At 38.2% G+C, this 288358-nt stretch overlaps 8 protein-coding genes across 14 annotated transcripts; 3 read left to right on the top strand and 5 right to left on the bottom strand.

Moving 5' to 3' along the window:
• Positions 1 to 66336: 66336 nt before the first annotated feature.
• RPS6KC1 (ribosomal protein S6 kinase C1) lies at positions 66337 to 163328 on the bottom strand. 5 transcript variants are annotated; one of them, XM_070932390.1, is made up of 16 exons: positions 163190 to 163328; positions 155305 to 155340; positions 149956 to 150076; positions 144258 to 144373; positions 142074 to 142167; positions 140967 to 141017; positions 138436 to 138798; positions 120729 to 120850; positions 117106 to 117198; positions 105966 to 106013; positions 104247 to 104379; positions 94808 to 96349; positions 94447 to 94536; positions 77265 to 77347; positions 74059 to 74154; positions 66337 to 68016 (listed from the first exon to the last, which is right to left on the bottom strand). In XM_070932390.1, the coding sequence occupies exons 1-16, from the start codon at positions 163292 to 163294 to the stop codon at positions 67906 to 67908; spliced, it is 3204 nt and encodes a 1067-aa protein (XP_070788491.1). In that variant the 5' UTR covers positions 163295 to 163328; the 3' UTR covers positions 66337 to 67905. The 5 variants fall into 5 exon arrangements, 4 of the variants coding, with proteins under 4 accessions (XP_070788491.1, XP_070788492.1, XP_070788495.1 ...); XM_070932391.1 differs by lacking the exons at positions 155305 to 155340; positions 163190 to 163328 and adding an exon at positions 151187 to 151208; XR_011599736.1 differs by lacking the exons at positions 66337 to 68016; positions 74059 to 74154 and adding an exon at positions 92850 to 92966 and having other exon boundaries at positions 77319 to 77347.
• A 5079-nt stretch (positions 163329 to 168407) lies between these two features.
• On the bottom strand, positions 168408 to 169763 carry KTI12 (KTI12 chromatin associated homolog). The gene has a single exon (XM_070948926.1). The coding sequence runs from the start codon at positions 169676 to 169678 to the stop codon at positions 168911 to 168913; it is 768 nt and encodes a 255-aa protein (XP_070805027.1). The 5' UTR covers positions 169679 to 169763; the 3' UTR covers positions 168408 to 168910.
• Positions 169764 to 170071: 308 nt separating this feature from the next.
• On the top strand, positions 170072 to 185072 carry ANGEL2 (angel homolog 2). The gene is made up of 9 exons (XM_070948917.1): positions 170072 to 170392; positions 175925 to 176331; positions 177415 to 177668; positions 178567 to 178636; positions 180188 to 180609; positions 181348 to 181474; positions 182907 to 182970; positions 183565 to 183728; positions 184746 to 185072. Exons 2-9 carry the CDS (start codon positions 175932 to 175934, stop codon positions 184895 to 184897), a joined length of 1653 nt encoding a protein of 550 aa, XP_070805018.1. The 5' UTR covers positions 170072 to 170392; positions 175925 to 175931; the 3' UTR covers positions 184898 to 185072.
• A 7550-nt stretch (positions 185073 to 192622) lies between these two features.
• VASH2 (vasohibin 2) lies at positions 192623 to 223507 on the bottom strand. Of its 2 annotated transcripts, XM_070948900.1 has the most exons (7): positions 223412 to 223507; positions 218528 to 218616; positions 216065 to 216121; positions 208996 to 209070; positions 203414 to 203795; positions 200537 to 200652; positions 192623 to 192695 (listed from the first exon to the last, which is right to left on the bottom strand). In XM_070948900.1, the coding sequence occupies exons 1-7, from the start codon at positions 223490 to 223492 to the stop codon at positions 192623 to 192625; spliced, it is 873 nt and encodes a 290-aa protein (XP_070805001.1). In that variant the 5' UTR covers positions 223493 to 223507. The 2 variants fall into 2 exon arrangements, with proteins under 2 accessions (XP_070805001.1, XP_070805012.1); XM_070948911.1 differs by lacking the exons at positions 208996 to 209070; positions 216065 to 216121.
• An 8189-nt stretch (positions 223508 to 231696) lies between these two features.
• FLVCR1 (FLVCR choline and heme transporter 1) lies at positions 231697 to 245872 on the bottom strand. The gene is made up of 10 exons (XM_070948887.1): positions 244891 to 245872; positions 243242 to 243386; positions 241211 to 241351; positions 239910 to 239977; positions 239143 to 239246; positions 237351 to 237461; positions 236984 to 237089; positions 236249 to 236360; positions 233317 to 233384; positions 231697 to 232103 (listed from the first exon to the last, which is right to left on the bottom strand). Exons 1-10 carry the CDS (start codon positions 245590 to 245592, stop codon positions 231975 to 231977), a joined length of 1686 nt encoding a protein of 561 aa, XP_070804988.1. The 5' UTR covers positions 245593 to 245872; the 3' UTR covers positions 231697 to 231974.
• A 5813-nt stretch (positions 245873 to 251685) lies between these two features.
• SPATA45 (spermatogenesis associated 45) lies at positions 251686 to 255903 on the top strand. The gene is made up of 2 exons (XM_070948875.1): positions 251686 to 251923; positions 255884 to 255903. The coding sequence occupies exons 1-2, from the start codon at positions 251686 to 251688 to the stop codon at positions 255901 to 255903; spliced, it is 258 nt and encodes an 85-aa protein (XP_070804976.1).
• Positions 255904 to 262406: 6503 nt separating this feature from the next.
• Positions 262407 to 274324, bottom strand: TATDN3 (TatD DNase domain containing 3). Of its 2 annotated transcripts, none has more exons than XM_070948853.1 (10): positions 274256 to 274324; positions 272486 to 272518; positions 271355 to 271428; positions 270103 to 270187; positions 268985 to 269047; positions 267755 to 267864; positions 266936 to 266991; positions 265603 to 265715; positions 264793 to 264873; positions 262407 to 262630 (listed from the first exon to the last, which is right to left on the bottom strand). In XM_070948853.1, exons 1-10 carry the CDS (start codon positions 274304 to 274306, stop codon positions 262487 to 262489), a joined length of 810 nt encoding a protein of 269 aa, XP_070804954.1. In that variant the 5' UTR covers positions 274307 to 274324; the 3' UTR covers positions 262407 to 262486. The 2 variants fall into 2 exon arrangements, with proteins under 2 accessions (XP_070804954.1, XP_070804963.1); XM_070948862.1 differs by having other exon boundaries at positions 264793 to 264870.
• Positions 274325 to 274397: 73 nt separating this feature from the next.
• On the top strand, positions 274398 to 287681 carry NSL1 (NSL1 component of MIS12 kinetochore complex). The gene is made up of 6 exons (XM_070948841.1): positions 274398 to 274688; positions 277016 to 277091; positions 279608 to 279738; positions 282370 to 282421; positions 286511 to 286578; positions 287332 to 287681. Exons 1-6 carry the CDS (start codon positions 274398 to 274400, stop codon positions 287605 to 287607), a joined length of 894 nt encoding a protein of 297 aa, XP_070804942.1. The 3' UTR covers positions 287608 to 287681.
• Positions 287682 to 288358: the final 677 nt, after the last annotated feature.

Raw genomic sequence — 288358 nt, 5'->3', positions numbered from 1 at the left:
AAAACAAGTTTTGGAATTGACCAAGTATAGTTTTGATCATAATGGAATCAACTCCCCAATAAAGTGCTTGGAGTAATCAACTCTATTATCAACCCTGTTATTCAGGGGGAAATCTGTATGGTATAATCAATCAAATCCTAGAAACAATTTGGTTGGACAGAAACTACACTGCTACAGTGCAAGGCAGCCCTAACAAAATTGTCCCCACCCCATATACCCTCTCTCGTTGTATATGTTGTGAGTGTGTGTATGGTATTTATATATAAAATGTGGCACCATAAAATAATATATTGTGGTGCGAGTGTGTGTTTTTCTGATTCTGTGTCAGATGTGGGTGTGATGGATGTAATAATAATGTGGAACACATGAACTTAAATCGGTATGTGTTGGGAGGGGATCTCTGGATGTAATAATTCAATATTAATTGCAGTTCAAACAAGGTGGTCTTATCCCACTTGGTTAGAGCACATATCCACACAGGTTGAATTAGACAAGGAAACAAAAGAATAGAAAATGTCTCCTAAAACACAACATTCATGAGATAAATGAATTATTTAACAGACAGCTGAATAAGAAAAAACTCCACGGCAACTAAAATCCACAGCCAACCATCAAACCCAGGGTGGACTCTTTCCCCAAAGCTGCAGACAATGAAATAAATTTTGTATCTCTGATTCACTTGCCAGCAGACAAAGCAAGCTTATTGTTGCCCCCATCCCGAAACACAGCCCTCCCCCTTAAATAAAAAGAAAAAGCAAGCGCCTGATGGGTATCGTTGCCCATTATCTCCCAAACCTTTGCCACCAGCATGCAGAGAGAAGCAGGGGGAGAAAAAAAAAAGCAAGAAGTAAAGTGTGTATATTGTAAGCGTTGGTTAAACAATCCCACAGTAATTCTTATTTGCTGGAGGTTTTCGAGAGCAGATGTAGGATTGGCAGGGGCTAGGAGCTGGCTATATTGCACTTGTTCATTTGGAGCCAACATGGAAATAGCACAGAAAAGCCACTGTTTTTTTGTTGATGTTATTGTGCGCGTGTGTATATTTGCCATTTTGTCATCCGCTAGTCTAAGGTTTCTTGGATTCATGTTGACCCATCTGAGGGAGGGAGGGAGGGGGAGGAAACATATTGGGACACAATCCAAAAGAAATATGACTTATATCAGCTGCTGCCTGAGACTGACTTTGCAAAGCTGAAGCTGCTCTCGCAAATGGCCGCATGATGCATTGCTTTGGGTGGCTTCAGTTTCTCAAACAAGAACAGGCAAATAGAGAGCGATCTCTGCCAGCCACAGCATCAAAGAAGTATTTCCAGCTGCCAAGCAATAACTTAGATAGTCATAGCTGCCGTCACCTAGTTCACACATGCTTTTTAAATATGTTTTGGCAGCACGCGTTGTGGCTGCACAAAAGGAGAGTTGGCACATCGGAGCGCACTTTGTTTGATACGACAATACCAGAGGTATTACCCAGCTGATATCTTCATCAGGGTGTCTGTCTTGGTTTTAAGGAGCAATTCGAAACACCGGAACAATAAAGTGACCCACACGCATCCCCCACAAGCATGAGATACAAGCACATATAAACACTAATTTCACCTACATATGCAATTGTTCAATTGGAATCAAAGAGATGAATAGGGGATGATATGTGTGAACTGTTATGTTTCTCAAAGTGGGGTGCATCACCCAGGAGTTGGTCCCTGATAATAGACAAAACCAAACGGTCCTTAGATAATGTACCAAACATATCTCTGGCCAAAATGCTGCATTTCAGCCACATTCTCTCCAGTGCTCTAGTCAAAGGAGGAAAACGAAAGCTTTCAGGCAAAGGGCCGGCAATCAGGCAGCCTCCAAATCTTACTCTCTGCCTCTGCAAAAGCCCATTTTCTGTATGTGTAAAAGAGCACAAAATAGACCAAAATCATGGATACACAAAATGCAAGAATAGTGCAGGTCACCCTGTTTCAGCAGACAGCTTGCTGTTTGTTTAATCACATAACCATTCATTTTCATCTTGAATATGGGTAAACGGTTGAAAAATGTTACTAGAAACATAATTAATAAAGCTTCAAATAGTGTCCATCTTAATACAAGAGAGACTAAGCAGATAAAGACTTTGTAGGCTTGCAAATATTTTGAAGAGTTTGTGAAGTGTGGCATCATAAATGCAGGTAAAGATTGTAATGTATCCAGTTTTGGAGGGAATTTTAGGAAGGAAAATACATGATGTTGATTGGCTGGCACCCTGGCCAGAAAACTATATAAAGGCAGCTGTCTTATTGCATCTTTTTTTTTTTTTTTTTGCTTTAATTTATATGCTGCCCTTCTCCGGAGACTCAGGGTGGCTTACAATGCGTTAATCAATAGCCTTCATACTTTTGTATATTTAACAAAGTCAGCTTATTGCCCCCACAATCTGGGTCCTCATTTTACCTACCTTTGAAAGGATGGAAGGCTGAGTCAACCTTGAGCCTGGTGAGATTTGAAGTAATTGCAAGCAGCAGATGTTAATAACAGTGCTTTAGTCCACTGTACTATCAGGCTCTTGCCAGTCCACTGTACTATCAGGCTCTTGCTGGATTCACACTGTAAAATAAAGAGCTGTTGTTGTTCATGACCTGGCTTCTGTCTCCTCAATCGCCCAACTTAACACTGGCGATGAAGGTGGGATTGAGGTAGACAGGTAGCAAACAGAAAGAGCTGACAGCAACAAATCCAGCCAGGCGGACGAGCCTAAACTACCAAGCGCGACAACCACGATGTCTGCTTTTGCACCGCCAATGCCTTTTGACCCATCAAAGGAGAAATGGGGATCATACATGATAAGATTTGAGTGCTTCCTCGAAGCCAACGACCTGCAAGGGCTCTCCGATAATTGGAAGCAGGCCCTCTTCCTGAGCCACTGCGGCCCCGAGGTCTTTGACATGGCTGAGTCACTATCTGAGCCAACCCCAGTTCAGTCAGTACCATGGCAGGTCTTACAGACCACACTGAGGGCACACTATGCCCCGGTACCATCTACGTTTGTGCAGAGATATGAATTCCGCCAGCGACTGCAGAGAGAGGGAGAACTGATCAGTGCTTACATGGCTGCCCTGCACAAGGCCACTACGCACTGCAAATACCAAGACCTCGATGATGTGCTCTTAGAGCAACTAATCTGCAGCATTAGAGATATTCGCCTACAGAGACGACTTCTAGCCAAGTCAAATCTAACCCTACACATCGCACTTGACAAAGCCAGGGTGCACGAGTCCTCCAATAAGGCTGCGTAGACTTTGCAATGGCTGACGCCATCCCAGACAACCCAAAACTCAGCTCCGGTGCACAGCGAAGTGCCCCAGACTGACAGCGATAAAGAGTCTGACGAAGATGTCTTCAAGACCAAAAAGCACAAGCATGATGTTAGGGACCGACGAGAGGTCTGCATGAGCTGTGGACAGTCCCACCAACGTCAAACCTGCAGATTCAGAGACGCAGTCTGCAGGCGCTGCGACAAAAAAGGACACTTGCCAAGGGTGTGCCGGACAAGTCAGCCAACCAGCCATAAGCAAAGAGCTGTCACTAATCAGACCGAGCCACCGCAGTACAAGAAATCTGACAGATACAGCTACCCAAAAAAAGGCGCGACTTTCAAAAGTCCAGAGACCTGCAACACCAGGGTCAGCCAAGCGAGTACATCTCCCGAAAAGAAGCTGCACATTATGGTCAAGATCAAGGGGTCTCCATGCAAAATGGAAATCACCAGCTCATCTCTATCCATAATGTCCTGGGCCAATCTAAAAACAGCAATGCCCAGCCTGAAAAGGCGACAACTAAAGCCTCAACGACTGCGGCTACAAGACTACCAGGGAAACCGCATTCCTGTAGAAGGCTATGGCACGTTCCAGGTCAAGTTCAGCCAGCACAAAAAGACCCCTCACTGTGGTCAGCGGACACCTCCCAAGCCTCCTGGGCCTGGACTGGTTTAAGGCTCTGGGAATGGGGGTCACCGGAATCAACAATACAAGGAGCAGCCTGAAAGACATCTGATGAAAGAGTTCCAGGATGTGTTCGATGACCATCTGGCAAGTATGTGGGGACCCCTATTTCCTTTAACCTGGACCCAAATGTAGCCCCAATCAGGCTTAAGGCTAGGAGAGTACCTTTCGCGCTAAAACCAAAGATTGATCTCCAGCTAGACAAGCTCATCAAACAGGGGGTTTTAGTCCCAGTAGACCAAGCAAAGTGGGAAACCCCAATAGTAACCCCAGTCAAGCCAGATGGGTCAGTGCGCATCTGCGCGGACTATAAGTGTACAATCAATAAGGTCCTCCAACAAAGCACCTATCCAGTCCCCGTTGTACACCATTTGCTCCATTCCCTGGGCCCTGGCAAGATTTTTGCAAAACTTGATCTTGCGCAGGCATACCAGCAACTGCCGGTAGATGGCACTACCACTGAGGCACAGACTATCGTAACTCACAGAGGTGCCTTCAAGTGCACTAGATTGCAATTCAGAGTCAGCATAGCACCCAGCCTGTTCCAGAGCACAATGGAACGTCTGCTGCAGGGACTCCCAGGGGTAGTCCCCTATTTTGATGATGTTCTTGTTACTGCAGCAGACGAACAGCAACTAGGGGACCGATTACTAGAGTACTAGAGAAATTCAGGACCGTGGGTCTCAGAGTAAAAAGAAACAAGTGCAGGATAGCAGTACCCTCTTTAGAATTCCTGGGGTACAAGGTGGACAGAACTGGCATTCACCCCACTGAAAGCAAGATAAGGGCCATTAGAAATGCTCCAACCCCCAAAAGTAAGGCGGAGCTGCAAGCCTTCCTAGGTCTCTTAAACTTCTATTCAATGTTTCTGAGAGACAAGGCAACAGTTGCTGAGCCCCTCCACCGATTACTTGCCAATAAATCTCTGTGGGTCTGGGGGAAGCGGAGGCTAACGCATTTGCCGCTGTGAAAAAACTTTTATCTGCAGACAGCCTTCTCATCAATACAACACTTCCCCTTGTGTTAGTCTGTGACACGTCCCCTTTTGGCGTAGGGGCTGTCTTGAGCCACAGACTACCAAATGGGCTAGAGGCGCCCATTGCTTACTATTCCCGCACCCTGTCCAGCACTGAGCGGAACTACAGCCAGCTGGACAGGGAGGCTCTGGCAGCCGTCTCGGGAGTAAAAAAAGTTTCACGAATACTTGTTTGGGCGAACATTTGAACTGGTAATGGACCATCGGCCTCTCCTTCAAATAGTGTCCATCTTAATACAAGAGAGACTAAGCAGATAAAGACTTTGTAGGCTTGCAAATATTTTGAAGAGTTTGTGAAGTTTGGCATCATAAATGCAGGTAAAGATTGTAATGTATCCAGTTTTGGAAGGAATTTTAGGAGGGAAAATACACGATGTTGATTGGCTGGCACCCTGGACAAAAAATTATATAAAGGGAGCTGTCTTGTTGCATCTTTTGCTGGATTCACACTGTAAAATAAAGAGCTGTTGTTGTTCATGACTTGGCTTCTGTCTCCTCAATCATCCAATTTAACAAAGATCATCACTTCCGATGATGTGTAATCTTTCACACAGAATGACCCGGTGAGTACAGAAAGCCATCAAAACCAAAATGCTATTTGGAATGCAAATGTCCTGAATGTGCTAACAAGTCTGTCGATTTGTTTTCACAAATAAGGAAAAAGAACTGTTTTCTTAAAAAAGAAAGAAAAGTGAAACTTTCCTATGTGATTCCAGTGAAAGTGATTGGCTTCATATGGACTTTTCCAAACTGGCTGAGTCAGCTGATCTGCATGCCCTTGGCAAAAAATTAATATTTCCTGCAGTATTAATTCAATTATACTTCTTTCATAAACCTTCCTCCCAGGAAATATATTGCCAAGGAAACATTTTGAATTCACCGTCTTTATCAAAAATCCAATAAAACACAGAATGAAGACATGGGGGGGGTATTTATTTATTTTATTTATTTATTTATTAAATTTTTATACCGCCCCCTCTCCCGAAGGACTCGGGGCGGTGAACAGCCAGAATTAAAAACACACAATACGAATATTAAAATACATTAAAACAAAATTAAATTATCTTAGGCTTCTCCAATTTAAAACCCCATTACCCATAAAATTCACCCAATTAAAAAATTTTAACCCAGCCCGGCTTGCTGAAATAAAAAAGTTTTCAGGGCCTGGCGGAAGGTCCGGAGGTCCGGGATTAGTCGTATCCCTGGGGGTAGCTCATTCCAGAGGGCGGGTGCCCCCACAGAGAAGGCTCTTCCCCTGACAGACGGCACCCTGAGGAGACCCTCTCTGTTGGAGCGTGTTGGCCGGTGGGAGGTTATCGGAGGCAGAAGGTGGTCTCGTAAATAGCTGGGTCCTAAGCCATGGAGCGCTTTGAAGATGAGAACCAACACCTTGAAGCGCACTCAGAAGACCACCGGAAGCCAATGCAGCTCGCGCAGGAGAGGTGTCACGTGGGAGCACCATGTCGCCCCCATAAGTACCCGCGCGGCCGCATTCTGCACCAGTTGGAGCCTCCGAGTGCTCCTCAAGGGGAGCCCCATGTAGAGAGCGTTGCAGTAGTCGAGGCGGGAAGTAACGAGGGCATGAGTGACCGTGCATAGGGAGTCCCGATCCAGAAAGGGGCGCAACTGGCATATCAGGCGAACCTGATAGAAAGCCCCCCTGGCCACGGCCGTCAAATGATCTTCTAAAGACAGCCGTGCGTCCAGGAGGACACCCAAGTTACACGCCCTCTCCGTGGGGGCCAATGTCTCGCCCCCAATAGTCAGCGATGGCACCAGTTGACTATATCGGGACGCCGGCAGCCACAGCCACTCAGTCTTGGAGGGATTGAGTCGGAGCCTGTTCCTCCCCATCCAGGCCCGCACCGCCTCCAGGCACCGGGACATCACTTCAAGGGCATCGTTGGGGTGGTCTGGGGTGGAGATGTACAGCTGGGTGTCATCAGCGTACAGATGGCACTGCACCCCAAAACCACGGATGATCTCGCCCAGTTGAAAACCTCTCATGAGTAGGTGGAAATATTGAAATAGAAGATGTTGCTAATTCATGTAGTTAGTTAAGATGAAAAAGAGTCCATTCAAGACAAGGATGTCCACTAGTTAATTAAGTCAAGAAGGTGGCCATGACCAGAGGTGGGTTTCAGCAGGTTCTGACCAGTTCTGGAGAACCGGTAGTGGAAATTTTGAGTAGTTCGGAGAATCGGTAGTAAAAATTCTGACTGGCCCCACCCTCATCTATTCTCTGCCTCCCAAGTCCCAGCTGATTGGGAGGGAATGGAGATTTTACTGTATCCTTCCCCTGCCACACCCACCAAGCCACGCCCACCAAGCCATGCCATGCTCAAGCCATGACACGCCCACCAAGCCATACCCACAGAATTGGTAGTAAAAAATTTTGAAACCCACCACTGGCCATCACCCTAAGTTTGAAGCCCTGCCCTCTTTACATTGGCCATGCAATGCATGTAAAAAAGGCTTTGATTGCATGGTGCTGCCCACCATCTTCACTTATCTTAACACACACACCCCTTGTGGAGTCCCCTGAATCAAGAAGAGTTTTTGTTTAATAAACCGCTTCCAGGGACAGTCACACAAATAAACAAATGAGTTCTTTCCTTCAACTGATGCCAATGCATTTGGACTAAGAATCCATTCACTGTTAACACTAAAAGTGAAGAAATATTAGTTTAAAGTGCATCCAAAGTGTGTTCATTAATTGCATTTGCTTGTGATTCTGCTTTTAAAGAATTTTAAGATTTTGATAAATTCTCCTTGATTGATTTTTCATTTAATTGTAGAAATGAATACTGACATTGATCTTGAAAAGCAGTGAAATTCTTAATCCCTTTTTTCTTAACATATAAATGTGAAACTTTTCTTTCAGTATTAATTTTGCATAATGAACATTTGGCTACCACAGAAATAGGAAGCAAGCCTATGTATATATGTCTGCCTTGGGATTTAATGCCAAATACTTTTCTTTCCTCCCTTTTGGCCATTCTCTTCCTAGTCTTGAAGATTCAAGGCATCGATTTCATGCTTACAAAATACTTCTGTCTGGAGTGATCTCTAAAACACCCATCTCTCCAGTTACAGCCATTACATCAGCTGTCCATCATTCAACTCTGACCCTATATAGGACTTCGTTGAGGAAACAAAGATATCTACAGCTGAAGTTTTCTAGGATAAATACTCTTCATGACACCCTGCTTGTAGCCTTTCTGAGAAGACATCCAAACAATTGAACTCTCCCAATGCCTTTTGCCAGAGAAAGAACTTTATGCTTGCCAACCACTTTGTACATTTTGTTTTTTGTTTCAATAACCAAGCTAAAAAAGAGCAGACCATGGCAAATAATAGGTTCTAATAGATTCTCAGAGCAAGGCATTGAGAATAAGCTGCAATGGTGGCCACCTGAGGATCCTGGGGACTGCCCCAATGCAAGGAACATGTTAGAGAAGTGGTGCTAATAAGCAGCTAGACTGGCAGGGTTAGGAAAAGCCAAGAAGGCAGGACAAAGAGAATAGTCCATGAAAAGATGCGACATAGCAAGAATAGGCCTCTTCTCACAATCAATGTAACTTTTCAAATTCCTCCTTAAAAAATCTAATTTTCTCTGTAAAAAATTGCTTTCTTAGCATGCTCGATAGGAAGCAGCTCATTGAAAAGTGTTTCCACCTTGCTATAGGGTCTCCATGACTATGCTACTCCTCTGGAAAGTAATAAATTAACAGAGTAAGGGGATAATGGAACAATCTAAGAGAGTTCTCCCTACAAAATTCCTTTTCCTGATATTTATCCCCAAAACTTTTTTTAAAGAATGAAAGAATTGAACTGAGCTATGGACAACCCTACGTGGCCTTTTTAGAAGGACATGAAGACTTGGCTTAGGGGCCAGTCTGTTTGACTTCCAGTGAGAATGTACAGTATAGGTACTTTGTATTTTTAAAGAGACGGTCTCAACTTGTTTGTGTTTGTGTGTTTAATATGGACTGTTGGCTACCCAGAATTTTGTCAGATAAACAGACATCTTTACAAATTTGATTTTTTTTAAAAAAAAAAAACTATTACTATCTAAGAATCAGCATCTAGGGAAAGGGATTAATATAAAATTACCTTTTGTAGCTACTTAGGTTTAACATTTGTTTTACTCCTTGCTCCTCTAGTCAAGTACAGGAAGTTATTTAAGTGTGAGCCAAACAATACGTCTATGACTGCCCTTTGCACTCATTGTTAAAATTAAGTTCATTTTCAATTACTTTTTAAAAATCTATATAGTCATCCTATCTTCATCCAGCTGAAACTTCTAATATAACTTCCCCTTGTCTTACATGACAAATGGTCATCCTTCCAAAGTGGAAGTATGTTAGCCTCTTCTAATTCTAACTTCCTGCATGAGAAGCCTCCAGTTTCCCATAAACAAGAATTAGTCATTGCTCATACACAGAATAAAGCTGTTTCCTTCTTTCCAATAAAAGCCTACAGTTTTAACAAGTTCTTGTCTTAGAAAAGCATAAGAGGGTAGCAGGAAATTATATATATATATAAAATTTGTTGAATGGACCAGTTCTTCAGCTTTCTTCTATCACCAGCTCTTTCACCGCAGCTTCGTGTGCAGATATTTCTTATTAATGATTTTTGCCTAGTTCTTTCTGAACATTTGTGAAACGTTGAAGTCATGAAACGGTTGGCATAGGTCAGGGGTGTCAAACTCAAGTCCTGGGGGACAGATCTGGTCTGGGGGATGCTTAGCTCTGGCCTGCAGGGCCACCCTGGAAACAACAAAGGTCCACCCCGTGGTGCCTCTGCCAGCAAAAATGGAGCTCCGTTTTCGCTGGCTGAGGGTTGCAGGAAGCCACCGCTGCCGAAAATGGAGCTAGGGTGCCCGTTTTCTCTGGCAGAGTGCTCAGGCCGTCACAGGCACCCCCAACACAAGTAACATAGAGCTAGCCATGCCCACCCTGGCCATGCCTACCCTGGCTTCCTGAGGTCAAACACAACCCTGATGCAGCCCTCAATGAAATTGAGTTTGACACCCCTGGCGTAGCATTAAAAACCATTATGATTTGCTTAACAACCAAAGTAAAAGTAGTTGTAAAATCAAGTCATGTGATAACTTGCTTAACAACTGCATAGCTTAACAATCAAAATTCCAGTCTCAATTGTGGTTCTAAGTTGAGGACTAGCTACATGCATGAGGAGTGTTTGCACACGCATTACAGAAGTGGGGCTTATATTGCAATGCTATGTCCATCATCTTGTCTGCAGATACCACTGTCTACTTTCTTCTTTATATGAAACTTATGTGATGAATAGGAGAGATTGCTTTCCACTATGGAACAACAAAAGATTAAATTAAGTTCCTTCTCCTGTGCTCTGTCACTTCCTTTCTTATAAGTAAAACCAGCAAAACATAACCAAAAAATTCCCTAAAATGTGTTTAGATTTCCTCCAAAAAACCACTAAAGAGTGAGAAGCATTCTGCTGAGGTACAATCTCGTCACTTTGCAAAATTTATCTAATGTAAGTTGATCAAGAGATACCAATTTCCCTTTGAAAAGAAAAGGCAGTTTTGCAAAAGACTTCTTAGATAGAAGGTGTCAAAACAAAATTGAAAGTCATCCAAACGAACAGAATAAACACATTTTTTGCTTGAACTGGACCTGAACCAAAACCATTAGTTGTTAACCTGAACTGGAATACCTGTTCAGGATAAGTGCTCAACTAAACCGCAAAACGTGATTGATTAATCAGGAATAGAATTAAAGCAAACACATATACTATAATCAATAACTGGAAAGATTCATACATTTTGTTTCTGTGCAGGCTTCTATATTTTGTCCATTGATAATGTTGGTCCAGTTAGCACCAGTGCTGGAGTAGAAGTAAGATTCTCTTGTAAAACAATGCTTAGTTGGTTAATAAACATACAACAGGTCTGTATAAAGTTCTTTTCTTTCTTTCCATGCTTCTCCACCAATTGCATCTGTCTCTTTTTTTACAATTAAATTAAACCTGACAAATAAAACCAGCATTTATTTATTAAGTATGTAGAAATTATATTTTCCTTTCAATTATTTGTAATAATAATTACTGTCAATTGCAAGTTGTAGACGTGTTAGTTCACTCCCCTCCTTTCTTTGTTGAAATGATCATTAAAAATAGCAGTTTAACCACAATCACCCCTTACAAATATACAAGAAATGCAGTACATTTAATGAACAGTGAATCAGCCTCATATAAAGTATTCAAGGTACAATCATGAAGACATGCCGTGCAGCAACCAAATAAAATTATGAAATATAGATAATCCCAGAAAAATGATCTTTCCTTCCGGATAGGGAAAATTAAGAAAATTAATTAAGAAAAGTTGGATCATTACAATATAAAAAGAAATGGTAGCAATCATCCTATTCTCCACTGGAAAAAGCAGCAGCCTGAATTTGGAACTGCCAAAAGCTTTATTGTGTGCATTTCTTTTAAAACTGTCAGAATATGCATAATTCTTGGTTGAGTTCTACCTGGCAAAGCACCCGGGCCATTCCATACAATCACTGTCCAAGAAATCTGTCTGTAGACCTTTGAATGCATCACCAGCCAAAAAACGACCACAAAAACAGTATTAGAGATAATTCCTTTTCACTCGGCATCTTTTTCCTTGGCAGGTAATTTAGGACAAGCCATTCTTTTTCATACTTTCTTGGCATTCATCTTTGATATGAAGACATACTGTACTGTACAGTTAACATTTTAGAGAGATACAATCAACTAGAATTTGTTCAGGTACCAGGAAGTGAGAAAATCTACCTGCTTCATAGAAATTAAGGAAAGCTATAGATTACATTTTTTTTTCTCAGTGTTTGTAATACATTGCTACCTACAAAATAACTGGATCTGAAAAATATATTGTGGAACTGTCACAAACTGTGTTGGATTTTCAAATGTATCAAAGCTTAGAATTTACATCATTAAAGATTTCACAGTTCTGAAGGAAAAATTCAGTACATCTATTCATACTAATGAAAACCAGGACACAGTTTCTGTAAAACATAGAATGCTTATTTTCATCTGAATGTTGTTTACAAGTTTTATTTATTTATTACATTTAGCCTCTCAACAGCGCTGGCCTTGAAGCTGATGCAGAACCCATAAACTGGCTGGACTGATTTCTGAGAGGGCAATGTTGCTGTCCTTGCCCAGCTAGATCTCAGTAATACTTGCCAGATCCTCCTGCTCGTCCATCATTAGGTTATGAATAGATGCAATCTTGTTACAGAGAATTAGTTGGTTAAGGCATCAGGGTAAAAAAATGAGGAGACTGTAAGTTCTTGTTCTACCTTATGCATGGAAACAGCTTGGGCCAGGAAGGAACCCTTCTTCAGAGTTGTCTCCTCATTCTTCTATATAAACAAAGCTGGTGTTTAACATTAGCCCCTTAAGGCCAGGTGAATCAACATCCAATCACCAGGTCCCCACAATAGAGCTGCTAAATCAGAAGAGGAGATTACCACTAGGTTGGAGACCCCCTTCTTAAAACAGCCTAACACACACACAGTCTCCATCTGCTCATTGATATGCCACAATAAGCTGCACTCCCCATCTTCCAAGCTCTATGCTACTCCAATATGGATGTTAGTCCAATCATCAACCTACTTATTCACTACAAGCACCCTATGGTCACAAGGTCAATAATCTAAGGCAGTGGTTCTCAACCTGTGGGTCGGGACCCCTTTGGGGGGTCGAATGACCCTTTCACAGGGGTCGCCTAAGACCATCGGAAAACATATATTTTCAATGGTTTCAGGAATAATTTTATGGTTGGGGGTCACCACAACATGAGGAACTGTATTAAAGGGTTGCAGCATTAGGAAGGTTGAGAACCACTGATCTAAGGCACTCACACCAGCCTCACATATATATTCAAATAAAATATTGGTATAATTGATCTAAAATTATAGCGGGTCTGCTGAGAGGAGGAATAGATTTATAAACTGCCTTTCAAATTAGGAATGGCTCATTCATAACACTTCACATTTACTCCATCAGTTACACAAATATTCATTCTGAGCTTTTTGTTTAATATCCACACTTTAATTTTTTTGTATGTTATTAATTTATTCAATTGATGTATAGCCCATCTTTACTTTGTACAATAAGGGCAGTGTTTATGATACTCTCTCCTCAAACAACAGTCCACCCTCAAACAACAATCCTGGGTGCTGAGAAAGGGCCACTGGCCCAATGTCAACCAGCCAGCTTCCATTCCTACAAGAGGAGTACAATTCAGGGTCTCCCAGTATCTAGTCTGGCTCCTAAAATTTTGGAGGCACCAAGGGAAGTGAACACTCCAAAAAATAAGTATCCTTTTCATTTCAATTCATAATTCACTCTGTGAATTAAGCCACTATAATGAAAATGAGAAAAAAGTGAAATTCTCTTCCAATTCTGCTCAAAATCAGTATTTTTAAAGTTATATACAAAATATATTTTCCAATATAAAAATCATAAAGTGAAAGATCAACAACAAAATAAATCAATTCATCTGTTTCAGTCAGCTACTTTATTAGAGTGGTCAGTGGAAAAACAACAAACACCTATCTTACTTCAATTAAAAGCCAACTGTTAACAAAGATATGTTAAGAGTCTGCCTAAAAGACACCAGAAGGGTGCAAATTATATCTTCCGAAGGGGATTTCCAAGGGTTCCATTTTGCCACCAAGAAGTTCCTGTCTTGCATCTCTGCCAGCTACCAGTGGGCACATCAGCAGGCCTCCACTCTTTATCTCTCACAAATTCATATGCGCAAAGACTATATTTCAGCAGCTTGGTCCCATACCATATTGCACTTGAAGGATCATGATGTGTAATAAATGTTAAATGGCTCAAACATTTAATTATTTCTAAGCAATTAACATTGCTTTCAAAGGCAACTCCTAATCTGGTTGAAAATAAGGGTAAACTATGTGTTATATTAATTCAGACTCATGTCTAAATGAATAAAGATACCTGAGGATCCATGTCTTCACTTACGCTGGCAGAATCTTCCAAATTATAAGTTCAGTTTGAAGCTAGAGTACAAACCAAGGTATTCAGGGTTTGTGTGTCAAAAATCAGGCACCTTAAATTGTTCACCACAGATGCACAGACAGACTATGAAAATGCTAGAGCATTCCTGAAATCAGCCACTAATCCATACCATCTGTTTTATCTGAGACAAGATACAAAATTTGAAGAAACAAACCAGCATCAGAGCTTTAGGTAAATATTTTCTAATATACTATATGCTTAGGATTTAAGAATATGTTCATTTCAGACAAGCAATTGGTAAAGTCATGAACTGAATCCAAAAAATGCTCTTCCATTTCCAGAATGGCCCTTGTCTGAGTTCCAAGAAAAATTGTACAAAATCCCCTCAACTTCTTGGATAGTCTAGAACATATTGGACACCCCTTAAAAACTGCAATAAAAACAATACTAACAAGAATGATTTGCTTTAGAAACCTAAATTCACAATTTGTTCTACAATCTAAATAACAAATAATCAAGATACCTCTATGTGCAGAGTTCAAGGATGTTAATATTTCAGGTGGCAACTCAATCCCCCATCTCCTTCCTACATAGCTTTATGGCAATTGCTCCATCAAATCATAAAAGGCCCAAGTTAGTCTTCTTTCAACTTGCTGACTAAACCTGATTTACTGTATTGTAAAAGCTACCGCAGAACATACAAGCACTACTGAATAATTTTATTGGCTGTCTATGTGCCTTTGCTCTTCTGCTTTCTTTATAACAACCCTGAACACTGTTAAGTATTGCCTATATATCACCATGAAGGGCACAACTATAATTTTTAAACATACCCAACCCTAGTTAAATCAAAAGCAACTTCCATTGAACTTAATGGAATTATATCAATGTAAAATAGACACAAGCACCTTGTGTCCTAGAAGCCCCAGCAATTTTTTTAAAAAAATTTGATTTATATGCCGCCCTTCTCCGGAGACTCAGGGCGGCTTACAATGCGTTAAGCAATAGCCTTCATACTTTTGCATATTTATACAAAGTCAGCTTATTGTCCCCACAAACTGGGTCCTCAATTTACCTACCTTAGAAAGGATGGAAGGCTGGGTCAACCTTGAGCCTGGTGAGATTCGAACTTACAGTAATTGCAGACAGCTGGTGTTAATCACAATGCTTTTAGTTTGCTGAGCCACCAGGCAATTTGGTGTACACTGGGTAAATAGGCTGATATGGTGGAGTCTTTCTAACTGAGGTTGTTGGGTTTTTTTTTTCTTTTTTTTATATATCAATTTGGATACAACTTCTCCCAACTTCATGTCTCCATTCTATCTGGTCTTCCATTCTCATACGTCCCAAATATACCTAACCGAGGAATATCCTCTAGAACCATTAGTGGTCCTATACCACTTTATTGCACTAAAAGGGAGGAAAAGGTAAGTATAATTGTTTTAGGACTAACAAGCAAAACTAAATGTGTTCATTTTGTTTTAAATTACTTAAAATATGAACATTTATTTATAGAGCTGGGGCTTCAGAAAATCAAAGTTCTGCAATATTGATCTGGTCTTCTTTGTTTTGAGATAGGTCACAGCGTATCTCAGTAGGTATTCATTATAATAATCTTATGCAATTTTCAAGATATGAGATATTGTGACTTGGAATGTCAACTGCTGGAGAAGAAAATAAGATGATGCTATTGTACTTGGAGGCTTTTTCTGTGCTTTCTAGAATTAGTTGACCACTAAGGAAAGCAAGAGGTTGGATCAGACCAGCTCTAAGCAAGATGAAAGCTTTTAGGATTAGTTATTATTGATTTTATTGCTTTTATTTTAACTTCTCTGTAAAGCCAGTCTACCCCTTCTTCAGATAAATATATTTATTCCAAGCAGTAAGGTGTTCGCACTACAGGTGTTTTGAGTATCTTAGGGAAAAAAGAAAATGAGAATAAAGCTCATTGTTTCCCTAACAATTTGCAAGAATATTTGAAGCAGAAATTGAAGTTTTTGTCATATGCATGGCAAGGGGGAGACAGGAAAAGAGGAAGTATTGTTAGGTTTTGTAATGTAAAAACATAAGTATGCTGTTATTTATGTAATTAGTTATTGCTTTCATTATGGGTGCAGTCTTAATGGTTATAGTATTTATGTATAATTACCTTAATATTCACTGAAATTTCCAAGTAGCTCCCTAATTAACTGTCTCAAATATATAATTACATTGCATCTTTACGCAAGACTTGCCTAATTAATGTCGTTACACCACTTCTTTTGTGAATGTGCATTATTAAATGCTCTTTGCATCATTCTTTTGACTTCTTGTAATTCATGCTTTATAAAAAATTAAGGCCCTGAATTAGAAACCTTCCTGAGTAACCATCTCCAACCACAAGCACTGGATGACATCTTGCTTTGAACAAAGCAGCAAACTTGGTGGGCCTCATTATCACTCTTGGACACAAAATGTTCTCTCAGGGAAATAACAGGCATCCCAGGTGGCATTATCTTTCAACAGGAGATGGAAAACACAGGTATGGAGCGGGAAAGAGCTAGCTGATAGCAGTGGCACTAAATTTCCTCAGACTAGAACTCTTGTACAAAAACAAACTCACTTGGGGAATAATAAGATGGCTCTACTCTAGTCACAAACCGAGTTGGCCAGTCAACTACCCAGAAAAAGAATACATAGATAAGAACATTTGAAAATTCTTCACATATGCCTCATTCAAGCATGTAGATGCTAAAGAGTTTCCTACCTAGTATGGCTTCTTCAGTTTACTACAATTAATTAACCTGTCTTAGCACAATGTACTTATTCAGCCACTCAAGCCCAACTAGCAACAGTTCTAGATTATACCTAATAGTAGCAATCAAAACTAGATCCTACGAGGCACAGCATCAGGGTGTATCTTCTTCTAATCTAATTGCCCCTTTCCTCTCCACTATTTATTGATTGGTTCGATTTATATGCCGCCCTTCTCCGGAGACTCAGGGTGGCTTACAATGCATTAAGCAATAGCCTTCATACTTTTGTATATACCTGCTTAGTAGGGCTTTCAACCCCTCCTAAGCGGTGTTCTTTTTTATACAAAGTCAGTTTATTGCCCCCACAATCCGGGTCCTCATTTTACCTACCTCGAAAGGATGGAAGGCTGAGTCAACCTTGAGCCTGGTGAGATTTGAACTTGCAGTAATTGCAGGCAGCTGGTGCTATTTAACAGCACTTTAGTCTGCTGCACCACCAAGGCTCACCAACTAGCAACAGTTCTAGATTATACTTAATAGTAGCAATCAAAACCAGATCCTACGAGGCACAGCATCAGGGTGTATTTCCTTCTAATCTAATTGCCCCTTTCCTCTCCACTATTATAAAATAGGGATAGGAAAACTACCATCCATTTATTTATTTACATACTTACTTGTTTATTAAATTTATAGGCCACCCATCTCACAGTTCAAGGCAACTCTGGGTGGTTATGCATATGTACCCTTTTAGATCCTTCTGAGTCCCTTGAAATCCCACTACTAACAGTCAGTAGGAAGCCATCAAAAGTGTTATTTCCCACTAATGTTCAGGTCTTGCCCTCCCCCCGCCCCCCAAAAATAGACGTGTAAGCGATTGGAAAGGGGATTCAAAACTCTTATAAAACCATAAAAGGGGGGGGGAGCCCAGACCTATCCACTTGCATGATGTCAGGTGTGACTGCCCTTTCAAAAGTATTTTGTGTGGTCTCCAACTGACAGTCAATTGTTTTGCAATAAAGAATAGGTTAGATTGAATGGATGTTGCTGGACTGAGAACTGAGAAAAAAGAGGCACTGGATGAGTGTAGAAGCAAATGATGTGCTTTCTGTTGTCTATGGATTTAAAAGACTTCTGCCATTGAACATGAGGAAGGCAAGATTTCCTTTTTTAAAATTTTGTTTAAGGTTTCTATTTTATATTCTAATTCTGGATGTAGCTCCTCTTTTTAATCTACCAGCTCCCCTAAACTCTTGCACAGATGCACAGAATATGGGACAACATATCCCACAAAATATTCTTTCTTCTCTAGTTGTTGTTGTTTTTGCATAATTCTAAGAAAAGATTGGGGAGCAAAACAAAAAAGTGAGAAGAGAAATATTTAAAAATAAGCTAAAACTACATCTTTTTGGAAACCATTTTTGCACCTATATTCTTTCTTAATCTGTGAAGTTGTCTTCCTATCACCTGTTTCTTCCTCTTTCCAGTCATTTTATTTGCCCTCAGGACTTCATAACATCATTAAATGTGAATAATTGTACATCACTACAACATTCTGGTGATGATATCATCTTTTATTGGATAGCAATAGCAACAGCAATTAGACTTATATACCGCTTCATAGTGCTTTTACAGCCCTCTCTAAGCAATTTACAGAGTCAGCCTATTGCCCCCAACAATCTAGGTCCTCATTTTACCAACCTCAGAAGGATGGAAGGCTGAGTCAACCTTGAGCTTGGTGAGATTTGAACTGCTGAACTGCAGCTAGCAGTCAGCTGAAGTAGCCTGCAGTACTGCACTGTAACCACTGCGCCACCTCGGATGTATCGTATTTTTCGGAGTATAGGACACACCGGAGTATAAGACGCACCTACCTTTTTTGGTGAAGAAAAAGAAATCTCCCTCTCCCTCTGCCTCTGAGCAATTTTGCCTCATTGCAGCAAACAGCAAACAGCCTGCTTTACTTTCATTTTCGTTTTCAGCATAGCTTGATTAGCACAAGGAAAAAAAAATCTGCTCCAGCAATTTACCTCTTTGCAGCAAGCAGCAGAGCCCTGCACAAAACAGCTGAAAGCAAATCACCTGAGAGTCGGGAGGCCGATCCAATCAACTTGTGCTAATTAGCCTGTGCTGAAGCTAAATGGAGCTGTTTTTTCTTGCTGTTTGCTTGCAAGGAGGTAACTGCTGCAAGACAGAGGCCAAAGAGTGGGGGCCAGTGAGTGGGTGGGGCTACATTCGATGTATAAGACGTACCTAAATTTTCATCCCCTTTTGGGGGGGGCAAGGTGCGTCTTATACTCCGAAAAATATGGTATATTTCAGGAGGAAATAGTAGCAGTAACTTGGGAGGAGGGCAAGAATAGAAAACCATTAACCCAAGAAAAACAAAACCATGAGACAGAGGATTTTTTTAGAAAGCATTCACACAGTATTATGACAAATGGCTACACCAGCACCATTTAGCATTGTTTCTAACTCTAAAATAAAAATGGACTATGCCACACAGTGTCAAAAATATTCTCAAGGATCCCACGCAATTCAATTCTCATATGCATGAGTTGGCAATCAGATAGGTCTCCTTCAAAAACTAAACTTGGGGGCATCTCTTCCCTAAGTACAAAATGTTATAGCACTTAAAACAAAACAAATCAACATAAACCAAATACGATTTGTTGAGTCAAGTGCCGTTTTCATAACTCTTTATAAAATTTCTAGCATGAATGCACCTGGGACTAACAGTAACAGCAACAACATTTTCAAGTGCCAGTTCATAATGCCTGGATAGTGGCTTCTGTTTGGCTGGTAGGTTGCAAGTGGTATAGATTTGGCCTAGAATAATAATGTCTATGATATCTTTAAGCACTTGTTTCATAAAATAACAACGTACTGCCACCACTTTGACTAGATTGTATTTACAATCAGAGAAGTGGTGGAAACATCCATTTTATCATGATAATACTATCAGCAGCACCAGCTATTAATAAAGGGAGGTTTCCTAGAATTTGATAGGTGTGTCATGGAATATGTTTCATCAGAGGTCTCCAAAACTATATTTTTATGATCGGATAAGCAATGCATCAAAATACAGCCTTTGGGCCTTCCCATGTTATTGCACTGGAAATCAATTGTTGATCAGTTCTGGTAGAGGGTTAGATAAATGATGGAGGGCAATGAAATTCAGTAAAAGGTAACATTGTTGAAATGTTATCAAAGATCAGTTGAAATGTAATTTCAAAGTTCTTTTCATACTGGGAACTCTAACATGATAGCCTGCCAAAAATAGCTGGAATGAAAACAGACAGGCCACCAAGGACACCCTAGAAACAAAATGATTAGTGGGGTGATTCTTCCTGCATAATTATTTTATATCAAGAGAATCCCTGCTCCTTATTTTAATGCTCTTGCTCCTTTATTTTAACAATCAAATATACATCATGTAAACTCTGTGGGTACTTAATACCTCACTCCAAGTGATGGCATAATAAAGATTAGCTCCCTCTTTCATTTTGTTGAGAAGGAAGAACCATTGAATTTAATGGAGCTCCTTCCTTAGTAAAAATTAATTTATTTATTTTTAGAAAAAAATCACAGTACTAATTCAAAACAAGATTCTATTCTTTTCAGGCATAGTGGGAAATCATATACTTGCCTTTAAACTCTTGGATTCACCTACAAGCTGTATTCAAAGATATGATATTATTAATCAACCTAGCTGATGCATCAGTTCATTCAATAAACAGCAATCTTTTTCATAATAATTGAGATAAAATGGATGAACTGTGGAACAAATATTCTTCGACTGCATGTACACTAAGAGTTACCAAAATAGTCAACCGCTAGACATCTGGAAGATAAAACTTCAGCAGGAAAATACAGCCGAAGAGAAGATTCATGATAACAGGAAGCATTAACTATGTGAAAACAAAAGAGGTAATAGAACCAGCCGCAGTGAATAAGTTCACCCATCAACATAAGTTCCTGAGGAATCTTCTGAGACTAGTGAGACAATGTCTACCATCCACAACTAGCAGTATCCATATATAGGTTTTAAAAAACCCTTTGTAACCCTTTTCTTGTTACCTCATCATCATAATGTTTCCCATAATATAACTCTTCACTTATTTAACAGTGCGAAGAGAATTTGGGAAGTCATTTTATGCCAGTAAGTTTGAAACTAGTTTGAAAATATGCAATCCAATTTTAAAGAACTACATAATTGAGCCATATTCTGTGACCCTGAAAAACATAAACCTTCAGTATAATATATTAAAATGGTTCAGATTTGCTTGGTTTCTGAATACTCAAGCATAAATTTTGACATTATTCATACGGCAACTTACAATATTATTTCTTATGTGAACTCATTTACTATGTATTGGAATATCTTATACTATGGCTTCTATTCCAGTTCTATGGTCTTCTTTGACTAGCAGTTGGCTTCCAGAGGTCTTTCTTATCACATATTTGACAATCCTTTAAGTGAAGATCTCAACAAGTACTGTATGGCCTTCAGCATGCAAAGTATTGTACCTCCTGTATGACTGAGCTAGCATCCTTCTACTTGCTTTCATTCATATCTGTCACACAGTAGTTAAGGACTTGGAATATTACCACTGATGTCATATCTGGTTATACCAACAACTTTCTTATTAAACGTGGGGACCCTCAATACTTAATGAACACTGGAGTCAGAGCCACATAACATTTTCAGCACAATGATAAAAGTAAAACTGCCTTGTGTTAAAGCCCACCTGCTATTCTTCAGCCTGGCAATCCCATCTGTGCCATTATACAAGTGTGAAAGGCGGGGAACATGGATATTCTCTTCTTGCAATGCAGTCACGCTCTTTGGTAGGAAAAACCCCAGGGACCAATCAACAGCCACTCAAACTTTGAAAGTGCGTTTTCCTGCCTGGATCCCTTGTAGATCATACAAAGAGACTCCTATATGACTCCAGGAAACACTGATAAAAACATTTAGCCAATTAATACATTTAGAGTCAGCTGCAAGGTTTATTGACTCAAATAGAAAACTTTTTATTAAAAATATATAAATATATTTGGGCCAATAGATCCATGGGGGATTGAATCTGTCCAGGATATTTTTCCTCAAAACTAAAGCATGTTCCTAAAAGGTAAAACAGAATACATACATATTCCAGCTTTGAAAAAACCTCTGAAAGAAGACACAGTAAGACTTTTTTGAAATGGGTGGGGGGAATGTATTATTAAATGGTTTGATCCTTCTAAGCAGCAAGATAAATTTCTGTGATATATATATATATAGCCTGAGAACCAGTAGTTATTTTTTAAAAAATCAAGCATTAATGTCCTGTGGAACTCTGGGATATGAAGTTTATACTTTCATAATAGAGAACATATTCCAGTACTGGATTAGAGCAGACTGTTTTTCTGATTGTAAGGAGAGAGCCAGAAGTTGGCATCACTGAGTACCAGCTGAGACCCATACTTCAGCAGGCTCCTCTGATGGCTACCAGAAGGACTTAGCCATGTGTCTGCTTCTCTTGCCATTTTGCCATTTTTACCTTCTCATCTCTTCTGTCCCTCTATCCCAGTTGGGAAAGGAGCAGGCAGGCATTTGTTTTCCTTTTATCTCTAGTCATCAATGGAGATCTGTCCTATATGAAGAACAGGAGGGAAATTGAGGGGATTAATGGACAGGCCTATGGAGGACACCTTGCTCTAGAGCTCCCCAAATATTCCTCAAAAGGAATGTTTATTTTTGTCACAGAAGCTTCTAATTATAGCTTCAAATAAGTATATATGTTTGCCAATTTCAGGGTTCTTCTTACTATTTTAAATTTAATTGCATCAGTAAAGAGGGGAGAAACTACAGTTTTTCCTGCCACCAAAGCCTAACCTCGATCACATTGCTACATTCTACAATAACAATCAAAAACAAATCCTAAATGGTTTTTTTTTCAAATTTGTAGTAAAAGGTCAATTTTCTGTCATTAAGAAATTAAAGTTTGTTGTTTTGTCTGTGATAATTGTCAAAGTGAAGATTTCTGCTATTACCTTTAATATTGGATATCTTTTTTTAATGAAGTCCTAGAAAATCTTTAAAAAAGTAAAGAGTGCTAAGAAATTGTATTTATAAATGAACTTTTAAACTTGATTATTTCTAGTGATAATTTCACAGAGCAATATGCATTTGTATACACATATGTGTTAAAAAGATCTTAAGACCACCCACAGGTATCACACATGGCCTAGAACCTGAAAAGAATATCGGAGAAAGATCTTGATAGAGGAAACCTGAGAGGGGAAAAAATTCTCAGAGGTGGATGCAATTATTAATTTTCAAAGGAGTCCTTGGAACATTTGTTGAATTTGTCTGGAGGAAGAAGAAAAGAAAGTGGAAGATGAAGAAGTGTACAAAAACATATGGGAAATTGTCTGCGTGCATGGGCTGTGATAGTTACATTTTCCATCATTTTCTTTCTACTGCCATTCAGGAAGAAGACAACAAGGGCTTTGTTCAACTTGATCATCTCATCAAAAAAACAAAAAGAGAGACAGATAAAGAATGAAAGTTGGGAGGCAGGAGTAAATGGGTATGATCTGAATGCATATTTGTGTTACATCTAATACAACCAGCTTCATAGACGAGCAAGATCAAATAAATGGTAAAACCTGACAAAGGGAAGAATAGATGGTATGTGGAGCCATCTGTTTTGGAGGACACCCAAGTCTGTCTGAATCTGCCGGGCCAAACTACCAGCTATTCTAAGATCCTCCATTCCAAGAGTAGTTTCATACACATCCACACAATCAGCTTCTCTCACCAACACTTTGGCTGCAACTTTTTTGTGCAATTAAGTAATTTATTCCTTTCTTCTTCCTCCTGATTCTAATGAATCCAAGCCACAAACAAGCCCCAGTTGCTCCTATTCAAGGAGTCTGATTGCATCTGGCAGTAATTGCTGAAAATCCTGAAGAGGAAACAGGGAAGGAAAGCATATTGTTTGTGGGGGTAATAGGTGAAGACCTGCCTCTCTTGACCTATAATACATTAGTGTCAGTGAACATTTGGCAGCCTTCAGATGATTAGCAATGAAGATGAATCAAGCAAAAAAAAAAAGGAGGTAGAAATCTGCCTCATCTGAATCACCAGAACTGCATACATTTGCATGTTGATGAGCTGTTCCTTTGTCTGTGTTTCTAATTATTATGACACGTTATGTCTTCATCACACAAGATTCTGATCTGTCTTGTTCAAAATGCATGTAAAAAAATCCTGTTTATTGATTCAACATGTAACTTTAATTTTTATGTTTGCTTTAATTAAATACATATTTGCTTGCCTTTGACTTATGTCTCCGAAGGGGTTTTTTTTCTTCTTGTACTATTCTTTATTTCATCCTGTTGACAAACAAACAGGTAACCTTTATTATGTTCCAATCGCTTACTTTCCAATCTGTTTCCTTTCCTGTAGTATTAGAATATAATTAGTCAAATATAGATAAAATACAGACGCTTCCTACAATAACTAAAATATGAACAGAACTCAAGCACTTCTCGTGACAAAAATTGATGTCTCTTTTAGGTTATATCAGGGACTCAAAATTCTCCTAATCACAACCGTCAGGGTTTTTAAAGCTAATTTCATGAATATCAGTAATCTAGATATCCTTCATTTTATAAATAAGGTATAGAGGCCAGCTGTGACACCCACAATATGGGGCTGCTTTTGAAGATGGCTCAGCAGCTTCAATTGGTCCAGATATACGAGCTGTGGTGGTGCAGTGGTTAGAATGCAGTACTGCAGGCTATAGTACTGCAGGCTACTTCTGCTGACTGCTGGCTGCCTGCAATTTGGCAGTTCAAAGCTCACCAGGCTCAAGGTTGACTCAGCCTTCCATTCTTCCAAGGTGGGTAAAATGAGGACCCCAAATTGTTGGGGGCAATATGCTGACTCTGTAAACCGCTTAGAGAGGGCTATAAAGCACTGTAAAGCGATATATAAGTAAGTGCTATTGCTATACAGCTAACTGGGAGTAGCATATTTAGTAGAGCCAAACCTCTGCTACAATACTGCATTACCAGTTTGTGTCCAATTCAAAGTGCTGTTTATTACTTTAAACTGTTTACCTTACCACCTAGATAGCTACAGGACACTTTTTTCTCACCCAGATCTCTGTGAGAAAGTTTGCTGAAATACCCACCTTTTGGAAATAAGCTGGCTGGGCAATCAACAACATGGCCTCTTGGTGGCTACTGTTGCTCTTGGAATACTTGCTTCCTAATTTAAGGAATAGTCCCATCTTTCCAATACACCTTAGTGTTCTATGAGACATATGATGGTACTAAGGACTGCCTTAGTTAAATTAGATTTTATGAAAATATTGCTCTTCTTGGCTTTGTTATTTTCTGTTTGAAAATCTCCTCAAGTCCTCCATGGAAATGGATAGTTTAAATTATTGCATGAATACGTAAAATTTCCTAGGGATTTGCCTTACAGTATTGGCTCAATCTATAGTTATTCTCTGCTTCTGTTAAATAGCTAATATTCAAGTACAATTTCTCCTTACCATATTTAAATATTTTAAACCTAAAATATTTAAGGTGCCTTTCCACTAAGAGGCTCAGTTTTGACCACAGCAAGCTTCACAGACATAGGTCATCCAGCACCGTGATTTGTGTCAGTGTTGTCTTTGAAACAGACTTCCATGCTGAATCCTAGCAACCCTGGTACAGATAGAACCAGGAGACCATTATATCCCTAAGTAAACACAGATACGGTCCTTCAATTTGCCCTGGCCTGAAACTGGATACTTACATTTTCTACTTTCCCTCTACTAAATCCTATGGCACCCATTAAGTCAGAGGTCACTGAGCCAACCTCCCATTTCATTCCACTACAGAAGGAACTCACATGTTGAGGAAGGAGTGGATCTACTGTAAAACAATATTCATGGTTTCCTATCACAAAATTGTTTCCTAGGTAAAGTTTATATTCTTTTATTTCATGTAAGCACTGACTCTTCAACCTTCCTTCTAGAAATATACTATAATCTTCTAATTTTATTTTTTCTCTCTTTGTTTTGCAATTAGGTAAAGCTACTTGCTAACATCACTAGCGGTAGCTTCTAAATTACCTTTAAAAACAGCTCTGTTGTAATCATCTATATAAAAAGCTTACCAACAATAACCAAACTACTATAGCTTGTTCAGAAACAAGTTGTTCAATCTGAGCAACTACGGTCACTTTAACTTCCAAGACTATTTCCAATAGACTACCTAAAGAGGGTACAATTTTCTTTAGGACAGGCTGTCTACCCAGTTCTCAGTTCTGTGAAAAACTAAGCCACAGAAATCTCCACATTCATTTTACTGACAATACCTAAATAGCAGTTCAGCAAATGAAGTATGACAAGAAAGTAATAGAGCTGAATATTATCAACTCCAAATTCCTTAATTATCTCATTCAGTGGCTTTGTAGAAATAAATAGGGACAGACTGAAACCCCATAGAAGTCCATAACTCAATAAATGTAGGGTAAAACAGAAAATTTTCAGTGGAGTCCTTGAATGACAATTCTGGAACTACTGTAACATCATTATTCCAACTTGAATTCAGCAAAGCTAGTCCAATAAGATACCATACAATAATGAATGGTATCAAAGCAATTGTCTGAATATTCTGATACAGGAATTCTGTCCAGGAAAAACTGCTTGGCTGCCTCTTTCCTGATATCAGTCACTGTTGCTTCACATAAAGAAGTATTTACCACTCTTATAATCTTACCAATTATGTCTATTACCCACTAAAAACACTTAGCATGTTTTTTCTGGGTTAATAATAATAAACACCTGTCTTCATGGGCACGCACATATATTATCACACACATATTATTAGTAATTGTTGTATTTTACATGTCAAGTTGCAGAAGAGCATATAACATCTGATACACGTGGGTTTTGATTCAAATTTATGTGATGGGTGCAGGAGATGAAGTTAGTACTGCAATGCGCCCTCCCCTACACAGTGTTCTGTTGTTGCCTATGTAGTCCATGCTTAAGTACCATGAAAAATATCACAAAAAACCCATATCACATAATAATATTAAAAGTATCAGGGTTCCAAGTAACACCCCCAATGAAAGAAGACTCCGAGGCTTGAAGTTCCTGAAAGTTTCATTTTATTAAAGATGTCATATTGGCACATCTGGGAAAACCCGAATCTGAACACTTCCAGGTTTTCCCCACCCAAAAGAAAGTTGAAGTCCCTGCCCAGCACCCACATGCCTATCACATGGTCCAATCAAAGCACCATGCCAACTGGAGATGCCTCTCAGTCACATCCCTCCAGATACAGGGCAAGATGTCCTTGACTCTCTGAGAAAGAAATGTTATCATGGCTACATATCACCCATGCGCCATACAATCCCCCCTCCCAGTTTCCCACAGCAGTAAATGTGGCAGGCCTGAAGGCCCAATGCAAAAGATGGCTTTCAGGCCTGAAAAAATGTTGCAGTCATGGGGCCGCATTACTAGCTGTCCAAGTCCATATTATTATTATTATTATTATTATTATTATTATTATTATTATTATTATTATTTAATCTTTAGTGAGATTCACAGGCTTTGAGGCTGGTTAATAGCTCAGCAGCTCAAGTCCTAACCAAGGACCTAGGAACTGTTAAGGTATCGTCGGAGGATGTTAGCTGTTCTGAGTAAGGTGGTTTTTTGTAGAGTCAAAATGTTCAAGTCCGGCAAATTTAGAATTTCTAAATAGCGGGGTAGCCCTTTGGGTATTGCTCCAAGGGCTCCAATTACAATTGGGACAACACACGATTTCTTTTTCCACAGTCGCTCAACTTCAATTTGCAAGTCCCGGTACTTTGTGATTTTTTTCTTGCTGCTTATCTTCAATCAGTGCATCACCAGGTATTGCAATGTCAATGAACCATATTTTTTTTCTTTTCTATTGTTATGTCAGGTGTGTTGTGGACCTAGTGCCTGTCAGTCTGAATCCTAAAGTCCTACAAGATCTTGAGTTTCTCATTCTCTAAAATTATTATTATTATTATTATTATTATTATTATTATTATTATTAATAATAATAATAATAATAATAATAATATTAATATTAATATTATTATTATTCCAATTTATATGCTGCCCTTCTCCGTAGACTCAGGGCGGCTTACAATGCATTATAGCAATAGCCTGCATACTTTTTTGTATATACCTGCTTATTAGGGCTTTCGGGCCCCCCTAAGCGGTGTTGTTCTATACAAAGTTGGCTTATTGCCCCCACAATCTGGGTCCTCAATTTACCTACCTCGAAAGGATGGAAGGCTGAGATTCTGGTGAGATTTGAACTTGCACTAATTGCAGGCAGTTGGCAGCTAAGTGCTAGCACTTAACAGCACTTTAGTCCGCTGCACCACTGAGGCTCTACAGGTTGGGTTGGACATGCCTGTTGTAGACTATGATACCAGAAGGTAGAAGGCCTGTATGCCTTTATAAGAGAAGTATTTAAGTGAGTGAAGGTAGGAATCATCCTAGCCAACATTGAAATTAGACCTGAAATTAATACTAGCGGAATCTCATGACACAAAAGCATTCTTTGTGCCTTATTCAACACTGCTTGTATAGAGATGTCATTTCTACCTTCTTTTATACACAGTCACTAATTAATGTTTTTTTCTTGTTATCCAAGTTATTTTAAGTGAAAATAATGGGCCCTGTAATGTCCAATAAAAGTACTGTGAGGAGAAATTAATTTGGTTCACATTTTATGTCATGTATCCTGTAATTTTCAGTTTCAAACCAAACCATGGTTGAATTTTGACACATCTACTTCTCCAATGCCATACACCATTATGAGAAATGCTATTAAAATGTATATACTAATTTATTTCATGTTATTAAACCTAATATATAAAAACATGTCATAATAGAGGAAATAGCCTGTTGAAAAAAATTATCCAATAATCTGAGTAGTGCTTCTGGAGAGCTCCAGATTGGGAGAAAACTGCAAATACGTTGCTATAGCACTTTCGAGATCAGTTTGCAAGATGAATATGAGATCGAATTCCTCAGCAGCCAGAGTTTGCCTGCCTTGCCCTCATTTTTGGACCTGGAACAAGGTTATTAGCAATGAATAAAATGCAGAACAATATTTTTCCATAAAGTCTAGTCCAGATTTTTCCAGGTGACGCTCTTGTCGACTGAGAATTCTGGAAATTCTGGCTAAGACGCTGAGCTTGTCAATTGAAAGGTCGGCAGTTCAAATCCATAGTGCCACGTAACAGGGTGAGCTCCCATTACTTGTCCCAGCTTCTGCCAACCTAGCAGTTCGAAAGCACGAAAAAAATGCAAATAGGAAAATAGGGACCACATTTGATGGGAAGGTAACAGAATTCCGTGCGCCTTTGGCATTTAGTCATGCCAGCCACATGACCACAGAGACATCTGGACAGCGCTGGCTCTTCAGCTTTGAAACAGAGATGAGCATTGCCCACTAGAGTTGGGAATGACTAGCATGTATGTGTGAGGGGAACCTTTACCTTTATGTCTAGAAACCCAAGAACCGTGTGACGGGGTGAGTTCCCGATCTTGTCTCAGACAGTGCTGGCTTTCTTGGTTAGAAAAAGGAGATGAGCACCAACCCCCAAAATCAGACATGACTGGACATGAGAAATCTTTATTTTTTATATATCTAGAGGACACCATATTGCAGACAGCTGGGGTAAATTAATTGCTGCCTATAAATTAAGCACCCTACTTCTATCTTCCCCAGACTAGGGACTCTCAAAATCGTTGGTTGTAAAAGTCTAGTCCTTACAATATGTTTACTTCTGCCCTGCAAGGAGAGCGTCAGTTATTTGCAGAATAGTTGCATCTGTTTCTTTTCCACTGGACCTGTTAAAGGTCTTAGAGAATGTTTTTCATGTCTGCAGAGAGCATAATAACTCTGGCCTTTAGTGACACTCTTATTTTCCCCCCTCCCTGAGATATATTCAAATGTTCTTTCAAAATCTTGTGATAATATGATAACAAGTTGCTGCCACCAGACATACCATACCACATGCAATTCCAGGATGATATACCAGCACATATTAGGGAGTAACAGAGGTCATACAAAAGAGGCTAGAAAATAATTACATTTTACCAGAACTATCCAACAGTCTTCTCTGCTACCCACATGATGCATTTATTTACACTGCAATTGACTGTCCTGCACTGACTTTTGAAGTAGCTAATCATAATAGCTGCCTTTAAAAAAACACTCAAGAATGCATAATGGGATGTTTAAACTTACAATAAATCTAATGCTGCTTAAGATAGAAGCAATAGATCTGTAATTCAAACACATCAAGCAATTTATTCCTTATTTCTCTCCAGCTTGCCACTATCTGGGTTTTTCCAGCATTCTTATGGGACTCTCAAAAAACCATAAGGTTCCTCTGGACAACAAAGATTTTGCTTCCTGAACACTTTTGTATCTTATCAATCTTTGGTTTTTGTATCTTATAGACTTTTGGCTATAAGTCACGAAAATAATCTATAGGTTTCCACATACTATTTTATAGAACTCTTCCATTTTTACACAATGGAGAAGTACATCTTTCAGTACCTGTTGGCTATGCTTCAGACATGAAAGAAACATATGAAAACATGGAATCATTGTTGAAGGACATCCAACATATCAAGTACCGAGATCTAAAAGTAATGGCTCTGCTGCTTGGAATGTAGCCTGGCTATACCAAGTACTGTTAATACATACGAAAATGGGACAGCCATGCAAGAGAGTCACATTAATTAAAAAGAGATGGTTACTCCAAAAGAATTTGGTTCCAGGATAGAAAAACATGGCACCTGAACCACTTGTTAACCTAACAAAAATATTTTTGGCTCCATGTCACATAAAACTCAGATTAAAAAATTGTGAAAGTTATGAACAAGGAAGGTGAAGGTTTTGTTATTTGAGACAGATGTTTCCAAGAATAACTGCTGCCAAGATTTAGGAATACGTTTTTGATGGTCCATAGATCAGATATTTCATCAATGACAAATGATTTGAAGATCTGTTAGTAAGGCCAGAGAAAATAGCCTGGAAAGCATTCAAGGATGTTGTTGAGAAACAGATCCTTCCAATCTCTTGATTCTATGATACCTTGAGGCATAGTGGTCCCACCTAATTTCATTCCCACAATGACAATCCTATGAGGTGTAGGTTAGGTTGAGAGAGAGCGATTGGCCCAAAGTCATCCACCCAACTTTCATGCCTAATGGAGGCCTTGAACTTACTGTCTCCTGATTTGGAAGTCAGCACCTTAACCACTATATCAAACCGACTCTCTTCAATACTTTGAATAGCTGCGTAGCATGGAGATATTCAACACACAACTATTCCTCTCCCATGGTACTTTTCTTCCACCAAAAAGTTTTTACCTGTTAGCATGCAACCAGAGGATCTCTGCCAGCAGAAAGAGGAAATTCCACATTTAACACCTAGTCCAATCCCTTTTGTTTTCAGCTGTAATCTCTGCAGTTATTTTGGCTGGTAAACAAACAGAGGGAAAGATGCGATGAAGTGTAAGGAGAGATTTGCACAGGGCAGACAAGTGAACATTTAATTTATTTACCGCTCCTAACAGATACCTGGGGTGACATTTATTAATAAACGACATTATCAGATGTCTGATATGTCGCTCACAGAAATTAATTACCCAGCTCGTGGTAAAACCATAACAAGCCTGCAGTGCTATAACATTTATGCTAATTGAAAATGAGATAAGTGCTGTGGGTGCAATTTGCATTCAATGCAGTGTATTAATTATCTTCCGTTCTCTTCATGATAAATACACCTGACTGAATCACTCTGCTAATTTGCCAGGTAATAGAGTTATAAGTGGATTCCCTCAGGTGAAAGCATCAGCCCTATTGGAACATCAAGGCATCGGTTTCAGCAAGGGATTCAGTGGGTTAGCAAAAACAAAAGAAAAAACACTCAACCTTTCTCGCTTTTCCATGTGTATTGAGTTCAAAAGCACAGCAGCAAAACCTTTTCATTGCCCCTTTTTGTAGAATTTTTGAAATACAGTTTAAGCACTTTTAAATAAGAGAGGGGGGAGTCATTTCATTTAATGGATTGGGCACTGGGTTCATACCTCAGAAATCTGAGTTTGATGTTCTTGAAATCAGCATGCCCTTTCTCTTAATTTACAATATTGCATTTGAATAAACCCCCTCCTGTGGTGAGATCTAGTATTTTGTGATGATGAACTTTTGATTTCAGTGAATTTCCCTTCTAAAAAAGATATCATAGGAAGATGCACATGGCAGAAAGTCATACCTAGCCGGTCTTTAGATTAGATTCTCAGTATCTGGGACCAAGGCACATATTCAGTCTTGTTTATGTTATTATTTATAACATTCAAGATGGTGTATATTATTTCTCCCATCCTCATTTCACCATACAAGTAATGTTCTAAGGCAAATAAGACTTCAGAGTGTTTTTTTCAAACTTGGCAACTTTAAGATATATGGACTTCAACTCCTAGAATTCCCCAGCCAGAATGAACTTCAACTCTCAGAATTCTGGAAATTGAAGTCCACCCATCTTAAAGTTGCCAAGTTTGAAAACTACTGCTTTAAAATAAATAAATAAAAAAACCTGTGAGTTTCCTGTCTTAATATTGCATATTAAGCTAAAAGTAAGAGATACGGTTTTAATACCACCTTTTACAACATTTTGACTGTGGTCTTTCATTCTTAAACATGAACCCTTTAAAGTTCGACCCAATGTAGTTCAGTTTTTAATTTATTTTTGTCTTTTATTTTTTGTCTTTGTCCTCATAATAATTCTGTGAGACAGGTTAGACCACAATGATTCCATACATCTCTACAATAACCACTTTATTCGCAACATAGCAAAAAAAAATGGCATGTAAGGATAAATGAATAATATAAAATATGAACCAGGAATAATAGATACTGTGAGTATCCAAGCCTTCAAGTATTTATTCTAATAAAAAATGGACAAAAGAATGCAAATTTCCCTTTTCATAATAAAATTGTAAAACATACATTCATGTATGATTGCCATTCTCATATCAGAAACATCTTCTGTTGTGATAAATGTGGATTTAATCTTATAAAGGTGATCAGTAAAATTCAGGAATACAGAAATATTGACTAAGCATAATTTTTGCCCTCCACAAAAACATTTGTTTAGAGAGCAAAATCGAAGAGATTTGAACTGCTGGCAGCCAGCAGTCTGCAGAAGTAGCCTGCAGTACTGCATTCTAACCACTGCACCACCACAGCTCATTACTATACTATGCTATGCTATGCTATGCTATGCTATGCTATGCTATGCTATGCTATGCTATGCTATGCTATGCTATGCTATACTATACTGTGTTATTTGTATTCACTGGAATATGGCTATATGAACAATTTAGAGTATGCTGGGATACCTGCATTGGCTCCCAGGCTGTTTCCATGGCCAATTCCATTACTCCAGAAGCTTGACCTTTTTTTGCATCCCATATTAACTTGCTCAGATTTTAAAATGGAATGGAATGGTTCCTCATCAAAGGCTTCTCATAAGTTTAACTATGGTATAAAAGAACAAGTTTTCTTGTGGGTAAGCAACTGATTAAATAATAGAAAACAAAGAGTGGGAATCGTAAATGGACATTTTCAGCAAGGGTAGAATGTAAGTAGTTGAGTCCCATAGGGTTCTTTCTGAGATCTGATGCTTTTTAACATATGTATAAATGATCTGGAATTGGATGTGACTAGTGGAAGAGCCAATTTTGCTGATGACACTAAATTGTTTGGAGCAGTAAAAATAATGATGGATTGAGAAGAGTTCAAATGGATCTCTGCATATTAGGGGAGTGGACATCAAAATTGTAGATGTCATTCAACATGAACAACTATAAAATGGTGCACATTAGTGCCAAACAAAATCCTAACTACCCATACAAAATAATGGGATCAGAATTTAGCAAAGTCTAATGAGAAAAGAGATCTTGGAATAACGATAAACAGTTCAGTGACAGTATTGACATAATGTATATCTGCTGTGAGAAAAAAAAAGCCAACAAAATATTTATTTATTTATATTATTTTACTTTAGTTATTTATATCCCACCTTTATTATTTTTATAAATAATTCAAGGAAGCAAAAGCATTTGTTAGGGATAATAAAGGTTTCCTCTGCTCAGTCATGTTCAACTCTCAGAGGCAGTACTCATCTCCGTTTCTTAGCCGAGGGAGCCAGCATTCTACAAAGATAGTTCCTTGGTCATGTAGCCAGCATGACTATACACCAAGGCATGGTACACTGTTACTTTCCCACCAAAGTGGTACTTATTTATCTACTTACATTTGCATGGTTTTGAACTGCTAAGTGGGCAGGAGCTGGGGCAAGTAACAGGAGCTCACCCCATTGCGCAGAACTCGGGTCTCAAACCTGGGCTATCAGCTTTCCAGCTGACAAGCTTAGCATCTTTAAGGGCTGAGCCGTCACACACCCCTATTAGGGATAATAAGAAATGATATTGAAAACAGAGGTGCCGATATCATAATGCCTGATGTGACCACATCTGACCTATTAATTATGTGTGATTCTGCTTAAAAAAAACCCTCAAAAAGGATATAGTGGTGCTAGAGAGGAAGCAACTAACAGTCCTGCGGTGGTTCTCCTCCTATCTCTCCGACCGGTTGCAGTTGGTGTTGGCAGGGGGGCAGAGGTCGACCCCGAGGCGCCTTGTTTGTGGGGTGCCTCAGGGGTCGGTCCTCTCGCCCCTTCTGTTCAACATTTATGGAAAGCCGCTGGGTGAGATCATCCGTGGCTTTGGGGTGGAGTTCCATCAGTACGCTGATGACACTCAGCTGTACATCTCCACCCCAGGCCATCCCAACAATGCCCTTGAAGTGTCCCGGTGCCTGGAGGCCGTGCGGATCTGGATGGGGAGTAACAGGCTTCGACTCAATCCTTCCAAGACCAAGTGGCTGTGGCTTCCGGCGTCCCGATATAGCCAGCTGGTCACTCAGGCACTCGTCACTTCCCGCCTGGACTACTGCAATGCTCTCTACATGGGGCTCCCCTTGAGGAGCACCCGGAGGCTCCAACTGGTGCAGAATGCGGCTGCACGGGGGATTATGGGAGCGAGGGGGCGCTCCCATGTGACACCTCTCCTGCGTGAGCTGCATTGGCTTCCAGTGGTCTTCCGGGTACACTTCAAGGTGTTGGTGACTCCTATGCTCCATGGCATAGGACCTGGGTATTTGCAGGACCGCCTTCTGCCGCCGATAGCCTCCCACCGACCCACAGAGAGGGACTCCTCAGGGTGCCTCCCACCACCCACAGAGAGGGACTCCTCAGGGTGCCATCAGCCAGGCAATGTCGGCTGGCGATCCCCAGGGGAAGGGCCTTCTCTGTGGCAGTTCCTGCCCTCTGGAACGATTTGCCCCCGGAGATATGAAGGATATCGGATCTCCGGGTCTTTCACCGTGCCCTGAAAACTTTTCTTTACTATCAAGCAGGGCTGGTGTGAACCCCCTCCCCTTTTTTTAGTCTTTTTTAATTTTTTAGTTTTTAAATTGTCATTGGGTTTTAATTGAATTGTTTTAAATTGGGCCAGTTATGTAATTCTTTTAATAATTTTAAATTTTGTATTGGCATGTGTTTTAGTTCTGGCTGTGCACCGCCCTGAGTCCACTAGGAGAAGGGCGGTATACAAATTGAATTAAATAAATAAATAAATAAATGATGAAGAGTCTGGAAAGCTGTGATATTTGGGGACATTTAATTTAGAAAAGAAGCAAATGAGAGGAGACAAGATTGAAATGGACAGAATTATACATGGTATGGATACAGTGAACAAGGAGAAGCTGTTTTCCTCTTCTCCAAAAACAAGAACCAGATGTGACTCCTGAAATTGAATCCTGGAAGAATTAGGAAAAACATTTTTTTGAACACAGTGCCTTTTTCTTGTTGCCTTTGCAACAAGAAGATGCAATGCTGGCTTCAAGAATGGGTTGGACCAATTCATGAAAATCATGGAAATCAATGGCTATCAGCTTTGATGGCCATGTGACTGCCTTTGAGTGCCATCTGCTAGGAAACTAGGTAGTGGATAATTGGAAGAGGATTTTTGTTGTTCTGAAGTTTCTTTTAGTAATTTTGGAATTTTAAGATGACTGTGATGTTTAAATCAACTTCTATTTTAGGGGTACCCCCAAATGGTTCCTACAAGTATTGATGTATCCATAGAAATCTTCTTTGGAATTCCTCAGGCTTTTTTTTTTTTTAGCTTTAAAAAACCTTTAGGTTTTTTTCTTTTTAATTTTTTTTTAAATGTAAAGCTGTTACTCTGCAAAACAGAGCCAGCCTCTAACATTTTATAACTGGTAAATACTACTGCCCTCAGTAAGCAGTTCTGTGAATGGATAAACCCTTCATGGCAAATATTTCCTGCTGATAAAATACTCTCTAAATTCTAATGTGCGTGTTAGTAAACTGTATACTATGCTCTCTGCTCTCTGGGCTTTCAATTACTTAACTACTGTTTTGTTGTTCCTTTATAGCTTATGCTGGTAAATCCAAATATGGGATATAAATTATTAGAATCAATCAATGTATCAGTTATTAATCATGTCAACCAAGGTGTGCATGATCACCAGTATTACACTACCAGATGTGATTATAATTAGCATGAATGATGTATAAAAAAGGATTAAATGTGTTGATAGAGGATAAGTTTAATAAAAGCTGCACATCCTACTAACTATAAGGAAACTCAGTTGTGGGATACACCTGCTAGAGACTGATTAAAAGATGACCACTTACAGCATTGCCAAAGAATATTAAATGCACTATCAAAAGAGAGGATAGAGAGGTACATGACAATTGCATATGAAGTAATGCAAATTTAAGAAAATAGTAATAGTTATTGTAACTTAAATTAAAAATATAATACTGCTCATATTAAAAAGTCTTTGATGAAGTAACCTCTGTGCCTGCTCATGCTGACGCTAAATGTAAGAAATGTCTCTTGGCTCTTTCTTCTTATAGTTTGCCATTGCTTAATCAGATGGAGTTGGATAGTTTTCAAATAGAAAACGCCTTCAAATGGACGATTTGCCCTTTGGTTGGACAACTGTAAATTAGAATTAATGGCCATTCTGTATTCTGCTTCTGTTGTAGATCTTCCAAGAAGCATCTGGGAAGGACAGCAAACTATATAGATTTGGGGACTAATCTAACGATAGTCATATTTTTATGGAATAAGTTGAATTCAGTATCTAGTAGGAGATGCCTCATTTCTTAGTGCAGTTTGTAGTCCCATGTAAAGTAAACCAGTTTTGCCATTTAGCATGAAACTCACATGAGCATCTGTCTAACATGTCAGTTCAGTTTCTTCCATTTTAAATAAAATATCTTTTCTCCTGCTTAACAGTGCAGTTTCAAATAAAAATCAAATGCCCTTTGGGTGGGCATGCAATTTTGTCCAAAAAGAAACAAATAGAAAAAAAATCCCACATATCTCAGTCTGTAAACTTTGCTTTTTGAAAGAAAAACCTAGACGTTGTAAAACAACATGGTGAGGTGATAGGGCAGGGGCAGAGAGTTGTTAACAAAATTCTTAACTTTGACTCTGAAACGCATTTGTTCAATAGGCATCCTAATGACATTATTGCAGCTAAAAACAGAGAGACTTGAAAATGCTGTATACATTATGACTCTCATTATCCACCAACTGCAAGAATGCCACACTAAAACTAACTCAAAACACCTCAGGGAAGGTAATTGCTACTAATGGATCTGAAGTGTGTAAAATTGGGCATTATTACCCAGTCATCATATCCTTGAATCGCCAGAGCTGTGGGATATTGTAGTTACTAGGCTTGTCATCTCTCAATCACAGGAGAAATTTGAGAAAAGTGGCCAACTCTCCTTCATTTTGCATTAGAAGGAAAATTCAACAACAGCTAAATATTACGACAGCCTGTTTGTGCCTAAGAGGGTGTCAAAGGGTCAGTGTTTTGCTTTTCTAAACCACTATTTCCCTGTTTTGAGAAACACCTGCAGATGCTGCCCCAGTCTAGAATAGTTCTCCAGTGGAATATCTTATTCTGAATGCCTACACATAATGTTTTGCACATTCACCTGCATCAGTTTTTTCAACCTCGGCTTTCCACCCCGGATATGTGGAACTGAAACTATCATAGCTTTTAGTTGGTGGAGTGTCTGAAAAAGAAATTCATTTATTTCCCACACTATTGGTTTTTGTTCTACAATTTTTTCAAGGTCTGGATATGGTTTGTCTGACTGCCATCATGATTGTACCGTACTTCACTGACAATAATGTGGTGAATACAGAGAAATCAGTCTTTTGTGCTTAATAAGTGTACTATTTTCTCCAAGTAAAGCAAGTGTTATAATTGCTTTGGGGGATGTACTGTAAGTATGGAAACATCCACTGGTTCTTCGTTGTGATATAATTACAGAGCAGCAGCATCGGTCTATTAAAAACCACACTGAGCCAATATAAAGCAAATTTAAGGAAGCTGAGAATACGGTTGCAAAGAGGCCTAGCTCAATAAAAAGAGAAGAATGATACAGACTCAAAAATAATAATTTCAAATTTAAGACGAGTAAAAAATACAAGTGGATGAGGGGCAGAATAAAAATGCCCAGTATTTTGTCAACGTGGCCATTTGGGGTATCAAGGAATGCTGCAATAGATCTGGCACTTCTTGATCTTCAGAACACAAATTTGAATACAAAATAAAAAATAAGGACAAGCTAGATCAATGACATCTCTATATTTCAGAAGTATTTTTAAAGAGTTCTTACAGAATTTCTAAAAACAAAAACTATACATGGAATCACACGCACTAATATGGGTGAATTCTCGCAAGAGATATACCAGCAGATCTCTGTATTGCATATATTGCAGTGGACTTTTCTTGGTGTGGTTTGTGAAATCAGGTGTTGATGGCATACATTCAAACATAATCTGTACAGAGAATAGAATAACGGGCTGAGCTCTAAGCAAATTCTGCATTCAGATTCTTGCTACTGTTTGCAGTATGCAATATGCTAGGCAAAGGGCTCTAATCCAAGGTTTTGGGTCAAAAGGGGTTCCTATGACATTAAAGTTACCTTGCTCAGAGAAAATTTTCATACACACCTTCAGTCCTTGTCCTGAATGGTGTCAGTCTGGGATAATGACAAGATGTAAACTGGGAGAAGACAAACAAGGTAGCCCCAGGCAGGCCAAGGTGACCGTTAACTTAACATATTCCATTATTAATGCAGACTTCAGTCGTATGTAATAGACATTGACATATTTTGGTGAACAAGAGCAGTTGTGAATCAAGGTATGGATATTGATTTATACATGGTTACTTCTCTTAGCCAAGCACTTTGCAGAATTGCACAATGAATGCACAGATTTATGTCCATCAGAATAGAAAAAGCAAATTCCTCCATATAGGCTGGCGGTGAGATATAGTGATGAGTCTAACATTGATGGAAACACAATCCAACCTTCTAGGAAGCAATTGTGATAGTCAATGAAAGAGAAATAAATAAATAAATAAAATACTGACTGTAGAGGTCATAGTGTAAACTGATAAACTAAAGACCACAGAAAGCTAAGGACCTGCACTTCCTGCATGAAAAATATTCCTACTCCCGGGATGCCTCTTATATGAAGGCATCCTTGAAAAGAAGATCAGAGAAGGATCCATATTAACATCAGACTTGATGGTAGAGAAAAATGAACCACCAAGTCACATGGGCAAAGTACTCAAGCAGCTGCATTCAGTCTTCAAAGAGACCTGTGGTGCAATAATCTATTCTGCATAGTAAGGCTAATACTGTTTTCTTTACATAGAATCAAGTTACCAACCCAAGATGTTTAAAAAGTCCAGGATGCAGATGATGGAGGTATTTATTCTTGTGTACCTTGATATTACCTGTTCTATATCTCTCAGACCAAGAGAGAGAGCGAAATATATCTAACCATTTCCAGAAGTTGTAATATACTTCCTGGCTTAAAAAAATAAATCAGATTGTATTTTAAACATTGTGTTTCAAAATGTGTCTTTTATATCTAAGAGATATAAAGACCTAAACTAAAATAGTACCATAGAGAAAGAAAAATAAAAGACAGCAAATGAGACCAGCGTGGTTGCACAAAGAGTAATCTGACAAACTAAGGAATGGTATAAAAAATGGAAACAGGCATATATAACTACCAGCAAATAGCCCAAATCTGCAGGGATGGAGTCAGGATGGCTAAACCTAAGAATGAACTAATACTTGCAACAAATACCAAAGATAATAATAAAAAATCTTTCAATATGTAAGGAACAAGAAAAAAGTCAAGGAAAAGAGCAAAGAACCTGAGCTTTAACAAAGTCTGACGTAGCTTTTTGCAAACTAGTTATGGTAGTTCTAGGTAGCAAGTTCTCATTCTGATCATCTTACCTAAATTCAATTTAAGGTAACCCAGTAGAAATCAGATATCCTGCTGAACGGATATAGAGTTACCTGGTCGCTCTCCCTTGCTGCAAAATACATACAAATAAAGTAGATGATGTGGTAAGATAAGATGTTAAACTAGAAGTGAGGAGAGTCAATTGAAGTCCTTCCTCAATCCTTCCTGGATGACAGTTGATCATTTTAGGTCAGCCGCTCTCTCTCTCAGCCAAGCTTTCCTGATAGGCTATTTTGCTCTTGGAAGAAAGGAAAGTTATAATGCTAAAGGTTTTATTAATATTATGCATATGCATCTGAAAAGAAACAATCCTGAATTTAAGACCCAATTCCTCAAAAGGACAATAGATCAAAAAAGATGACAGGGAGAGAAAACAAGAGAGAGACTCAATTTAAAAATTGTAAAAAATTTAAAATTCTTCAAAGGCATCCATAGAAATGTCTGTAGGCATTTGCACATCAACTGTGTCTTTTCTTGTCATCCAGCTGAGTAAATGCAGAAATGAACGAGCATCTGAACACATGACAATACAAACAAAATAACTAATTAGCTTAATGGAATCTCTGTCTAGCCCAATAGCACATGAGCCTAGGTTTTTGAATGTAAGTTTACTGAGCAGGTAACATAAATCATAATAATATTCCTAGTGAATACTTTTATGTCCAATTGATTGCATACCACTAAGTATTTTAATCTAAACGTAATGCTCATTTGTTTATTTAGTCAATTTAGATCTTATTTCTCTTGTCTTATGGAGCTAAAGACTATTTACAATAGGCTAGATCAGTGGTCGGCAAACTCATTAGTCAACAGAGCCAAATATCAACAGTACAACAATTGAAATTTCTTTTGAGAGCCAATTTTTTTAAATTTAAACTATATAGGTAGGTACATTGTTATTAACTTAATTAGTTCTTTTTAACTACAATTAAAAAGTAGGGGGAAGGGGATGCAACACGCGGAGGGCCAAGTCCACTCCCATTCACTTCCCCACACTTGTTTACCCATCCCAGAGAGCTCGGGCTACGCTCCCTCTGACCCAGCCGCCTTCCTTGCTGGCGTCACTCCTGAGCAAACTCTTTTGTCCTCGGCTGTTGCAAAGAAGCGGCAGCTCTGGGTGTGCCACGCCCGCTTCATTCTCTTTGAGAGCTGCTTTGCACCTTGTTTGCAAAGCAGCTCTCAAAGAGAAAGAAGGGGCATGGCTCACCCAGAGCTGCTGCTTCTTTGCAACAGCCGAGGATTTCTTCCGCTTGGAGCTCCAAGCTGCAGGGTGGGGGGGGATGCAACGCCAGCAGCTTCAGTGGGCTCCTTCCCTCAGTGGTTTGTTTTCTTTTACCTAATTAAAGGCTGCTCCACTCCTTTTGATCTTTCTACCCAGCCACTGGCGCACAGCACTGAAAAGACCTCCGGTCACTACTGCCATCTTCACGCATGCGCAGCTTTCTTCTCACCGGCTGAAGGACTTTTTGGCACTTTGTGGACTTTTCAGTATTTTGTGGAAGAGCCACACTCAAGGGGCCAAAGAGCCGCATGTGGCTCGCGAGCCGTGGTTTGCCGACCACTGGGCTAGACCTTTTTAATTTCAACAAATTTTATCACATCATGTGCCCTCAGTTCAGTGATGGGGAATTTGGGGTAGTGGGCACATATGCCCATGTCGTATCTGGATCCGTTCCAGTCGGGCTTCAGGCCCGGGTACAGCATGGAAACGGCATTGGTCGCGTTGGTAGATGATCTCTGGAGGGCTCGGGACAGGGGGTGCTCCTCTGTCCTGGTCCTGTTAGATCTCTCAGCGGCTGTTGATACCATCGACCATGGTATCATGCTGCACCGGTTGGAAGAGTTAGGGGTGGGAGGCACTGTGTTGCAGTGGTTCTCCTCCTTTCTCTCTGACCGGTCACAGTCTGTGTTGACAGGGGGGCAGAGGTTGACCCCGAGGCCCCTCATATGCGGGGTGCCGCAAGGGTCGGTCCTCTCGCCCCTCCTATTCAACATTTATGTGAAGCCGCTGGATGAGATCATCCGTGGTTTCGGGGTGAAGTACCACCAGTACGCTGACGACGCCCACCTGTACATCTCCACCCCAGACCACCCCAACGATGCCCTTGAAGTGATGTCCCGGTGCCTGGTGGCCGTGTGGATCTGGATGGGGAGGAATAGGCTCAGGCTCAACCCATCCAAGACCGAGTGGTTGTGGTTTCCGACGTCCCAATATAGTCAGTTGGTGCCATCACTGACTATTGGGGGTGAATCATTGGCCCCCACGGAGAGGGCGCGCAACTCGGGCGTCCTCCTGGATTCATGGCTGTCTTTAGAAGAGCACTTGACGGCCGTGACCGGGAAGATTTTTCATCAGGTTCGCCTGATCCGCCAGTTGCGTCCCTTTCTGGATTGGGACTCGTTACGCACAGTCACTCATGCCCTTGTCACCTCCCATCTGGACTATTGTAACGCTCTCTACATGAGGCTCCCCTTGAGGAGCACCCGGAGCTCCAACTGGTGCAGCCGTGCGGGTGGTAATGGGAGCAACATGGCGTTCCCATGTAACACCCCACCTGCGCGAGCTGCACTGGCTCCCGGTGGTCTTCTGGGTGCGCTTCAAGGTTTTGGTTACCACCTTTAAAGCGCTCCATGGCTCAGGACCTGGGTACTTGTGGGACCGCCTACTACCACCAATAGCCTCCCACCGGCCAGTACGCTCCCACAGAGAGGGGCTCCTCCCGGTGCCGTCAGCCAAACAATGCCAACTGGCGGCCCCCAGGGGGAGAGCCTTCTCTGTGGGGGCACCTACTATCTGGAACGAGCTCCCCCCGGAGATACGGAGGATCCCGGATCTGTGCACCTTCCGCCGTGCTTTAAAGACCTTTTTATTTCACCAGGCAGGCCTGGCCTAATTTTCTCCCTCTTTTATAAAAGATTTTTAATTTTTAACATTTTTTAGTATTTTATATATTCAAATTTTAAAATTGGTTTTAAATTGATTGGGGTTTTAATTTGCCTGGGCCAAAACTATTTAATTTGATTTTAATTCCACTTTTAAATTTTGTATGTATGTATTTTATTGTTTGGCTGTGCACCGCCCTGAGTCCTTCAGGAGTAGGGCGGTATAGAAATCAAATAAATAAATAAATAAATAAATAAATAAATAAATAAATAAATAAATAAATAAATAAATAAATATGGAACTATAAGTTCATTATTGGAGGACTCCAATTGGGACAACTTAAGGAAAGCAATTGATGAATTCCCCAATGAGATTTCCTGTCTCACCATATGTTACCAGTCGGAAAGGCACCCATCCTTTGGTCTTCTGGAGTCATCTGGAACTGGAGGTGCTGGCAGGTTTCAATAGATAGTTAGACTGGTGGATAGTCTTCTGTGAAACACAGTATCTAAATAGTTGATCTGTGGAATGAATTAGATTTGTTGGGAAAGCAGGAGACCTCCTGAACATCTTGGAGATTCTCCTGCCAACCCACCTAACAGAGTTCCCGGGGGGGGGCAGGAGAAGTGGCAACTTAACCACTGACAGGTGCTGTTGGAGTGGCAAAGTGAAGAACATGAAAGATCCTGCTTAACCACACAGCCCTCCCAGGACTGATCAGATATTTTCAAGTATTTTCTAAACATAGATTTACTGCTATTTCTGAAGAGCACTCAGTGGTGGGTCACTATCGGTTCTCCCCAGTTCGGGAGAGTCGGTAGCGAAAATCTTGATGTGAGAGTGAACCAGTTCGCTCTGACCATCAGCTGGGCCTTCCCGCCCACCCCCGCACTATAACTACCTTTATTCCTTTGTTTTTAGCCCAGCTGTAAGGTGCGGCAGAGCGGATTGCCATGCCTCAGCTGTATTGAAATTCAATGCTAGTGTGTGAAGCAAACCAGTGGTAACACCGGTTAGAACCCACCACTGAGAACACTAAACATGTATCTAAAATAATTTTTAAAATAAGAGAGAAAACATGGAAATGAGGTATAGTGGGAGAGCTCCTTCCTACTTCATCTCAGTACTGATGTCACCACTACACCTGTCAGCTCTTTTTAAAGGTTTTTTTTTTCCCCAGACATGAGTTTATCACACTTTAAGAAAAACAGTAAACTGTTTGAAAGTAAAGGTAAAGGTCTTGAAAGATATGGGTTGTGCTGGGTTGTGACGTACGGAAGGTCATTACCTCTCCCTACACACACACACTCCTACCCGTACACACACACTCCTACCCGTACACACAGACCACTCATCAGTTTTGCAGGATCTGTCTGACAGGTGAACAACCAATTCTTTACCCAAGACTCCAATTGCATGATTTGACCCATGGCATCAGACAGCTTACATGTAAACTATTGACTCCTCCTGCTCCCACATTTTCCTATTATGGCTCCTTACAGTTAGGTCTCCTATTCCATAGAATAGTTCTGTGTGATCAGAGTCCTTGGCCTGGAATCATTAGCTATGCCTGCCTCCACCACTCCAACATCTGTTGCCATGACTTCAAATCTTGATCTGCTGCCACATCTGGGAGAGATGGCAGGTGTCATAGAAAGAGCTGGCATTTTACTCTCCTTTTTCGAGCACCATGGCACTGCTCTGAGCAACTGGGGACCTATCAGAGAGGTCTGTGGGAGAGACTATGGATTGAAAGAACTCAACTCAACTTTCTTATTACTAAAAAGAAGAATGGGCATAGAAGACAATGCAGGAATTGTGGTGTGTCTGCAGTAGCCTATAATGGCCAGTGGGAGCTGGTCAGCTCCTAATTCATACCACCTAATTGACTATGTCAATGATGAATGGTCCTACAAACATCCATACAAATCTCCCAATTTGTATGGAGAGAACAGCAACAACATTACTTTTAAATTGGAAGATTAAAGACAAATATAAGTTGCTCCTCACTTGTCTATGGATAGAATGAATGGCATGACATGCTGAAAGCAATGAGCAGATCATCTTTATGCTGTGGTTAGGGGAGATGGAGATGAGCTCTTAAATCAAGACTTGTGCTGCCTCCTCAGTCACAATAGCAATAGCAATAGCACTTAGACTTGTATACCACTTCACAGTGCTTTACAGCCCTCTCTAAGCAGTTTACAGAGTCAGCATATTGCCTCCAACAATCTGGGTTCTCATTTTACCCACCTCGGAAGGATGGAAGGCTGAGTCAACCTTGAGCTGGTGAGAATCGAACTGCTGGCAGTCAGCAGAATTAGACTGCAATACTGCATTCTAACCACTATGCCACCATGGCTCTCAACAAGCATCAGTATCGGAAACTGAAAGGGGTTTAAGCCAATTAGATTCAATTTCAGGAATCAGATATTACTATACATCTGTTAAGGCTTGCATCCAAGTAAGGGATCACAAATTGCTTTGGATCGGGATATATCACTCTCTTGACAAAATCTCATACCAAAGCCCAACACTCAACCTATGCTAAACTAGTCTGCTACTCCTGTCCTTTTGGTAATGTTGAGCCAATATTGAACTACTGATCCAGTTTTGTTTAGATAAGAAATGGACAATTCAGAGCTCTAGGAAACCTTGCCCATTTTTCTCATGAGCCACTGGAATGCTGCAAAATAGGTTGCTATTTCCCACTGCCATTAGAAACCAGCTATTTGGTCCAGACAGACAATGATCAAGCTAATATTACTGTTTTATTGTCTTGCGAGTAATGTACCCTTGTACAAGAGTAGCCCTGATCTGCAGATTGGTAACTTCTCAGCCCAAAGGCTGCAAATGATCCATACTCAAAGGACGCATATGGAAAACCAAAGCAAAAAATCATTTAAATTAACATACATTTAATAGAAAGAGCATCAGAATCTCAAGACTTTTCCCAGCTTGTGCAAATGTAGCTAAATGACTTTGTTAACAATCCCAGGGCAGATCTGCTCCATGCTTAAGCAATCTGGAAAAGCCTACAAAGTAGCCATGGCAAGTTCATGCCCATATTCTTTGCAAAGTACAACCTAACACCCTTTGCATCTTATTGGATTCATTAAAGATAAATCACATGTTTATTCAGTGGCAGGGTTCAAATATTATGTTAAGCTGTGTCTTATTAGGTTTTGGGTTAGGCATTGTGTGAACCCAGCTATTGGACTAGTTGATCATGGTTTATTCTGGGGTTAATTCTGGGGTGTAGCTTACTCCACAAATGGTGGTTAAGGTAACTATGACTTACTGCCACAAATAAAGTCATGTCCTATGAGTGTAAAAGTTTCCCCATCTATCAAATTAAGCATTATCTTTTGTCAGCAATGTCTTGACAGAGGCTCATCAAAGCTCAGATTCACCTTCTGGGGAGCCATTTCCTCTTCACCTCCATTTCTGTTTCCCAGAGTTGTCTAGGAACTCTTTACATCAGTGGCTTAACGTTTTTAGATAGCTTCTGATTCCTGGTGCCGTAATTCAAACATGCAACCATTTTATGCTTTGAAATTTGGAGGTCTCCTTTCCAAAGCATGATGTGGCAGGTGTCACCTATACAGAGGCCGCGTGTGATCCAGTAATGTTTCGCATAGCATTGGCAAAATGCTCCATGCTAATCTCCCAAATGGCATTTGATCCTAACCAAGTTGGGATGCTTTTTCTGCTTCTGCAGTTTTTCTTGAAGTGGCCCAATCTGGGAGGGAGGGGAGGCAGTTTTCAATGTTTGTCATTATTATAGGTTATATATACAGAAAGAAAAGTTAATTAAGCTTTAAAAAAATCCATCACACATCAATGGCTGCATTTTAATGAGTACAAAAAGTTGAGGTGTTTACTGCCAATTAAAGTGGCTTTTTAAAATAAGCATTAATTAACACTGAAATTCAGAAGAAAGTTATGCCTTGTCAAAGAAAGGCCAGTGCTGGCAGTGCCCACTTCTGCACCCATTCATATTCAGATAGTAATTACTGCCAACCCTATATTTTCCATAATAATGAGGACAGGCTGTCATGTCTGTCAAACAAGGGGAAAAAAGTGGTGGGTTCAAAACACCTCAACCTGAAGCAAACTTGAAAAAAAGAAAGAAAGAAAGAAAGAAATCTCAGGGGAGGGAACCCCTCTCACCTAACTGGAACTTAGGAAGCAGATTACAAGGCACCGATGAATCAGCAATTGCTTCCCCTGCTTGATCTTGGCTACTCAAACTCGGGGTCAAGTGAGGGTTTCTTCCACAGGAGCCACTTCTATCAATGCTATTTCCAAACTTCTTATAGTGGAGTTTCCAGGGAATGAAACAATCATGCTTCACATCGCCAAGCCGCAGTTATATTCCCCAGACTAGCATGGAATAAAGATAAAATAAATAATGGCAGTCCATTAGACCAAGGGTCTCCAAACCTGGCAACTTTAAGACTTGTGGACTTCAACTCCCAGAATTCCTCAGCCAGCAAAGCTGGCTGAGAAATTCTGAAAATTGAAGTCCACAAGTCTTAAAGTTACCAAGTTTGGAGACCCCTGCATTAAACAGTCAATTACACCCTAATCTCCTTGCAGCTTGACTCCTGCAACACAATCTATATGGGATTGTCCTTGAAGATCCTCCAGAAACTTCAACTGATTAAGAATGCAGGAGAGTTTTGGAGTGCTCATGGGGCTCCTCAGCCTTGTGAACAGCCTTGTTGCCAGTTTGCTTCCAGGTCAAGAGTCAAGGTGCTCATTCTGACCTATAAAACTCTACCTGGTTTAGGGCCTGGTCACTTGAGGGACTGCCTGTCTCCTTCCCTCCTTGTAATAGCTGTCCAGCCAATCAGATCTGGCAGGATTGGCATGCTCCAGAATCCTTCAGTTAAATACTGCCATCTATTCAAAAGCAGAAAACTCTGCTTTTTCTTATCTCTTGCCCTCTGAAATGAGGTTGCCCTCATGATGTGGGTGATTCCCACCCTGCTGGTTTTTTGGAGGGTTTGCAGGCTTGGAGGGTTTTTTTCCCAATCAATCCAAGGTCAACTGAACCCCATCTCCTTTCTGGATAGTGTGGACCTGTTTCTCATTGTTGCCTGGTTTCTGGCATCTCTTTTTCCTTGTGTTTACTATTGCAATGTTTTACTCTCTTTTTTTTTTTTCCTGTGGGGCTTGTTTGCTTGTTTTGCTTATAAACTGCCCAGGGTCTCTGAGAATTAGGCAGTGCACTCATTTAATAAATAAATAAGTAAATGCTATTGCCCCACTATGATACAAAGTGTAAGAACTGGCCTCTGCAATGCAGTCAGTCCGAAGTCATAGAAAAGGCCACGATTATTTCTATGAGTGGTGATGGGGAAGATAGTCAAGTATTTTTCCCACCAGTCAGCTAATCAGCATGATCTGCTGGTCCTCTGGAAGTAGACTGTTGATCATTATCATTGCAACTGGGAGATAGTGAGCTCGTCATACTGGTCAGCTGATCAGGTTGAGCAAGTTGATAGGTGGGGAAAACACCCTGACATTTTTCTTGACTGGATCACTAATGTTCTGTTGCTAACAGCAATGAGAATTCAACTGTCTGTGATGGATTACTGGGAGAATGGTAGACACTTCATTATTTTGTTGTTGTTTTCTGCATTACTTAAGGTCATTGACTCCTTCATAACAGAAAGCCTGTAAACTTTAGAGACATCGGAAGGAAAGGGAAGCAAAAGTAGTTATCACCCAGCAGGAAGGGAAGGGGGAAGGGAAGGGAAGGGAAGGGAAGGGAAGGGAAGGGAAGGGAAGGGAAGGGAAGGGAAGGGAAGGGAAGGGAAGGGAAGGGAAGGGAAGGGTAAAGTAGTTATCACCCAGAGGGGAGGGGAGGGGAGGGGAAAGTAGTTATCACCCAGAGGGAAGGGAAGGGAAGGGATGGGAGGGGAGGGGAGGGGAGAGGAGGGGAGGGGAGGGGAGGGGAGAGGAGGGGAGGGGAGGGGAGGGGAAAGGAAGGGAAGGGAAGGGAAGGGAAGGGGAGGGAAGGGAAGGGAAGGGAAGGGAAGGGAAGGGAAGGGAAGGGGAGAGGGGTACCCAATTTAACATTCAGTCTGGGAACACACAAATGCCCAGAGAATTTGTGGTAACTGAGCCCTTTTAATTTTAGAAAATAAAGAAGATGGTGCCAGTAGTCCAGTCATGCCTGGGATTGAATCCACCTGCCTAGAAAAAGGGGCAAAGACAACCAGGGAAAAGATGGAACATCCTCCAGAAGGAGGAGAGGCTCATATTTAACTTTATAGGAGAGTTCAACTTTAAAGAGAGGCAACAAAACATTCTATTAGAACTCGTAAATGGATCTGAAATAATTATTTTATGTTAATTATTTTGTAATGATTATTTTAAGGATTTCTCTTGACAAAGCTGGCAATATCATTTGACTGGTCAATGTGGACCATGTGCTTTAACTGCCTCAGAAAAACCTGAGATGCTTTTTCTTCTGATGCTGCACATTTCTGAAGCTAAAACAATTTATATCAAAAATTAAACAACATTTTTAAAGTTACAATTACTTATTTTTATGATGCATGGCTTGAAGAACTGGAATGTCTAACAGTGAGATGACAACGATTGCAAGGCTTAAAAAATATTAAATTGATTTTATCAGATTTATGATTGAAACTGATTCATCAAAAGATTCTATTTCAAGTTTCTTAGATAATCCAAACAATGAAAATTGAAAGTTGGATATCAGATTTTCTCTGTTAGCAATGTAACAAAATGTGAGGGCTCGTTGACTGATTTGCTTTTGTGAGTGATTGGCATTCTTTTGGAATAATGTTTTAATGTATATAAATAGATTTAAGGGGTAAATTTATCGTTAAATATTATGCTGAATTACATTCTAAAAATGCAGAATTTGATTGTTCTGGAGGAACTCTAGATGTATTGGGTGTGGACAGTTTTTAAGAATTATTTTGGTAGTCCAATTTATGACCACAAGTGAGCCCAAAATTTCTCTTGCTAAGTGAGGCATTTGTTAATTTGCCCCATTTTACAACCTTTCTTGCTACAGTTGTTAAGCAAATCAATGTGGTTGCTAAGTTAGTAACACAGTTGTTAAGTGAATCTGGCTTCCTCATTAACTTTGCTTGTCTCAAGGTTACAAAATGTGACACTGCAACCATCATAAATATGAGTCAGTTGCCAAGCATCTAAATTTTGATGATGGGGATGATCGCAAGTAAGAAAAATGGTCATAAATCTCTTTTTTCAGCGCCGTTCTAAATTTCAATGGTCAGTAAATGAACTGTTGTAAATTGTAATTGGAAAAATATTATTCTGGCTTTTAAGGATTGAATTCAACTTACATGTTTATCCACTTATGAAAAGTTAATCTTTTTACTAATCTAATCTTAATCCTATTAAAATTAATCTAATTTACTAATCATAAAATGATGTCATAAATTTTTGCGCAGATTTCATGATATTTTATAATAGCTTTTCTAAAATCCTTTTGATCAGGGGCAATAACAGAACAAGCACAATGCTGCCTTTGAACTCTTACAGATATTGCCTGGGCCCAGATTGAAATCTGCCCTCTCTTAATATCACAGTTGCCCTCTTGAATTTGTTTCCTAACCCACCCCCTCCACCACCATTACTACTACTACCATCACCACCACCATAGATACACCTGCAAGATTTCTGAAATGGGCTGAGCTACAATTGGCAGGAAGTCATACATTGTTCTAAGGCACAAACAAGAAATACCATATTATGCTTTTAGTGGAAAGTGTGAACCAGGTCACAGTTTTTCTGTAGTATATGATTGAATATGACAAAACATGCTTCATGGAAGATCATGTCCTTTGTTTATATCTAGCACAGAATTGTCTACTTGGACTAGCAAAGTATTTCAGCACTATGACTATCCTTAACCAGGTTCATTGGCACCAAAATGACAACCATGATGTCGTTATGTAAAGGAGCCTAGCATCTGGTTTAACAGTGATTTGCTTCATTTCAATCACAGTCTCATGATGCATTTATCAGTAGTTCCATGCTTGCTCCCCCAATCTCTACCCCTCCTCCAAAGATACCCATGCTGTTCCCGAGTCTTGGGACAGAACTAAATACTTTCAGCATGCAACTTAAGCTTCTGGCTTCATGTGATGCATGACCCAGTTATTAACTTAAAAAGAGTCCCACAATGTTTCCGGCTTTGTGGACTGGTCGGGGGGGAGGGGGAGACGGATAGTTCCGTGCAAGTGGCCAGCAAGTACACAATCCGCTCCATTTGCATGAGCTGCATGCATGCACGCCTGCCGCTCACTTAGTGCATGTGCTCGCCCTCTGCTCACATACAGTAAGTGAGGATGTGCATCACCAGCCATTTCTGTGGCCCAGTTCCATGGCAAACCTTCAAGGCCCACAGATTGGGGACCCTGACATAAAAGTCATTGTGGGGTCCTTGTGTTTATTTGTAAATTTCAAATTCAGGTAAAATCTCAGTTTAACAAATCATTTGTTGGGAAGGGTGTCTGTTAATCCTGAAACTCCATTAAATCCTAAAATCCACCCACCACACAAATTTGCGCGCGCACACACACTTCTTTCTTTCCTTTCTGGGAGGTCAGCTACCGCAAAAATACTCCCCTTTTCTTTGAGGAAACCAGGCACTCACAAAGTCAGCTTCCTAAACCTTGAGGATTGCTCTTCTTTCTTTACCTGCTCTAGCTGTCAGTCAGGATGTGCTAGGTACCAGGATGGGAGAAAAGGATCACCATTGCTATCACTAACCCAGCCTATTTCCTGCAACCCACCTACCTACCTTGTTGGCTCAATCAACTTTCCTTCTCCCTTTCCCCAACCTTAAATTCAAATATGAAGTACGCATGCATCGCTTTTTGGGGGTGAATGGACAGGTCTATTATTTCAGGATGCCATCTAAATGTAAATGTTTTCATTATATCTGAAGGCCATTACTCTGAGATCCACTGAGGCAAGAATTTACCGTAACTTGATCTAGATCACCTACAGTAGCTGCCTTGAAGGCATCAGACAGATAGAAAGTTGCATTGTCCTTCCTTTTTTAAAAAAAAAAAAATCAAATTCTAACACAAAACATTACAGACTTTGTTTCCAATACAGATGCTGTGATACACATTGGCCTTATTTCAGAAATGTTGATGTGGCACTAGTAACTACAATATCCAAACACTCTCCACTGCTGCTGGGTTCCTGGAAAGTTACAGTATTCCTCAGTAACTGGAACCCAGCCAGCAGAAGTGAATGAGAGGCAGGAATTTCCTGTTTCATCTTGCCTGAGACCCACCCACAGCACCTTCATCTTACTGGAGCAAAGATAACAATAAATTCTAAATGAAATGCGTAGTAAATGGTTGTGCTGTGTATTTTATGACCATAAGCTTCCCTTTTGTGTCTGATCGACATAATTAAGTTTGTGCTTCTAAAACAGAAAAAAAAATCATGAGCAAACCAAAAAAGAGTGGATAAAGTATAATATAATTTTGGATTTGGGAGAATGAGACCCATGAAAAGTTTATTATTTATTATTTATTTATTTATTATTTATTAATCAAATTTCTATACCGCCCTACTCCCGAAGGACTCAGGGCGGTGAACAGCCAAGATAAAATACAGATAATACAAATATTAAAAAATCCCTTAAAATTATTAAATATTTCGGCCGAAACACAGATTAAAACACCCAATTTGTAAAATCACGAATTAAAAAATTTAAAAATTTAAAAGATGGGAGTTAGGCCAGGCCAGCTTGCTGAAATAGAAAAGTTTTGAGAGCACGGCGAAACGTGCGCAGGTCCGGGATCTTCCGTATCTCTGGGGGGAACTCGTTCCAGATGGTAGGTGCCCCCACAGAGAAGGCTCTCCCCCTGGGGGCCGCCAGTCGACACTGTTTGGCCGACGGCACCCTGAGGAGCCCCTCTCTATGGGAGCGTACTGGTCGGTGAGAGGCTATTGGTAGCAGAAGGCGGTAGATACCCCGGTCCGATGCCATGGAGCGCTCTAAAGGTGGTAACCAAAACCTTGAAGTTGGTGTCCACTTCAGCACTATGTCTTGTAGAATATTAGGGTCATCTTTCCATTATCTCTCTCATGACAATCAGATCGCTATAGACCAGGACTATCATATATGGTCAGCAAAAATACAAATGTCCACTAGATGGCAGCATATAGCACAGATGACTAACTTTTTACTGCTAGCATTTGGGATTGTTGCAACCTTCTCTGGTAACCTAGCCTTGACTTTTAACATTTTAAAATTGAATGTATAAGATTAATATCCTGCCTTTCCACTATTCCACAACTAGAACAGTAATCTGCCCTTCCACTAGCAATCAAGCCAATTTACATAATATTTTAAAAAAGAAACCGAGATGACATGGTAAACTGCTAGAATCATTGAAAGAACTATTCCAGCAAGGTAAGCAAGAAAGTTTCAATTTCCCAACACTGCTTCATATCTATTTTATTCTACCAAAGATGCTATCTTTCCATCAATCACACCTAAGTATAAATGCATACATTTGATTGCCACAATACTCAAAAACAGTATTTCAGAACTAAAAAGCTGCTAAAGGGACAGCTAAAATGATCAGGACATCGGGAGCAATTTCCATGCAAATACCCATTATAATAATAATTCATTTTTTTTAAAAAAAAAAAAAAGCAAGCAAAACCAGGAAGACAATGGAGGTTTATAATACTGGGCTTGATATGATTTAGACTTAGACTTAGAATAACTTTATTTTCACTTTAAATGTACAATAATCGGCATACATTAAAATGAAATTTTGTTGCATACAGCTCTCAAAGGGTCACCATCTCCAAAACATGGACAAAATGGGCAGGGTAAACATTTTTCTTTTCCTCACTTATAGAAGATCTCTACATTAACAATTTAAAACATCACCCAGACATCACTGAGTTGATCTATCACTGATGTAGACATATTTAGGCTGTCAATTTTTATGGCACTACTATATGAACTGATAGACTTTTGGCCTGTCCAGCAAGGCTTTCTTTCCTTTCCTTTCCTTTCCTTTTCTTTCCTTTTCTTTCATTTCTTCTCTCATTCTGAACTATCTCAGAAAACCGCAGTAAGGATAAAATGGGGTTCTTCTGTGTTGCCCTGGACTTGGAAGAAAATCAAGATCAGTAAGTACTTGATTGATAAATAGCTTGTTTCAAGATATTAGAACCTTAACTTGCATTCTGAAAAAGACTACCATGTAAGACTACCATGTACTGCCTGCTCCAAATTGTATTTTTCCTAATTGCTCTGGTCTGAGCCAAGTCTTTCCTCATCACCACCCTCTCTTCATTTAAGTGAGAAAGGTCAGTTTGATTTTTCCAAAACGGATACAAATCTTTAATTTTAGATACTACCTTTCCAAGGACTGTGCCAACAATGTGACAGAGGGAGAAAGAGGGTCTGCTTGCATTGCAACTGATGCTGCTCTGAAATGGTAGGGAAGGTCACCAAGCCAGTCCTGGAATTATGGCCACGAGACAGTCCAGAAATTCCATGCACTGTGCCAAAAAAACCCTAAACCAAAACAGACAAAAGGCTCACGTGGACCCCTGCACTGTAGTGGGTGGAGCTATTGAAAGGGTCATTTGCTACTCTGGCAAGCTTATCTCACATGGACAGCACAGAACCTGCCAAGTGTTAAAGTTGATTTGTGTTTTGAAAACTCCAAAGAAAGTTTGCTAATGTTCAATCTCTTTCTCTTTTACACAGATCCCCTACACACAGAGACACACACACAAGCATAAACAATTAAGTATAGAGATTAAATGCCATAAGAACTTTGCATAGTAGGAGCTAAATAATTAGGTGAATCCTTTCCCGTTATTTCCCAATGTCAATGAGCTAAATTATGTTCAGTAGAGGCATTGATTCATCTAGTCCAATGTCTCCTGCAGAATATTTTTTTGCCCTTTCTCCCACAAATCCTTGTAACATCAGTTGCATATTACTACCTCAGATAAATTAACACTTAATTCCCACAGCACTGTCTCATCTTCTCATCTATAGAGATTCTCAGGTCATGGTTGTCCCAAAGGTGTTTTTTCAAGTGGATCAACTAGACTTTCTGGTTTTTCTTTGAAAACATTTCGCTTCTCATGGATGAGAGCTTTTCATCCAAGAAGCTCTGAAGAAGCTTCTTGGATGAGAAGCGAAGCATCTTCAAAGAAAAACCAGAAAATCCAGTTGCCTCTTAGAAAAGTACCTTTGGAACATCTTTTCTCATCTTTCCTACTATCTTATTTTTAATCAGATATGGGCCAAACTATTTAATATTTTTAAATTGTTTTTAAATTTTATATTTGTGTGTTTTATGTTGGCTGTACACCGCCCTGAGTCCCTTTGGGAGAAGGGCGGTATATAAATTAAATACATAAATAAATAAATAAATAAATCTTCTCTTATTGATTTCTTATGATTTATCAATTGTTTTTTGTAACTTATGATTAATGATTGTCACTATAATTATGACCTATTACTTACTGTTTATATGCACACTGTGAGCTTATGCACCAGAGACAAATTCCTTGTGTGTATGATCACACTTGGCCAGTAAAGAAATACCTATTCTATTCTATTCTATTCTATTCTATTCTATTCTATTCTATTCTATTCTATTCATACCATGCATAAATAAATACATAAAACCATTGTCCAAGGATTTATTTGGAGATTAGTTTATGCCAACTAATCTCCATATGCTCTCTGAACAGTTAAGTTTCATGTATTTTGTATATCATAGACAGGAGATGCACCTCAAAAATTTGTGCTCGTTGCTTTTTTTCTTTTATAAAGTTTAAATCCAATTTTCTTACTTTCTCACTCCAAACTTTGAAAGCCATTAACCAGAGATCCTAATCCAACTTTCCTAACTTTATGCTCTGCAAAAATGTTGGCACTACTACAGCTCTTAGTGTGGTTGATTCAGTGGTGGGATTCAGCCAGTTCACACCACTTTGGGAGAACCGGTTGTTAATTTTCTGAGCAGTTTGGTGAACTGATTGTAGGAAGAAATCATTAGGGCAGAGAACTGGTTGTTAAATTATTTGAATCCCACCCCTGGGTTGATTGTGGATTCCGCACTATATTAAAATGGGAGGAACTGATTGATATGGCAGACAAGAATACTATTTTAACATAAAAGAACAGATTCAGAAAATCTTTAATATCATTCAACTAAAACTAAGCCAGGTGCCCTCTTGTGATTGCATTTATAATGACATTATCCACTCAGTAATCTGATGTTGTGGGGCAATTTAACAAGGCAGCCCCTGTTCTACTTCTGAATATATATTTTTTTTGGTGGGGATTAATGATGGTAGAATAAATATATGTCTGAAAAAAGTGCACTGATTTTTTAATCTACTGTATTTATTGATTCCGCACTACTGAATATAATCTGGAGTAGCAGTAATATAATCTTCAAGAATAAAGAGTAAAAATGTTTTTATTCTGTGAACTAATATCCAACACTTGGTAGTAATAGAGTAAGATCTCCCTCTCCGTCTCAAAAATCTGTTAAATAAATTCATTTTCTCTTTGCTAGCTTCCTGCAAATAACCTTAAAAGTGTCCCTCAGTAGTCCTTGCTATGTTATTGTTCAGAGCAGCTCTTTAAGCAGCCAAGACTTGAACAAAGCAAAGGAAAAGTACCCCCCCTCTTCCATCAGAAAGCCCCTAAAGCTATGGCATTTCTGATTTGTGCCATAAAACCCCGTCCCCAATTTTCATAAGTACCTTCTTTGGATCCAGCTGGGTCATAGAAATTTAAATGCCACTGTTTCAAGGGAAAAGTGTATGTCATCCAACAAAAGATTTATCTCTGTTACTACAGTCTCATCCCTCTCTGAATATATGAACAAGCTGCTTTTAAGTCTGTATCATCATCATCATTATTATCATCATCATCTTGTTGCTGCTGCTGCTACTACTGCTATTGTTCTTCAATGGATTTTTCTCGTTCCTAAAGCAAGTTGGTAGAAGCCACACACACACACACACACACATATATATATATATGCCCCCTAAGGAAAGAATTCTATTCCTGACTTTTAAAACATCTGTATTTTTCTTTCAAGGAGTTCCATCCCTTAAGGCGCCCGAAAACTGTAATTGCACAATAAGAGAAGGTTGCAAAAGAAACATCAGGATGAAACATCCAGAAGAGCAAATACAGGTAAAGCATTCGACAACAATCACCTGAGCTTGTAACTTGCATCTTTAATACATGTATTCCCTCCACCTCCTTCCTTTCTTTGTTCCCTCAGTCAGGGACCACAGTCTCAAAGAATCAGTGTGCCTAACAGCAAAATAAGCCACATGACAGGCTCAAAAGCAGCCAGCACAACTGTCTGTGATGCCTGCCAATGAACCAGATGCCGCCACATATTGGCATCTGGGATCTGGAATATCCAGCCTGTTCTCCCTGGTTTGGCTGGGTATTCTGATCCAGATTGCTGAAGGAGACAAAAGACAAAAGAAAGAAAACAGAAAGGGTGAGAAGGAGAAATCACCTAAAGATTTCTTGGGACTGACTTATATGTTTAGTTTAGTTTAGTTAAGTTTTATTAAATTTTTATACCGCCTTTCTTCCGGGGAACTCAGGGTGGTGTACAGCCAAGATAAAACTCCTGTTGTGCTCCTATTTCTTCTTTGCTCATCTATAACATCTAACAGTATTCATGAAAAACAAACAGAGGGCCAAATTGGCAACTCTTCAGAAATCAGAAGCATTCGTTTACCACAGTCGATCTTCATAAACTACTACATGTCTTCAAAGTTGAGGCCATGTTTATTCTCTTCTAGTACTGATCTGTCAAAAGGAGAGGACCAGGCATCAGGGTCTGTTATGTGAACTTCGGGATAAAATCCTAAACATACAGTGAAGGATGTAAACACTGTGGAGTTTGGTGAATATATAGCACATCTAAATAAATATAATTGCCTGTTTCAAGGAAAAAGTATTCCTTTCTAATGGCTATCACATTCGTACTTCCTGGCAATGGATAACAATTCTCTTAGCATTGGCTTCTAAAGTAAAATTGATTATGTGGCTTTTCTCTGATATTTTTAACAAGGCCAGATATGGTGACCTCAGCCCAGTGTTTGTTGAATGTCAACCATTTTGCATGATAGAGGAGTGAAATTAGCGCTCCTCCAGTCCCTAATATGTCTAAAATAGGAGAATATAAATGCTCCAGGCAGAGTCTTATATAACCATCAATGCAGCTTTTAAAAAAAAATAACACAAACCTTATTTATTTATCCAAGTTTTTTTTTTTTTTTAATGAACCCAGATGACCGTAGGCCAATTACCTTTTAGCCTCAATTCCCTCGCCAGGTCATTTTGAGGATAAAATAGAAAAGGGGATAATTATTGTCTTCACAAATTAAAATGGGCCTCTGCTGATTAAAAATCTGAAATGAATAACTCAGTTCTTCAGTTTAGCCCATGGAGGGCCACTTTTTTAAAGCATTCAGAAATCTCATTGGTCTCTTGTTTTACTATTTCAGAGATTGCATGGAATATAAAATGATTTCCTCTGAGCAGTCAGAAGTTCTAGGGGTGAAGTATTTCCCTGTATTTGGCCAATAATGGAAACATTTGCATTTATAGATAGGTTAAGCATAAGTCAATTGTCCCCCATCTGACTCTTAGAGAAGTGGCCAAACACTTATGGTCCTAGAGAACCAATTTCTGCATAGGTTCCTGCCCCAATACTTTAAACCTCAAGCGTTCTGATATTTCCATGTACAGAAGTAGGAAAATGAAAAATTCATCTATCTTAGCATCTTCCTTCTAAGTGATGTTTTAGTGGGGAGGAAGTGTTTGTGGCTTACATGAGCATCAACCCAATTATTGTGGCTTGTTCAACTATCATGGTTAAGCTAACCATGGTAATACAGTATAAAATCCAATCCGTTAGTATTATGGCTGCATTCTGGGCTGGAATAAAAGGAGAACTGATCCAGTGTCACATCTTATAAAGAGAACCCGTGGCAATCAAAACTCAGAATAATAGGCAAATAAATCTCAATCTTCTTTTCTTATCATTGACTGTAATTTGGGGGCTCTGCAGAAAGTTTCATGATGATGTCTTTTCCTCCCAAGAGAGACAGCAATATTTGTTGCAGATCATATTTGAAGACATAATATGATCAGGAATGTACTGGTAAGAAGTATAAAGTGATGGATAAAATAATTCGCAAGTGCAATATAAATGAGAAACAGAAATAGCTGATGTTCAGAAGGGCAGCCTTTTGCCCTTACTCTGTGAAACCTTGCTGGACAAAATGATGAGCTAAACAGTTTCCTGCATATTAGCGCCTATAATTCAATTAATTTGCCTTTCCATCATATTTGGGGAAGAAAATTGCTCAGAATTTTGCATAGTGCCAAGGCAAGACTATTCAGAAATACGCCGCTTATTAACCCCCAGTCAAATTAGAAAGAGGTTTTGCATTGCCGGTTTTTTGAAAGAGCCTCTGACCATCACGACATCTGTTGTTTTCTTGGCCGGCCCTCCCCTAATTCAGTTTTCAGCTTCCCTAGCCAGATCATTTGCCAGCTGGCCAATGTGGTTTATTTCCCCCAGAAGGGCTTTTCCCAGATCAGCCAAACCCAGGATCTAGGGTTTACAGCTGCAAAAGAATCAGGGTGATTGTCCCTCCTCTGCATCTTTCAATTGATGCCCAGTATAAGGCTATATCATCTCACAAGCAGAAACACTTTAATTCTCACTGGGCATTATGCTTGCCAAGAAGACAGAGGTACAGCTGTCATTGGAGAATTTTTGCCTGTGGTCCCCAACAGCTGGAGCATTGCCTTAAGTGTCACCCGGTAGCAGAACCTGGTCCTCTAAAACAAGTTTCTGTCTCCTCCGCTTTGCATCAGCACTTGCTTGTCCAGCAGCAAGGACACAGGGGCACAATTCGTCTTGCACTGCACAAAATAATGCAACGCTTCTCGACCTCACTTTAACCTCCTGCCTTTCAGAGAAGCGTCTCTGGTTATATTTGTCTTGTATCAAAACTTATTCCTGTTTTGTGAGTTCTCACCCACAGCTACCCTGATAGCTGTGGTTGCAGGTGCTTATCTTTTTACCAAAATGTTTGTCAGAGAGCTGGCTTTGGCCTCTTTCCCAATTCCAGCACTCCTGGGTATGTTGGGGTACAAAAGGAAAGGCTCCCTCAAAATGAGTTCAGCTACTAGTGGCCATATGGATGGTTTGTTCAGAACAATGGTGCAGAAATGGTTTGTCATTGCCTTTCTCTGAAATGTATTTTTGAATTCTCGGTCTAGCTTATATTTCTTACAGTCTTAGGAGTTCCTACTGGTCTCCCATTCAAATGCTAACCAGAAATTAGCTAAGGTTAACTAGGGACTGTCCATGCAGGGCTAACTGTAATTCCCAAGCAGTGTGGCCATTGCCTGGCATGGGCATTTAAAAGATGAACTATGGGGAAAGATACCATTCTGTTTTTCTCTGCAAATGTACACATACTCAGGACTGAGGCTTGGCTAAGCTTAGTTACATTTGCTTTAGTGCATCCAGTTGAGCCTATGTACCAAGTTGATATAAAGTGTCATCAAGAAAGATTTCACTCTTTTGAACTTCTCCTACGGTTTCCATCTGTTGCCAAGCAGGAGAGAAGGTGGTCATCTTGGGCATTTGTAGGAAGTGGAAGAAAAGCTGCTTTTCTGGGAAGCAGAGTTGTTTTTTTTTTTACAAATCCCCCTCCCCCCCCATCGTATGTGAAAGGATTTAGGGTGTTAAATATTAGTGTACTTCAGATTCTGAGACTGATAGGTTGTATTGGATTTTTGTTGCTTCCTTTCTCCTCTTGGAAATGTACATACTTCAGAATTGTGAGAAAATGAGCCTAAAATGTTTCTCACTTAGATTACAAGCATTTCCTGATTAAATATTCTCCACCACCTCCATCTAAACAGCAGGATTCAACTGATATTTGAACTTCTTCTCACAAGGCATTGAGGGCTTTGAAAGCAAATAAGTGCTCATTTTATTACTTAAATCACTATCATAAATCTTATCAAAGAGGAAGTTGCTGTTTCTTCAGCTTCCCCTTCAGTGTCCTTGAGAAAACAAATGACACGATAATTACAAGAAATTGCAATTGGTAATACTTCCCATGCCTTTGGCTCTTGTTTAGTCTACAACACTTTTTTGCACATGAATTTGATGGTCAGGTCCACTTTGTTACAGTAGTTGCCCTCCAGATTTTCTTTGCCAGGGACTCTTAAATGCTTTATCGTGTGTTTGGAGAGTTATTTGCAAATATGCCTTGCCTAGTTCTAATTCCATTGATTGCAGAGGATCCTGGAGCACACATGGCCCTTCTTGGGGAAATCACATAGTCAAATGAGGGCCTCTAGCAGAGTTTTCCAGCCTGATCCAAGGGTTGGGACTCCAGAGGCTCAGTTGTGAGCACAGACTCACAAGATTTTACCTTTCTATAATTGAAGATATTGTTTTCTTAGTATAAAATCAGCCACAGATTACATTTGATTTAGATTCAAAGTGGAGTCTTGGGAAGGAAGGAGCTGCCTCACTTTAGAATTGCCAGGTGAGAGATATCTGTAGATTATCTACAGATTGCTATTATGCTCTATTTGTATCATATGCTAGATCGAAATTCCCACTTTAATCGGGGTGTGAAGGGATTTTAATCCAGCATATGATACAAATAGATTAGAATCCCCTTCCAGCAAATAATTAACTATACCTACAATTATATGACTGGTTGGTGGGCTTCCTTCTTTCCTTCTTTCTTTCAACAGCGGGAGGGAATAAATATTATTTGCTGACATCAAAAACAACAGCCCTTAATCGATTAAGTTATTTTTCTACCTGATTGGAGTATTCACTAGGTTAAATCTTCACTTCTAGTAGGATTACTCTATAGAGCAGGGTCTCCAACCTTGGCCACTTTAAGCCTGGCGGACTTCAACTCCCAGAATTCCCCAGCCAGAGATTGCTGTTATAGAGATTGCAAAACGGTGCACACTGGATAGCAGTAACAACAGATAGAAAACATCTTTGCTGCCATGTACGGGTTGTCTGGATTTTTGTAGCCCAGATATTTTCTTCAGACTTCCCAACAAATCTTCCATTGCCACCAGCCCTTCTCCCTTTGCACCCTACCTTCTTGGGAGAGGAAATTATAAAGAAGATGTAAGTTGGGAGTGCATAACATTCAGTGCTAGCATTCAAGGATCCTATCCAGGCCCTTTTTTGTAATATACTGCACCCTTCTGTCTTCTTCACACCAGGCATTTTTCATTCCCTCCTTCCAAATGCAGATTCTTACTCAGTCTTGTCTTTTTCTTGATTGCGTCCTTAGGTTTTCCTTCCAAAAGATTTTGAGTAGTTATGCAAGAAAGCAAACCATCTAGAGGCATTGACTGAGCTGGATGGCTTTAGAAATTGAATGAATGTATGAATGAATGAATGAATGAATGAATGAATGAATGAATGAATGAATGAGATAGATGGATAGATGATAGATAGATAGATAGATAGATAGATAGATAGATAGATAGATAGATAGATAGATAGGTAAATAGGTAAACAGATAAATAACTTTAGGTTAGGGATAGGGGCATCTCTCAATTGAGTCCTGAAACTCAAACATATGCATTTTTTTAGATCATTGAAATTTCATTTTGACTAATATGAGTGATCTTACTCAGTTATTATTACTCAGTGGATTTTGCTTAGCTCTTACCCAAAAGCATTGGGAAAGATTCCTCTACTATAGGGGCAGTGGTGGGTTCCTCCCGGTTCGGCCCGGTTCCACCGAACCGGTAGTGGTGACAATATGACGTCACTGAACCAGTTCTGCCGCCCCCCGCCTCCCCCCACCCATCCCCCACATTATTACCTTTTATTTGGCCCCACCCCCAATCTATTGCTGCCTCCTGAGTCCCAGCTGATGGCTAGAGGGAAAAAACCTGTTTAAACTCTTGCTGAGGGGCTTCAAAGGGCCACCCTACAGCTGATCAGTGGTAAAAGAAAACAAATGAGTAGACTGGTGCCTGCAAAAATAAATGGGTAGACCAGTGTCTGCAAAAATACATGAGTAGATCAGTGCCTGCAAAAATAAATGGGTAGACCGGTACAGCTCTGCAAGCAGTTAAAAGCCTGGTAGACCAGTACCTCTGCTAAATCCTAAAGAATTGTCACATGACCATCAAGCCACGCCCATAAAATAAGCCACACCCACAGAACCGGTAGTAAAAAAATTTAGAACCCACCCCTGTATAGGGGGTTCTGTGAACCTATGGCTCTCTCCCTGTTGTGCATGATTTCTGCTTTATATTCACTTGTGAAAATAAATGCACTATTAACATTGTCCTTTTGATAAATATATGGGAGATAAATTGGATCATCACAACATTCATACTTCAGTAAAATACATATGAAAATTAGATTATTTTTTTTTCATAGTGAAAGAAAGGAATGATGCAGTGTCATTTTGAATGGAGGAGTACAATCTGTTTCTGTGCATTTCCAGTCCAGTTTTTCACACAGATAGAAGGCTTCAATATAGCCATTCTACAAAAGAATGAGACTACCCCTGTTCCACTGCCAACACCAAAGTGGAAAAGTCATGGAAGAATTCTTGCTTCCTTCTGAAGACAAGGAAAGCTGAGGAGACTAGGAGAGGGTGTTGATCTTCTAAAATGCCCTTCTTTGCTCTACACTCTATAGTTGATTGGCTTCATAAACTCCAAAGGCCTACATTTCCCCATCCTTGTAAGCCACTTTAGCAAATTGCTTCTGACAAAGATTTTTAAGATTCTATTCCAAACCAAATTGAAGCTACCAATTCCAGATGATTGTGGAATAAACTTTATGCGCGCATTTCACATTAACACTTCCTCAGATTATCCCACTAAAGTTATCACGCTACAAATATTTTACATTGTAATTAAAATTTATCAATAAATTATACTTGGTACCCTCTCCATCAACTTTTCCCAACAAATCATTCTTTTCATTTTTAGTTTCTAGAAATAACAGTAACAGAGTTGGAAGGGACCTTGGAGGTCATCTAGTCCAACCCCCTGACGCAGGAAACCTGTACTAGAAATTTTGTTGGCGGTCAGAGAGGCGTTTTTTAAAGTCCCACCAAAGGAGAGAAACCTTATTTTTCCTTGGAAGACATGTATATGTTTACAGACACTTTGTAAGATGCGGTAAGCTTTGACAATGTAGTTAGATCCAGGAGTGGGTTCTACTTACCTTTACTAGCAGTTTGTATCATGCCCGTGCGTGTGCTTGCTTTGCTCGCTCTTCTGCGCATGCGCAGAAGCTTCTGCACATGCATAGATTACCTATGACGACGTCTGGGTCAGTGGGCAGAGCCTCCCACTAGTTTTACTACCGGTTCTTATGAACCGGTCCGAACTGGGGGCAACCCACCACTGGTTAGATCTCTTGTAAATCCTACTGGTGAGTTACCAGCCGAGACAACTATGAAGACACACATTGGGTTATATCTGAGGCTAAGAAATGAGCCTCTGCCTATGCAATGAAGCTTCTGTCCCTTCCCACCCTGCTATATTCCTCTCCCTTTGTTCCAGGAGTATTCCATCTTCCACAGCAGGTTTCAAGAGTGAGCAAAGGGGCATCAATTTCCCCAGCACATAGCACATCTTTGGATATGGTGCTATTCTCCCCTCTGCTGTCTTAGTCATTTGTTTTCATTCATTTATTCCTTTTTTTTTACAGGGAAAGGAAAAAAATGGTTAATTATCTGCTTCAGAACTGACACGTAATCTTAAAAATCTCTGCTAGAAGGACATATATACCAATAGGCTACTCCTTCTACTTGCTTTGGGTCTGCAATTCCCAACATTCTGCTGGAGAGAAGACTGTCCTAGAAAGACTCAAAACTCCAACAATAAAGAATGGCTAAAGGTTTATGGTCACAACTGGAAGTTTTCTTCTCTTCCAAAACCATCACACGGCCACTGCTGGAAGGAAGCTCTGCATTTCTCTCAGCTACAGAAATTTCCTCACCTCTCAGCACAGGAAGTTGTTGTTGCAGCTCACCTGAGGGAGTTCCTGTTATGTAGCAGTGGAAGAGTTTTGTTCGAATGAAGTTTTGGAGAATGATGTAATATCAGATAGCCCTCCATAATAGTAATTCTTTTGGTGACCTGGTTACAGCCTACAGTGTTATTACAGTCCCGTGGTTTGTGTTTTTATCACAAGGGGTGGAGGGTGGGGGAAAACAGGAGCAGGATAATTTCAAAAGGAACAAAACAGAGCTTCCAGATTTCCTTTGGATCAATGAAGTCTTTTCCTTTTTCCACTTTATAGTAGCACCAGTTCTAGCTTCCAACAGATGTAGCCTGTCAGATGCACATTGGGAATGGCCTGTAAAAATCTTAGCTTCCAGCATGAACTAGGAAGAATAGCAGGAATTACTAAAAAACAAAAAACAAAAAAACAAAAAAAAAATATTTCTTTACCAAAGAAATTTACCCTTTGGTCTCCAGATAAAACTAAGAGAAACAAACAAGCCAGAGACTGTACTATACAATAGTGTATAGGCACCCTATAACTGACCAGATTGTGTACATTTACACAGATAAAAGAATACTGGTATTTATCACTTTCAGATCATCTGATTCTTTTTGTTATATGTCCCATTCGGGAATTGCCAACTTGATCAATATTCCTGGAAATGGTTTAACTCTTCTTAAACTTTGGGAACTTTGCCTTCATTTTAAGTAAAAAGTTCTTCATTTCTACAGTTGAAGATAAAAATTTTACTCCTTCTCCTGTAATCCCGAAACAGCAGTCTTCCTTAAATTTCTTGGGAGTTAACCTATGTTAAGCTCCCTGGGAAGTATTTCAGAGCCATGTAGACTGTTCACAAGCGATAACAAGTGGGAAAGGCATAGTGTCAGGTGCAAATAGAGGGAAGGGTTGCCAGTGTTAGGATGAATTTAAGGAAGTAACAAGGCACATGTTTGTATGGTATTTTAATATATGCGTTTAGAGCATAATATCTTAATGAGTCATCTTAAAGTAGTTATTACAGAAGATTTTTACATGTACTAACACAATGACCTTTTAAAAGAGCGAGCCTTTATTTTAAGTACATATTAACTTTAGGTTGTCTTATTCTCAATTTTTGGAGTTTATGTTTCCATTTGACAAAATTATCAACAGATTAGGGACCAACAGCCAAATCACCATTATTCCAATTGTATCAGAAGTCAGCAGTCTTCTGACACAGCTTCTTGGCAAATATATTAAGAAAACAATATTCAGTAAAAGCACAAGCAATGTAGACATCTCATCCATCCCTTTTCAGTTGGGCCTGTTCATGGCACATACAATGTAATTCCAATTGTGAAGCACCAGTGCTTGTGAAAGATTTCCAAATATTCTTTCTGATAGAGCACTTTAATATAAAACTCCCAAATTTTCTCAGAACAGTTGTTTGAAGACTCTCCTCCTTAGGAGGGATTCACAATGATAAAACACATAAAATAATGTTTCTAAACAAAGAAACAAAATTGTAACGAAATTGAGAAGCTAAAACATTTTCAGAATTCACATGGGCAAATAAAAACACATGCACATGTAAGTGGAATTCTGCAAACTTGAACATTTTCTATGTAAGCAAAAAAAAAAACCTGCCTATCATAAAAATATTAGAGTTATATGAAAGCATGATTTTCCATACAATAAATGGTAGTTTTCCATATATCCATATACCCATACATCCATACATTTTTCTGCATTCTATTTTCTTGATCCATTTCAATTACTAAAGTAATCATTATCTGGATGAGAGATTTTTGATCTTGTAGTGATTTAAAACTTGAGGTTAAAATTAGTGCTTTAAAACAAACATTGCATTGCAACCAACAAGCGCAAAATAGCAATAGCTAGATTACATTTTTCCATCCTTTAAGAGATGACACTTAACCATTTTGGAATTACATTGCATGATACTAGCTTTCATTCTCCTGCCATCCCCCCTCTCCAAATTAGACATATTCAATGTCAAGTTTTGCAGAAGCACCATAATATTTTATTTAGCATATGTTATTGATAAGTTATTTTTCTCCCTGTTCTCCAGTCTACTTAAATTCAACTGTGCCAAGGCTACCGAAGTATAAAAAAAGGAGCTCTATTCAACTGGCATAGACAATAGATACTGGAATGTACAACAGAAATTCCACAACTCATCATCATTTAAAATAAAACAAAATACAAGGAGTCCATTCTTATTTGCATAATTCCCCACCAACACCAGAGCTAGATGTAACTTCAGTCAAAGGGCTACTGCCAAAAATGTTGCCAAATCTTTTCCATCCAGATTCCCATGATTTAAAATATGGGGGGGGGGGAGGAAATACATGACATGCAATGGCAACCGTTTGTAATGCCCTGCAATTAGCGCTGCACATGATTCCAACACAAAAGAAGAACTGAAGTCAATCGCTAGCAGTATGAACCACATCTTTCTTTTGTCCAATCAAGCTTAAGCACTTCATGTGGTGTTTGGATTCCAATTTCCAATTTATTCATCCTGGTCTGGAAACATCTAAAATCTTCATAATGGCAGCAAGCCAAGAATATTGTCTGTTGGAAGTCTGCAGCCTAAGCATAGACAACTTGTACAGTTTTTCACTTAGCTAAGTCGGTCCAATCAATGGTGGCAAAAAAAGGGTGTGCTTTGATGTCGTCAACTCCAGCGATTCCAGCGCCAAGACGTTCTACAGAATTGAATTGCAAAAGCTGAAAAGAAAAGCACACACCAATCAACCCAAGCTTTTCCAGTTATAATTCATCAGCATAGAGGATTGCATCCTCTGGAGTTAATGCCTACATTTCAATAATATTTATAATAAACTTAACTTTTTTTCCATATGGCTATTAAAAAACACTAGCACATTAAAAAATGGGAAAAGATCAAGATAGTGGCCTCTCATAGTTACAGCCCTAGTTTTACCATATAGTTGGCCATCCTCTTTTCTCTATAAGAAATTTATCATTACTACATTATTATTGCAATATAACAGCCTGTTTGTTGGAACCTGTTTTTACACGTTACTTTGGAAATGTGGATTAGGAGGATGATTTTGGTATATTTTAGAACATGTTTTCTTCCATCTTCCACAGGAATTCTACAATTACTAATCTTGGAGCTAATTACATCACCTGGCATTATGTGGAGAGCATGCAGACTGAACACAGCAGCATGTGATCAACCATATTGAAATGGTTTCCATGCTACTGATCAACTTAAATATCTGGGTTAAATATCTGAGACTGAAAGACAAAAACAAAAACAAATGTTGTACTGTTAACTTCTATTTCTTCGAAACTCATTCTTTTTTAGAGCTTTTATAAATAAGTACCAAGTGTAGCCTGATATGATGGTTGATTTCCCTTGCTGACGTGAGGGTAAGCAATGCCAATGCTATAGAAGAGTGTAAATTATCGGAATTGTACAACAAACATGAATAACAGTCTTTGAAACATCTGGCAGAGGTCAAGCAGTAAACTGAAGCAACTGATTCTATTATTGAAATGTAATTGGATTTATTTATTTCACTCTCTGAGCAATCTTCTCCTAAAGAACTCAACAAAGCCTATGTATTGCTACAAATGCCCTCGCCTAGGAAACATAGTTTAAGGCAATTACCTCCCTGATAGTCACTATATATAGGAAGTAATGAGGATGTCTGCATAAATTTTATAGGAAGGTAAATGCTCTTTCCTGTAGAGAAATCCACACAAATTCTCTTCTCTTCTTCTATCACAGGTTATTATTCCTTTTATATTTAAAAAAAAAATCTGTAAAAATGCTTTAAAATATCAGCATCCAATCACAAATTTTCTTTTGTCCATATCATATTCATACAAAACACTATCAGTTATTCTATTTTGTCAGGGTTACCCTTTACTGAACCCTTTCCTAACCTGTCAAGATGGATATGTTGATGTAAGAAAGTTCCAGATTCATAAAGCATGTCTTCTGAAGAGTCACCTACCCTAAGTATAATCTGATCAGTCCGAATCTTCAGATTCATAAACTGAAGACTTTGCAGTCTGAACCTCAGCCTGCAACAAGAATTAGCTGATGAGAACACCCCTAAGTCAGCTGATTAACAATATAGTCAAAGTCCCAAGCCCAGCAACATGTTGCAAATTAAGAGACCGCAGAGGAAGTCAAGTGTTCTGCTTGAAAGAAAGAACCATTGACTATTAGTCAAACTGAAATATAGTTTCTAGAGATGGCTATTTGATGCAACCTTATCTCCTACCTGTGACTCTGACTATATGTTGTTGTTGGATTAATTGTTATTTTAGACCAGAAAAAGACTATATTTGAATCTTCCTGAACTTGAGATATCTCTCTGGACTCTTTTGTAAGCTCTTGTGAATATTTTCTACACAGAAACTTTTGAGTTTACAATATGCTTCATGTTATTTTGGTGAAAGATTTACAATTGCAACTTATCTTGAATTTGTTATCTGAAACTGTGTGTATGTTTAATTGGCAATAAAGAATATTCCATAGACTTCTCTAAATAGTATAACAAATCTGCAAGATGATTTAACAAGAAAGGACTGGCCATATCCTTGCTATTTCTCACGTGCCCTGAGCAACTGCCTAGGTTGCAAATTGTGATCATGTGACTGCAGGATGCTGCAACCAATCATAAATGTGAGCCAACTGCCAAGCACCCAAATTGTGATGACTATGGGGCTGGCGCAATCACCATAAGTAGAAGTACAGGTCAAAAGTCCTTTTCCACAAGGCCATCGTAATTTTGTCATTAAACCAATGGTTATAAATCAAGGACTACCTATACTGACTGACATTAATTTTACAATATCTGCATGTTATCCCAATCTCTAAACATAATTATACCTGGTCATCTATTATACAGTATATTTAAGTAGACCAGTAACTTTATTCTTGTAGCTTTCCTATCGTATTTAGATTTGTTTTTACTAAACCTGATTACATGTGAAACTTAAGCTGTACTGGATCTTTGCACTTTGTTTGTAAGGCCTAGACTACTGAAATATAATGTGTTTAAGTTAATGGAGAATACACAAGTTTTTAATTAGAACCCTAGAAATTTATCTGAGTAAATATGTAATAAAAATGAAATATGAAAACTTTACTTGTCACAGCTCATTAAAGCGGGCAGAATTAAAGTATTTTAGATAAAATATTGGCTGTTATGTAAATGTAGTGAGGAAGGTAGAGCATGGCTTCTGGAATTCTTTTCTTTACCAAAAATAGACATAGGGGGCATCTGTATTTAATTTTATAAGTAACATGTTGCATTTATTTACGTGTACGTTTATCCTCTTCTTCGTGTTGCATCTCTGTGTATGTGCACCAGGAAGCACAGAGTGAACTGCATAGGTTCTGCTCTGAATAAAATGATGAAGGAGGAGGAAGGTGGAGTGAGAAAAGCAGGATTTCAAGCTGTTGTCCATGACCTCTCCCATATGGATATATATATGAGAGTTTCTTCTGCTTTTTTTTTCCTCTACTGCTTCTAGCCTGTTTCAAACTTGGTCTTCTTTTGCCAGCTTCTCCCATAACACTAAATTTGATTCTATTCTGTTCTGTTTCCAGAAGACTATCTTGCTGCTGACAAAACCAGTGCTTGAGTATATATGTATTTTTATCTGAATGATTATCTGCAACAAGAACCTATTATATTATATGTGAGACTTATTAATGGCAGTTAACTATCAGTAATTTTGTTTCAAGCTATCAAATATCGCCTGCTTTAAGCCTTAGTTGTTTCTGAAATAATCCTGAACATTCCACTTATTGTTTCATAAATACAGATTAAGAGGAAGAAAAAGAGTATGTCAGCAAGTACCTGTGGTATTAAAAACCTTGTTGTCATTTTTAGAGTATTATCTTTTATACTGCCTCTTATATTTATCAACCTACAAGAAATACAAGGGAAAAAGATGGACTGTCTCCACTTCGTTTGGATGAAAACTAAATTTCCTTTTATCTGATTTTAATGAAGGTGTGTGAGACAGCCAGGCTTTAAGACATCAGGCTAGAAACCAGGTAGATTTTAAGCTCAAAGCCATCTAGGTGTCCTTGGGCCAGTCATTCTCTCTCAGCCCTAGGAAGGAGGCAATGGCAAAGCACTTCTGAAATCTTGCCAAGAAAATTGAGGGACTAAGTCCAGGCAGTTGCTAGGAGTCTCAAAGATACACAGATGCACAATGAAGGTATATCACAGAATGTATCCCTATTTGCACTACATGCAAAATGTATTTGTTTAAATCATATGGAAAAAGATAAAAATACTACTTGATGGGTAGCCCCAGCACGGGGTTTCAGTGGAAACCAATGTGATCAGATCAGACAGAGGAAACTAAGAGGAACTGATGCTTTTCAGACAATTAAAATATTTATCTAAAAAAGTCTTCAAAAAGGCCCAAGGAGCTTTGGCAGCTAAAGACTCACAAATGAAATGTAAAGAAATGGTACGATTGATTGCTAGTAGTAATAATACTAAGTAGGTTTTTTTAAAAAAAAAATCCACAATAGAGTCAAAAGGGAAGTGAATATATACATAGAAAGTGAAGTGAACTCTTCTTATCTGCAACTTCTGATGGAAAATGTTTGAAAGGAAGTAACCAGCAAAGCATAAAAATATTTACAAAGGATAAAGGAACTGAAGTTTACATTTCTTCCTTCTTATGAGTCTGTCACATTTTAAATAAGCAGTTCAAAAGAATAATTTCATTTCTAAGTTTCCTTTAAAGGGAACTATAGTATAATGCAGTTGTCTTTGGTATTATTTGGGGCGCATGCCTTCATATGCATACATCTAATAATCAAAGTGAGAAATTTACCCATAAAATGTATTCATTTGCACATCTTAAGTTGGCTCTGCCACTTAAAACTGCTCTACCTCACTTAGTAAAATAACTCAGATAACAAAACAAGCCTTCTTTGTGAATATACATGAGTTAGTAGATAAGCAGTCAGAAAACCGCCACTCGGCCGTCTTCTGGAAAATATAACAGCTGATACCAGGTGGAAAAGTTAAGTACAAAGACATTTATGTTCTGAAGGTTTTCCCTGTTACAAGAAAAAAAAAAAACTTTTAATATGAGAAAGGAAATGCAAAATAAACTGCATTAAAGCTGCATTGTTCAAAAAGAGACTGGTTATTATGCTAACTGGGACAGCTTTCGAGAAATTTGATGTCAATTAAGAGAGCCTTAAGAATTCCATCTATATCTTCAGGTAATCAAAATAAGGAATAATGCCTCTGAAGTACGTAGCTCCTAGCTGGCTAGATCGGGGTGGGGTGTTATTTTTTCAGTGAGGTCACGGATTTTGAAATCCATGTCATGGGACACATTTGGCATGTATCTGCACACTGTTCCTCTCCTAGACATTCTGTGATGGGCTGACCCAAGCAACCTGTGAGGGGGGTGGAAGAGGAAAATCATAATGACAAATGACTAGCTATGCCAAGAGTCCCTTTTTCCTTTTCCTGACAAAGCTTCCTCAAAAATGAATGGTAGTTTCCTTAGAAAGACACACAAAAGAAAGTTGATTTACTAGCCAATGGAGCAGACTCTTCAACTGTAAAGTCAGCCACATGCAGCCCAGAGATGAAACACTTCCTTTTGGACAAGGGTAACCTTGAACCTGGGGGAGGAGGGAAAATAACAAAGGGTCTGGCATAAAATGCTAGATGTTGCTATGTATTGCTTTAATAAACTCCGAAAGATGCCAGTGGTAAAATTCCATTCATTTTCAGTCTCCTTTCTGGGGTGGAATATAAAATATCCTCTATTCTACGAGTCTAAAAACTAGATGAAGTCATTGATCTTAATAGTACATGTATACTTTTATTCTTATTTACTTATTTTAGGAGACTTTTCTACTACTCCCACCGAATACTGACTATAAAGGTTTATAATCCTGTCTACATAAGTAGATTAAAACAATAAAAATAACCACAGTTTTAACAATGTTTAAAAACTAGATCTGATCAAAACATAAGAACCATAACATTCATACAACAGGACAGATCTAAATCAGCTTGGCTCCATCGTCAAAGTTTGTTAAAATAACCACGTTTTAGCATGTTTCTAAATCCTAAAAGATTATGCTCACTTTAATATTAAAAATGTACCTTTACTCCCAAATCGTCTATGTCAGGAGAAATAATTAAATCAATGGATTTCTGCAGCAATTTTGTGCCCTAGCTGTATTTGGTGACAATAGGTAAATAGGTCTTTTATACTTCTCTATCATTCCTTTCCTCCTTTCCAAAATTAAATAATTAATTTAGTGTTAATTCACGTTTTCCTGACAAAAATGGCTCCTATTTTCTATAATGGTATAACTGTAGGACTTTTCTACCCTACACATTAATAGTTTAGTTTCTTTATATTACACAGAATTTTACTGCTAAGAAGATGTAGCTATTGGGGACACTAAGATAAACCACAATCCTATTAGTACATTTTCAGACATTGAATTACTCCCAAATCTTTTATAAAAGCTTCTAAAGATAAATAGGAAAGATAGGAAACGCTTTACAACATCAAGTATGAAAAGAACAAAGCTAATTTTATTAACACTGTAAGGTGATAAGAGGCTGTCATTTTCATTGAATGAAAAAAAATCCATTTATTATATTTTTGTAATATAATAAACGGAACATTTTTTATATGTTCAGTAAAATATATAGCATACGTTAGTCTGACTTTAACCGTAGCAAGGAGTACAACATTTATACACATTTATCAAGAATTTACCTGTTGAAGGAGTGATCTGGCTTCTTCTGAAATGTGATCTGGCAAGTTTAAACAGGTATGAGTATTTATTCCTGCTGGGTGGCACTCCAAGAGAGTCTATGGCAAACCAACAAGAAATGCATCATATTAAAGTTCATGTTATGATAAAGAATGGCAATGCATGGTACTATATTCACAAACTTAAAGTAATCTTCCTCAATTTATGCCAATATGTCCATAACTCTTAATCAGAAAGTGATTGATATTCTGACTGGAAATGAAGGAGTTTGTAGTTCAACTAGTTGATCTAGTTAATCAGGTGTAATAGAATTGATTATCAGCAGAACAGAACAGTGCAGGCTTGCATTGTTTTGGGAGCTTCACCTTTTGAATATTCATTATGCATGCCTAAAATCTCATTCCTGTTGTGAGATGAAAAAAAAAATGGAGGTGCAAGCTAAGGTATATGGATTCAGACAGGTAATTGTGACCTCTGTGAAAATCCCTAACAATAATGGAACAAAAAATCTCATTAAAACACAAAGCAATTACAGTGGGTATCTCCTCACCAAAAATTGTAAGTGGAGTTATTTTGCATTGTGCATACACATACTATCCATTTCCACTGCAAAAAAAAATCTGGAAAACAAGCTGATAGGTTGTTCCTAAAGGTGTTCTGAAAATGTGAATGGGGGCACAAGGATCAAGGAGGTACAAACCTCCGCTCCATTTCTCAGGCAGGTTACCCAGCCTAATTATGTTCTTTTATATGGCATAACCCACCCTAATTCTCATCAACTTCAGGGATAGTGGAAATTGTATTTCAACATACACCAAGGCTACCAAGAGGAAATAATTCAGAAACATGTTAGGACAGGGGTATCCAATCTTGGCACCTTGAAGACTTGTGGACTTCAACTCCCATGGCTGGCTGGGGAATTCTGGGAGTTGAAGTCCACACATCTTAAAGTTGCCAAGGTTGGACACCCCTGCTTTAGGGCAGAGTTCCCCAACCTTTCTGGCTTTGCAACTGGCAGGGAGGAGGGGTTGGTTCTGCACAAGCAGCTGGCAAGCGCACACATGCATATGCACTGTTGTGCAGCTCCATTTGCATAAGCGGCATGCATGTGTGCCCGCCACTCATGCAAGTAGGGATGCACGTACGCTCACCCTCCATTTCCACAGTCAGGTTGCAAATAGTTCACAGCCCACTAATAGGCTATGTTCCAGAGGCTGGGGAAAGCTGCTTTACGAAACATCATTTTCTTTCAGAAGAAGCAAAGGGGAAGAAGCCAATGAGCCCCTCCTTCCAACAAAAAGACATGCCTTCTTCCTACATAATTTAACTCTTTCACCTGGCTGGAGGAAGGGAGGTGAAATTGGGGGGGGGGGGGGGGAATTGATTTGTTGAACAAAAAAATGTGATCCTACGTTGAACCAAACAAGTATTCCAAATAATTGTTGTTTAAAAAAATTCCCTTTGCATCTTAGTTTATCTTCCTGAAGATCTATAATGATGGGCCAAATACAAAAAGGTTAAATGTTTGTTCTATTCAAATGAGGAACAATGAAATAAGATACATCTTTTTCATGAATTCACTTCCGCAGTGTACCCCAGCAACTTGTATTCGTTGTTAATTACTTCTTGTTCCTCAGTGTTACATTTCAAAGGGAATACTTCTTTACCATCTATTGTTTTGTCCCCAGAAACACATTATGTACTCTAAATCGCAACAGCATGCCCTATTGACAGCACTAGTTTTTTTTTCCTTGTAAGAAAAATGCATATTCAGTGTCTGGGTTAATCACCATGCTAAGTCATAAGATGTTCAGTTTCAGTTTGAAACACTCTGTGAACTAGTAATGTGGTATAGGCTATTGTTTATGGCTTATCATATTGTAAGTACCTGACCATCTGTGGTTTATTCAACAAATGATGTATGCTGTTGGGTGCCAGTTTGGCCTAGTAGTTAAGGCACCAGAACGTGGGAGACCATGAATTCAAGCCGCGCCTTAGCCATGAAAGCTAGCTGGGTAACTTTGGGCCAATCACTCTCTCAGCCCAACCCATCTCATAGAATTGTTATTGTGAGCAAAATAGGAGAAGAAAGGTGTTTTACAAATAACTCATTGCATTTAGTTATTTGTAAAAATAATAAAGGCGGGCAATAAATACACAGATTCCGGCAGGCCTGGGACCGCTGATCTCGCTGTTGCAATCCTGCGAGATCCGGCCATGAATGGTATGCATGGGCTTTTAATGTTTTCAAAATGTTTTCATAATGTTTTTAATAATTTTCTATGTTCATTGTCGCATTACTTTTGTTGTAACCCAGAGTCCCTTGGGAGTTGGGCGGCATAGAAATGTGATAAATTAAATTAAATTAAATTAAATTAAATTAAATTAAAAGTAGTATCTTCAATTGTTCCGAAGTTTTTTTCTTTCAATATGAAAGTTTCTATCTTATATTTTTGTTACTCTATAGCAGTGTTGGAGAACCTTTTCGGCACTGAGTGCTGAAACGGGAGCGTGCATGTGTGCTGGAAACTAGAAGAGCAGCCGCCTGGTGCGCATGTGCACACCAGGAAAATGATCTTTTGGTCTCCAGTGTGCGCATGCGCACTGGCCACCTGGTCTTCTGGTTTCTGGCATGCATGCATGCATGAAGACCAGCTGGCTGGTGCACATGTGCGTGCCAGAAACCAGAAGATCATCTTCCCGGCACGCGCATGCACATTGGGCAGCTGTTCTTCCGGTTTCCAGCGCTCCCACATGTGTGAAGACCAGCTGGCTGGCATGCCGGAATCCGGAAGAACAACGGGCAATGGCTGGCATGCCCGGAGAGATGGTTCTGCGTGCCACTTCTAGCACGAGTGCCATAGGTTCACCATCACGGCTCTATAGTATGATAATACTAAGCTCTCTAGGCCGGTGTTTCCCAAACTTGGCTATTTTAAGATGCATGGACTTCAATTCCCAGAATTCCCCAACCAGTATGCCTGGTGGAGGAATTCTGGGAATTGAAGTCCATACATCTTCAAAAGGTCAAGTTTGGGAAACACTGCTCTAGGCGACAAAAATCCTGATGTCCACTAGATGGGAGCAAAACATTAGTTTTTCTGTATCTCTTAGCTGCCTTTGGATATTTACAATCTAGAACCAATTCCCTAATTTTCTGTAGGATTCAGGACATGGCATATTTTTTTTCTTTAAAGGTACATCCTACCGTTCCAGTAAGGAGTTCAAAGAGAAGGGCACCCAAACTCCACCAGTCGCAGGCCTCCGTTTCTTCAAAAACAACACCAACTTCTGAATGAAAGGTGAGCGCAGTTAAAATTCAAACATCAAATACCCTTTCGAACTTACATTTGTGAGAAGGCTCAGACCATAACAGAACAACTTTCCCCAAACATCACTAGGCATACCAGTTTGACACAGCAATCAGGATTGTCAAATGTTTATCCTCTATCTAAACACAATACAACTGCTGAGTTCACCCATCATGCTAAACTATAAATAGTTTGACCTTAACATGCTGCATGAACCAGCCATTGTGGTTTCTAAAACCCGTAGCCAGTGACTGTGGCTTTTTCAACAAATTGTTGTTACAACAAGCCATAGCTAACTATGATGCATGCTTTCAGTCACTATCACCACTCTCACTTGGCTGGAGGAGCAATCTAATTGGCTGAATTAAAACAATAATTCCAAAGAAAAATAAAACACACCAATAACAACATACGAAATGACAAAACTCAAAACAAGTTCACAATGGTGACAATGGAAACACCGCAACGGGCACAGCAATTTCAGTGAAACCCACACAGGTTGGTATTTCTCATTCACTTTGGTGTATTCAGGGAAGGAATTCCATAGTCAGGACCTGCCATTTTCATTCTGAAAGGAGATAGGTCTCCTCTTCATGTAGTAAACAGGAATCTGCTTCTAGAGCCAATTGTCCCCACCCTGGTGCCCTCCAGGGCAAGGAATTATGCAAGATGTTTTTCTGGGCATTTACATCTGGAGGTCTCGAGGTCAAAAAAGGCAGCCATTCCTCCTATTTTAGTGAAAGGACAGGATTATAGAATTCACTGAGTAGCCTTGAGAAAGTAATTATCTCTCAGCAATGTAGAATGCAGTGGATTTAGCACTATAATGAGAGCCTTTTATCTTTAAGTGCTGTTGTTTTTAGGGGGGGGGGTAAACTATAAATTAAAAAAAACCACGGCTATTGTAATGGATTTCTGGCATATTTTGCCTGAAGTGGAATCAGAAAGAGATGAGGAATGGAATTTCTTCACGCATTGAACCTTGGGTGCTGATACAGCACAGGGGCTGAACTGTAGGAGTTTCCATGATGAGATCGCGCTTTCTCTATAATGCACCTAAGATTGAAGGAAGCAGGACAGGCTTTGCAAGGAACTCTATATTCTTAAGTGTTTTTAGAGTTGCGAAGCTTTAAAGGGTTTGGCAGCTCATGGGCATGCCAAACAGAGGTGGGTTTCAGCAGGTTCTGACCAGTTCTGGAGAACTGGTAGCAGAAGTTTTGAGTAGCTTGGAGAACCGGTAGTAAAAATTCTGACTGGCCCCGCCCCCATCTATTCTCTGCCTCCCAGGTCCCAGCTGATCTGGAAGAAATGGAGATTTTACAGTAACCTTCCCCGGCCACGGCCACCAAGCCACGCCCACCAAACCATGCCATGCCCACCAAGCCATGCCCACAGAACCGGTAGTAAAAAAATTTGAAACCCACCACTGATGCCAAAGTATATAACAATGGTATATAAAGGTGTATAAAGATGATACAACTTCTACACTTCCAACACCCAATGGTAACAGAAATATACAATATTCCTTCTCTGATATTAGTTCTCAAATCAACAAAGGTAGCACTTGTTTTATCGCTAGAAGTTTTTACACATTTAGATCTTATTAATAAAGCCTGACCATAATCAAAGTAGGGGGGGTTGGACTAGAGCAGGGGGTTGGACTAGAAGACCTTCAAGGTCCCTTCCAACTCTGTTATTCTATTGTTCTGTTAAAGTAATGTATTAATTTAATAAAAAGCATTATGAAATGTTGAGGTTCGTATCAAACCCACTTTTTTGCTCAATACCTTGTTGCAGGCATATCTATCCATGGTAAGTATTTATAGTTTATTCCATGAGTTGGATAAGCCACTAGATTGTACCCACAGAATTAATTAAAATGCAAAGCAATTTAACATTTGTTAATTTTGTAAAATTTCAGCCGCTTGATTAAAATTTAAGTAAATTGTAAATAAAATTTAAAGAAGTGACTTTTATAAAATTGAATGAAATTAGTATAGGAAGCCGGTAATAAGAATACCTCTTGTCAACCATGCAGAACACCTTCAAGGACAAGGAACCTGCTAAAAATGTTTCCATCACCCCCACTAAGAAGAAAGGTGTAATATAATTTTGATTACAAGGCACAATTTGCAAATACATTTTAAGCCATGATTTTGCATCTCTTCACCATACTTCGTTATGATTGTTAATATTAGATGGGTCTAGGCAGCCTAAGATTTTACTGCATAGTTGTGAGGAACATCTCTGAGCTTGCAGTGATCATACATCCAGATACATTCCATTATTTAAAAAGCAATTTTAAAAATTAGGAAGTTCTTGTTTACCTAAGTTGCCCTGTGCATGTGTTTGTAACCCTAAAGGCTAATGTCTAGACACCTAATTAGATAACATTTTGCTTTTTTAAGAAGAAAGAAAGAAAGAAAGAAAGAAAGAAAGAAGGAAGGAAGGAAGGAAGGAAGGAAGGAAGGAAGGAAGGAAGGAAGGAAGGAAAGAAAGAAAGAAAGAAGAAGAAAGAAAGAAAGAAAGAAAGAAAGAAAGAAAGAAAGAAAGAAAGAAAGAAAGAAAGAAAGAAAGAAAGAAAGAAAGGAAGGAAGGAAGAAAGGAAGGAAGGAAGAAAGAAAGAAAGAAAGAAAGAAAGAAAGAAAGAAAGAAAGAAAGAAAGAAAGAAAAGAAAGAAAGAAAGAAAGAAAGAAAGAAAGAAAGAAAGAATAAGATCTTCTGAACAGCCACTTTGGTATAGTGGTTAAAGGTGCTGGGCTAGAAGCCAGGAGATCATGAATTCTAATATTGCCTTAGTGCTGAACTCAGCTGAATACTTTGTACCAGTTACTCTCTTTCAGTCCTAGGAAAGATGCAAGGCAAACCACTTTCAAAATCTTTTCAAGAAAACTGGAAGGACTTCTCCAGATATCTCCAGGGGTCAACATTGGCTTGAAGGCACTCTCCCGCCTAAGATATTCTAGAATTCTGTTTTATCAAAATTCCTGACTATATATTTCAAAAGCAGATGCATTCAATAAAATGAAGCATTTAAATCTGTGCTGCTTTGTGTTGTAATGTATGTGTCAACTCGCAAAGCATCCCTGGCCTGCTCTCGAGTTGCCGTAGGCAAAGGGAATGGGAAAACGAACTCTGCAGCTGTGGCGAGGCAGCACGTCAGTCAAAACAAAATCGTATTCCAGCCATATCTCTGTCAAGACTGTCTCCACGGTTACCCACAGTGGCCAGAGGGGAGTGATCTCTACAATCCGCAAAACTACTTCATTGGAGAATGTAACTGATGACACACCTTGGGGGGAGGGGGGAAACAGGGTCAGAGCTGGAACGTAAATTAGGTGGGGTCAGAGTTGGCTTCACTTGGAACGTGAGGACATGACGCTCCTAATAAATAACTGGATTTCTTTTGAAGCTTGGCTCTAGGCTCATGATTTAATTAGGGCATCGGTCAGAACCTGACAGCATGCAGGGAAAATACATTTAAATATAAGTGTCCTTATACTATTTACAATACTACTGTACATACTTTATTGGAATTTTTTTAAAGCCATATTCACAATAAATTATAAGCCATTCAAACTTATACCACTTATACCATAGCAGACTAATCCTTTAAGTTAAGAATAATGTTGAAGTTTAGTTGATTATTCCCTTAGACAATTGTTGTTTTGATGTTTTGTTTTGTTTTGTGTTTGCTTTTTAAAAAATGTGAAGCCATCCAATATCATTGTGAAGTTGGCTAGTCTAGAGAACTGATAAATTACACAACCACATTCTACCTATCTATCAAGAGTAAATAATGTGTAATGATTAAAGAATTAGTATAGGCTCTATATTTAACTACTTTTCAATCATGAACTGACTGAGGTGCAGTCTTTCTTTCACAGAGACAAACATGTAAAAAGTTAAGGATACCCTGGTAACTATATGAACATATCCATAAAATGTCTTGGCTATAACCTTTTTCCAAGATTTTTAATTGGAAAAAAGCTTCCCAGCTCTGGTGGTGTAGGCCCCATTCTAATTTCCAAACCCAGCAAGGTTGGGCAGATGCTGCCACTGGTTGAGGACTAAGAATGCCACCTTAAATTTATGGAAAAAAGAAAAGCCAGAACCGAACAAATAAGTTCAGTTAGAATAAAATACAGAAGCAATTTAGCCAAAGTACACGCAATGTCTTTATGCTACTTGAAAAGAACTTCAGAAATGTTTAGTTTCCTTTTAAATCTGATTGTTTTTACAATAAGGAAACATATTTTCTTTAATCAAGAATAGTTGCTGAATTTAGTATGAAGGTCCTTTTTCAAAACTGTTGTCAGTTTCTGTGAGAGATAATTGCCCCCTTGCCCAGCTTTGGAACGGCAAGTCGTAAAGCAAAATAGCATTTGATAAGGTAGGAATTCAGAAAGACACAATTAGTCCCCATAAATTGCAAATACTGATGCCATCCATCATTGCCTCCCATTTTTTTAACAGTGCTGGATGGATTATCTCCACTGTATAAAAAAGACCTTAATGAAATGTCCCGCACACCAATGTCCTATGGTAATAGAGCCAGGGCATTCTAAAATGGGATATACAAGAGCTGGCTATGGGGGTGGGAGTCTGTTGGAAGGTTAATTTTTACTATGAACTATTTCTACAGGCCACTTATGTGAACACTACCACCATCACCTCCAGTCAAAGGAGGCTTCACCTCAGGTAGAAGAGCTATATTGCCTTACAAAGTGTAGGATATAACTAGGGGGAGCCTGAAGGCTGGGTCAAATGCATCAGTAGTTTAGAATCTTTAAGCTCAGAGACTTAAATCCAGTGAACTTAAGTTCTTTTGTATCTTATCTAGCGCCAATTTGACTTGACGGTTGGTAGATCAGATTCTTGGATATAGGTAGCATATAATGTTTATATATTTCCTGAATAATTGTAGAAATTCTACTTTTTAAATGGTCTGGTGGATTTGAAGTTTGGATGCTGATCTTCTCCCTCACCCAGGAACAATTTTTCCTCTTCCCTTTGTGACTAGTCTGAGAAAAGGCATCTGAGTCCAATGTGCACAAAGTTAGCTTGCTGGCCATTGGTACTGCTGAGGTGAATGGCTGAGAAAAAACAAACAGCCATTGCAACCTTTTTAACTAGTGAGTGGGATGGAGATACCCACTTCAGAATACCATGGCACCACTTACTGGAAAAAGCTTCAGATAAATTTTTCCTCTGCACTCCCCTTCGCTTGCATTTTCTCTGCAACATATTGATATAATAACCTTTGTATATCACATCAATAAAGCAACCTTTACTCTCAGTAATACATCATAGAGAGAAAAATAAGAAAACGATAGATTGCAAAATACATTTAAAGCTCAACAAGCTAATGTAATTCTGCATAGCGAAAAAGCTCTCCCCGTTCCAACCATCAAAAAGTTTTAATATTGCAATAAATCTTACCCAAATGCCAGTTCTCAATAATGAAGCCATCTCACTCATATCAGCTAAGACATTTATATAATAAAAAGTGGTAGCCTATAAACCTAAGCAACCATTTGCTTTGCTATTAGAACTGTATTTCTTACAGTTCTCTGCCTTACTTATGTAAGGATCATTCAGAAGAGAATTTCAGGATATCTGCATTTGTACTAACTAGCACTATGTGAAGATTTTATACATATATACAGAGCCAGTTTTGTGTAGTAGTTAAAGCTCTGGCCCAGAACCCAAGAGACTGATAGTTCTAGTCCCACTTTAAGTATGAAAGCTTACTGGGTGACTTTGGGTCAGTCAGTTTTAGTCCAACCCACTTCACAGAGTCGTTATAAGGAAAATAGGAAGGAGTATTATCTATGCTCATCATCTTGAGTTACGTATAAAGTACTAAAGGTGGGATAAAAATCTAATAAATAAATAAAATATCAAGTCAGAAGAATAGACTGTCCTGCTCAATATTGTCTGCCAACTGACTGTGCATCTTAAGTATTTCAAGCAGATATTTTTCCCAGCCGTTCCAGAAATATCAGAAGCTCAACTCCCAGAATATGCATTTAGCCACTGAGTAATAATTCTTTCTTAACTAATTCTCAATCTTCTCCTTATGAAAGAATCCTATTTATATATCAGTTCATATACTCTGATGATAAATTTACGGCATAATCAATTCACCCTTTACAAAAGAATTTCACTGAGAAAAAGCTACATGCAAATGTGTAGCTGCAGAAATCTATACAAAATATGTACCAACTCAAACAAATTTTTCACCACATCTAGAACAATCTTCCTGTTAATTTAGTTTCAGGATTTACATCTTCCCTAACTTTTTTTTGTCAGAAAAGATGGAAACTTGTGCGTTAATATAAATGTTAAAACTAAGGAAAAGCATTCTTCTTCAGAATCCCTGCTAACAAAAAATGGTTTCTGCCTGTCAATCTAACCTCTTTATTAAAAAGATATTTCTATTCTAATATTTTTGTGGACAAGCATGTATATGCGCAAGAATCCTAATCCAAACAACATCTAAGTTCGTGCACTTCCAACTTTCTCCTCTTTTCTTCAAAACCAAAGTTATAATAACAGAGGCAACACTTTTCATGCTATTGTGAAATTGTCATTGTCACAAAACTATCTGCAGTTTGAGATATCAGAAAACTGTTCTGGCTCTTTAAAAAAAAAAGCCACTGGGTAATGTTTTTGTTTTGTTTTCCTCATAAGAATCAGACTGGATATTAAGATAAATTAGTACAAACTTTTACGGATCCCATTATTAGGATTTCCGCCTTTTCTCTGTCTACAATCCTAATACGTAAGCTTACTTTACTGTCCTATCATACTAAAATTGTCATAAGGCATTTATCACAACACTGTTTAAACTGTCTCAACAAACCATGTTTCTTAAAGCTTCTTTTTCTTTCTGAATTGGACAAAGATAGAAAGATCTGCACATGGATTAGAGAACAAACGAATATCATCAAGAGAATAAAAGAATTGAAATGGAAATGGGCTGGTCACATAGCAAGAACTCTTAAGACCCTCCTATTCCAGCAGGCCGGCCTGACCTAATTTTCTCCCCTTTCTTTTAAATTTTTTAAACTGAAATTTTAATTTGTTTTTTAATTATTGGGAATTTTAATTGTCTCGGGCGAAATTATTTAATTTGGTTTTAATTATGTTTTTTAATTTTTGTATTTATGTGTTTTATTCTGTGCCTGTTCACCGCCCTGAGTCCTTCAGGAGTAGGGCGGTATACAAATCTAATAAATGAATGAAATGAATGAATGAAGAACTGATGGCAGGTGGACCAAGGCAGTCATAGAATGGATCAACATCAGCAAGTATTGTGGGCCCAATTAGCAAAAGATGATGATAATGATTCTTTTTAACAGCTAGTTCTAACCATTAAAGGATTTATAGCAACCTCCATATTGGGTTTTCTTTAAGAATCAAGGCAATATTTACACATTTAATTTAAAATAATATAAGCTTTAAGAAAATGGAAAGGTGTTGTTTTTTTCTTGTTAGCTACCTTCAGGACAAAGTTTAATCTTAAACTTTCTCTAAGCCATCTACTAATAAAGAGTGAACAGGTTTTTTAATTCCATCAAGTATGGTAAACAATCACTCCTAGTCTCACTTCTTTTCCAATTATATGGACAAGGAACTAATTTTCTCCCATACACACCCAATATGTACACAGAATGATGTTTAGAGCTCCTGGTCTAATGGAAGAGATTCCTTTGAGAATTACGGGTGTCACTAACAAGTATAAGCTGAACTTTACTCTTATTAAACAAAATCATTTGCTTATTCATTAAGAACGTATGGTAGATTAGAACTCTGCATTCACAACTGATCTTTGGAGACTCCCAAGTATCACAGAAAGCTTCGGTGCTTCACCAAGCTTCCTTATTCCTTATGATTATTTTTTCTACAATGCCTTTTTCTCAGAAATTTTCAAATGCACAAGCTGAAATAATGTGTGATAATGAGACAGGCAAGGCTGTTGCTCAACAGCAACAAGTCCTTAATATTTTTATCAAAATGTTCTTCAAGAGCTTTCAGAAAGCCAGAGACTGATATTGGCAAGATGGATCAGTTTACAAACATAAGGGGTGAAAAAAAATCATCTGATCTGAAAAAACTATTCCACCATTCTGCATTTGTGGAAGCAAACTGCAGATAGTCAAATTTTCTTCAGTCAAATGGCAGGGGAGGGGGAAATCTGCTAGAACTGGAGATGTTTGATAATGACATAGGAAGACTCCCAGTTAATTCGTGCAATTGTTTTTGCAGGCAGATCTCAGGTATCATGCAATCTGAAATGATTACATTGGAGATCCTAATCTAAAAGGATTAGCTGGCAGATACAAAAGGCTTAAAACCCTGGACCATTCTGGCAGCAAAAATAAACCAGTTGCATAACTGGTATCTTCCAGATTTAGCTTCCATGATCAATAGCACAGTATGGTGGAAGTTGTATTTTAAAACATTTATAGAGCACCATATAGCCTAATCTTTGAACAGGCAACATGAAATTAAATGGGTCAGAATGTTGTACATTCATACATTACTGACAGTAACTCTACATTGAATGAAATTGTTCTATTAATCAATTCCTATATTCCTTATGTGATTCTTACCTTTTGCAGTTTAAAAAGACATTATGGCTAATTTTTACACATTCCCTTTAATATCTACTTTATACTTTTCAGATTGTTTGTGAACTACCACGTATTACTTACATTTTCCTCATTTCAGCGGCAGTTATTCTTTAAAATCTAAGATCATAAATTTGGAAAGGGGAAAAAAAATGTCCATAACAGAAGGTGATCATTTGAATTTCAAACTGAATCTTTCTTGCTTTCTCCTCAATTAGTCCAAAACATGTTGATTTAAAAGGTTTGTGTCTGTATGTTTCTTTTTTCAAACTTATTTTTAGACAGAATAATGGCCCCCCTGCTAGCTTGGCATTTGCTCAAAATTTTTGTCCCTGCAAATCAAATCTGTTGCTGGAATTTTTCCCTCTGCTTTCCCTGCTCCCCCTCCTCCCCCTTTCAAGATACCAAGGCACATTAACCAAAAGATAAAAAGGTTGGTTGCTGATATTACAAAGCGCAGGGCAGGTGGTTAATGTTTTTTTTAGCACAAATATCTGATAAGATTCCCAGGGGAAGCTAGAAGCAAAAGGATGTTTCAACAGAAGTGAAACATTTGCATCATGAGTTGGGGATAACCTTATTTTTAATCTTTACCCTAAGATTTGTCTAGTAATAAAAAGAAAAGAAAATGTTTTTAATGACATGAACAGACATTGAGAAATCTGGACATCTAATGGGCTATGAAATATTGTGAACTGGTAAGAAATTTGCTATTTAGGAAGTGCTTATAGCAAATTAGAGCATCTATCCATCTATAATACTGACTCTAACTTTCAGATAGCACTATCTTTCCTAGCTTTACTTGAAGTAGTTGGGAATTAAAATGTCCATGTGCAAAAGATGTACTTCCCAATTTTACATTTCTGATAGTGGTTATTCTTCTACAGCCTACAACCTCCAATGGCATCCATCTCTTTAATTATTTGGGCCTAACTAGAGGCTCTGACTCCTTTCTTTTTCCTCATCTCCTTTGTGCATTTGATTATTAATGGAAGAAAATGGCAGCCCCAATTGCACTTCATCCTTCCAGCTTTCTACTCCATATTTTGACCACTAGTGCAAAGAATAAGAAAACTCTCAGCACCAAGAAGTAAGAGCAGCATGAGACTCCACATTTTAACAATTGCCCTCTTAACAGATTCACCCAACTACTTAGACATTTCTCCTTAGATATTCTGCTTCATTGGAACAGATGTGTTTTATTTTTATTATATTGTACAGACTTTTTATATTTATTATTATTAGGGATTTTAATTATTATTATCATCATTCTCTGAATTCATGAATTCTGATCTTTGGGTGGGTAAGAGCATTATGTTTTGGAAATAGCATGACAGTCATTTATATTTTCAAACCATGTCCCACAGAACCTTTGGATTCTCCAAGAACTTGACTGGATTCTTTGACAGCTTAAGGACCTTTTTTCTGTACATTTCATTTAAAGATAGACAATTTTCTATCACAAGAACATTGTCTCTTCATCAGGAGTTCTGGGAACTTTTCTTGTAAACTAACAGTTTCTGAAGCCTGGAAAAACGCGATTTGTATCACCTTAAAGTTTATGAAGTCACCTTCATTAGGAATCAAGGGAATAGCCTGATAAATGGTAATACTAAAACACTCAGCAACTTGCACTACTGAAAAAGCAGTTGAGTACAATTATAATTAATTATAACACAGCTTCTTCTTTATCTAGGGTTCTCTCATAATATAAGTAACTGCTAGCTGAGTCTGATTGTAGACAACAGTCAATGGTAGGTTGCCACCTACTGGCCAACTTTGAGAAATCTCCCTTGGCAAAAAGTTCCTTCAAAAAGGAACAATTGGGCAAATGTATGGTGGTAGTTGTGATGGAGGTTTTCTAATCCAAGCACTAGCTTTCAACTTCAGGGGTTTAATTCTTCAAAACATCCTGCTCCATTTTTAATTGCTCCTACTATTATCACCAGGCAGAATTTCAGGAATACAGGTCTCAACATCCACTGGAGGTGGCAATATACAAGTGGAAAATAGCAGGGTCAAGAAAAGATTGCTCTTCAGATTCAAATCATCTTAAGAAGATTCTGAGCAGCACGTGGCTCTATTTTGACAAGGGGAGAATTTGTTCTTTTTGCCAGAAAGTGTGTTCCAAAGGTGTGTTTTTAGGATACAGATTTAAAATGAATTGGACTACAAGATTACGTTAGTTTCCCCCTGCAGTTAGAAAAACAACATACTTTCTTCAGAGTGTCCTATTAAAAAAAAATAGCATTAGGTACATGATAAGACAGAGCATCTAAGCATTGTACTCTAACACATAGATTTTAGGGGGGGGCGACCATTAGCCGCTAAGGAAAAAAACCGCTTTACTCAGGTATTTGCCTCTCTTTTAAGACTTTTGTTGTATTAAAGCAAGATTTCATTCCTTCTATTTTTTTTTCTGTCTCCAATAATCTTTGGCCAGGTGTTTTTTGAATGTGTCCTGCCCCAGCTATGGACCCCAAAGAACGCAGCACGCACAAAGTCTGTACAAACCTTAGTTTACTAAATTAAATCAGTTTTTTTTTCAAACAAAGGCTTTTAATTAAATTTCTTAACAGCCTACAAGAATCCAAAGAATAAATAATCGTAATCTTACTATGGTTGGCAGAAAGCCCAGAAGCAATTTGCAGAGAACTAAGATCAAGACGCGAAGGAGAGTGAACTAAGTTGTTCCCTGTAAATTGCCTCAGTCTTTGTCCTTCCTTAAATAGGCTAAGGGAGTGGCCAATTAGCCCCAAGCCTTACTCTAGAGGAGACCTCCTCCTGAGGAGCCACTCCTGCCTTTTGGCAGCTCTGCGCGCCCGTACATCGAGAAGAGGCTCCTCCTCTTCTTCCTCTTCACTTATGGGAGCTTCTGGAGGTTCTGAAGGCCCTGGCTGAATTCCCGCCTCTGGCACCACATCTTCTCCAGCCTCTCATTGTCCGACTCGAGTGTCAGCTGCACAGGCTGCTGATGCAGCACCACACCAGCCTCCTCGCTGTCAGAATCAGCTACTAGCTGCACAGGCTGCTGACGGGCCACAACAGAATGTTCTTAAGATGACCATTGAGGGAATGACCTTCCCAAATTTGTCCAGATCTAATATTGGAAGATATACCTTATCTTGACACAGTGTCAATTTTAACTACATTTTATTTACCATGTTTCCCGAAAATAAGACCCAGTCTTATATTTTTTTGAACCCTGAAATAAGTGCTTGGCCTTATTGCCATGCGCTCAAAACCCCGATTGGGCTTATTATCAGGGGATGTCTTATTTTGGGGAAACAGGGTATAATCATTCATTTATAATGACCGTTCAAAGTTACAACAGTACTGAAAAAAAGTGGCTTATGACCGTTTTCACACTTATGACCGTTGAAACATCCCCATGGTCACATGATCAAAATTTGGATCCTTGGCAACTGATTAATATTCATGACAGTGGCAGTGTCCCAGGGTCATGTGATTCCCCTTTTGCAACTCTCTGACAAGCAAAGTCAATGAGGAAGCCAGATTCACTTACCAACTGTGCAAGAAAAGTCAAAAGGTGGGGCAAAACCTACTTAACAACTGTCTCGCTTAGCAACATAAATTTGGGGCTCAATTGTGGTCATAAGTCGAGGACTGCCTATACTGTATCTAAAAGGAACAAAACAAGCTGTGCTTCGTCTAGTCTTTTTAAAAGATTCAAAAGATCTTTTCAATTAAAAGATTCATTTAAAATGCTGAAAAATTACTGGTATTTTTCTGTCTAATTGTTTATCAAAAACAAAAGCAGAAGCAGTTGTTGTGAAGAGGGTTATAACTGGGTTGGTATATTTTGTGTTAATGTAACTAGAGGCAAGGTCTTTCCTAACAACCTTTCCATTCTGTATAGTCTTGACAGCCATAAGCATATAGATCTGGCCTCGTTTTGTATATCCTAATCAATGTATCATGGAAAATTGTGTGTCTTTGCAAAACAATACTTGGTTCCAATAGAAAAGTTCCTTGCTTGTTACAAATGAAAAATAACAGAAGCATCATTCTTTTTTGGTGACCTTACTGGCTGCTTCATGCACTTCTTTTTTTTACTTGAAATTATCTGTCAGACCTGGATTCCCACAAACACCACAGGAAGATCCAGTACGATGGAGATCCTGATATAATCCAATCTTCTAACTGCTGACCTTCAGATATGCTGAGGAATACCAGATTGGGGAAAGCTGGAGCAGAATCACTCCCCAAATTTGATCATTGCATCCCAGCATGATCATCCCAGCACGATCATTCTTATTGGTTTGCTACTTACATGATATTTGGATGCATAACTGCAATTAACTTCAGAAACTCTAAAATATACTTATCTCTTCTTTAGTAAAACTTATGTTTTCCCATTCATATTTTGGACAATAGTTGCTTGGGAGGGGGAAAATATGCAGGGTGACAAATATCATGTCATACATTTTCCATTCCTATACATTTAACATAAGAAAATGAATATATGCTTTCTTATTCCTGTCACATATGGAGAGGGTGGTTGATCAGGTGACAGAACCAAGCCAACCTTGGCTGATAACACTTAAAAGGGTCTGGCTTGAGTAGTACCTGGAGACCACCAGGTAATTGCTGGGCTATAGAAAACTAGCCTGAAAATTCAGAAAGGAATAGCAAATCCCTGCATTGGTGTCAGGAAAATAACATTTTATTTGTTTGTTTTCTATAGCCGCCTATCTCAGCAAGTACTATTATACTACCTTCCTTGTCAGGAATTCAAATAGTGGTTCTCTAATCCAGCACGCAGTTCTATCTTTTAAAGTGGATCTGTAGAGACACATCACTATTAGATTACGCCAGGGCAGTAGAGACTAGCAATAGATACAGGACTGCATCTTGTACCTCAACTAGCAATAATCAGAGTAAACATTATTAGTCTTCTCCCTTATTATTTCAAAGTCCATCAAGTGAAATATACAGATTTACAAAACTTTGGCTTATAGAACAGAGAAGCACACCTTGCTTAATAGCTCTTGATCCTAGCTCTTGATCAGAGAGTGAGGAATTTGTGAGTCTCTAAATGTTTGTTGAGCTACTATACAACTCTCAGTATCCTCATCATAGATCTTGTTGGGGGGAGGGGGGAGGGCTGGAAGTTGTAGTTCAAGAAATTCTGAAAGTCACAGGCTTTCATCCCTTTCATTCATTTTCACTTTGTCCAATGTTGTAAGTAGGAGATTTATTATGTTTTCTATAGCAAGTGGTGAAATATTCCAAAATATCACATTAAAAAATAAGATTTGGTGTGAAATCTACTAAACCTAAATATGCAATAACGTATTCAGCTTTCTTGTGACATACTGTTTATCTAGAAAGTGAGAGAGAGTATTTTCTCACCATTAATTTAAGTTATATACTATCTATCTATCGATCGATCGATCGATCGATCGATCGATCTAGATATATATCTATGCACTGTAATATTTAAAATAATGAATATTACTTAAAATAATAAATATTTCCCCACCATTGCCCCCACCTCCATCTCTAAAATAGCATTCCCCTGGAGATTAACCTTGTAGCAACATTATTGGGATTTAGGAAAGCAGTCAAAACTTGCCTATTTCAACAGACCTCTAAGAGAGAAATGAATTTACATTCCTCCTCTGTCTGACGTCTTTAATTTATGGGATTTTAAGGTTCTCAGAATCTTAATTGCTGCAGTATTGATTCACTTCTATTGGATATTTTTCATCTTAAACAAATTACCTAAACTAAAAATTTAGTGGCCTCATTCACCCAGAAACATACACACTGTTTTGTCATGTGTTCAGGCATACTCTGAGTTATATGTAGTAACTTTTTTTAAAAAATGGCTAATGAGCTATAATTACATTTTATAGATTTTTAAATAAAGTACTGCATTGCAAATTTATAAAATTTAAAAATCGACTGAGTTTACAGAAGAATTCAAACAATTTGATAAAAAATAAAAGCAACTGAATTTTACTTATTCATTGAATTACATGATAAAATTTCACCAGAATTTTGTTAAGTCAATTAAGCTTCCCAGAGGAGCCAAGGCCAACATCCTGATCTAGATTACCCAAATAGTGATAAATTCTCAACAAGAAAAATAGTCCTTCAGTCTATATAGACTCAAGACACTTAAGATTTCAAAATTATTTTGTCTTGGTCTTGGAAGTGAACAAGAAGCCAATAGAGGATTTGGGGACAACAGTCTCAAGATAGCCTCTAAAAATGTTCCTGCTTGAAGTAATTATAAAAAATATAAAGAGTTCATAGATCTTACTCATAAATTTTCTCAGAAACCAGCATTTAAACATTATGATACAGGCAAATAAACACCCCACTTAACTCTTCAAAGACTTGTTACAGTATCAACCAAGAAGCTTCCGAGGGTAGGTTTGTCTTCAGACAGAATATAGACTGTTCCATAACTGGGCACTTGTACCCCTCTCAGGAAAAAGATCTATTCTCAGTAAAATTGGGGCTTTGAGGACACCTTATGAATAAAAATTTTCTCTGCACAAAAAAAAAAATAGCCTTTCAGGTAGTTTTTTATAAAAAGACAGCTTTTTGTAAAGGTAAAGGTTCCCTTCACACATATGTGCTAATCATTCCGGACTCTAGGGGGCGGTGCTCATCTCCGTTTCAAAGCCGAAGAGCCAGTGCTGTCTGAAGACATCTCCGTGGTCATGTGGCCAGCATGACTAAATGCCAAACACGCACGGAATGCTGTTACCTTCCCACCAAAAGTGGTCCCTATTTTTCTACTTGCATTTTTTACATGCTTTCGAACTGCTAAGTTGGCAGAAGCTGGGACAAGTAACGGGAGCTCACCCTGTTACGCGGCAGTAGGGATTCGAACCGCTGAACTGCCGACCTCTCGATTGACAAGCTCAGCGTCTTAGTCTCTGAGCCAATTAGCTGTGTGAGATTTTTCCAGCCTTCTACAATCTAAAACAATACAACGCAAGAGACAGATTAACAATCTTAATCAAAACTAGGACTTTGATACCACAGGGGCTCCTCCATAATATCTTCATAATTAAAAAATACTTTAAGAAACAGCACTAGTCCTTTGAAGCCTAAATGATTTATAGTTATATTCTCTTTATCTTGGGTTTGGTCCAGTCTAAACTGTTGCACCTCATTTCTTCTGAAATCTTTATAAGTGAAATCACTATATGTGACTTCATTCTTTTGAGTCAAAGGAAATGGTAGCATCTCAGTGGCCTTAATTAAACTCAAAAACAAGATAATTGGATCTAAATTGTATTTGGATTGGGTGACCATAAAGGAATCATAGGGCTGTAGATTAAACTAGAAAGCTTTTTTTTTAAATGATCAACCACTTTGTCCTTGTTACCAAGAAACATGAATATGTCCATATAGTCTCCACGTATCACATTCAATCTGAGGGATAAATTATCTACTTTTTCTTGTAATCAGTTTTGGTCAGATACTTTTACTTAATATAATCTTAATTCGTGTTACTAACATTAAAGCTAATCAAAATATGTTACTTATGCATCGCTTGCTGGAATGCCCATTTAATTTGTCCATATTCAGTATTTATATCCATAGTAGATTTATAGTCACAATTAGATTAAAATTTACTGAATTATTTTCCTGGGGAATATACCATAATATGTACATGCAAAGGAAAATCTTTTCAAAATGTGATACATTTAACTCCTCTTCATTTCAACAATAAAAAGTTTCAAGAACTCTCTATATTGAAGCAGATTTCATAAATCTTTAGGCATATCTATTACATCTAACTTTATTTATTTATTCATTCATTTCATTCAATCATTCATTTTTCAAATTTAAACTTTGATAGTGAATTCTTTTAAACCAGTGTTTCTCAACCTTAGCAACTTTAAGAAGTCAACATTGCAACTCTCAGAATTACCCCCTAGCATGGCTTGCTGGAGAATTCAGAATAACAGAGTTGGGAAGGGACCTTGGAGATCTTCTAGTCCAACCCCCTGCTCAAGCAGGAAATCCTATACCATTTCAGACAAATAGTTATCCAATGTTTTTTTTTAAATCATCAGTGTTGGAGCAGCCACAACTTCTGGAGGGAATTCGTTTCACTGATTAATTGCTCTGTCAGGAAATTTCTCCTTAGTTCTAGGTTGGTTCTCTCCTTATTAGTTTCCATCCACTGCTTCTTGCCCTGCCTTAGGTGCTTTGGAAAATAGACTGACCCCCTCTTCATGCCACTCCTAGTCCTTCTTTTCATTAAACTAGACATACCCAATTCCTGCAACCGTTTTTCATATGTTTAGAATATCATATTCCAAAATAGCATGTGTGTATATATATGCAGGTACTGAACAGTTTGTATTCCCAAGAACGAAAGTTCCGTGAGAAAATGAAAGCTGCTAATCTGTTTTCCAAGTGAAACATTTGAGGTGATTGCTCTAACCTGGGGCACAGTACATTCTCTCTATGGCATCGTTGTCACAGGAATCTTCAACCTCACTCCACCTGCTAAAATACGTTAGCTGAATGTGTCCTAAAAACAAAACGACAGGAGAAATCAAAACATTTTTCCCTTCCATTTTATGCAGAAGTGAACTGTAATTACTCCTTTTGTAGCTAAAAACAGTATCATTAAGAATAATGGCATCATTAAGTACTAGAAGCTATTACTGGGGGTGAATTTGCTGCACTGATAATGAAGCTCTAGACAGGAAATGAAGATACTAATTACAAGATAAAACGCCTTCTCAGTTAATTGGGAGCAACAGCGAATAAAAAGAAATGCATTTGCAAAAGTTCCTGACCTCGATCATTCAATAAGATGTTGTTTGGGTTCAAATCACGGCACACAATTCCTTCTCGATGCAAGGCATCAAGGGCTACCACCATTTCAGCTGCCCATCTTTGAACACAGCCTTCAGGGAGGTAAAATCTGGAGGTTAGTGCTAATCTCTCATCCAAGTCCTGAAAAAAATGATGTATTTCATTCTCTCCTCTGCTCCTCACATCCAACTCTTTGCTTTCTGCTTTGTGTGACAAAGAGGGGGCTGTTCCCTCTTTACAGTTTTCCTCAGTATGATCAGAAAACAGCAACACAGCTTCACTGTCCACATCTAAGCTGTCTTCTGTAACAACTACTTGTGCACTGGCAACCATGACATTATCCTTTATGCTGAAAATATCTAATGATGATGATGATGCTTCTCCGAGTCCTTGAAAGGCCATCCTGTCCCCAAAACCAATTGAGTCACTAGCAGGTGTATGGAATATCCTAGCTGTTTCCTGATTGTCTTTGCATAGTCCTTGTGATTTTTCTTCCTTCAGACGCTCTACCTTTTGTTCAAGCATTCTGCTTTGTTCTGCACTGTTATTCAACTGCAAGACATCGGGGGTTTCCAAAAGTTTGCTTTCCAAACTGTCTCCATTCTGTTCCATCAGTTTTGTTGGTCTATCCACCGGAGCTTCTTTCATTTGCTCCATAATGCCTGGCAAGTTGACCAAAAGGTCAGGTCTTCCTTCATCAATACTACCAACCTCATCAAAGGCTACATCCTTAAATGATATCACAGGCACAGAGTCATTAGAGCCCCTGCTGATAGTATCCTGAGATGCAAAGCCTAATTTGTTTTCAATGATTTCAAGGCTCTCATCTTGATCTAATGTAGGAAAAAATGGCTTGAAAGATTCTGATTTTAAGTTATGAAGTTTATCTCCAAAATCAAGACCCAGAAGTTCACTGGTGCTATCTTTGCTATCAATTCTGAAAAATTCCATGGGGCTGTTCTTGGATTTATTTAATGATTCTGATATCATAGTAGGATTGGCAGTTTCTGGATCCACATCATCAGCGAACTCTTTTATTTCCTGACATGTGAATGCAGATTCCAAATTCCCAGTGGCAACTTCACCTTGAGCTTGGAGGCCTCTTTGATCTTTTGTAATGAGAACATTATCATCTGGTTTCAGGACAGGTTCCTCATTTAATGATCCAGGGTCAATTTTTTCTTGACTATATTCATTGCATAATGTTAGATAACTTGTGGTACATTCCTCTTCTGAACTAGACCCAGAGTCAATCCACTTAGGAGAACTTTCCTGATCTTCTTCTTGGTTACTACTACCATCTTGAGAACTTGGAGTGAGACTGGTCTGCAGTGGTAAAACCTTTAATTCATTGTCCCCATTATTTCTTCTGGAGCCAAGGTTACTGCTGATATCCTGAGGACTAGGACTTGCCTGATGCAAATGTATTTTGGTACAGCTGGATTTTCTGGATTTAGGGGCTTCAAAGCTTTCTTCAGGACTCCTGTTCAAGAATTTACTAATGTAGGACCAAAGTTTGCCTCCTGTAAGAAAAAACAAAGTAACCAAAGTTAATTGTATTTCATTAATGCATAACTATGGCAGATGGTGAAACTATAGGTAAGTATTAACACTAGTAGAAGATGCTATCCACACTTATCCTCTAACAGGATACAATTAGGTACTAGCATTATAATAGCACTGATTGGATTTTTCTGCATTTTTAGACCATCCATCATCTGCAACAGCAGAATAATATTTAAACATTCTGAATGGTTTGCAATGAAAGTAACAAATGACCTCAGGAGGAAAAAGTCAGGAAATAACACAAAGTATGCATTTCACATCTACCAAGTTGAAAAGTGTTCAGAATGCCCAAATCGAGATCTGAAAGTCAAAGTTGAAAGATTATGGCATAATCTAGTCAGGGTGGTTATCATTTTGCCATACCAAAAAGACTTGGACAGCACTTAGAAAATCTGCCCATTGACAAAATGTCCATCCAACATATATTATGCTGATCAGTTACAACCTCCTAAATTCTTAGGAAGAATTTGACACATATAAAGGCCAACATCTGCTAAAGAATAGGCAGCTCTTATTTCACATTCTTGTTTATAAAATAACGATACAGTAATAGAAAATGAAGAAGGTAAAATGATCTAAGATTTTGGAATTCAAAACAAGTATCTGCCACTTTACACCCCAGACTTAACAACTGTTGATAAGACAAAAAGATCTGGATAGTGGATGTGGCAGTACCTGGAGGAAGCACAGTAGAAGAGAAAAGAAAGTGAAGAAAAAAAAATGAAGAAAAGAGCCTGTAGTACAGTGGACTAAAGCACTGTTATTAACAGATTAACATCTGCTGCTTGCAATTACTGCAAGTTCAAATCTCACCAGGCTCAAGGTTGACTCAGCCTTCCATCCTTTCAAAGGTAGGTGAAATGAGGATCCAGATTGTGGGGGCAATAAGATGACTTTGTATAAATATACAAAAGTATGAAGGCTATTGCTTAACGCATTGTAAGCCGCCCTGAGTCTCCGGAGAAGGGCGGCATATAAATTAAAGCAAAAAAATTATTTAAAAAAAATCACAAAATATAAACCCTGAAAATAGACATAGAATGACTATGGCAAAAAAAAGTAAAGATAGTGCCAATAGTAATAGATGCCTTGGGTGCAATCTCAAAACAACTGGAATATCACTTGAACATCATCAGCATTGACAAAATCACCATCAGTCAATTGCAAAAGGCAGCTTTACTTGGAACAGCTTACATCCTGCAGTGATACCTTTAACACCTTCAGACAACAACATCTGCCTATCCAGGGGTAAAATCCACTTACCTTTGCTACCAGTTTGCAAATGTGAGCCCCTGTGCCTCCTCCAGGCATGCGCTGAGCCTACTGTGCATGCGGAGAGGGTAAAAAACGGACGTGATGACATCCGGGCGGGTGGGCGGAGGCTTCTGCCACCAGCGCTACCAGTTCGCCCGAGCCGGATTGAACCAGCTCCATTTCACCACTGTGCCTATCCCAGATTCTTGGGAAGGACTGGATACAGTAGTGGTCAAAATTGTGGAAATCTTTTAGGGAAAGTGTATTTTTGAGGCTTGATGGCTAATAACACCACTTTTTTTGGAGTAGTACCATAAAATTATATATCAATGGAAAGATACTTTAATCAAGAATGTAATGGTTTTCAATCTTTCTTTGAGAGATAAAAGTGACTTTTTTCATGGAATTCTAGATTTTAGGTCAAATTCCTGCAGTCTGCGCCAAACAGTCCTTGCACTCATTTTCACATTACATTGCACCATTTCATCTTGTATACACCCAGATGATTTTCTTTTGTCATGTAGGCACAGTCTCTTAATTCTTCTATCATCACTTGCTACTGTGCACCTTTTCCTGCCTTTACCATTGTGGTTTTGTAGTGACTGAGTCTCCTTATACCTCTTCAAAAACTTACAAATGCCACCTTTGGTTAAGTTTCCACCAATTTTTCTTCTAATTTCTTTATAACTGTAGTCTTGTTCACTTAATAATACTATTTTACATCGCTTTCTGGGCGACCAGTCAACTCTTTGCACCATTACTTTAATTTTATTATGTTTTACAAGCTCACTAAATGAAAGGTTTCCACAGTTTTGGCCACTACTGTAGGTGGATAAAAATGCCAAATCCAGTCTGAAATCTGGCTGACTGCGCAATGAACCATAATAATAGTTTTGTGGGGATCTTGCTGCTTTTTTTTCCTCTCTAGCCCTCCCCCAATTATAAAAAGAAAAATAATCCTCCATTGGATACCAGTTTCAATCCCCTCATCTCTGTATCACATTCACATATAAGCACCATGGCAGGAAGGACATCCATAGCCAATAAAGATCACTAAATATTGTTTATCAATCACATTGCTGCAAGTACCTGTCAATATCCTGAGGCCATAGGTCAGCGGACTATCACCTCAATTTAGATCTACCATATATTTTAAGTAAACTATGAGCTTGAAGTGGAACTCAAAATGGAAGCCAATGGGAGCCTTGTTTGTTGCTAATAAACTACTAAAATTAAAAATGTGACATTTATTTAAATTTATTGGCCACCCAACTTTAATGCATTCTAGATAGCATAAAAAACTTTTTAAAACCCCATAGAAATAGCTAAAAGCATTAAACTAGACATGAACTCCATTTCATCTGAACTTCTTTCAGCTCACAGATGCAGACACACATATTTATCAAATAGATTTTAAGCAGCTAAGACATAAGAAGAGCTGACTGGATAAGACCCAAGGTCCATAAAATCTAGCACTGTGCTTTGACATACAGAATGAGCCTAAAATGGTGGTGGTTCCATTTAAAACTCAGCTCTTTTGAAATTCTTATGGTTCAATAATAAAAGAGCTAGGGCTTAAAGCTAGGGCTGTGTTTATAACTGAACTATGAGACTTACACCAATAGATAACAAAGTTCTACCTGCAGTTACATCTGTTTTTATCCAGCTGTTGTTTATTCTGGCCTTTTCTTTCCATACTCCCTTTTTAAAATAGCAATCTTTTTTACTGTCCCACCCAACCTAAAATTAGGTTTTAAGTTCCTGGAGGTAAGGGAACTATTTTTCGTTCCATAAAGTGATTGTGCTTGATAAATTATTACCATTATAAATGTATTTCTACTGAGAAATGCATTTGGTGTAGTGGTTAAGGTAACAGGCTAGAAACTATAATATCATGAATTCTAATCCCACCTTAGGTGTGAAGTCATCTAGGTCAGGGGTGGGCAACTGTGGCCCTTTTACAACCTGTGGACTTCAACTCCCAGAATTCCTCAGTTGAAGTCCACAGGTCATAAAGGGGCCATATTTGCCCACCCTGATCTAGGTGATTTTGGGCCAATCACTCACTCTCTCTCTCTCAGCTCTAGAAAGGAGGCTATAGCAAACCACTTTTAAAACTGCTGCCAGAAAAACTGCAGGGATTAGAACAGGCAGTTGCCAGGAGTCAACACTGACTAGAAAGCACAAATATGTATATGTACTGCCCAGTGGTGAAATTCAAATTTTTTTACTATTGGTTCTGTGGGCATGGCTTGGTAGGTTTGGTGGGTGTGGCAAGGAAAGGATATTGGAAAATCTCCATTCCCACCCCACTCTGGGGCCAGCCAGAGGTGGTATTTGCTGGTTCTCTGAACTACTCAAAATTTCCACTACCGGTTCTCCAGAACCTGTCAGAACCTGCTGGATTTCACCCCTGGTACTGCCTATGTGTATGTGTATAAAGAAATAGACTGTCTTCTATTTCTTTTTTTTTTTATTATTGAAAAGTTTTACAAAAAGTTTACATATTCTCCCCCTTCCCTATCTCAACCTCCCCCCTCCCCCCCGACTGTCTTCTGTTTCTAAGCTCCAAGTTTGAGATGCTTTCTGAAGCCTGCCATTATTTTATCAGCATCCTCCAAAGTTTGAGAAGGTGCTCATACAACTATTTGCAAACATTAACATTGTAACTCGGGCCTGTCAAACTGATGGCCCGTGGGCCCAATATGTCACGTGCAGGCCACGCTCACCCCGGCTCTGCAAAGGCAAAATACATCGCGATACGTCACGATCTGCTTGTGACGCGATCCAGTTTGACACCAATGTTTAACTAAAAGAAACATTCACTGGTATATGGTACATAGCTTGATGTAAACCAGAGGTCCCCAATTCCCAGTCTGTGGCCCACTGCCAGTCCACGGTTTGTTAGGAACCAGGCCATGCAAGTGGTGGATAAGTGTGTGAGATTGAAAAGTTGCATTTGCGTAAGCAGCACACGTGCAAAACAATTCCCTCTCCTCCCCGCTGCCGCCACCACCAGTCCACAGAGCTGGAAAGGTTGGGGACCGCTGTTGTAAACCACGAATAATCATCAAAATTCAAGTATTCTTTCGTGTATGTATGCACACAATAGCAATAAAATGTAAATATGCAAATAAATGTTTTTTAATCGTTTTACATATTGAAAGAGGGAATCAACAATACTATTCTTTTTTTTTCCAAATGTCCAATTTAGGTCACAGAGGAGCAATATTTTCATCTGGGTATATTATTAGGTCTTTATAAATGACACACTAATAATCTTTTTCATCTTATACTGCTGTAGCTAAGACTGAGTAAATGCATTAGCCAATGTATTTGATTATTGGCCATCCATTACCATGTAAAATTACCCATATTTAGAGAGGGGGAAATCAATTGATTCAAGAGAGTTTCCATAAATCTTACCTTTCAAATATTTGTATTCTTTTACAATAAAATTTCTAACAAGAATCAGTTTGAGGTATGCTTCTTTCCATGTGGTTCTCAAGCTTGCTTTATTTAATTTCAACATCACAACCCATCTGTGAAGATTCGATTTCTATTTACAAATGAAAAACTGAGGCTGACACTTCTTGGCACTTTCATCCTCCAAACCCTAGATCTTAATCTAGTATTGTTTGGTGACATACATGAGGTCCCAGGTATGCAAAGCATGGGATATTCCAACCCATGAGTAAGATGGGTGGGCAACTAATTGCTAGGGTTGAGCCTTAGTCAAACTGCCAAGGTGATGGGCAGGACCAAAGGTAGGGGTGTGGCATTCTGGGAAACAGCAGCAGCTTATCAGCAGTTTCCCAGCTGGTGGCCCTTTGCCGATAGACCAGCCAGTTGCATTCACAGAGATGGGGCGGGATCTGGCTCTTTACAAAAAATTTGCCAACACCTGATCTAAAGTATTAGCTGTCCCTCCCAATGTTATGTCATCTTCAACTTTCTAAGCATCCCAACTCTTTCATCCAAATTATTGATAAAAAACATGGAATGGCCCAGGCCAGTGCCATATGTCCAACATCATGCATAAAGAGAAATTTGACTGGCACACAGAGCATGTGATAGAATGCTTAGCAAAACAAAACAAAAGTTGCCAAAATTCTGATGGAGGTAAACCATTGTTTCAACAATGGTTGGGTTGGGAAAGTAGGCAAACTTTTTTTGGCACTGTAGGTTTTAAGAATAGGGGAATGACAAAGCACTTTTTAATGACTGCGAGGAAATTTGAGGTTAGTACTATTGGTGGCAGCTTTTTGATAGAACAGCTGTGTGAAGCCTATGTGGAGGTTTAACATACTTACTGTACTGTTTATGTTTAAATGACCTTGCTGCCAGGTTTTAGTGACATAATCTGGGGTGCCTTCTGGGAACCATGGAAAAGAAGTTGGGCTACCTTTCCTGACTCAGAATTTGACTCAGAATTTAAATACTAAAGAATTATAGCATTGACAAAATTAGAATAGGGAATAGTTCTCTGTTTCCTGCTCTTAGGGCAACATATGATCATTAAGGCTCAGGGAGGAGGGCTACTAAACATTGCCTGCTATAGAATTAGTGTTCATTAACAGGAAACATCATCATTTCAAAGTTTCTTGTGCGCTTTCCAGATGAATATGAATTCCAACACATTTATGCTGAAAAAGATTTGACACTTCCCAGCAGCCACTCAAGTTTAAGTTTGATCTCCATCAAAATCTTTCCTCAATGTCCCTGAAGACTCTCTTTGAAGCATCTGTTTTTACCATTTCTGGCACTGATGCCACTAAGTAGTAGTGAAGCTTCAACATGTCTTGCCAAGTGCTTTGTGACAAAACTAACAGATGCTTTATGAATGTTCTCACCTTTAACAAACCATTTACTACATTGTAATGTGGAGGAGGCTTGCACTGGATTCAACGCTAATGCTTGGAAAAAAGAGGAAAACTTTTCATTACTGATCCTTATTTTCAATGAAGATGTTAACTTTTTAGATCCTATAAATCCAATTTAATATTTAGACTGAACGGATACTTTCTGCAATTGTGAAAAGACTGAGGGATGGATGAAAGTAGAAGGAATTAATCTACAGTTGTTTGACATGTAATTGAAGCTTCTCTATCTCCTACCCATATACAATTTTTTCCAGATGGTAATTCTGTAAATAAGCGTGGAGGTAAAGCTCATCATGGTAAGTTGGTACCTTAAAAATTTAAATACTGGCTTTAGTTGCAGTGGCATAAGTAACATCACTTTACTGGCATGCTAGTGCCAAAGAGCAGGCAAGTTCCAATGCCCATCCTAATAGGGCCACTATGTATTTTAAACAAATGCATTTTTTAAAATAAAAGGTAGCAGGAAACAACAACCTCTCAAAAACTTCTGAGGTACTGGAGGCCTGTCAAATTCTGAGAATCTGCCACCAACTCACCACTGTATTTACATGAAGTGGCTACTGAGTGAGTCAACTGTATCGTGTAAACATAGTTCCCAAAATTAGAAATAGCACTGGAGATCACTCCAGAAGCTATTACTAGCCAAAACTAGGCTTAATTCCATTCATGGTGATTTTTTTAACATGTGACTGCACACAGGCAAAGGAATTGGGGTTTTTTGCCTATAGGTAAATCAATGTTTATATAACCCGGGCCAAGGAATTTGTCTCAATATTCCCACTGAGCCCAAACAGGCAAATTATCCTTACAAAATAGATATTGTTTTGTTAAAAAAGTAAACCAGCAGCATCCGCAGGGAGGCATTGAAAAGAAACTGGTGACAATGAATAGGCTTCTCTCTTCAATTCATATTGTTTACTTCAGTGCAAGCAAAGCCCTTTTGGAACATTTCTCACCTTTTCCTGAGAAACTTTTTGGTTAGTCTGAAACTCCACAATCGAAGTTCCACCTCTTTGAACATGCTTGCCATGTAGATGCGTGACCCATAGGTCTCACTGAAGAAAACAGTACCTTAGTGGACCATTCCTGCCCCTCATGTACAGGTTGGGTCTATGGATTTGGCAATATGCATTCACAAACACCAATGGAGTTTCTGCCTGACACATACAGAAGCCATACAAACATCTTTTTCCACCTGGATCATGTCCACTGCAGCAACAACCAAGACTCAGCCAGATAGGCTCCTTTTTAAAGACAATTTCCCTACAGTTGTCACTTGTTCTAGGAGCATCATACGGAATGATGATTTGAAACAGAAAGGATTTGCAAACAGAATAAACAGACCAGCCTATCAGGGCATGGGATTAATATTTACCTCAGTGTTTTACTCAAAAAGCACCTTAAGGAAGTGTTTGGCCTATGTAACCTAAAGCTTTAGATCCAAAGGGGAAGGCAGCTGCTTTGCTGAACGGTGGAGCTACAAGAACTTTAATAGGATGTAAACTGTAAAAAGCAATAATGTAGCATAACAAAGAGCATGTATGTCTCAACACCCTTTGCTGCAGTGTTTAAGACAATCCCCAAAATTTTGATTCAAAAGATAAACTTCTAACATCTGGATGGTATCACCTGAAGGAGCTGAGGCTTTCTTCCCCCCCCGCACCATCTCCCCTGCCTCCCCTCCCCTTCCCACACTCATCTGAATCCACAGACCAACCTTCTGCATGATGCAGCACAAGGAAGACTGATTCCTCTGAGATGATGTACTTGTGCAAAGCCACCATGTTGGGCACACTGCGGGGGATGATGGTCTTTCTCTTCCTGCTGCATTCGCTACTTTTTCTTAGACCCTGACAGAGAACAGAAAGGTCAGTTGTACCCTCAGTTGCCTTTGGAGCATGCTGTGCTCTGTGCTTATCAACCAAACTAATCTATCCAAGTTACTCCAGGCTTCAGAGAAACCACTCATCTGCTGTTCTGTGCCCCTCAGTCCCCTGAGGCCCTGCTGATGGCATCTGGCGCACATCCAGAGAACAGAAGATGGCACAAAGCTGCCATTAAAATCAATTACATGGGTCAATGTTTTCATTAGAATCTCTCACAAACCAAGTCATCAGAATGACACTCAGTTATTTCTCTATGACCTTTTTCCCCCAGATATCTCTTGTGGGGAGGGGCAGGGAGGGCAGGGACCGTGCTTTAAGGATCAAAGCAAACTGCTAAATCCATTCACATTCCAAAGGCAAGTCTTGCCCCACCTTCAATTTGATGGACTCGAGTCTGCATACATTTCCATTGGGTCGAAGGGAAGATAGACTGGTAATGTGATTTGTTTCCTGAAGGTGTTATAGATTTTTAAAGATGGCACACATAAAAAAAAAAAACCTTATGAAAAAAGCTCTGCAGATAAATAAAGTGTGGCTGAATTACCGAAGATCACAATTAGTTTTCACATGACCTCCAGCTATTGCTGGGGAAAAAAAACTCCAGCCCTGATTCTCTTCATCTCTTGGCAATGTCAAGAGGAGGAATGTAATAAAACAATGCAATAAAATAAAAATATGCATTACTACTATGCAAATGTTCCAGCTAACCCTCCGCTTTGTTTAGTGACCTAACCGTGCTCATTCAGCTTTATTAGATGATATCAGGAAATGGAGAAAGACTTGCGGGATTGTCATTCTCTCATCTCATACATTGTTTATGGCTGGCCTTGTCATCTTCATGCCGCTTCCAAATTTGCAAATGAAACAAAGGCTTCTTCAAGTGGAAAAGTATTAGATGAATAGGAATAGTAAACTCTAATGCAGTGGAGGCCCCAACATATGGGCAAAGGCATCAGGAAGGGGGAGAGCTTTGTGATATATCCTATAGATGGGGAGTGATCTCCCAGATATTATAGTACCACAATTTATAGCAATCTCAGCCAACATGGCCAACAGTGAGGAATACTAAGAAAGCAAAATAAGGTGGGCTGGGGAAACAAAGGAAAACAACAACTATGTACAAAACCCCATAAATGAGTACAGTAATGGCCCCTGAATTAACCTCTCCCCGTCATTGTAAACATGAATCATGGCAAACTAAGCACTACAAGTGCTGGGAGAGAGTGAAGAATTACTTTAATGTCAATATTTACTACTTCCACTATTGAACTGACCTAGATATTTCAGTAAAGAAAATGTAAACTATGCCATGGGACACTGACTGTAACAATTCCCTTTCCTTTGATGGTCAAAGCAGAAATAAGTGTTGCCAATAGCAGAAACCATTTATTAGTTCTGTAACCTGCCACTGAAGATTAACAAATAAAACACAAACTCCATAAACCTGACTGATGACATTCTGCATCCTGGATTTTGTGGACTGAACTGTAAGCAGTGGGAAACCGGTCGCCATTGGCAAAGTGAATGATTTAGAAAAAATAATGACTTACCTTCAATATATATGTCTGTTGTGTCCTAGTATCCATTACAAGCAAAACCTAAATGGAAGAAGTAATTGAAATTAATCCAATCTGTTGGAACTTTAAGTTATTGGTATTAATATTTCCTAATGATGAGAAATATAAGTCTCAAAAACAGACTTGACAGGAGGAATATAGATAACAATTTCTTTTTTATAAGATGTGATAGCTGCAATACTTAATCAATTAATCAATTAGACTGATTATTTAAAAGTAAATCAGTAATACTGTCAATTAAAAATCTATCTCTAATTAGCAGAAGCATATTTTAAGCAGTTAATTATTTTTAATGAAATACTTACAAGCATTAAAAATGGCAGGCAGAAAAGGTATGGCCATCCTTGTAATCGCATACAATAGCACATTTGCTACGTTATTTAAAAACAAAAGGATGACATGAAAATAAAAGAGTTTTTTTACCTTCAAAATTATTTTCACCTGCAAATGTATGCAGTTCCAAGAACAGTTCATTGACAAATCTCGTAAACTTAGTCAATTCAGAAAAAATGCATGAAAGCCCTCAATGTTTGCTATCTATTCCTATTTTGGGGATCCAATTTACATACCGCACCAGAATCAAAGTGGTATGTACTGTTCTGTAAGGCACAGCAAGCAGCACTGAAGTTTCTTATACTGACCCACTTCATGCAGAACTTATAAATGTAAACAAGATGCAGTGAGAACTGTCAACTTACTTGTCCCTAGAACAGCTTAAATTAATTCATGGTCAAGAGCTAACCATGCTTCCTAGTCAAAATCCTGTCCCAATGTCTGGAGTCTAACGGAGTCTGACTGAGATGGAATAGGCTTAGATTCATTCTTAGAAAGACAATGAGCAAGTGGCAGCCTCCGAGATTCTTTGCACAATCTTTTTTTTTTTTTTTTTTAATTTGATTTATATGCCGCCCTTCTCCGGAGACTCAGGGCGGCTTACAGTGCGTTAAGCAATCTGGTGCATTTATGCTCATTTATCAATTGGGAAGACCTATTCATAGTCAATCATACTTTAGGTAGCTCTCATTTGAGCTACCACATGCAATATACTCGACATGGGGCTTCCCTTTAAAACCATGCGGAAGCTTTAATTCATGGGTGTCCAACCTTTTGGCTTGCCTGGGCTGCATTGAGTGAAGAGGAATTGTTTTGGGCTGTATATAAAATATATAATATAGCTAATGCACTGTATATAAATCACACAATAGTGTTAAAAGTTTACAATCTTGTGGGATCGCATTACTAGCTGTCCAGGGCCACATGCAGGCCATGGGCCATGGGTTGCACCCGCCTGCTTTAAATAGTCCTGAATGCAATAAGCAAGTACTTACATAGGTATATATCTCATTTCATCCACCTGATACCTTTACTGCATGAGCTGTACTAGTTACTAGTTGGGTTTCATATATAATTCAGTGTGTTGGTTGTCTCCTAGAGGAGTACTTTTCAACCTTGGCAACTTTCAGATGTGTGAACTTTACTCCAAGAATTGCTGACTGGGAATTCTCCGAGTTGAGATCCATGTATCTGAAAGTTGCTACGGTTGAGAAACACTGTCCTAAAGAACTCTTCCCATCTTGGGGCCTAGACACTAGCAGGACTATGATTGCTTCTGCCTGTCCACTGAGATCTGGCAGGATCAGCATGCTCCAGTCACATGCGCAAAGCAATGGCATCTTGCAGGACCTTGGAAACAGGCTTTCCCTGAGGCTCTGCTTGCCCTCTGGAACAGTCCCCCCAAAGCCCTTATGATTCTGACCATGTGGACATTTAGGAAAGTTTTTAAGATCTAGCTTTTATCAACAATCCCCATTAAAAGACAATTTATAAGCCTGCTGATGTGTATTGTTTGTATTATTGCTTCCCAAGGTGGATGGTTTTTGTTTGCTATTTTAAACTGTTATTGTATCTTTACAAACCACCTAGAGTTTCTCTGGCAATTAAGCCAGCATTGTTTTTCTTTTTAGCACTTGCCCTGCTTAGTTGTAGGCTCCACTTTACCTAAGTTCACACAGTGAAGCCATCAATGCACAATGCAAAAGTGTTTGTCTACAACTGCCTTATATGTGAAGGACATACTGTATAACTTGGGAACATCCTTAGCCCCACATTTCTCCTCACACAGCAATTGTATCATGCTTGGAACTGGGATGTAGAATCAGCCATTCTTACCTCAAATCAGCCCAGCCAACATAAGTATTTCTCATTTCTAATGCTCTGATTTAATTTAACACACACTGAGATAATGATAAGTGATTGATACTGTTCCCACAATGTATTTTATGGGATCAATGACCAGGGTCCGGGTCATGGCTGTCCCAGAGGTGTTTTTTCAGGAGACAACTAGACTTTCTTGAAGACATTGCACTTCTCATCCAAGAAGCTTTTTCAGCTCTGACTGGATGGTGGGGAATGGAAGAGTTTATACTCCTTGCAGACAGCTGGTCATTTGCATCCTTTGGTTGTTGAAGCACTTTATCTGTAACCTCAGGCTCTTCAAAGAAAAACAGGAAAGTCCAGTTGCCTCCTGAAAAAGCACCTTTGGGACAACGCTGACCTGGATGACTGAGAATCTCTACAGACTTTTAGCTATGCAATTTGATATGAACACCCTTTGAGTGGTGTGGGAATAAGAATGGATTTCCAGAGAAAAATTGCAGATTACAGGAACCATTAGCACTACTCAGGTGACCCTGAGGACACAGATAAACCTACAAGGGCTTCAACAATCCTCTAAATGACCAGCTGTCTGCAAGGAGTATAAACCCTTCTATTCCCCACCATCCAATCAAAGCTGAAGAAGCTTCTTGGATGAGAAGCAAAACGTCTTGAAAGAAAAACAAGAAAGTCCAGTTGCCTCTGAAAAAGCACTTTTGGTACTTCCAAGGGATTAAAAATAACCCAAACCAGAGCTAGCTACTTTATTACAGAATTCCCTCTGATACCTGACAGCCCAGAATTAATCTTTAAAGTTAATATATGTGGTCAGCAAAAATCTATTCAACCACTAGGCAGCAGCAATAAAAATCAGTACAGTAAACAGTGGATGTTTTGCAGCATAGATCTTGTATGCCTAGTTTCTTTCAAAACACTGATTAGCTACAATGACCAAGCTGCTCCTAGTGCTGCCTGTATGTGAGCAATAGAGAAGAGTCTACCACGCTGCTCCAGGAAGTACAGTACCCCTAACAGCGGTTTCTGATCTGATTACAATGTGTTGCCAGAACATTGCTAAGGATATCTGACTAGATCAGAGGTGAAGCATACTGTGGAATAGGACCAAAGAGTGATAAAATCTAACCTAGGCTTGTATTTTCTGAATACCTGTAATATAAACTCATCACAGGAAAAAAATCACAATTAGCTCTGAACGTGAGTTTCTTAATTCGCTTATTTATTTATCAAATTTGTAAACCACCCATCTCACTTACAGAGCAGGTCTTGTGTGTTTACACTTAGCAGAATGACAAAGGCATATCTGATCTTCAAACCAATATATGTATATTACACACACACACGTGCGGAATTGCACACACACATCTGGCTACACCAGTGGTGGGATCCTGCTGGTTTAACAACCGGTTCGGTGATTATGTGTTTCGTGCACAACCACACCTGATGCACGCTGCGCACACATACACAGTTTTGACAAAGTTAAACTTCTGCGTTACTTCTGGGGACTAACACAACTGAGGCGCGGCACTCCGCTCTGCCGCGTGAATCAACTGAGAGGATAAAGGTAAGTAAAATGCGCAGGGCGGGCAGGCAGGCCCACCTGATCGTTGGAGCAAACCGGTTCACTCCCAGCTGATCATCAGAGCTACCGATATGCTCAAACCAGTCTGAACCAGCTGAATCCCAGCCCTGGGCTGCACACATATGTAGAATTAAGAAATATTTCTGTAATAATGCTGCCTATTATAAATATGAATTTACGCCTGGCCAAGGAAAAAAAGCATGTATTAAACATGTGTTTATGTCATAAGTTGAGAAATTTTCATCAAGACAGTAACTAAAGGCAGTTTAAAAATGGACTAGGAATTGATGATAAATCATAAGAAGACAATTGAGTTGTAGTTTCCCTCTTTAGTTGCAAGACATGGGGTGGAAGACATGCCAAATTAAAATAGATAAAAATGGTTTAAAATGATGCGTCAATTTTCCTAGGGACTTTGTCTTTTCAACCAAGTTTATTTGCAGCTAGCTAACATTCACATTGAGGTAGTAAATACAAGAACATATGTGATTTTTTTTTTAATGTGCCCTTTGACTGTCAATTTTTCCCAAACAGGTGTTGGTTAAATGATTATAAATTGGCCCCTGGATACACCTCTTCAACTGAGCCGTACAGGACTGGAGATAATATAATTAGAGTAAAAACATCAGGCTGGTGAATGCTTTCCATCTGTTTGGCAATAATATTTAGTTAACAATAGTCTTTAAAAAGAAGCACCTTCAACTTCCCTTCTTAAAGTTATTTATAGAGCCATTCTTAATACCCCAGCACTCTTGCTAACAAGAGCTTTAGCCACTTGGAAATTATTAGCCATACGGCTAATAGCATGAAGAAACGTCTGTACACAGCATCTGCAGCTCTCCAAATTTACACGAAGCAACCTCATTTTAGAGTCATTTCTTAATGAATGGGCTTACGACTCTGCATTAATATTATCATTGCATACACAAAAGATCATAAGGAGCCAAGCATTTAAACAAAACAAAAAAAAACCCAACACTAGGCTAATCGGTAGTGAAGCCATCAGCATAAAGGACAGAATAATCACTTCTTTAACCCTCAAGAGGGCTGGATCATTCATAGGGTAGAACACACAATTTAATAACACTGCTCATGGCTTTGCTCACCTTTCTAAAGACAAAAATCTAATTTGGACTAATTTGATATGACCGTCTTCCCAATCAAAAGCACCCAACACAGACTTTCATTTCAGGATAATACAACTGCTATAACCAAGCCGTCATGAAATAATTACCTTTGATAAGCATATCATTATTGGGATGGTTACAATTAAAAGAAATCTTCTTTTAATTCCACGTATTTGTTTATCTACATTTACCTACTATGCAGCTAAGCTTTAATTGAATATGTTGTCTAAGCAGGAGCCACTCACAAACAGATCATAAACTATATCAGGGTAATTTTTCTTAGCTGCTTCAGAATCCCAGTGAATAACCTTGAGTGTAGCTCACACATCCTATTCTTGTCAAATGTGGAGTTACCATTTACGGTAGGTTTGCCAGCCTATGGTTTGATACAATTTCTCTGTGACAGTGGATGCCATAGTGTTTTAAAAAATAGGATGCCAACAGGATGCCCTTGCCAGAGACAGCAAATGAGAAAAAGTGAATTGAGTAGATTGTTCATCTTTTCCTTATTTCATTTTTTTAATGAATGAATACACTGTTTACCAAAGAAGTGTGGAAACATATTGTTACATGCATTATTAGGTGTATTCGCATATCCTGGTACAGTGGAGAACTTGTAGCCCTTCTCCCCTCCCAACCCCCCCCCCAAAAGAATTTGCACTCTGAATTCCATCCACCTAACCAGCACAACCAAAATAACTGTAGACTTACAACATCTGGATAACACAGATTATTTACCTATTGTAGTGCTACATGTATCAAAATAATGACAGAGGAAGTTTCCTTACATCAGGACGAACTGTTCTATTAATGCCTACTCCTACTATCAGCAACTCTCCAAGATCTTGAGCAAACATCTCGCACATCATAAAACACCTGATTCTTTTAAGTGAAGATGCTACAACTTACCTAAAAAAAAATTTAAATGCAAAGCAGATAACATATAATTCACCTCTATTCTTTTCTGCAATTAGCCCCCACTACAACACATCTCTCTGAAGAAACTTCCATAATCACTACTAGTCCTTATCCTGAAACAGATAACAATTTACTGGAATTGAAAACCCCACCCAATGCCATGCTCTTGCATTGTTTTATTGATATTATTAAACTACTGGGAATTATGCAACAAGACTGACTTGCAAATCAGCAAGAGCTAACTTTTGCTCAACCTGCTTAAAGTCAGTTAATGTTTTCCTGAGTTAACCAAGGGGATAAGACTAGACTAGAATTTGAGATTACCAGATTACTTCCTTAATAAATAAAGAATCAGGCAGTGCTTCTTAGGAGACAAACCTGGCCCAGGTGGCTCCAGTTTCCCTCGCTTATTTTAAATAATATTATAGCCAAAGTAGTACCAGTCTTTCAAAAAAGTACCAGTTTTTCAAAATAACGATGGCAAACGCCCTAGAAATGCATTAAAGACAAATATGCAGATCATATTTTTTAAAACAACAACTAGAAAAACCACATCAGCCCCTTCAAAGGAGTCTTTGTGCTTTGACAGTACTTTCAGTCTCCAAGAGCAGTATTAAAGGTACAAAAATGTATGTAAATTAGGACAAATTGCTATATATGGAACAGAATATATGATAGCACTGAGTAAGTTTAGAAGATGGGAGGACTCCAAAATATTAAGAGTTCTTTAGTTTCTGGATTTCAAAAGTTAAACATACTGTGATTCTAATCCTATTGAGCAAAGATCCATGCTGATAGAAAGCACAAATACATAGTAGTTTACGCCACAGTTATTCCCACTGAATTTAATGGGCTTGTTGTCAGTTAAGTATTACACAGATTGCAACCTTGTTTCCCTACAAAGGGCTTATGTGGGGAGAGGTGAAGTCAACATTACTTTTATCCCACTTCACAAAATTACACATAAAATTCTGAGTGTTTTGATTGGGATCCAGCAGTTCAGTCTGCTATAAAGAAAAAAAAAAGAGTTTACAAATAAATGCACTGGAAAAAGAAAAAGAAAAAAAAATAGGAGCAAAATGCTGGTAAATAATCACTCTTTAGCCTAAAGAAAATAGTTGATTTTAGATGCCTTTAAACACATAGACATTAGCAACTGTTTCAGTATGCTAATTTTTTTAATTAAAAGATACTTCTGCAGCAAGAGCTCTTTCATATGCACTGCTGACTCTTCATCAAAAGCAAAGTTTCCAACTTAACACCCGCATAGCTGGTGGCAGCCTGAAGGGTTACCATCTGCTGCCACCCCAAGTCATGGTGGCCACCTTCAGAACATATGCATCAAAGTGCCAAGATTAGAGGCCGAAGGAATACAGAAGTTGGCAGAAGGGAGCCGTAGGCCCAGAGGCAGGCAACAGGCAAACCACCAGAAGCAAAGAATATGGCGAGCCATTAGTCACCTTATTCAACTCCTTGCCAAGGTCACAAGGACATAACTGGATGAATTAAGAGTCTAGAATAAAACCTTCCATCTCCACAGGTTGTTAAAGTAAATTGAGCTGGCCTACCAATTGGGACAACTGCTTTACCACCCCCACTACACTACCCATGTTGTTTCCTTGGGGTTTTTTTCCCCCAGAAGATAACTTTTTCCGATTCCTCTTTCAAATTATGGAAATTAGTTTTAAATAATCAGTTTTGCATTTGACCAAGAAGAACAGGGTCCTGGTTAGGAAAGAAAAGTTGCTGCTTAAACAAGAGACTGGGGGGCAGGAGGGGATGCCACAACATTAGTTGCTTCTCTTTCTTTTCACAGGATGTGAGGAACTTGAAGAGTTTTGGACTTGCATGGAAAAAATGGCAAACTGAAGATGGCCCCAATGATTACGGCAGAATGAAGAGCCAACAAATAACTCTCTCTGTAAAGCCTCTTCAGAGAAGGAAAGAACCTGAGATCATCCACAAGTGCTCCATATTTAATTGTTGTGAGGAGATCACAATACAGTGGTATCTGGTAGGTTTAGCACTCTGGGAGATGAGAGAAGGGGCGTTGGTCCTACCTGATACGCACCTTCTCGTTGGGTGGAGACAGCAGCCAGTTAGGGTGATACTCGCCCAATCAGCTTGGACTGAGACTGTCAATAAGATTAAATCCCGCCCTTTTTGCCGGGTAGACCAGCTTTTGGTGAAGAACTAAAAGGACAGACTCGGCGTGTGGTAAAAGAGATTAGAGAATCAGAGACAGACAAAAAACAAGACCAGACTGGCATAGGGAGGGTCTGGCTGCTGTCTCTACCCAATGAGAAAGTGTGTATCAGGTAGGACCAACGCCCCTTCTCCATTGTGGGTGGAGACAGCAGCCAGTGTGGGACATACCCAAGTTCACTGTCCCGAAACCTGGGGGGGACCAGGCTGGTCCAAAACAACCTCCCTAGAGACAACCCGCTGCAACACCTGCCGACCAAACGCTGCCTCTGCAGAGGCAAATTTGTCAAGTTTATAGTGGCGAATAAAAGGAGCCGGTGAAGTCCATGTGGCCGCTCGACAAATCTCCAGTAATGGGGCTTGAGTCACCCAGGCTGCTGATGTAGCCGCACTGCGCGTAGAATGTGCAGTCACACGGGTCGAAGGAAACCAGAATAAGCAATCCACAAGAAAATAACCAGAAAGGTTAGAGAGCTAGAAACCACACGCCCATCCAACTGAAGGACTGAGTCAAAAGCTGGTCTACCCAGCAACAAGGGCGGGATTTAATCTTATTGACAGACTCAGTCCTTCAAGCTGATTGGGCGAGTATCACCCACACTGGCTACTGTCTCCACCCACAATGGAGAATAAAATTCTTGCTCAAACCACAGTTGGTGTCTTCAAAAGGACACTGAGTTTGCATACTTCCTTTTCTAATCACTTTGGAAGGTGCTTGTTAATTGCTTTTCAGCTATTGCATTGACAACCTTTTGGGTGAGTTTTCTCCAATTCTTAATGAAAGAAATTTTAAATACAAGTTTAAGCACTTGTTGCTAAGTCATGGAACCTTATTAAGATTTTTAAAAATAAACACAATTCCATGTTTAAGCTTCAATTTGAAAGGGTGTCTTCATTGTTTGTAACGCTTCAGCTATTTTAATTGTTTAAACAGTCTAGATCCCACGGTTGTAAACCACCTGTAACAAAGGTGCATACCGAGTGCAACTTCCAATCCAGACCAGCATTTCTCAACCTTGGCAGCTTGAAGATGTGTGGCCTTCATCTCCTAGAATTCCCTAGTCAGTCTTCAAATTTCTAAGCTTCACACATCTTCACGTTGCCAAGGTTGAGAAAGACTGAGCCAAAGATTTCTACCAAATTGTAATATGAATGTAGCAGCAGAAAGGGGAATTATTATATTGGTAACAAGTGATCATACTGAACATATTTCATATACAATATTTAAATCAAACCTCATTTTTCTCCTGCTTCCACCAACCCTTGCAATGCCAGTTTTGGACTATAGCCCTTCAATGGGCAGGTACATCCCAAGGCCCCCAAAAAGGTTGTGTACTACTGGCCTATAGACAATGATTGATTAATATGATAATTAATCACAAGGATAACAGTGCAAAGATGTAATATAAAACAATAGTAGAGGTATGTATCCATTTATTCTGACGGACATCTTATTCCCCCAGACACTTGGCTAGATATAAATTGTTGCCACACAAATCATTCTTTTCATGGACATTATGGCCACTGTCATAAATCTAAAGCCAGTTTTAACATAAAAGGCAGTCTTACTCTCTCAGATGCACATACATACCCAAATTGGAATCCCCTTCCTATTTGCTACATACAGATTATAATATAATAAGTTTGCTAGGGTTTAGATTAAACTGGTTCACCTTCAGCAACCAATTGGCCATTCCTGATTTGATTAGCCCATTTGCTACAAGGATTACCTTGAGTCAGCCAAAATCCCACAGGCTGGCTGCATTTTTTTGTTCATTTTATTAACAAGAAAAAAAACAAATATACTGTATAGTGGTTGGTTCTATCCTAGTCACTCTAATCCATTCCGCTCCCTTCTCACTTTTAGCAAATGTGTTCCAAGTTCAGATTCCACTAGAACTTAGTCTCTGATACTAGTTCACATACCATCAGGCATTGTATAATATTTTTAAGAAGACTAAGAATGTTTAGTATCCAACTGAAATATATTTTTCTACAACTATCTTGAAAAGGCATTTTAACTCTCTTAAGGAACTCATGGAAGATGATAGCAACACATAAACATTGTATATTTATTCCTTGGATTTTTATACATTAATATTTCTATAGTTTCTTCCATATTTGTCCTAGGAATTTTGCAAATCTATTTCAAAAATTCAAGCAATCCTAAAATCTGATTGTCTATCAATAACTAATCAAAGTTATGAATGAACTGGCACTGAAACCAAGGATTTTCAACATTCAGCTCAAAAAGCTGGCTAAGCAATACCAACTATTTGCCATCAGTATCTTTCTTTATAACCTATTATTAACCCAGTTTCATTTGATAACACAATATATAGCACCGCTAAACATCAACAACCATTTTTAGAGTTTTATATCCTGCCTTTATTATTTTTATAAATAATAGATGATGACTGTGGTGGTTGTTTCATGGTTTGAAAGAAAACGACTGGCCCAAAGTCGCCCAGCTGGCTTTTGTGGCTTACATGCCAAAGGCAAATCTAGAACTCACAGTCTCCTGGTTTCTAGCCTTGTGCCTTAACCACTAGACCAAACTCATAGCAGCTGCATTTTAGGTATTTCAGTTATCCAAATCTCATTCATTATTTGTGTCACCTGGAGATTTGAGGAAAGAAGAACCAGCAGACCTAAAAAAAGATTAAATAATTGGCTCTACTAAAAATGTAGTAAACAATACTGAAGAAATTCTTTGTTGGTACTTGACCTTAGTTTTTGAGTTAGGGCTGCCAGCTTTTCAGTGGCTGTCGAATTTTCCAACTTGCCTTCTTTCAAAGTTGTTTGTCCCCTGGTACCATCTTGGCAACTTTCTGAAAGTGCGCAGAGCAATTCTTTTTAAAATCAAGGCCCTTCTCACAGAATGGAACCAAACATAATTCTTTTACTCAAATATATTTTGCATGACCTTACATGAATTGCTTAGATAAAAGCCTTTCTTTTCCTTCTACTTTTGTTATTTTAAAGTGCAGATGCATTTGAGTCATTTTCCTCCTTTGTTTCATATCCTTAAGAACCGCAGCTTCAAAGACAGAATGTCAGCATGCAGTCGATTTATGACTGAACTCTTGAAGAGACACTGAAGAATTACCTTGTCAATCACCCCAAGGACTCGAAAGGCCTTCAGTTCCTCGGCAGGGCTCCTTAGGTTCCAAGAGGGCCTTGAACTTAGTGATCCTGGAGGCTAATGGAAGATATCAAAGATTACAACATCAATCAGGGTGGTACTTGAAGGAAGGTTGCCTGCTGAAGCAAATGCCAGGCTGAAGGAAACTAAATTTATCATAAATCAGAGGGAAGGCAGATGAAAGAAGTTTTCTGTTTGTCCTTAATGCAAAGGAGGGGAAAATAAGTTGATAGTAAATAATTTGCAAGAGATGAAAATGGATATAGGGCAAAAAGGAATATTAATATTTTTTAAAATATTCACAATTCATATAGTTCCTAGTTCTTTGTGCAAGCAGGAAAACTCGAGTACAATGCTAGAGAAGTTATTCATACACATTATTACTCAAATTCTAAAGGAACAGAAACAGGGTCATAAAATAAAGCATATGCATAAATAATATTGTGTGCGATGCCTTAACTTGGAAGAAAGTTTGAGGAGAAGTACACTTGTTACTAAACAAATAAATTTATTTTTAAGTGTTCAACCTTGATGAGATCTACTACAGAATTCCAAGGAATGTATTACACTATGAATACAACAAATGACCCATAAGCAAAGCCACATAATTGAATATTAATCTTCCTCATTACAGACTGTCATTTTCCTCATCTAAATGGAAGCATTCTTTCTCCTTGTCATCTTCAGTTGCCTATCATCTTTATAATCACCAACTTGATGGCAATACATGCCACTGAAAACTGCAATCTGAAATAGAATAGGCCACTTTACGCTTCTGGGCACTACCACCTCAGTCCTCTACATAAGTTGCCCAGTTTCCAGAACTAAGGACTAACTTATGTAGACAAGAATTTGCAGGCTCTCATTAAGTCATAAGAGCTTATGATGTGTCCTAAATCTAGGTTTAGTATTGAGGAAACACACTAGGGAACTTCTCCAGTGAAATCACAGAAAGTCTTATTTTATTTTATTTTATTTTGTATAGCAGAACCACTGTTATTAATTTGCAAAAGAAAGACCACAAGTACAGTTGGTACTGCTAATGCAAATTAGCCATTTCAGATGACTAACTCTCATGAACAATTTTCTTTCCCAGGTTTTCTTACAAAAGTGCACCTAAGGTATAAACATCATTTAGCAAAATTCAAGATCATTCAAAATACAGAGGAGAAGATTGAAAACTCACATACTTCTATTCATGCCCAAATACAGTTCATTAGGTGATACAGAACTGTTTATAATTGTTAAAATTATGTTTAAGGCAGATAATATGCTTTACAAGTATTTTCTAACTCATATTCAGGGCCATAATCAGAGAAAATCCAGGTTTGATGTTTTTCACGTATTTAAATTACTCTATTTTTGTTCTACTATCACAAGCCACTCTGTATATAACATTTCATGAGAAAGTGAGGTAAAATCTGAATGAAGAAAACTAATATAAATTAAGGCTGCCTGTAAATATGAAATTAATTATAGTAGCAACATTCCTTCTGATATGGCAGCTTAAAAGTGGGGGCCAGTCTAATAGCTAATTAGGAAATTTATCTTTCATTAAGCAGATCAGTATTATAAGGCTGGAAAGAACCCTAAGAGAATTTTAACTTCAGTCTCTGCTATGGCTGGGTCCCCCTTCACACATATGCACGTCTACAAATTAAGTTAAATTAAGCAGTCCACATGAATAGGGGGGACTGAGGAATCCTTCGAAGCTTACATGAAGACTTCTATTGCAGAAGAGATTTCCCCCAGTTTTTTCTCTTTCAATGAAAACAAGCTTAAAAAGCAGATTAATTGCTTTTCAGTTCAATAGATTATTCCTCTGTATGCTCACCCTGCACCATTCCCCTATCTCCACTGAAGAGCTTGAACTATTATCAGGATTGTTTAAAGTAAAGCCAAAGACTCTGTGGTCATTTTGTGATCCAAATGGGGAACTGAAATTTTAACATTTCTTCACCAGTGCAATCATCAACAATCACACAAGAGCTGCAGAAAAGATTCCAAGAGTAAGAAGAAAATGGTCCCAGGGAGGTTCATTGTATTATTTTATTATATTGTTGCTGTTACTAAGGTAGAGTAAAGCCAAGATTTGTCAAAAGCTCTTGGGCTTGGAGTTCGAAAAAATACAGCAATTTCAATACTACAAATGCTGTACTAGTTCTATCTCTTTTGTTAAAAAAAAATCCATGTAAAAAAATCATAGCATCAGAAAGTTTCAGTATTCAGAGATGACCATCAAGACATTCTTTATCACATCTCTACAGGATACTGCCTTTTCTTCAATGTTCCCAATCTGCTTTCTCCAAATCTGATCTCGTTATCATTTCACTTTATCTCATATTACATGTTTCTGCACTGTTTTGCATTCTAAGTGCAGCATTTTTTGTTTTAACAAACTGACTTCATGGAAAGCTCAATCTGATCAGGACCAAAGCATTGTTCTGATGCTTTCTCTCCTTCTCCTCCCAGGAGGAGAGGAGTTTAATAAGTCCCCACTGGTATCAGTGAATCAGAGCACAGAGAAGAGCCATAGAGATGATTACGGGACTGGAGGCTAAAGCATACGAAGAATAGTTGCTGGAATTGGGTATGTTTACTTTAATGAAAAGAAGGACTAAGGATGACTTGATAGCAGTGTTCCAATATCTAAGGGGCTGCCACATAGAAGAGAGAGTCAATCTATTCTCCAAAGCTCCTGAAGGGAAGACAAGAAGCAGTGGGTGGAAACTAATCAAGGAGAGAAGTAACTTAGAACTAAGGAGAACTTTCCTGACAGTTAGAACAATTAATCATTAGAACAACTTGTCTCCAAAAGTTGCGGATGTTCCAACACTGGAAGTTTTTAAGAAGAGATTGGACAACAATTTGTCTGAAATGGTATAGGGTTTACTGCCTGAGCAGGGGATTGGACTAGAAGACCTCCAAGTTCCCTTCCAATTTGGTTATTCTGTTAATCTTTTGCTTAGCAATGTTAATTTCAGGAACACAGAACACATTCCAAATTGGATTGCAGCAAGAGAAGAATTAACACTCCATGCTTACCACACCAGGATCCCAATCTGAGACAATCCCGTCCCTAATTATTTCTTTAATACACACATAATCTGTAGTCAAGATAACAGATTGCCTGATCCTCACAAATAAGATCTAAGGATTACATCCATCTTCTCTAAATTCAGGGTTACAGAAATCTCTCTAGCAATTTACTTGTTCTTATCTCACTAACAAGGAAAAAATTAAAAAGTGTTTTCCTTAGCTATGTATAATGATGCTAATGCTGATCTTGGCTGTGGTATTCTTTCTTAACTAATAATGGATAAATATGTAACATTTCTGAAGAATCAGTTAGGACCAGAAGACTGTGGGATATTTTCCTTCACTATGTTTTTAGCCCTTTATTCTATATATGCATGCATTTATTTATCTAGCATAAACCATATTCATTTATTTATCTATCACATTTATATTTTTGATACTGTTAACCATAAAGAAATTCAATCAGTTGTGAAGGAGACACAACATATGTCCATATGTGTACACCAACACAAGAAAATTAAATTATTTTAGAAATAAAAAGAACCTACACCAAGTATTGAGCCATCTTCTGATGAGGGTCTACAGTAAATGCTGGAAATTTTTTCTGCTCTCATCAGATATTCTGAAGTCTTCCTCTTCACTGCTTCACGACGAGTTGGACTTGATTCTCCTGTGTACCATAAAGGAATATATTTATAAGCCTGAAACCTCTGCAACAATTTCTTTTTCAGTTATGGTCTGAGAAAAGTGGTCACAATAGAAGTTTTAATGCCTTGTTGCTCCTATCACCAAATGGTTACCATAGGATGTTCATCAAAAATTGGCTACTGTAGTAAGATATTACATCACTAGACAAACGTCTGTGACAACGTCTGAACACCAAAAACCCAAAATAATGCTACTGAACCCATTTTTTTTCTGTAATAGCATCCTATTTCACAGAAAGTTTATGGAAACACTTACACCCTCCACTCCAATCATGCAAGATCTACTTATCTCAGCCTTCACTTTTTTTCTATAGAACTGTTCTACAGATTCCCTAATATGACCCACTGTAGCCCTTCCAATCCTAGATCCCGTTTAAGTGTTTTCTCTTCCCACCTTATTTTTATTTGTTTATATATCAAATTTAGCGTGAGCTTAAATGGACTCCAGAGGATTTATTTATTTATTACATGTATTTATATGCCGCCCTTCTCCCGAAGGACTCAGGGCGGCGAACACAAGTTAAGAAACATGTACAATAAAATCCCATTTTAACCAAATAACTAATTAATAATAAATAATAAAACCCGGAATCAGAGTCAGCCTATTTGCTTGAACAACCAAGTCTTCAGGTCCCAATGGAAGGAGTGGAGATCAGGAGCCGTCCGGAGCTCAGTAGGTAACTCATTCCAGAGGGTGGGAGCACCCACAGAGAACACCCTATCCCTGGGCACCGCTAGACGACATTGGCTCGCCGTCGGAACCCTAAGGAGAGCGGCCCTATGTGAGCGAACAGGACGGTGAGAGGCAGGCAGGAGAAGGTCCTGCAAATATCCCGGACCTAAGTCATGTAGGGCCTTATAGGTGAGAACCAGCACTTTGAAGCGGATCCGGAGAACCACTGGTAACCAGTGCAGCTCATGCAGGAGGGATGTTATATGGGAGTAACAAGGGGCTCCCGTAACAACCCGTGCGGCTGCATTCTGGATCAGCTGGAGTCTCCGGGTGCATCTCAGGGGCAGGCCCATGTAGAGGGAATTGCAGGATGGTAGAGGACAGGAAGGCCTGGAGGAACGTTGTCCACGGGACCGCAATGGGTCGGACATAACTTCACAACTAACAACAACAATCAAATTTAGAACCCGCTCATCTCACTCAGATCTGTAAGATCGCTCACATCTCACAGAGATATGAATTTGATATATGTCTCTAAATTTTATAGGAAAAAAAACATATTAAAATCTGATTCAGGTAGTCTTCGATTTACAACAGTTCATTTAGTGACCGTTCATAGTTACAACAGCACTGAAAAAAGGGACTTTTGACCGTTTTTCACACTTATGACTCTTGCAGCATCCCCAGGATCACATGATCAAAATTCAGACACTTGCGAACTGATTCACATTTATGACTGTTATAGTGTCCCGGGGACATGTGATCACATTTTGCGATCTTCTGACCAGCAAAGTCAATGGAAAAACCAGATTCACTGAACAACCGTGGTACTAATTTAACAACTGCAGGGATTCACTTCACAAGTGTGGCAAGAAAGTCGTAAAATGGAGCAAAATTCACTTAACAAATGTGTCACTTAGCAACAAAAATGTTGGGCTCAATTGTGGTCATAAGTCGAGGACAACCTGTATTTCAATAAAAGGAGACCATTAAAACAAGGATAGAATAATCCAAGTTAAAAGGGGAGGGGGAGGGTTCTCCAAGTATTAACCAATCCCAAGGTTCCGTGTTCCTCTGAGATCCCCATGCAAGTCAACAAAGCCAAATCTTCAGACTCTTCCAAAAGTAGAGTGGGCTCTTGCCTTGAGCTATTGCAATTTATTTTCCTCTCCATTCCAATGTTAGTACAAATACATCCCCATGAGATAAATGAGAAATGTTTCCCAGTGTTTCCGTAAAATCTTGCCTGTAATATATAAAACCAATCAATCTTCAAACTCACACTCCTATATAAAAACAAATTTTCACAAAATTTAGCCGCCTAGCATAAAGGGGTAGGGAGAGGGGAGAAGCACCTTCACACATAGATATAACCAATAAAAAGTATGTTTTCATTTTTTTAGGATTTTATGATGTTCTAACGGGCGGCTTAAACCCTCGGATTCCTAGGGCACTTTTTTAAACTTAAAAGATTAAAAATAGGTACTCATATACCCAGAAACAAAAAGACATTCCAAAATCTAGGGATTAGCTATATAATGTTTAGTAGGTTATGATAGCACCAAATTCAATTAGTGAATTCTATCCTTTTTTGTTCCTCCTTTCTACTTTTCTCAGATACTGACTCACTGGACTTAGAAGTGTTGCCAAATTTTAGATTTTCATTTTACTATCTCTTACATGCGTTGAATGTTATACATAATTAATCAGTTAATATCTCACAATGTAAATAATTTTAATCTGCTATTTTCACTTATTTCTTGTTTCTCCTTAAATGAAAGAACTATAATACCAATTCTTTATAACAATTTTTGGCCCTGTAATAATAACAACATCCCTGCAAAAAAAAAAACCAACCTCTAATTATATTGCTAAAAACATTAAAAGCCAAAACTAATGATTTTCAAATATTCAAGTTCCTATTGCCTTCATGTGTCCTGAGATTTTCAACAGAATTTGAAGTAACGTTAATTCTGAATAATCCTTGAGATTTTTATGCTTTGAGATTTTTTTAAAACATTAAAAAAACACATTAGGAATATGTTTTTGTTTTTTTAAAAAATTTGATTTATATGCCGCCCTTCTCCGGAGACTCAGGGCGGCTTACAATGTGCTCAGCAATATGTGTTAGGTATATTAAAGCTTTTAATTAGTCTTTATAGCACAATCAAGCAAGGTCATCTTTCTTCAAACAAAATATTCATTTCCTATTTAGATGTCTTTCTTGATACCAGCAGATATTTGTGTTTCATTTGATGAAGATCAGAGGGGTTTTTTTTACCTGAATCAGACTTTTATAAATAAGGCAATGTTGGTTTATTTTTTTAAAAAAGATCGTCCTCTGAAGAAAGATATAAAAAGTGTGATAATGCTGATGACAGAGACCTTCAAATAAAAACCCTTCGAGATTCCTCCGTTTCTCTCTCTCCCTCTCTCTCTCTCTCTCTCTGCCCATTTGCTATACTGCAGCTGTGCCTCGCACAAATTCACATGAATGAAAATATTTAGGCGAGAAACCACCCCCTTAGCTTGTTTTCCATATGACTTTCCTGTAATTATTTTGTAATCTGTTCGCACAACAATATATAAAAACATCTGCAAAAACAGGTAATTAATGTGTCAAGCTAAACTAATGCATTTTTATGGTGGCCATGCTTCGTCAACTGTAATTATAACTCTTTTTAAGCAAATGATGATGTGTTTGTTGCAATGTGAAAGTGGTTATTTTAGATGCTCTGTTCGCCATTCCTGCAAACAGAATATTAAAAAAGAAAAGATGAAAAATAACTATACTGCTACCAAGCAACACATATAGGCTTCTAGCCATTTTTAGGTATTTGCTGCTTCCATTGCAAATCATCCTGGACGTTTAAAAAAAAAGGAGAATTTTCTTTTATTTGCATCAGCAGCTGAGTGGATTTATATTTGCTGCAGCTATGCTAGCATAACACTTGGGTTCTCGCATCGTGGAAAGGATAAATATAGGCTCCTAGCCTGGCACCTGAGCCAGCTTCAAGTATGAAAAGGCCCCACAATCTTCTCAGTGAATATTGGTGAATATATGCAATGTTGATGACAAAAGTATTCTGAACATCTGGGGCTAATTTCCATTTCCAAAAATATAAGAAGGGCCTTGTGAATTAAGCCAAAGTCATGTCTAGTCCAGAATGGACCCAACCAGGGGTATCTGAGAAACTTACCAAGAGATACAGAAAAGTTATAAACCTCTTCCATGTTTTTTTCCCCAGCAGCTGGTTTTCCAGGCTTTCTGCCTAGGATTCTAAAATCAGTCATTAAGCCTAGTAGCCACTGTTAATCTGACCCTCCATGAATCTGTTCCAATTCTCCTTTAAAACTGTCTAAATGGGTAGCCATCATCACGCCTGAAGTTAGCAAATACCAGTCTGTGTCATGAAAAACAAAAAAATTGAATTCATATCAATTTTGAACCTCCGTCTTCTTTTACTTTGTGAATATACTTCTCATTTTTTTATTTTTATTTTTTTATTTATTATCCTATTTATAGACCGCCCTTCTCCCGAAGGACTCAGGGCGGTGTACAGCCAAAGTAAAAAACATAAATACAAACATTAAAAACAATTTAAAAAGATATATATAAATTTGGCCCCAAAGTTAAAAAACAATAACAACATGTGGCTCAGAAGGGATTAATGAAGTTTGCTGTTTTTTTAAATTATCTCTAGTTTAGCTTGTTGTCCAAACTGTAAACTATGTTTGATTGTAATTATGGCTAATCAAAATAAAACAAAGTCATAAACTCTTAAATGAAGTTGGCTTCTTTCCATTTATCCAAGTTAAGACTTATATTGTTCCTCCAAGGTCAGACAGCACAGCAAGCGGCAGTTAATCTGAAATGTAAAATAAAGGTTATGGACTTGTTTGACTGGCTGCTGTGTTGAAGAAGGTGAGGAGACCATGCAAAGATAAAGCTTGTCTAGATTTGTTCTGCTGACTTTTACTAGGGATTAAACATTATTTATCATTAAATAAATTACGAATAGTAACAAAATAATATCATTAATAAAAATATTATCTGTACAGTCCACCAATGAAAAAGAAGGGGAGAATTAAATTAAGACATAGCATCATGTCTTAAATTTCCATTGTTTGTTTATAAAGATACACTGCTTTTTAATCAAATTGAACTCAGCACACAATAAGCATTACTGAAAATTAATAGCAATGTGTAAAATTAGTTTGACTGGTTAACTATTTAGAGTAGCTAAATTAAAATATAGAATAAAAATTATGTCATTAAACCCCAAATTGATGATACTATGTAACTGAATTTGTAAAGTGGAGCAAGCAAACTTTCTGCTGCTGAGGTCGTGCTTATTAAAATCAGGCCCGAAGTGCTATCAACAGCGAAGGCAGGAGTGCATTGGTCTCACTGGGTGAGGGATTAAAATGTGTAGCCCATCTGATGAAAGGGTAAATTTATGGAGCAAACAAGGAATTAATTCATCTATTTGCATTTTATTTTAGCAAAACATCGGAAAAAAACCGTACCACCAAACATGAGCATTTTTGCTTTCTAAAATTCAGCCACCCAAATTGAGAATACTTTGAAGGTTGCAAGACGGGGTTAAGTGGGGTTCTTGCAGGTGCAGATCGCCCACCCTGATATAGTGTGATACTCATACAACTCAGAAAAATAATAATCTAACACATGGACATGCTCACCATGTATGAAGCTCAACAAGTTTAGAGTAGTTCCGCTTTTAGAGAAGCTAATGAATATCCATTATGATGACATTTTATCTGGCAATATAGCTTTAAGTTGTCAGACAGTATATGACAACAATGCATTCTTGTCACATTCATATACTTGGTCCATAATATATTATTTATGGAGTAGCTTAAAAAATTTAAGAGATGTGTAAACCTAAATATGAAATGCTCACTTATTTAGAATTGTTAATATCTATTTTACAACCACTGTCAATTTAATGCTTTGCACCTTCATTCTACCAATGGAACTAAGAGATATTAATTTTTAAAATTATTATACAGCCAGCAAAAAAGTGACAAGACAATTGAAACCTAAATGAGATTTTTTTTTTTTTTTTTTTTTTTGGTGTGTATGTGTCAAACGACTTTCCTCAGTAGGCTTCAAAGCCAATGGAAAATCGGAAAAACTGTTTGTTTTATCAGTGAAGGTCTCTGCTTGTTAATTTCACAGCAGAAGCTTCAGGGCTCAACAATGGCAAGTGGGACCAGGAATCCTCAGTGCAAAAGTTCATTAATTCAGGAGGGACCAAGGTTAATTTGCTCATCAATAAGTGTCAATGACATAATAAAGTGTTGGGGGTTGTTGTTTCTCTAAGCAGATGACACAAAATATTTAACTTTTTTTTTGGTTTTTTGTTTTGTTTTTACTTTACCTTAATACCACTCCAATCTAAAAGACTTTGGGCCATGGACAAGATTATAATATAATTTATGATAATATGATTTATCTATAATAACATCATAATATAACATTATAAACTAAAAACAGAAACAAATATTAGACAAACACCCATAATTCTTCACAAATGGCCAAATATCACTGAAATAAACGTCTTTGTGCTTTTTGAAATGTCAAGAGAATAACAGCAAAGTATATCCCTGTTAGGTAGAGGCCACTACTGAAGAGGCCTGTCGAGTCCCCATCTGGGGCTCGCCATAACTGGGAGTGGTGGAGGTGGGGAGGGCACAGAGCAGCACACACCAGGGACGGCGATCTCAACAACCTGGCCAGGAGAGCAGCCCATTGACGAGCAGCTGGTTGGCGCCAGCCTGACATGTCCCGCCACCGCCACAGCACTGCGGAAGGCGGCCGAAACCCATAAGGCCCAGGCCAACGGGTGTCCCACAAGCTGTTTAGGGTGGGGAACAAGGTGTACCTCTCCACTAAATATCTCAGATTAAAAGTACCATGCAAGAAACTAGGCCCAAAGTACCTAGGGCCTTTCCCAATTGTGCAGGTGATCAATCTTGTAACCATGGAACTGAAACTTCCACCCTTGCTGGGGAAGGTACACCCCATGTTCCACAGCAGCCTCCTGAAATCTGTAGAAGAGGCCAATGTCTGGCCCCTTCTCCAGTCACCAGGGCCTGTAGGGGAGGAGAGATACAAAATAGAAAGTGTCTTAGACTCACGCCTCCATAGGGGAAAACTGCAGTACCTGATACGGTGGAAGGGGTAACCTGCCACTGACGCCTCATGGGTGGCGGAGTAGGATGTGCAGGCCCAGCGCCTGCTTAACAAGTTCCACAAGCACTATCCTGGCAAACCAGATGGTGGGAATGCATGTCAGGGTGCTGTGCTTAACCCATCTATCTCCTATCTTCCAGGTGCGGTCCTGGTAGGGGGGAGCCGCCTGTCGAGTTCCAATATAGGGCTCGCCATACCTAGGGGTGGTGGAGGTGGGGAGGGCACGGAGCAGCACACATCGGGGACGGTGATCTCAATGACAGGCAAGGCTGCGGCGGCAGGACACATCAGGCCAGCGCCAACCAGCCACTTGTCAGTGGGCCACTCTCCTGGCCGGGGCTTCGCAAGCGGCAAGTCTGAGGCCAAAGTATTGATGCTTTTGAATTCTGGTGCTGGAGAAGACTCTTGTGAGTCTCTTAGACTGCAAGAAGATCAAATGAGTCAATCCTAAAGAAAATCAATCATAGCCAGGCTACTGGTGGCACAGTATTGGAAGAAAGAAGATCCACCTACTATTGAAGAATGAACACTAAAAGTCGCGCATTTGGCAGAAATGGCGAAAATCTCATCATATCTTAAAGATCATTCAAACGAAAGATATATATCGGAATGGAGAAAATGGATTGACTATATTCAAAACAAGTATCAGACTAAGAAGTTCCATATAGCTTATGAATGAAATATTGTTAATTTTTAGTTTATGTTTACAGTGGTTTGAGTTATAAGGAGTTAAAGACCTAGGGAGAATTTGAAGTCAACAAATTGTTACCATATTTTAGTTTTATGTTTGTGAATGCTATACCCTGTGCTTGTTCTGGGAAGTCGAGGAAGGGGGGTGGGGGGGAAGGGGGAGGGGGAAAGGGTGGGTGGGCAAGGGGGGTGGGATGGGGTGGGGGTGGAGGGGTGGGAGGGGGGGAGAAAATGTTTGTATCTTTTATAAAACTTTTCAATAAAAAAAAAAGAAAATCAATCATGATTGTTTTTTTAGAAGGACAGATACTGAAGCTGAAGTTCAAATACTAGCCACCTATTGAGAAGAGAGGACTCCTTGAAAAATACCCTGACATTGGGAAAGATTGAAGGAGAAGGGGACAGCAGAGAATGAGATGGTTAGATAGTGTCATCAATGCAATGAACATGAATTTGGGCAAAGTCCAAGAGAAAAGTGGAGAACAAGGGAGACTGGCGTGCTATTATGGTCCAAGGGGTTGTGAAGGGTCAGACACGAATTAGCAACTGAACAACAACCAAGCTATATACAACTTTATAGAAGATAACCAGCATGTTGAACTGGACTCAGAGGTCAAGTAAAAACCAATGGTAGCTTTGACTTCTTTGACATTCTCCTGTAGAGACTGTTTCAAGAGTCTTGAAGCCTGCCCAGTCTTTGAGTTATCCTGAATCCAGATTTGATGGCTTCTATCACTCTAACTCAGGGTTTCTCCTTCCTTGGGGAGGTGCAAATAGACACCCAGGAAGAACTTCTGAGCTACACTGTTATACAGAATACAGAACAAGAGTTGGAAGGAGCCTTAGAGGTCTTCTAGTTCAACCCCCTGCACAATCAGGACACTCTATACCAGTAATGGCTAACCTTTTTGCCATCGCGTGCCAAAAGCAGGGGGGAGCACAGAGGGGTAATGTGCCCACGTGCCCACATCCATAATTCAATACGCCCCGCCCCCCACGCATGTGCGCACGACCCCACTGCGCTCCCCCTGCTTTTGGCACGCGATGGCATGGTGGGACCAGTAGGCCCATTTTTCACTCTCTCTAAGCTCCAGAGACTTTCTAGGAGCCTGGGGAGGGCAAAAACGGCCTTCCCCACCCCTCCAGAGGCCCTCTGGAGGCCGGAAATGGCCCATTTCCTGACTTCCGGTGGGCACAAAAGGCCCAAAAATCAGCTGGCCGGTGCGCGCATGCATCTGGAGCTGAGCTAGGGCAACACTCATGTGCTCACAGATATGGCTCCGCGTGCCACCTGTGGCACACGTGCCATAGGTTCGCCATCATGGCTCTATACGGTTCCAGACAAATTGTTGTCCAATCTCTTCTTTAAAATCTCCAGGATTGGAGCACCTACAACTTCTGAGGGCAAGCCATTTTGATGAATTATTCTAACTGTCAGGAAATTTCTCCTTAGTTGTAGGCTGGATCTTTCCTTGATAAGCTTCCATCTGTTACTTTTTATCCTGCCCTCAGGTGCTTTTGAGAATAAATCAACCCTCTGTACTTTGTGACAGCCTCTCAAATATTGAAAGACTGCTATCATGTCGCCCTGGGTCCTTCTATTTGGAAGATTAGACATACCCAGTTCCTGCAATCCACTTTTCCCAAAATTTCTTTGTATTGTTTTCATTGTTCATTTTGGTGTTGGATTTTTAGGGGAAGTGTTTACTTACAAGAGGAGTAATGGCAAAAAGGTTAAGAACCCCTGCCCTAATTAGTGCTTGGCAGCTTAAGGATTTAGGTAAGCAAGGATCTCTCTCCCTCTTCCTCTCCCTCTCCGTGTGTGTGTGTGTGTGTGTGTGTGTGTGTGTGTGTGTGTGTGTGTGTAAAAGAGCAAATGTTCACTGTGACCAGTAATGTTTTGCTGCTACTTGAAATTCATGGGGTCTCCATGTATTCCACAAGAACCTAATGTGCTTCCATGTTTGGTTGAAAGTGATTTCAGTATTTGCCTAATTGGTGAGTGGCCATAAACCAGATCACAAAATGTATGTCACAGGGGCTTCTTCCTTTCATTTAGCATCTCTCAAGATACAAGTAAAATTAGCTTTCTGAAACAATAAGGCATTCTTATTTGGACTGTTATTTAACAAACACAGTTAAACTGGCACGAGATAACTTTGTAAAGGCTGCCTGCAGTTATTGTTGAATTTCAGTCCCTGGGATTTTAATCAACTGGGTGAGAGGGGGGAAAGCCCTCCTCAGAAATAGCTTCTCTATTTTGATAAGGAAATAAAAATGTGTCAAACCTCTTCTTCTTCCAGAGTAAGTTCTGGAGTAAACAGGAGGAGGTTATTTTCAAATCCATGTTCCAAGGTTGCTCAGCCAGGCCCCAATCACAGCGGCAGAGAACAAGTGAGAAGAGTGAGAAGGATTCCAGTCCCCTTTGCATTCTGTTCTGGAAGAAGCGCTTTCAGCCCAGCACAAAAAAAATGGCCAAGAAACAGAGTAGCATAAGAGGATCTTGTTAGACAACAAAGAGAAACCCAGCAGACACTTGATCCTGGGAAACCAGCTTGAACAGGGAATGCACGTTCAATACAGGGACTGCAGGAAAAATATCTGCATTACACATTTCCTGGAAGATATTGCAGTGCCTGATTTATTTATTTATTCTTGTATCTGCAAAGCCTGTAGTTTTTCCTCCTTTTCAAACAACCACTTTAAATAACTATCGTTTCAATCTAGGTATAATTTGATGCAAAGCACTTCTATATAAGAAATAAAAGGAAACCTACTGCAAGAAAATCATGTGTGTGCTTCATAAGCCATAACTGTAATCTGTAGAGAGTGGGTATACTTCAAAATCAGTAGTGGGATTCAAATCCCGTCACCACTGGTTTGCTCATGGGGGCACGTGCAGAAACGTCTAAGCAGGTGAGCAGACGCTCCCCCCGCCCCCGCCGCTACAGGTTCACCCAATCCGGGGCGAACCAGTAGCAACCCACCACTGTCCAGAATGCTCTGTGAGAAGCAAGGGTCTTCTGGTCCTTAATAAAAACGTTTGTCTTCCAGTTTTGCATGACACACAAGGCAATTGATTAAAAAAAAAAAAAAACATCCATACAGAAAGTAATAGTAAGAAAATACCAACAGTGAAAATTCTTTCATTGGAAAGAATTTTCAAAGTCTGCTTCTGGCCTCCTTTCCAACCCATCAATAAGAGTGGGGAAGGGATTGATGTGATGCACAGTTCATTTGAGGACTTACTAGAAAGAATCAATTAACAAAAAGGGTATTCGCTAAATCAGAAGGCAATAAATGGGCCTGGAGGGTTGTACCAACCTTAGGCTGCTCTTCATATTAATAAACTCCAGCATCAGTTTTACAGATGGTCTAGATCATGTCCTTCTCTACAACTGGTGTAGCAAATTTCAGCCAGAATCCATGAGGTTTTATAGCAATCTTCCCTACTCTGATGCCTTCTGGATGTGCTGAGATTTTAATCCCCAGGATTCTTAGGGTGGGCAAGACATTAAGGGGCAGGTGACATCCAAATACATAGAAGGCATCAAGTTGGTGACGGCTGATTCAGGGCATCAGTTTGAAGGAGGCATGCAGGCAGCTAGAAAACCATTCTGTAGAAACACAGAGGCCTGAATCAGATTTGATAATAAAAAATATTTTAGCTAATATCTTTGCATACTGTACACCAGAATTTCATCTACCTGCTAGATGAGGAGGGGGAGTTTGGGGGGAGGAGACGTCATATTTCCTTTTTAATACCGTGCTAGGGACTGTACTCCTGGTGAAATATTGAATTTAAGCTTAATTAAAATTAAATTATTTAAATACAGTTCACATAATTACTCTCCACTTGGTTCTGAAAACAAAAAACAAACCCCAAAACACAACACTGCTGAAAATTTTGTCATCTTGCTGCCAAATCTGAGTGGAGCCAGGAAAGATACATGCAGCACGTACATGTATCACATAGGCTCTCCGACTCCTATTACAGAATCAAAAAAAGAGGTCCAGAAGTAGGCTAATGGAAGCAGCATAGATTCTGGGAACAACAAAACTAGGTTCTTTCATTAGCCTGAAGGATTACTGCGTGTCCTTGATTAAACCTTAACCTTGCTGTCGGCAAAAATCAAAAGTCCAGATGAATAGCTAGGCCTTTCCAAATCAACACTTTGATTTCTGAGCAGGGAGAGCATTTCATAATTGGGGTGCTACAGCCAAGAAATCCTGCTGTATCTCCATATACTGTACTATTCCCAATGGGAGGATGCAGAGAATAATTCTTTGGTAGATCTTAACATTCTGGCTTATAAAGGAAAGGGTGTTTTGATATTGAAATTTTAAGCAGCAAAAAGTATTTTGAAAATAATCATTAACTTCTGTTGATATAGGTATTTACAAAATTTTTGCATCCATCCATCCATCCATCCATCCATCCATCCATGTATTTTAATTAGATTTTTTTTTCTTTGCTTCCTTCAGGATAACCTCATTAATCTTCCAGGACAGTTCCCCTCTCTAAGTGTATTTATTTGTAAATTTTATTAATATCAATCTTGTGAAGGTTGAAGCATTTCTGGCAACCTTGGGAGCATTCCAAAGACATCTACATGCTCGTGGAAGAAGACAAAATAAACGTAGCTTGAAATTTATTTTTATGCATTTAACACTGCAGCATGTGTAACTTTCTACTAAAATACAGAATACAGAATAACAGATTTGGAAGGGATCTACCCTGCTCAGGTAGGAAGCCCTATTCTATTCCAGATAAATGGCTGTCCAATCTCTTCTTAAAAACCTCCAGTGATGGAATACTTACAACTTCTGGAGGCAAGCCATTCTACTGATTGATTGATTGATTGATTGATTGAGATTGATTGATTGATTGATTGATCTCACTGACAGGAAATTTCTCCTTAGTTCTAGGTTGGAGTTCTCTTATTTATTTGTTAAATTTATTTGCTGCCTATCTCACTGTGAGGCTATTCTAGACAGCTTTTTTTTTCTCTCTCTCTCTTTATTAAGTTTCCATCGGTGACTTCTTGTGTTGCCTTCAGATGCTTTGGAAAATAAGTTGACACTCTCCTCTCTGTGAAGCCCCCCAAATATTGGAAAACTGCTATCCTGTCATTCCTAGTCCTTCTCTTCAGACACACAAACACACACATACACACACATATCCTATGATTTAAAATTAGGACACATTTAATATATTAAAGGAACAATTATTGTCATGACAAAACAAACAAATTAATCAGACTAATCCTATTTCTAACTTATTTTACTGATATATAAAGCCTCCTTTTTTCTAGAGTATCCCTAATGAAAAGAATTTGGGTGAAGTGATTAGGACTCAGAAAGCAGCTTCTCAGTTCTCAACCAAAGCTTAATATATGATGCATTTCACCCTATAGTGACAGGCCGATCACTTTTCTTGGAAATGCTTCTAAGTGAAAAAGTGACAAGGGAGAGTAAGCAACATCTACAAAACACAGCTATGGTTTTCAAATAACTCAGAGTAAATTTCTTGAGTCCTGAGAGCCAGTTCTGGCAATATTCAGTTAGCTAACTTCATGACCAACATTTCCTGGTAGAGCACAGTCCTTGTTGAAAGGTTACAACTAAGGAAATACCATATTTCTTTACTTTTCTGTTTCTCTTATTGGACTAGGGGCAATTTTTTGTTGAAAAAATGTTTTATGTAAAGAGAGTAAAATAAAAACACAGGAGTCTATCAATGGGCAGTGTTATGTGATGAGGATATTCTGATCACAGCTGGCTCCTTTAATAAATGTGCATGCAGCACATTTACTTTTGCCACAGATGTGCATTGTTTTGCTTCATCCAATTATTCTCCTTCATGAAAGTATTACCTGTATCCATTCTTGTTTTTTTTTCTTTTTTCCTAATAAAATTTTATTACAAAATATATTTGGACTTCAAAATCTCTCTTAATTTCAATCAGAGACTGATTTTACTCATAACACTCCCAAATAAATCTGACATTTTTTACCAGAAACTCTATAAAATGTAGTCTTTAAAGAAAGGGGTGGTGAGGACATATTTATCCCCTGAATTTGGAGTAGTAAAGGCACTTTTGTTTGTATTTGGCTGCCACAAATATCCAATGCATTCCTTACAAGAAAGCTACTAATAACCTCTCCTGTTCAGGAGGTGAGAGAACGAAAGGCCCAGAAACATCCCCTTGAGTTAATATCTCCTTAACTCAAATACTTAGTTTCCTGGGATTGATGTAATGGTATGTGGGAATGACTGCAGGAGACAAGAGGGAGAGCTGCAGACTGGCCAACCAGTGTATAAAAGATATTTCAGGCCATAGAAGGTAGGACTTGGGGGAAATGTTTCAAAGGGATTGTCCCTAGTTTTCTGAAGAGTAAAAGGAAAACATTACACAGCTTATATTAGATAATTAGACAGCTAACATGTGGACCTAAGAAAAGAAGTGGCTTCTTTAAGGACCTGTCAACAGATACAGTGAATGTGGCCATAAAACTGGTCCAAACTGTTCTTCCCATTTCAAATACATTTTAACTTTTTGCCTTAAGGAACAAAAAGTCCTACAATTGTCTGGCAAGAGCTTCCTTGAACAACATCTTGCTCACTGCTACCAACTTACTTCTGTCACACGAAGGCACAGAGAACTGTTAATCAGCAGAGGATGGAGCGCATATAGGCTTGGTGAAGGCACTATTAAATTATTGGCAAAGCTGATCAGGAATTTGGGACCTATAAGCTTAACGTATCTGAAGGGTGTCAGCTTGGAGAAATCTTCCTTAATGGATCAGAGCTTCTTGGTATATAAATTACTACAAGGAAGATCCTCTGAAAATAAAATGTTTGAAAACCACTTCCACCATCCTGAATGAGAATTAAAGAATATCAAAAATGTTGTTTTAGAAAAGGACACTGTTAACTAATGTTATCTTCAGGAAGACACAAAGGATTATATAAAATACTATACTCTGGAAGCAACTGCAATTCAAGTATCCCAAAGCAGGCTGGCACTGGAGAGCAGTTTTTTATTTTATTAAAAAAACAAATGTTTCTATATCTGAAAGCAAGTTCAATATACATATGTCCAAGAATCAGTCCAAGATAAATGTCTATGAAGAAGAAAAACTGTACCTCTTTAGTAGGACACATACTTGGGACACCACCATCACCAAAGACAAGATTCAATTTCTAGCTAGTGTAGACTATACCAAGAAAAGTGAAACAACATGACTTGTTAAAATATGACAAATTGTAAAACAAAACAAGGAGAAGGAGAGGAGGGATTATCTATGTTCAGATATAGATATCAGATAAAGTTTGGGATATGCTTATTCTATGGGTTTGATGCCACCATGTGGCAGTAGCTTGTATTTGTATTTGTGTCTTTAGTAGAAAATGTAACCCTATTACTTTTTCAAGACATCAGCACACAATCCTAGGTAATGTTTGTGATCCCTAAATTAGGTTCAGCTGTAAAATAGTATCCTGGTTAGAAGTTAAAGGGAGAGACTGGAGAGAAGGATTTTAGAAAGATCAAGGACAGAGGTACCAGAAGATAGTTTCCTCACAACAAAAGGCAACAAGAATGGAGAAAGTCATTTGAAGTCTCAGCCTTTCTTCCAGTTTTTAACACAACTCTGGGGAGGGAAGCTGAAATAAGAGAGTTACTGACTCAAAATCACCTAGTGAGATTTCTCAGCTGACAGTGGACTTCAACCAGTGAATCTCCAATTCAAATACACACCATAACTAACACATTATGTTAGCTCTCATTATTATTATTATTATTAAGGCAGCATTATTAATTGTAATTATATTGCTACATAATGTTATAGAAAACTAGAACAGCTTAGGTGCTGGAGTAGAACTGGAAAGATTGAAGTTCTAGTACCCCCTTAGGCATGGAAGCAAGCTGTGAAATCAAGTTGACCTTCGACCAGCCATTTCCTCTCAGCTTAAATCAATGCCAAGCTCTGCAATAAGCAGCTGATAAACAAACCCTCATCACTGTTTCTTGGCTTAATAGCTTCACTGCAAAAACTAGGTGAGTACAGTCTTAAAAAAGCAGGCCCTGCAATCATGCAGGGCAAACAAGTAAAACGACTATTAGTACAGCATAGTATTTCTCTAGGTAGTATCAACAAATTCAATATACCATTACTATACACTTCCAGAATATGAACAAATACTGGCTGTAAATTTGTCCTCTGAAATAATATTCCCCCAGATATTTCTATGATGCCTATCTTTCCAGCCTTTAAAGAAAGCATTAAAGCATCTTCTATAACTTTTATTATACTGGTTCATAACTTAGTGTAGTTGCATAGATCTTCCTCTCTCTTTCTGCTGGTGGAGGAGAGAGTTTGGTTACTTCGTTGTGTGATGCTATCTTTTGGGTTTTATTGTTTATAGTATTGTTTTGTATGTTAAGCTGCCCAGAAGATAGGGTAGGGTAGGGTAGGGTAGGGTAGGGTAGGGTAGGATGGATGGATGGATGGATGGATGGATGGATGGATGGTAGGTAGGTAGGTAGGTAGATAGGTAGATAGGTAGATAGATAGATAGATAGATAGATAGATAGATAGATAGATAGATCCATATATGATAGTACATAAGTTTCCAATTTTATTTGTGAAAGTATACTAGTTGCACTCATTAATTAATGTAAAAGCCTGGTGCAGAGGATGGAAACTATTCTGGCACAATTAGTTTGTTAAGAAACTTGGGACATCCAAAAATACTACCTTTCAGTTATCAATTCATATTCAGTGGAAAGGGTTCTCTTATCCCCTAGAGAAAAATAGAAGACTTTGCCTTGAGCACCCCCCTGTGGGCTCAGATTAGAACTTCAAGAAAGGGTTCTCTACATTGTGTCATAATAAATCTTGCTTGATATGCTGGGAACAATGTAGCGTCCCTCTAGAAGTTGTGTACTTCTCATGTTAAGCTTTACTTCTATTTCTGATTATTCATACTGGAGATTTGTTCTTAATCGTGTGAAATAATCATTATATGAAATAAAGTAACTTCAACTTATGGTTTATAAGGTGGTTTGTTTCTACAAACCAAAGAGATAAATAATACTATAGGTTCCGAACTATTGCTAAGTTGTGGTTAAATAAAATTGGAAATGAAAGCTTTGAAATTCTCATTGTAATATCTAAATGCAAACGTGGGGGGGAAATAGTTACGACTGAATCATATGCGAACAAGAGTTTTTAAGGTATGTCAAAAACAAACAGAGCTAGAATTTTACCTATGGAAGTTATGGAAGTAAACTTTTTGGTCAGAAGTTCCTTGCTCCTAGCTCCTGATTTGAAAACAAAAAAATCTACCAGAAGCCTCATCTGCTAAACCTGCCTCAGAGGAATAGATCAGAGAGCAAACAACAATGGGGTATTATTTCACCATAAGTAGAAGCCACATTTTTCCCTTATCAGCTGGTACTGCCAAACTTATCAGAGGGAAAAGTCCTTCTTTTGCAGGGCTGTCAAACCCGTGGCCCACGGACCAGATGCGTCACACACTGGCCATAGCCACACCCGGTTTAGCGAAGGGGGGGGGAAAGTCCCGATACGTCACGTGACGCCACCATGACAATGTGAGTTTGATACCCCTGTTCTATTGCATCCTGATCTTCAACCTGCTAAATTTTGCAACTAAGAAATCTCCTTTTAATGCATTGGATGGCTTGCTTGCTTACTTGCTTTCTCTTTTCTTTCTGCATGCTGACTTTTAGCCTGTAAGCCTATAAGTAAAGTATCATTTCTGTTTTTTTATAAGCTTTTCTATTTCAACAAAGAAAGAAAGAAAGAAGTGTAAAGTGACCCAAGATGGCTTTTCTTTCTCCTTTAATATCCAATTATTTAACTACAATTCAAACTTGCTGCATAGAGGATAAAGGCTTAAATCAATTAAAATAAGTGTTAAAATAAATGAGGACATACCTTGAACTCCTTCTAAAAGCAGATCAACTCCTTTTCTATAAAAGCCAAATGCAGCTTCATAATCTTCCTCTTCCTCCTTCTTCAAGGCCAGCTTTATCAGTTCTCCAGCTTTGTCCAAGTAATCTCTTCTGCCAAGCTTGGCCTTCAAGCTCCCAGTGAATAAACCCCGGCTCTCCCTCTCACTTTCAGATTTGCTCCATTCATGATCTGAAATGGCAGATGCCAATACTGGAGGTTCAGCAGCAAAGCTGAGACCAAGTGATGTGCTGGGGGAATCCTGGTTAGATGCCATTCCATCATCTAACTCAACAAGAGAATCTGCATCAATGGTCAAGGAAATCAAGTCACTGTCACTGGATAAACCTGTAGTGCAACAAAAGAATGGCAAGTGAAGGAATTAATGGTCTTCTCCCTTTGCCCTCTAAAGAAGCCCTACTAGCAAGTCTTGATTTAGAAGGTGAGTACAAGAAGTATTCATCAAAGATATTAACTATTTTAGCCTCAGATCAGTGCCTCTAAAAAAAAATAGTGGTCTTTCTTTTATATGGTGATTAGGATAATAGATGTGATGTACTTTAAGCACCCAGTAAACTATATCCTAAACTCTAATCATGATGAAGAATTTTGATGAAGATCATATAATTTATAACTTATTTTTGTTCAACCTAAATTATATAACCAATTCCACTGGTGAGTAAAAAACAAGTACTCTGCCAGGTTAAATGAAAAATCCGTCTAGTTGAGTATTTAATTCATAGTATGGTTCAAGAAAAGCCCACTGGAGACTATCACTCAAGCTGCCCAGCAATTAATTTTGAGAAACGTATGGCTATAGAGGTAGAGGTACTACCATATATAGGCAATATGTCTTGTAACCAGTGACAATTTTTCCTGTCTGAATTTATTTAATTTTCTTCCAAATCATTCTAGGTCAGTGATTATCAAAAAAAATCTTGGAGTGTCACTTCTATAGGTCCATGTGAGGAAATGCTTCTTTTTATCTGTCCCAAACCTCCTAACATTGGATTTATTGGATGAATCCAAGTCCCAATTCAATGGGAAAGGAATACAATCTTCTTTGTCCATTTTCATTGTTTATATTATGCAGAGCATACACTTGCTGCCAAATCCTTTTTTTTAAACCTAATCTAATAAATCTGTGTAAATATCTATCTCAATCATCCAGGTCATGGATGTCCCAAAGAGGGTGTTCAAAAGGCAACTGGACTTTTTCTGGGGTTTTTCCCCCCTTGAAAACATTCTGCTTCCGATCCAAGAAGCTTCTTCAGTTCTTCAGAAGCTGAAGAAGCTTCTTGGAGGAGAAGTGAAACGTATGCAAGGGAAAACAAACCAAGAAAGTACAGTTGCCTTTTGAACAGCATCTTTGGGATAAGTCTCAGTGCAATATTTCCTCATAAAGGAATGATAGATTCATTTTATTACAATTTCTGTCTGAACAATTAAAGCACAGTTGGTAGAAATATACTTGATCTATCTATGTTAGCTGTCCAGGTTGTTTTGATAGTATTTCAGAGTGCTGAACCTACCCATAGCTCATATTTCTTCTTCTTCAGTGTTTCTCCAACAGATTTGGCTCCTAGGTTATTGAGTAACATACTTTTCTCAAAGTACATAACGACATTTAATAGTCACTCATCTTTCTTTTAACAAGTAAATAAAATGCAGTAAGCAAATGAATAATACTAAAATAGTCCCCATTGTTGGAGATTTATAATCTTTACTCCTGCATTTATTTAGAGCGCTTTTGTAGAATAGTCAAAAAGTCACTGAGGATTTGAATAAGATGCTGATTTGTACACCAATTCATATTCAGTGGACAACTTATTTTATTGCTGCAGAATAGAACTAGCATTCCAAAAGTTCTTATACTGAAAGTGTAAACCAGTTGAGCATTATGCAAAACTCAGACTAAAAGAACCAGTGAAGTGGCACAGTTTGAGATTGAGGTCAAAATCTTGTAACCCTCCAGTTCAAGTCTTACTTCTGCCAAAAATGCATGTGGTGATCTTAAGCTGGAGGAGATGAGCAATAGTTTAACAGAAAGGCCAATGTTTTGCAGACAGAATGTCTCAGATTTTAGCAGCTTGCTCACTCTCTCTCTCTCTGACACTACAACAAATCAGGATGAATTATTTATGGTCATTCATGCCTCTCATCTATATTGCTACAGTTTGCATTACATGGGGCTGCCCTTGAAGACTGTTCAGAAATTATTAGCCTGCATGTTAATGGGTTCTGCCTTGTGTTCCCTATGTGATATTGTTACTGCGGAAGCTGCCTTGATTGCCATTAAGATCCAAATGCAATCCATTGCTTGCATTGGAACACCAATCCATTGTGTTGGTGTTTCTTAAAAAGCACCATTTAGCTTGGAATCTGGTAATGTTCAAAACTGTATGCTGCAAGGGGAGTTCATTTTAAAGTGGCCAGTGCATTATAGGTAACCTCTTTTTTTCCAATTAAATAATGAATTAACCCAACACCGCTCAATTTACTCCATTCTTTCTTACCTCCATATTCTGACTGGCTAAGTGTCACTTCATCAAGGACATCTTTCCGAGCTGTAGAAACAAAAATAAAATGGAGCCAACATTAATTACACATAGGTTTGAAATAGGAAAGGCTCACTGTAGCCAGGAAATTCTAAAAAAAATAACAGGGGGAGGGACACGGTTTGTTGGGTATATGCACTCTAGAAAAATATAAACCGTTTTACTCTAAAAGCCTAAACCAGCTTCTTTCCACCATTCACCCTTCAGATATGTAGGATTTCCAACTAACTTGACCAACAGCCTATATTGAAGATGCACCACAAGTCCATAAATGTTCAGATACCTGACCTGTATTTTCTTCTGGTGTTCTAGTTTTCATCCGGTCTCTATTTCTTTTCAGATTTTACATTATGTTCTACCCCATTTGTGAATTTTATACCTGATAAACCTCATTTGGTGAATCCCCCTAAAGAGCAATGGCTTTTGGATGATCTAGAAATGCACCAAAAAGCCAATCATAAAGAGGATTTCATAGTTTACAATCAGAACATTTAGATTAAAAATTACCTGAACAGTTATTGCTACAATAGGTGTTATTCCATCATGGTTTCTGCATAACAGAGAAAACCAAACCAGGAAAAATTTACCACTTGCACAATCAAGAAAATTAGAACTGAAATATAATGCTGCCATCTACAGGAGATGAAGATGAAGAGACCATAAGAAGTTGTTATCAAATCTAATTTACATGTGACAGAAAGATGGGAAATGTTAAAGCATGTCTGAAAAGTATTGACATATTTTATTGTTTTCTTCTTACAGATCCTTTCTTTCTGCCCACTGGTCACTTGGGAAAACAAATAAAGAAACAATATATCAAAATAGTTAAAATTCCAATTTAGATTTAATCCTATTTTGGAGAAATAGGTGTCCAGCATGCCATTCAAAAGCCAAGGAAACAATTGGATAATGTACTAAATCAGGATTGTTTCAATCTCAGCGCACCATGGAGATCAAGTGGCCCAAACATGCTATTTAAAATTCCTCAACTGCCTTTCCCAAAAGAAACTACAGTTTTAAAAAAAACTGCAACTAGATTACAAAAAGTAAGTAGAGAGAGCCAACCTTCAGAACTGCAGGTAGATAAGCTGTCTGTCAGAGAGTCCACCAGAGGTTCTGCAGGACCAATCAATTCAGATCCATCATGCACCTCTCCATCCTTAAAATAGACAGAAAACAATATATATTTTTCACTAGGGATTAATGTAACTTTCACCAAGTGGAGAAAGTTACAAGAAAAATAACAATATGATCTAATACACTGTTTCCCAGCTGAGCCAATACAAGCACTATTGAGAATTCCGGAAGTTGAAATCGATATTCCAAGTTGGTAAAGATTAGTTTTATATTCTTTCCAGATTCAGTCTAAGTATACATTGAAAGAAAGAATAGTCAATAAATATCAAAAGTATTCCTAAATCAAAGTAGCTGATTTGCAACATCTTCCAGCTGACACATATTCCCATCCTAGAAAAATGATATTGAAGAGTGCCATCTGTTTTCAACAAGATATTATTTTAAAACAGCAATATTAGCTTTTATGATAAAATAGATTTTTAAACCTGAGAGGCATTCAGGCTCTGCACAAAATTCCTCAAAGAGGCTTAGAACTTTCTCATTAAACAATCTGCATGGATACATCAAAGAGTTAATAACCCACCAGATCCCCTGCCCCATCTGCTAGAAAAGAAAAAAAGCTGTCTTATCTTAAATTAACTTTCGACCATGTTTTAGTTTGATACCTCTCGAACTAGAATGGTTCTCCTCTAGAAAGTATCTTTGCTGGTTTTTATATCAGCTTAGCAGCCTTATTCCTGTTGTACCAATTTAATTGTTACACCATAATTATAAATCATAATTAACCCTATTGTAAACCTGCCACAAACCATAATGTTTACCAGTCACACAAAGGTTGTGGTTTCTCAGTCAGGTTCATAGAACACATATTTTGGGTTCCCAGCACAGTTGGAATGTATGATACAGCTGAGCTTAAGCACATCTGGATCTGCTTAGTGCCTAGGCAAAGCCTGGGTTCTCCATACTTGTCTCCCTAAGCCCTCATGGAAGAAATACTGGATATACATAAACAAGCTTCCCTGACCACAGTTTGGCATGATATGTGAAGTTAGCCAAAGCCAAAAGGATCAGATCTGGGCTACAAAAATCTGCATGGCTATAAATAGTAGCAAAGAGGTACAGAATACTTATATGTTTTGCTGCCATCTTAGTGATGCCTGGATATTTGCAGCCCTATCTGGCAGTACTATATGCCTATTATGTAGAAGTTTGGGTGTCTGCAGGGAAGATCAAGGAGGAACAAATAACATGTGCTTAATGCTACAGAATATCTAATGCGAAATATATTTTTACATTATCTTGACATAATCACTTTATTGCATGTGCATTGCCACACTGACATCATCTCCGTTTGCTGAAAAGACCACTTAATAGAATATCAGCAATGTGTAGTTACTAATCTAACTGCTAACTATTAGACACTCTCTTTCCTTCCACTGTGCATCAATAATATATTTAAGGCATAAAATAGTAGCAAAGTAGAAGTTATTTGTCTATCTAATATAATCTATATGGTACTTTTATTCATTTGTTTTGCAACATTTGTATACTGTCCCAATCCAAAATTCTCTGGGTGTTCTTATTCTAATAAAGTGCCTTTCTGTTTTATATCATATAGAGCAGGGCTGTCAAACTCACGGGCTGCGGGCTGGATGCATCATGTGCTGGCCACACCCACGCCCGGTTTAGCAAAAGGGGGGGAGTCCCAATACATCACATGACGTCGCTGTGATGACATGAGTTTGACAGCCCTGATATAGTGAATGATTTGTAATAGTAACTATCAGTTTAGCCTATTTACATCACACAGAACTCTATTTATAAACAGGCATAATTTCCTGAGTAAATGGTTGCATATGGGGGTATGAGAGAATGGAGATTTTACACACATTTGTTTGCTTGTTTGTTTGTTTGTTTGTATACTATAGAGAATCTGTTTCAACCTTAGGCCAATCCTGAAAACCTATCATTTGCAACTGTTTAGCAACTGGAAATTGAGGCTATGAATAGCTGCCCTTGATCAAATAGACAAAGATTGCTTATGTTTTCCTGAGATTTACAGTAAACTGCATTTGTACTAATTTTTACAAAGCAATAGCACTATGAACAAGTACTTCACTCACACAGTGAAATGAAATAATCTATTAGATGGGCTAGCTGAAAAAGATTCACCTTAAAGAAATCTTCAAGCTGCTTGCTAGTGTAGAGCATGGGGATGTTGGCAGAAAACTGAAGCAAATCTTCTGCGCACTGTCTTCTCTCTTCAATCACACCTTCTTCAAATCGCCCTGAAACATGAACAAAATCAACATTCTGAGAAACAAGTCGGGTTTTTTTCAGACAAAAATCCTTTATGAGGGGGAAAAAAAGCCTTGCATCTTCAACTGCTTCAGGAGACAGGGTCAAATATCTGGGCTCAAATGTCCCAGAATGTTTTATCATCTATTGAAGATATATATACCTTTGGCAGCCATAATGGAATGTAAAGCTCCATCTTTTATGAGAACACATTGGTTGGCCAATAAAATGTTAAATATATACCCTCAATGTAAAAAAAAAAAAAAGAGAGAGTTAGTCACATTATAGATATCTATTCTGTACTGTGCCTTCTTCAGCCCTAATCCCTTATGGTTGCAGACTTCAGCTATTTGGTTTATGCTAAAAACAAAGATTTGGATTCTGAATTTCTCTTTACTGAACACCATGCACAGAACAATCTTGCTATTGGAAGAAAAAGAAGGCAAGTTTTCTTCCTTCCTCCCAAAGGTCTTTTCTATTTAGGTTCGGTGGGAAGGGGTAGTGAAGGAGGATTACAACTTTAATGAGAAAAAAAGACTATTCCAGAAAAAGACTGTATTATCAATGGGAGGGGCCTTCCACTCCCCAAAAGGACTCTTGGGATCCAGGAAGTCACAGTAAGATAAAACATGATGATACAGACTGGCTCCAGGTTGACAAAGGAGTGAAACAAGGCTGTATATTCTCACCTTATTTATTCAACCTATCTAAATAATTATTATTACATTAATATGTAGAATTAAGGGAACCTGGACTGGAAGAAGATGGAAGGTTTTAAAATTGGAGGAAATAGCATCAATAATCTCCATTATGCTGATGGCATTACCTTAGTATCGGATATCTTGAGTACTAAAAGAGTACAGTGTGGTACTGTGAAGCTATGATACATATTTCTCTGTCCCTTACATACTTGCATGCCATATCGCAATACAAATGCAAAAGGGCAAAATTTGTTTTGCAATGTACAATTCATTATTTTGAGCCGCGGTGGTGCAGTGGTTAGAGTGCAGTACTGCAGGCTACTTCTGCTGATCACCGGCTGCCAGCACTTTGGCAGATTGAATCTAACCAGGCTCAAGGTTGGCTCAGCCTTCCGTCCTTCTGAGGTAGGTAAAATGAGGATCCAGATTGTTGGGGGCAATATGCTGACTCTAAACCGCTTAGAGAGAGCTGTAAAGCACTGTGAAGTGGTATATAAGTCTAAGTGCTATTGGTATGGCTATTTTAATGTCATCATGGTTAGAAATAGATGACGGTGAAGCGATTCCAAGGTAGGATTTCCAGATGTATTAAGCACATCTTTTATCAACCTTAAGTCACAAGGTTAGAATGAAGAAGACCATCCATTATATCTAGAGGTCAAGAGCCTGGGGAAAATTTGCTACAGCAACTGTGAATTAAAAGAACTGTGCACTGGCACAGAATATATGGTCATTTTATTTTCTCCAATTAGCAAAGTGGCCAAGATGTGCATTTTGTAAAAGGCTTTTAGCATAGGGAGAGAGGCATGGACTCTACTACATTACAAATGACTTAGGGCAGGGGCTGCAGCCTGTTTGAAACTGGGCCACACAGGCAGTGGCCGAACATGTGAATGCGCCCGAAGCTCCCATTGCATGAGCGGTGGCTGCATGTGCTCGCACTTACCCCAGCTATCATTCAAGGAACTATCCCCTCTCCCCCACCCCACTGGGCCACCAAGCCTGAAAGGTTGGGGATCACTGACTTAGGGGCTTTAAGTGTTACTTGGTGCTTTAACTGTTCTTAAATATTGGCTTAGGTGCTTATAAATCAGTATGCAGATTCTTTTGAGATGCTTTTATTTCTAAGCAGTTTAGAGGGATTTATTATGAAGTGTTAAAAAGATGAACTAGCACTATTAATGTTTATCTAGGAATACTTTCATTAAACCTTTCGGCTTACTTCTAAGTAACAAGAGCAAGACTAGACACTTAACAGACTCCACGGTCAAGTCTCATGTTTTCTGGCAATGTTTCTATTTGAGAGAGAGAGGATGCCATTTCAGCTGGGTACAGATAAATGCCAATTCATCCAGCTGCTTTATCCAATGAGTGAAGCAAAAGAGAAAAGCAGGCTGCCCTTCAGCAGTCTACTGGCAGCTGATTTGTTTCTCTCTTATAATGACCCTCAAAAAGGGAAGATCAGCTAGCCTGGCAAATGTAATGTTCATTTAAAAAGAGGCAGGAAGCAAGAGTTCAATTACATTGTTGTAGCTATTCCTTGTTTTTTTGGGTTTTTTTAACTCTATCTTTGCAAATTCTGACTCTAAAACACCATCAAGTGAAGTTGTCTCTTGTCCTTCTCATTTTGCTGGTTATTAAAATATGTTTTCACAGGAAGGCTTTGAAACTAAACATCCTTTTTAGTCATACATAGATCAAGCTAAGGCACATAAGCCACAATTGGTGGTTTCACACATCTTATGTGTCAGCCCTGGCTGACATTATGAAGCTCAAACCAACTATATTATAATTTAGCATACTCTACTTCATTACTTTGTTCTTTTAAAGACTTACTATACTTATTTCTCTTTGTATTGCTATTTTAGTGTTTTACTACTATTTTATCAATTGCTTTAATTTACCATTGTTGACTACCTTGAACAAAACCGAGGAAAGACAGGGTATACACATTTTAAATAAGCAACCTTGACTACATCTATTTTTATTATATCCAATATTGGATTACCAGTTCAGTTTGGACATTGTTAACTATGGTTTGTACCAGTTGTAAAAAGGGAAGACACTACAAATGATTTGGGCTTCTAGACATGTTACAGGAAAACATGTAGGTTTTAGAGCTGCTTGATAACATCCAACAGTAAACATCCATTTACTCAATACTCAGCTTCCTAAAAGTTTAACTTCACCACTGCAGCAGAGGTGAAATCCAAAAGTTTTCCCTACCAGTTCTCTGCGTGTGGCTTGGTGGGCGTGGCAGGGGAAGGATATTGCAAAATCTCCATTCCCACCCCACCTACCCAGAGGTGGTATTTGCCGGTTCTCCAAACTACTCAAAATTTCTGCTACCGGTTCTCCAGAACCTGTTAGAACCTGCTGGATTTCACCCCTGCAGTGCAGCCATGATACAATGGCTTTTTGAAGTAGATAAATTATGATGAATGTCTTCCTGTGTTCCTAAGAACAGTGCCTCAAGAGAAGGCAACATTACTAGACAGAAACTAAGCAGAATCAGTCTTGGTCAGGAAAAGGGAGGTTGTCTAAGAATTCCAGTTGAGACTTGAAGTTGAAGTTGAAAAACATTCCAGAAAAATGTTTTCCTTAGTATCTCCAATCTATTCCATAATACTGCCAAGAAAACTACAGGAAGGCAGTCACCAGAAATTAAGGGAAAAGATTTTTTTTTAATCCAAGAATAAGGAATAGAACAAAAGTTATATAGCATCACTGCCATCAAAATACATAACTATCAAATCATATTCAGGGGAAAAAAAATATCTTATTTTTTGCTTTTTAGAGGGGTATGTTTTTTTAAAAGGGAGAGATATGGATAATCTATCAGGATCAAGAATGAAGACAATCACCATCACATTATAAATTGAGGAAATTGTTGTCCTTTCAGGAAGATTACTATTTCAATGATTGAATCATGGAGCCAATCTGAGCATATCAGCATTGGATGACAGTAAAATGACAGACATATCTGAATGTCCTCCATTATTGCCCAATCTTTATCCTTTACATCTCTTCTTCCAAGGAGCTCAGAGTAGTGTGTGCATAAATATCTCTTGAAAAACATGCAAAATATGTACACACATGTATACATACTTTACCTCACAACAGTCCCAAGAGGTAAGATACTGTAAGCTGAAAGACAATGACAGGCAAAACTTCAACTAGTCACCTTCTTGATCAAATTGAGATTTTGTTCAGAGTATCCCTGATCCCAATTAAATGTTCTCAGCACTGCTCTGTAATAATTTACAATTTGTATTCTCCTCAATGTTTCCAATGCCAGAAAAAACAGCAGCACTTGAGCATCTCAGAAGGAGACACCTTGTCCAAAGTTGTATCAGGCATGTATTTTAAGACGTTTTTCAATGTCAACATGCCTAATAAATTCAAACTGTTGGGACAGCCAACAGTTTACTTGTGGGACTGCCTCTCCCTGAGGATATCTGTCCTGGGTACACTCCAGGTCCTCTCCCTTAAATGTTGCCATCTGATGGGACCTCAGAGGCAAGCCTTATCGGTGGTCACCCCAAGTCTTTTGGAATAGCCTCCTACTGGAAATCAGAGGAACCCCTAGCCATTTGGCAAATTTGGGCACTTGGCAACCAGTGAGCATTTGTGATTATTGTAACATCTCATGATCACATGATCACCATTTGTGTACTTCACATCCCATTTCCAACAGAGTCAATAGAGAAGCCAGCAGTAAAATCACAAATTGTGGTCATGTGATGGCTAACTGCAATCATTGCAGTGATTCACTTAATGACCACTGGGGAAATTACAGAGTTGCCAGTCCCAAATGTGATTGTTAAGTGAGTATTACCTGTATATTTCATAATTTCACTAATCAAAGTCCTTTTAAAATAAATTTTAATCAGAAAAGCATCATAGGACCTTACAGGGGTCTCTAAAGAATTACAAGAAATTGTACGGAAGGAATTCAACATCAACATTAGAAAGCATGTTTTCTTCTATCATTCAGCTATAAGAAAATATTTGAAAAGAACACTAAAGTATAGCAGGTAAATAAAATATTCTGCATTTTCCTAGCGTGATTAATATCAAACAAGTAACCATTTTTTCTCATACAGAACCACTCTCACAACAAACACATTTTACAGGCACACAAATGTACTTCTTCCTCCTTCCAATAGAAACAGCAAAACAGAAGAAAAAACAGAGTGAAGATACAGCAAGAGGAAAAAGTGGCTGCAGCAGGGAGAGAATGAAGACAAAGGGGAAATTTGATGGAGAAGCTATGAAAACAAAAATTAGTTAGAGGGAGAACAAAACAAAAGAATACAACCTCTGCTTAGGCAATACAGTTGAACAAGTCAATTTAGCTAGCCAAGCAGTCCTCAGATGATGACTAATCTTCAGAGGCAGTCAGGTTTTTCAGCAGTGATCACTGCAGACATCTCACTCTGACCTAACTGTTTGTTTTCAACAGTTCCTTCTATTTATGTCAGGAATGCAAGACAAATTATGATTTGGAACTGATCATGGCTAACAAAATGGTTTATGTATAACGCTGGCCCACAATTAGATCCAGAATCAGGAGTGGAATCTGTACAAGTGAGGTTTACACAGTAACAAGTTATCTTGATATTCTAATTGTAATTAGAATCCATAATGAGATATACAATGGATATGTAATACATATGGGATATATTATTACTTTGTGCCCAAGTCAGTGTGACTCTTGATCCTTGGAAATAATGTGGACAAGTCCCTGCAATTTTCTTGGGAACATTTTTTAGAAGTGGTTTGCCATTGCTTGGCAATCCAATTATTCTATTTCACGATGAACAAAAATATATTCCCAAATTATTTAATTATTTGAAAAAGATGCTTACCAAATACTATTGCTTTAGCAAAAGGAGGAAACAATTCTGTATGCCTGAATAAGTGCTTATGAATCTGCCAGAGTTCTTTGTGCAATTTCTTAAAGTCACTGTATCTCTTCCAAACGACTATCTGAAGCAAAACAAAATAAAACAAAACAGAAAACAAACATACCCATGAGGCAATTAGTCCTTCTAATAAAGCATTTATTAAAAAAAATAGCAGAAACCAATACAGTCACCAAAAATATTAGCTAACAGTATAAACCTAGATTTTGTTGTGATATCATTTTTCCTTCCCTCCCTTTTTCTACCTGAAGAACAGATCTACTAAAATGTATCAAGTAAGAATTTTAATCCAAGAAATCACTTCATACTTAGTTTTGTTCATAAACTAACGGAGAAAATTCTAATTGAATTCTTCCCTAATAATGTATTTAAATTCAGTTTAGTCATGTAAGATATATTTCTAATGTACTGTTTCAGGCCATTTTAAATCTGTAAATAACTGCACAGAAATAGATTTAAAAAAAAAAAAAGTAAAGGTTTCCCCTGTCCAGTCGTGTCAATGGTCAGCACTGTTTTCCTAGCTGAGGGAGCCAGCATTGTCTGAAAACACTTCTATGGTCATGTGGCCAGCATGACTATACTTTGAGGCACACAGAATGCTGTTACTGACCCACCGAAGTGGTACCTATTTATCTACTTACATTTGCATGCTTTTGAACTTCTACTGCTTTTGAATGTCACGCAGTATGTATAAATTCATATTTGCAAAAAGATATTGTGTAACTTCCTACCTAGAGGTTGGCCAGCTTTTGTTTATTTAGGCATTCATTGAAACATACCAAGGGTGCCTAAACATTTGCATGCAACTGTAAACCTTCACTGCTACATAACTGAGAACTATAACTTCTTCGGTCAATATTTTTTTTTTCTAAAATATGATTAAGACATCCATTAAATCTTTACCAATTGCCCAAATGGGGAAACAAATGAAGAAGTCTTAAATAATTATTAAATACACCAGGATAATCTAAACTGGGTTGTAAATATTAACCTAGACAATTTTTTTTATAAAAAATAGATAATCACAAAATAAGGCAATCGTTTTGTGTATCTGTTCTTACAAATAGCAATAGCACTTACTTATATACTGCTTCACAGTGCTTTATAGCCCTCTCTAAGCGGTTTACAGAGTCAGCATATTGCCCCCAACAATTTGGGTTCTCATTTTACCCACCTCGGAAGGATGGAAGGTTGAGTCAACCTTGAGCCTGGTGAGATTTGAACTGCCAAATTGCAGTCAGTCAGCAGAAGTAGCCTGTAGTACTGCACTCTAACCACTGTGCCACCACGGCTCAAATAAAGAAAGATACAAAAATACTTTCATGTATTAGCAAATCCCCTCTCTCTCTCCCTCCTTCCCTCACCCCCCCTTTCTCTCTTTTGCAAAGCTACCCACATAACCCTATTCCTTTTCTGCAACCTATCCTTGTTTTCCAATGGATTTATTTGTTGTAAAAATCCAGTGCCTGCCTGGAATTCTTAACTGTTTCTTAAGAATTGCTTTTTCTTTTTAGGGGCATCAAGATCCCATATACCCCATAATGTACACATACATTTGCACAAACACAACTTATTAAAAAGATAACATTATTCAGAATTTATAAATTCACAGGCATATTTAGCAATCCCATCATTCCCTTTTGGAATAAGTAACACAGAATGCAGAAAAGAAGTAGGAAATAGGAAACCACAGAAATTAGAGTTATGAAATAAGAAAAGGGTATCATGGTTAAAATTAGTATACATCAACACAATTCTCTCATTATACTTTTGCATTCTTTTCTAGCCTTGCAAATCATGCTTGTTCCCACCACTTCACACACTGCATTTTGTCCCACAAATTTCTCATCCCTCTATTCTTGGACATCTCATCAACTCCATTCAACCCTTACTTTCTTGGTCTTTCCCTCCTCCTGCCCAAGTCACTCTTCTTTTATACCTGTCTTGTAATTCAGCCCTTTTCCATTTTTTTCCCCAGAGAGTCCCATTTAACAACGATCCTCAGCTACTGTGGTGATAAACATAACATTACAACCAATCCTTCCATTTACGACTTTTGCAGGTTTGCAAACCAAAGGAAAGCTGAGATAAGATCACAAGCACAGTCACAGTTTCATTCAATGACTGCTTAGCTTAATGACTAAGTTCCAATTGTGGCCATTAAATGAGGATTACCTGTATATGACCAAAGCAACTCTGTGTATTTCTTTCATTCTGGTCAATCACTTTTGCATTCAATCCACATTCATTCAGCACTCATGTTATTATTAACATGTTATGTTCATTCCCATTGCCTTCAGTCTACTTTTTGCCCTGATGTACTTAAATCTCTCTTCCCTATAGCAGAATGGACAGAAGTATACTCTTCGACCCTTTTCATTTCTTTTGATAAACATTTATTCCCAACAGCAGACTACAACTACCTATTATCTTTCTACCAGAATAATGCATATTTTAATGTCCTTCTGTCTTAACCTAGTGCCCTTGTTGTCCACCACTTGGTATTGAACTATTTTTAATATTTCTGTAGCATGTGTAAGAATTAAACATTATTCCAGGTATTGGTGCTCAAAGATTTTATTCAGTACAGATTTAGAAGTGACTAATTTGCATCTTTCAGATAAAAATTCAGATCAGAAAGAATAAGAAATTCCCTTGGCAATTCTGCCTTTCTTCTATTTCTCTGATGCTGTTTCTGACTCCAAGAAATGTTAAAATGCTAAAAAAGCATGATTGTATATTATGTATTTTACTACTGTATATAAAATATTTTTCTAGCTTTAGAACTTTTTATACTTAGTTATATAAAGTGTACAGCTAGGAGAAAGGCCTACCAAGCTCAACAGAAACATCTATAACTATTTTCTCAAAAGAATGACAAAAAAGGTAAACAAATTGTTCAGAGATATATGTATTTTATTCAGCTAAAACTGGAACAGATAATTTAAAACTTTTTGGCTAGGCTAGATTTTTTTTATAATAACATCAAAGCGCTGTTTACAGTTGTAAACATTAAACTTGTTTTTAAAAAGTTAAAATAAATAGCCAGAAGACATAAGTTTCCAGTTTCAGCCTTACATAGAGTCTACAAGTTATCTGTTTGCCAGTATCAAGTGATATTAACCAATTGTCACATTTGCCAAGCTAAATGAAATGTCTCCACTGAATAACAAGCCAGTAAGTTGTTTTAAGTGTTTTTGAATATGTATTTTAAAAAACACTACTAAATTCAGCATGAATATATAGACCAACTAAATCTAACAAGGCAAATCATTCTAAAAATCTAGATGAAGTCCCATTATATAATACAGATAAATAATATTAATTATCTTACATTAAGTTACATGAATTTGAGAGGCTAGTGTTTGTAGCATTGATATATTTTTGATATTATTGTACATATTATATTTTTAGAGTTGGAAGGACTGAATCCATAAAAGCACTTTAAATATTGTAAGTAAAAAAGCAAGCAAGCAGGAAGATAGTTGGGGGAATATGTTGTAAGGGCCCTGTAATCCTTGCAATGGTCCATGGTCAATTTCTCCTCTCCAGATCTCTTCAGGGTGGGGTGAGTATATGACTTTCCTTATACACCATCCTATTCTCTCACTCAGGAGGTGGACCATAAGCCTCTTCAATATTCCTCCCTTCTTCCACCTAACCACCTTCTGCTCATGTCCCCCTTCCATTTCCTATCCAATCACAGACCCATGCAATTTTTCCATATACTTGAAGCAATCTTTCCTGTTCCTCTTTTTCCACCCCAACTCCTACCTATAATATTCTTTCCATCTTCATCTTCCCCACTCTTGTCTCCAATAGTCTTTAGTCTAATTTTCTCCCAAGATTCCTCCAACTCTAATCTGCACCACTGTCCTTTAGTTGAATTTTCTTCCAGTTCCTTCTCTTTCTGTACACAGTAGATGGAGTTTTAATTCTTCCCTTCTAAGTTCTGATTCTGAGGAAGATTCTGTTCCTCAGCGCTGCATTTATTTATTATTTATTATTATTTAGACTTCTATGCTGCTTCATAATGCTTTACAGCCCTCTCTAAGCCGTTTACAAAGTTAGCATATAGCATATTGCATAGTAGCATATTGCATTAGCATTAGCATATTGCCCCCAACAATCTGGGTCCTCATTTTACCCACCTCGGAAGGATGGAAGGCTGAGTCAACCTTGAGCCGGTGAAATTTGATCTGCTGATCTGCTGAACTAGCAGTCAGCTGAAGTAACTGCAGTACTGCACTCTAACCACTGTGCCACCTCGGCTCTTTATCACTGGAATTGATAAATACCCTGCCTGCAAGAAGATGTTCTTTAAACTCTTTGAATGTTGGGATGGTTGCTGATGAAATTCATTGAGACTGCAATGAAGGAAAAATGTGTCCTCTGCTGCATCCTGTCTTAACAGACTGGCCTTCTCTGAGATTAGAAGCTAAACTGGGTTGGAAAGGAATACTAAAGGCTGTACTCTAAAATAAGAAGTTGAAAAGTCATCCTAAAAATACATGTTATGTCCACACTACTGTCAAGTAAACTACATATACAGTATATGTGTATAAAAGAGACTATTTTTTTCAGTCACCAGTCCGCCCCAGCCCCACCACTATTGAAAGCCCTCAGGAATACATATCACCAATTTCACCAACTTTTAGCTGTGGACCCAACGATGCTGCTCTTGGCTGTCTTACTCTGTTCTTTTTATGAATGTTTTTAGAGTTATCATAACTGCTCTGACCACTCTGCTTTGTCTGCTATCAACCCCATTTTATTTTCTCCTTAGGAACAGATACTGGTTCAGAAATAAGCACATTGCATTAATGCATATTTGCATTAAAAGGGGCCAAAATCAATGCCTTCCAGTCAGTTAAAAAGATCAGGAAACAGGGGTAAGAATGACTTCTACCTGAGAGTCTGACAGAATAAAGTCTGGTCTAGAGAGAGTCTGGTCTAGAATAAAGAACTTTCTTAAATTTCCTTCATTTTTTATCAAATCTGTTTTGCATTCCTTTCCTCTCACCTTGTAACTCACTGAATCACATTTAAAATCTGTGTAATTCTTGACACTCTGCCGTCTCTCAAATCATATTTCTGTATTTATTTTAAAATATATATCTCAACTTGAGAGTGCATTGTTATGACTTGCAGGCAGCTACTGAGACTTTCTAATTGGGGGGGGGGATATGGCATTATCATGCAGATGTTGAGACTTATATATCTCCTGGTAAGAGTCAATGTTGCTTTTAAAAGGACAAACTAGCACAAATGTAAACAAAAGAGCCTTCATACCTCTTGGACATCTTCTGGATTTTTTCGTGAAACAATCTGAAAAACAAAAGCAAGGTCTTTTTAGTGCTCAAGGCTTTTAAAAGGATAAAAAATAAATGAAATAATATAATTAACACAGACTGAACTAGGAAATCAGTTTTATTGTGGAATCCTTGGTGCTCTGTGAGTTTAGTTGTGTGTTTGCAGATGTTTCATTAACCAATTAGTTAACATCATCAATGTGTCAGAGTGTGGGTGTTACTTGTACTCCCAGATCCAATTTATGGTCACTCACTCACATATTTACAGCCCTGGTGGTCAATAACCATTTATGTCCAGGTACACTAAGTGGGATGAAATTACATCAACTGTGTGTGGTTCCTTCCACAGTGACCCCCAGGGCTGCCAAACCCATTTCCCCCTCAAGATTATCTAGCAGAGCTGTCACCTGGGAGCCCAGGCAGTGACAAAGCATCCATTTGTTGGTCGTCTCCAGACTTTCTCAAGGAATAACTAATCACTCGAATAAAACATTCAGAGGGTCAAATCCATGCATCCCATCTCAATACCAATAAAAATGTTACACATGCTCCCAGGTTCAGTTTATGGTCAGAAACTCACAGCCCTATTCAACAGCCAGGAAACAATTAGGGACATGCTCAAAACACTTTCAACCAAGAGCATGAGACACAACAAGTTATTTGGAATACACAAGAGACTCAGTGAATTTAAAGTAACAGCAAAACTTTACTGATTTCAATGTACATTTGCTCTTTCTTAGACACTCATGCACACACACACACACACACACATATACACATTCATATACATTCACCCACACTGTTTTCAATTAGGGAAACCATCAGGTCTGGATCCAAAAAGTGGGCAAACTTCTTTGGGGAAAATAAAGGGGGGAAAAAGGGGAAACAGAAATAATACTCTATTGCTTATTTTTGTGATAATATGGATTGTATGTGTTGAAGATCAAAGTAAAGAAAAGTCGACACAAAGGAAATTAGATTATTTAAGTAGATTAAGATAAAGTTAGATATATGTAAATAATAGGGCACTGATTGCTGTTTGATTGTTTGCCTGGTGTTAAATCTCTGCTTATCAGGATGTTGGCTGGTTGACAGGATATGTTCCTGTTGTTTTGTTCCCTTCTTAGTTTTTTTTATTGTCTCTTTTTAATGATGTGTAAATATGATTTACTTCTATGTGTCTATTGTTGGCTGATTTGTCTGGTGTCAAGCTTCCAGGAATTCCATAGTATTTTTGGATTTAGCCAAATTAACTCTGAGCATCCAGGTCATGTATTAGCATAAATAGGGCCACAGATAAGGGAGGAGTATCATATGGCTTCTCACATACTATATACTGTTATTCATAAAAAGTACACATAGTTTATCTGTGAATCTGTATATTTGATTGGGAGCTGCCCAGAATTAATTATAAGACTTAGCCCATAAGATGGGCAGCTCTATAGATGTTTTAAATAAATAAATAAACTTGCCACTCATTCTTTCTTCTTTTCTGTCTACATTGAAAATAGTGGAGTTTAAATTTAACCTCTGACTTCTAAATATACACAGGATGATGACTTTTCAAGGACGGATGGAAGCTATTTTAAAAGAAATCATACTAATGATATATGGCTGCTAAATGAAGGCAACAAAAGAATTGCAAATAGAAAAAAAGATGAACTACTCTATTCCTATTCGTCCAAGAAGAGGATATGTTTTCCACCAGACAGTTTGTGAATAGCAGACAGAAGGAGCAATATGTCAGGTTGAGTTTCTATCAAACACAATCAAGGTTTATCTTCTGACCTTGAATGAGTTAGATCTCCATGGCCAGAGAGAGTGCACTGATGGTCTAACTGAATTTCTATTCAAAAACTAGGCAAAATTTTATAGAACAGGCAATATTGACCATATTTTAAAAGGTAGAAAAAGAAGGATTCAGGCAATCTAGTGCTGATATCCAGGAAAATTCTACAGTAGAATATAAAATCAATATATAAACATCTTTAAAACACAGAGGTGTTTTAAAATCCTGATGCAGGATTTTTAGCTTAGCAATAGTACATGTAAAACAATCTTTGAATTGGAATACATCAGAATCTGAATGCCAATCAGAAGTGAGAGTGGCTGCCAATAAAGCAAATGTATTGATAATACTGAACTTCAAATAAGTGGATTATATCAACCAGCAACTCCATGTAGATATTAAGCAGGATAGAAAAGACAGACGAGCCCCATGGCACCCCACAGAGAGGTGGTCTCAGGGAATAACTTCTCTCCTCCATCCAGAACCATCTTAAGGAAGGAATAGAACCACCATAAAAAGATGTCCCTAATTTCCAACCCCTGGAACCAGTGCATCACAGCTATCCAAACAACACCACAGGTCATCTACATATGTAAGCAAACTATCCCCAAGCTAAATCCCAGCCTGATACTCCACTGAAACAAGTCTAGATAGGATTTATGCAACTGCAAACCAATCCCCTTCTAAATAACCTTTCCCCAAAAGGAAAGGTTGATGACAAGGATATGAGTTATGTAAAGCCTCCGGTCCAAGGACAGCTTTTTGAAGATGAAACATGTCACTGCCTCTTTTAAGGCAGGAGGCATCACCCCCTCCTTCAAAGAACTGGACATCACAGCATGGACCCAACCACATATCACCTTCATGATCTAAAATGATCTAAATCCCGCATACAGGTGGCTGAGCTAACAGCACTTAGGAACCTGTCCACTTTCTCAGGAATCACCAGTTCAAACTCATCCCAAATCATACAAAACCAAGCCACCAACACCTCTGATTCCAGTCAGAGTCCCAAGTTTTCAAAAAGATCCAGATAGTTTAATTTTTTACTGAATAAATTGAAAGGAAGTATTACTGACAACTACATTATGAAGAACATAAGAAGCTACATGTTCTAAAGAGTATCAGAGAGTCTATGAAGATAAATCCTACTTCATTATCCTTTTAAAGTCAATAGATCTTTTGACAGAGACACATGGATTTTCAAAAGATTTCTGTCAAAATACCTTTTCAAAATAAACATAATATTCATGAAGCACTATCTTCTTATGGGCCAGTAACTGGTTAAAAAGAGAAAGCAAAGAATAAAAATGGGCAGTTCTTGCGATGGATGGATCTAAATGGTGAGGACCCAGAGTTCTGTACTGGAACTAGGACATTTCATAATGGTCATTAAAAATTGAGCAAAAGAGGCAGGGGTGACCAATGAGCTATAATTTTTTGTAACAATATCAAATGGTTTTACATAATTAAAGTAAAAAGATGAAAGATGTCCAAAAGGAGTCTATAAACTTACAGAATGAGCTTTAAAATGGTGAATGTTGCTCGAAATAATAGGAAGAAAATGTGTCATGTAGTCTTTCTATCACAGAGGCTTCAAAACCAAAATGTTATCCCATTAACTCTGGGATTAAAAATATTAATTGGTTTATTCCCTTAATCAAACCCTTTATGATTTGAACACCCACCCATCTCTCATCTTTGAGATAATGGGATTTCATGGAATATGGGGAAGCTGTAAAATAGTATACCCATTTTAAAAACATTTAAACAAGACAGGGACTAGTTTTTTACTACTTATCTATTGGCTGTCAAGTCTTGTTTTCCCCAGGACTAAATGTATATTTATAAATTTGTCACTGTGACAGATTGAAATCACCCTAGGGCTAGGACTCAGAGCTTCTCTCAGACCCATTCTTCCACCCATAACCTTCTATATCTCTCTCTACTCATTTCTCATTCCCTCCTGAATATATACTTGTAGAAGGCACCCTACATTAACATTCTTTGCATGGCAGTTCTCATATCTAATTATCATAATAGGATGCACAGAAAAGAAAATCCTAACTTCACACAGCCACTTAAAAGATCTCAGCTAGCAGTGACTGAAACCAGAAATAGGTCTTACGTTTGTGATGGATTAGTAATATGAGAATTTAAGTGGCTACACTGAAAAGGATAAAATTTCACATTGGAGATGACTAGGGAAGAAATCAGAAATAAAATTGGAATTATCCTGATGTTCTTCTGTAATCTTATGGGATAACCACACTTGCATTTTTTGTGCAGGAAACCACATACACACACAAGAAGAAGAAGAAGAAGAAGAAGAAGAAGAAGAAGAAGAAGAAGAAGAAGAAGAAGAAGAAGAAGAAGAAGAAGAAGAAGAAGAAGAAGAAGAAGAAGAAGAAGAAGAAGAAGAAGAAGAAGAAGAAGAAGAAGAAGAAGAAGAAGAAGAAGAAGAAGACGAAGAAGAGGAGGAGGAGGAGGAGGAGGAGGAGGAGGAGGAGGAGGAGGAAGAAGAAGAAGAAGAAGAAGAAGAAGAAGAAGAAGAAGAAGAAGAAGAAGAAGAAGATAAGCAAGTTAATAAATTTTATTATTTAGATATATATAACATTTATTAACTTGTTTATCTACTTATTATTGATTGATTTGATTTATATCATTAGAATGACTCTGCCAATAATGATTCCCATTTACTGCTGAACATAACAACTAACAGGGTGCAAACATCTTATGGAAACTCAATTTCCTTCTTGGTAGAAGTGTTAAAATCTGTTATTAAGTGTTCACATGTATGCTAAATTGATGGTTATAAATTCACAAGGTTGAGCATCAAATGCACTATTTACAGTAGCTCTGCTCTGAAGTATGAAGAGTGAGATGTATGTAGATAATATTGTTACATCTTTCCTGTAACACCTCTTTTCCCTAAGGCATTGCAAGCTTGAGGTGTTAATTACATAGGAGCCATCTAATGCCCAGAGAGCATGATGCAATGTGCATTAGATTCTGCAAGTCAAAAAAAAAAATCCAACCCTTGTTTCAGTTTTCTGTTTAAGTGCTTCACAACTGGTAAGGGTATGTGCAGATTCTATATGCCTTTTACTGTACTGTATGTTTATAAGAATTTAACTTTCAATTGCGAAATAGTTTCACTTCACTGGTTTATGACACATGATTTGCACTATCTCTATGTCAATATATATCTACCCCATTTTCTTGTTTTCTCCCCTTCTATGCCTTCAAATTACTTTGTAATGTCCAAAGAACTCATGAGAAAGATTACACCAAATTAAGCCAACTTTGTAACTCTTGGAGATAAAATTATTGCAATTTGTTCTTCTCCATATTGAAATTACCCAACTTTGGTCAGGAATGGAGAGCATTTTCAACCTTGAAGACATATATTACTAGTTATTTAGACATACTATTGTTACACACCACATCTTTTCACACAGTCAGATTATCAACAGAACTGTGCAATCTTGGGCACAATCACTGGGAGGGAGTAGAAGTTTTCATTGCTTTCTCTTTCCTCTCAGTTATTTTAGTGCAGATTTCTCGCTTGCCACCTAGCAGCTGTCTTCAATGAGGCATCTTTCCCACATGTAACGACCATGTTCACAGCAATATTTAGTTAGATTTTCAATTCACATTACTAGAGCAGGAATGCAAGCAAGGGCAGGGTTTTTCAAATCAGATTCCACAGAACCTCAGGTTCCATGAGCACTTGATGGGACTCCACAAGAGACTAAACCCAAAAAATATTAAATAACTATAATATATAAATGTGTATAAATGAATATGTGCCTGTTCATTTTTTTCAGTTTTCTAACCCTAAAGTTTTGCCTCTTGATAAAGATTTTTTTTAACTAACAGATTTCACAACTGGAAAAAAATTGAAAAACCTGCTTGAGAAAATGTGGACTTCATTTCTCATTGTGCTCAGCCAGCATGGTTAATACTAAGAAGTTGTGAGGGTTGCAGGCCACTACATTTGGAGAAGACTCTTTTTTTTTTTAATTTGATTTATATGCCGCCCTTCTCTGAAGACTCAGGGCGGCTTACAATGTGCTCAGCAATAGCCTTCATCCTTTTTGTATATTTATACAAAGTCAGCTTATTGCCCCCACAACTGGGTCCTCAATTTACCTACCTTAGAAAGGATGGAAGGCTGAGTCAACCTTGAGCCTTGGCGAGATTCGAACCCTGCAGTAATTGCAGGCAGCTGGTCTTAATAACCAGCTTAATAACAGGGTGCCTTAAACCCCTGAACTACCAAGGCTCTTAAAGAATGTGAAGCTTTCTGGGCATTCTACGGTATAATGCTACATCAATATTATTATTGTTGTTGTTATTGTTATTGCTATTACAACTAACATCTGCAAAGGAGTATTCTATAGAACACATTCAGGGCAAACCTGACAGAAAAATGCTGTTAATTAAAATCACAGAGAAGGCTTCCTGTACCTTTCTTCCAAGAAAACACAACATTTTTAAAAGATTCTTCTCCCCAAAAGTGTCAGGTAAATGAAAACAATTCAAGATCTCAAATTAATAAGAAGTATTGGGAGTATTCCCCCACTTATCATCAACAGAAACTAATCCAGTACAGTCCTGTGTGCATCAAGAGTTTGGGGGCTATTATTCTGTTGCCCTGTCATTACTATTGTTGAATGTCCACACTTTTTCTTTAAAAAAATGGAGAAATGAAGTGGCTATACGAAATAAAAGCACATTAAGGATCTTTAATTACAGAACTTTCCTCCAACAGTAAGATTATTCTGAGGGTCCAAAATATTTAATAAATGCAGTATTTAGGTAAGGACAGAGCTTAATTATGGACAGAGCTTGGAAATTCAAAGAGGACCTACTATCTGAAATAAGATCCCCTTATAATGTTCAATGCATTTCTACCAATGTTCAAAATAACCGTGTAGTGATTAACATAGCAGTTTGGGGTGTATTTTTTTAATCCAGACTGGGAATAAGCTTCCCCCCAAAAAATCTGCTATTTGAAGTATGAATGGGACTGGTTTGATTTGTGCACAGAACAAAACCTTCCTCCCCTTGATTATTTTTAATATGATTCTTACACTAACTCCAGGGAACATGGGCCTTGCAATTTAATCACCTTTTGCCCTTCAAGGTAGACACCCAGAATAATTCATAACCTTCTGCTGCCCTTTGCAAACACAAATCAAGTATACACTGGCTGTTGTTCTGGTTCTTTCATCCTATTTGGAGGTATGATGACAGCTGCTCCTTCCAACTAGTCTTACACAGTGCAAATGTTGACTTGCTCTTCTCCCAATACATTTTACTAGGGGAACACCTGCTATTCTGACAATCTTTTGTGCCTTTACTCAAAAGTAACACCTCTTATATGCAGTGGTTTACCTGAGACAAGCAAAGCCATTTCTGCGCATATTCTTTCCTCCCCACTCCACAAAGGAAGGAAGGGTGGATGGATGAGGGACTTCTTCCATTTTCTACCATAGGGAGATAGGAGATGGAGGGGCATCACAGTCTCTCATAATCAAGGAAGTCTTTAAGAAGACATGCAATAAATACATTTTATGTGATGGGAAACTTTTATAGAAAGAGATAGAGATTCGGTGCTGTTTCCCCGCTGTAAAAAGACTTGGGGGAGGGATGCTAAAAATCTGCTGAAGGGAGGAAGGGAAACATCTTAGCTCAGTAGTAAAAAGCATATGCACTGACTGCAAAGAGCCTCAGGTGCAAATCCTGCTGCCTTCAGCTTTCAAAGGCTGCGGACAACAGAACCAGGGAAAGATGCCAGAGCTTGATACACGCTTTGGGCGAAAGAAACAGCCTCGTGTTCCCTTGGATGTGCCGCACGGGACTCAGGGACGTTTAGTCCAGACAACTGGGAGCGCCAGCCGTTTGCTCCCGCCCTGCTACCGGAGATCTAACCCGCAGCTTCACGGAAAACCAGAACAAGCTTCGGAAATCTTGTGGGGGGGGAGATCGGCCCCCACAATCGGGGAGGCGAGAGCCCCCCCCCCCGCTCGCTCGTTTTTCTGACACCCCCCCCCCAAAGGCAACTCACCCTCGCGGTGACCTTATATACCGTGTATCCCCGAGGGTGGCGCTTGGGCTCGGTGACCGTGTAGAATCGGGCCACCTCCCCGCCTCGATTCCCCGGGGAGATCATCCTTGCCGCCGTGGCTGATGGTGCAGCGGCCCTGTCGGGGATGCCGAGGCTGCCGCTTTCCCCCGGCGCCGGGTGGGCGTCGCCTCTCAGAGCTGTCAGTCAATCGATCCACTCCCGGGTCAGGCCCGGACTCGAGGCGGAAGCAGCTACGGAAGTACTGTGGCGGTGCCGTTTCCCTCGTGGTAATTCAGCCAGCGGTAACTTTTCCCCCTAGCAAAGTGTTTTTCAACCTTAGTCGCTGGACGATGTGTGGACTTCAACTCCCAGCAGAGCTGGCTGGGGAATTCTGGGAGTTGAAGTCCACACATCGTCCAGCGACTAAGGTTGAGAAACACTGTCTTAGCAGATCGATCCTTATCCACCCACCCAACCACCCACCCTTAACGGCTGGAGACAAGGAAAAGGATCTTCGCAACGATGTTAAAATCGAACAATAAATGTCGGGGCATAAACAACTATGGCGCTTTTTTGGTATCGGGGAAAAAAAAATGGAAAAAGCGCTCGGCTTTGCCTGGTATTTCCCAGTCTAGTCGGGAATTCAAGAGTTGAATTCAGTGAGGTTTAGACTCATTTAAGATTTGTTTTCATCGTAGTCCTCGGTGTGCAGTGTAAATGCATGTTTGTGGCATTTTTCTAATGTTGCCGTCTGCTATTCTGAATGGGAAGGATGTAAGACAGAATTAAGAGAGGTTTTTTTCCTAAATCCAATTAGTAATTTCCAGACAGATGTTACCTTACTTCAAATGTTGAACCAAAAAATAATAATAATAATAGTATTGCAGTTTAACCGATTATGCAAAATTGGGTACTTGTTTCAGTGATGTGAAGGGCATTGCAATTATACAAAACACTTGAAGTAAGGTAATATAAAAATAAAAAATGAGTCCTTATTAGGGAACTTTGATGAACAATGGACTATTGTAGAAATAATGGCAGAATGCCATTATGTCAATTTAACCAACTACATTCACCAAAGTACAATGAGATGCAAAATAAGCTAAAATTTTCCCCAGGAACCATTACCAATTGGTTACTATTCGGGACTACCAATTCAGCCAACCAAATTCCTGGCATTACTAGGGGATCCTGATTTTTAAAAAATCAACTCTCCAAAGTAACCAAGTTTTGACTTTTGGAGGGTTTATGTTCAACACAACAGATAAATTTGGATAATGGGAAAGTGGACTTTCCAAACCATGTTGAGTATACAGAAAACATAACCAGAATAGGTAGGAAAGGACTTCTTGTTCATTTTGTTTATTTTTCTTCAGGGTCTTCTAATAAGTATAGAGTGATGTTGGTTGGCAGTAAAGCAAACATTCCAGACAAATATTTTTGCACAGAATAGTGAAATATGATTCACAAGGAAATATTGGCACTTTTTGCATCAAGATCTTTTTATTCTATAGTCTAGTTTCCCTGAAAATAAGTTGTCCCCCAAAAATAAACCCTCCCCCCCAAAATAAACCCTCCCTGAAAATATTTAACCACATGCGCAGCCAGTCCCCGCCATTCCTCTGGTTAGGGTTAGGGAGACAGCTGGAAATCAGGTAAGATGGCAAGAGCCCCGTCTTGCTCCATGCACCCCAAAATAATAAGACCTCCCCGAAAATAAGGCCAAGCACTTATTTCAGGGTTCAAAAAATATAAGACAGGGTCTTATTTTGGGGAAAACATGGTACTTAAATTAGCTAGAAAACTAGAATTCTAAGAAGTTCTGCTTTGGTTTAGAAGTGGCTTTTCTTAAAATAATTATTTCTCCCTAACATATCCCACTATTTAAATCATTTTATTTTAAATGGATTCATACTACCATTCCTTTCTGGAGTTTACAGGATTTTGTTAAAATCTGTTTTTATTTCCTAATTCCTATATGACAGGATTGTCCAGCAATTGAAAATTAATATCAAGTCCTGTGAACATTATATAGGTTTAACAAGATTGAAGGAAGTATAGCAAGGATAAAAAACAGGATAGGATCAAATCATTACAGGTAACATCCCTATAAAGTCTTTGGAAGAGCTGGGGACTGTTGCCATTTAGGTTTAAATGTTTAGAATTTTTTCATACAATCATCAGAGATCAGGAAGAATTTGATGACAACTAATTGGCTATATCACTATAGAAAGTTAGAAAGTTAAAGCAGAGTTCCACTGAATATTGAATGTCATTTATACATTGTATATATTGCCTTTCCAAACAGTAACTGAAACGTAACTGTATTTTCATACACAAATATTAAATTAACGAGGATTTCGAAAATATGTTTCAATATAAAAGGATGTGAACATAATATCTTATCTGCAACACTTTAATATAAGTCTTTTCCTGAGATCATATGCTCGCTTTATCATATCTCAACACATTTTTCTATTAACACTGCAATAATTTGGGTTGTGTTCTCTGTATATTTGAGAGATTACAATCTGAAGATGGAATCAACCTTCTGTTCAGATTTTTTAAGAAATCAATTTTTAGAAGATATAACTTCATGATCAAAAATGAAAAGACTAGTTAAACCTTCTGACTCTTTGTTTAATCTTGACTCTGCTGTGTTATACTAGCGAACTATATATTGTGTGTGTGCATGCACACACATATACATTATATGTAGTCTTCAAACATTTCCTTTATTTTATGGGCTAAAGCACAGAGGAGAGGAAAATACTGATACAAAACATAGGGAATAACTACTCCACCAGGCAGAATATTTAAAGGGCAAATGTCTGCAGAGTAAGTTTTCATGCCTGGAAAAGTATGCCCCATCCCCACTTCTGCAGATCCCCACCTCTGCAGAAATCAGTGCTAAGCGGAGTGGATTTAAATCAACTTGATTTAAATCATAATTTTTAAAGAGAAACTGTCATCTCTATCCTGCAGTGGCTCCTCCTCTGACCTGCTGTTGACTCACCAACAGTCCCATTCACTTTAAGGAGATGGCTGGTGATGCAGCAGTGACACAATAAGGTGAGGGACATGGCAGGCTGCAGGTGAGTGGATGCCCACTAACAGGCACTGCCATGATGGATCTGAAATGACAGGTGCTCTTTAAACGTAAGGACTCATTCTTGCTGGTAGTTAGAATCCTTAATATTATTATTTGCAAACAAAATGAAGGTTTCCTATTTAGAGTGCATATTATCTCAGCTTGCAGAGCTTGGATTCATTGAGTTTACCAAAAATGTAAATATTGCAGAATATACAGCCTCATGCTACATAACTAAGCTCCATTTCCTGCTGAATAAACTAAATTATTAATGTATCTTAAATAGAAAACTACCTTTAGATTTTTACTCCAAAAGCATTTTATTAAAATAAATATGATAAAAAAAAATTAAAAATCCGATTTAAATAAAAAAAAATCCAATTTATTTGTTTTTTTAAAAATCTGATTTTTATGCACCCTGGTTCCAAGTACCATATAGCTCATGCGGTTGGGGAAACTTTAGTGCCTTTACTCTCACATTCCCTTCATTTTCAAGGTATATTTTGGAAGCAGATTAAAATACTTACAATAGCAGCAAAAGCAATAAAACCTGGTCACAAATTTAATATAAAATTTGTAAGTTCCTCCTGGATCCCGACTCAGTGTTTTGCTTTGTATCAATTTCACCATGAGGATCAATAATCAACGTGTTTCGTGTGTGGATTTTCTACAACATGCTGCAGAACAGAATCCTACACAATGTGCAGATAGGCCTAAATCTTTCCCCTTTAAAATGTAAATTTTAATTTGTTTTTAAAATTATTGGGTGTTTTAAATTTGTCTCGGCCAAATTGTTTAATTTGGTTTTATTCTGTTTTTAAATTTTGTATTTATGTGTTTTATTCTGTGGCTGTTCACAGCCCTGAGTCCTTCGGGAGTAGGGCGGTATATAAATCCAATAAACGAAATGAAAAAAATGAAATGAAATAAAATTAGTGCAATTAAGATAGCCTTTGTCTGTAATTTACTAACAGTCAGTTCTCTGAAAATGATTATATTATAAAGGGAAAATAAATAAAAAATAGAAATGTAGGACTGTAAAAGCTAGCAAATTTGTTACATTAGCTTCTGTGAGTCTTGCTTATACATCTAAGGACAAATACAGACCAAAACCTTTCTTCATTAATGCGTTGTCATGCTGTAATCTGCAGTTAAAATCTATAAATTTGGGCAGGCTATATACTGTACAACTTATAAACAAATAAAAATAGTAAATAGTACTACAGATGATTTTTGATAAGAAAATGGGCAAGATCTTTTGTTTGAAAATGTTGCCACAATGTTGTATTGCTGCCAAATGTAATACAGAATATACATCTGATTATTTTCTCCGAAGGCTGCATAACACTTGGGATTTTTCTGCTACATTCAACTGCACTTGAGATTCTCCTCATTTTAGATTGTGAGATCATGACAACGCTTCTATGTTCTAGGTATAGCAGCCAGTATTTCCATGACAACTTCACTACAGTACTGTATAGATTTTCATGAGCATTCTTACTGTATTTGGTTTTAAAAGGATAGAATCTGTTTTGATTGTTCAGTGACTTCTGCTTCATTCAGTTAAAACTAGATGAAGAATGCCATCATGACAATAAGGTTTGTAATATATGAATTTGTTAGATATTTAACACTCATTTAATTGCCATGTACCAAAGCATTCATTCTCTTTACTGAGAAGCGAACATTAAAATAGTTGTTTTGCTTAATTACACCCAGCTCCGCACATTTAACACAATAGCTTGAGTAAGATTATGCTAAAACTTAGAACTAAATCCCAAATTAGTATCGATATTGAAGCTATGTAGCACTATACGCACATGGATATAATTTTTTTTAAAGTTTTAAAAGGGAAGATAAAAATGCAAATAAATATAAAATAAGTAAAAAAAGAAATCAGAAAGCTAAAATGTTTAGAAAAGAAAAATAGAAAAGAAAGAAAAAATGCAAAGACACTTTTTATAATCTATAAAATCATCAAAACATAATCTAGTCAACAGTAAACAACTAAGTTGGAAGGAATAGCCAACCATTTAGAAATAATATCCAGAAGGAAAGACTTCAACACTGGGCCTTATCCAGCAAAGTGCAAACTCAGGGATGCAGCTTTGTGCCTGATCAGTCAAGATCAATCCAAACTTGCAGCTCTTTAATAAGTTAACCACACAGAGAGACAGATATTATAAGCACAACGTAATGTTCTTTATGTAAACTTTTTTTTTATATTAAATCCAAATGTATTTGATAAACACACTTTTCAGGATTGCACCGAATCTTTGATTAGAAAGCTGAATTTATGAACTTCAATTCAGTCACTCTATTTCTGCCAATTCACCGCATGGGAATCACTATGAATGTTGAAATCTACCAATGAACTTCTTTAAACAAGGCATAGTATAAAAATAATGACAATTGCAATTCAAATATAAATAGATGAATACTGAAGAACATTATTTTAAACCTCGGTCTTCATCAAATAGTTTCGAAAGCAGTCTATAAATTCGGCAAGTTGTAGAACTCCTGTCCAAAATTAAATAGCAAAAAGTTATCTAAATGAAGCGTCCTGCCTCAGTCCATCCTCCATGCACAGAGCAGGGCCAGCAACTGCTACTCAGAGGAACCTGCTGAGCTCACTGCAGGTTTTGACTCAGGTACTGAAGAAACATGCCGCCCAGCTGAGGTAGATTTTGTTCGCCTTCTCCCGGGTGCATCTTGGCATAACTGAGGAACTGCCTTCGCAGGCGGCTCAGCTCAGCCAGGCTGACCGGCCTGTTAAGCAGCAAGCCCGGAGGCTCTCGGCCGCCTCCTGCTAATCCATCCACCGCCACCGGAATGACCTGTCCGGCCTGGGCGCCGTCCCTCTGAGCAGCCATGACGGCGGCCAGCACCTCTTGGGTCAGGCGGTCGAGCTGGTGAAGGAAGCCGGCGGCTTGGAGCGGCTGGGAGCGCGTGGACTGGTTGGGAGGAGGCGGGCGGCGCTCCAAGAGGGCGGCGCGGATCTCGGGCAGCGGCAGGGGCTCGGCCGGGTCCTGGGGCGCCAGGAAGAGAGGCCAGTCCCAGCGGTTTTGCGAGTCCGGCGGCTCCAAAGGAGGGCGGTCAGGGAGCGCGCTCCCTCCCGGGCAGAGCACCAGACAGTGCGGGGTCCCCGCGTGCTTGCTGAGGCAGTAGAGCTCGTAACGGAAGCTCTTCAGCTCGCTGCCCGCGTCGACGATTACTACGTCCCGCTGGTTCAGCAGCCGCTCGGCCGCCGCCCTCAAGGCAGCCCGGCCTCCGGCCACGTCCGCCTCGGATACAACGAAGGCGCGCCGTTCGCCTTCAGAGACCAAAGAGGCGCGCAGCTCTTCGGCGCGCCGGCTCTTGCCGCTGCCCGGCAGCCCGCAGAGCAACACCAACGGCATCTCGCCGCCTTCGCTCAATCTCCCGAGGAAACCTCTCGGTCTATCATTTCTGCTTCCGCCCAACGCTGAGATGGCGGCAGCGACGTTTCCGTTAGTTAACCAAGAGGGTTTTTTTTCGATCGCGCTTTCCTCTTCCGGTCCCCTCCCCCCCTCTCTCTCTCTCTCCAACCACTTCTTCGAGATTCGGACATCGGAAAGACCAAAGAGAGAAAATAATGAAGAGCAGTTCCCAGTTCGAACTTCCTGGCTCGCACCAAACCCTTAGATCAATTAATCCGCCCGCCACGAAATGATCGCCTAAAAGAACTCAAGAGTTCAACTCTAGCCACCTCTTTGATCCTTCAGCATAACTGGGATTCCCAAGCAGTTCCCTAAACGGGGGAAATAGGAGGGGTTTAAAAGAACCCAAAGAGACTTTCTAAGCGGCTTATTTTTCGTGAGTCTACGGCCCTGGGAAAAAAAACATAAAACTACAAGTCCCATGCGCCGAAGCGAAAGCAGAGGTGGTGAGAAAGAGGGTCGGGGAAGCAGGTGGGCTTTGTTCTGCGGGAGGAGTGGCTGGTTTGGAGCACGCGCGGGGCTGAGTCCTGACCGCGCGCGGTGAATGAAAGAGGCGGCGGCGGCGGCGGCGGCGGCCTGAGATGACCCGTCGGGCGAGTGACGGTGGAGAGCAGCAGAGGTCTGGCCGGGAGAGCGGAAGCGGCCCGCTTGGAGGTAAAGATACGGACCTCCCTCGTGGCCTAGGGCAGACTCCCCAAATCCCAGTGCCGTCGGATATGTTGGACTACAACTCACATCACTCCCTCCCTTGATATGTATGGTCACTGTAGTCGAGCATCCCCGTGGAACGCTGGCCAGAAGGATAAGAACTGCCCCTTCTGATTTAACCTGCTCGGGATAGGATGTGGAGGATGGTGTTTTCTTGCAGATGTTTCATTACCCAAACTAGGTAACATCATCAGTGCTAGCATGTTATGTTGTTTGGGTAATGAAGCATCTGGAAGAAAACAAGCAAGCCCGAAGAGCACCAAGGACCCCTCATGTCACCCCTGATCTGCAAATACTCTCCTTTATCCATAGTGAAACAGACAATCATTAACCAAGCAGCAATTCCGTATATATAGAGGCTGGGTTAAAAGCCTGTAGAGATTCTCAATCATCCAGGTCATGGTTGTCCCAAAGGTGTTTTCTCAGGAGGCAACTGGACTTTCTTGTTTTTTCTTTGAGGACGTGTTGCTTCTCATCTAAGAAGCTTCTTCAGCTTCTTAGCTGGAGGATAGTGGGGAATGGAAAGATTTATATTTGTCAGATCCCAGATATTTCTACAGGGACACTGGCATTTTTGTGGGAGGAAGCGGGGGGAAGAATGGAGTGGTCTGTATATGAAGTTTCTGTTTCCAGTTTCTGTTTCCTGCATTACTGTGCTAATTTCTTTCTGTTTTGTTTTGTTTTGTTTTTTTGCATTACTGTGTTAATCTCTATTCAGTGTTTCCCAAACTTGGGAACTTTAAGAAGTGTGGACTTCAACTCCCAGAATTCCCCATCCAGCATGGCTGGCTGTGGGATTTTGGGAGTTGAAGTCCATACATCCTGAAGTTCCCAAGTTTGGGAAACACTGCTCTATATGAAGTCTCTGTTTCTGTTTCCCTGCAATGATGTAGTGTGGGAGGGGTTTGGTTAGCATTGCTTTAAATAACTGGTTGTATGTGAGAAGCTTCAGTTCTTGCCTAGATCTCTTGTTATCACAAACCTTCCAATAAAAGCTCCTTTTGGAACAACTGCAGTTTCAAGAGTCCTGCTTTCTTGGGAAGACTGGAGAGGCAAGACCTTGCATTAGGCAAGAACTGCAAACTGCTCAACCCGGAGAGGAAGCAGCCCTACCATGAGGACCGTGCACACCATGTCTGCCCAGTGCAGTGACCACGAAGAGGCTGAAGACTGGGGGAGAACCCCATCCCTTAAAATCTCAATTGAGGCCCTCAATACCTGGGTCGAGGAGAACATTGCCTCAAGCACCGCTGCCAAGCCGAGGTGGTCCATCGATGTTGGGAAGATGGAGAGCTGGGGTGGCAGAACCAAAGATGTCACCCTCACCCAATGACTTGGTTGGAAACAGGAGATGGGAGACCTTTACGACAATGATGAACTGAAGGAGCCCCAGACCAGCCCAACCAATTCCTGAGGGAAGCCATGAACGTAATGAGGGAGGCCATTCATGATATGCAGATCCAGGACACCCAGGCTTGTGCTGCAGGCCAGTTAGGAGTACAAAAGGAGGCTACTGATAAACGAAAGGGATCCCCAACCCTAGGGGCATTGACTGAAACCGCGGGGTCTACTGATGAACCCATTTTCACCATGGAAGATCCGCCCAGGAGATATCTCAATGCAAAACAAGGCTTGCGACTCAATGAGAGGAGGGCTTCCACCCTTAGAACGGAAGGTGCCCCCTCTTGACATCAAATTTGACAGGAATCACTGGGGATTTTTCCTTGCACACGTACTGACCTACATGCAGGAGTATGGGAAGGATCTCCCTACAGAAGGTGCCAAAGTCAGGGTTGTCACCCTGGCTCTAGAAGGGTCAGCTGCACATTTGATGGTCCTCAAATCTCCATCTCAGGGCTGTCATGAAATGGTTGAAGTTGCGGAGTTCTGGTGCATCTGCATTATGGAGGCCCCCTAGCTGACCGCAAGGCTAGAGATTGCATAAGGCACATCAAACAGGGATGCCATCCAGTCACCGAGTACATCAAAGAGTTTCGTGATCTGACTTGCCACATAGATTAGCTATAGGAAATACTCGTGAGTTGGTTCAAAGATGGCTTAAATGATGACATGTACAACACCTGTGTTGCCCGTGGAGCCCCAGTCTGCCTGCACAGCTGGTGTGTCTTGGCTGAGGAAACGAAAATCGACCTAGCTCAAAACCAGTATCGCGCAAACCCCTCCTGGAAGAGATCCCTGCCGGAAGTAAGAAGGGAGAAAACCAAACCTCGCTCTGTCCTGCCATGCTCAGTCACCCGCTTCCATTGCGGGAAGGAAGGTCACTGTGCAAACGAGTGCTGTGTGAGAATATCCACCCGAAAGGGAAAGAAGCAGGTCAGAGGGAAACACTCAAAGCCACCACGGTGTGCCAAAGATATTGCCCTGAAGACCCATGTGGTCGTTGAGTTCCTGCCGGAATCAATTACGGTGCAAGGAACTCCAACCCCTCCGGTGGAGGAGCCCAGTCAGTTGGAGAGTGACTACAAAGACCCTTTGGTGAGTGGGGTTGTCAAACCCTTTACAACCCCTATAGAACTGTTAATTTCAGTAACGGGGAGAAAAGTGAGACTTAAGGCATTGCTAGATTTGGGATGCACAAGAAAACTAATAAGCCCAACTCTGGTCGGGGAACTGTGCATTCAACTAAGACCATTAAAAACCCCAGTCTCGTTCTGCCAACTTGATGGGTCCATTGCAGGGGGTGTCCCAGCCATGTTTGCCACTGAACCACTTGAACTAACAATGGTAAATCACTCCGAAACCATTGCTTTCATTGTGACTCCAGGGGTGGACTGGGCCCTAGTTCTGGGGCTAACCTGGTTAAAGAAGTGGAATCCAAGGGTGGACTGGACAGAGGGGACCCTCCAATTCCCTAATGATGAATTAATTCGGAACGAGGAACCCTACCAGACTAAAATGAGTGAGGAATTAGCTACAGCTGTGGCGAATGGACCACTACTGGATATCCCCAGGGAATACAAGGATTTGATGGATCTTTTCAATGAAGAGGCCTCAGATGAACTCCCCACCCCCACCCCCATAGGGAGAATTTTTTCTAAACTAGACTTGCAGGAGGCTTATTACCAGATCAGGATCTGAGAAGGGGATGAATGGAAAACAGTATTTAATTGTCCGCTTAGATGTTTTCAGTTCAAGGTTTTGCCATTCGGACTCCAAGGGGCTCCCGCCGTTTTCATGCAGCTAATTAATGAGGTGCTGATGAGCACTTGTATAAGGAAGTTTTGGTTTATCTTGATGATATAATGACTTATACTGAAACTAAGACGCAACATGTTAAATTGGTGTGGGAGGTTTCGAAGAAATTAAGGGCAGCTAAGTTGTTTGCCAAACTCTCCAAATGTGATTTTCACTAAGATAAGATAGATTACCTAGGACCGTGATGGAAAACCTATGGCCTGCGGGCAGGCCAGCCGTCGCCCCAGCCCAGCTCCACCGCACATGCATGCACCTCCCATCGGCCAGCTGGTCTTCGGGTCTCTGCTGTGCATGCACAGGGGCAGGGCCTTCCCCAATCTCTGCAGGTTCCACCCTCTGCAGATGCCTCTCCGTGGCAGGAAAGCAGGAAAAAGCTAAGACGCGATGGGGGTAGAAACTGCAAAGATCGGAGGAGGCACAGAAGGCAGGAGGCACTCATTGGGGGGAGAAACTTGGAGATCGTGGAAGGTAGGAGGTAGGTAGGATTCGATGGGGGAGAAACTTTGGAGATCAGAGAAGGCAGGAGGCAGCTAGGATTTGATGGGGGAGAAACTGCAAAGATTGGAGAAGGCAGGAATGCAGGAGAAAACTAAGATGCTATCTCCACAGTTTCTCCCTCATCGAGTCCTAGCTGCCTCCTGCCTTCCGTGCCTTCTCCGATCTTTGCAGTTTCTACCCCCTTTGAGTCCTAGCTACCTCCCCCACACCCTATTTTGGGCCTGAAAAGCCTCCTGCATCAACTTGGAAGCCAAAACGGCCCAGGGCGCATGCGCAGGGGAGGCGCATGCGCAGGGGAGGCGCATGCGCAGGGGAGGCACATGCGCAGGGAATGTGCATGCATGCGCAGGGCGCATGCGCAGGGGGCACTCACATTGCATTTTGGGGGTTGTGCATTCATGCGTGTGCATGCATGCTTTGGGCACTCGACACCAAAAAGGTTAACCATCACTGACCTAGGGTATAGAATCTCTCCCAGGGGATGGAAATGGACTCCGCAAAAGTCAGAGCAGTTCTCGAGTGGGAAACCCCCCGTACTCGCAAACAATTGCAGAGCTTCCTGGGGTTCGCTAACTTTTATAGGCAGTTTATGTCCTCTTTTGCCCAAATAACATTACCGATTACAAATTTGTTAAAAACCAAGGAGGTAGATAAACCGAAACCTAGTCAACCACTGACTTGGACTATGGCCTGCCAAGTGGCATTTGAAAAACTGAAAAAACTCTTTTTGGCTGAATCTGTATTAAAACACCCAGGCCCAAAGAAACCATTTGTAATCCAGGCCGATGCCCGTAATGTGGCAGTCGGTGCTGTTCTACTCCAAGAGAATGAAGAAGGCAAATTACAACCATGTGCATACATCTCTAGGAAGTTAACTGAAACTGAACAGATATGGGCAATATGGGAAAAGGAGGCTTTTGCACTTAGGTGGGCACTCCTAACTTGGAGACATTTCTTGGAAGGAAGTAAAATACCTTTCCAAGTATGGACCGACCACAGAACTTGGAAGCACTTAAAACCCCACGGAAAATGTCTCCAAAACAAATCCAGCGGGCACAGTATTTCCAATGCTTTAATTTCACTTTGAATTATTTCATGGGAGGGAAAAACTTTTTGGCACATGCCTTGTCCAGACTACTGCAATACAACAGTGTCAAGGCGGAAGTAATTAAGCCCATGATCCCAACCTCCCAATTAGCAACTAAGGTCTGAGTTACCCTCACATGAACCAGATATACCCTCCTTGAAACAGTGGATCAGTCATTTGCAAGCCATTTGGTCAGTGGTCCACAAAGCCTTGAATGAAGCCAAGGCTGCAACCATCATAAATATATGCCAGTTGCCAAATGCCTGAATTTTGATTGCATGACTATAAAGATCCTGCAATGGCTGTAAGTGCAAGAACTGCTAGTACCGGTCAATAACTTTTTTCAGTGCTGTTGTAATTTCGAACAATCTCTAAACAAATGATTGTCAATCAAGGAGTACCTGTACCACAAAAAGTATGTGAAAGCAGAAGTATCCTACCACTCATGACCCATCAACTGGCTTCTATCTACACTTTCTAATACTGAAATATTGGTGCCAGTAAGTGATGTTTATGCAGTTTATGGACAGCTGTCTTAAACATTATGCAAATGTCACCAATCTAAATTTTTAGATTATTGTAACCTTTTCCCTCTTTTCCTTCTCCATTTATTCTTCCTCCTTTCCATCTTAAATTTTATATTACAGAAATCTTAACTACTGTTGCTTTTTTTCTAGATATCCCATGCTGTCCCGCCATATTCACAGGCTGTTTAGAGATTGGGTCTTTTACCGGAATCATCTTCAAAGATACCTTCAGAATGCTCAAGTTTTTCAGTGCCTAAAGTGTGTGGAGTACTATTCTTGGGCTTGCTACCCACACTTGAACCTTCAGAATTTTGGGGAGAATTGGAGACTTCCTCTTTTCTGGAATTTGCAACTTTCTCCCAATCTCTGGCAAAACTATTCCATTCATTTTTGTACTGCAAAAATGAAATCTGAGGACTATGAACCAGTTTTTAAAAAAAGAAGAGAGAGCGAAGTGCAGGACATTAGTTGCACTGTTGAAAAAAAGATAAACGTATCTTCTTTCAATGAAAAATCAACATCTCCGCTTGAAGAAGAAAACACTCCAAAACTAAAAAGTAATATGGCATTTTATTATATTGATCATTGATCTTCATAGGATATGGATAATTAGCTGAAGGGATTTTGGGTAATCTAATTTTTATGATTGCCCAACTTCGGTTGACGAACAGAATAAAAACATAACCAAGAATGCCCCCAAAAGAAACCCCCCCCAACCAAGAAAAGATGAAAATGTCAGATCATACACAATGCACATACACATATACCACAGCCCCCATAAGTAACATTCCTGAGCAAAGAACCAAGTCTTCACAGTCTTCCTACAGGCCAATTGGGTTGGGCCATCTGCATTTTTGGGTGGCAGGTTGCTTCATAGAGCAGGTGCAGGTGCCTATGAGAGGAAAGGTATACTATCTGGAATCTATCAGGTGACATTGCTTCATCAGAAGATCCAGAACATTCCCATTGCCAGATTGAATGGGATGGGCAGAGATCAATGGATTGGCAGTCCCATAAGTAACCTAAGTAAACAGGTCCCTAATCCAACACATTGAGCGAGACTTTGAAAAAGATAAGTTGTTGCCCGATGCCTGCTGTAAGTTCTTTGGAGGAACAACAGGATGTCATCTGATTTTAGTTCCTCTCTTCTTCAAGTACACTGACTGGCATTTATTCAGATACTTAAAACTCTTCATAATTACCTCATTAATGTGTATATTTTTATTACCTCTCCTCCAAAGAATCCTAATTACTAGAATCGTGTAGATATCCCAGAGCACATTTTTGGGGATCTAAGTATATTAAATTATTTCTTCTTAAAGATACCCTGAGGAATTTTTTATGAAATCTTGCTATGCTATAAATAAACAATTCTGACAATAAAGATGCCCCTACCTTTTTAAATGGGAGTCAGTGTTAATGGAAAATAGCAATATTATACAATAAGAAGAAAATAACTTGGCATCATCTACATTTCTTCTTGGTTATTGCTTATGTACTGTTCCTGCTATACATCTGATAAATAGATCCAAATTTGAATAGATTTATATTAACATCCTAGATCTATAATTAATTTAAATTTATATATATATATTAATTTAAACCTTATTTCCATCCCATGATTTATTGTGTTTTGCCAGGATTGATCAAGAGACATTGGGAATACTTTCGCCATCAAAGTAAAAAAACAACAATTATTGGAGACAAGATGCAGATCAACCAAGATGCAGACCCACAGGCAACATTTGATTTTACTGTAATGTCATACAACATTCTTTCCCAGGATTTATTAGAATACAATCCCCACCTCTACAAACACTGCCAGCAGCAAATACTATCTTGGAATTACCGCTTTCCCAACATTCTTGCCGATATCAAACAACTTGATGCAGATGTAAGTAGAAAGCTGCCAGTAAGAAAACTGGTCATTGATACATGGTATTGTTTTTATTGATAATAAATGTACACAGGTGCATTTCACATATTACAAGTTTAAATAAAATTGAACATAATATGTGATATAATTTATTTACTATTTTTATTCATTTAATTAGATTTACTGTATACGGCCCCTACCTTGCCCTAGTGATTCTTGGTGGCTATCAAAAGGTAAAAACACCATATAAAATAACAACAATATATAAAATGGACAATAACTGCTAGAATAAAAATAGATGCAATCAATAAGAATACCCGGTGTGCTCCAACTAATCTCCCAACTCCCATGTCTAGGAACAATCCCAGGCCTTCAAGGTTTTTCAAAAAGCCAGCAGGATCAGGGCCAATCTAATCTCAGGAGGTACGGTGTTTCAAAATACACTTATCTCTGACAAATCTGACATCAAAATGAACATTTTTTTCCTGAATCTTGACTTATTTTCTTGCAGGACAATGTTACTTATGTTTACTTAGAAGTGGATCCTTTCAAGTGGAAGAACATTGAAAAAACCAACACTTTTGCAGAAAATGTGTTTCTTTTAGCATTGTATGAGCCTAGTAGTATTTACATAAATGTGCACTGAATTGTGACCATGTAAACCTCCCATTGCTTTCCCTGGAAAAGCTATATGTATATTAACTCTCTCGCTTTGAAATCAGTAAGACTTGGAAATTCTTAACTTTGCTTGGACTGTATACAGTCCTTTTCATCAATCCTTTTATTTAGTGTTAAATTATCTGCATTAATTTTTATTACAGTGTTAATTAGAATTCAAATCACTTCTAAAATTGTCATAATAATGTTAGGTGATGTCATCGATCTTCCACTGTTGATCACCTGTTTCTCTACACAGGTACTTTGTTTGCAGGAAGTCCAAGAAGATCAATATGGAGTAGAGATCAAGCCAAGCTTAGAAGCCCTAGGTATTACACTTCCATTATATATAAAACCAAAAAATCCTGCATTGTAAAACAGTTAACTTACCATATTTTCTGGCATATAAGATGACTTTTTAACACATGAAAATCTTTTCAAAAGTCGGGGGTCGTCTTATACGCCGGGTGTCGTTCTCCTGTAACCAGGCAGACCAGCCCGAAAGGCTCTGACGAGCCAAGCTCTGACCATCCCAGCTGAGTTGCCTGCTAATCAGGCAACTCAGCTTGGATCGCCAGAGCCATGTAAAAGGAAAAAAGTTTTCCCCCTCCAGCTTGCTTACCTTAGCTGCTAGTCGCAACGCTTGCCTTGCTTCGCTTGCCTGAATCCATTCTATCAGCAAGCAACTCCCTGCCTGCAATCAAGCAGGCAGGGAGTTGTGGACTTCAACTCCCAGAATTCCTCAGCCAGCAAAGCAAAGCTGGCTGAGGAATTCTGGGAGTTGAAGTCTACAAGTTGCCAAGGTTCGAGACCCCTGTTCTATTGGGTAAGTTTTTTTCCCCTTTGGGAGCTTTAAAAAAAATAGTTAATTGGGGTTTTTTTTAGTTGTTCTTTTTTAGACCTAGCCATTTAAAGTTTAGGAAGTTTTAAATTTAGCTTTCATATAAAAATAAAAATAAAATAAAATAAAATAAAATAATATTTGTGCAGCTTTCTGAGATTTAGTGTGTTTCTGTAGTGTTTCACTCTAACTACACAAACACACAAAATCTCACAAAGCTGTATGTGGAATTTTGTGTGTGTGAAGTGTGAAAGTTGGGTTTTGGGGCTTTTTGTGGCTGTGTGAGGTTTCTGCTTGTCGCAGGGGCCATTTTGGGTCTAGCACAGCTGCTTTTACATTGTGGGTGAGCCAGTTGATGTTTTTTAATTTTTATTTGGTGTGCGTTGGAAGAGGGGTAGTCTTATACAGCGAGTATAGCCCAAACCCTATATTTTAACAGGAAAAGTTGGGGGTCGTCTTATACGCCTAGTCGTCTTATACGCCGGAAAATACAGTATTTACTTAATTATAAAACTATATGGAGTACTCTTCCTTAGTTTACGCCCCTGTATTCTACTTACCCCCAGCTCAGTTTCAGTACTGAAAAGTGAGCAATTTGTAAGAAAGTAGCAGTACCTAATAGGTTTGCTCTCTTTCCTAACCCACTCTAATATAAACATCATAAATAATCCTATTAGCAAACCAACAAATGCTTTTAAGTATGTGAACATATATTATATAAGTTCTTTTATGTGCCATTAATTCTTCAGAATTTGCTCATTGTGAAACATGTATTCTGCCCAATTATTCCTGCCTAATCATGATGCTAAATTGTTTTGCTTAACTACTTTTGTTAAATCATAAATGTTGAATTGTCACATTGTGCTAACCCCTGATTTCTTTATCCATGCTTTATTATCATCATTTAGTAATGTTCACCTGGTGCCCTATATCAAAAGTAAACTGCATTACAGCTTAGCATGAAGCATAATTCTTGCTCATATTCTATGCTCTAGTTCTTGGAAATCATGAAACTTGTCCTTTTCTGGTTTTTTTCTAGGCTATCACTGTGAATACAAAATGAGGACAGGAAGAAAGCCTGATGGCTGTGCCATATGCTTCAAGACCTCCAAATTCAGTCTTCTTTCCTCCAATCCTGTGGAATTCTTCCGTCACAATATCCCACTTTTGGATAGAGATAATGTGGGGCTAGTTCTGCTCCTGCAGCCTCGGTTTTCCTACAAAGCCCCCACAGCCATCTGTGTGGCCAATACACATCTCCTGTATAATCCAAGGCGGGGAGACATTAAGCTAACCCAGCTAGCCATGCTCCTGGCAGAAATTACCAATGTTGCCATTCGTGAAGACGGGTGTTTTTGTCCCCTTGTCATCTGTGGTGATTTCAATTCTGTCCCTCATTCTCCTCTGTACAATTTCTTGACAGAAGGAAAGCTGAATTATGAAGGTCTGGCAATAGGAAAAGTAAGTACCTGTTTGTGAAGCTGCTGTGAAAACAAAGGTAGATAAACAAGTGTTCCTGGAAATTAGTCAGCAACAGTTATTAATTTCTTGCAATAAGCAATTGTAGGCCTGTGTGAATTGAAAGGCTTGAGATGAGGAAATAGAAAAATTAAGGGGAAAAAATGGGGAATCTCTCCTCTCCCCACCCACCCTCACACACAGTATATGATTTAAAAGCCCCAGAATTGGTTTCTTCCAATGTTTCTGGACTTTTCATCCCTTTTTCCCCTAGATCGTCCCCTCTCTAATGGAGAATAAGCAGGCATACACTTTAAAGTTTGTACACCATGCTTCGGCTTATCCTGATCTGTGACATGAGGATTGCCACAGTCAAGAGGGTGATATGTACAAAGGATCATTTGAAAGCAGAAATGAGAATGACAACAGTGCATTAAAGGGTTGGTTCAGTAACGCCTGCAGATCTTAATTGTATGAATGCTATTATGAGTTCTTGGAGGAAAGCTGTGTACAGAGCTTACACGTTATACTTTGAAACAGACAAAGCATTTTTACATTCCAAATTAATTCTTGAAATAATAGTCAGGAATGAATAATAGAACAGCTAAATTTATATGTGACACTAATTATTCTGGTGGGTGGAACACAAAGCTATGAAGGATTGTTTTCAGAGAACAGACTTACATTATAATTTCTAAGAATATACCTACATCTTGTTTTGTTTTGTGTCTTGTTTTTAAGGTGTCTGGCCAGGAACAGTCCCCAAGGGGCAATAGGATACTTAAGATTCCCATTTGGCCTCAAAGCCTTGGCATTTCTCAGGATTGTATGTATGAGGAACATCAGAAACGCCTAGTAAAAGAAAGAGGTAGATTTTTATTTTATTTTTTGAGACTAGGGAGTGGCTTTGTGAACATTCTTTTTCTCTCAAAGATTATTGTTATGAGGCCGAATGTTCGTACAGGAGCCTAGAAAGCAAATTGAATAGAACCAGGATTGTTGTTTTTGATAGTTATTCCAAGTGCTCAGCTGTAGGTATGGACAACATTTGGACAGAGTGGAAGTGAAGGAGCCATAATATTGTATTAGTCTATCTGAACATGTACACAATATTTGTAGCTTCATGATAGAGTGTCTGCTTTATTTACTGAAGGCCGTTATATGAATTTTAGATTTATTCTTTTTTTTAATATCAGAATCAGATAAAATTAGGGGGGAGGGAATCTACCTGAGACTTTGGAGAGCCACTGTCACAGAAGCAAAATATTGGATTGATCAGAGTTGGATAGAGTTTGAGGGACAGGACTTAATATTTTGAGGGGGTCTGAGGGCCACAGAGTGGGTGGGAAAGACTGGATTTTTGTGACAAATTTGGGGGATTTTTTTAACTGTAATAATGTTTGGCGAAACATTTAAGTAAGAGATGTTATTTTATACAGTCACACTCATATGCTTTTCTGTAGTCTTGTAATGCAGTTTACATCTATTTCTACCTTAAAATTTCATCTACGTTTCATCTCATTGATTATATTTATATGGCTAGTGGCATGCAAATTTAAAACAATTATAAATACAAACAAAAAAAACCCCAGGCATCCAGAAGAAAACTGCCAGTCTTTGAAAAGAACCATAGCCTCCACACACTCCAGCCTAAGGCCAGGGAGAGGAGCCAGATTTCAAGGGACCTTTTAAACAATGTGAAGGGGGGAGGGAAGCCATCATAGTTAGAGATGGCTTCTGCTGCAATGGGGCCACAGATGACTCACCCTTGGGGCATATAGTTTTGTAGAAACTGACCTTTCCAATTAAAATAATCAAACAGCAAGTTTTGAAAAAAAAAAATTCTACCTGAGATTTCTGAAAAAGTGAATGTTCAACCAAATAGATATACTAAACCAGGGGTCAGCAACCCGCAGCTCTGGAGCCGCATATGGCTCTTTCATCCCTCTGCTGCAGCTCCCTGTCGCTGGTCGGCACCACAATTTGGAGAGGAGCCTCTGGTTAAGCGGGGGGAGCATGGCATCCCAGGAGGAGACTCTATGGCAAGGGGCGGGTTTTCTGGTCGGCTCCACAATTGATAGGGCTTTTGGTTAGGACAACTAGAGGAAAAAGGACACCACACTAGGAGGAGACTCTATGGTGGGGGAACTGGACTTTTGGTCGCCTCTAAAATTGTACGGGGGGCTTCCGGTTAGGACCTTTGTGGCTCTTTGAGGGTTTAAGGTTGCCAACCCCTATACTAAACTATCTGGTTCTAATATCAAGTGTATATTCCTATCATCAGCATCTCTTTTTTCTAGAGAGCAAAGACACTAAAGATGCAAATTTAGAACAGTCAGAAGAGATCCTAATAGTAGCAAAAAGGTAATTCTTGTCAATTTTTATTAATTTGCTTTTCAGTTGTCAATACTTGAAGCACCCAGATTTAGCTGGATTTTTATAAATGCAAGTTTAAACTAAAGCAAAAATAATTCCAGAGGAATCATTGAACATAGACAAGGATTTGTGAGAAGGGAAAGTAGCATATTCATTCACCTTAATCACCAAGGGTAATTTAAGACCTTGTGTAATTGGGGTCAATATTATCACACTAAAACTGCAATGAAGGAAAGAATAAAAAGATAGGCTTTCTCCATTTCAAGTTTATTAAATCCTGATTAAACAGTATGGGGAAGGTTTTCACTTAAAAGTGTTTCAGGTTTGTACCCAGGGATATATAAAATCTTATATATCTTATAAAACAAAACCTAGGTTAGTTTATTCTGTGGCAACTTGATAGCCAAAAAAAGGAAGATCAGATGATCCTTTAAATGTTGGAGTAGAGGGAGATAGTCATGTTCCTGACTGTCTGCATTGGTAGCTTTATACATTGATAACTTAGATTTAGAAAGATAGGTTTGTTTTAATTGTGTGCTACAGGGAATATTCAGGTTTTTGAACACACCTCTTCCATTTTAGATTGCCCACAGATTTACATCACAGCTTTCAATTGTCTTCAGTCTATTCTCATTATCTGCCTGGCAGTGGAGTTCCAGAAGTAACAACCTGCCACTCCAGAAGTGCAGTGACTGTAGATTACATCTTCTATTCTGCAGCAAGGGACAATGTTACTCAGGAACCAGGTAACTAAATCTTGTACCAAACCTGTGGCCAATTTGGTACATTTTCATCCATGGTGGACCAAGTAGAAAGTAGTATCTTCAGCTCCCTACAGCTTACAGCAGGGCTGTCAAACTCGCAGCCCATGGGCCAGATGTGTCACACCCTGGCCACGCCTACACCCAGTTTAGCAAAGGGGGGGAAGTCCTGATACGTCACATGACGCCACCATGACTACACGAGTTTGAACCCCCCCTGGCTTACAGTATCCTATAGACATAGAAGAGAGTTGATTTATACACAAGACTGTATTTGAATTTTTGTATTGACTGAACAGATGGCTTGGTCCACATCCTAGCCTTGCATGAATGCTTTCAACTTGCCAACATTTTTTTTCTTATCTTTATTGTAGTGAATTCCCTCTTTGCATAAATACTATCCTCAGAATGATAGTGATCAAAAGTAAATATAGCTGACTCATTCATATTTATTTTGCTTAAATTTAAGCTGCAAATGTGAACACATAAAATAATTATGGCTTGAAAAAAATTGTACCCAGGTTCTATTTTAATCCTGATAGTGTTTTTGTCTGGAAATAATGTTATGACTCCTGCATGCTCTTGCATGCTCATATCTTTTAACAAATAATATATCCCATAAAATATGGTCTGGTTTTGCTACTTCAGAAAATTTTTATATATATTGTAATCTAGCAACAATATATATATATCTGACAATGATTCACTAGATGGTGCTAAAATGTTACCAGTCATTTGACCATCTTTTGGCAAGTAGGCATGCTAAAACTCTTGGCTGTTGTTTGTGCATATTCCAACATCACACCTTCATTGGAAAATCTTTTCTCATATTATCATATGAGTTCCACACATCTGGATGCCCACATTGGAGAAAAGTACCCATGATAGTAAATGCAATTCTTACTCATTTGGCCAGAGCTGTGGCAGAAATGGAATTGCCTGCCAAGCAGTAACTATGTGTTCACACTATATATCTCTAAAAAGATTTTTTTCTCCTGACAGGAACTGAACTTCTTTTCAGTGGAGGACTGAGTCTTCTGGGTAGACTGTCATTGGTAACTGAGCAAGATCTGTGGGGAGTCAATGGACTTCCTAATGAAAGCAATTCGTCTGACCATCTTCCTCTCCTGGCTAAGTTTAGGCTGGAAGAATAACTTTTGGATGAAAATAATTGGTGTCTCTCTCTCCTTCTCTCATCTTAATTTTTATCAAACCCAGCAAAAATGACTGAAAATCTTTTTTAAAAGATCTGTAAATTATCGGTATCACTCACATAAAAAAAGCAAGCTACTTTTACAGAGGGATTTCTTTTTTAATAAATGAAAATATTTGTGCTGTATTTAAAAATGTAAATGTATATGTTTTCACAGAAGTGGTATAAATTACTTTTTAAATAAAAAATATTATTGCTATGCTGGGGTTTTATTAGCATAATATTCTTAATTTTCAAGGTGAATAATATAAGAATACATACCCTTATATTCAGGGATGGGTTCTACTTACCTTTACTACCGGTTTGCATCGGGAGCGCGCATGCGCAGATCACTTAAGATGACATCCAGGTCGGTGGGCGGAGCCTCCCACTGGTTTTACTACCGGTTCTTGCGAACCAGTCCAAACTGGGGGCAACCCACCACTGCTTATATTCTACTATGGAAACAGATCTCAGGGTATCTTTAATTTGGCCTATGAGGAAGCCATAGATCATGCAGGTAGAAACAAAAATGGTACTGCTTTCCTTGACAAGGAAAGGCAGCAAACAACAACAACATGATGTGTTGTGTTGATAGTTAGCATTACAGATAAGTCTGGGACTACTTTTACTGCCAACCCACCACTATTATAATAGCATCTCAGCCTTGCCTTTTTTTTGTAGACCCAGTTGTTGGTCACATCACTTGAGGGATGGTTTACAAACATGGCATGTGAGACAGCTGTTGGACACATACCACCTGTCTTAGAAAGTAGGAAGGCAACTATGGATGCTCTGTTCATTTAAAAGACATTATAATTATGTACAAATAAAATATTTCTAAGTACTGGAGATCTTAGACAAAATCTTTATCAAAAAAACTGTTATCCTGAACTATTCTCTGATAAAGATACTCTCTTGGATGCCAAGTTTCAGTATTTCTGGTCGACAAGAGTCCAGCAGATTATGATGATATGCACATATTTTATTTTACAAAGAGCAGAGCTAACTAACTGCATTTGAATACTTACAGCAATGAGAAGGATGTAGCTGATATCTTTGTTATGAAGGTTGCTACATTAAAAATAAAATCCAGACTCAGTTCTTCCCTATAGAGAATTGGTTGAGCAGATGGAAATGCAATTCATTAGTTTAATCATCCAAATATAATTATCGCTCTGCACTCTGAATGCACCTTGGGGGAAGATACTTGCTAGCAGGCTTAATATGACACATGTAACATATGCAAATACACTTTGGATTGTGTAGCTCACTGATAAAAGGCAGCATGTTTTCAGCACAACCTATTTGTACTGAATGTACCCTCGTGCTGTTTCTGTTTCGGGTTGTAACCTAAACTTTACTCCCTACCCTTATGGAAGAATTTTTGACTTACTGCTTTGATTGCTGAAGCAATCCTATGAACATGTTGGTATGGAACGGCAATAGCGCAGCACTTAAGCATATGCTTAGCAGACCTAATTTCCATTTTTTTAGCATCCCTGAGAGATACCAATTGCTGCTGTCAGTATAAACATTGCTGATATAGATTTCTATTTACAAGTGCAGATCCTATAATCTAAATACTCATGAAACACACACACACATGGACGGGCAATAAAGTAGCATTTTGCAAAAATGTTTTTTTGTAAAATAGTAAATCTTAAAATGAGAGCCAGTTTGATATAGTGGTTAAGGCACTAGATTAGAAACTAGGAATCTGCGAATTCTAGTCTCACCTTTAGGCAAAAAGCTAACTGGGTGATTTGGGACTATATGGCTTCCTATATGTCAAGGAGAACCAATATTTTTCCATCAGGGACTAAATTTTTTTGTATAATTACTAATAAATAGGCTGTAATGTAATATGTAGTGTTGTTTTGAAGGAAGTTTTAAAATTTTAGTACATGAAATTAGCGTTAAAGACATTTTTTGTGTGCCTTCAGCTTAGTTTTGAATGCCTGATGACACCCTGGACTAGTTCTTGCAGTTTTCTTAGCAAGATTTTTTCTGCTGTTACCTTCTCCTTAGGGCTGAGAAAGAGTAACTGGCCCCAAATCACTTAGTTAGCTTTTTGCCCAAGGTAAGGCTAGAATTCGCAGACTCCTAGTTTCGGATCTAGTGTCTTAACCACTATATCAAACTGGCTCTCATTTTAAGATTTAGTATTTTACAAAAAAACAATTTTGCAAAATGCTACTTTATTGCCCATCCATGTTCCCTGTCTTTCATGAATGGCCAGAATATATGATCTGCCCTTGTAAATACAACAGTAATAACTGAGCTGTTCTATTTTTTTAAAAAAAATCCCTCAGCTATTTTACAAAAGATGTTTCAATTACTGAAACATCTGATGGATGATGGATGAGCAGAAAGTTAAGTGATAACATACTTGAGTTCTTCTGAATGTGCTTAGTGAACCTGCAGAAAAGAGATGTGCTGAATGCAACAATCTTTGTTTAGCAGGTACAGTATAATTGTCCTCACTTGTTCTTTACATTTTGCTGTGGCTGGCAGAAAGAAAATTAATGATGCAAAGTAAGCATATTTGCACGATACATGCAAATTGCATAAATACTGATTTTACTAGCACATAAAAACTTGCCTAGAAATATTTGTCCTAGATTTTTGGGTGAGACGATGGCAAACTAAGATGCCTCCAGAGAAGCGGAGTCCATAGTATGGCCAGAACCACTTGCTGGAAGCAAGATCAGGAGTTACTTCTTTAAGCATCCTTTTTCATTATTTGTTCCTTTTCCTTTTTTCTGAACTTTGTATTTCTTTAAATTTCCTTTTTTCTTTCCAATTCCAGTTTGTAATAACTTGTAGTATTGTTAAACTCTAATAAAAAGTATTTTTTTAAAAAACTACTTGTACTGCCTTGCTCAGCAAAATAGTACTGTAAGAGTTTATTGCTCTTATCTTTTCATACTTAAGTCACTTTTTATACTTTTCACACTTAACCCACAGTCACTGATACATTATGCTGAATCGTATTCCACTTTCCTGGGAGAAAGTCCTATTAAATTGTTGATCCTTTGTATAGAATTATAAGTAGAATCAAACTGTTAATCTGGTAACTCCTGTTCATTTATTTCCTGTTCCATGAATATTCATCACCTTTAGGATTTTTTTTTACATGACTTTCCAAATAAATTTCATAGCATAATGAATCTTATTTATAAAGGAAGAACAATTAACACTAAGGCTTGAGCTTATTTGTTTCATAAGTCAATTCTTCCACTATGTGATTTGTAAACGTGAAAAAGTAATTGGACCCTAGTTTTAAAAAAAACTTAACTAAAACGATTACTAAGGATAGTTGTTTAAACCAATAAAATCATGGATTGTTTGAGCCAGCTGTGTTTTAGCTACCCACAAAGTTTGGCTCCTCTCATATTGAAGTTTCCTGCAGAGATACTAGAGAAATGTCATGTCCCATTGAAGTTTCTGAAGACCTCTGAGAAAAGTCATTGATACCATCAGTCTAGGAAAAAAATGTGAAGTCATTTCTAATGCTCTGGGGATCCACTGTGCTAGAGGTGCAGTCTTGAAATGGAGGTTTGGGACTTTTGGGGAAGATATTACAAACTGAAGATGGGCCTATGAAAGAGCTGATGGCTGCAGCAAAGACCAAGGAACCAGTGAGTAGACTGGTTCCTTGGAATCTCTCCAGAAAGAAAGAGGGAGATCACTCACATGTGTCCTGGATGACTACTCAAGACGAGAATGCATTGACTTTGCTTGTCAGAAGGGCGCAAAAGGTGATTACATGACCTGGGACACTTCAACCATCATTAATATGAGCCAGTTGCCAAGTGTCCAAATTTTGATCACATGCCCATGGAAATGCTGTGATGGTCGTAAGTGTGAAAATGTCACTTTTTTCAGTGTCGTAACTTCAAACAGTCATTAAACCATTGTAAGTGGAGGACTACCTGTATTTTAAAAATATAGAAGTGATTTGGGGAAATGGTGGATCTTCTCAAGAGTTGTTATTCAACCAGGTAAAATAAACCAGGATGTCTCAAAGAACCTTAGAACATCCATAGTGCCTCAGGCTAAAATCAATGTTTATGACTCCATTATCAAAAACTACTGGGTGAAAATGAGATTTGAAGAAATGTTAACAAACCAGCAACTTCCTCACTAAGGAGGATATTGATGATCAAGTTTGCAAAAAAGAGCCAGTTTAACAGGGTCTTCCTTTCTCCCAGAATGTTTACAAATACATCAAGTATAAAACATTTCAAAACAAAATGTAGAGGATTGTATATTATGACTTGTAAATGGAAGCAGCTCAAAATGTATTAAGATCACTCTAAAACCTTTATGGATAACATAATTCAGAACTGAGAAAAGTACATGGACAATTCTGATCTTCAATCTTTTGGTCAAGATCTCAGCGGACTTTAGTTTTAAGCCTCATCCTCTCCAAATATTCTATCATCTTTGAAAAAAGTCATTTATGCCTAATTCAACTCAGTGCAATTAAGTGGCAATATGTGTACCATTACTGGTTTGGAGAATTCTTGAATTGAGATGACAAATGGAAGGTATAGATTTCAAATAAAGTATTTTTGCTGGAGACTTTCCAAATAGCTTTGAATATTATTAATTCTTATTTGAGCGGAACAAAATGGAATAACAGAGATAAGGCAATGCTGTTGAAAGAATTAGGAGGCTGTCCTCTACACAATTTATATAAAGATGGGTCGTGTTTCTTGGCCACTGTTACTTAGATCTGCAACATTTCCTCCCCTAATTCTGAATAATCCCCAGTTTCCAGGAACAAATGAGGAGCACGAAGAATTTGTTGAGAATGAAGGGGAAGATAGGAAAGCCTTATTCTCTGATTCATAAGTGAAGAAACATTAGATTCTAAGTTTTACCTTTCAGTCTGTTGTTCTGTACCTTCTAGTAAACTACTCCTTCTATATGGAATTCCTCACATGAAGCTCTAGTTTATACACATACTATTGAATTGTTTTGCATCACAAACAGGTTATATAAACTGTATAGTTACATTTACCTTAAAACATTTGCGAAGACTTTGTTTTTAAGAAAGAGTCTTCTAAGACATTTTATTAAAGTTTCATGCTGCACAAAACATACATATGATAAGAAAAGAAAAAATCATGCATGCTTCGTATTTTAAACAGAATCCCATTTGACAAAGTAATGACAATACAAGCTTAGTCACCAAACTCACACTTTTTAAGATTTAAAAAAAAAGATAGGTACATGTTGCTCTAGAATGTATGTGTACAGAAGGAAAACCATGGTCTTGGATACAAAGGATGAAACGGGTTTGGAAAGAGCTAAAATCTGGTCATTTTTTTCTGCATCATTCCTATTAATCTTGAGAGAACTGGTGTAAGCAAATTCCATAAAGGTTTATGCTTCAAACACTTCAAATATATAAGAAACATCAATTTAAAAAAACAAAATCACCTTTAGGGATTTCATAATAGATAGGCATTGATTACAAAAGCAATGCTATTTTTTAAATTAGCATTTTTTCTTCAATTGATTCCAAACACTTACTTAAAAAATTGCTTTAGGTTATCAGTAAGTTAAAATTTACCAGGAACCCAATCTCAAAGCTGAAACATGAATCCAGTTCTTCTACTACATGAGAACTATTCTTTTGCTCCATTCACTTTTAGCAGGGTAGTTATCATGTGCTGGATATGGCTTTGTCTATGAATATGAAGTCCTTCCATTCTTACCCAGACCTAACTATTTTCATGCTAGTTGCTCTTTGCTTTGTCTTCATAGCAACCATCACAGAAGTAATAGAAAGCCTTGTCCTTATTGCTGTTAATTTGGTACAAGGGATGGCCAATTCTAGAAGACACTATGAGTTGCTAGTTGAGAAATGCACTCAAATTATACATTTTGAGGGAACCTGGTTGCATTAAATTAAAATTGCTTTGGGATATTTGTAACAAAACTAGCGGGTTATGTTCAGCTACTATGCTCTTGCCTACTTGCCTCTTTACTTATTTACCCGATTACAATAAGAATAAGTGAAGAGGATAGGATTATCATATCTGGGTTACAGAAATCTAGATGACCATTAGATGGCTTCAAACAACATCAGTTTGAAGCCATCTGATGGCCATCCAGATTTTGCAAACCAGATGTGGTAACTAGTGTTGGATCTGCATCAATTCAGTTATCCAGCAGCTTCCCCCCATTCCCAATGAACAGGCTAGTGTTATTTATGTTTTATCCAAAATAACATATCCTTGCTGCATTGTGAGGATACTTCTTTTTGGGCATGGATTTATTTATTCATTTTGATTTGAATACAATGCCTATAGATGGTTGTTTTCTCCAAGCACATTGACTGTAAATTCAAGTCGAATGTTTGATAAAAGATGTCAAGACATCTGCACAACATAAAGAATAGTGCATTCTTAAGATTCTGGTATTGTTTTAAAGGATTAAACACACAAATTGACTTTTACGACATCTGTACAAAACAATGAAAACTAGTCTTCAGTATGATCCAAAGGTTTCCTTCTTTTCTACTCTGGAGAATGCTCTCAAAGCAGAATGGAAAATGCCTATTATACATGTGAAGCACCGGTAACATACAGAGAACAGAATTAGTACTGGCAGATTCTGGGCTTGTTTTATACACAAGACCACATGGATTCACACCAGAACCATTTGTGCTTTGAACATGGAGGTTAAGACTATGTGACAAAATACTGCAAAACGTTAGTTATTTGCTTCTTTTGAAATCATTATTGAATCTGGGATTTTTTTAAAGGTAGACAATTAACTTCAACAGTTTGTTCAATCCTTAACAGAAGGCTTCAGTGCTTTTAAAGAGACACCTCCTTATCATAATACTTGAAATTCCTTCACTGTACACATGCACATAAGGCAGAAGGGGTGGGCTCTGCTACCAGAAAAACTGGAAACACAGTACAAATTCATTACAAAATCAAAATACTGTTAGTTTTGCATATTTGTAGTAAAGATTCTTGAGGTAATGTTGATATTTTGAAGAAGGAAAAAAAAAAAGAAACCCCAATCACATAAACTCTTGCTATTTTATTGCTGAATGTCACATTAAATGAGGTCCGGCAGCAATTTCTGTTATGTCAAGTCCACTGAAAGGGATCGTAGAGTTGCAAACTTCATTCTTTTCAATGGGACTCAGACAAGCAAAGTTGATGCCAGGCCAGGCCTTTTTCTGACTGCAGCTTACCACCCCCCTGCCCAGCATTTTTAAATACCATGGAGAAAAATACTTCCAGCATTGTCTTTCCTAATTCCTACAACACCACACAATGCTCCAAGCCAACAGAAGAGAGAGCCACCACAGAAACAGTAATTTCCACCCAAAAGAAAACCAAGCCACACTAGTGTCACCCCCACACACATATTTTTCAACTTGATGGAGAGTAACAGTATTATCACAGCTGAAGACAGTTTCTAATTTCTCTTTTCCTTGATTCCACTTCCTGAATTGAAAAATAAAAAAACAAAAACAAAAATACCACCATAGTCACTTCTAGGATTCCTACTTTCCTGGTGAAATCATAAATAAAAACCTTACATGTTCATAATAAATAGTCATAGTTCCCCACCCCCACCCCCCACGTATCACAGGGTAAAGTGCTGCAAGAAACTCTCCAGAAGCCACGTGGTTTGGCCTCTGGTTTTCTCAGATGCGTAGCTGGTAACCGACTTCATTCAATGTAGAAAGGTCACCCACGTTTTTATCCAAAACAGCTGGCCTAAAATCAAGAGAGAGAAATCAAAGTTAAAGCTTAGAACTGAACAACATCAAACATCAGAACAGGACCACTGCCAACAATTGCATCTGTATTAGTGATTGGCCTGTAATGCAGCATTCGTGTTAATGTTTGCTAATCCATACAGTCTTTTTCAAACTTGACAACTTTAAGAAGTGTGGAATTCAACTCCCAGAATTTCCCAGCCAGAAATAGCATCTTAAAGTTGCCAAGTTTTAAGCATTGGTCTAAACCAATGTAAATCACTTTCAGGGGCATCCAGGTAGGATTGAAAAAGTCAAGATAATGGCCTCAATATATGGAGGCCCTAGCCCTTGTTTATTATGTGCCACATGCATGTAAGAAGGGGCAGGACTTTGATTGGACAGTCTCACTACCATCTTGACTCCCACTGTGGATATCCTGTTTTTCTCATAAAAACGGTTCAAAAACTACTCTAAGAAAATTAAGAAATACTCTAAAATTACGTATCAAAGTAGATATCCTTACAGCCTGTGATTGGGATTTTTAAACACAAGATACTCTGCATGAAGAGATAATTTCACCATGACTGGTTTAACCTTTCCCTCCCTCACGCAACACATAGCAATTAGTTCCCACTGATCTGTGTGACTATTGACATCGGCGGCCTCAACAGCTTTACAAAATGAAGATGAACTGTTTCCACTATTACCACATTTCACCATTTGAGGGTTTGGACTACAGGTAGTCCTCTACTTATAAGCATTCATTTAGTGACCGCCTGAAGTTACAACAGCACTAAAAAAAAGTGACTTGTGACCATTTTTCACACTTACAACCATTGCAGCATCCCCATGGTCACATAATCAAAAATTGAACAGTTGGCAACTGGGTCATATTTATGATGGTTACAGTGTCTTGGGGTCATGTGATCACCTTTTGCAACTTTCTGACAAGCAAAGTCAATGGGGAAGCCAGATTCACTTTACAACCATGTTACTAACTCAACAACTACAATGATTTGCTTAGCAACTGTGGCAAGAAAGGTCATAAAATGGGGCAAAACTCACTTAACTGTTTTGCTTAGCTACAGAAATTTTGGGCTCAATTGTGGTTGTAAATCAAGGACTTCCTTTATAACTTTCATCCTTCCCAACTAGCTTTAACCACAGCTTTAATGACTGAAAAACCTTTGAGCCTTTTCCTTTGGGCGGTCTCACAATACAAGGGAAAGGCTGTAATTTTAATTTCAAATCTTCAGCAAATGGCACCAGATAAGACTTCCCAAGGATTTTAGGGTTGATAAAATCTTCCTCAAGAAGAGTTCATCTCCTGATGCCTTCATGGATCAGCCCTATAATTTTATTAAAATAACCCAGAAGCAGTTTGGTACAGCCTTCTTCCTGGATATTTCTCAGACTTTTCAATCCAAGTTGCAATTTGAGATTTCCTAATAATCTGCTAGTCAACCAAATAAATAAGTCCAACCTTGCTTAATTTGTCAAGATGAGCTATTGGTTCATAGTTATCTGCAGTTACAGCTGTTTCCCGCCACAATGGGAAAAACATCTTATTTGACATCCCACCTCTGAATAAAGCCATTTAAAGCCTTTGGTTCTGGCACACACAAAGTTGTCATTTTAAAACTAATTGGGAAATGTGGTGATACTGATTTGTGACATTTTTGAAGCAATGCTTGATATTGCAAATTGCTACTATTTTTAACTACTTCTCAAGTCTCAGAAGATAAATTTTAAAAATTGCCTGATTTAAAATCAGGAAGCCAGAATATAAACCAGAATCTGCAGTGAAGCCAACAAATCCCAGCTAGTTTGTTCAACAAGTTTTTGTATTGAAACATCCTACACTTTTTTTTTTAACATCTCAAATTCAGGAAGGACAGCTCTGTGATGCTTTGGAAACTAAAACAGGCTGGGAAGATTATATATGTTGTGAGTTGCTCCCTCCTGTAATCTGGAGTTTAAACTAGAATGTTATTTATCTCTGGCACTGTATTTTATATTATACAGGTAGTCCTCGATTTATGACCACAATTGAGCCCAAAATTTCTGTTGTTAAGTGAGACATTTGTTAAGTGAGTTTTGCCCCGTTTTATGACTTTTCTTGCCATTGTTGTTAAGTGAATCACTGCAGCTAATAAATTAGTTATCTGATTGTTAAATTAATCTGGCTTCCCCATTGACTTTGCTTGTCAGAAGTTCGCAAAAGGGGATCACGTGAGCCCAGAACACTGTGACTGTCATAAATATGAGTCAGTTGCCAAGAGTCTGAATTTTGATCACGTGAACATGGGGATGCTACAGTGGTCATAAGTGTGAAAAATGGTCATAAGTCACTTTTTTCAGTGCCGTTGTAACTTTGAACTGTCACTAAATGAACTGTTGTAAGTTGAGGACTACCTGTATAGTTATTTGTGATTTATTGTGTATACTTTTTAATCACATTTACATAAATAGGATTTGTAAGTCACTCAGGGATAAATTCAAGTGCGGTAGCATACAAGCCTTGTAAATAAGTAAACAAATAGATATTAAATAAGGAAAATGCATTAAATGCTGCCATTAACAGTGTTATTTTGCTTATTTTAGATTTTGGTTTATTGGTTTGCATCACCAAATGTCAATGTTTGGCTACCAAATTTGAATGGCAAAAGAGCTGTGGTGGAGGTCACATGAGACTTTTAGGATGAGGATTGATCTTCCCTACTTCACTGGGAAAAACCAGCCAAGGGTGGGGTGCCAGATAACCTATTGCTTGTTACACATACAGCCCTGAGCATTTTGAGAGTAGCTTGTAATGTGGTATTTGGGTAAAAGGAAATCTAATGTGAACTTTGGGGCTGGGAGAAACTTACTGAAACTCATGGCTATTTGACACAAAACTGATCATAGTTTGCTATGGAGGAAGAGAGGTTTCCCCCACTGTGTATGCCAAGTTGCTTATTCAGACCTTGCCAAACCAACCATGCAGCCCAGGGGCAGGCTAAGTGAGAGCCTGTTTCATACCCTGCCACTTCAGCAGCTATCTTTACCTTGCTCAAATAAAAAAATGCACAAAAATGCACAAGTCAAAGCACTTGGCAGAAGTTATTTCAGCAAGCAGAGGAGGAGGTTGGAGGAATTGTTCAGAAATAGAAGTTGCAACCCTCTACTTACTTTACTAAAATAATCTTATTGCATGTAAGGGATTTATTCTGAATTTTAAGTTGAAAAATGATAATCAATTTCAGTAGCTTTAGGTGACCTTTTGTCTCCTAAAAACTGTTTGGAAATTGCTGGGCTCAGAAGACTACTTAAGAAACCTTTTAGTCAATGTGCTATAAATCGAAACACACACATAACTAATGCTTTAAGAACATTTTTTTCTTCAGCATCAGCCTATTAATCAAAAGTAGCACCATATTTTAAGAATCATAATATATAAGTACATTTAAGTACATTTAAAGAAACATGATTTTAAGGATGGGGAAACTGCAGCTTCCAACCATCAATGAACTGGAATGCTCTACCTATCCTGAGATGAACATCTAGGGTCCTAAAGATCAGCAATATGTAGAGGGCCATTGTTCTGCATCTCTACTAATAGATTATAGCAATACCATATTATGATAATCACATACTTTGTAATAGTATGTGGGAAAGACCTCTGGAGATGGGGTAAAGAGATGTTACTAAGGGAACAGTCAGATAAGAGACAGCACAGCCCACACATAGTGTGGGATAGTGTGCAGAGCAAAAGGCTCTTTATAGACTTTCCCTAGTTTCTTGGGCTGTAACGGAAAAACTGGAAGAATTGTACTTTCAGGCATGCATGGTTGGGTCAACATAGGTTTAGAATAAAGTAAAATTAGCTTAACTGGTTGTGATTCCTATCTGGTTAACCTCAATGAGGTCACTATCAAGGAGGCCACACAGAATAATCCATTTCTCTAAAAGAGATAATCCAGGAAGATTTTTCTAAAGGAGATGAGAAGGGATTGTAATTGCGTACTTGCAAGATGTAGCCCCAGCCTCATGGGGTAAACCAAATAGGAATCAGTACAGTACAGTACTGTTCTCACCCTCCTACCCCATTTTCTTTATAGCCCGAGAAACTAGGGATGGTTCCTTCTGAACCATTTGTCCCATCCACTATTAATCTGTGGGCTACACTGTCTCTTCTCTGATCTTTCCCTTGGCAGTGTCTCCTTGCCAAATCCCTCAAAGTCTTTCTCATAGACATAGACCATTACGCACTTTAAGCTAACGCCTTGTGGGCATTCAGTCCTGATAGAGAAACTCAAATCTCTTCCTTTCAAATCATGTGCTAAAAAAATAAAGGATCAAATCTGCAGAACCTCCCTGGGTCTGGAAGAGATTCAAGACCCAACCTCTAGGCAGCCATGACAATTCCAAACAACAGGGAAGCCGCAGTTAGCATTCCAAAAGAGGCTGCTTGTTCAGCTGACATTTTAGTCAAAGACACACACACACACACACACACACACACACACACACACACACACACACACCAGGCATATGTGTCATCCTAGCACCTGTGAAACAGCCCCAGATACATGAGGCTGAAAATATTCCCTAAAAAGGCAGGAAGGAGATTGAACAGAGATTTGTAACCTCTGATAACTATAATTATCAAGACACTAAACATGGAGAATTCCAACCAAGAGGCTCCCAAGAATGTTACACTATGAATCCATGTGTAAAATAGCAACCTGCAGTTAACTGAGCAGCTGCTATGAATGCCAAATTATATTTAGAGAAGGAGCTTAGAGAAATGTTTGCCTGTTTAAGGAACAAATAAAAAGCCTTCACAGTAGTTCAGCTAAAGGAGGATATAACTATCATTACATTGCATGGAGTTCTTGTGGATGTTGTCACTAACTTTTCACTGATGTTTTATTCCAGAGACTGGCCACTCTATTTGATTTGGTGGACAGATTTGGAATTCAGGAAATGTTTTCTGAATATTCACACAAAATGGCTGCCATACAAGGGCTTGTCTATTGACAACGTGGCTGCCAATGGTGAATGATGTCCCTGCTCTGCTCTCAGTTACACTAGTTTAGTCTTGTCTTGTCTTTTTTTCCTGGACAGATGGGTCTATTTTCAAAGGGACCAATTCACCATTAACATTTTTTAAAGAATGCCTTATGATCCTAGACATTCCTATAATGGTAGGGAATGGCATTCTGCTTTTCTTTTATTTGAAAAAGGTTTTACTTGAAAAAGTTTGGCAGCAGAAATATTGGCAGGCATAAGGCCCATAAGTATGGGCACTTTACTTTTGCCCACTCCAGCTGCAATTTAAGAATATTAATGCAACCTTATTCAATACATTTAATATCTGTAGAGCTACTTATGTATACTACAGTGATGATGCTTCAAGAAATATTTGACAGATGTATCTAGCCAAACATAAATTTCCCATAATGTCCAAGGAGGAGTTAATGGGAGAAAAAAAATCCTTAAAGGAAATTATTGTGATAAATACTATCCAATCTGGCACTGCAATTCCTGACATGTCTAGCACTTTTCATTTAGAAATAAAGTTTGGTCAATTAATATATAATTTATTTTCCAAACTTCAGAATACTCTCACTATGAAAGAATATTCAATTGATACCTGAAGACTCCTGATAGCCGAATAGGACTCAGTTTCTGCCTAAAAAGATTGAGAAAGCAAAATCTGCTAAGATATATACTTTAAAATATTGACTACATTTCAACAATTCTCTTCTTCAGTTTTCCTTCTTTTGCAAGTTCCATTAAAGTTATTTAGCATCACAGCACTAAGGCCAACTTATTTTGGCAATTTAACTACATTTTCCATTTGCAAATATCTTAAACAATGAGCATATGTCTAATTTCACTTTCTACATTTCTATCTTCAAGAACCACTTTCCTTATTCATCCGTTTGAACCCAAAGGTGGACTTCCCCAGTCAGGGAAAAGGTCATGCTATCTGAGGATAATGGGAATTTTATCTAGAGGGTTGCAGGGAACTCTGGGAATTGAAGCTACACCTCTTACAGTTGAAGAGACTAAAAAATGCAGCTCTGGCAAATCTGACCAAAATCTAGGGTATTCATTTCATTTCCACTGGAGCTTGCTTCATCTCTCAGATTTTTATCTACTCACTAACTTAGTGAGTAGATATTAGAACAAGTATGGCCAGATTTCTGTTTGTAGATTTAACTTTTTTACTGGAAGCCTGAGACCCACCAACAAGTGGTTGGTATAAGTACCAGGTCTTGGAAGTTGCAAGAACATGCTCTTAAAATTAGGGAAGCAGATCTCTTGAGTGGCTTGTTTTCAGCACCAGAACCAAATGCAAAATTATTTCATACAAAAGTCCATCTCAATCTTGGCCCAGCCTTTCCTAATTCCAGCAGCCTGTTTTACAGAGCGGGGAAACACTCGTGATCAGTGTTCTAGACCAGGGGTCTCCAACCTTGGCAACTTTAAGTCTGGTGGATTTCAACTCCCAGAATTCTCCAGCCAGCAAAGCTGGGAGTTGAAGTCCGCCAGCCTTAAAGTTGCCAAGGTTGGAGAGCCCTGTTCTAGACAGCCAGTCTGTACTCTTCTGGATACTACACTCCATTCTTTATTCCCAGCAGACAGCAATCAGGCTGATCATTCTATTCATTCTCCCAACTTTCTTAATACCTTCTGCTTTCAGATTCATCAACATGCAGGTCCATTTCATTGCCATCAGAGAATAATATATAAGTTTAATTTACAAGATGGAGATCTGGCTTTTCGGAATCCCATTCCAATCCATACCTCCTCAATGGGGTTTTCTGTTTCCTCTCCAATCATTTGTCAGCATTCCATGGCCATTGACACCCTTAATTGTTCTAACCTGACCAGTTAGAACAATTAATCAGTGGAACAACTTGCCTCCAGAAGTTCTGAATGCTCCAACACTGGAAATTTTTAAGATGTTGGATAACCATTTGTCTGAAGTGGTGTAGGGTTTCCTGTCTAAGCAGGGGGTTGGACTAGAAGACCTCCAAGTCCCTTCCAACTCTGTTATTCTATTCTATTCTAGTCTATTCTATTCTATTCTATTCTAGTCTAGTCTAGTCTAGTCTAGTCTAGTCTAGTCTAGTCTAGTCTAGTCTAGTCTAGTCTTAGTCTTCACTGAGCAACTTAAACAATTCCTTTCCACAAGGATGCTTTTCTACGTAGATTAGCAAACTTTGAAATAACCCCCAGCCTGTTTACACAACCTTGTTTTAAATACATAGAGCCATTTTACTGATTCATAGTTTCAACACTGGAAGCAATAGGAAATTATGTCTGGGAGCCAGAAACCCCTCCTGGTTTTCAGCAAACTGCCCAAACATCAGCCAGGAAGTGCAAAGCTACCTCCCACCCAGTTTTCCACTCTGACAGTTGTAGATTATAGAGAGATTTGATATCCGAAAACTCGATTGAAAATACACACCATAGTAACTTACTTAAACTGTTTCATACCATCTGGAACTATCTCTTCTACTTCTATCATCTCTATGAAATGCATATGCAAATAAGTATGCATGCACACACACACACACACACACACACACACACACAATATTTGGAAAATCTATGTGTGCTAGCATGAATTCCATCATGGCAGATAACAAAAAATAAAAGCATGAAATAAAATTAATTATGTTAAACATGTTGTTCTCCAAGGAAGGTAGTTCCAAACATTACTGATCTTGGTTATTTTTAAAAAATGCAAATTTCCAAAGAACTCGGATATTTCCTAGTGCAAACACAGACTCTGAAGTCCTAGAGCATACTACCCATGTCTCATCATGTCACAGAATCACTCAGAATAGCAACACTCACGATTTGTCTCTTCGACAGGTCCGCCTCTGAGGGCTGGCTTGTCTTCGTCGAGGGGACAAGGACTTTCCTCGGGATCTCTGCTTGACTGGAGAATGGGCACTTGCAGGCTTCAAAATCTTCAAAGAGAAAAATGATTTTATTTCCGGATGTATTTATTCATAATAGCTGGCTTTCACAATGTTTTTATATTGTAATAAGTCATAAAAGGTATATCATGATTTCTCCGTTACAAATATGTAGAATTTGTGTTATGCTTTTCACTTTATTATTACAGATAAATGGAAAACAATCTTAGACCAGGATTTTTCAGCCGTAGTTGCTTTAAGGCATGTGGACTCCCAGAATTCCTGGCCTGCATGCTGGGGAATTCTGGAGATAGAAGTCACACATCTTAAAGTAGCCAAGGTTGAAAAACACTGCCTTTGGTCATGTCCAATGGTTGATCCAGCTAGCTCAGAAAGTTGGATGTAAAGCTCCCTTTCAAATCTTTTTTATTTCTTTATTTGTTTGCTTTTTGAAATTCACTCCCACATTCTCATGCTGATGAACTTTTTGGATCCAGATTGACACAAATTGATGGACATAACATTTGAGAATACCAAATTGCCAGTCTCTGGTCCACATTGATTTGTTACAGTTCTTTAGGGCTTCTGAGCCTGGTGTTTTCCCGCATAGCCTGAAGTATCAGAGGATTGTTTATTTCTTGAGATCTTTCATGTTCAAAGCATTGACTGAAAAGCAAATAGAAAAGGAATAGACACCCAGTACCTGTAAGCTATCAGGAATTTCTTTTTATTATCTCCTGAAAATGTTAGGAAATGATGCCAGTAATATATATTTCCCCTGGAAACTGTTCCTAAAATAACCTCCCAGTAATCCATCACTACTAAGAGAAAAAATCATCATTTTTCGCACATAATTTTTATTCCAAATTATTACATAAGTAGTCCATGACTTATGACCACAACCAGAACTTATGTTGTTAAGCACGTGGTCTTTAAGTGAGATGTGTCCACTTATTTTGTCATGGTTGTTAAGCAAATCACCGCAATTGTTAAATTAATCAGATGATAGTTAAGCAAATTCAGCTTCCTCACTGACTGCTTGCCAGAAAACGACTGGGAAGGCTGCAAATGGCAATCACATGAGCCTAGGTAGGACACTGCAATTGCCATAAATACATGCCAGTGGCCAAGCACTCAAATTTTAATCACATGACCATAGGAATGCTGCAATGGTTGTAAATGTGAGGACTGATTGCAAGTCACCTTTTTAGTGCCATTGTAACTTTGGATAGTCACTAAATGAATGATTATAAGTGAAGAAGAAGTATTTGTGCATAGGAACAGAAGTGTAGAAATTAGCCTCTTGATTGAGAAAGTTAATCTTCAATAAATTAGAAAGACACTTACTCAACTCTACAACCTCTATGTCGTAGTGTCATTGTCCCAGAGATAAAAGCAAAAATTCTGTGAAGTTTGAAAGCCAAAAATTCAAGTTTGCATTGATTCTATTAGCTGATTGTGAGAAGAAAATATTTATGGGAGCCATGTGCTAAATCAATGTAGAATTACTAAGGAATTATTTGTTTAGGCATTAAACAAATATTCTTAAAGTGAATATACATACAGTAGACACACACCTACACATCCCACAACCCACAGGATTTGCAAGTTGCCGATAAAGAGAGGGAATGTGCTCTGCTGAGTCATTTTCAATTGCTATGGCCTGCATTCAACAGGTTGGAAGACAGAGCCATGGGCAGGAAATTAGACCCCAGAGACAAAGGATGGAGACATGCAAAAAAGTGCATGATTTTTCTAAGCATAAACATGTAAATGAGAAGAAACCTCATTACTGCAAAGGGTAATAATACATCTAAGAAATAATACCACTGCTTTGCTGTCAAAGATGTAAAATATTAGGGGAAATCAACCTGCACAGAAAAAGCTTCTCCATCAATAGATTTAGATACATGTCTATACACAAGCATAACTAATAATGAAATTATTCTCTGAAGCACCCTCAATACAACAAAGCAAAGCCTTGGAGTACTCTAAGATTGCAGAAATCAAGCACCAATAAAAAGGAAAAGTGAAAATAGCTCAACAAGAGTTGAGCAAATTCAGGGGGGACTGCTTGCTAAATGTTGCAGAACTCACACATGCAAACTTCCATTGGAAACAATAGTTATAAGGTCAAAATATCTGGCATTATTTCCTCCAGAAAGCTGGAGCTTTCAAACTGACAGGGTCATGCTTGGCTTAATGCATGCAATTGAAAGTGTTGCCCACAGGTAACCCTGGTTTCAAAATCCAGCAGTGCAGCAGTTATTTATCCACTGGCTGCATCCTAATTGTATAAATCGGGACAACTTTTAAGGGGGCAGCCAACAAGGGCTTTGCTGCTACTCTTGGTCAATTAATAGTTTCAACTGATAAAAAAAGAAAAACAATCAATGGAACTGGAGAAAAAAGTGTACGCCATCGAATAACCAGAGGGTCCTATGCCAGCTGGAGGGCTTTTCCCCCCTACATACTGGATGACAATGGTCAGGGCTGGAATTTCAGCGAAGAAATCTGCCTAAACTTCTTTGAACATTATGCATGAGTGCGGAATGGAAAGCAGAACAGCAGAGATCTATTCCAGGCATAGCATAAGATACTGCTAGCTCCGGGATGGGATAGGAGTATGGCAAAGTAACCAGTAGATCAGGTCATATTCATTGATCTTTGATGAAATCAGCCGAATGACACAGGAACTTGCCTTATTTACAACCTTCCCAAGCAAAACAGTTTCCCATGCTCAACCTACTGAGAACCATTTGTGAGAACTAAGCTTCTGCCACTTTCCAAATGTCACAGAAACAGTACATACCTTCATCCTCATGTCCCTGGCATATTTCTCCAACTCCTTCCTTATCTCTGTCCGCATCATCTTTGACATATTAAGCACCAACTGCTTCCATTCAATGGGCTGAAAACTGTGAGGCTCATGAGGGACATACAATCCAATCTTCACTTTTTTAACCGAGTGTAAGTACTTTTTATAGGAGTCTTCAAATTCAAAGATGAGGTCACTCAGAGTTCGGTAGATTAAGGGCTTGTCCATCAACTCTGACCTTCGGCTCATGCCCAGTGATCCATATCGGCCATTGAAATAAATTCCAAGCACCACGTGATGAAAATTGCTCCCTGAGAAGTGGGATTTAAAGCTGATTGGGAATCGTTCCACAGAAGACTGCCCATTGGTTAAGTATCTGGTAAGGGCCATGTCAAGGCAACAACAAAGCAAAGACTCCAAATAATAGAAAATGTTTTCCAGGTCACTATTTCCAATTTGATGCTCTTTTCCACTGATTCCCATTGTTCCTCCATGTACCCCTCTCTTTGTTGTCCAACCAAGACAGATAAAAGGTCTTTCTAGTGTGGCCATGTGCTTAAACCCCTTGAAGATATATTTTGTGTGAAATCAATCCAAGTCCAGTTCAAAAATAAAGAATGAATATTGGGGTTCATTCCAATGAATGAATGAATGAATGAATATTGGGGTTGCTGAAGGCCCTGATATTTAAGCCAAGCAGTGTCTGTGGACTTTGTGTGTGTTTAAATCAGCAAGATAACAAATAGAGAGTTGCGATGCAAGCCTTATTGTTTCATATTCAGATTTTGTTCATATTGAAATCACAATCCATGTTCAAAAAAGGCAGTTTGTATCACAATGCTCCATCTGACAGCAGGTTTAGACACACACATAGCCCACAGTCATCACTGTGTATGGCTTTTTATGAGACATTCCAATCTTGCAAACTTTCCAATCAAATGGTTCTCTCCATTTCACTGCACAATATAAATTCCCTTAGTGTAAAGGAAAAGTATCTCCAGCCTCTGTTTAACTATTTTCCTCGTCCCAAGATGCAAACAATGGTAAAACCAGAAAGCTTCATTATCATTTCATTCATTGTCGAAGCAAGAGGATACAGCCACTGTTCTGATAGATCAGCCCCCTATTTCTGCTTTGAAGGACACTCTTGACTTAATTCTCCTAATCTCCACACTTCAGTCTCAAGATTCCTCTTCTCCTCCCAAAGTAATTGGTTTTATGTAATTGAAAGATTAAGAAGTCCATCTCAAAATATTTCTATCCACTCCTTTTTCAAAAAAAAAAAGAAGCCAAGCAATTCTTCTTTCTACACTCTTCAAATGCCCCAATGCTGCTTAGGAAAGGTATTGTTTGATATTTGCATGAAGGATAAGCATGACACAAGCAGGCATAAAAATGCTATTTTAAAATAAGGTGGTGAGAGGTATTTGCTCACAGCCTTATAAGTTTCTGGCTTCTACAGCACTTGCAGTTATTTCCTTGCTCTTCCTACTTCATTCTCCTTAAACAACTAAGATCACATCCCACAAAGACACTAACAGGACAAACCATTTCAACATCTACACCATTTCTCATCGTCATTTGTCACTTAGCCTTCCACCAGATCTGAACCTGGTCAAAGCTCCAACTTTAATTGGAAGCAAATGAAAAAGTTTTCCAGGATTAAGGATATTTCTAGTATTTTCCTATTTGTCTTTCTTTCATTCAAAATTTCCAGGACATCACTATTAATTTTCCTGGGAAATTAAAATAGCACCTTTTTTTTTTTTTTGAAATAATTTTTTATTTTTAAACAAAACATAAAAACATCCATCATCCATTCCAATTACAAGTAGTGTGTCAGTCGGTTACAAATCTTTTGTGCTTCATCTCATATTCATCATTATGAATTCTCTAATTTCTCGTATTATCAATCTAACATATATCTTTATATCATTATTCTCAGTTGTCATTCATTTAACAATGGCATTTTCATCCTATTAAAATCATTTCCATAAATTGTATTATAACATCCATTTCATATTTCATATTTCATTTCCATGTTTTATTATCTAGCCATTGATAAAATAAATCCCATATCTTATAGTATTGTTTATCTTTCTGTTCTCTAATTTCAAATGTCAATTTGCTCATTTCAGCACATTCCATAATTTTCCTAATAACTTCATCTTTTTTAGGTATTTCTTCATTTTTCCAATTTTTAGCAAAAACAATTCTAGCCGCTGTCAATACATTCACAATCAGGTAACTCAATTCTCTATTATATGTTTCTGGTAAAATCCCTAATAAAAAAATTTCTGGTTTGAAGTCGATATGCTTTTTAATCATTTTTTCCAACCATGTGTGGATTTTAGTCCAATATCTTTTGGCTTTTACACAAGTCCACCACATATGGTAATATGAGCCCGGTGTCTGATGACATTTCCAGCACTTTTCCAATTTGTTCTTGAACATTCTGGCTATTCTCATCGGGGGTAGATGCCACCTATAAAACATCTTATACAAATTTTCCTTATATGCTGTTGACATTGTCATTTTATAATTTTGCAACCACAGTTTTTGCCATTTCTCTAAATCAATTCCATGACCAAAGTTTTTCCCCCATGCAATCATTGTTTCTTTAACTTGTTCTTCTTCCAATTTTACCTCTAATAAATAACCATATAGTTTCTTAATTACATAGTCATCAAAATCTGTTAAAATTTTATCCAAATTAGTCAAATTATTATAAAAACCTACTGTTTTACAATTTTTATTATATCTAGAACATGTTGTATATAAGCAAACCAATTCATCTTAAAACCTTGTTTTTCCAGTTCTTGCTTCAATTTAAGTTCACCCTTTTCATTCAGTAAATCACTATATCTAACAATCTGTTCCCTTTTGAATGTTATTGAATGTGAAAATGATTCCATCATCGACACCCAGACTGGAATTTTCAAATAATGATATTTTTTTATCTTCTCCCATAGCACCTTTTAAGCTTACACTTTAAATAGGATATACAGAGCTCTAGATGTACATTAAGATATATTGCCAAGGTAGAAGTTGAATTTTAAAGCTTGTATTTTTCTTTTACGCAATGGACTGCTAGATTGCTCTGCCTTATCTTAGTGTCTATCAAATTCTGGGAGTATCGAACTGATCTACTTTATATTCTGCCTTCAATACAAAGGAGTTGAGATGATTCAAAGCACCAGGCTTTTTATATATCTGAAATTATTTCATCTATATGATCCTTTGCATAACCAGGTTCATTGGAGAATTTTTCTTATTACCTCCTCTGCAATGCCTCTGAAACAGAATACTGACTGCAGCAGCTCCACCATCTGGAATGCCTTGCCTAAGGCTTCATCTCCCTTTGCAGAGTAAGGAAAGCTCACCTTGGCCAACAGGCTTTTTGGCTGCTTGATTTCAGTGCAGCAATTTAAAGCATAGTAATCTTCCAAAGGAAGGAAGAATGATTTAAAAGCTCTGTTCATTTCTGAGCCAATTTAAAAATGTTGCATATTATCAATACAGGTAGTCCTTGACTTACAACAATTCATTTAGTGACAGTTCAAAGTTTCAACGGCACTGTAAAAATTGACTTATGACCGTTTTTCACACTTACAACTGTTATCCAGCATCCTTATGCTCACATGATCAAAATTCAGACACTTGGCAACTGACTTATCTTTATGACAGTTACAGTGTCCCGGAGTCATTTTGCAGCCTCCTGACAAGCAAAGTCAATGGGGAAGCCAGATTCACTTAACAACTTTATTACTAACTTAACAACTACAGTGATTTACTTAACAACTGGGGCAAGAAACCTCGTAAAATGGAGCAAAATTCACTTAACAAATGTTTCACTTAACAATAGAAATTTTGGGCTCAATTGAGGTCATAAATCAAGGGCTACCTATATAGGCAAAAGACTTCTTAAAATCATGTTTAAACCTTCTTTATCAGGTTTCTCTTATTATTTCCAATTATATTATATGCCTCTATACAAAAAGGAGCTTTAGCAGGAGAGCTAAATTATAATTGTATAATTGTAATTATAAGAATTACCAACATAATGTACCTTGTCCTAACTCTCTTTGCAGTCCTCTTATGTTTTGTAGTTGCTAAAGTTTTGCTAAGGCTGATACAACCACAGAACCCTGGAAATAAACCAAGGCTACCTTAGGGGTCAGGATTAACATTGGGATTGCCAGGACATTGAGGTGACAATGTAAACTGTTTTTTTTTCAAGATTCTTCATATCATCTTGTACATTTGCCATAAAGAAAGCATAAAGAACCCTACATACATCAAAAAGAAATTCATCAATCTTTTTTAATCCAACACCATACAATTGTTTTTAATAGGATGCAGAGAATCTCTAACTATAAGGATTTAAGAAATCATATTCAGATGTTGAAAAGTTGGGGGGGAGGGCACAAAAAACTTTGCATGAAAACTGATTGGAACCTTTTGCAAGTCTTTGTCACAGGAGGCAACTTATATGTTTTCCTCTGCTTTATTCATAAAGAATTTAATATGCACAGCAGTATGTTCCACTTACCTTCGCTACCGGTTTGCAATGGGAGTGTGCATGGGGAACTTCTGCGCATGCGCAGAACGTCTGTGATGATGTCCGGGAGGGTGGGCGGAGCCTCCTGCCACCATTACTACCGATTAGCAAGATCCGGACTGAACCGGTAGCAACCCACCACTGAATATGCATCTAAATGAACAAAACTTCTTATAAGGAGTCAACAGCTGTTCCTTCAGCCAACAGGTCAATCTTGCTTATGAACTGCTCACCACATAAGATAATTTCAAAAGATATAATACAGGAAAGAAGTGCCGGAAAGACTACAGAGAATCCTCATTTACCTGCCATTGATTTGTTGTTGTTTCATATAAACCACAACAGATTTAGTAATACGTTGACTCCACTCACTAATTCTGTCAAAATTGTGAGAATGGATCTGGAGCAGATTCCAAACTGCCACAAATATCCCATATGAAAGCCACCAAATTTGGAATCATATTTGTAATAGCAATGTGCAAAACCCTTCCCTTGTATTCTCTATTGAGGAAGACCAAATGTTTTTCTTTATTTGTTTAAAAGCATAACTGTGGGGCAAAAACTCCTACCCAAAATATTTTTAAGTGTTTGTTCAACTTTGCTTCTTCAATTTTGTTCAGAAAATGTATCTATATCTGATTTCTCTTACAATTTGAGCAGATAATTTTTTGCAAATGAAAATATATATTTTTGCTATGTAATCACATTCCCCGAATTAGTCTAGAATATCTTCAAGAATATTTTTTACCCTTTCCTTTCTTTTTTTTTATTTATCCAATATACCCAGCACTTAAATCCAATATTATTTGTTTGTATCGGGTATCCTGCAAGGAATCTCAAATGTCCTACAACTCATGTCTATATTTTCCTCCCCCACTACCCCAACCTTAATAAAGGAGGAAAGAGTGACTCACCTAATGTTGATGATGACACAGCAGCCAAGCAAGCTAGTAATTCTATTGCTTCTCTAATTTTAAAAGAAGGTCAAACAAACGAATTAAAAACAAAAGGATACATCCCTAGGATAACTGCTTCAAGGCATTTGATTGGCAAAGACTCCCTGGTCATTTCTTTTGCAGATTCCATTAGCCTAAAACATGATAAAGGAAGAGAAAACAAGCTAAATTTTTGGAAACAAAATATGGCTTAAACAAACAATTGTATCTGAAAACAGTTTTCATATTCTGTAGCCTTGTTTACATATAGAAATTGAATCCCACCCCCCATTTATTTAAGAAGAAAGCTCCCTTTCCTACGTTCTGCCCTTATTTCAGGAATGGATGGTCTTGGAGCAACTGTTGTGGTCCACCAGCAGCCTGCGGAGCTGGCAGTGGAGTCGAACACTGAGGAGGCTGGGAAGGAACATGGGCCAGTCCTGGAGCCTGGGGAAGGCCGGATGAGGGCTCTACGTCAGAGGCAGAGATGGGGCAAGGCCATCTGGGAATGATGCGCGGGCTCCAGAGCCCCCAGAGTCGGATGGCAGAGAGGCAGAGGAACAGGAGGAGCCTGTTCCTAGTGCATGCATGCGCAGAGCTGCCAGAAGGCAAGAGCAGCTAAAGCAAAAGGGATGACTCGGGAGTAAGGCCAGGAGATGATTGGCCCCTCCCATAAGGCTTAAAAGAGAAACAAAGGCACTTGGGCCTTTTGCAGGAAAACAATGTTGCTAACTCTGTTTCCAGTCGGCATCTCATTTGTTTCTGAACTCTGAATGGGGCTTTGCCAAGTAAGGCCTTTTGGCAGGGTGTCAAAGAAGATAAAGGTTGGTGATTATCCCGAAGGACTTCTTCCAAAGGACTTTTGTTGCAACTAATTGGGACTCAGCTGGGAATGAAAGTAATTCCCAGCTGTTACAATGAAATAGGTTTTTTGGGACTAATTGTGTCTTGTAATGACTCAGTAAGCCTAGGTCACAACAGCAACATTCCAGGGTCCCGTTCATTGGAATGAGTAGAACAGCTTCCAAAGGCAGCAGGGCCAATTTATCACATTTTACAGGAAATAAAGTAATATATTTTACCACTAAAAATTTATGCAACCTTAAATCCAGAGTCTAAACTCACTTAAGTTACAGTTATGAAGCCTGGCACAAAGGAGCCTTTCAGTGGACAAGTCTGTTCAGACCATTTTCTCTCTCCATTCTTTATTGCAACTTCCCAAATCCTAGAACGTTTCCAGATGAAGGTTTTATTATGCAGTTGCCAAACTGGTTGACAGCATGGCCGGGTACAGTGCATCATACCAGATTCCAATTTCCTCTTGCTGAAATAGTATGGTGTTATGCAAATACATCGGCCTTTTGGCTTTTTTTCTTGATTGCCAGATTTTGTGCAAATAGGAAATTTTTGCTTACAAAATATATGAAAATAAATAAACCTCGTGACAGCAGCAGCAAAAGAAGCAGCTGCTTTGGAATATGCCCATTCGTTCTGTTAACCACTTGGCCAAGAGTTTAGATCACTATCTAAATTCTGGAAATAGCCACTGTCTTCTACAGTATTTGGAACTCCCCTATTTTTTTTCTTATGATTCTCTTTTTCTTTTTATTAGAAGAAAAAATGAATTCTACCTGCCTAGCAACAGGAGTCATTTTTCTGAGAATATCTTTATTCAAGGAACTGAGATAATGAAGGGGACTAAATTAGTTTGGCTGCTGCAGCTCCTTAATCTTGTAGATGCCCTTCCTTAAAAAAGCTTTCCTTATCCATCCCCTTTTTTTCAGCAGTAAATGAAAACTGCTATAGATAAATACAGAGCACCCTTTTCTAAATTAAAAGGGAAATGGTAACACTAAAAATAGTGTCAACATTTTTCTGGGTACCTTGAAGACCTCATGTCAAGGAACACAGCAAATAGTTTACCAAAATATATATAGTTAAATGCAGAGCAAAATCCAGAGTTCTGGGGGAGTTCCAGAGTAAACTGACATTACTGTGCTTTATTATATCTCTTTAGTACAAATTTGAAGTCTACTTGTTATCTAACTAAGACAATAGCTTCCCCAGTGCTAAATAATCACAGCTTATTTGCCGCAGGTTAAAAAAGGAACTGCAACTGACTTTGCACACTAACAGATATTGAAGATTTATTGTGTTCATCCCATCGACTCATCTAAGTGATCACTAAAAAATAATCCAAATTGTTCTTTAAAAGAATATTTAGTATTACGCCTGTATTTATTTACACTGATTGCCAATTACTGCTCATGAAATAACAAAAATCAAAACAACTGAGATCCAAAGTGTAAACTGAAACCTTTTAATTGGAATAAAATGTGTTCTTATAACAGCAATTATTTGAAAGGCTTCTACTAATTTAATTTTTTTAAATTATCTTTTTTAAAAACATTTTTTAACATTTTTTTAAAAATGTTAAAAAAGTATGATCCAGTAGCATTTTAAAAAACTGGAAAAGGCATTTTTTTTAAATTGGTATATTGATTTTTCTAAGCATTAATGGACTAGAAAGAAAAATAGCCATGATTGAGAACATCTTTGCAATTCCTATTTAAATAAATGCTACAAATATATTATTGTATATCTCTAGGCTCAAAATACATGATATAATAATTATGTAGCATGTATAGACTTTAATTTTTAACCTTCCTTTAAAATTATTTTAAAATCCTTGTTTTCCATGAAGTTTTTGATTCACATTGTTCGTGTACATAACTCATTGCAGCTAAAGTTAAGTATATTAAATTTTATCATGCTGGTTTTCTATTCTATCCTACCTCCTCAATCTCTGATGTTATTTATGGGATACACTTTAAATTGTAAGCTTCACCACCATTCCAATTCTCACTAAAGAAATACAACTGTAAAAATACAGACACACAGGCTGCTGTGCTAAAAATTGCTGCCCCAGCCAAATCTCCCAAACACTGTATATCTTACCTTCAAACATCTTTCCATATTCTGCCTGGGATCACTAAACAAATGGTTCAAGATAAACCATAAGCTGAACCACGGCATCCAAATGATCTGAAATATGTGTAGTAATAAAAGGTACACACTCTGTGTGTGTGCGCACACACGCACAAGCCTCCAAATACAATCACTTCATGTCTATGTCTCCTTACAATGGATGGTTGTTTATATAGATATGGAGCTGTATCAGTAGTTCTGTGTCTATATATAAACATGTATTAGTATCTATATCTCTGTATGTATGTATGTATGTATGTATGTATGTATACACATCAGTGGTGGATTCAAATAATTTAACAACTGGTTCTCTGCCCTAATGACCAGCTGAGTAGATGTGGCTGAGTGGTCTTGTGACTGGGTGACTGGCCAGGGTGGGCGTGACACGGGACTCGTAGGGTGCTAAGGCAGGGCTTCCCTGAGATCCTCCCTCCCTCTCATTATACAGGTAATCCTCACCAGACGGGCAGGTAGCTGGGCTGCGTGGGTGGCCGGGGCAAAAGCAGGCAAGTGGGCTGGGCTGCAGGGGCCACATGGTCAAGGCAAGCGAGCTAGCGAGCGAAGGAGCCAGAGAACAGCAGCTGCTATGCTGTGGCCAAGGTGGGCGAAGTGAGATAAGGAGTGACTGGGAGTGGCGGGGTGGGGTGGGCAGGGCCAGCCAGTGGTGAGATTAGCCGGTTCTGCACAAAAATTTAACAACTGGTTCGCCCAAACCGATCCGAACCGGTTGAAGCCCACTTCTGATACACATACATAAAGACGCATACCCTCATAGAATTCACAGGGGGCTGGACTTATGTCTATTGCAGCAATACAATGACTACAAACTGATGACACAGCTTGCTCTTCCCCTGCAGGTTCCATAGAACATTTTCACAGCCTTCCTGAGCTGTATCAGGTGAATATCAAGTAGATCTCTGGAGGAGGAATTTTAGAGTATTCTAAAGGGAAGAAGCTGCCACTAAGAAACTTGATTTCTAGGCACTCTCCCTAGAAAGGGATATTTAACTATCCTTGTTAGGAGAAATATATTAAGAATAAGCCATTCTTCCTTGGAGATTGTCTTGATGATATCTGGAATTAAGCCATGTAGGGATTTATAAACTGAACCTAGCACTTTAAATTGTATGTGGAAACTTACCAGCAACCTACCAGATATCAATAAACTAAAGTCTTATTCGTCTCCCTGATGCAAGTATATATGCTTCTCTTCAGTGGTGAAATCTAAAATTTGTTACTATCGGTTCTGTGGGCGTGGCTTGGTGGTGGTGGGGTAATGTGACTGGGTGGGCATGGCCAACTTTTTTTTTTTTTACTTTTAAAACCATTTTTTCTACAACCTCTTCGGCAAAAAGGTTGTAAAAAAATGCTTTCAAAAGGCTCTGACGATCCCAGCTGAGCCGCACGATTATCAGAGGTTTTTTTTTAACTTTTAAAAGCATTTTTTCTGCCAAAGAGGTTGTTTAAAATAAAAAAAAAGCTTCTGATGATCGTGCGGCTCAGCTGGGTGGGGGGGGGCAGGGATTTTTGCTACCAGTTCTGAATCACCCGGTGCCATCGCTACCGGATCGGGCAATCCAGTCCGAACCGGGAGCATTTCACCCCTGCTTCTCTTGCTGTACCTCTGTGGTATCCTACTTGGGGGCAGAGGCAGGTCATCTTACCGTATTTTTTGGAGTATAAGACACACCTTTTACCTTAAAAGGGGGGGGGAAATTTAGGTGCGACTTATACACCGAATGTAGCCCCACTGGCCCCCACCTTTTGGCCTGTGCCTCGCAGCAGTTACCTCCTTGCAAGCAAATAGCAAGAAAACACAGCTCCTTTTAGCTTCAGCACAGCCTAATTAGCACAAATTGATTGAATCAGCCTCCCGATTCTCAGCTGATGTGCTCTCAGCTGTTTTGAGGAAGGCTCTGCTGCTTGCTGCAAAGAGGTAAATTGCTGGAGCAGATTTTTTTCCCCTTGTGCTAATCAAGCTATGCTGAAAACGAAAATGAAAGTAAAGCAAGCTGTTTGCTGTTTGCTGCAACATCACAAAATTAGGCAGAGGCAGAGGGAGATTTCTTTTTCTTCTTTTCCTCACCGCATACTCCAGTGCGTCTTATACTCCAAAAAATATGGTATATTATATTATTAAAAATATAGGGCTGCATTAAGAGGACCCTTTCATATTTGCAACACATCTTACAGGCTGCAAGTATTGGAACTCATAATCCTTTGAATTATTTCCATGGGCAAGAAACTAACATGAGTTCTCTTGGGCATATTTTAGGATACATTCAGAGTATATGTTCATATTCAAATGTGACCTCAGCAAATTTATATTCTTTCCTAATTACAATGATCCTACACCACGCTTGTTAAAGTTAAACATTATTTAGTTTTACATTTGTCATTTATGGGATAAATGAAGGGTAAATTCTTCCTGCTAAGTATTGAAAGACTGAAAAGAAACTAGCTATCTCTGTTCCATGTCGTCAGATGTTGCTGGTTCTTCCATATGTAAATTGCAAGGTAACAATTAATTTCATTATGTATGATTCATTATGTGTGAAATAATTTCATTATGTGTGGTTTATTTTGAAGGAGAGGAGGGCACTTTAAGTACTATACAGTTTTTTTTAATAATATCACAAAACAACTGGAGTACCACCTGAACACCATCAGCACTGAAAAAATTACTATGGTCCATTACAAAAATCAGCTTTACTTGGAACAACTTACAGTACATCCTGCAATGATACTTTTAACATCAACAAACAACATTATCTGCTGATCCCACGTCCTTGAGAAAGACACAGTAAGTGGATAAAAATGCCAACTCCAGTCTAAACATCTGGCTGACTCTATAACCAACCATAATAATGACTTGATAGGTAAATAAAAATGCCAAATCCAGTTTAACCATCTGGCCAACTATGTGACAAACCTTAATAAAAAGCTTTTTGAGCAAGTTAGATGGTTTGTACCAGGGCCACTTTCATTGTCAATAGAAAAAGCAGCATGTAAACTTTAATATGCATCTCATCACAGCAAAGCATTCAGTAACAATGGGTACATTTTTCAGTGAAGACAACTGTGAAGTTCTGTGCAAATGTTGCTTGTACAAATAATCTTTGTTTTCTTTCCCTTTGTTTTCAGAATGAATACACACACATATACACACACACACACATACCTATTGTGGACAAAGGTCCTAATCCAGTGTTTCTCAAACCTGGCAACTTCAAGATGCGTGGACTTCAATTGCCAGAACTCCCCAGCCATCCATACTAGCCAGTTTGAGAAACACTGTCCGAGTCCAATCTTCACAGCTCTAAGTGAGACAAACAGTCTATTTAAGATGTTGGAAAGTTACCACCACAGCCAATGGGGCAAGCCAATAGCAGGACTCCATATCAATTGGTTTTTTATGTCTCTAGTACAAATGTTTGTACCTGGGGTGTTGATAAACATGATGGCTGAGTATTATAGGAGTTAAAGTCTAAATATCTGAAAGATTGAGAAAGGCTATCTAGGTTCATGACTTTTCTAGACCAAAAGTAAGAAAATGTTTTTCCGACATGCTGCAGTTCCCCCTTCGGTCCTGCCTTAGCAACACAGAAGCATGCTGAGTGTCACTGTTACATCACCAGAGAATGAGAGGAAGTAACATTTTCAGAATCATTTCCCCCATTTTGGGGACTTTGTAGGTGTTTTAAGAAGTCCCAAGGTTTAAGGCATTCAGTTCATTCTTAGCCTTTTCACGCCTCCCCACCACCACCACTCCAAATGGAAAAGGGGATCTAAAATTTGAGATCTGTGCTTTTTGGGGCCACATATGGCCTCCTGGCCACAGGTTAACTACATTTATATTAGATGGATTCTTCTTTCGTTCTTGTGCAGCAGAAGGAAAACCGCAGACAATACATGCAACAAAAGACGTATAAACTGTTGACTTTGCGGTTTGATGGTGATGCATCATTGAAGACTGGGAATAGAGACGGGTTGGATGTGTAATTTGAGAGATGATGAAATATTCAAGAAGAGTCTGTGATACATGCTGTCAAAAAGCATTGCACTATTTTATCTGTTGGGGCCATTTATTGGGTTTGCAAGCCCCTGTGTAAAAATCACAAGTCAGTTAGAAAATCATTCTTTCTGCACAATGTTACATACCCACTTAGAGGTCTTGTTTTCCTAATTTCGAAGAATTGAGTTCCCGTATGGTTATATCTGGATTTCATTTGTTAAGACAAAGTGATTGCAAAAATGAAGAAAGCAATAGTACAAGTGTAAGATTCAAATAAATAAACTTATCATAATCTCTTCAAGAAATACAATATATACACTGAAATATAACTAAGAAAAATAATTTAATTCACTTGAACCACTAGACATCACCAGATCATCCTTTGTCCATAACCTTATAGCACAATTTTCAGTACTAAATGCATCTCTCCATGGAACAATACACACACACACACACACACACACACACACACACACACACACACCCACACACACACAGTTTAGGGCTAGGTCTTTGCTTCAGTAGTATTGTCTTCTTTGATAAGATATGTTTCAATTTTTTCTTTCACCGTGGTTCTTGACTTAGCCTTTTGGCAACTTTCTTCCTGATGGGCCTAAGAAATAATCTAATAGGCTATAGAGCCTTGATAGTACAGGGGTTTAGTGCACCCTGTTATTAACACAGCTGCCTGCAATTTCTGCTGGTTCGAATCTCTCCAAGGCTCAAGGTTGACTCAGCCTTCCATCCTTTCTAAGGTAGGTGAAATAGGACCCAGTTTGTGGGGGCAATAAGCTGACTTTGTATAAAATATACAAAAGAATGAAGGCTATTGCTTAACGCATTGTAAGCCGCCCTGAGTCTCCAGAGAAGGGCGGCATATAAATCAAATAAAAAAAAATAAATCATTCCCTTCCAAAGAATAATGTTATAAGCAAAGAATTACTCCTCCAAATACTGAAAAGCCTACATCTTTCAGAAGGCATTGTGAAACTACTTTGAGAGTTACTCAGATTGTCTCTGCATGCTTGTTCACATATAGATGCTTTTCTAACAGCATGTTTGGAAGTGCTATCCAAATTGCTACAATTATTGAAAAATCAGGATTTCTCTTCAGTCTAAATCCGAAGCGGATATCATAAGAGGCTATTTAGACCATTAAGTTCAACTTTCTGCTCAGAGCAGGAATCCAAATCTAAGCATCTCAGCCAGATGGCTGCCTAGCCTCTCCTTGATTATATCTAATGAAGGAGAACCTACAAGCTGAGTCAATTGGATTGTGATTTGATCTGTTCAGAATTTTTTTGTAATATTCCAAATCTATCCTCCTAAAACTTAAACCCACTGTTTTGTATCCTGCACTCTGCAATGAGAACAAACAGGTCTAGACCTTTTTCTATATGAACATACTTTCCGACATGTCTTTGCTGCCCTTTCTGAATCTCCTCCGATTTCTTAGAATCCTTCTTAAATTATGGTGTTGAAAATTTGAGTAGTATTTGAGCAGGGTTCTGATGAAAGTAAATTCGAACAGAATAATTACATTTTTGTGATTTGGAAACTAGTATTTATGCAGCCTAAAATTGTCTTAGCCAAATCATGTTGCTGACATATTTAGTTTGTAATTAATCATTATTCTAAAACCTTTTCTGCAAGAATTATTACTGTGCAGTAAACATAATATAAGCAGTATCGTGCTGATCATATGAATGGCCCATCCAGTCCAGCAGCCTGTTTTCACAATGGCCAATCAACTGCCCAAGGAAATCTCCAGGCATATGACCTTCAGAGACAGAAACACTGACTGATAGCCATTGATCCCCATGGCTTTCATGAATTGGTCCAATCCTTTTTTTTAGGCCACCAACCACATCTCATGCTATAAGAATGCATATCACCTATTTCTGCTGCCACAATATATTGCCCGAGATGCCGCTGCATTGTTATCCCAATGAGCCTGTCAGGGTTGAAGGTAATCAGATTGGAACCAGTTCTGTTTAGGCCAGATAGAGAGCAGGAGCATTCTAATCTCAAGTATGGGAAAACCATGGCTTTGGTCCATTGACTGAATAGGGCAGAAGAACAAAGCTTAAAATTTAAAACCTTTATTTTGTATATATAAAGGCTTCATTTGTGTGTTCTGTAGTAGTCAGATTATCTTCATACACACAAATTCTTTCTTGTCTGCAATAAGGCAATTTATCTTGCAGCATTGAGTCCTTGGCAGTGGTGCTATCTAGTTCCTGAAGGAAGGGTTGGGTTCATCAAAGGTAGATATTCCCTGCCTGAGGTTAGACACTCTATGTGTCATGATCACACAAAAAAGTCTAATAGCTGTTCAATCTCCTCCATCAATTACAATCTCTTATGTGCTTTTAAAGCTACATATGACATTCCAAAGGCCAAGGGCAATACCTCACGCTTAAGTAATCTCATAAAGCTACATAAATGCTGGAAAATACAGCAACAGTACTTTTCATTTCTTATTGTTCCTCAGGTCATCTTGGTTCTCTACTAAATTATCCATTCCCTTCCATTTTCCTCAACAAATAAGCTTAATAGAAGAAGCTCTTTAAAAAAAACAAAAAAACAAAAACAAAAATAAAGGATACTGCAGCATCTTCATGTAATTCTGTATTGCCTGAAGCCAGTCTGGGATCGCCATGGAAGCCTTGTAATTTGGCACCGACGGCACAGAAGGCTGCATAAAATGAGACAGAGACAAGTTGGGAGAGGTCATTATTTGAGGTAGACAGCCAAAACTATTTTAGTGGAGCAGAGAAGAAAGGCTGGACTGCAATGTGAGAAAACTGGAATGACCCTCTACTAATGCAAATCCTGTCCCTGTATTTTATCAGATTAAGACCCACTGAGCAAAATGGGATTTATTCCCAGGTAGGTGTGCAATGTGTAGCCAGAGCATTCATTGTCTGAAAGAAGACCTGACTTGCTAAGGTTTGTCTTCCATTAGTTTCAAGCCAACTTTGCCAAATTAAGGTATAATCCACAGAAGACCATTTGCCTCCTCTCAACATCCTCCCTGCTCCAAACCTCAGAATATTCATACAGCTGTTCATGCAAGTGGAGAAAGAAGTGCCTTCTGAGATTCATATGTCACAATTCCATGCTAGCAATTGACAAGTGAACAGAAACAAAGCGACATTGTTTATTAACAAGTACTGCGCTGAGCATCTAAAGCAAAAGCATACTGTCCAATTTCTTTGGCATAAAAATATTAAGAAAGAATAAAGAGTAAATCTTTAAAGAGCAACTTAGAAACTATTATTGTACCTGGAAAACATAATAACTAAAATTGTATATGTGCAGACTCATAATTTGATATCGGTACACAAAGCACAATAGTTTTATCTGTCTGGAGAAAGCCTATTCCTTTAAATGTGATGCTAACCTCCAAATATTTATAATGTGTTTCAGATTCTTGGATGCATTATCCATCTATGTCTTGTTATCCAATCCTGTTCTCCCACTGCACAAGGCTTTGTTCAGGAGGGCTTTCAGGAAGGCTTTCCTGCTCATATTTCTCATCTTCAGACGTAATATTTTGGGCTCAATGGTGGGTCCTAGACATTCAGGGATTATCAGTGTAACTATGAAGCAAGCATTTGTTCTATTCAATGTACAGTTCTCATTGTCATGCATGCCATGATCCTTCAGATATGTTATAGTACAATTCTCATCATTCCTAGGTACATGGCCACCAATGACCATATTGGCTGGGGGTGATGGGACTGGTGCAAATATACTAGGAGATTATCGGGTTGGCAAGAAAGGCAAATATCCAGAGGCTAGTTTATACTGATAAAAGGTGCTGGTCACTTTCTTCCTTTAGTAGTCACATAGTCACAGTCAGTGTAAATGATGTAGATGCTGCCAGTCATTACTCCAGCAGCATGGCTTATAAGTAGACCAGCATTTTCCCTCAATCTTTTAATTCAAGGGTGGATAATTTCTGCCCTGTGACTCTATGATTCCCCTCATGCCCCTTTTTGCAGATCCCAACTATACCACGGGGGGGGGGGAGGGTCTGCCAAAAATCTGTAGTTGTTGCAAGAAGCACAATAAATCACTCAGACGCACCTTCATACATTTAAAAATGAAGTATCAGATAAACAGAACAAAAGCAGACCATCTTCACTAACTTAGGACAAGTTACCAGCTCAAGGTTGACTCAGCCTCCCATCCTTCCAGGGTCAGTAAAATGAGGACCCAAATTGTTGGGGGCAATATATGCTGACTCCTAAACCATTTAGAGAGAGCTGTGAAAGCACCGTGAAGCGGTATGTAAGTGCTATTGCTGTAAGCATTAAAGAGCTGATACTGAAGTGAATTACTGATGCCATTGAATCTCTCCCCAGAATCCCTACCTCACCTGCTTTGATTGGGTTTAGAATATATTAATTATATAGTGTGAACCATCCTGTCTTATTATCTTCATTTTCAAGAGTGTCTCTGGAACCCAATGGCTGCAGTCCTATGGCCTGTTCCCATTACCTAGGAAAGAAAATAAGCTAAACTGGCACGGTAGTGTATCCTGGGAAGCTGAAAAAGAGGCTAAGAAACAACCCCACCAGTTTGCCTAACATTAAATTGGTATTGTGAAACTGGCTGTGCCCATCATTACACTCATTTTATGAACAAGCCCACCAACTGTCATGCCACCATATTGTGAAGCCTTATTGTCAGATTCACTGACTCACAAAGGTGGTTTTGTCTTGCCTGAGATTTCCATGTAGCAGATGTATTGCAACTAGAAAATTAGTAGTGTTGTACTGCAACATCATTCTGTTTCAATTCTGTAATTTTTTATCACAGTTCTTGTGCTTGCTGCTTACAATAGGGACTTTGTTAAAAGAAAAGGATGACATGCCATCCATAACAGAAAAGACGCCTAGAGAGTAGTTGGAGGGCCAGTCGCTCCAAATCTGACCGTACACTAGTGAGGTCTTATATCAAGACCTACTTAGTGGCGATAAAGGCGCCAATTAATTTCGTTTTAATGTATTTTAATATTTGTATTGTGTGTTTTTAATTCTGGCTGTTCACCACCCTGAGTCCTTCGGGAGAGGGGGCGGTATAAAAATTAATTAAATAAATAAATAAATAAATAAATAAATAAATAAATAAATAAATAAATAAAACTCAGTCCCCCATTTTCCCTTTAATTTGCTCCTATTAGTAAAGCAGAGAAAAGGATGCTTCTATTGCACAAATGAATTTTCAAAATGCCAAGATCCTGATTTGGCCATTGTTAGTTTCTCCATTGGTATAATATATGCTTCCTATAATACAGCAAGATTTTCCCAAGTCTGGTTCCCATCACCAGAGCAATGCTACAGGAGGAAAACAAATCCAGCAGGCTGTTCCCAGCAGTGCTGCCCTTGCCTATAGCTGTTAAGACACAAGAGGAAAGAATGAAGAACCGCACCCAAGACTCTTCTTCAGCATTTGGGCTTACAGACAGGACAGGTGGCTGGAAGGGCTGCTGTCTCTGAAGAGTATCCATTGCAAGTGTTTCCATCTTTTGACTGCCAGCTGTTTTATCAATCATCAGAGCTCTCCAGTCACAGGTCATATGGTGCAGAATTAGGATGGCAAATGAAAGGAGATGACACATAAAGGCAGCACCTGTTTTGATAGCTTTCGCTTACTTCAGCCCAGATTCTTATCTCTTCATAGCCAAAGGGAAACCTAGCCACAGGAATCTTGCCCCATAATACTCTAATTAGAAAATGTCACTAATGACTATTTCTTTCAGATGACATATACCAGAGACACTGTATTTTGGTACATGTTTTACCATTCAGAGCTGGGACAACATAGTAATCAGGTGCTGACTTGGATTGGAAAGCATAGGTTCAACCATAGTAGCATCTACAGGCTCTCACTGCTTTTGCCAGAATGATGAAAATGGTGTCATGTCATAATCTCCACCACTTTGGAGATGGGTGACATCATGTGACATATAGAAGAGGGGCAGGGCTGGCACCATAACTCTGCATTTGTCACTCTGCCACACTTTTCTCTGCCTCACACACTCTGCCTCACACACAGTCAATAGGACTCTAGTTCATCCTAGAGAATCAAGAAGTCGAAAAAACCTCAGTAGGTTAGGAATAGATTGTCATGGAGAAACACTATTTGAAAGCAACTCGATGACATATAGGACTTTGAAGATTCCGCAGAAATAAACAGTCTTTCTAGAGGTGAGCAACCTGTTCCCTGCTAGATACTGTTGAGCCAAATTTCCATTAATCTTGCCCATGTGTCCAATGGCAAGAGATGTTGCGAACTGTACTTCAGCCAATTCTAAAGTGCCAAAATTGTTCATCCCTGGTCTAGACAAAGTTAATCTGCCATGACATGCAACTAGTGTGACAGGCGAGTAATGCAGATGTTCAGAGTGAGAAAGGGGAGTATGAAAACCAACTATTTGTATGTTAGTGCAAGCTTCTAATTCCATCCTGTTAAATCCAACATCTTGGCACCTGTCAGCAAAGTGGTGTTTTTCCTGCCAAATTCAGCTGCTGTGCCACTTGAGATTTCTTCCCATCTTTCTTATCATAGAGCTGTAAACTTTCACAAATGTTTCTGGCGATAAGGAAGTAGACTGCACATTTTCAAATGTGAGGAAAGCAAATATCTGCTCAAAATAAACCCTTGGTATAGAAATGCCCAGGTGACAATTAACTGTTAGCACTTTTGGTTGCAACTACAAATATTTCCTCCAAGGAAAAGAATGAGCAGCTGTTGAACTACATTCATACATGTCTCAAGGGTTTATGAAAGCAAGTACAGCCAAGGCTAAGAGACAATTAGCCCTCCAGAAATAAAGGGAATCTCTGAATCTTAAATGAGTAGGGCTCAATTATTTTTCGAGCAACTTTCTAGCCTTTGAGGCTGAACAGAAAAATCTGAACCATATCAACAGCTCTCAGAATCCAGAACAATATTTTAGTAGTTAGTAGACACTTTTTTATTTCTATTTAGTTCCATTTCTCTAGGTAGCTCCCCCCTCCCAGCCAGGTTGAGTTCACTACTGGTAAACTCCACATATACTTATATATAATTTCGCAGTAGCAGTATTCACATATACACATACCCCAATTATCTTCTGGGATAATTTTTGACTTAAGTCTTCTTTCCAAGTGGTATCCTATTCAAATGCCAACCAGGTGTGACTATTTCTGGCTTTTTCCAAGTTTCACCAAAGTTAACCAATTGCTAATAAAATTCCAAGTGTACACCATTATTTCTTTTCTTGCCAAAAGAAAGCAGGGAAGATAAGTTCTTGCAAAAAGAATATAAAAGAATAAAAGAAAATAACACCTATCTCACCCCCTGTGGAAAGCAGAAATAGTAGAAAGTAGAAATAGCCACATAAACAAGTACACATAAAAAAGCAAAGAAACCTTCACGCATTCTGGTCACACTGTTAAGTAGAAAACAAGGACTCAGGGGAAAAAGCCATAACTTACTTTTGTAAGCAAAGTAGCACTCCTTATAGTTTCCACCATCTCTCTGCCCGAAGGGTGGACCTTCGCCACATGCCCCCACATTCTCTCCCAGGTGTGCCCATCAATTGGAAAACCACTTTTGTTGACAAGGAATACTGCTCCTCCATCTTTGTCCTCCTCTTCTGAGCCTCCGTTGTTGGCAGTACTGAGCGTCCGAGTGTGGGAGCTTCTGGAACGGCCCCCTTTGTCTCCCTTGGGGTGGGAATTGTGAGAAGCTTTGGAGCCAGAGCCAGTCATTGTGAGCTCTCAAGGAACCAGTAGTCCGACAGAAGACAGACCCTGGTCAGTGTCCCGTCAAGCAAGCCTGCTCCATTCTGCCCCCTGCTCCCGCCAAATGAATGAGGCTGACATGAAATCGCTTGCTAGCAGCCACCAAGCAGGTGGTGGAGGGCTTGTTCCTTATAGAAGCAGAATCTACAAAGACACAAGGAATGGAGAACATGGTATCAGCAGCATCAAGCAGCCAAGCTCAACCTTCCCACCAAGTGCCTTCCAGCCATGTCTAACTACAACTTCTATTATCCCCAGTGTAGTGATACAATCCAGGGTGGATGGGGATGATGGGCACTGCAATCAAAGACATGGAGAGCATCAGGTTGGAGAAGACAGGGTTAGAGAAAACAATCCATTTTCAGAGACTTTGCAGGGGCGGTCACATTCCTTCCTTAGCATGGTTTTTATTTTTATTCATCAAAATGCTAAAACCACCCATCTCCCTCACAAACCTGGCTTGGTTTGCATGTTACATGGAATCCTCTACTAACCAAATGAGCAAAAGAAAACAGGGCAAGCCTCGCCCCCCCCCCACCCCCAATCCCAATTCCCAGCAAGGTTAATAATAACCAAGCTTAGGATGCTGCATGCTGTGTACATGCAGCTGAGAGGTCTTTGACCCGATTAAGCGGGTGGTGTGAAGACAGCCACCGGGTATCCTCGTTATCAGCTGGAAATAGCAAACGACAGAAGGGCCTTTCCTCAAAAGCCCGATTTTACTCTATTCACTTGTCAAACAAAAGGACACTAGAAGAGCTCGCTCTGCTACAGCAATCCTCCGGCTGCCTCTCGGCAGGGGGCGACAGCAGCCAGCCAAAAAGCCTTTCTTTCAGTCTGAGAAATGTCTCACAAAAGGAACGGGACGCCTCGCCGTTGCGGACTATATAGCGCCTAGATTTCGAAGCCCAGATGCTCGGTTAAATGAGAATATGCCACAGAGGACGGATGGCGCCGCATCCCGGCTCAGTTTTTAATTGGGACCCACAAAGGGAAACACACACAAACGCGCACTCACAAAGAGAGTCCTGAGAGGAGATTCCAGGAGATCTCCGTGCGCATTCCCACGTTCACCAGCCCTACTCCTTATATTGTTCGGAGATTGGAAAGCTCAACGGCGCGCAGCAACCAAGGTCGGACTGCTGTAAAGGAAAACGCACGCACGCTTCCACATCGTTTTGGCAACCTCCAGGCGGGATGGTTTGAGTTTCTGGAATGCGTGCGTGTGAAACGATGCCAAAGGGGGGGGGGGGCGGGGGCTTTTTGCCTGGCTGGCTGGCCCGGCCACCGCAAGCCTTTCCTTTTCCTCAAGGAGAGAGTTCCCCCCCTCCTTCCTTCCTTCCTTCCTTCTTTCCTTCCTTCAATCCATCGCTCGGCTACGAGGACCCCACCCATTCTCCCGATCCCGCTGCGCCGCCGCTAGTCTCACCCGATCGCGAGAGGATTCATTGCACCGGAGCCTCTCCAGGCGGCTGCGGCTGATGCTGCTCCTGCAGCTGACTCGGACGCCTTCGCCTTAGTCCATGTTCCATGATCAAGTGTTACTCTCTGACATGTAACCATGTTACCCGGCAGCTGCCGACATTCGGAGCGTCCCCATTGGGCGCCGCAACAAAGAGAGGCGGGCTTAAGAGAGTCGGGAAGCAGCTCATAGAGGCGTTGCACACTTCTGATTGGTCGGAAGCTCGGCAGGCTAACAAGGCCAGCCCGGGAAATCTAATCGGTTAACATCTCAAGCGCCTCAGTCATATCGATACGAGCTCGGACAGGGGGCTTCCCTCAGGAATTTATAGGTGACATTGCACCCCACGAGGTACATCAATAATTAAGTAAACAATTTGATTATTTATATCCCACTTTATTAGTTTGCAATTAATTAATCTGAATTCTCCAGTGTATATATAGAGAGCCAGATCCCCTTGGGGCCACAGAGGAGCAGGCACTCATGGCGCAGGTTAAGGCCTTGAAGGTTCTTCCTGTCGGTTTAATTTTAATTATTCTATACTTGTTTCAAATATTATAGCATTTATATATAGCTTTTGTTTTAATGTCTTGTACACCGCCCAGAGTAGCTGTGAGTGAGATGAGTGGTTTCTAAATGTGATAGACACACACAGTGGATATAAAAAAAAATCTATGCACCCCTGTTAAAATGCCAGGTTTTTGAGATGTAAAAGAATCAGTGCAAAAAAATTACTTCTGATTTTTCCCACCTTTAATATAACATAAGCTGTACAATTTAATCGAAAAAAACTGAAATATTTAAGGGGGGGAATTAAAAAAATAGAATAATATGACTGCATGAGTGTGAGCACGCCCTCTTATAAGTAGGGATATGGCTGTGTTCAGAATTAACCAATCACATCCAAACTTATGTTAAGTAGTAGCAGTATTCACCTGCCATCAATTAAACTGACTGATCAAGTTCACATAAAGTTCAGCTATTTTAGTAGGATTTTCTATTCAGCAAAAGCCATAATTTGCAAAGGGCATCGAAGCAGTGGTGGGTTGCCCCCGGTTCACACTGGTTCTATAGAACCAGTAGTAAAACCAGCGGGAGGCTCCGCCCACTGACTCCGATGTCTTCAGAACGCTTCTGCACATGCGCAGAAGAGCGTGCACGTGAGCGAAGCAAGTGCACGCACGACCCCATTGCAAACCGGTAGTAAAGCTAAGTAGAACCCACCCCTGCATCGAAGGCTTGGTCTTACAAAGCGTCAAAGGAATCTCATTGTTGGAAGGTATCGGTTAGGAAAAAAGTACAAAAAAAATTCCAAGGCATTGAATATACCTTTGAAACAGTCAATACAGTCATCAACAAGTGGGGAAGATATGGCACAACAGTGACATTATGAAGAACTGGATGTCCATCCAAAATTGATGAAAAAACAAGAACAAAACTGGTCTCAGAGGCTACCAAGGGTCCTACAGCAACATTAAAGGAGAGCTACAGGAATACACCTGGACTGCAGGGCAGGATGGCAAGACAAGTCTTTTCTTACAAAGAACATCCAAGGCCAGCTACATTTTGTAAAAGCCTACATCAACAAAGATGTGTTGGAAAATGTCTTATGGTCTGATGAGACCAAGGTTGAACTTTTGGGCCATAAAAGTATGCTTGGCACAAAAATAACAGTGCACATCACCAAAGGTACATCATACCCACAATGAAGCATGGTGGCAGTAGCATTATACTTTGGGGCTGCTTTTCTTTAGCTAGAACTGGGGCTTTAGTCAAGGTGGAGGGAATTGGGAATATTTCCAAGTATCAGTCAATTTTGGCACAAAACCTTCAGGCGTCTCTTAAAATGCTAAAGATTAAGAAGAATTTCACCTTTCAACAAAAATGGTCCAATAACAATTACCCTAAACAAACATTTTCAGTTTGTTTTTCAATTTAATCTTGCAGTTTATGTGTTATATTAAAGGAGGGAAAAAATCTGAAGTGATTTATCTTGGTCTGATTTTTTTTTATGTCTCAAAAACCTGGCATTTTAACAAGTTGTGTAGACATTTTATCCACAGCGTGCATGTGTGTGTAGAGCGAGAAAGAATTATATACAGTAGTTATAGCTCTAGTTTTACTGTACAGTATCTTCTTTTGTTTCTGTTTTCTAGCCAACTTAAATCCATAAGAAGGAAAGATGGAATAGCTGGGTGGGGCTATTAGAACTTGTTCTTTTTAAAGCACCCTGATAGTAAATCCTGTCATGCTCAGCTTTTTTAGTAGACATATTTTTGGTAATATTAAGTGCACTAATCCTTTCACCTGTAGCTCACAGAAGTCCTAACATTCCAAGCATAACTTGAACTGGTGTTCTTTTTCACAAAAAAAAAATCTTTTCAGTGTTATATTTCAGTCCCAAAATATGTTCAGCTTTAACAAAGGGAAGACATCTGTGTATGAAGATAAAATTGATTAGTAGCAAGTGTGTAGCCCAAATCTCTAAATACACTTAATTTCCCATAATGCTGTTTATGTACAGCTAACTACGATAGCAACTTGTTGGCCGGAACGATCTAGACATTCAGCTATTTACATGTTTGTAATTCACCATGGTCTCCATGCACAAATGAGCTTTGGACCAGAGGCTTCACACTAAGAAAAAGGGGAAGATATTGCTAGATGTAAATGAATACAAAATTCGTATTATTACGGAAAGAACAGAAAAAGCCAGCCATTAAAAAGTAAAAGTTTACTCCAGCTCATGGAATAGCTGGCAACATTCCCAACTGCCTCTCCCACTGGGAAACATCAACTAAGTTGAAAGATTGACTCTTCTCATCATAAGCAGTTTATCTACTCCTATTAGCACTCTGAGACATCTCTAACAAGAAACTCTCTTCTTTAGGGCAAGAAAACTTTTAAGCAATTGTAAGCAGATTTCAGCACAGCATTACTTATATGCCATTTCTTGTAAGAAGTGCAGAATAAGAATTTTTTAGATGTCAATATATATTGTAAAAGTGAAAACTATGGGATTAGAATTACATATAAAGATCATCAAATTAATGACAATAAGTAGAACTATCAGCCTTAGAACTGCAATGAAAATATCAAAGTGGTGGTGTTGCTTCAGATTTTAGACTTCATTGTTAGCATTTTCAAAGATGATATTAGTATTTTTAGCATGACAGTCTACGTTTTTTTTTTTTTTTGAAACTTGAAGAAAACATGTTCTTAGCGAAGGCCATTTCTTTGGTATGTGAGAACTTGTTTTTTCAGCAGCTACACAATAGATAGCATATTCTGAAAGTCCTTGAATACACTTGCAAGCTTTAACAAAAATACAAACCCAGCTGGGAAAGAGTAATATAAACCATAAATCTGTCACTTATGAAATGTCTTCTAGAATCAATGTTTTCTATTTTTCGAGACTCACATGTAATCAATATCTTTTGTTTGGTCACTTGCTCTCTAACATATCACATATACCAAATGTATCTATTGTTTTTGTACCCTAAAAAATTATTTGACTCACCCCTTAATGATTTTTGCTTTGCCCAAATTACTTGGTGATGCATATTTTCAGGAGGACAAAGAAGCCCTTTTGCAAAGATAAAATTTGTCTTTCAAATTCAGGGATCAAGTTCTTATCAGTTCCATGCCAAACTCAGGGTGCCTGAGTTTGGAGACAACAGTGGTTAGCTTCTCCCTTTTAGGATTAAACAACATAAAGGAACAAGCAGTCAAATACATTGGAGACTAGGACTTGGTAGAGCAGCCATGAAGGCTTTAAAAAAACATTCAAATGCCATAATGTCTCTATACCTTCAGGTATTTAAAATTGTGCTGTGATATTTCCTGTGACACTATGGGTATGAAAGTTAGATTTTGAAGGATAGGAAGAGAGTTTGGCGTAGTAGTTAAGATGCTCGCCTACAATCCAGGATTCTACAGTTCATGTCCTGCTTTGGGCATGAAAGCTGGCTAGATGATATTGGGCCAGTCACTCCTTTTCAGTACAACCTACCTCAGAAGGTTGCTGTGGAAAAATAGGAGAAAGGAATATTATGTATATTTGCTACCTTGAGTTACTTATAAAGTAATAAAAATGGGATTTTAAAAATCTAATGAGTATTGATGCTTTTGAACATTGGTATTGTAGAAGATTTCTGTGAATTGTGGGGACTGCCAAAAACCCAAATTAATGGACCATCAAACAAATCAAGCCCAAGTTCTCAGTCAAGGCAAAAATGACCAAAATCAAATTATTCTACCTCAAATACATTATATAAAGACAAGGAAAGAGGAGAGAGATAACCAGGCACGCATGATAGGACGACTTTGTGACAATAACAGTGTTGAAAATCAGATTAGGGACAGATCGTTATGAAAAATAATTATCTGTGGTTGCTAAGAGTTGAAAATAACTTGATGGCTATTCAAGGAATCCACTGATTGGGGTTAGTACTGACGTTTTATTTGAGAATTTTGCTTTGTAGCACCTGAATCATTAATACTGTCAAATTATGTTCATGTCAGTCTACAGTCCCCAATGCGAATTGCCAGCATGCAATTTGTCATCCACAAACATCTTTGCTACAATTCCTCTTGAACTGAATTTCTGAACCATGTCATTGGCATAAGTGTCAGGCAGACCATGACAATCTTACTGGAGGCAGTCAGTTCCATCAGCTCTGTGGACTTTTAAATGCACTGTGAAGCCACCTAGATGAGGCAAAGCAGGGCAGATGTATTGCTCATCAACTCTTACTTAGCACAGCACAGCAGTTTTAACATTAGCCCTTGAGTGTTATACTGTGTTAAAAAGTAAAAGTTTTTCCCGATGCCTTGGGTTAGGATGATTTTTGAGGGCCATGTCTGCTGATGGGGGAGAGAGTTGTTTGATATTCCCTCCAAATGATGCTATCTTCGCAGTTTTGTTTTAATTTGCTGTTTGTGTATATTAAGCTATCTAGCTGAGTGGCTGGAGTTCATATCACAGAAATGTGATTATAAGTAAATAAGCAAGCAATCTAGTTAGCCACCAAACAACCACTGAACTGTTCTAATAAATTATATAAATCTACTCTTCATACAATTCATTGTTCAATACCTAAAATAAGGTTATCTTTAAATACAACATTCAACAAGATAAAAAAAGCACATTGCTGAACAACAGAATAGTTATTTAGGAGTTTGGGATAATTGTTCCATTTGTCTCACTAAAGAAGAATGCAGAAAAGAACAGTAAATACTTCTAATGCCACCATATGTTGGCCATTTTGATACTGATTGTTGCAAATATTGGTATGATCTTGCGAAATTTAAGTACTTTTACATCCTATAAATTTTAAAGAAAGAAAAAGAGGATAGATTTAGGTTTTTTTCTGATATCTGGGATAGAAATGTGATTTGATTAGGCTTTTCCTTATAAATTATTAGGCACAGACGTACATATACTATGTTAGTCTTGAAGCAACATTTATTCCTCATGTGAAAATGAAGACTTAGTATTACCATGCTTACTCATTTGTAAAACAAGAACATCAGGACCAGTGGACTCAGCAAAGCAGCAAGTCATTCACTTTCACCCTTCTTCTTAAGGTGAAAAAGATCTAAAGATTTATCTTGATTTACTTCCAGGTAACCCAAAGGACATGTTGTGAACATTTAACATATGGTAATTCTTCTTAAATGTACACAAAATATTGTCATACTTCTGTCAAACTAATAGACTGAAAACACTCACTGGCAATTTTCCCTATCATGTAAATCCATTTTTTGTTAAGCAGTAGAGTTATTTTAAATCTACACATATTCCTAACTAATGAAATAGTAGGGAGTCCATTGTGAGCTCTACTTTATTTTATTATATTTTATTTGCCAGAAATTATCTTCATTTACTTTTCGCAAATTCACAAAATTGATGCAAAGAACACAATGACATGCATATGCCTTTGTATGACCTGGCAATACTTTGTGATTCACATAATACAAAAAGATGTATGTTCATTTTCAGAATGTAAAACAAAAAATCCAGGAATCATGAATATCTAGTTCTGTGATCAAAAATTCAGAAGGCCTTCATCTTCAATAACTTAGAATATAAAATACTTCTTGGAAATTGGGGCTTTACCATTCACTCATTTGTGTTTCAAAACAAAGAGATTTCGTAAGCCACAATTCTTTCAAAGCCAAAAAAATGGCAAAATCCAGGAATTACAGTATATCACATCCAAAAAAAATGAATTTCTTATACTGTCTATTGTGCTAAAGACAATGCCCTCCTATAGGAAGGGCAGTTTTGAGTATTTCAAATAAAAACAAGTTAAAACACATATTTCATTGATTTCAAACTGCTCACTGCACACATTCTATATGAGAATTCCAAATGTGGATTACCACGTTTCCCCAAAAATAAGACCCTGTCTTATATTTTTTTGAATCCTGAAATAAGTGCTTGGTCTTATTGCCACGCACTCAAAAGCCCGATTGGGCTTATTATCAGGGGATGTCTTATTTTGGGGAAAATAGGGTAGCTAGTGGCACAGATTTTGATAAAAGAGATTCTAATTTATCATTTATAGCATAATATATTTTATGAAAGTGCACAATTTCCAAATAAGAAATGGAAGATTTCCTGGGAATTTTATGACTGAAACTTAAAACAATTGTTGAAAATTACCATTTTAAAGTTAAAATGTGTTCATTAAGTGCATACAAATCTTTCCTTTATCTAGTGTACAATCACTGCTAACTGCTGCCATTCAGCACAATTTTTAGGCTTATAGTTCTTGTGATTCTCTATTAAGATTCTTTTAATAGAATCAAATCTGCCAATTGTGAGTCTAGTGTTTTTTCATTTTTCATTTTTGATTCTGACTGGTTTTTTGATGTTTTGTTTTGTTCATCTCCAATAGGACTGTCAGTGGGTATCTGTCAAAGAAATAAAAGGCAATTCAGAACATATGAGGAGATTTAAAAAACAGATTTAGTGAGAAGCTAACATGGAATATTATCAGAGTAAAAAAAAAAGATCCCTAAATTCCAATGAAACATTCAAAAAAATGGAAATGTATACAGTGGTACTTCGGTACTCATTGTTAATTGTTTTGGGGAGGATGCGACCAGTACCAAAAATAACAAGTACCAAACAAATTTTACCCATAAGGAATAATGTGTTAGTCACAAGGCAGCCAACAACAAGTTCTAGCTTGCATGTCAAGTAACAAATAAGTCTGGGATAAAATTTTCATGTCAAAATGCATTGAGTGCCAAGTTCGATGAGTTTCAAAGGAGTTAAGTACCAAGGTACCACTATACTATGTTTTGTCCAAATCCTTTGGAAAATTAGGTGAACCAACATTAATTAGTAAAAAGTTCAATTGATAGGAATGTGTATTAAATACAAATGTGTCATATTGTCATCTATATTGAGAAACCTCCAAGTCATGTTTTACCATACATTTAAATATTAGCATATTATACCTAATATTCATACACAAATGATGAATACACATTCATTTGATACAGAAATGAGCATTTACCTTCCATAAATGTATCATATTACTTGCAACTGTTTTGTATATTAGACTAAACAACCTAATAATTATTGGTTTTGGGGACCACTATGTACTTCAATATAAATAATTATAGAAAATGAGTTATTAGTGGGTTAGAGCCCTTGTCTATGGAACATAATCCACTGATAATTACTTATATAATTGCAATTTAAATATGTACATAGAAATGAAAGAATAGGTAATAACTTCAGGAAATATTACAATGCAGTTTATGTCATTTTAAAATATGCAACATGATAGCTACTGAATTTCCAGGAGGAAATGGAATATTTGTTAAGTTCCAATGCAGATGGAAGAGAGTGCTTTCTATAGAGTTTTATTATTCTGCACGATTTCAATTTCTCAGTGGTCCCTCTTCCTCATATGCTGCAGACAGATTTGGGAAAAATTGGACAAACTGGAAGATTCTTCAGAAACAGCAAATAATAAATTGGGTTTTGAAACGTCTAATAAAAAAAATGTAAACTTCACAAAAAATCTTTTCTGAAATTTACTCAAAAGAACTGACAATATAACGAGAGTGAGTTAAACATATCACAATAAATTTAAAGATTAAAATTACTTACAGATTTAATGTCCACAGTTACAATGCCTGAATTTATATTGTGCCTTCGTAAATCAGATTTAATTAAAGCTAAAAAAAAAAAAAGAGATAGTATTAAATATCAATTCAAATACATTTCACTCTGGTGATTTTTTTAAGTTTGGCTTTGTTAATTGTCCTACAGATACCAACACACTAACGTCAGCAGTCTTCTGCAGAATATCTAATACTTGCTTTATTGCAATGTTTTTCAGGTATTTCTGAATTGAGAAATAGTTATATGAGTAAATACTAAAACATATTAATCAAAAGTACAAATCTAGATCAGGGAGAGCATATTTTTGTGATGGGTGGAGTGATGCTATCAAGATAACATGGGGACAGAACAGCAGCCATTGTAGTGCAATGAAAGTAGAACTGATGCAGATAAGTATTCAAACTGATTGAACAACTAGATAAAAACATTTTTTGAGAACTCATTCTACTACACAACTTTCCATTTGTAGAAGATACTCCAGATACTCCCATTGCTGATCCTTTTGGAGTTTGGTGAAAGCTCAATTATTGCTAACTTCAGGGAAGAAAATAATTTAAAGGCAATTATTAGAGTAAGTTGCTTTATTCTTATTCAATACAATTTAATTCATTATTTCCAATGAAAGCTCGCTCTATCTATCTATCTATCTATCTATCTATCTATCTATCTATCTATGTGATATATAATATCATGACCAAAGCTTATTGAAAGTATGCAAAAATATGGCTTTTATATTCTATTATACTATTAAATAAATATAATTTATTACCTTTGGGATCTATTATATCTATAATTACTATAAGAGGTTACGATTTACAATTTCCTCAGATTCTACAAATATCTGTGGTGGAATATAGTCTGGATTCCCAGAAGGGAAAAGCTGCATTCCAGAAGACCAAGAGACAGTAAGTTTAGATACCAGAAGTTTGGTTGGAAGAAAGGATCAAAATAGCTCATCCTTAGAAGTGCTCAGAGTATATTTTAATGAGGTAGTAGTTGTTTTATTTGGGCAAGATTTCTGTCTGTAGGTGAGGAACAATAAAGGAAACTGCTTAGAAGTAACTCTCTGTACTCTCTTTAACTCTCTTTAATGATTTAATGTAACTCTAATGATTTTCAGAGCCTCAGGCAATATCTGAATTTAGATATTTCTTAAAATGTATCACAATGTATCAAAGTACAATATCATATATGAGGGTGGAGGTTTGTTCTTCGAGCTTGTGGGTTGATTTCTGAATGTTCTATTACCAGGCAAGGTAACATCTTCAGTGGCGTTCAGGGGATTACCTAGCCTGGTAACGATCCTCTACTCTCATCCTACACCTGAGTTATTCACCACCATTGCAATACTGTACATCTTAAGAGGGATCCTAATATTGATTTCTCTTAGATACTATGCACAAATTATTGAGGAAAATCTTATGACTGAGCCACATGCTAACCAACCTTTCAGTTTAGGCTTTAATCCAGGTTAAAATGAACACACATAGTAATGAAAGACATTCATCAAAGACACAGTTAGTTGTTGACCACAATTGAGACCAAAATTTCCATTGCTAAGCAAAACAGTTAAGTGAATTTTGCCCCATTTTACGACCTTGTGTCAGCCCTGGAGGCCATCTTGTGTCAGACATGGAGGCCATGTCCATCATATGGCCCACCTTGTTCGCCAGTGTTTAAATGAATCACATGGTTCTTAAGTTAGTAACATGATTAATTGTATTCGGCTTTCCCATTAACTTTGCCTCAAAGGTCACAAAGAGTGATCACATAACTCCAAGACACTACAATCATCATAACTACTGTGTTCCCTCAAAAATAAGACTGGATATTATATTAATTTTTGCTCCAAAAGATGCATTAGGGCTTATTTTCTGGTTAGGGCTTATTTTCAGAGAAATACGGTATTAAAATGGGTCCATCTGGCTGACAATCTTAACTGGAGCTTATTTTTGAGGTAAGGCTAATATTATGAGCATCCGGAAAAATCATGCTAGGGCTTATTTTCTGGGGAACACAATACGTGGGTTGCCAAGCATCTGAATTTTGATCACGTGATCACAAGGATGCTGCAACGATTGTGTGAAAAATAGTCATAAGTGACTTTTTTCAGTGCCATTGTAACTTTGAAAGATCACTAAACAAATGCTTGTAATAGACACTTTAGAAACAAAAAAGTAGGCAAATCCGCTTTTGTTGTGGGGCAAAGCCTGTTTAACCAATCTTGTGTCTTACTGCTCTTCCTTTGCTGTTAACATATTTAAAATGTTTACAAATTTTTATTTGCTTTACCGTTATGAAGGCATTGTGTTTTTATTCTTGTTAAGATTTGTGTATGTTTTTTGGTAATAAAAGGAGTTTTACAGTTTCAAATAAACAAAGATGAGTTAAGCCTTTGGAGCAGGGGTGTCAAATACAAGGCCTGCAGGCCAGATCCGGCCCGCGATGTGGTCGGATCTGGCCCATGGGGCTGTCCTGGAAAATGTAAGGGGACGGCTTGCGTGGCTTTGGCCTGGTCTACCCAATGCGAAGAGGAAACATCAGGAAAGTGTGACTTTGACCCATCTACCCAGTGCGAAGAAGAAACATTGGGCCAGCATGGTTTTGGCCCAGTCTACCAAGAAAACATCGGGCCAGCATGGCTTCAGCCCAGTCTACCCAATGCAAAGAGGAAACATTGGGCCAGCATGGCTTCGGCCCAGTCTACCCAGTGCAAAGAGGAAACTTGCCCACAGTCTGGGGAGTAGCATCAAGCTGGCCACACCCACCCAGTTGGCCACACCACGCCTGGCCCCCCTGAGGTCAACCACAGCCCTGATGTGACCCTCAATGAAATTGAGTTTGATACCCCTGCTTTGGACAGATTTCATATACACTATTTTTCTATTAAGAACAAAAACATAATTTGAGATGTTACCTGTTAAAATGATACCTATAAACATCCACACAAAGAGAAAAATATTTCCAGCACGAGGATTGTAAACTGTTGTAAGCTTCCCTTGGATCAATGTAAAGACGATCCCAAATATCTGTAATTATTTATAAGAATACATATCAGAATCTAACTCTGCCAGTTCTCCTTGAGCTCCCTGAACTCTGCCAGTTTTATTTCCTACTGTGCCGCATAAGTGGGATTTTGTTTACATATTACTTTCAGAAAAGAACAGCGTGTTCTCATCATGTTAAAAGTGTACTACTCACGGCCTGAAAATTTGTTCAATTGTGGGGGAGGATCCACCACAGAATTACCCTGCCATTCTAATAGAAAATAGCTTATTCTAAAAAAAGTATTCTTTTGGATTCCAAGCATAAACCGAGATATGAGAAAAAATAGTTAGAATGGACTGGGTAGCCATGAATTCATTTTTCCACAATATCTATAAATTCAGCAAAGGATAAATATTATTTTGGAATTATTATTTTTTTGCATAGTAATGCAGTTGTTACAATGTATATGCTATTTTCTAAATACTTTAAATAGAGATGCTGCAAGCTTTAGGAAAGCTCTGTATAATTAATATGATGTGCAGGGCTTTCTGAAAGCTGTTTCCTTAATCTTTGCTACTAACCTATTTATAAAAACAGCATTACTGAAGTGACAAAGTTATCTGAACTCAGAACTCCAAGACTCTAGTAAAATATTCCTCATTACCTGTGCTGAAGCATTCAAAAGCCCTGATGAAGTGCCTTCTGACTCTGGGTATGTAATTTCCACAGCAAATTCAAAACCAAGGGGCAGATAACCTGTCATAAAGAAACTGACATAAAAAGCCAAATTAGCAATAATTCCTACTATTTATATCAAAACTGTTCTTCAGTATTTATTACTATTAGGGCAACCTACAACGGATTTTCTATCTTATTCCAATAATTTGAAAATCCAGTTACAAAAATCCACCTTTGATAGAAATATATTCCACTAGAAAATTAACACTTTAATAAAATAAAATAATATAAAATATAATACATTTAATGTTCCTAAATTAACATTGTAGTATATTTTATGGCAAAAAGCTTACCCAAGTACTCCACCAGTCACAAATACAACTAGAAGGTTACTACAATTCAAGGTGAATGTAAATACGACCATCCCAACAAAAGAGAGAATGTATACAACTAATGTGGTCTGTCTGTAGAAAAATAAAAAGAATCATATTTGCTATAACTTTATAATAAAGAGCACAAATAAAAATGTACATTTTCAGTGGCAATCTGTCATTGCCTTCTTTTGCCACCTAACAGAGTAGAGGTAGTCCTTGGATTACCATGGTAATTGGGACTGGAATTTCTATTGTAAACTTTTATGATGTGCTCCTACAGTGTGACATTGTGTGACTTCATTGCTTAGCAACACCAATCCTGACAATCCTTGTGCTATCATTAAGTGAAGATTGCAGGTTGTTAAGCAAGGACCTCATGTGACCGCAGCTTGCAACTGCCCACTGGCTTCCAACAAGCAAAGTCAATGGGGAGCCAGCAGGAAGTTCACAAGCCTTTCCTTAGATAGCTTGCAGGCAGGCCGGTGAGTTGTATGGCATGTGGACAGGCAGTGGATAGGTGCTGCGGTGCAGATGGGAGGTAGATACTGTGGCATGGTGTGAGTGCGAATAAGGAAGGGGGATGCTGCAGCCTGGCACAAGTTTGAGCAGGTACCACTTGCCCTGCCTCCTAGAGGCTCCATGGGACTAGGAGCAGGAGCAACTTACCCAAATCTACTTGCGATCTCCTGCCAGTTTCCCCATTGATCTTGCTTGTGGGAAGCAGGAAGGAAAGCTCACAAATGGTGATGGACGCTGCAACCATCATAAATGCAAGCCAACTGACAACAAGCACCCAAATCACAATTATGTGGTTATAGGAACACTGCAATGCCACAACTTCAATGACTAGTCATCACACAGCCCTAATTTGAAATAACTTTGAAAAGTCATTGAACTAGATGTAATCTGAGCTTTATCATCTATTTTAAAATTTGTGAAAACAGCTTTCTCAGATTTTAAGACTCAAAAGATGCTTATTACTATAAAACTATAATAACCTGGAGAAATACAGGCAGTACAGATATGTAATATGGACTGCAGGACACACAGACTATTGCCCCCTGAAACAGTCTTACTCTTAACAGCTTGAAATTTCTGTACACATGACTTGTTTTTAAAGAAACACAAAATGCTTTAGGAGTCTAGTTAAAATGATATACGTAGCAAAATGTCTATAACCCTGACATTATCAATGGGAGTGTCAAGCAATCTTCTCTCATCTTTTCTATTTTTCCTGTGGCATGATCTTTAGCCCAAAGTTCCTGGCTTTGATAAAACCAGAGATTCTATTAGAACTAAACCAAGAAATTATGGTCCTTTGCCAAAGACCAAAAAATGAGCTATAGCCAGAAGCTTTCCAAAAATGGTTAAACATAATTCTAATAAAGGAGAATATTTGTAGCTCAGGGTTGATGTGAGGGGTCCTTGGTGCTCTCTGAGCTTGCTTGCTTTTTGCAGAGGTTTCATTACCCAAACTAGGTAACATCATCAGTGCTAGTCAGTGACAGTGACTAACACTAATAATGTTACCTAGTTTGGGTAATGAAACCTCTGCAAAAAGCAAGCAAGCTCAGAGAGCACCAAGGACTCCTCATAAACATAATTCTCTCTTCACACATGCACACTTTCAATTAATTAACAAAAGACAGAATTATGCTCTCCATATATTTTGTAATCAATCTTTTGACCTCTATTAAACTACTCAGCCTTCATATTGTAACTACAGCATAACATGAATTTAAACACTTGCTATTCCCATTCATATACCTACTTGTATGTCTTGGTATGATCCAGCCATAAGCCACAAATAATAGAGCCAACCATTCCAGCTACCACAAGTGTGAGGCCAATCCTACCTGCATTTATCTCTTCTCCCTTTATGTAATATAATCATGAAATCACATAATTATGAAATGAATAATTACGTTCATTCTAATTCACTTTTTCAAAAAAGTTAATCTATTAAAAAATTAGTAAAATTTATAAATCATTTTTGTAGGTGAATACCAAGCATAAGTAAATTCAAAGTACGGCAATAGTAAAAGAAATGTTGCAGTCTGGGAGTGGACACTATATATGCATAGCCATAATTTTAGCTTATAGCCCATTTTCAGATAGTGTAAATAGGTAGGCTTTCCAATTATAAAAAAAAAAAACCAATATTAAACAAAGATTATTCTATTACCAATTTTGATTAAGACAAGAATTTATAAAGAAATAATGAAATAGATGCAACCTAAGTCTACAAAACTGCAGTATTTTTAGACAGTCCTTTCAAAGATCTGAAGATGAAATGCTCATTTTTTTCATGATTGTCAAAGTGACAAGCCCATCTTTTATTTCTTCTACAAATTTCATCCTTTTTATCTGAGGTAAAAATAAAATAATCCATAATCAGATAGCATATCAAGCTATTATTCTTTTACCTAATGAAAGATCTCCCACATCCTGTATGCTAACTCCTGTACAAATCAGAATTGGCAATGACAAAACAAGAACAGCACTGATTTTGATTCAACAAATTCTATAAGAACTTACCTCATAGTGAGCTAATATCATTTGGTTTAGTAGAGTTGACACTGAGTAAAAGGCTCCAGTCATAATTCCTACAATGAAGTTATCAAAAGTACTGCCATTATTACACAAAATAAATGAAGCCAAACTCATAAAATACAGAAAAAGTTACCCTTCAGAAAATTGAGTTACCTGAAAATGAAATGAAACCTGGGACCCCAGAATATCTTTTTGCCCTGCATAGGCTCAACTCCTGCTTGCCATCAAGACAGGCATAAACAGAAACACTGCACAGCACATTGAAAGGGAGATACGCAAACAGTCAGTGAACTACGGGGAGGGCTGTGAATAAGTAGAAGTGAAATCTAAATGTCATTCATCATTTTTGCCATAGGCAAAATCTGGAGGGGAGGGGGGAATCACTGAAAAAAGTAGGCTTCAAATCGCTTTATGGCTACATGAAATTAGTTTCAAGAATCTAATGCCCCAAGACATTTGTCAGCTCGTTTCACATTACTCACCAGCTCCTCAATAAATCTTTAGCTGGGGTTCTGTGAATCATGGGATCAAGAGAGAGGAGGCATAGAATGACTGTTGGTCTTGTCAGGTCTACCACAATATTCCAAATTATACAGAATAGTGACAGTTCCCCATTCTCATATGAGAGAATTGTATAAACACAGCTACATCACTGCTCATTTAGGGATCATTCTTACATACTTACTGGCTCACTTACTCCTTCACCAGCAATAGCCCAAAGGTATCAGGACAAACCTCAGAATTTACATTATGCTCTAAGCTGCAAAAACTACTGCTGTCTCAGTATGAATGGTATGAAACTTCAACAACTTATTGAAGTTTCTTGAAAAATGCTACAAATAGAGGAAGTAATTTTGTTACATTTGTCTTTTAGTGCCACAAATATTTAAGTAAATATAAATAGACATTGTATTTCAAAACCCATTACCTTATTTTTGAACAATTAAACACTCTATACCACAGAATTAAAAAGTTCAACAATATTAATACAGGTTCAAAATAGAATGTATAAGTAGTACATGCTTAAATTGAATATCTCCTCTATGACAAAATTAACTAGATGTGAATGTTTAATTTTCATGTTTCTAACATGAATATTAATAATTTAAAATTTTATATAAGAATTTATAATAGCAATTACATAACTCAATAGGGAGATGGGTGGCATATCAATTTAATAAATATCTCTTAGCAAATAAATCTCTAAAGTACAAGAAGAAAGCCAGGTTATAAAAACAATACAATGTTTAGTACGCACATCTTTAAATAAGTTAAATAATGCTCACCATAGCTTATCAGCAAAAGAATAAAAGGAACATTCCTGAACAAATTGAATATTGATTGTTTATAGGAGTGATCGTTTGGAGATGGATCCAGGAGAACAGCCTGAGACTGACTTGGAGGATATTTGGGTTTTTCCTTAAACACTAGGGAGAAAACAAAAACGTATTATGTATATAACATTTTCTCATGATGGAACAGTTTTACATCCACCTTCATATGTAATAAATTATCAATATAATAAAGGAAGCATGTTTGTATGTTTCCATAAATGCAGATCCTGGGATAACTTGGGATTTCAGTCACTATAAATCCTGAAAGTCAATGTGTTAGAAGTACAGGTATTCCTTGACTTACAAGTTTGTTTAATGACCGTTCAAAGTCACAATGGCACTGAAAAAAGCGACATGAGTTTTTCACATTTACGACTATTGCCGCACCTCATGGCCATGTGATCAACATTCAGCCGCCTGGCAACTGATCCATATTTATGACGGTTGCGGTGTCCTGGGGTCATGTGATCACTTATTGAGACCTTCTGACAAGCAAAGTCAATGGGGAAGCCAGATTCATTTAATAACTGTGTTACTAACTTAAGAACTGCAGTGATTCATTTAACAACTATAGAAAGAAAGCAGTCATAAAATGGGGCAAAACTCGCTTAACAAGTGCCTCACTTAGCAACTGAAATTTTGGGCTCAATTTGGCCATGTCAAGGACTACCTGTATGTATCACAGAACTAATTCAACTTTTTCATATGTAATGAGCAAAGGATCTTTGTCCACAAAGCTTCCCTTCCCAACTGAGGGTTCCTAAAATTCTCTGATGTAGTCATCCTCTTCGTCTTGAGAATGATGATAAAACAACAAAGAGTGCTGAACCACTCCCCTCCTTGAAAGTAGAACTTACCCTTTTAAAACAAACAAGATTTTTTAACATTGTCAGAAGCTGCAGCATCCAACCTTTTATGAGTTAGTTTGCTTACTAGAATTTAAGTCATTTATTTTTCCAATTTTGATTGTCAATTGCTCACATACTATGCATTCTAATGATCATTTGAAACCTGAGAATATAATGTGTCACTTCATTCTCCTGAATTTGCCAAAGCTCAGCAAAGGAACTGCACCATAGTTATGTTATTCAATACATCTACTTGATAGAACTACAGTGACTAGAAGTAGCATTAATGCCGTATTATGTTTCCACAGCTAGTATCAGGTTTTTTTCTTCATTACTATGAGATACAATCTTTCCTTTTTTTTGCTTGAGGTTTTCTCATTCCTTATCAAGTGTTGCAAATTCTTATATTCATAGGATCTCAGATTTTGCAATCCCTCCTTGGTTACTATAGTATTTTTCATTGTTTATCTTAACTCCATAATTTTTCTAGTCATGTTTTAGTACAATTCTAGTAATTCTTCTTTTACTTTTCCTTCAATTTGCTTCTTAACCTAAACATCCCATTATACTTTTCCTTACTATTGTCTCATAGGTATGTTATAATTTGTAATTATAGCTAATTCTAGGGGAAAAAAAGCAAAATGTTATTTATAATGCATTGATATAATTCTTGTATTATTATGGTTAATCTTCAATTCGATTCAGAGTCTGGTACTAGTAAAAACTAGCTCAAGTCCTAACCAAGGACCTATAAGAGCTGTTAAGGTAACATTTGAGTATATAGGCCAGGGGTGTCAAACTTGTGTCATCATGTTGTCATCATGTGACTTATCGACTTTTTTCCCCCTTCGCTAAAACGGGGGTGGGCATGGCCAGCATGTGACACATCCAACCTGCAAGTTTGACACTCCTGACATAGGCAGTTCAGAGCAGAGTGGTTTTTTGCAAAGTCAGGATATTCAGGTCTAATAAGTTAAAAAATTCCATGTATCTGGGCAGCCCTTTGGGTATTGCTCCAAGGGCTATTACTGTTGGTACAACCATTGATTTCTTCCTCCATAATCGCTCAACTTCATTTTACAAATTATTTATTATTATTGCTGTTGGTATTAGACTGAAATAATGTTTTACATACCAACCGCTGTTATTAAAAAGAGGAAAGTAGATATTCCTGCTGTGCCATAGAACATTATGCTGATATTATGTCCCATAAGATCCAGGTCATCATATGTGTTTGGAACTAAAACTGGAGGCAGTAAAAAGCCAATTGCTGTGCCTAGCTATTAAAATAAAAAGAAAATTGTGTTAGAATAAATTTGAAAACATAGGAAATCTATTAGACTAGCATAGGGTCAATCTAGCCAACACGGTATCATACAACAATCCAAAATACATTCAAATGCATAATCACAAACAGTAAGGCAGTAGCCTTGATTTACTGTTTTTCTCAAGAGCCTGTATTTAAGCTCTCACACATAAGCGTCTGGGAATAGTATGCAGCCATTAAGAATTATAGATATAAACAGATCAACTCCCCCCCACACCCTGTTTAATTCCCCTTAAAACAACCTAAATTTGTGGCCATCACCATATCTAATTATGCATTATATGGTGACATACTTTCTTTAGCATTTTTGTTTTATAACGAATGACTCATTCTGATACTGAGAGGAAGAAAACTTTATCCATCATACGTGTTTTATACCTCTTTACAAACCTTTTTTCTCTGCTTTTAAGAAAAAAAGCTTTAAATGCTGTAACAGAAAAATTGATATAATCCCCTAATCATTTGAGGTACTCCTTTTCCAGTTTTATACTTTTTACAGACACATTATAAAATAATTATACTATACTGGCAATTATATATTTCAGTTTCCTTTCTATTCACTTCTAGAACACAATATTATAGCATCCACCCCACTGAACTATCCCAGAGACTGATTTGCAAATTTCAACATGAAATTGTCTATTCTCTCTGCTCCTTTATCTTTTAACCAATAACCAATCCTTGAAAAATTGAATACTCTTAATATTCCTATGGCCGTTATAGTTGTTCAGGAGTGTTTGGTAAAAGATTGCATGAATGTTGTGGGGTTTTTTTTGAAATCCAAATATATTTCTATCAACACACTTGGTGATACCCTTAAAAACAGTATTAATAACAACATAAACCTGAAAGTTTCTATCACAAGTAAAGAAAATGGAAAAACATTGCTTTTTCATCAGGAAGTCAACAGCTAGTAGAGTTCTAATTTATTATATTTAAATGACGTGATTTTTCTGGATTAAGGTGCAGAACTATATTTAGAATGCAAGAATGTTACAATAACTTTTTATACTCATTTGTTTTCCTAACTGATTTTCTGAATATTAAAATATTAAAACTCTTGCAGAAAACATTTTCTTTGGAATATGCTTATATTTCTAGATTATTAGTTCCGTAATTATTAGGTTATAACTGAAACATGAAAACTTATATTTTGATGCCCTACTGACATCACAGCATCAGACAGAAGATACAAATTTAATTAGCAAGGATTTGGATTAAATATATGAAGGCTGATTATTCAGTTGTAAATGTCCTTGCTTATTCAAGTTAATTGCTTCAATCATCAATGCCAACAAGATTGTGCATGATCCGTGCTCATCTAAATGTTTAGAATGGAAACTATATTTTTTTTCTTAAATCCAAATGCATTTATTTTTTTTCTCACCAAAGTTATCCACCAACATCCCTATCTCATGCATCTCTTACCGCAAACTTTCTCCTCTTTATCCACTCACCTGATTGCCCAGAACAGCTACAGCACAAGCAGTGGATACTTCCTTGGGTCCAAACCAAACAGAAGCAATGCGGGAGGGCAAGCCCAAAATGAAGACCTGGGCTACCGAACACACAATCTGAGCCAGCAGAGTGATCAGATAGAAATCTGGCTGGACGCTGGCACACTTAATCCAGGCCCCCAAGCAATTTAGCCCAGATCCCAGCAAGGCAGTGAGACGGAGGCCATGCGTGTCCAGCAACCAAGTGGCCGGAAATATGAGAGGCACGTATGCCACCATATATGATATGGAGAGCCAGTCAATTTCAGAAGAAGAAACATTATAGTAGCGAGTGAAGACACTGGTCAATATACTGTACTGGATCCACTGGAAGGCATTTACTAGCGAATAGCAGCTGAACACGGCCAGCACCACCAGCCTCCGTTTGGAAAGCCGAGGGGTCAGCTTCACCCCTATGGTACAGTCAGACAGCATCGCCTCCGCTTCTGGGTACTTCTCGAGATCAGCAAAGGAAGCGGCGCTTCTTCCAACCTCCCTATCCTTCTCGGTCACCAAAGGCATGCAGCTGCCGCTGTTGTCCGGCTCTTTGCCGGCCAGGTATCCATTGGGCTGGAAGGCAGGCACCGTGGATTCCTCCCCAACCTCGCCGTTGGCCTCGCTGCTTTCCCCGGGTTCAGCCATCTCCGTTTCCTCGCCGCCCATTCTCCCTTCCCCGACCTGAGGCTTTCGCCCCGCCCAAGCCTACCTGCCGGCGGACCAGCTACTACTACTAGGATCCTCCCTTGTCTACCGCAATCAGAACCGCTACACGCGCCGCCCCCTTTCCCGTCCGCCTCCCCACGCAGGTGTGCCCGCAGCCACTTCCAGCCTGCCTTCTCACATACTGGCCAAGCGCTTCCCGCCCGGCCTTCGCTCTGGGGATGCTTGGCTTGCTCTCCTCGGCGCGCTTTGCATTTAGCCCTCACTTCTTATCTCTGCCTTCCCCAACCACTAAGACTGGCTGAGCTCCGGCCTCGCTTCTCCCACCCGCCAACGGCTCATCCCAGAGACTCCGGGGAGAGATTGAAGGAAGAGCGCGTCTCAGTTCAGGCGCCGAAGAATCGATGCCGGCTTCCGCATGCGCACTTAGTCTCCGCTTCGATCGGGAGACGTTCCAAAGGAGACGTTCTAAGCCAATGAGGAGACGGAGAGATATTTGCGCTATCGCGGCTCCGCCAATCGTGGAGAAACGAGGCCGGGCTGAGTCCTGAGCCGAAAGGGCTCCCAGGTTGCCCGGCTTCGATTAGGGAACTGGGATTTGTGGTGCGTCTCTTTCGCCGAGGCCTCCCTTTCGGCCACGTGGAAAGATTGGCGCGGCAGCTGGTCCCGGCTGTCATTTGGGGCGGCTCTCACCTTTCACAGATTGCTGCATCATGCTTCTAGTCCCTCAGACGCCACCCGTGGTGTATCGGGGGAGGAGGGCGGCAGGAGAATATATGTGCGCTCCTCATGGTAGCATCCTTCCTAGGTTTCGACGGCGGATTGGTATTTTTTTTTAAAAAAGGTTCCCAAACTGTTTCTAGAAAATTAAGAGGAGGGTAGTTGGATTGGGGGGAAAAGACTGATGGAGATCCACGTTACGGTTAAGACCTTGGCTTCTCTTGCCTTATGTAAAAGCAGCTGTTCCTTTGCCTCCGCCTTCCCCGATTTGTCCTAGAAAAATGGTTGGATTACAATTACTAGCAATCTAAACCAGCTCAGGGTATTGCAGACACTGGGAGGGAATATCCCAATTTACGGAGACGGCAGGCTACAAAAGAGCGTCTGAAAGATATTAAGAGGTGTGGGCTGAAATGCTTCACGTTGAGAAAAACCCTCATCGGGTTGAGAATCATTTTTAGGGGCCGATAAGCAGTGTTTGTAGTCTTCAGTAGAGATGATGGGCGAAGAAGGAATTGACGGTGCTCCTCTCTTGAGTTTGGTTGCTTTCTGCAAATGTTTCATTACCTGGCTATGTAACATCGTTGCTAAGGAGTGGGATTCACTGACTGAGCTCAGAGAGCACCAAGGACTCCACAGTCTCTTCTGTCAGTGTTTATATGTAGCCCCTTGCCCTGCCAGTCTTAAATAATATAATTTTATTTCCTTTCTGATTATTAAATGGTACTGTTTCCTGCTTTTTAATTTATATAATTGGCTCTTGAAGGGCATTGGGTTCAGGCTTGCATATTTTTTTTAAAAAAATTAAAGAACCCAATTAAAGTTCTAAATAGCTTTTTATCCCGATGACCTGATATGCAAACTATTATCACTTCTGGGCAAATTCTCCAAAACCACAATTTTTGCAGTCCTCAAGATTTTATTCCGGAGTACACTGGGAAAACCAGCAATTTCAGCATTTTTTATGTTTTTTTTAAACTTCTTTTTGCTTCTTTAAAAAACTGAAAACGATTCTGTATGATTTTTGTAATAGTACAGAACTGGGATTCTTTGAGTTTCTACAGTAGTGGAAGAGATATAGTTTTGCTATGATAGTTATATATATTGGCCATCAATTAACCCAATGTAAATTTCTTATGATCTATTAGTAAAGACCACCACTAATGTATGGAAACATTTTTACTGGGTTAAATAATTTAACTTAAGAATTTAACTTTACTTAAGGCATTTTGCAGTATCACATTAAAGTACTAACCATCAGTTCTTGACATGGCAAAAAGCAATAAAAGTTCCAGTCTGATCTGTTAATCCCAAAGCTATAGCAAACTCCTCCATTTTGCTTTCCTACCAGCTGCTGTGTATGTTGTGTATACGGTAAAGTCAAACTTTAGTGGTTAAATTCCTTGGCTGTATTTGCCCTAAATATCACCACAGGAACAGTATTCACTATTAAGAAGAAATATGCAACAATGTGCAAGTTTTGACAGATGCTGACTCACCTCTCCTGTTACCCTGTGAGACAAAATAGGAATTGTACAAAGATGGAGCAGAAGCGATAAAAATAAAACAGGAGAGCTGCCTATTCCAAACCTCAGCAGCTTCCCTTCCCTGTTGTTGGGAGTATTGAGGTACCTGCATGGTAAGTGGGAAAGCTTTGCTGTGTAGCTCCCACAGCCTAACCAAAAGCTGTTTGTCAGACTGTAGGGAGCTGTGGGTGTAGCCACCCCTGGCTGTTGTGTTAGCTCACCTTATCTGGAGCAAAGCAACTATGGTGATAGAGAACTGGGCTCAGAACTTGTAAAGAAGGTTGTACCTGAAGCGGCCAACAGGAGTGAATTGATCCCCTTTCCTGCAATTCAGTTGAGAATATTCCACAAACTGATCTGCTATGGGTTTCTGCCAGTTTTGCTTTGTTTTGTTTTGGGTGAGGATACTTATTTAAAACAACACTGACAAGTTTCTTTCAGCCATGAGCTAAGAATGAGATAAAGGCACTATCATGGGACATGGCTGAATAAAGAGATTGTCAGGAGTCCAGGTCAAATTAATTTCTTGACTAGTTACAAATGATCTCCCTGATTTTTTTAAATTTCATTTGTCTGCTGATGTTTCTTGTCTTTGTGTCTTGTGATAACGTAGGTCCTCTGCTTTATTGTGCAACATATAATTCAACTTACCAACAATCAATTAAAATAGATGCCTGTGTACTGGTTTATCCATGATTTGAATTGCTGGTTGCCAAGCATTTCTGGAACCTTCTAAGATTCTTAGTGAAAAGTGGCCGTTTCTCAACATCTATTAAAACTTGGGAACTTCCATTTCGGTGAAAAAAAAAGCATAGGTACGTGTCAGTGAGCATGTGGATTAGAAAGATCAAGGAATCATTGTTTATTTGGATTTCAAAAGGCTAATGAAGCCTCTATTCAAAGATTTCTAAGCAAACTTCCTCTTTTGTTAAACAACAAAAGTCTGAAAGTAAAAAAAAATATCAATGGATAGAATTATACAAATAATGGGAGCCAACTCAGCCAATGTACAATATGTTAAATTACTGATCAGTGGCTTGAACTCTTATACAGACCAATAAAAAGTTCTTCAGCAATTTTAACAATTTAAATAATGTAAATAAATGGTTAAACTATTAAATGCAGTGCTGCCAAGTGTATAATAGACACTTATAGCTTTAAAAAAACAGACAGATTTGTGAAGGATGGGGCTATTAATGGCTATTTGTCTTGGTGAGTTGCTAGGGGAGACACCAGTAATTATAGTGTTTCTGACAGTTGAAGTTATCAGTAGTTTTAATCGATATTAGAGTAAACAAGCTGTGTTGGTGTTGCCTATAAAACCATAAGCAACAATGGTATATGATAAATGATCTTGAGCGACCAGGAGGAAGAGCCCCCAACAATGATCAGTTAACAAAACTTGAGTCCGAAGGAGGAGGGGTGATGAAAGTGTTCCTAGTTTTCTGGAGAGTGAAAGGGAGAGGTACTTTGAGACTTGCAAGATTGATGTTAGCCTTGCAAGGTATCCAAACAAGAAGCACAGCCAGGTATACTAGTTATACCCTTATTGTGAAGTTAACAGAATCTTGCGAATCTGAATACTTCCATCCTTAAAGTGACATCTCCTGGCATATCTGGGCAGAAGCCATGTGTTTTAAACTTCTTTGTGCTTTTGAAAAATAATAGCCTATAGGTCAAGAGATGGCACCTCAGATACTAAAGAAGAGTTTAAAAATTCTACAAATCTTTTTAAACTACTAAACTAAAATGGTGTGACACAACTTCTGATGTTGAAGATGTGGGGTCTGCACCCATTGTATTAGAAATGCCCCTCTGAACTTTATACCATACTGTACTCAATTACATGTTAAATTAATGTTTGATCATTCTCCTATAATCCTTCAATATGTTGGCATAAGAAAGACTATTAAACAGCTTTTATTATAATTTGGTCATGTAGGAAGTTACAGTGGTGTGAATTATCTTTTGCAAGAGGGAAAAAACAGATCATGTTTATTCCTTGACCAGGAAAAAAGTTAAGACTTACATTTCCAGGCAAGAGGCTGATAATCTTCATAATCTCATAAGTGTCAATATCTCTAGAAATAAAACAGTGGTCTATAATAATATATATTCCAGATCAGATTACTCTCACAATTTTTTCAACAATTTTCAAAGAAAAAGTTAATTATATTGTTGATACGCATCTGTGTAAATATGCCTGAACCTTTATCTGACAAGACAGGAAAAGAGGTAGTCTACACCTTTCATAATATTTTCTAAACAGGATACATGCCCCCTAAATTACTAACATACTCTAAAGAAACATTACAGGATTTATCACTCTCAGGTGACTATCCTGAAAAGTAAATTCTGGAGAGATTTTACAAGTAGCTAGAAATACCAACTGGAACATGGACTTTTTGGCTGATATTCTTCAGAGCTACAGTTGTACTTACTATTCCTAGCATTGTATATCTGTCTAATGAACAGGACATGTAAATAAGAATCTACTATATAGGAAAAACTGAACACAAAAGGAAGGAGAAAGATCTTAACATGGGAAATCACATCAGACTATCCAGAAGGAAGGAGAGATTTTAAAAGGGCCATCAGGTTACCCACATGAAGGATATATTCATAAACACAGAATGGGAGCAAGGGATGAAAGAGTGGTATATGGATTTAAAAACTATGCAGATGAACTATATATGATTCATTCTACCTTGAAGAATTCCAAAGAGCCCTTGCTGACCAAGTACATGTATGCAGAATTTGAAAAAGTGCTCAAAAAATAAATAGGGTAGAAAAAATGTGGACCAATTCTAATCAAATGAATTGGCTGGCCAGAGAATTTCAATAGCTGAGTTAAGAGGACTAATGCAGCATCTTTGATAGAATAGGATTTTACATTATCCTATCCAGCAATATTTTTGTGGCAGCCTTCTCCAGAACCAAACTTCTACTATTCAGTTGATGGATATCCTGGATCTTCTAGATCTTGGGAATTAGAACTGCTGTCTCCTGATCTTGTTTCTATTTATGTCTAATTTGTTTTCAATGGTCTTTGAAGAATGTTTTAGTGGTTTTTTGTACACCATGCAGAGTCACATTTCTGAGATAAGTGGCCATATACATTTGATAAGTCATTACCTATCCAGCTGGAACACTTGAATCTCTTCCCTACAAAAAAATAGCCACTGAAATGGAAAGTTCTTGAGAGGAAACATGATGGATAAAATGAACAGAGAATTCTGTTCCTCTGTCACAAAATGATGGTGGGTCATCCAATGAAGCTGACTAGAGGGAGATTCAAAACAGTCTTTAAAAGAGTGCTTTCCCCCCAAAATGTATTAACTGATGAAATAATTACCACAAAACCCTAGTAGTCTGTAACATTGGATGGCTTTAACAGCAAATTGGTTAAATACATGGAGGACAGATCTAACAAAGGCTGTTGGGTTTGAAAAATCCAAGACCATTTGCAGGTGATAGTGGTGGGAGATGGTTATATCTCTATCTCCTCAGAGACATCTGGTTTATTATGAAAAACAGTGCAGGACTAGTTTTGGCCTCATCCAATAGGGCCATTGTTGTATACTAGCTGTTGTTAGGAATGGATTTCAGGAAGATTAGTACATGAATTATCCGCATTGGAAATGAATATTTTTCTCCCTTGAGATCAGCTGCATCATATGTTCTAGCCAATATATATCAGGCTTCATCTCTATAAGAACAGATCAGTTTTGCCTGTTTTTAGTGATAAAAATTGTTAAGCAAATGAGGCCTGAATATTTTGTATTATATGCATTGTTGTTTTAAAAAACAGGAAATTGTCTCATGGTAACAAGAAGCACATTTCACTATCATGGCTGAAAGTGTGAAAAAGCGCTTGCTTGAATATAATAAGATGAGGGAATCAAAATGCTTGCTAGAAGGAAGGAGTGAAACTTCTTGGCTAAGGCCCCAGAAAAAACATTTTCCTCAAAGTAATCGGGCTTCAGTAGAGAACTACAAAGAAGAAAAACAGGAGGTTGACAGTGGCAGGACATCCTGGATAAAAATTACTCCTCCTCCTAAAGAAAAAAGGCATTTTCCTGAAAAAAGTAAGATTGCATACATTGCACTTCAAATAAATACTGAACTTCACACATCTGTAATTTCTGCTTAAAATTAAGAGGAGTAATTCAGTTGTGATGGGTCCATTACCCTATTGCCTCAAACTAATTTTTTATCGGTCCAAATATTTTAGTGTACTGAGTGTGTGTGTATGTATGTATATACTTACATCCCTTCTTTGTTGTTAAGCAAATCAGCATAGCTCATTAAATAAGATATAACATGACCACAACTTGAAATTTTACTGCTGGTTTCTCCATTTACGCTTGTCCCAAAGGTGTTTTTTTTTCCAAGAAGCAACTGGACTTTTTTTTTTCTTTGAAGACATTTCACTTCTCATTTGCTTTAGTGAAATGTCTTCAAAGAAAAAAAATAGAAAGTCCAGATGCAAAACCATTTTTTCCAAATGTAACTTTGAACTGTTGCTAAACAAGGAAGTTGGTAAGCAAAGATGACCTATATGTACAGTATATACAATCAAACCCAGGTATATGGTAAGTATCTAGAGGCAGCTCTCTGAAAAGTATTTTCTGAAGATCACATACGGTACTTTCCCTGAAAGGCTAAGATCTCTAGGTGTAGACATCCTTTTCCTTCCAAAAACAATCAGAAAACATTTTAAATTACACTTCTCAACAGATGCAATGGTGAGAATACAGGGAGATTAAAGATGACATTAGACCTAATGCAGTACTGTAAACAAATTCCAAGTTGGTTGCATGATTAAAAGCTTCCTCTCCAAATGCTTGTAGCATACATTGTTTCTATTGTTTCTCTGGTTGAAAGGAGACAATAAGAACAAATTCTCCAGCTATTTCCTTAGAGTCCTTGCAACATAAATGGTTTGTAATCAATAAACAATTCTAGCATTCTTTACCATTTACCGGCAGTTTTGCCCCAGCAAATGTGTCTGAAAACATGTTCTCTGGGAAGAGAACTATATATTATTTAATAAATAAATTTGGATATATAAATATATGATACATAGAGATCTCTCCATATCAGTGTCATCTTAATAGGATCTAACAGACACCCTTCTCTATCATGCTTGTGGTTACCTCCTCAGGTCCACATGATCCCAATCCCTCATCTTTCAAGAATGCCTTAAAACTCTGGCACCTCCTCTAAGTGCCCATTTCTAGACATATAATCAAAATGGCTTCCTCAGCACATCATAGGCCCTGATAATACAGGAAGAAATGCTTTTTAACTAGCTACTGTAGATTATAAACCATATGTGATTGCTGGCGCTGTTATTCTTGTTTCCTTTATGTTACTATTGTTTCTATATCTTCATCTTGTAGCAGTTCAAGACAGATTAAATAAGGGTGCTCCCTAATTGTATCGCTGTAGTAACATACCTTTGGATATGGTTAGGCTTGGAGAGAATGATTGATCCAGAATTATTCAGAGAGGTCTATGGTTGAATTGGGACTTGAACCTGGCTCATCTGGTCTAATCATCATATCACACTGATTTTCACACATTAAAACTATGACAAAAGAACCAATTAATTTTTTTAAGGATCAATATTATATGTTATTCTGCCAATGCGTTAGTCAATATCATTACTGTTGCTTTTAGCATGTGCTCCAAAATATTCAGTGATGGGGAAATAATCATGCACTCTGCTTTCATTATTTATTTATTTATTAATATAAATTTATTGGCTGCCTAATTCCAGTGGTCACCCAATATGACTTAATGTATCTTGTGATGAGGCAAACAGGTATTCTATTTTACTGAGAACTCTTTGGTCTTAGTCGCCAACTTTTTTGTAAAACGAATACTGATGTTGAATATATAATATGGTAGAAGAATAAGCTACTACATTATTCCTATTCAATATATTTCAGAACACTATGGAGAAACCCAGTGCTTGTTTTTCTAGCCATAATTTTATTTCGCTTGGCTCATAATTACACAATTCATTTTTATGATCAGAGGAAATCCTGCTGAAGTAGCTTTTCACTTTCAAATGTTCAAATGTAATTTTATAGCCTTGCAATAATTTTTATCATTTGGTTATTTTCAGAGAAAGATTTCATTTAGAAAAAGACTTAAGACTTTTTACCTGAAATAAATGCTAGAGTAGAATATGGGAATTTATGAATTACCCTCATGGATTCTTTCAGTTCAGCATCCTGCGAGCCAAGAAATCCATTTAGTTTGTTGGCTTGATTTAACCTTATCACCTGACCATTCAGAAGCCTATCTGTTTTCAGGAATCCATGTTCATAACTGTTTCAGTGAAATATAGGAGAAGCCCAGAAAATGTACAAGTAAAATGGCCAAGAATCCTCAGTAAAGACCATCCTCTAGTTAGGCTTTGCTCTTTTCTCTGAAGGGTTGTTCAGCGCAATGTAATTAAAGTGCTGGAATAGGACCTGGGGAACCCAAGTTCACATCTCCTGACAGTCAGAAGTTCATTAGGTGACCTTTAGACAGCCACTCCTTCTAAGTCCAGCTTATCTCACAGGGCTATCATAGAGAAAATGAAAGAGAATCTGCTTACGCATTCTGCCTATGCTTCTAAAACTGTAATAGCTAGTTTAGTGTAGTGGTTAAGGCATCAGTCTAGAAACTGGAAGACTGTGAGTTACAATCCAATCATGGGCATGAAGCCAACTGGGTAACCTATGGCCAGTCAATTTCTCTCAGCCCTAGGAAGGAGGCAGTGGCAAACCACTTCTGAAAAATCTCGCCAAGAAAACTGCAAGGATTTGTTCAGGCAGTCTCTAAGAATTGGACATGATAGAACAGAAGGAAAAAAAATACTTAAAGGAAAAATGGAGTAAAAATCAAAAGCATTATTATTAAAGTTAGTTGCACATAGCCAGATGTTTAGGCTGGATTTGGCATTTTTATCCACCTATCAAGTCCTTCCCAAGGATCTGGGATAAACAGATGTATTGTTTGATGGTACTAAAGGTATTGTTCCAAGATATAAGCCATTTCAAAGAAATTTGCCTTTTTCAATTTTGCAATGGTGTTCAAGTGGTACTCCAGATGTTTTGGGATTATACCCATGATGTCTATTACAATTGGTATTATCTTTGCTTTCTTTTGCCACCATCACTGTATTTTGTGATTTTCTCCAGTTCTTTCTCCTCTATTCTGCTGTCTCCAGGCACTGCCACTTCCACTATCCAAACTTTTTTGCCTTTCTTATCAACAATTACTAAATCTTGAGGAATTATGTGGCAGATGTTTACGTTTGAATTCCAAAGTCTCAGATTACGTTAGCATCATTTTCTATTGCTTTGTCTATTTTTGGTCCTGCCACTTCCTACTGGAAGGCAAATACTATTTCTTGCAGATATTCCAATGCATCATTGTTGGTACTATGTCATACCATTGTTTGTATGATTTTTTTCAAGACAGCAAGAAAAGAGACACTGGAACTTTCATCCCGTTAGAATAAAACAGCACCCAGATTCCTTGAAAATAAGGTCTTGATTATATGAAATGTCTTTTAGAATGTTTATATTTAAAGATATCAAATCAATGGTAAATAATCTGCATCTATATTCTTCTGAGAGGGGTGGCTATATATATTTGATAAATATGTGTTGGTCTCTGTGTACCAATAAAGGAGAATATTTGTAACTCAGGGTTGAAATGGGGGGAGGATCCTTGGTGCTCTCTGAGCTGGGTTGTTTTCTTGCAAACATTACAAAGTAGTCTAGCACTGATGATGTTACCTAATTTAGGTAATGAAATGTGTGTCATTGTCCCATTAACACTACATCACTCCCTGGCAGAGTGAATTGGATTGTTCTGATATGAAACAGACATTATAGATGGTTTCAGAAGTCTTGTATAACTTGTGCTTATACACATTTCAACTATCATGACATGCTCTAAGATATTGTTAACTAATGATTAATTTTTTTTATATATAACCAGGTGATTCTGTTTTTCACTTTATTTATTTTATCTTTCAGACAATGCAATTTTTGGATGAGGTCTCATTAGAAGCAGTTTTTCTGCTGAAGTACTGAAGTTGTGTGCATTTTGCCTAATAGAAAAAACAACTGTAATGTCTGTGTGTACACATGTACACATACATACACAAATATTCATTCTTGAGAATGAATTTAGCTACACAATTATGGTTAATTTTTAAAATGGATTTGTATGGATTATACAAAATAAAACAGTATGCTGAAATAAATGTCTTTCGTTTCAGAAGTATTTTCTCAATATTCCCCATAATATCATATAAGGCTGGGCAGTATTGTTATATAATGCTGGTTTTCCCCAAATTACTGGAACATACAGAAAAAAATTGGAGTCACAGATTAGTTCTCAGTTTAATGTATTATTATGTTACACTATCAAAGCCTATTCATATGGTAATCTTCCAATGTTTCCTTAAAGGTTGTCTGCACTAGTTGCTACCATGCCTGAACAGAATAATTTTTGACATCTGAACTTTTTTAAAAAAAAAACTGGTTACAGTTACATAATTTTTTCCATTCACTTGAGATAAAATGAAAGAAGCCGGGTGATAGCATTTAAAAAAAAAATAAATCACATTTTTACTAAGTTTTATTCTCCTCTATGCTCCATAAAGTTTTTGGGTATTGTGCTTTTTTAGCACTGATGAAAGATATAAAAGTCATTAGAATGCAAAATAGCTACCAAGATTTTATTTTAATTTTGAAATTGCTTGTTGTGCTTGCATATAACTTTGTCTATATGAATTTTATTTTACTTCATATAGATGTGTGTGTGTGTGTTTATTTCACACAAAAGTATGTACATGCACTAAGACCTGCCAGCAAGAATGTCACAGTTTTTCTGATAGAGAGGGTAGAGCAGCAGGAAAATTGTCTAATGGGGGAACATTGTAGACTTCAGTCCTGAGTGTCTCAGTCTTAAATTAATTTAAAGTCTAGCTGCCACAAGCAGAGGGCAGGAGCAGTTTAAACAATAAGTTCAGATTTGCCCCTCAGGTGGAAGGTAGCACTGGTGTATCAAACCCCAGTTATGGGGGATAAACACAGCTCCCCTTGCCCCATCCCCAGTAGATACATCTATGGCAGCAGAAATTATCAGGTTGCTAACTCAAACCATAAAGTAGGGTCCATGGTTGGTGTGAAAACTCAAAGGGTTTCTGGGAGAACTTCAGACCTTGCATTCCACTTACAGGCTCGCCCATTCTTGTGCCTAAAAGAAGACAGGCTAGAGAGGCAGAGTAAAGCACCATTTCTTGCCTCCCATTCTCCCAATGTTTGCACCAGAGGACATCTGCAACCCAGTTCATGTCATTTTTTCAAAAATCTACTTTATTTGAGCTTAGTCTGTCTTCGCTGAGCATAGCTAATATTCAACTAATATATACTTCAGAGTAATTTATTTTTTTAGAGGTATGTATGCCATTTAACCATGATAAAAACGTTTGAACTACATTGAAACAAGTTCAAAGATTTTTCTGGGCAGGAATCTCATTCCTTTCAAGCCAAAAATAGCCCTTTGAAGATAAAGTTCCTTCTGTTTATTTAAAAACTGTTCTGATGTTATGATAGCAAAATGTTTCCAGCCTCTCAGATAAATTCCACTACATGCTTACCGCTACATCTCAGTCTTGTATATCAGTCTTAATGAAATGATTTGATACGTCACTGAAAACTTAGCTTTTTTTTATCCTTAGATACTGGCACAGTCATTATTTCTTACATCTTACCTTCAAGTGCCTTCACTCTTCTGGAAGGTGAAAATGATCTTAAAAATACTGATCCATCTCCAGGGATAAAATGAAGATTAAAAAAATATGGAGGGACATAATTTACATCTGTGGTATATGAAGCCTAGAGCCACAATTAGGATTGCTTATTAAGATTTGGTGAAGGTTCTGCTGAAAGTTATTTTCCATGTAGTCTCATTTCAGAACTACAGTTCCCTGGAGAAAGGGAATGGTTATTATGCCAGGGAGGTTTAGGTTCTGTGAAAATACAATTCCCGTTGTTGGCCCATAGTTTAAGCAAGGTGAAATAACAATAAAAAATTCCTCAGAACAAGATAGCTCCAAGTTTAAGAAAATGTCATGTGAGGCAGTCATTCTCAAAACACTTTATCTCCATAAATATTATTTTTTGGAATGCAGAGAAACAAAAGGCATGTGCCCTGATTAATAGTGTAATACTTAAGCCAAGAAAATCTTAATAGCAGAAATACAAACATTCTTCACTTGTAATAGCCACCAGATTATTATTGTGCTTTTAAAATGAGAGTCCATAGATCCAACCAAAATAAGCAAAAACCTTACTGGACCTCAAAACCTTAAAAGCTCTTTTAAACTACAATAATAAAGGCTTGTTAAAAATGAGACAAGAAAACATGGTACCACATACGTTCAATACATGCCTCTAAAATATTTAGATTTCTACATTATTGATGCTTTTGGCTAGAAATGAGAAATTGCAATTCTGTGTATGAACAATAACAACGTTCCTTATAGAAAGAAAATGCTATTGTCTGAATAACTGGTAGGTTTCTATTTATGTAAGATACTGTTTCCATGCTTTATCTGCATTGGATCACAAAGCAAAGCACTGTTTATATGTAGCAATGAACTCAGAGCCTTGGCTGTTGTGGCATCACAGATCAATCTTAATCATTTCTGCTTTTAACATGTCAGCACAAAATCTCTCAAACTATAAATGGCACAAAGGTTATCTGTATTCTGAAACATGACTGGGCATGAAAGATAGGGCACCTGGACTGGGCCTGTCATACAAAGACAAACCGACTGTGTTTTGTTTGTTTGCCCTTAAGCACTAGTGCTTCTTAAAGATTTTGTACATTGAATGTAGTCAGATGCATGAGTATTGTTATTTATCAGGCAGATTCTTATAGAATATGTAAAAAGTGCTCTAAAGGAACGCTCAAATGACAATTAACAGCTAGTGACACTGTGTCAATTAAGTATAATCAGAGCAACCTGAAGCTCAGAGCAACCTGAAGCAACCTGAAGGCTATTCCATAAAACATGCAATAGAAAAGCAAAATCTCCTAGTCTTGGGTCTAATAACATGGCAATGAGAGACTATCAACAATTTTTCCCACATACATTCTAGTGATCTACTAAGTCTCATGGATAATTATGCATCTTCTATACCAACATATATTGATGTGTGTTGCAATTGACAACACATGTACAGACTTAACCATAGTTTCAATTGGGAAACTGAGCATCCTAGATCAAGCTGGATCCAAAAAATTCCTGGAAGAATCCCTAGACACAGAGATAAACCACATTCACACAAAATGAAAAGTTAAGAAAGAAATAAAAAGAGCAGAAGACATCCTCTCCTGCAGCCAATATCCAGATAAGCAGGGATTAACAACAGGCACATAAGCAGAAAGCAATACTCTAATCAAGGAACTACCAAGAATAAAACTACATCCCCAACAAAATTGGCAGGGCAACCTAAAGATAAAGGTAAAAGTTTCCCCTGTCCAGTCTTTCATCTAGAGCAGTGGTTCTCAACCTTCCTAATGCTGCGACCCTTTAATACAGTTCCTCATGTTGTGGTGACCCCCAACCAGGGGTGGGTTTTAAAATTTTTTACTACTGGTTCTATGGGTGTGGCTTATTTTGTGGGCGTGGCTTGGAAGTCATGTTGCTGGGTGGGTGTGGCTAGCTGGTCATGTGACCAGGTGGCCATGGCTATGTGTATAGGGACTACTCAGAGGGCTGAAAAAAGTCATTTCTGACGGGTCCTCGCACTTTTGACTGGTCCTCACAATTATGACCATCCTCACATTTATGCCCGTGCAGCATTCTTAACAACATCAGTCATTTCACAACTGCTTCTCTTCACCATGGTGACAAGATAGGGCAAAAAACGTAAAATGTGAGGACAGTCGTAAATTCAAGGACTGGTCAAAAGTGTGAGCACCAGTCAAAAATAACTTTTTCAGACCTCTGAGTAGTCCATGTGCACAGAGCCTTGGTAGTACAGTGGTTTAATGCACCCTGTAATTAACACAGCTGCCTGCAATTTCTGCAGGTTCGAATCTTACCAGGCTCAAGGTTGACTCAGCCTTCCATCCTTTCTAAGGTAGGTTAAATGAGGACCCAGTTTGTGGGGGCAATAAGCTGACTTTGTATAAATATACAAAAGTATGAAGGCTATTGCTTAACGCATTGTAAGCCGCCCTGAGTCTCCGGAGAAGGGCGGCATATAAATCAAATAAAAATAAATAAATAAATAAATAAATAAATAAATAAATAAATGACTACCCAGAGAGCTGAAAAAAATGATTTTTGACAGGTCCTCGCACTTTTGACCAGTCTTCGCACTTATGACTGGTCATCATTTATGCCCATTGTAGCATTCTTAACAACCGTGTCACTCATTTCACAACTGCTTCTCTTCACCATGGTGACAAGATAGGGCAAAAATGTAAAATGTGAGGACAGTCGTAAGTTCGAGGACTGGTCAAAAGTGCGAGGACCAGTCACAAAAAACTATTTCAGCCCTCTGAGTAGTCCATATGCATAAAAGGATACAGCAATAGAGAGGGATGAAGGTAGGGAAGGGAAATTAGAGTAGGAGTGAGGGTAAGAGAGGGAGGAAGAGAGGTGGAGAAGGAGAAAGGAAGAGGAAGTAGGAGGAGAAGAAGAGGGGGGAAGAGAAAGTAAGAATGAAAGAAAAGAGAGAGGTGGTAGGTTTGAGGAGAAAGATTGCTGTACAATAAAAAAGATGAAAGGGAAGAAAACCAACACCAAACAAATATAAAGATATTGAGATAAAGAATGAATTGTTAAACTTTAAAGAATAAAAGAGAACAAATATGAATAAATAGCAATAATTAGAAACACACATACAAACATACAATGTATTTTCTTTGAACAGAGTATTTGGCCGGTTCACAAATTTAAACAGTGTTTAGTCATTTCAATTAAATTTACAATTTCTATATTTCCTTTTTGCCATATTTATTCCTCATCTATTTTTTTAAAAAAAACAATATTACCTTTCATCCTCATCTCTAATCTTAATCAAATTCAATTTTTCCCTTCTATTCTATATTATACCCCTTCGCATTATCATCTATTTTTATATCCATCCTCACATTGGTTAATTATATAATTATGTAGTACAGTTGTTTAATACAAATTCAACATTTTAATATAAATCAATTAGTTATATAACTATCTTTTTTGTATATTAATCAATATGAACATGAATATTCCAATTATTTCCATGCAATCCAATTTCTTACAAATCAATTAATTATATTTACCAATAATAATAAACCAAATAATTTCCCCCATATATTCCTCCAAACCACAAGTTAACCATTTCTGCTTTCAACACAATATACAATTAATAGTATCTCAATTATTACAATTCCCTAGTTAAATAGAGCTTTTTTTCTTTTGTGTTTTAAAATCTTGAACCTCCTCTTTTGCCCTAAATTTCCCATTGTTTGCAGTTTTGCACCTACCTTTTTTGGTGAGGAAAAAGAAAAAAAAAATCTCTCTGCCTCATTTTGTCACGTTGCAGCAAAGACCCTGCTTTACTTTCAGTTTCGCTTTTTCAGCATAGCTAGGGGAAAAAAATCTGCTCCAGAAATTTACCTCTTTGCAGCTAGCTAGCAACAGAGCCCTCTGCAAAACAGCTGAGAGCAAATCAGCTGAGAGTCGGGACGCTGATCAAATCAACTTATGGCAATTAACCTATGCTTAAGTTGAAAGGGGCTGTTTTTTTCTATTTTTGCAGGCACCGGTCTACTTATTTGTTTTCTTTTAACACTGATCAGCTGTAGGGTGGCCCTTTGAAGCCCCGTGGCAAGAATTTAAACATTTTTTTTCCCTCTAGCCATCAGCTGGGACTCAGCAATAGATTGGGAGTGGGTGGGGTAAGCGACCGGCGACCCAACAGAGGCAGAGGGTGAGGGTGAGTGAAGGCGTGGGGGGAGAGAGAAGGCTTTGGCGACCCCTGTAAAATGGCCGTTCGACCCCCAAAGGGGTCGCGACCCCCAGATTGAGAACCGCTGATCTAGGGGGTGGTGCTCATTTCTGTTTCTTAGCCATGGGAGGCAGCATTGTCAAAGACATTTCTGTGGTCATGTGTGGCTTGCATGAGTATACACCAAGGCACACAGAATGCTGTTACCTTTCCACCTAAATGGTACCTATTTATCTACTTGCATTTGCATGTTTTCAAACTGCTAGGTGGGCAGGAGCTGGGGAAAGTAAAAGGAGCTTACTTCATCGCGCGACACTTGAGTCTTGAACCCAGGCTGTCAGCTTTCCCGTTAACAAGCTCAGCATTTTTAACTGTTGAGCTATCATGCCTCCAGAGAAACCTACTGTGTATAAAGAGGGAGCAAGCTACACTCACTTGTACTGATGATGTTACCTGGTTGGGTAATAAAACATCTGCAAGAAAACAACCAAGCTTAAAGAGCACCAAGGACTCCACAGTTCAACTCTGAGCTACACATATGCTCTTCTATTAGATATTTATTTGATGTAATTACATATATTTAAATAATCTGAATTAATGTCAAATACTATAGAACATCATCTAGATCCTGAGGAAGTTTTTCAGTTTAGGAAAGACCTTCAGTGAATTCTGTGTTGTTATTTGTAAAACATCTTCCACTGAAATTCCTTTTATTTTAGCAATGTATTCTGCAGCAATGAAGATATTCTTTGGCTCATTTCTCACCTGAAATGCAATTACAAGTTTATAAAATTTATTAAAAATTTGATAAAGAAAATTATAAAGTTTATAAACATTTATAAAAGTATATAACAGGTTCCTATTGAGCAATTCTTTTTCATTTACAACTCATCTGCAAATCTTCTCAGTCCAAACCTAATTGATTGATTGAGTCCTGCAGTAACGCAGGTGTGATAAAGGAACAGGTAGATATGATCACTGGCAGTTGCTGTCATAAATCTACACATGAATGGCCCTTGGACCAGCTCTTGGATCATTCAATAAAATAAAAATAAAATAAAATAAAATAAATAAATTTGTTTCTGTAACCAAGACAGCAGAGATGTCCAGCAGCATCCAGGGTGACTGGGCAGCCCTCCTAGAATAATGCTACCCACCCTCACATGAGGGATATTAGAAAAGGTACCCTAAACATGGCCTGTCCTACAACATCTGGCTAGTTGGAATAAATGAACAGATTAGGAAATTCTGCTTTTCTCTCAGCAAGCCTTGTATATCACCATTGTCAGCACCTATGCAGCAACTCTCACAAGTCCAGGTGAAGACAAGGAAGCTTTTTACAAGGACCTGGACCAGATTGTCCAAACAACCCCCCACCAGTGACAAACTCATCGTTTTGGCCAATTTCAGTGCTAAAATGGCAACAGACAGTGATCATGGGTGCTACAAGTGCTTACAAGTATGACTTATGGTCACTTAGTCACACACTCAAAGCCCTAGAAAACAGCTACTTGTACACTCAAGTCACTTTCAACCAAATACTAGGCAGAACTGGTTCTTCAGACCGAAGCTGCCAAGTCTGGATCCAAAGAGTGGGAAGGCTTCAGGACCCCTTTTATCTCCCAAAGCTTTGCTTGTTTTGCTTTGTTGATTGAAAGACTACCAGCTACTCTTGCCTTGTTAATTTATAAGTCTGGGTATTGCTATTGATAAGATCTGGGGGCTTCCCCACATGCTCAGGCTCAATTTCTTTTGTCTCGTTCAGATGACATTTTTCCTTTGTTTCCTTAATGACTTAGTTCCTTCTTATCTTCCTCCCTTAAGGGATCTCCCTTAAGACATCAGGTGGAAAAATTAAATTGCAACAGTCTGCTGCTTCTGAGCAAATGTGCCAAGCACAACCTGTGCACCACTAACACAATGTTCAGACTTGCAAATAAGTACAAATTACCTGAATGTATCTCTGGTCCAAACACGAGTAACAGAGTAGCATAGGTATAACTTCAGCGTTTGAGATGTGCAAAGACAATATCACAACCTAGAAACAATTTCCATATTTCCTACTAGGTGGCACACTCAAGCACTCCATTGCAGGGGTGAAATGTAAAATTTGTTACTACCGGTTCTGTGGGCGTGGCTTGTAGGGGGGGGGTAATGTGACTGGGTGGGCATGGCCAAGTTTTTTTTTTTAAGTTTTTAAAGCATTTTTTCTAATGTTTTGAAAAGCCTCTGCCGATCAGGCAACTCAGCTGGGATCGTCAGAGAGGCTTTTTAAAAAATACCTCTCTGATGATCCCAGCTGAGTTGCCTGATGGTAGAGAGGTATTTTATAGCTGGGATCGTCAGAGAGGTATTTTTTTAAAAATACCTCTCTGCCGATCAGGCAACTCAGCTGGGATCGTCAGAGACTTTTCAAAGCATTTTTTTTACCACTTCTTCAGCCAAGAGGTTGCAGAAAAAAATACTTTGAAAAGCCTCTGATGATCCCAGCTGAGCCGCATGATCATCAGAGGCTTTTTTTTTCTTTTAAAAGCATTTTTTTGTTGGAAGAGGTGGTAGAAAAAATGCTTTTAAAAGTTAAAAAAAAAAAGCCTCTGATGATGGTACGGCTCAGCTGGGCATGGGGGGGGCAGGGATTTTTGCTACCGATTCTCCGAACCACCCGCCGCCATCGCTACCAGATCGGGCGATCCGGTCCGAACCAGGAGCATTTCACCCCTGCTCCATTGGTCCACCAGTTTTGGGCAAACAACACCTGCAGTTTATTTCACTGAGATAACCTCCCCCTTTCTTTACACTTGGGAGTCTTTTTAATAGTCATTTAGTCTGTCATTTTAACAGACTTCAATTGATACAATAAATTCTACTGTTACACTGTGTGTATTATTGCTGAACTTGACAAGATAGAATCACTGATGGGTCCTCACCTGTTTCTCAGGACCTAGGGCAGGTGAGTCAGTTTCCAAGCAAATGCTTTCTAGAGGTAGCTGTTTCACAAGTTTCTGCTTCTTAAAGGAAATCACAGAAAGGAATTAACATCTATAGCTTTTAAGCTGAAAGGCAAACTTTTGAACAAAAGGCTGTTAATCAGTTGATAATTTTCATATAAACAATTGAAAGATGCACCTTGCCAGAAGCCGAATATTTTGTCCTTATATACTTATACAGTCCAAACAATTTTTATTCCCTTTTTCAGTATATTCAGATTTTTAAAAATTGAAAAAATCCAAGATCCATTGAGAAACCTTGCTTCTTTTGTTTAAGCAATGAATAGAATAGAATAGAATGAGCGAGCTGGATGGGACCTTGGAGATCTTCTAGTCCAGCCCCCTGCTCAAACACGAGAACCTATACAATTTCATTGAACTGAATTCTTCAGTTAATTAATAACTGACAATTAATTTGATGTACTGTAAATGTAAAAGACATCAAGCTAGAGACCAGACCATGAGTTCTAATCCCACCTTTGAGATGGGGTTAGCTGGATAATTTTGGCCCAGTCACTCTCTCAACCCAGTCAGCCCGAGAAAGAAAGAAAGAAATGGCAAGTTATTCCAAAATGGTTGCCAAGAAAACTAGGAACTTGCTTAGGTAGTGGCCAAGAATCAAGATTGATTTAGACCTTTTTTACCTGTCCTAGAATGTGTTCATAAGTATGCTTACATGTATTTAGGTTTGTATTACACAATGCCATAAATAAAGAACTTTTGTTCAAGGCTTTGCTCCTTGATCCTTACCTGTTCACTCCTTGCAATTGAGGGAGGGATAGAGAAAAAATATCCAGCCTTCACTCCTTCCATTGCTACACTTGGTTTGCCATCAAATGCATGGAGCAACACTTTCTCAGCACCTGAGTATCCCAATAGTCGGGAAATAAGTCACATTACCAGTAGAATTATAATGTCAGAACCTAACATATGCAGCCAAATACACACCAAGGAAGTTTCAAAACCCATATTATGCAACAGAAACAGCTTAATGCCCTCTTGTAAAGTGAGATCACCTGTATTCCCTTTTCATATAGTGATATTATATTTTTCTGCACGATTGCTTAACTTGTCTGACAATAATCCAAAGGCAGAAATTATTGTTAAATTCCTTACAGAAGGATGCGCTACTAAAACTAGAAATTCAGACACACAACTTCCTATCATATTGTTTATGTGATTCAAGAATGCGGTTGTTTCTAATAGTCTAGGACAGAGGTATCAAACTCACGTCATCACATTGTCATCACATGAGGTATCGGGACTTTTTTCCTTTCGCTAAACTGGGGGTGGGCGTGGCCAGCATGTGATGCATCCGGTCCACGGGCTGTGAATTTGACACCCCTGGTCTAGGAATTTCTTGCAAAAATCATTCGAAGGCAAAAATAAATATGTATTCAATTTGGGAAATCCATTTGCAAAAAAATATTTTATATCATATGATCTGTATTGAAGTGCTGTTTAATTTTAGAATACATATTATACTCATTAGAGTAGTTAGGAAATTTTAGACTTTGGGCTCTATCTTTAGTCTGCAAGATATACTACACAGGTGTCAAATTCGCTGTGTCACGTTGCGTCACTTGACGGTTCACATTTTCTCCTTTTGTGGAGCTGGGGTAGGCGTGACCTGCATGTGATGCATCCGGCCCATAGGCCGCCAGTTTGACACCTGATATACTACATGATTTGTTGCAAAATGTGGCAAACTAGCCCTAATAAACACATTAATTCAAAATGTGGCAAATGTGACAAGATTTGGGGATCTTCCAGTTTCTTCTGCTAAATAGGGCCTTGGATTTCATCACAAATCCTGCCAATACTCAAATCTTGCTAAAATGTAACAGTCCCAGATTTTCAAATGTCTGTGCTTCTTCCGATAATAAAGCATGGTTTTGAAAATTGCAGTGAAAGCAGATGAGTAAGCAACTACTTAGGGATATATTCCTCATATTTCTGATATAACATCTAAAGAAGAAAAGTTGACTTAGACTCCCATGGAGATGAGATCCCGTATCAGGGGCACACATATTTTAACAAGAAAGCTAAACAAACTTAAATCATTAAGTAAAATAAATGATACCTTGTTCCTTTAAGAGGTTAATCGTTGGCCTTCCAGCTGAGCGGGAATGAACATTTCTAGAATAAATAAAAAGAACAAAAACTCTGCAAGAGATTTTGGCAAAACTAGCATGATGTTCAGGGTCAGATAAACCAGCTATATCTGACTGAGATTGCAGCATGTCTAGGCTTTTGGATTTCAGCTAGATATTTTAATTTACCTTTAATTTGTACTAGGACTTAAGTATAGGGTAATTATTATAGTAAAGTTATAATAAATATCACAATATTTAAAAAATAAACATTTGGGGATGAGTCTATTCTCTATCATAGCATCTAATTTGTTTGTATAGCCACCCATTTCACATCGGTGCCATAGGAAATGGGTGCCATAGTCAGTTCAGTTAAATCTAGAATTCTCTAACTCTAAGAGTTCTCACAATAACAAGGAAGGGTGTGCTTAGAGTCCCTTCCATGAAACCATCCCATGTAACATGCATGCACCTTCTCTTCTGTGGCACTGCCCCTATGGAACATCATTCCCATCCTGAAGTTTTCTAAAATTTACATATGATGTCTTGTTGAATTGTTGATTTTACAATTGGAGGATATGAAACAGAATAATAAAATGTTTGAAAACATTTGAAATCACTATATAACTATTATACAATAATGCAATATGTTGCATTATAATTACAGTACATGAATTAACCGTAGGATCTATGCAAAATGCAATCAGATTTTTAGAAAAATAAGTTCATTTAAAGAAACTAAGTATCGCAAAGAGACTCTAATTCTATAACTTATAAAAACAGCTATATTTTTGCAACAAGTGACCTACAAAGGTAAGTCAAGTTGTTTTGCCAGTTGAATTTGTTTTATCAAGACTTGTCGTTGTCCTTCCTTCTGTTCATCACTGCTGGCAAATCTGGGAGTAAAATCCAAACCAATCTATAGGGGGGGAAAAACACAAGATGGGTTTTGATTGTGAGAAAAAACTAGAGGAAATTTGTCCTCCCGGAGAAAGAGAAGGATCTCCATCTATCAAATAATTATTATTATTTATGGAACACTTGCAATCTTTAATCATTTATTCAGGAATGTAAATAGTTAATGAAGCTTACCACAAAAAATATGTCTGTTCTGTGAGATCAAAAGCAACAAAAAGATGCTTGTTGTTTAAAGAGCCTTGGTAGTACAGGGGTTTAAGGCACTCTGTTATTAAGCTGGTTATTAAGACCAGCTGCCTGCAATTACTGCAGGGTTCGAATCTCGCCAAGGCTCAAGGTTGACTCAGCCTTCCATCCTTTCTAAGGTAGGTGAAATGAGGACCCAGTTGTGGGGGCAATAAGCTGACTTTGTATAAATATACAAAAGGATGAAGGCTATTGCTGAGCACATTGTAAGCCGCCCTGAGTCTTCGGAGAAGGGCGGCATATAAATCAAATTAAAAAAAAAAAAAAAGATAATTTCCAACATGGAAAAAAATTCTTACATGGAAAATATTTCCTAGATATATTGCAAATACTATGCAATCCATACGTATCCATATGTATTCATTTATGATAACTACATAGATATGTAATGGGGATGTAACATACATTTTATTTATTTTAAATGATTATATATTTGAACTATTCAAAATATATAAATTAGTATGTATTTTCACAGATATAAATATTTCAACAATTGCACAGTTTCCAAAACACACACAATTATATACAGAAAGGAATATACAGGGATGTTTTTGTCATGACATACTGTACATTGATATATTACTTTCCATTCTGTCTGTAGAATTCTGTGTGAGTCCGCTTCCATTTAGTATAAGCCCATTTTATTCAATAGGATTTAATTCCAGGTAAGTGTATTGCAAAAATTAAATCTAAAGTTGTGTAATGTATAAACACCACAGGTTGGGTTGCAGTATTGTGTCCTAGAAACTTTTATCTAGACGCAAATTTCATTCAACTCTTTAGGGCTTAATTCTAAGTGATACACACTGCTTTTGGCAGAGGAAAAATTACATATGAAAAAGACCTAATAAAAATGTTATGATGATTCTACTTGCCTCCCCGATTGCCAGCAAATGATCCTGATACAGCTCAATGAGTGGGAATGCTTCTTCTAGATCCTGCAAAAAGATTTAACAAGATGAAATGAATATTAAAGTAAATGTACATGTTTGCTTCTGCTCATTTAGTTTCATATTTCTCTTGATTTCTATTTATTCATTTATCTATTAAATTTCTACACTGCCCATCTCACTTAAGTGACTCTGGGCAGTTTAAAATAAAAACAACAGTACTATAAAAGCATAGTTAAAAACAGAAGTCCACACTTCTTAAAGATTGAAAGCACTGCTATATTGAATATCTTAATCTACATTAAAACTTTGTATTGTGCATGGAACCAAAATGTAGCTGGAGCTAACTTGTATCTTGTCTTATAAAGATTGAATTTTATTTTCAAATATATGTGAGGATCAACCAAGTTCACAAAGATTTCTTCCTGGCACACTATAGGACACTCCTATCTAAATCCTGAGTACTCATATACTATACTTGTAATGGAAAACATTGCTTCTTCCTTTGTTCTCTTTATAAAAATATTGATATAAGATGTGCCCCATTGCTTCTACAAGAAGTGTCTTAGAACTGTACTTTTAAACTTGAAATTCTAAACTTTCATTAATAAGTATTCTCAACAAGACTTGTAATAGGCAAACTTCTCTCATAAAACTGATCTAAATAAATCAATAAGGGGCATTTTAATGATACGCTTTTATGTCTGTACCGTATCTACTGTAGATATTCTTATTTACCGTATATGTTTAGTCTTTTGTGATGGTAGCTATGAATATATGCCTTATTCTTTTTTGTCTAGCATTTAGTTTTTACTTACTTTATTTATTAGATTTTTTTGCCATCCATCTCACTGATACAGTGACTCGATTAAACCAAACTTATTTTAGAAATGTGATTGTTTTTAATAAGTTGTCCCATTCTCAAATGGATTTATTCTGTGAACTTAGGCAAGTTTTTATTCACTGAACTTTATTCTTTATTTGTACGATTAAAGAACTCCTGACTACAGTTTAATAAAGACTGAAAAATATATAACAAATCAAGACACAATATAGACTTAATAATGTATAGAACGTAAAGTTGTAATTTTATTTTATGTCACCTTTAAAGTAACACTGCGTTCACATCCATCTGGAATACTTTGAACTGGATGGATGCCCAAGCATGGAAAAATAAACCCTGGATACCTAGACATAAGCATTTGTTAAGGCATGGCATAAGTCAGGTGCATATTACACTGAATCACTAAAATTAATGTTAAATAAATCAATATTTATTTCAGAAAAAATAAATAAAAGAAAGTAAATTAGTTTTCTGTTCCTAATTTTTACATTTGCAATGCATTCCTTTTCTGAGTACCATCTGAAAACAACTGTTTTGTGCAAAAGAATATCAATCTAGGCAGGAGTGTATTGATAAATGTTTAAGAACTGATTCTGCTAGCTCCATTGTTGGTGCTGTGCCTCACTGCTAGCTGAAAAACAGATGATCGGCACATTAGGCATAGTGGCTCAACTCTACTCTCAAACAACACACAAAATTCCAGAAAATTTAACAGGTGGCTCTTGCAAGCGTTCCAGCACACCACTGAGTTAAAGTATCTCAAGTTTCATACAGTATATATTGAATAATGGATGAAGGAAAAAGCACAATGCCAGATTAACCAAACAGAAGACCCTGCTGAGCCATAAAATACAAATGGAATGCGGACTCAAATACTGCGATAGCTGGAAAGCACAAGCATTCGATAACATCTAGAAAAAGATAACCTGTTAACGTGCACAGGCTTAGATCCCTTCATACAACTCAAAAAAAGCCACTGTATTAATTCTCGTTTTCCCACCTTCTCATTAACACAGATATTGCCATATCCCAATCAATTATTGATTAAATGTATGCTGCAATTTGCATAAATCTATAAAAAGAGGTTGCACTCTTTCCATTTATAGGCTTGTCTTTCGCGTTCAGGACCGTAACAAACCAATTGATCTCTCAGTGCAACTAAGTGCTAGTCTCCAATGTTAAATGAATTCTTGGGAAGTTCTCCTGCACATTATATCAAATTACACCCAGTTGTTAAAATTTCATTGTAAAATACTGTGGGTGAATCTAATATTCCAAAAGAAATACTCCAAATATTGAATACATTTTAAACATTTTCTCTGAATGTAGATATTTATTGAACAACAGCATAGCTCAATTTAATTTGGAAACTAAAAGAAGCACGATAGAAGTGCAAATGAAGATGTTTATTCCAAAAGCCTGTTAAATGGATATACCTAACTGGTTAATTCTTTAAATCCTAAATTGTAACTATTTTCATCCCATTCAGTACAGACTGGAAACATTAGTACCTTTCTGAAAGTTGAATAATTTTTGTGAAATCTCCAGAATGTTCAGCAACTACCACCAGGGCCAAAACATTAGACTGAAACAGGAAATAAATTAGATAGAATTAAAAGCAGTAAATCACAAAACTGTTCCAAAGTAAATCTATCCAAAAATATTATTCCCACATTTAAATTATGGTACAATGACTTGATTCTAAAGTAATATGTGTACAGAAAGTTTACAAAAGGAAAGTTCTGCATCTCACATTATTTCTGTGGCAATTCTGACTGTCTCACAAAACCTGCATATAGATCTGCAGGTTCATTCTGCTGAAAAGAAAACAGCTGAGGAAAGGAGATGGAGAAACACTTCCTTTCTGAAACTTCCTTAAACCATAGAAGTTCCAATTTTGGTAATTTGCGTCATCCGTAAACAGTTTCCACCCATGCAATCCATTTTTCAATTTTCAAAAAAGGCCTTCTGACACTTGGGAGTTCTCAGGAAAGAATCATAGAAGTATAGGGCTGGAAGGAACCTTGAAGGTCTTCTAGTCCTGTTAAGGATATTGTTGTTGTGTTACCAATCAGCAGAGTGTAGAGCACAGAGAAACGTTGCTGAGAGCAATGAATAAGAGATGTGCAAACTGGTTTATCAAAAGTTTACTTTATAGTGAAAAAACAATCTCATAGTCTTTAAATCAATCCAAGTCTTTGCCAGTTAAATCAGTCCAGTGATACAAAAACTCTTCTTACCACACAAACAGTAGTTGGTTAGAATAACAAACTCACTCTGGTTCACAAACCACAATGGTAGCAGATCCATCCAACGATGATAGCACAATGATAGCAACTCCACACACTATGGTAGCATATCAACTGAATACTTTACAGTACCTTTCTTAAATACATTTACAACCAGTGATTATCTAATTACAGCATGACTCAGCATTACAATGAATCAGCAGTAAAACTTTAAAGTCACACAATACATATTTATGTTAAAGTCACAGAACACATATATTGCCTGGATAACTTGTTAGGCTCAAACCATATCCTAACAAGTCCAACCCACTACCCAAGGCAGGAAACCTTATTGCATCCATTCTTTCTAGAGTTTGATAAAGGGAAACTATTAAAGTAAAAAATATTACAAACCTTTTTGGCATCTTCCAATACACTTTCAATGTCCTGGAAAAGGTTAAAATGTTATTATGCTGGCAGATCACTGTGTTTAAGCATAGCATATTTGCCATGGCCATGATTCAGCATGCTTTTCTTTCTACCTATAAAGAGTAATGCAGCCTAACATTTCTTTCTTTTTTCCCCCATGATTTTTATTACGAACAGATAAAATAGATACAAAAGCATAATACAGAAAATACATTAAAAAGAATAAATATTGTAAAAACACCCCCCAAAAGGAGAAAAAAGGAAACATAATACAGGTAGTCCTCAACTTACAACAGTTCATTTAGTGGCCGTTCAAAGTTACAATGGCACTGAAAAAAGTGATTATGACCGTTTTTCACACTTACGACCTTTGCAGCATCCCCATGGTCACATGATTAACATTCAGATGCTTAGCAAGTGGTTCATATTTATGATGGTTGAAGTGTCCTGTGGTCATGTGATCAGCTTTTGTGACCTTCTGACAAGTAAAGTCAATGGGGAATCCAGATTCACTTAACAACCATGTTATTAATTTAACGAATGCAATGATTCAATTAACAACTGTGCAAAGAAAAGTTGTAAAATAGGTCAAACTCACTTAACAAATGTTTCATTTAGCAACATAAATTTTGGGCTCAAATGTGGTCGTAAGTCGAGGACTACCTGTAAACTCTTTTCTTTGGTATTGGAATGTAGATTGACCTCTTCCAATCTGTTGACTACTGTGTCTTTATCCAGATACGCTGGCATAGTTTGGCTAGAACTTTTATAGATTCTTCTTATTTATTTATTAGTCATATTTCTATGCCACCCACTTTCCGAGGACTCTGGGCAGCTTACACCAAAGACAGTATACAAAATAGCATATTGCCCCCAACAATCTGGGTCCTCATTTTACCCACCTCGGAAGGATGGAAGGCTGAGTCAACCTTGAGCCAATGAGATTTGATCCGCTGATCTGCTGAACTAGCAGTCAGCTGAAGTATCTGCACTACTGCACCCTAACCACTGCGCCACCTCGGCTCATGTTCTTCTGTTGCTTTCATTATTCACTGTATCCATTTACAAGTGATTCAGATTTCTGCAGTCTTATCAGCCCTAAGTAGAGTCAGGAAGATATGCCTCCATAGCAGGGGTGAAATCCAGCAGGTTCTGGATAACCAATAGCGGAAATTTTGAGTAGTTTGGAGAACTGGCAAATACCACCTCTGGCTGGCCCCAGAATGGGGTGGGAAAAGACATTTTGCAGTATCCTTCCCTTGGAGTGAGGTGGGAATGGAAATTTTGCAGTATCTTTCTCCTGCCACGCCCACCGAGCCACACCACCAAGCTACACCCACAGAACCGGTAGTAAAAAAAAATTGGATTTCACCACTGCTCCATAGTATAACCAGAGGATCCACAAATCTTTGCAATCTTTGGGGAAATCCTTGGTGTATTCTCCCCTGATAGGACCAACATATATATTTTCACCTAATAATCATTTTCGTTTTGAATTGCAAGTGCCCAGATTCATTGACTGAGATGGGCGGGTATAGAAATTGAATAAATAAATAAATGTCACACGGCAAGTTCGGGCAGACATTGCCATATCAAACAGTAACCTAAATCCTTCCTAACCCTTAAATAACAATATTTCCAGATGAAGAAAACTCGCGATTCTTTTGCAAAGGTTGAAGGTGACTAAATAAGAGCTTTCAGTAAGGATTTTGGTATTTCCTCCCCCTCTCCCCCTTTTCATCCAAACCCACTTACCCTTTGAAATTCGGGTGCCGCGAGATGGCAGTGACAATCCACCGCTCCCATCCTGGCAACTCGGAACTGCAGTTGTCCCAGTTGCTGTTTCTACCCGGACCTATTTCTGGATTCCACCGTCAGGGGGATGGCAAAGCGTTAAATGAGGATCGCTTGCTTCTACTTCCGGTTTGGGCGGGAAAGTCAGAACGGCTTTGAAAAAGAGAGCGGGAAACGGGCAGCCGAGATGGAGGCGCTGCCGCCGGCCGCGGCCGAGGCCGCGGCTGCGGCGGCTTGTCCTCCCCAGCCGCGTCAGGAGCCCCGAGTGCAGTGCCTTTCGCGCCGACGGACGTCCGAGTTGCTGGATCACTGCAGACCTTTCGTGCGCAGACTCGGAGCCGGTCAGGCTGTGGAGAGCGAGAACTTGGAACAGGCAATGGGGGAAGCGCTTTGGGTAAGGCTGAAAGGGCTCGACCGGGGTGAGAGTTGGGCTGCTGAGGAGGGATGGCGGCAGGTTTATCTGAATTGCTTTTCATGAAGGTCATTTCTAGCAGATGGAGATTTTAAATAAATATTGAATTGATTGCGGGGCGTTGTTTGGTTGAATAGGGATTAATTCTTTGCCCTAAATCAGGGGTCTCGAAACTTGGCAACTTTAAGACTTGTGGACTTCAATTCCCAGAGTTCCTCAGCCAGCAAAGCTGGCTGAGGAACTCTGGGAGTTGAAGTCCACAAGTCTTAAAGTTGCCAAGTTTGGAGAGCCCTGCCCTAAATCATGAGGCAACTGGACTTCTATAATCCAGCGTTCTATATTCTCATCGGATTTGAAATGGACACCTAATATTAGAACCATCATTAAAAAGGCACAACAAAAGAACGTTCTTGCTGTGTCAACACAGAAACTTCAGACCTGCCCAAGAAGCTGCTGATACAAATTCTACAGAGGAGTGATTAAATCTGTCATTTGTACTTTTATAACTCTCTGATTTTGGTACAGCCAGCCAAACAAGACTGCATAGTTAGGACTGTGCACCCAAAGGTGCTTTTTTTCAAGAGGCAACTGGATTTCTGGTTTTTCTTTGAAGGTTTTCTTTTGCTTCTCATCCAAGAAGCTTCTTTTTCTGAAGAAGGAGAGCTGAAGAAGCTTCTTGGATGAGAAGGGAAAAGAGGACATTTCCGATTCATGTATTTTTTAAGTCAGAAGCACAGACAAGCTGTCATATAAATTCTAAAATTAGCATAACTATCAGAAACCATCTAGAACCTTATATTTTCTCTCCCACCTATATGTGCTGTATGATACAGTCCTAACCACTTTTCATCCTTAAACCCCAGAAATTATAAATGTAACATAAATGTTGCTGATTTTTAAATACAGTATGATAGCAAACCATTTTATTTATTTGTGATATTTTTTCTGTGAAGGTAGGAAAAGCAAATAACTATTAGTTGTAAAAACATTGAAAAGCAATATGGAAGCAATAGAAACAAGTATTTTCATAAGAAGAAACGCATTGTTTACATACATAACAAAGATTCAAGAGGAAGGTTGCTAAGCATCCCTGAAGAGATTTCACAATTAGTGCAGAAATTGTTGTAGAAGTTGACATTTCTGACGCTGATCTTAATTTTTTAAAAAAACTGTATCAGAAATAGCCAATAGAAACTAAGCTAGACTGGTAACTATGTGCTAATATCTTTAAAAGTTATTAATAGTATTTAAAATGAAGCTTTGGCACTAAAACAGCCAATAATTGAATAAATAAAACTCTGCAGATCATTCTGTTAGGGAAAGTTGCTCTTGTGTAATGTATTTACATGTATTTGCCATGCAAAGTTTTTTTCCTAAAATTTTGAAATGTGTTTGTTATGTTATGCTTGGAAACCCTGAGATCTTCCCTTAGTAAGTTTATTTAGATTTTGTAATTATGATAGTAAATAAAGTAAACTAGTACGCTCTGCATAGTATACGTCAAGACTGGCTTGATTGTGGTCATCTAATGAGTTCAAAAAGATCTGAAAAGGACTGATTTTCAGATTGATAATGACTCTGTCTCTAGCTTTGCATGCAAAAAACCCCAAAAATTTCTGACAATTGAGTGCTAGGGACTGTCTACCAGTTAGGATGTACTTTCTCTAGAGCACATGTCAGAGTTTCCCTTCTCTTATTTTTTGTGAAAAAACTTTTCTTTTAGCTGGTAAAATTAATTGTGAAAACAGACAAGAGAAGTCAAAGGTTCTTTGCAATTATTCCCTTGATAGAAATTAATAGTATCTTTCTGTAGATAAAGAACAATTCTGAACTAGCCAATTTGTTTCAGAAAGGGGGAGTGGATTTATTACATCCATTAATTTGCCTTGAGTGTTCTGTTTAGCAACATAGAGGGGTTTTTTTTCCAGGTATTTGTGACTATATATTAATAGAGTTGAATTTTGCATTCATTTCTTCTTATGAAAGTACTAGTATCTGTAATGAGCATTTATTCCCCATAATTCTGTACATTGTCATGCAAAATGTTTGAAGCCTTGTTGCCGAATGTTGGAATGTGCTGAAGGTTGGAAACTATCTTGCAATATATCTATCAACATGAGAACATCATTGTGCTTGTAAATATTGTGGACATGTTTTGTTGAATGGATATGCTTTGTCAGAATGCTGTTTATCAATGTCATTCCTTGCTTTTCCATTTTGTGATCCAGTATTGGCATTTAAAGGTATCTTTTTAAGAATGCTTACATTATATATTCTTATCTGTATATATATTTGTTCATTTTGTATAGAACTTTGAAACAGCTGTACAAGAGAATATCACTGTTAATGGGCAGCTGTGGCAGGAATCATCAGATCTTCAAAATGGTATATTAATTTAAAAGCATCTTTAGAGTTAATATGCAAGGTCTTGACAAATACTGTTGGAAAATCTTATGCATAAGAAATTACAGGTGGTCCTCGACTTACAATGGTACACTTAGTGACCGTTTAAAGTTACAACAGCACTGAAAAATGTGACTTATTGACCAGCAAAGTCAATGGGGAATCCAGATTCAATTAACAACCATATTACTAATTTATCAACTGCAATGATTCACTTAACAATTATGCAAGAAAGGTCGTAAAATGCAAAACTCACTTAACAAATATTTCACTTAACAACAGAAATTTTGGGCTCAGTTGTAGTCGTAAATCGAGGGCTACCTATATTTTATTGTGAACAGAATTACTCAGTCCCTTTTGTAGTACAATTCCTTGCAATATTAGTCTGGTTTAAAAATATTAGTTAAAGATACAGTATAGGAGAAACCTCCATTTATAGTGAGGAGATTGTAACATAATAGATCATATACTTTATATGCAAAAATATTTTCTGTTATTTTCCTGTCATCTCAGATTAAAGGGTCTGCTACTGCCATCTGTTGGCTTGTTATAATTTGTAGATGACAGTTTATAATTATATAACACTCTCTAGTAGTCTAGAATGATGTGAATTAATAACAGAGCATTTGTAGAAAAGTTGTACTATATTTCATTTCAGTTGAATTATTGATTCTTTTTTTTTTAATTTGCTATTTTATTTTAAGTAGCAGTTATGAATTATACAGTGCCAGTTTGGTATCATGGTTAAAATACAAGGCTAAAAACTAAGAGATAATGAGTTCTAATCCTGCCTTAGACCAAGGACAGCTGGGTGACCTTGGGCCAGTCATTCTCTCTCCAGCCCTAGGAAAGAAGTAAACCACTTTGAAATCTTGCCAAGAAAATTGTAAGGGCTTGTCCAGGCAGTTGCCAGGAGTAAACACTGGCTCAAAGGCACTAAAAAAAAAATTCTTACCAGATTATTAGATGGTGGCAAACCAGTACACCATTCTATATTTCTTAACACCTGGTTAGATTTTTGCAGCCCATATCTGTTATCCATACTCAATAACAATTATGCTTATAATTTAAAACAATTTTGAGGAACTGAGGAATGTTTGGAATTCCCGATGTGAACATATATTTTTATGAAACTGAATACTTAGATATATGCACTTTTGGAGAGGGGTGTCCTTATTTCAAGGTACCAAGCAAACTTAAATAATGAGTGTGTATATGTTTTTAAATTTTAAATGTCTCATATAGAAAGATGAATGAATGGTGTGGTATAGTGGTTATTTTGTGAGTTTTGGACAAACTTCTTTCTCCAGAATTTTTTTAAAGTAACTCATATTTAACCATTGAGGCTTTTCAAAATACTTAGTAACATAGTACCAATATAGGTAATCCCTGATTTATGCCAGGTCGTTTAATTACTGTTTAAAGTTACAACAAGCTTGGAAAGAGTGCTTTATTACCCATAAGACGCTTTCACCTGTCATAAAATGTCTCACCACCCCAGTGGTGAAATCCCTACACCACCCCCTCCTTTGGTCGAGTGATCCCATTTTGGACACTTTGTAACTGGTTCACATTTATGACCACTTGCCAAGCACCCCAAAATGTGAACACCATTTGCAATCTTCTCTGCTGACTTCCCCAGAAAGTCAATGCTGATACCGGCAGAGATGGTTGCAAGCAGAAGGAACAGAATGGAGTTTAAGTCTTCCATGGCCAGCAGGAACAGAGCGAGATACTGAAGATTTCAGCACCATAGCCTACCAAAGCATTTCCCCCTCCCCCCGCAGTGAGGGGAGCTGAAATCCTTCAGCTGGCTGCAGGAACATTTGAGAGCCAAAGAGTTGCCTTCTGATGGATTTCATCTGCCAGAAAGCAGACCTTTCACTCGCTCTTCTTAACGACCTAGGAGATGGGTTAATAACTGCAAGTGGAAGTGCAGGAATTGCAGTCATTGAATGAAGCAGTCACATAGGCATTTCACTTAATGACCACTTTGCTCAATGACTGAGATTCCATTACCAATTGTGGTCATTAAGGTACAGGACTACCTATATCTGTATTTTTATTTTTACTTGGATAAGAATTCCAGTCAGTTTGTTGCACATGATTCTTTGTTTCTTTTTCAGTTAAAATGATTTATGTCAAGAAATTAGTCTGTTTCCAAGCAATAATTTCTTAACAAAATTTTATTAAACAGTTAATTCTTACGGTTTCAATGCAGTAAATCATTAGTTGGTTTGCTTTTGTGTTAGTTGGCTTTTTATGGGTTTATCATACAGTTTGTCATTTAACAAATAAATTCAAATTTGTTTCACAATTTTAATTTTAATAATGAATAAAAATTTTACTGTAATAAATCTTTTCCCTTTATACTTTCATATATACCTGGTCAAGATAATGATATATATGTATCTTTTTCTATGCCAACTGAAGTTAAAAATAAATCCACATACTATACTTTTCAAATATTAAACATTTCTATTTTTGTTGTAAAATAGACACAGATATTAAACTCCTTGAAGACCAGCTTGATGAATTAATTGTGGAAGTGGCTTCCAAGCGTAATCAATATCCTAGAAAAATGCAAATAAATGTTGTTAAAGGCATTAAAATGCAACAAAAATTGTTGGTGAGTAATTTGAATTCTTAAGTCATTGGGTGAAAATATTTACTTTGAGCGAATCAGATAATGATTTGCTTACTGCAGTAACAGATGTCTATGAATACCAGATTATAGTGTAGGAGTCTAGTTTAATATGTTACTAAGGTGAGGTAATGTTGTGATCACTAAAATCTATTATAAATTATTGTGATGCAGGGAAATATATATGCCTACTTACTTAAAGCTTTAAAAAAGATGCTTATTGGAGAGAGGTTCAGGATAGGAGCTGATATAGACACATATACAGCCAATACTTAAATAATTTTATTGTGGACACTGTTAGTTTTATATAGCCACTCCTTTTAATACATGATTCTGGGTTTACAAACATGTATGTATGCATGTGTGTGTGTGTGTACCCTGTTTTCCCCAAAATAAGACATCCCCTGATAATAAACTGAATTGGGTTTTTGAGCGCATGGCAATAAGGCCAAGCGCTTATTTCAGGGTTCAAAAAAAAATAAGACAGGGTCTTATTTTCGGGAAAACATGGGTACACACACACACACACACACACACACACACGTTTATGTTGACCACAACCATCCATAGCATTAAATGCAGCCACTGCACAGGCTCTAGCTCACTCTCCATGTCTTTTGGCAAAACCATGTTTTCAGGACCTTGCAAAAATTCTTAGCTCTTCCAGACAATACTCATTGGCTGACAGGACCAAAGCGTTTCCCTCCTGCCAGACCTGATGGAATAAGTCATAATTGGAGAGAGAAGCAGTCCAAGATAACCCTTGAATTATACCCAGAAGCAAACTGGCAACTAATATAACCCACAGGGAGAAGTATAATATAGCCCGATCAAGGGGTGCACATAAGTGCTTACAAAGACACATGTTGCATCCCCATGTAGAAAGTATTACAGTTATCCATATGAAAGATAACCAAGGCGTGAGTGATTTTAAGCAGGACATGATTTCTATGCTAATAAAGTAGTGGGATCTAGTGTTATACAAGTGAAAATGTTTACAAAATCAGTATGTACATAAGATGATACAATAATAAATCTTAACCAGTTAGCTTTCCTCCCTTTTTCTTTCACTGTTCATTTGTACTCTATTATGTTTTTTTCCTCCCCTCCTTACCTCAATTATTGAGACTATAATGCCCATAAGTTCTCCCAGCAGTTTGCTAACAAACAAAGGCATTAATTCACATAGTCCCACTGTTTCACTTCTGAATCTTCAAACACACATCACAATCTCTCCTCCTGGTCTTTCCACACTCTTTCAAGTCAGTCCAACATTTTCTTCCGGATCTTACTTCTTGTCCCAGGACCAGAATCTCTGTACTTGGCAGGCTGTACTCCATTGAACATTTACCAAGTGACATCCTCTATAGCAGCATGTCCTCCACTATCTGAATTGTTATTTTTTAAAAAATAAAACCTTTCTTCTGCTTTTTATTGCTCTTTTTATAATCTGTAGCTAAGACATATATGTGTATATGTGTATAGGTGCCTTCTAGCATTTTCTCCCTATGTGCTGTTTGTTTTGGGGCAGATACTCATTCTAGTTTTGTTTTACTGGCTTTCTGAGGGCACAAAGTTGCATATTTGAGAACACTTGCTTTGCAGGTTTTTCTTAAATATATATTTATTTTGCTTCAAACAAGATTAAAATACAAAATACAGAACTCCAAAAAAAAGGTTTTGAGTAAAAGAAAAATATCTGTAAAACATTTTCAGGAAACCAGTAAGACGGGAGAAGTGACTGTTCGGTTACAGTCACTGATAAATTTTTTTAATAAAAGTCTGAACGTTTAAAATAAGAAATCTACCTTATCCTACATCTTGCAGCAGGGGGCACTGTTTTATTAGTCATCCAAATTGCTGTAAAGTTAGATAATACAGAAAATTGATTATTCAGATTAGAATATAAAATATATTGTAATAACAGCATTTAACTCATCTAGTTACTACAGGTATTCCTCCCTTACTAGCACTAATTGGGACTGGGAACTTTGTCACTAAACAGTGCGATTGTAACTTATGACAGCAGTCCCAGTTGCCACTGTTAGGAGAATCCTAAGTGGTCACACAGCATCCTGTAGTCATATGATTGCCTTTTACAACCTCCTGTCAGCTTCCCTGTTGATTCCATTTGCCAAAAGCCAGCAGTGAAAGTCATGGATGACTGTGGGCTGCTGCAACATCATAATTGTGAGCCAGTTGCCAAGCACTCAAATTGCTATCCCATTATCGTAGGGACACTGCAGTGGTCACAACTACAAAGACCTGCTATAAGTGCCCCTTGTTTAGCACCGTAACTTCAGAAGGTCACTGTAAGATCAGTGAGGACTTAACAGAATAACAGGGTTGGAAGGGATTTGGAGGTCTTCTAATCCAACCCCCTGTTTAAGCAGGAAACCCTATACAGGACTGTATGGGATGAGACAGCAAAACCTGCTTATGCTAAATTTACAAATCAAATAATGACTGCTTTTACTGAGATGTATTACATATATATGGATAACAATTTTTATTTGCTTAAGATTCAAACGTTTTAACCACAAATTAAGTCACATTTTAGAAGTTATCATGCGAACAAAAGAAAGAGATTTTAAATGCATTTGTCTGTCTGTTTAGGGCTATCAACCTTTTGTGAATTGTCAAGACATAAAAGTGGAACCTTCTCAAGGTAATTTTCTGAAATGATATGCTTCATTTCTTTTCATAGAATTTGGCAATTGTATCTTCTAAACACTCCATAACTCCTTGTTCTTTTCCAGAGTGGACCTCTCTTGATTCATCACCAAGACCAAAACCAAATACCTTATAACTTAGCTTATTCATATGACATACGTTTTTGTGGACTAGACAGCATGCCAGTCATGCTTTCACACAACCCTGAGTCTAAAAAAAAAAAAAAACTACTTAAGATTTTTTAAAAAACCTATGGTTTTGGATCCATTGCTTTGCAGGAAAAAAACAGAATGCCATATAATGTTTATGGTTTAAATTCTACCACCTTCCATGCCATAGTGTTTAGACTAGAAGTGGCAATTAATTTTCCCAAAGGACCACATAAGAAACTGGGACAATAGGCTGAACTTAATTCTGCTCAATATTAATTTTATTGCTTTATAACACGCAGTAAACGATATCATTTTATTAGATGCTACTAGTAAGAATGCATGTTATGATAAGGCTATGAAAATGTGGAGTAGGTCAAATATAGCAGTAAAAAATAGTAAAAACACCAACCATATCTCTAATTTTATTTTTAGCATAACATATGAATCACTAATCGCACACTTATTAAGGCAAATAAGGCATTTTACTATCAAGTTTAACTTGTCTTCAGGCAGCATTTCTTCTAACTTGAAAACATTGCTTATGGTAATTTATTTGCAATGAAGAATTATTGCATACAAATTTGTACCACAAGTTCCACACATTGGTTGGACTATAAAGTAAAACTATCTGATCAATCACAATTTTAAAAAAAATCTAAAGTGGAAATAATGTTTAGGAAAACATTGTGCAAATACATGGTGAATTAATTTATTTGCACAATCTGTGCAATAACTACAGTCACCAGAAACGAAAGATAGAATTAATATGCTTTCATTTCCTTATTTCATTTCCCATGTTTTTGAAGCATTGTAAACATCTAGTTTTTTAAATACTTCTCTGATGTACAATAATGTAAGAGTCTATCAGGGCAAACATATTTATAAGGATTGCTGGGGGAGATTGATTGGAATAATCTAGTTTCTTTTCAAATGAAGTTAATTGACCTTGGAAAAACCTGCAAGCAGTTGTTTTGTACTGATTTTACAATACATAGTATGCTGTAACTCTTCCCATTATTCCTATTTTACAGATGGAATGCAGAAGTAAAGGGCAATAACTTGTCCAAGTTCAGTCAAGTTGACCATAAGTCATCCAGAAAGAATTTATTACTGTTATAATACTTTCAGTTTTCATTAAGTTTTAGAAAGTTCAAGAGGACAGTTCTCAGCTCGATGAGTTTTTAATATAAAAGGTAGCAAATGTAAAGAGAGTCAAGATTTTTATTTTTATATTTGGACTCGTTTTTTAATGTACCTCTGAGTCAGTGTTGACTCCTGGCAAATACCTGGACAAGTCTCTGAAGTTTTCTATGCAATGTTTTGGATAGGGCTGAGCCCTTTCTCCTAGGGCTGAGAAAGAGTGACTGGCCCATGGTCACCCAATTGCTGGATTGCAATTACTTAAGGTTGGTTACAGTAGGAAAATAGAAATTAGATTTAGGAAAGAGATTGAAAGAGCAAAAGCTGGAGCATTACACAGATGCTCGGGAAAGCAAATCAGGAAACAAGAACAGTGAAGATATATGGGAAAACACCACCCTAGGATCAGTAAAACTAGCAGGCGAAGAACTGCATGGTCCTAGAGGCTTTCCATTATATTTGTTTCTAGCTTTAACTTTTTTTTTATTAGGTACATTTTAATTGTACCTGCAAAAAGCAGTACTAAATGCCACTATTTGCAAATTTTTGCTTTTACTGATATTGGCTGAAGGGGGGACTGTATAGTCACCAACAAAGTTTAAAGGGCTCAAAGTAAATATTTGGTGTGGCCCTAGGGTTATTTGTCTGCATATTTATTTGGAATAATTGATATGGCTACATCTCACAGCAGTGAATTTTTTCAGCTTATAAAAATTTTGAATTCAAAATTTGGGAGGAAAAATCCTGTTCAGCCAAGTTGCAATTCTACTGTGAGGGTCTTCCTGCAAAATAAACAAGATACTTATAGAAGGAAGAAACAACTATAGCCGGCGAAGAAACTTGCAGGGGTTTTTTGGAGAGACTGGATTGTGCCTTTGACTCCTGGTGGCTGTCTGAACTAGTCCTTACAGTTTTCTTGGCAAGATTTCAGAAGTGATTTGCCATTGCCTTCCTAGGACCTAACATTGCTCAAGATACACTGCTTGAATGTGTACTCATTTGTCTTTATCTGAAAAGTGATTTCCCAAATTTTTTGAGTTGAGAAAGGTTACTTTTGAGTCAAAGCAGATTTTGTGAATTTGTATTTCGCTTAACATGTAGATTGGTCCTAGGATACAAATACTTGGAAAGACTTAGATACCGGTAACTTAGAAATTTACTTACTTGATTATTCCTCCCTCTTCCTGGAAAATATTGTATTGTGAAGTTTTTAGAAGACATGTGTTGACCTATACACTCCTCTAGCTCATATATTTACTGCATATTGTAGTAGTATAGAAGCAGACAATTTCGTACGGGTGATTTTTAAGAAATATAAAGAGAAAGCTTGAAAGTTCACTGTGGCCTCACATGATTTACATTTGGAAGCTTGACAATTGGTTCATATTTATGATGGTTGCAGTGTCCCAGGGTCATGTGACCAACTTTTGCGACCTTCTGACAAGCAAAGTCAATGGGGAAGCCAGATTCACTTAATAACCATGTTACTAATTTAACAACTGCAGTGATTCACTTAACAAATGTGGCAAGTAAAGTTGTAAAATGGGACAAAACTCACTTAACAAATTTCTCATTTAGCAACATAAATTCTGGGTTCAATTGTCGTAAATCGAGGACTACCTGCACTTTATATCATCTCTTCTAATAGAGATTATAATTACAACTACTATTTACTGTTCTTCATTACTGAAGTGGATTTGATAGACTGTATAGTTCTGAATGCAACACAGTATTTTCCAGATAGATTAATCTAAGGTTTATGCAGTTTTGTATTAAATAATTCTAGGAATTTCCCTCTCAGAATTCTGATTATTAGGGTTTAGGAGCTGCAAAAAGAAAAGACATGTCTGTTGAATTACTGGAAATCAGCATTTATGACATTAGATACAATAGTGATGAAAAATTTGTCCATGGAAGAATAGGAGATAAATAGCTTACGACAGTATAAATATATATGTGAAAGAGTTTAATTTCAGAGGTTTCTGTCAGAAAGTCTGTTTTAAAATATAGTTTTAAAATAAATATTAAGCTAAAATGGGATAATTAATAACAACTTGAAGATTTTTGCTCCTTTGTATAGCTTTGTTTAAAAATACTATGAAATTGCAATACACAAGAGCTTTTATTTATCCAGCCATACATATTAGAAGTTTTAGTAATTTGTGGGGGAAGCTGGCGGGTTAGAGACTGTGAAATCCTAGAAAGCAATGTTAATTTACAAGTCTGCTATTGTTTTTCTGTTTGTTTTATAGTGTAATTATTCATTTCTTCAAAGAAGTTCTGATTGGTTTATTCAGCTATTTTTCTGTCACCCTTTGCAACACTGTATGGTTTAGGTTAGGAGGAGATATGACCAATCTAAAGCAATGGTAAATTGAGTTGCATGCTGAATATGGATTTTGAATGAAGTATCTCGTGAGTTTCCTTAGAATCTCACTATATCATCTGAGTAGTTATAGATGTGATAGGAAAAGGGTTTATTTTTAGTTTTGTGTATTTCAGAAGTGATTGTATATTTAACGCATTGAATGTCGTAGTATATAGTTCCTTATCAAATATAAATTTGTAGTAAATTGCAGAATGAAGTAACATTGTCCACAAAACATTTGTACTTTTTTACATTTTGAAACCTTTCTTTTTAAATGTTGAATAAAATAGCCTCTTTGGAATAGTAGATTGCCCATGATACTATATCATTCCTCCTTTTCTCTCTCTTTTACATTACAATGCAGCAGATTGATATTTTTCTTGGTTTATGTTCTAAGAGAATACATGAATCTTTTTTTCCCCAGATCAGTCTATGGTAGAACTGAGACTTTCAACAAAAACTATGTCTAGACATACTGGAGAATCATTTAAGGTGAGATTTCTAAAGATATAATGGGTTGTATCTAGATTTAGTTGATTAATTTACATAATGGGTCAGTTGCAAATGCATTAATAACTGACATAAGATAGTTGTAAGTACAACAAAGTCTGGTCCAATTAGTAGCATTCATAAGCTGGAAATATAACTGTGAAAAATTACACATTCCAAAATGTTTTACTATTCTCTGGAATGCAATGATATGCTAGTTCTAGAAAGGTTTGTGTCTTTCCAGAAGTTTATTTTCCAAGATAGGAAATGGTTGATGATGTCCTATATAGAGTCCAATCTCCAAATATCAATTTTCAGGTTTTCAGGGAATGCATAGTTTTACAAATTCCTAACATTAACTTACTGTTAAGCAATGGTATAGGACACTTGTGAAAACCTGATTCATTAACTATTTTAAGAAAAAGACTATAGGAGTCTCATATTTTTCAACTGAATAGATCTATTCAGAATTTGTCTGCTGTACTTACCAATAGAATCATCTACAGTAGGTATGTTTTGAATCTACAACTCTCAATAGAATCTACAACTTCAGTCCTTTTAAATGTGTATTGAAATTACAAAGTGGTTTTAAGGAATGTTTGCAATACATATCACATCTGAATTGATGTTTAATGTAGTATTGCTAGAATTCATTAAAGCGGCTTAGGAATTCTAGTACTCCCAGGATATATAATAGCTCAATTTGAATAACCTGGAATTGTTTTGTTTTGTTTTGTTTTGTCCTGCCATCTCCAGTCCCTGTCATCCCTTGTGGAAAAAGCAGAAGGCTTCTCAAAAGCGTTGTCTTTACAACAAACTTTGGAACAGTGCAGACTCCATCAAGAAATCATGTTTGTCTCTGAAGTTAAAAAAGAGAATAAAAACGATGTCAAAAACCTTACATCACAAGTGGAAGTTATACCTTCACAAACTGCTATCAGTAATTCTGTTCTACTCAAAATAAAGAGATCATCATGTTCTCCACAGAGACGCTACCCACTCCGACAAAGAAAACTTAGTCATGATACATGAACATTTTTTGAAGAGATCATTGCATTCAGTTTTCTAATATTTTTTGTTGTTGTTTATATAGCATCCTTAGTGATCCCCTGGAATCCATATAACCAAACAAATTTTGTTTGATAGTGATAAAGTTGGATACTGGATCTCTTTATATGGCTACTCTGTAAAATACTTAAGCGTATTATTAAATCTGAACATTTTTCTTTGAAACTAAATTTGCTTACAATATATTACAGCAGAATGATCTTCTACAAGGACTGACTTGTTTATGATTGCTTTAATGCTTAATTGCTTTAATGGTAATTTCTCCAAACATTAGGTAAGAGCATTATCTACTGTATGCTCTTGATCCATGAAGTTGTACATTTCATTAGCAAAGATTCTTGCTGAGTGGAACTTTAAAAGAACTATGAGCAGAGCATCTGCAACTGGAGTTTCAGAGAAGAACTGAAATCCTTTAGATGCATATAGAGGGGTATCTAGTTCCCTATAACTGTTTGTGGATTTCTAGATCAGTATAATTTTTAAATGAGCTCAACTTCTATATATGTTCATTGTAGCTATAGGCTGGGGTTAAAGATTAAAGTATTTAGCTGCAGGTTGTGTCTTCACTACAGTCTAAAAACTAATGAGAAAAAAGTGTTTGGTGCTAATATACAGGTAGTCAATGACTTACAACAGTTCATTTAGTGACCTTTCAAAGTTACAATGGCACTGACAATGATTTGTGACCATTTTTCACATGACTGTTGCTCCCTGA

This window comes from Pituophis catenifer, unplaced genomic scaffold (genome assembly GCF_029215685.1).
Source record: "Pituophis catenifer annectens isolate HBS135680 unplaced genomic scaffold, rPitCat1.0.hap2 SCAF_1, whole genome shotgun sequence".
Taxonomy (NCBI): domain Eukaryota; kingdom Metazoa; phylum Chordata; class Lepidosauria; order Squamata; family Colubridae; genus Pituophis; species Pituophis catenifer.
The sequence above is the reverse complement of the archived record's forward strand: the minus strand, read 5'-3'. Positions and strand labels throughout refer to the sequence as shown.

What these genes read in the sequence shown, in the direction of transcription:
- RPS6KC1 (XM_070932390.1), bottom strand. Translation starts at nt 163,294, where the DNA reads ATGATCTCCCCGGGGAATCGAGGCGGGGAGGTGGCCCGATTCTACACG. An exon ending in TATATAAGGTCACCGCGAGG is followed by an intron (nt 155,341 to 163,189) that starts GTGAGTTGCCTT and finishes TTTGTTTTTCAG; the next exon opens with ATTGTTTCACGAAAAAATCC. An exon ending in AAGATGGCTCAATACTTGGT is followed by an intron (nt 117,199 to 120,728) that starts GTAGGTTCTTTT and finishes ATCTTCCATTAG; the next exon opens with CCTCCAGGATCACTAAGTTC.
- KTI12 (XM_070948926.1), bottom strand. Translation starts at nt 169,678, where the DNA reads ATGCCGTTGGTGTTGCTCTGCGGGCTGCCGGGCAGCGGCAAGAGCCGG.
- ANGEL2 (XM_070948917.1), top strand. Translation starts at nt 175,932, where the DNA reads ATGCTGTCCCGCCATATTCACAGGCTGTTTAGAGATTGGGTCTTTTAC. An exon ending in TCAAACAACTTGATGCAGAT is followed by an intron (nt 177,669 to 178,566) that starts GTAAGTAGAAAG and finishes TTCTCTACACAG; the next exon opens with GTACTTTGTTTGCAGGAAGT. An exon ending in ACGCCTAGTAAAAGAAAGAG is followed by an intron (nt 181,475 to 182,906) that starts GTAGATTTTTAT and finishes TCTTTTTTCTAG; the next exon opens with AGAGCAAAGACACTAAAGAT.
- VASH2 (XM_070948900.1), bottom strand. Translation starts at nt 223,492, where the DNA reads ATGTGGGGGCATGTGGCGAAGGTCCACCCTTCGGGCAGAGAGATGGTG. An exon ending in GTGCTACTTTGCTTACAAAA is followed by an intron (nt 218,617 to 223,411) that starts GTAAGTTATGGC and finishes CATTTTATGCAG; the next exon opens with CCTTCTGTGCCGTCGGTGCC. An exon ending in CCAGGGACATGAGGATGAAG is followed by an intron (nt 200,653 to 203,413) that starts GTATGTACTGTT and finishes TTCTCTTTGAAG; the next exon opens with ATTTTGAAGCCTGCAAGTGC.
- FLVCR1 (XM_070948887.1), bottom strand. Translation starts at nt 245,592, where the DNA reads ATGGGCGGCGAGGAAACGGAGATGGCTGAACCCGGGGAAAGCAGCGAG. An exon ending in TCTTTTGCTGATAAGCTATG is followed by an intron (nt 239,978 to 241,210) that starts GTGAGCATTATT and finishes ACTTCATTGTAG; the next exon opens with GAATTATGACTGGAGCCTTT. An exon ending in GTGACTGGTGGAGTACTTGG is followed by an intron (nt 237,090 to 237,350) that starts GTAAGCTTTTTG and finishes TTTTTATGTCAG; the next exon opens with TTTCTTTATGACAGGTTATC.
- SPATA45 (XM_070948875.1), top strand. Translation starts at nt 251,686, where the DNA reads ATGGCTGAAAGTGTGAAAAAGCGCTTGCTTGAATATAATAAGATGAGG. An exon ending in AAGGCATTTTCCTGAAAAAA is followed by an intron (nt 251,924 to 255,883) that starts GTAAGATTGCAT and finishes TTTATCTTTCAG; the next exon opens with ACAATGCAATTTTTGGATGA.
- TATDN3 (XM_070948853.1), bottom strand. Translation starts at nt 274,306, where the DNA reads ATGGGAGCGGTGGATTGTCACTGCCATCTCGCGGCACCCGAATTTCAA. An exon ending in AACGCAGTGTTACTTTAAAG is followed by an intron (nt 269,048 to 270,102) that starts GTGACATAAAAT and finishes ATCTTTTTGCAG; the next exon opens with GATCTAGAAGAAGCATTCCC. An exon ending in CAATTGCAAGGAGTGAACAG is followed by an intron (nt 264,874 to 265,602) that starts GTAAGGATCAAG and finishes ATTTCCTTTAAG; the next exon opens with AAGCAGAAACTTGTGAAACA.
- NSL1 (XM_070948841.1), top strand. Translation starts at nt 274,398, where the DNA reads ATGAGGATCGCTTGCTTCTACTTCCGGTTTGGGCGGGAAAGTCAGAAC. An exon ending in ATCATCAGATCTTCAAAATG is followed by an intron (nt 277,092 to 279,607) that starts GTATATTAATTT and finishes GTTGTAAAATAG; the next exon opens with ACACAGATATTAAACTCCTT. An exon ending in ATACTGGAGAATCATTTAAG is followed by an intron (nt 286,579 to 287,331) that starts GTGAGATTTCTA and finishes TGCCATCTCCAG; the next exon opens with TCCCTGTCATCCCTTGTGGA.